Source organism: Lutra lutra, chromosome 2, assembly GCF_902655055.1.
Source record: "Lutra lutra chromosome 2, mLutLut1.2, whole genome shotgun sequence".
Lineage (NCBI taxonomy): Eukaryota > Metazoa > Chordata > Mammalia > Carnivora > Mustelidae > Lutra > Lutra lutra.
Window position 1 is genome coordinate 177,490,515 of NC_062279.1, and position 288,358 is coordinate 177,778,872.

A 288,358-nucleotide genomic window follows, 5' to 3' on the forward strand; every position below is an offset into this window, starting at 1 on the left:
AGCTGTGCCACGGCCAATGTTTGGAGACACCCAGGGGTCAATGAGCAAAGCAATGTAGCAAGTAAAATGTCGACCTTCCTCTCATTTTGAGCTGGAGCCTGATACCGCCCTGAGCATTTTGCTGTCCATGAAAGCACATTTGAATCAGTAACTGGGAGCAGAGCCAGTTCAGTCATGTGCCTCTCTAAGTCCCAGCTGAGTGACTGACAGTAATATGTTTTTGAGTGATTTAAGGAAACCCAGAGGACTGTTGACCAGCATATCCCAACATTATTAGCTTCCTTCTGATCTGTCAGGGTTGCTAGTGAATTTTAGTTTTCCCCAAGGTTCTGTCTGATCTCAGAGGCCGTGCTTCATGAGCTTCTAGACTTTCAGATTTGCACTGACTTCCACTGATATTTCTTTCTAAGACTTTAAAGGTCCATAAATTACCACAGACTTTTGGTCCCAGAGCAGGCACAGCCCTCAGCCGAGATGAATGTGCTTGGTAAATGTGTGTGTTGATGAATTCGATTTTTGTAACTAGCCCTCCAGTTTTGGAAGAAATAAAAGGAAGCCTTATAGACATAAGGAGATACAAATATACTTCATAAAATCAAAATGTTATTTATAAAAAAGAAAAATATTCCCATAATTTGGGTGTAAACTGGGCCTTCTTTTAAAAAATCGTAAATTTTATGGTGATTTACAGGGTTTTTGCAAAGTTTGACTTACTGTCTTCTCTGATCTTCGATGTAAAACACCATTGCGTTTCATCTCTATTTATTTAGTGATAACATTTGGTTGTTAAGTCACAGTTCTGGGTTTCTTGTGTCAGCAGCTTCATTAACCTCAACGTTCCAGGTCTTAACTCTTATCTGTTGGTGTAGTGAACTGTTGTGACCAATGTAGCCATATTCCAACACTGATTACATTAACAAAACAATAGAGTAGTTGGAAGACAATGTTAATGTTGGATGTAAACAAGTTATCTAAATTCTCAGCGGTGGTGTTACAGGGTTTCTTTGCCACTGACGTCCATGGTCCTCGCTAACACCGCTTCACTTGGAAGAATGGAGAGGTGGACCAGACTAAGAGTGGGGGACAGCAAAGCAAGTTTATTGAGCGATAGTGAGTTTATTGAGCCATACGACAAAGCTCCTGAAGAGGGAGGGGATCTGAGAGGCGTTCTGATTTGGCATGTAGATCTAGGAGTTTTTATGGGCTTCTTGGAGGGCTGTTTTAACCTTGGACAGCATTTTTTAAACCTCTTTGATTCTCATTTTCAATATCTGCACATTGGGGGAAAATATTTCACTCCTACAGTATCATTTATTCACTTCCCAAATGTTAAACTGAGTAGCTACTCTGTGCTACGCACTATTCTAACCGTTGGGATACAGTACTGAATAAGAGACACACAGTCCCTGTCCTCATGAAGCTTGCCTTCTGGTGGGGGAAGGCAGACAATAAATAATCAAATAAGCCAGTTCTGATAATCTTAATTGTTATATAGTAAGAATGCCTTGGCAGATAGAGGCAGCCCTGCGTCAGACAGTGCCATTTTATCATTCCGGTCAGCCTTACCCCTGGGGTAAGGGCGGGCTTTCCTGAGGGTAAGGCTGACCGGAATGATAAAACGGCACTAGCCTTGTGAGGGATGATGGCAAGAGTGTTCTGTGCTGGGGAGTAGAAAACGCAAAGGCCCTGAAATAGGACAGAGCATTTTATTTTATTTATTTATTTTTTTAGATTTTTATTTATTTATTTGACAGAGATCATAAGTAAGCAGAGATGCAGGCAGAGAGAGAGAGAGAGAGAGAAAGAGAGAGAGAGAGAGAGGAGGAAGCAGGCTCCCTGCTGAGCAGAGAGCTCGATGTGGGGCTTGATCCCAGGACCCTGAGACCATGACCTGAGCCGAAGGCAGAGGCTTTAACCCACTGAGCCACCCAGGTACCCCAGGACAGAGCATTTTAAAAAACAAAAGACTGGCTTTACAGGATGGCAAAGTTCTAATCACTTAATGTGTTTGAGTCACTGTAAGTATTTGGATATTCTCTAAGTGCTCTGGAAATCACAGGAGACTGTAAGAAGTGTAATTACATGGTTTGGTCTGCATTTTTAAAAGCGAACTGCTCTGTAGAAAATGGACTATGGCACAGATGTTAAGAATGATAGCAGGAAGAACAGTTAGGAAGCTTTAGCTGTATTCCAGGTAAGATGGTGGTAGCTGGGACGAGTGAAGAAGTGGCAATGGAAATGGAGATAAAAAGATGGATATGGGATATATTTTGAAGGTAGAAATGATAAAGCCTGCTGACAGGTTGAGTGGGAGGAACTCAAGGGAGATAGCTGGGGTAGTTCCTTGGTTTTTGGTTTGACAAGAAGAATCAATCAAATGAGGCAAGACTCTAGGAGAAGCTGGTTTGGACAGAGAAACCAGGAGTTCCATTTTGGACATGTTAAGTTCAAGTTGCATGTTAGGATCCGAGTAGAGATATCAAATATGTATATAGGAGTAAACCGTAGACTCTGCAACCTGGAGCTTAGGGCAGAGCTCTGGGCTAGAGACTCAAGTTTGGGACTCACTAGCTTTGCTAGGAGAGAGGACTCAAGGAGAAAGAATGAACAGAGAACAGAAATGTTCCAGCATGAGCCCTGGGACACTCCAGCATCTAGATGCCACATTGACCAGAGGGAGTCAGCGGGAGAGTTGGAAGAGGAGTAGCTGGGAGAGGGAAGACACAAGAACATTTTGATATGTCCAGGGAGAGGTTAACTGTATTTGCTGCTGCTGAGGGGTAAACACGAGGATAGAAAAATGACGCTGGATGAGAGCATTCACCAGAGCAATGGGGACGGGGCCATACTGGGGAGGATTGTTAAGAGAATTATAATCCACACAAAGCAAGTATCTGGGATACATATGTGCTTAATATATGGTAAACATTACTGAGAAAGGACTTGGTGTTCGATTTAATGGATCGCCTATAAAACCCTTTCTCCTTGCCTCTTTCCCCCATCCCCTAATTCCTTTGCTTGGAAGATCCCTCACCGCCCCCCCAATTTTAAGTTTTCCACTCTCCCGTATTCTGGAGGATGAGCCATTATTAGTCCAGGTCATTCTTGGTGATGTCATTCCTCCTGCCAGTGACTAGTTTAGACCTAAGTGTGCAACCTATCCCTTCTGGCCAGTGGGAACTCAGGGGCAGCCTGGTGAGGGCTCTGACGAAGAGGGCTCTGCTAATAAATGGATATTCACAGGAAGAAATGCCCCTCTCCTTCATAGTATTAGTGCCTCTTTTTGGAATCTCTGGAATGGCTGCCACCATGTGCCTCGCGACTGGGAGAGGAGCCCTCATGGATAAGCTATGGATGGCAGAGGCGAAGTATGGAAATCATTTGTGTACACCTAGCTCTTAGTCTTACGGCAGAACAAAGACAATCTTCAAATAATAAGCGTTTCTCTGGATACAAATACCACACACACCGCTCCGGATGAATGCTGATATTACTACAAATTACCTAGTACCTCTAGACACTGTTCTAAGCTTTCCTTAGTATTGTGAAGCTGGATAAACTGAGAGCAGGTGAAGTGAAGTGATTGATCTGGGGGCATCTGGCCAGTAGGATGTAGAGTGAGGATCCCCCTCACCCCACCCCACTGCAGTCATCATTACTAAACAGGGCATCTGCCAATAAAGACGCGTTTGTTAGCTATCTGTACTTAAAATGATGGGTTGTTTTTAGATTATTTCCTAATGGGCTGCTGATTTGAGGCTGAGTCAACCAGTAAGCCTGGGAATGCCGAGGAAGTGTGTGTCAGCAATCTTTGGTCAGGATACACACCGGAAATGCCTGAGTCCAGTTTCCAAAGATTAGCATAAAGGAATGCCTGAGTTGTTTACATTACTAATTTTAAAACACATATGAAGTAAAAATAACTACCGTTAATTTAGAACTTAGTATCTATCTTGTATTCAGGGCTTTAAGTACACTGTTTCTCCAAATCCTCGTGGAATCTTGATCCTTAAGAAGATATTTTATACATTTTATCATTGCAGAAAGTAAACTGTGGAGAGTTTAAGTGCTTTGCTTCATGCTATTGAATTTTTTTTTTTTTTAAAGATTTTTTATTTATTTATTTGACAGATCGCAAGTAGGCAGAGAGGCAGGCAGAGAGAGAGGAGGAAGCAGGCTCCCCACTGAGCAGAGAGCCCGATGTGGGGCTCGATCCCAGCACTGGGATCATGACCTGAGCCGAAGGCAGAGGCTTTAACCCAGGCGCTCCATGCTATTGAATTTTAATCCAGGTTTTGTCTCATTCCAGAGGCCACACCTTTGACTAGCAAATGAATGCATTAAATTTTAACTAAAATTATGGCATAATCCTGGAGGCTGTCTAGCACATGGAGGTAGCATATCGTCCGTAAAAGGGTCTGTGCATAGAGAAAATCCTTGGAGGAAGGATATGAGATCAACAGTAATGTTAAGAAATATAGTTAATTTTAGTTCTCTTTGTATATCATTGTTATTAAAAGAAAAACTGATAAGTAGTTTTGTTTTTGTTTTTGTTTTTTTTTCAAATCAGATTTTTTAGTCTACAGATCTGATGACCAGAGGCTGGACAGAGATGTATTTTTTGAGACCATGTAAGATCCCTTTGCTCCCAAAGGGATCCTGGCCAATTGGGCTATTGTTCCTTTCTTTTCCATTCTAGCCTCAAGGACATCTCTAGGTGAGGAGATACTCACTTCTCCTCTTTTTGCTTACAAAACCTGTGCAGGGTGGCTTGGTTTGTTTTTGTTTTGTAAATCACAAATGTCTTCCCTCCATCTGTGTGGGCAAGACTGAGAATCAAATTTTTCATGTCTTTGCCTCTCTGCTCCTAAAAAAATTCCGAAGACAAACAGAAATCAATTCCCCTGCTGTTTATTTTGGGTTGGGTTGATTGGTACATTAAATAAGTGAAAGCAGTGTTTTCTTCTTTCATCATCTGTAGATAAAAGAGGCACAGTGTGTTGAGTTGTGGGAGTTCCTTTTCTATTAACTCCAACTAATGCCACATACTTAAGCGCCACAACATTGGATGATTACTTAGTAAACAACTTCAATCACCTCTCGGATTTCTACTACATCAGTATTTGCAAAGCAAACAGAAGCTTGATAAGACCCAGGTTGATTGCAAAATGGATTTCCTGTATATGTTGCCAACAACTCTTTTTTCCTGACAGACCAGTTATATTTTGCAGGTTTGTATTGCTTTTCAGGATTTGCATTCTGCCACCTTCATATAAAACTTTGAAAGAGGGGCGCCTGGGTGGCTCAGTGGGTTAAGGCCTCTGTCTTTGGCTCAGGTCATGATCCCAGGGTCCTGGGACCGAGCCCCACATCGGGCTCTCTGCTCAGCGGGGAGCCTGCTTCCCTTCTTCTCTCTCTGCCTGCCTCTCTGCCTACTTGTGATCTCTGTCTGTCAAATAAATAAATAAATAAATAAAATCTTAAAAAAAAAAAAACAACTTTGAAAGATATTTACAGAATGCTGTTAGTAATAGCGTGAAACACAGGAGGCCAGATTGGAATGGAAATCTTCTGCAAGAGATTGAAGAGAACATTTTATAACTGAATAGTATTTCATACAGGAAATGACAGTCCTTGTGATAAGAGCTGAAATACTATCAAATTCAAGTGATTGTGTTCTAAGACATTAAAATTCCATGAAATGTCCTGAAATCGGAATTAGAAAGTGGATATTTAATGAATGACACTGCCTTTCACAGCCATCTCTCTTTCAAATGTACTGTTTTGTTAGATCTTTAAAAGCATACTTTTTTTTTTTAAGTTAAATTCAAGTTCTATTAACATATTGGCTGTTTTTCCTTATTAATACATTGGCAGTTTTGGTCATTACATTGTTTTTCTTGTTTCCGCTTTCGGTTTATAGCACAAACGAGCACGGCTTCCAGAAGCCCCTAAGAAAGAGTGTTCTTCTTTCTCTTTCTCACTCGGATTTTATGCTGAAATCATTCTCAAAGTGAAGGGATTACCAGAAGAATCTAAAAACTGTCTCTGTCTAAAGTGCCTGATTGTCTTGTTTCACTCAGAGGTAATGACCCAATTCTTTGTCCCTTCAGGAAGAAAGGAAATGCCTGCACACAGTCCTGCAATGTTGTGTGTGGTGGGCAGTCCTAGAGAGGTTAGCTCAAAGGTTTATGTAAATTCTCTTTATAACTTGTAGGTAGAGAAATGAGCTTTTGATCATAAGCATTAGTTTCGCAATATCAAGAATACTTTTAGGGCACCTGGGTGGCTCTTGATTCTCAGGTCATGATCTCAGGGTCGAGCCTTGCATCAGGCTCTGTGCCCGGTGTGGCACATAGCTATGTTACACCACAAAAACTTACAGGATTTAAAAATCTGGGTGCATTTTTATCAACATTTTTTGTGCATATCAACATACAAACATATTTATATATGTAATTTAAATTTTTTCCTGTTTAAAATTTTGTTTCCTTTTTCCGTGTGTATATAGTACTATTTTACAAGCATTTTCTTATTTTCTCAATAAATATTTGGAAATATTTTAAGTGGCTATGTCCTATTTCACTGTACAGAATGTAACATTTAAGCATGAGCCAGTATTTGTAACTATTTATAAATTTTAGGGCATTTAGGTGTTCACCATTTTTCCTGTTATAAGTCATTTTGCAAGTGTATAAATTTTAGGGCATTTAGGAGTTCACCATTTTTCCCATTATAAGTCATTCTGCAGTGTATATAATGGCTACTATTTATATAACATCAACTGTGTGGCAGGTCTTTCTTACCACCTTACATGTATTAAGGACATGAATCCTTCCAGCAGAGCTTAGAGATGGGTAATATGATGATGTTCATTTTATTTATTTTTATTTTTTTATTTTTTTGATTTTTTAACAGCTTTATTGAGATAATTTATGCACGATAGAGTTTACCCATTTAAAGTGTGCAATTTAATGGCTTTTAGAATGTTCATGGAGTGCATCACCATAATCTAATTTTTTTTAATTAATTTTTTATTATTTCAGCATAACAGTATTCATTATTTTTGCACCACACCCAGTGCTCCATGCAATCCGTGCCCTCTACAATACCCACCACCTGGTGCCCCCAACCTCCCACCCCCCACCCCTTCAAAATTCTCAGATCGTTTTTCAGAGTCCATAGTCTCTCATGGTTCACCTCCCCTTCCAATTTCCCTCAACTCCCTTCTCCTCTCCATCTCCCCTTGTCCTCCATGCTATTTGTTATGCTCCACAAATAAGTGAAACCATATGATAATTGACTCTCTCTGCTTGACTTATTTCACTCAGCATAATCTCTTCCAGTCCCGTCCATGTTGCTACAAAACTTGGGTATTCATCCTTTCTTTTTTCTTTTTCTTTTTTTTTTTTTACAGCTTTATAAACATATATTTTTATCCCCAGGGGTACAGGTCTGCGAATCGCCAGGATTACACACTGCACAGCACTCACCATAGCACATACCCTCCCCAATATCCATAACCCCACCCCCCTCTCCCAACCCCCTCCCCCCATCAACCCTCAGTTTGTTTTGTGAGATTAAGAGTCACTTATAGTTTGTCTCCCTCCCAATCCCATCTTGTTCCATTTACTCTTCTCCTACCCCCTCAACCCCCCATGTTGCATCTCCTCTCCCTCATATCAGGGAGATCATATGATAGTTGTCTTTCTCCGATTGATTTATTCTCTAAGCATGATACCCTCTAGTTCCATCCACGTCGTCGCAAATGGCAAGATTTCATTTCTTTTGATGGCTGCATAGTATTCCATTGTGTATATATACCACATCTTCTTTATCCATTCGTCTGTTGATGGACATCTAGGTTCTTTCCATAGTTTGGCTATTGTAGACATTGCTGCTATAAACATTCGGGTGCACGTGCCCCTGCGGATCACTACGTTTGTATCTTTAGGGTAAATACCCGGCAGTGCAATTGCAGGGTCATAGGGTAGTTCTATTTTCAACATTTTGAGGAACCTCCATGCTGTTTTCCAGAGTGGTTGCACCAGCTTGCGTTCCCACCAACAGTGTAGGAGGGTTCCCCTTTCTCCGCATCCTCGCCAGCATCTGTCATTTCCTGACTTGTTAATTTTAGCCATTCTGACTGGTGTGAGGTGATATCTCATGGTGGTTTTGATTTGTATTTCCCTGATGCCGAGTGATATGGAGCACTTTTTCATGTGTCTGTTGGCCATCTGGATGTCTTCTTTGCAGAAATGCCTGTTCATGTCCTCTGCCCATTTCTTGATTGGATTATTTGTTCTTTGGGTGTTGAGTTTGCTAAGTTCTTTATAGATTTTGGACACTAGCCCTTTATCTGATATGTCATTTGCAAATATCTTCTCCCATTCTGTCAGTTGTCTTTTGGTTTTGTTAACTGTTTCCTTTGCTGTGCAAAAGCTTTTGATCTTGATAAAATCCCAATAGTTCATTTTTGCCCTTGCTTCCCTTGCCTTTGGTGATGTTCCTAGGAAGATGTTGCTGCGGCTGAGGTCGAAAAGGTTGCTGCCTGTGTTCTCCTCGAGGATTTTGATGGATTCCTTTCTCACATTGAGGTCCTTCATCCATTTTGAGTCTATTTTCGTGTGTGGTGTAAGGAAATGATCCAATTTCATTTTTCTGCATGTGGCTGTCCAATTTTCCCAACACCATTTATTGAAGAGGCTGTCTTTTTTCCATTGGACATTCTTTCCTGCTTTGTCGAAGATTAGTTGACCATAGAGTTGAGGGTCCATTTCTGGGCTCTCTATTCTGTTCCATTGATCTATGTGTCTGTTTTTGTGCCAGTAACATGCTGTCTTGATGATGACAGCTTTGTAATAGAGCTTGAAGTTCGGAATTGTGATGCCACCAACTTTGGCTTTCTTTTTCAATATTCCTTTGGCTATTCGAGGTCTTTTCTGGTTCCATATGAATTTTAGGATTATTTGTTCCATTTCTTTGAAAAAAATGGATGGTACTTTGATAGGAATTGCATTAAATGTGTAGATTGCTTTAGGTAGCATAGACATTTTCACAATATTTATTCTTCCAATCCAGGAGCATGGAACATTTTTCCATTTCTTTGTGTCTTCCTCAATTTCTTTCATGAGTACTTTATAGTTTTCTGAGTATAGATTTTTAGTCTCCTTGGTTAGGTTTATTCCTAGGTATCTTATAGTTTTGGGTGCAATTGTAAATGGGATGGACTCCTTAATTTCTCTTTCTTCTGTCTTGTTGTTGGTGTAGAGAAATGCAACTGATTTCTGTGCATTGATTTTATATCCTGACACTTTACTGAATTCCTGTACAAGTTCTAGCAGTTTTGGAGTGGAGTCTTTTGGGTTTTCCACATATAGTATCATATCATCTGCAAAGAGTGATAGTTTGACTTCTTCTTTGCCGATTTGGATGCCTTTAATTTCCTTTTGTTGTCTGATTGCTGAGGCTAGGACTTCTAGTACTATGTTGAATAGCAGTGGTGATAACGGACATCCCTGCCGTGTTCCTGACCTTAGCGGAAAAGCTTTCAGTTTTTCTCCATTGAAAATGATATTTGCGGTGGGTTTTTAATAGATGGCTTTGATAATATTGAGGTATGTACCGGCTATCCCTACACTTTGAAGAGTTTTGATCAGGAAGGGATGCTGTACTTTGTCAAATGCTTTTTCAGCATCTATTGAGAGTATCATATGGTTCTTGTTCTTTCTTTTAATAATGTGTTGTATCACATTGATTCATTTGCGGATGTTGAACCAACCTTGCAGCCCTGGAATAAATCCCACTTGGTCGTGGTGAATAATCCTTTTAATGTACTGTTGAATCCTATCGGCTAGTATTTTGGCGAGAATTTTCGCATCTGTGTTCATCAAGGATATTGGTCTGTAGTTCTCTTTTTTGTTGGGATCCTTGTCTGGTTTTGGGATCAAGGTGATGCTGGCCTCATAAAATGAGTTTGGAAGTTTTCCTTCTATTTCTATTTTTTGGAACAGTTTCAGGAGCATAGGAAATACTTCTTCTTTAAATGTTTGGTAGAATTCCCCCGGGAAGCCATCTGGCCCTGGGCTTTTGTTTGTTTGGAGATTTTTGATGACTGTTTCAATCTCCTTACTGGTTATGGGTCTGTTCAGGCTTTCTATTTCTTCCTGGTTCAGTTGTGGTAGTTTATATGTCTCTAGGAATGCATCCATTTCTTCCAGATTGTCAAATTTGTTGGCGTAGAGTTGCTCATAGTATGTTCTTATAATTGTCTGTATTTCTTTGGTGTTCGTTGTGATCTCTCCTCTTTCATTCATGATTTTATTTATTTGGGTCCTTTCTCTTTTCTTTTTGATAAGTCTGGCCAGGGGTTTATCAATCTTATTAATTCTTTCAAAGAACCAGCTCCTAGTTTCGTTGATTTGTTCTATTGTTTTTTTGGTTTCTATTTCATTGATTTCTGCTCTGATCTTTATGATTTCTCTTCTCCTGCTGGGTTTAGGGTTTCTTTCTGGTTCTTTCTCCAGCTCCTTTAGGTGTAGGGTTAGGTTGTGTACCTGAGACCTTTCTTGTTTCTTGAGAAAGGCTTGTACCGCTATATATTTTCCTCTCAGGACTGCCTTTGTTGTGTCCCACAGATTCTGAACCGTTGTGTTTTCATTATCATTTGTTTCCATGAATTTTTTCAATTCTTCTTTAATTTCCTGGTTGACCCATTCATTCTTTAGAAGGATGCTGTTTAGTCTCCATGTATTTGGGTTCTTTCCAAATTTCCTCTTGCTATTGAGTTCTAGCTTTAGAGCATTGTGGTCTGAAAATATGCAGGGAATGATCCCAATCTTTTGATACCGGTTGAGACTTGATTTAGGACCAAGAATGTGATCTATTCTGGAGAATGTTCCATGTGCACTAGAGAAGAATGTGTATTCTGTTGCTTTGGGATGAAATGTTCTGAATATATCTGTGATGTCCATCTGGTCCAGTGTGTCATTTAAGGCCTTGATTTCCTTGTTGATCTTTTGCTTGGATGATCTGTCCATTTCAGTGAGGGGAGTGTTAAAATCCCCTACTATTATTGTATTCTTGTCGATGTGTTTCTTTGATTTTGTTATTAATTGGTTTATATAGTTGGCTGCTCCCACGTTAGGGGCATAGATATTTAAAATTGTTAGATCTTCTTGTTGGACAGTTCCTTTGAGTATGATATAGTGTCCTTCCTCATCTCTTATTATAGTCTTTGGCTTAAAATCTAATTGATCTGATAGAAGGATTGCCACTCCTGCTTTCTTCTGATGTCCATTAGCATGGTAAATTCTTTTCCACCCCCTCACTTTAAACCTGGAGGTGTCTTCGGGTGTAAGATGAGTTTCTTGTAGGCAACATATAGATGGGTTTTGTTTTTTTTATCCATTCTGATACCCTGTGTCTTTTGATTGGGGCATTTAGCCCATTAACATTCAGGGTAAGTATTGAGAGATATGAATTTAGTGCCATTGTATTGCCTGTAAGGTGACTGTTATTGTATATTGTCTCTGTTTCTTTCTGATCTACTACTTTGAGGGTCTCTCTTTGCTTAGAGGACCCCTTTCAATATTTCCTGTAGAGCTGGTTTGGTATTTGCAAATTCTTTCAGTTTTTGTTTGTCCTGGAAGCTTTTAATCTCTCCTTCTATTTTCAATGATAGCCTAGCTGGATATAGTATTCTTGGCTGCATGTTTTTCTCATTTAGTACTCTGAATATGTCATGCCAGCTCTTTCTGGCCTGCCAGGTGTCTGTGGATAAGTCTGCTGCCAATCTAATATTTTTACCATTGTACGTTACAGACTTCTTTTCCCGGGCTGCTTTCAGGATCTTTTCTTTGTCACTAAGACTTGTAAATTTTACTATTAGGTGACGGGGTGTGGACTTATTCTTATTGATTTTGAGGGGGGTTCTCTGAACCTCCTGGATTTTGATGCTTGTTCCCTTTGCCATATTGGGGAAATTCTCTCCAATAATTCTCTCCAATATACCTTCTGCTCCCCTCTCTGTTTCCTCTTCTTCTGGAATCCCAATTATTCTAATGTTGTTTCGTCTTATGGTGTCACTTATCTCTCGAATTCTCCCCTCGTGGTCCAGTAGCTGTTTGTCCCTCTTTTGCTCAGCTTCTTTATTCTCTGTCATTTGGTCTTCTATATCGCTAATTCTTTCTTCTGCCTCATTTATCCTAGCAGTGAAAGCCTCCATTTTTGATTGCACCTCATTAATAGCTTTTTTGATTTCAACTTGGTTAGATTTTAGTTCTTTTATTTCTCCAGAAAGGGCTTTTATATCTCCCGAGAGGGTTGCTTTAATATCTTCCATGCCTTTTTCGAGCCCGGCTAGAACCTTGAGAATCGTCATTCTGAACTCTATATCTGACATATTACCAATGTCTGTATTGATTAGGTCCCTAGCCTTTGGTACTGCCTCTTGTTCTTTTTTTTGTTGTGAATTTTTCCGCCTTGTCATTTTGTCCAGATAAGAGTTTATGAAGGAGCAAGTAAAATACTAAAAGGGTGGCAACAACCCCAGGAAAATATGCTTTAGCCAAATCAGAAGAGATCCCAAATCGTGAGGGGGGAGAAAGGGGATAAAAATGGGTTCAAAACGAAAAAAAAAAAAAAACTATTTAAAAAAAGAAAGCCGATAAAGAAAAAATATAAAAAGAGGAAAAAAAATATATATTAGATAAACTATTTAAAAAAAACGTTAAAAAAGAAAACGGTAAAAGTTAAAAAAAATTTAGCAGAAGAAGAGAAAAAGAAGAAAAAAAAATTGAAAAAGAAAAAAAATTAACTGCAAGGCTAAAAAATCATGGGGAGAAAGCCATGAGTTCCGTGCTTTGCTTTCTTCTCCTCTGGATTTCTGCCGCTCTCCTTGGTATTGAAACAGCATTCCTGGGTAGGTGAACCTGGTCCTGGCTGGGTTTCCCGTTGATCTTCTGGGGTAGGGGCCTGTTGTAGTGATTCTCAAGCGTCTTTGCCCCAGGCGGAGTTGCACCGCCCTTACCCGGGCCGCACTGAGTAGCTGAGTAATCCGCTCGGGTTTGCTTTCGGGAGCTTTTGTTCCCTGAGCGCTTTCCGTAGAGTCTGGAGGACGGGAATGAAGATGGCGGCCTCCCTGTCTCCGGCCCGGAGGAGCTGATAGCCCGGGGCCCCACTCCTCAGTGCGCCCTCAGAGAACCGCGCCCAATGACTCCCGTCACCCTGGCCTCCGGCCGCGCTCCGAGCTGACCGAGCCTGCGACCGGTTCAAGGCAACCCCGAGCTGAGAGTCACTCCTCGGCTCTGTCTCTGCAGCCGGCTTCCCTGCTCTAATACCGGTAAGCTCTGCGACACTCAGACACCCCCGATCCTTCTGCGACCCTGCGGGACCTGAGGCCGCGCTGACCCCGCCTGGGCTTCACCCCAGTTAAGCCTCTGGAGCAATGTCCCTCAGCGGAACAGACTTTAAAAGTCCTGATTTTGCTCCATTGCTCCGCTGCTCGCCGGGAGCCGGCCCCTCCCCCCGCGGTCTATCTTCCCGTCGCTTTGGATTCACTTCTCCGCCAGTCCTACCTTTCAGATAGTGGTTGATTTTCTGTTTCTAGAATTGCTGTTCTTCTTCTCTTCAATCTCCCGTTGGATTTGTAGGTGTTTGCAATCTTTAGATAAGCTATTTAGCTGATCTCCCGCTACCCGAAGTAGTCTCAGCCTGCTACTTCTCCGCCATCTTGACTCCTCTCGATGTTCATTTTATGATAGGGGAAACAGGCATAGAGAATCTGGCTAACTTCCGAGTCTACACTCCTGGCAGTCAGTGGAACTAGAACCCAATCTGAGCAGCCAGACTCAGAAGTCCCCAGCATCACCGTAGAATTTTCAGTTCATCCCAGTATTTTCTGAAGCATAATTCATGGATGAAAGGATATAAACTTACTGGGGCGCTTAACTAGCTTAGAGAAAGGCTGTACCAATCTGTATTTTCTTATCACATTATAAGGAAGCTTGTTTTCACGACATTGTTATCATCCTTGAGTCATCACCTAGGCAAAAATCTTTGGTCAATCTGGTAGGTGAAATTTAGTATTTTATGTTGCTTTATGTACGTTTCTTCTGAGCACAGCGTTTTAAGCTACAGAGGATGGTCTCTAGTTGACCTGTGTTCGAACCTGGGTGGTGTCTTTGTACAGGGTGGTTATGAGAATTAAATGAATCAATTCTGGTTCTTCTAGAACAGAACTTGTATACAGAAAGCACTAGATAGCTGCAGGTTATATTCTTATTTGTAAGACTATAGGTTGTGTTGGGGTTCAGAACACACTATCCCCAAATACGGCATGCTGGATATTCCAAGCTGAAGGAATCTGAGAAGATGGCAAGTGCTGGAAGGACTCTCTGGTTTCCCCTTCCTCCCTAGAGCAGGTCCGTAGACCCGGTTGTGAGAGGTGTGCTTCTTGTACCTGAAGAAAGAAAGGAACAGCATCATGATCTCTGAAGTCAGAGGGAGGGACGCCTAGAGGAATTGGAAAGGGCCAGCCGTTTCAAGTTTTGCCCAGTTTATTACCTTTGGCTCATACCCCTTTGTTCTATCACATTTTGCCATGACTTTTTCCATCAAACATAGTATAAAAGCACTCAGGGTTAACCATTTCTTTGGGTCTTCATTTTATGAGGGGCCCTATGTCATGTAACATATATATTCAGTACATTTGTATGATCTTCTCTTCCTCAGCGTACAGTCAGTCTGATTAGAGAGGCCCAGTTGGAGGATCTACATACATAGATCCTTTTCTCCCTTACATAGTAAGATGAACATTATTTCCTGTGTTGGTTGGCTGCTTGTATGTTTCTTTTGTAAATTTCCCATCCATGGACTCATTTTCGGAAGATTCGTAGACAGAAGATTCTCTACCATATTCCTTTAAGATAGTACTGCAGTATTTTCATTAAGAGGGAAAAGAGACTGGGTATCAATCGAATCAGAAGTCGCTTTTGAACGGAACTCGTAAAATCTATAGAGTGCATTTAAGGAATACAGTACTATGAGAAAACACCTCCCTTTGGTTCAGTAATCAATGTGTAGACCAGAGCATGCATTGCTTTTGCAATTTAAAAAGAAAGATAATGGACAGAGTCAAGTTTCGGTAGAACACAAAATACAACAAACACATTTCATTACAGAGTTCAGAGGACCGTGTCACCATCTCTTTGAATTACAAAATCAATCGTGAGTTGGACATTCGGGGATGAAAACACCAAAAATGCTGCAGCTGCTTACTAGTTTGGGGAGGAATGTGCTTCGTGTATAATTAATAGAGGTAAGCCATTACAGAGAACAAAAAATAAAATTAAATCAAATAAGCATACCTATCAACTGCTGGGAAGAGGTGAAATAGGGTGTGAATCATTTTATTTTGGCTGAAAGTCTCATGCTTTGATAATTACAGTGTGAGGCTTTATATACAATCTACCGTGAAGTTGAGCATCTTCCTTAAGTTAAAGAAACATTAGTTGTGACATTAAAGCAATCAATAGAACTAGCGTGAACCTAGAGCCTAAACATTTAAAGCAGAAAAGGAAAAAAGCCAGATTGGTAGATCTGCACAATGTACATGAAAGCTAACAAATTCTTGTTTAATTGAGTGTATGCAGAAAGGCATTAAACTCAGTTAGCAAGGAAGAAACCCAAGGAATGGGGAAGGAAGGGTCCATTACTAGATCATTAACAGTAGTAACAAGGGTGGCAGTGGGTGTTGGAGTGTGTTCTCTGGGCATACACTGCGCAGGGCACTTTACGTACAATACTTCCTTTAACCACCAGCACAACTCAGGAGGGGAGTATTATGGTCTTCCCAGTGTCCCACAGCTATGGATGGACATAGTGGATCTTCCAAGGCGTGTCTCTCTTCAAAGCCCGTAGTCTTAACCACTTGGAAATATTGCTACAACCTTCCCTAACCCCATTATTTTTGGCTCTTCTCCATTTCTGCCTATTATTCATTCATGCCTGCAATCATTATATATCACAGTAGTTACAGCGTTCTTAATATAGGCTAAGCCCTGTGCTAACATGCCCTTAACATAACAAAGGGAATTTGATGGCAGTGTTTCTGCCATCAATGGAACTTGATGAGAAGAGATGAAGAATTACAGTCTCCTGATAATCACCATCATCAGACAGCATTTATTAAGTGCCCCCAAAGTGCCAGACCCATTTCTAGGCACGGTCCTGTGCAGTCTGTATAATTTTGGCTGCAATGCTTTACTCTCATGTTATCCCATCTGCTTTGCATGTAAGGAATCTGGGGCTCAGAGACATTGCACAGTTGGTTCAAATTGCAGTCAGTGTGACGTGCCCGATCTGGGATTCCAGCCTCAGCTGCAGGAGCTCTCCTGCCTCATTACTGCATTACGCTGCCTTATTCCCATGCCCTTTAATGCTTTAGTCGATTTCATGTCAGAAACTGATTCTCAGTGCCACCATCTTCTCTATTTTTCCCACTGCCCCGTTGCTGTTCTGCTAGTCACTAATGTTGCCAGAATTCTCCACAGATAGGGTCATTTTTGTACAAAGTAATGTGTTCAGAATAATGTGTTAATACTGGTCTCCACCAGCCCCTATCCATACCTCCTGCCAGAAACACACACACACACATACATTTGCACACACACTTGAATGTGCACACGTGTGCACCTGCATGCACGCACACACACACGTGCACACACACACACACACACACACACACCTTGACCATAAGGGCATGCATTAAATGAACTAATATTCAACATACTAATTAAACAGTTTCCAGAGAAGTCAGGCTATGGCAGCTTTTTGCTTTCAAGGCACGTCTATGCAAATTCCGAGCAATTTTCAACTGCAACCGCATTAGCCATAATGCCTCTAAATCAGTCTTCTTTTTAGGAGGCCTCATAATCTTGGGTGCTGTGACGCAACTTAGACCCATCTTTCCAAATCATTTCAATCACTCCTATAAATGTGCATTAACCATATGCTAGCTCTGGCAAAGTGATAAATCTTCCCTCTACTGTAAACTATATGCTGAGACTTGTATCTGTTTAAGGACTATATGGGCTAAAAGAAGCAGCTCTGTCTTTATATGCTATGAGTGTTAAAATATTTCAACATTAAGTATCTTAATTGAACATGTAATTCTGATACGGCAGGGTCCCTACCTGGGGTACAGTTGATGGACATCCTCTTCAGGTGTTAACACCGTTGTCTTGCTGCATGACCTAAGGCAAGTTACTCAATTTCTCTGTAAGTCCAAATTTACTTTTTTTAGAGCGGGGATGATATCTTTAGTGACTTTAATACCTGGCCAAAAATTCTATGGCATACTTCCCATCGATTGGTTGAGTCTATGTCCCCTGCTTTTGAAATGGGTGGGTTTGTAACTGCTTGAGCAATAGAATTGTCACAGTGAGGTGACACCATGTGACTTCATGAGGGTTGTGTGGCTGCCATCTTGCTCATAGGAACACTTGCTCTTGGAGCTCTGTACGTCCATGTAAGAAGTCTTGATATCCTCAGTGCACCAAGTACTATGGTTAACAGTCTCAAATGAGCCCAGGTTTCCATCCATCTCCACCAAGGTGCTTGACATGAAAGTGTGACCATCTCGGGCCTTTCAGACCTGCCCATCTGTCAGCCAGATACCACTGAGCAACTTTCATCTACATCATGTAGAAGTTTCACGCAGCTAAATTCTGCCTTGATTTCTGACCCACGAAATCATAAAGTATAATAATAATTGTTGCTTTAAGCCACCATGTTTGGATAAGGAAAACACTCTTTCATCCTTTGTGAAGGTTATTGTAGGACTCTTAGCTCAGGGCCTGACTTGCAGTAAACACTCAATCAATGTTAGCTCTTATTTTAATTTATTGAGCATCTACTGTGATTCCAAAACTGAATAAAATGTTTTGAGGCATAGAAAAGCAAACACACACACTTTGCTCTTATAGATTTGGAAGTGGCAGGGGAAATGGGTACATATGAGAAGATAATGTACGTACCATTTGTGTAGTAAATATTATAACTGTCGAAAGAGTTCAAAGAAAGGTGAGGGAATCACTGTGAAGAAAGTGGCCCTTGCACTCTGCAACTGAGGCATCATCTTCAGGGAGAGGAAGGGAGTATTTGTTCATGCAGAGACTGCGTAAGATAGTTTATCGATTTGGGATAAGGGGTTGTAGTTGAATTCCCATTTTATAGATTAAAAGATGAGAGAGGTGATGTGTATTTTTTTTTATTTTTAAGATATCTTCTTTAATTTTTATAAGAGAAAAAGGACTTCTAATTGATTAAAAATATAGCATATTAAGGCCATTGGGGATACAAATAAAATCCTGTAGAAACACACATGTACACTAGTCTATGCAACCACACATAGGATATAGAGAATTCTATTTCTGACAGAATATATTTTTGCTTCCAAGCGACTAAGTACCATTTATAATATTTTTCTATGTATTATTATATAACAAGAGCAACTCAACAGATTCCAAACTCCCAAAATGGTACAATCCACAGTATTTAACATATGCAGCAAGAGAGTAGACATTAAAAACTAAAATATAAACACAAAAAAATTTGCTATTAAAAGGCACTATCTTAAAAGACTCTTGGGTGAAATAGAAATCAAAAGTGCAGCGCACCTGGGTGACTCAGTTGGTTAAGCATCTGACTTTGGCTCAGGTCATGATCCTGGGGTCCTGGGATCGAGTCCCACATGGGGCTCTGCGCTTAGTGGGGAGTCTGCTTCTCCCTCTCCTTCTGCCCCTTCTCCTGCTCTCTCTCTCAAATAAATAAATACATTTTTTAACAAAATCAAAGTTGCAACTACATGCTGGATATGTCCTATATCTTGATCAACATAGTGATTTCATGTATACATATGGGTGTGTTTATAGTTGGGTTCTTTCCATAGGAAGTTCCATGGACTTCTGTTTCCAATTTGTGTTCTTCCCTTACAACTATGATTGTTTCATTATTTCTTAGAAATTTTTGTTAGAAAGTTGGATTATAACCCCCTCTTCACCCTCTTGGAAAGGAAGGGATTGCCACCCTAGAGCTATTGATGGTGGGACACAAAGCAAAGGACAGCTGAGGTCAATAGTAGTTCACAGAGGGAAGGGGTACACCACAGACTCTTCAGGACCACACGGATTTGTGCTCAGGAGCAGAGTAAACAATTGGGGGGCTGTGGGATTTAGACGTTGCAGAATCAGCAATAACTCCTGGTTCCTATGGGAGGGTATAACTTAGCTGATTTGAATAATTCCAAGGGCTTATAGGGAAATGAAAACCACTACTCAGGGATAATCAAGAACCATGCTGGTCTTTTTGGCAAGGAGGGTCTTTACGCTAGGCAACATTAGTACGGGAATAGATGGGGAGGGGAACCTGTGCTTAGGCTGTTGGAGGCCCTCCTGATTTTACCAGATATGTAAATTTTAAAAGGAGCATGTGATACTGAGGTTTAATTTTCAGCCCTGTACCACAATATAACTGACTTAGGATGCCAAAGTCAATGAAAAGTGGAGCTTGGATTTGAACCCAAGTGTGTCTGGACCCAGGTCTGTTCACCTGGTTCAAAGGCTATGCACCAGATGCAAATGAAAGAGAGAGCAAGTATATGAAGACAAGTGAGTGAGAGCTGCTTCTTTTTTGTCCCCTCTTTCATTGAATTTAATCTGATTGTAAGGCACCCAATATCCTGAGAATGCTCATGGGTATTTTATGACAGTGATAAACGATGTCACCACTGGTGGAAGGGTACACAGGTGAAGGGTATGCATGATTACTTCTGCAACTTTCTGTGAGTCAATAATTATTTCAAAATTAAAAATTAAGAACAGTGCTCCTGGAGCCCAAGATTCTAAATGATGGTCCTAGATTTGGAGATAGTCACTGTAATCACTATAGGGCAGTAGAGTTGGGGTTGATCTTGCAATGATTGATCTAACACTTTTCACTCACATTTCATGTCCTCGTGTCCTTCCATATCAGCCCAATTCCATGGTAATTACTAAAGTCATTCTCTTGCACACACTCCTAATTTCTTGATTCTTTTTATAGTCTTTGGAGTCACTGGCTAAGCCCTAGCCCTGGTTAAATCCAACTCTGCCTCTGCTGTGTCCTTACCTGGAGACCTGGGTCTTGCTGAAGAAAATGACACCAGGTTGACTGGTATCATTTTAAACTCATGACCCTGACCCTCTAATCGTCCCTCAGTGCTACTTGATACCATAGAATGTATGTTTATGTCCCTCCCCAAATTCCTATGTTTAAATGTGACTCTCAGTGTAATGGTAGTCAGGAGGGGGGACATTTAGGAGGTGATTAGGTCATAAGGGTGAAGCTCTCATGAATGAGATTAGTGCCATTATAAAAGAGACCCCACAGAGCTCTCTCACCACTTTTACCATCTGAAGACCCAGCAAAAAGATGCTGTCTATGAACCAGGAAGTAAACCCTCACCAGGCACTGAATCTGCTGGCATCTTGCTTTGGATTTTCTAGTCTTCAGGATTGTGAGAAATAAATTTCCGTATGCCATAAGCCACCATATTCTCTTTTAGCCATCCAAGTAGACTAAAACACCTGGCAATTACTCTTCACGTCTTATTTTCCTTGATGTCAAATGTATATACCTTCTCTTCTTTCCTCAAAACTCCAGCATCTCCTTTCCTGACCCCATGCTTGGCTTTTTACGTCACTGTTCAAATTAATGGAACTGGGAAAGAATGTCAGCAAGCTCCTAGCCTTTTACCCACAGATTTTACCTTTCTTCCCATTGGTGTAATTGAGCTTTGTAAGCTAAGTGAGACCCACACCTCTGCCAGTGTGTTAGACTCAATCCCCTCCCACCTGCTCAAGGACAATACTTGAGCAATTATCCTCTCTGTCTTCTAGACCGTCAATTTCCCACTCAACTAGATTATTCTCATCCACATACAAATGTCATTATTTCTTCCATCTAAAGAACAACTTTCTGTGCCCACTTTACCTTCTGACTTCCTCCTCCCCTTGCAACAAAACATTTTGAAAGGATTTTCTAGACACACAAACTCTAAATCTTCCACTGTGTCTTTTGAATTCAAACCAACCAGACTTTGGGCCCAGGTACTTCATGTCATGGTCATCAATGACATTTCACTGCTAAATTTAGGGGTTCATTGGCCTGTCAGCAGCATTTGATAAGCTTAATCCCTCATTCTTCCTTGAAATGCTTTCTCAACTTGGCTTCTAGCACAGTGTCTCCTGGGTTTCCTCCTGTACCAGTGATTGCTCCCTTCTCAATCTCTTTTGCTGATTTCTTTCCCTCTACATCATGTCTTAATGATAGAGTGCTCCACATCTCAGTTTCGAAACTCTTCTCTCTCTCTCTGTCTCTGTCTATATTCACGCCCTTGGTGATCTTCCTCAATTTTATGGTTTCAAATACTGAGCATTTGCTGGGACCCTCAAAATTTATAGCTCCAGCTTGGATCTCTCACCTGTGCTTTAATTCCAGAATCATATGTCAAGATTTCTACTTTGTCTCATAGGAAGATCAAATGTAACATATCCAAAACCAAAGATCCCAATGTTTCTCCCAAGTTTCAGTGTTTTGCAGTTTCCTCCTACTCCGTTAACAGAAACCCCACAAAACTCTCTTTTCCTCACACTTCTTATTAAATTGGTCAGAAAATGTTTTTGGCCCTACTCTGACCTAACAGATTCTCACCCCTCCACTGCCACCACTCTTGTTCAAACTGCCACTGCAGATTATTGCAGAATTTCTCTGTGTGGGAAAAAGTCCTGTGCCCTACCTCATAGCCTCTCAACCTAACTTTTTACTCTAGGCATTGCTTCCACACCTGGCTCCTTGTTAAGTGTGATCTGGTGGTAGCTCCCCTCAAATTGTCTCTAGCTTTCTCATCTCTTGCTTTCCTCCAGAGCTTCTTTGCCTCTCCTAAGTGTGATACCCATGGGAACTTCCTCATTCTTTTGCTTTCCATTTTTAGAACTGGAAATTAACAGCTTTCCATTTTTAGAACTGGAAATTAACATCTCCAGGGACCTGACCAGTGGGAATGAGAGGTGGTGGGGAAAAAACTCCCTCTTCCATCTTTTGGGTGGACAGTTCTGAGTATCAGCTTTGAGGCTTCCCTGCATGGAATCCCACTTGCTCACAGCAACTAGCTTTGTAAAGACATTCACTGGCTCTGGTTCCCTGTTTTATTCTTCTCAGGTGCCCAGTTCTCACCTTTGGCGTCACTTTACCAAATAAGCTCTCTGTGGGCAGCCATCATCTCAAGCATTGCTTTTGGGGAAACCCAGGCTAAGCTCCCTTCTAATTGGTCTCCTTCTTCCATTCTTGCTCCATGCAGTCTAGTCTCAGCTGAACAACTGAAGTGATTCCTTTGAAAACATTGATCTAATTATCCCACTTTTCTGTTTACAATTTCTTTCTTTTTAAAAAAATTAATTAATTAATTTTTAAAATTTATTATACACATATATTTTTATCCCGAGGGGTACAGGTCTGTGAATCACCTGGTTTACAACTTCACAGCACTCCCCATAGCACATACCCTCCCCAATGTCCATAACCCCACCCCCCTTCTCCCAACACCCCTCCCCCCAGCAACCCTCAGTTTGTTTTGTGTGATTGTAAGTCTCTTATGGTTTGTCTCCCTCCCAATCCCATCTTGTTTCATTTATTCTTTTCCTACTCCCTTAACCCCCCATGTTGCATCTCCACTTCTTCATATCAGCGAGATCATATGATAGTTCTCTTTCTCTGATTGACTTATTTCGCTAAGCATGATACCCTCTAGTTCCATCCACATCATCACAAATGGCAAGATTTCATTTCTTTTGATAGCTGCATAGTATTCCATTGTGTATATATACCACATCTTCTTTATCCATTCATCTGTGGATGGACATCTAGGTTCTTTCCATAGTTTGGCTACTGTAGACATCACTGCTATAAACATTTGGGTGCATGTGCCCCTTCAGACCACTACGTTTGTATCTTTCGGGTAAATACCCAGTAGTGCAATTGCTGGGTTGTAGGGTAGTTCTATTTTCAACATTTTGAGGAAACCCCATGCTGTTTTCCAGAGTGGTTGCACCAGCTTGCATTCCCACCAACAGTGTAGGAGGGTTCCCCTTTCTCCGCATCCTCGCCAGCATCTGTCATTTCCTGACTTGTTAATTTTAGCCATTCTGACTGGTGTGAGGTGATATCTCATGGTGGTTTTGATTTGTATTTCCCTGATGCCAAGTGATATGGAGCACTTTTTCATATGTCTGTTGGCCATCTGGATGTCTTCTTTGCAGAAATGTCTGTTCATGTCTTCTGCCCATTTCTTGATTGGATCATTTGTTCTTTGGGTGTTGAGTTTGCTAAGTTCTTTATAGATTTTGGACACTAGCCCTTTATCTGATATGTCCTTTGCAAATATCTTCTCCCATTCTGTCAGTTGTCTTTTGGTTTTGTTAACTGTTTCCTTTGCTGTGCAAAAGCTTTTGATCTTGATAAAATCCCAATAGTTCATTTTTGCCCTTGCTTCCCTTGCCTTTGGCGACGTTCCTAGGAAGATGTTGCTGCGGCTGAGGTCGAAGAGGTTGCTGCCTGTGTTCTCCTCAAGGATTTGGATGGATTCCTTTCTCACATTGAGGTCCTTCATCCATTTTGAGTCTACTTTCGTGTGTGGTGTAAGGAGATGATCCAATTTCATTTTTCTGCATGTGGCTGTCTAATTTTCCCAACACCATTTATTGAAGAGGCTGTCTTTTTTCCATTGGACATTCTTTCCTGCTTTGTCGAAGATTAGTTGACCGTAGAGTTGAGGGTCTATTTCTGGGCTCTATTCTGGGCTCTATTTCTGGGTCTATTCTGTTCTATTGATCTATGTGCCTGTTTTTGTGCCAGTACCATGCTGTCTTGATGATGACAGCTTTGTAATAGAGCTTGAAGTCGGGAATTGTGATGCACCAACTTTGACTTTCTTTTTCAATATTCCTTTGACTATTCGAGGTCTTTTCTGGTTCCATATAAATTTTAGGATTATTTGTTCCATTTCTTTGAAAAAAATGGATGGTACTTTGATAGGAATTGCATTAAATGTGTAGATTGCTTTAGGTAGCATAGACATTTTCACAATATTTATTCTTCTAATCCAGGAGCATGGAACATTTTTCCATTTCTTTGTGTCTTCCTGAATTTCTTTCATGAGTACTTTATAGTTTTCTGAGTATAGATTCTTAGCCTCTTTGGTTAGGTTTATTCCTAGGTATCTTATAGTTTTGGGTGCAATTGTAAATGGGATGGACTCCTTAATTTCTCTTTCTTCTGTTTTGTCATTGGTGTAGAGAAATGCAACTGATTTCTGTGCATTGATTTTATATCCTGACACTTTACTGAATTCCTGTACAAGTTCTAGCAGTTTTGGAGTGGAGTCTTTTGGGTTTTCCACATATAGTATCATATCATCTGCGAAGAGTGATAGTTTGACTTCTTCTTTGCTGATTTGGATGCCTTCAATGTCCTTTTGTTGTCTGATTGCTGAGGCTAGGACTTCTAGTACTATGTTGAATAGCAGTGGTGATAATGGACATCCCTGCCATATTCCTGACCTTAGTGGAAAAGCTTTCAGTTTTTCTCCATTGAGAATGATATTTGTGGTGGGTTTTTCATAGATGGCTTTGATGATATTGAGGTATGTGCCCTCTATCCCTACACTTTGAAGAGTTTTGATCAGGAAGGGATGCTGTACTTTGTCAAATGCTTTTTCAGCATCTATTGAGAGGATCATATGGTTCTTGTTCTTTCTTTTATTAATGTGTTGTATCACATTGATTGATTTGCGGATGTTAAACCAACCTTGCAGCCCTGGAATAAATCCCACTTGGTCGTGGTGAATAATCCTTTTAATGTACTGTTGAATCCTATTGGCTAGTATTTTGGTGAGAATTTTTGCATCTGAGTTCATCAAGGATATTGGTCTGTAGTTCTCTTTTTTGATGGGATCCTTGTCTGGTTTTGGCATCAAGGTGATGCCGGCCTCATAAAATGAGTTTGGAAGTTTTCCTTCTATTTCTATTTTTTGGAACAGTTTCAGGAGCATAGGAATTAGTTCTTCTTTAAATGTTTGATAGAACTCCCCCGGGAAGCCGTCTGGCCCTGGGCTTTTGTTTGTTTGGAGATTTTTGATGACTGTTTCAATCTCCTTACTGGTTATGGGTCTGTTCAGGCTTTCTCTTTCTTCCTGGTTCAGTTGTGGTAGTTTATATGTCTCTAGGAATGCATCCATTTCTTCCAGATTGTCAAATTTGTTGGCGTAGAGTTGCTCATAGTATGTTCTTATAATTGTCTGTATTTCTTTGGTGTTGTGATCTCTCCTCTTTCATTCATGATTTTATTTATTTGGGTCCTTTCTCTTTTCTTTTTGATAAGTCTGGCCAGGGGTTTATCAATCTTATTAATTCTTTCAAAGAACCAGCTCCTAGTTTCGTTGATTTGTTCTATTGTTTTTTTGGTTTCTATTTCATTGATTTCTGCTCTGATCTTTATGATTTCTCTTCTCCTGCTGGGTTTAGGGTTTCTTTCTGGTTCTTTCTCCAGCTCCTTTAGGTGTAGGGTTAGGTTGTGTATCTGAGACCTTTGTTGTTTCTTGAGAAAGGCTTGTACCACTATATATTTTCCTCTCAGGACTGCCTTTGTTGTGTCTCACAGATTTTGAACTGTTGTGTTTTCATTATCATTTGTTTCCATGAATTTTTTCAATTCTTCTTTAATTTCCTGGTTGACCCATTCATTCTTTAGAAGGATGCTGTTTAGTCTCCATGTATTTGGGTTCTTTCCAAATTTCCTCTTGCTATTGAGTTCTAGCTTCAGAGCATTGTGGTCTGAAAATATGCAGGGAATGATCCCAATCTTTTGATACCCGTTGAGACCGGATTTAGGGCCCAGGATGTGATCTATTCTGGAGAATGTTACATGTGCACTGGAGAAGAATGTGTATTCTGTTGCTTTGGGATGAAATGTCTGAATATATCTGTGATGTCCATCTGGTCCAGTGTGTCATTTAAGGCCTTGATTTCCTTGTTGATCTTCTGCTTGGATGATCTGTCCATTTCAGTGAGGGGAGAGTTAAAGTCCCCTACTATTATTGTATTATTGTCGATGTGTTTCTTTGATTTTGTTATTAATTGGCTTATATAGTTGGCTGCTCCCACGTTAGGGGCATAGATATTTAAAATTGTTAGATCTTCTTGTTGGACAGTTCCTTTGAGTATGATATAGTGTCCTTCCTCATCTCTTATTATAATATTTGGCTTAAAATCTAATTGATCTGATCTAAGGATTGCCACTCCTGCTTTCTTCTGATGTCCATTAGCATGGTAAATTCTTTTCCACCCCCTCACTTTAAACCTGGAGGTGTCTTCGGGTTTAAGATGAGTTTCTTGTAGGCAACATAGATGGGTTTTGTTTTTTTATCCATTCTGATACCCTGTGTCTTTTGATTGGGGCATTTAGCCCATTAACATTCAGGGTAAGTATTGAGAGATATGAATTTAGTGCCATTGTATTGCCTGTAAGGTGACTGTTACTGTATATTGTCTCTGTTCCTTTCTGATCTACTACTTTTAGGGTCTCTCTTTGCTTAGAGGACCCCTTTCAATATTTCCTGTAGAGCTGGTTTGGTATTTGCAAATTCTTTCAGTTTTTGTTTGTCCTGGAAGCTTTTAATCTCTCCTTCTATTTTCAATGATAGCCTAGCTGGATATAGTATTCTTGGCTGCATGTTTTTCTTGTTTAGTGCTCTGAATATATCATGCCAGCTCTTTCTGGCCTACCATGTCTCTGTGGATAAGTCTGCTGCCAGTCTAATATTTTTACTATTGATTGTTACTGACTTCTTTTCCCAGGCTGCTTTCAGCATTTTCTCTTTGTCACTAAGACTTGTAAATTTTACTATTAGGTGATGGGGTGTGGTCCTATTCTTATTGATTTTGAGGGGGGTTCTCTGAACCTCCTGGATTTTGATGCTTGTTCCCTTTGCCATATTGGGGAAATTCTCTCCAATAATTCTCTCCAATATACCTTCTGCTCCCCTCTTTCTTTCTTCTTCTTCTGGAATCCCAATTATTCTAATGTTGTTTTGTCTTATGGTGTCACTTATCTCTCGAATTCTCCCCTCATGGTCCAGTAGCTGTTTGTCCCTCTTTTGCTCAGCTTCTTTATTCTCTGTCATTTGGTCTTCTATATCGCTAATTCTTTCTTCTGCCTCATTTATCCTAGCAGTGAGAGCCTCCATTTTGGATTGCACCTCATTAATAGCTCTTTTGATTTCAACTTGGTTAGATTTTAGTTCTTTTATTTTTCCAGAAAGGGCTTTTATATCTCCTGAGAGGGTTTCTCTAATATCTTCCATGCCTTTTTCGAGCCCGGCTAGAACCTTGAGAATCGTCATTCTGAACTCTATATCTGACATATTACCAATGTCTGTATTGATTAGTTCCCTAGCCTTCGGTACAGCCTCTTGTTCTTTTTTTTGTGGTGAAATTTTCCGCCTTGTCATTTTGTCCAGATAAGAGTATATGAAGGAGCAAGCAAAATACTAAAAGGGTGGCAACAACCCCAGGAAAATATGCTTTAACCAAATCAGCAGAGATCCCAACTCATGACGGGGGAGAAAGGGGATAAAAAGAGATTCAGAAAGAAAAAAAAAAAAAGAAACAATTAAAAAGAGAAAACGAATAAAGAAAAAATATAAAAAAGAAAAAATATATTAGATAAACTAGTTAAAAAACGTTAAAAAAAGAAAAGGGTAAAAGTTTAAAAAAAATTTAGCAGAAGAAGAGAGGAAAAAAAGTTGAAGGAAAAAAAGTTGAAGAAAAAAAAGTTTAACTGCAAGACTAAAGAATCATGGGGAGAAAGCCAAGAGTTCTGTGCTTTGCTTTCTCCTCCTTTGGAATTCCGCTGCTCTCCTAGATATTGAACCTGCACTCCTTGGTGGGTGAACTTGGTCCTGGCTGGGTTTCTTGTTGATCTTCTGGGGGAGGGGTCTGTTGTCGTGATCTCAAGTGTCTTTGCCCCATGCGGAATTGCACCGCCCTTACCAGGGGCCGGGCTGAGTAATCCGCTCGGGTTTGCTTTTGGGAGCTTTTGTTCCCTGAGCGCTTTTTGTAGAATTCTGGAGGATGGGAATGAAAATGGTGGCCTCCTGGTATCCGGCCCAGAGGAGCCGAGAGCTTGGGGCCCCACTCCTCAGTGTGCTCTCAGAGAACAGTGCCCACCTACTCCTGTCTCCCTGGCCTCCGGCCACGCTCTGAGCTGACTGAGTCCACGACAGGTTCAAGGTAACCCCGAGCTGAGAGCTCACTCCTCGGCTCTGTCTCTTTAGCTGGCTTCCCCGTTCTAATACCGTAAGCTCTGCGACACTCAGATACCCCCATCCTTCTGTGACCCTGTGTGACCCGAGGCCACGCTGACCCCGCGTGGGCTTCACCCCGGTTAAGCCTCTGTAGCGATGTCCCTCAGCGGAACAGACTTTTAAAAGTCCTGATTTTGTGCTCCGTTGCTCGCCGCTTGCCGGGAGCCGGCCCCCCCCCCCCCCCCGCGGTCTATCTTCCCGTCGCTTTGGATTCACTTCTCCACCAGTCCTACCTTTCAGAAAGTGGTTGATTTTCTGTTTCTAGAATTGCTGTTCTTCTTCTCTTCGATCTCCCATTGGATTTGTAGGTGTTTGCAATCTTTAGATAAGCTATCTAGCTGATCTCTTGCTACCTGAAGTAGTCTCAGCCTGCTACTTCTCCGCCATCTTGACTCCCAACTCTCTGTTTACAATTTCTAATGGCTTTCCATCTTACACAGAGTCAAAGTGGAAAAGCATTGTAATCCCTTCATAGGCCCTACTAAATCTATCCTTTCTGATTTTATCCCACCTGATCTAACTTCATGTTATCTACTGGTCTCTTTCATCTGGTATCACTGGCTTCTTTGCTGTTCCTTGAACACCCTAGGCATGCTTCTACCTCAGGAGCCTTGAACTTGCTTTTCCCTTTTCCTCTAGTTCCCTGCATGGCTCATGTCCCTCAGCTCCTTCAGATCCTTACTCAGATGTTACCTTTCAAGAAGGTCTACCCTAGCCATTCTGTTTAAAATTGGAAACTTGGGGCGCCTGGGTGGCTCAGTGGGTTAAAGCCTCTGCCTTCGGCTCAGGTCATGATCCCAGTGTCCTGGGATTGAGCCCCGCATCAGGCTCTCTACTCAGCCGGGAGCCTGCTTCCTCCTCTCTCTCTGCCTGCTTCTCTGTCTACTCGTGATCTCTGTCTGCCAAATAAATAAATAAAATCTTTAAAAAATAATAAAATTGGAAACTTTATTTGCCAACATGATATTTTCTTTGCTTATTTTGTCTTTCTCCATAGCACTCATTTAACAATTAATATTTAATTATTTTAGTATGTATTTTCTTTTTTAGTCTATTTCCACAAGGATGTAAGCTCTAGGAAGGCAGGGATTTTTGCTCATTTTCTTCATCCTGTATCTTTAGTGCCAAAAATAGTGCCTGGCATGGAGTAAACATTTAATGTATATGTGTTAAATGAATGAATGAATAAATAGTCATCTTTTTGGTGTTTCAGGCATCTAGGCAGCTATAAAGATGGTTACATTAAAGGCAATAGATGTATTCTTTCCTAATCTTCTTTATCTTTTATTCTGTTTATAGTGTCTCCCAAACTCAGAAGTCTGAGTAGAGCCAATGTACAATAGGAAACTATGGAAGGCTCTGATGTTTATTAACTACTGAATGAAATGAAAATTTTAAAAAAATTTTGTTTATTTTTTATTTTTTAATTTAATTTAATTTTTTCAGTGTTCCAAGATTCATTGTTTAGGCATCGCACCCAGTGCTCCAGGCAATACGTGCCCTCCTTAATACCCACCACCAGGCTCACCCAACCCCCCACCCCCCTCCCCTCCAAAAGCCTCAGTTTGTTTCTCAGAGTCCAGAGTCTCTCGTGCTTCATCTCCCCCTCTGATTTCCCCTAATTCACTTTTCCTTTCCTTCTCCTAATGTCCTCATGTTATTTCTTATGCTCCACAAGTAAGTGAAACCATATGATAATTGACTCTCTGCTTGACTTATTTCACTCAGCGTAATCTCCTCCAGTCCCATCCATGTTGATACAAAAGTTGGGTATTCATCTTTTCTGATGGAGGCATAATAAATACTCCATTGTATATATGGGCCATATCTTCTTTTTCTATTCATCTGTGACCCTGAAGTAGCACTGCTGGGTATCACCACAAAGATCCAGATGTAGTGAATGTAGTTTTTTTAAATTTTTAAAAAGAGTTTATTTGACAGACAGAGATCACAAGTAGGCAGAGAGGCAGGCAGAGAGAGGGGGGCAAAGCAGGCTCCTTGCCAAGCAGAGAGCCCGATGCGGGGTTCGATCCCAGGACCCTGAGATCATGACCTGAGCCGAAGGCAGAGGCTTCACCCACTGAGCCACTCAGGTGCCCCTGTAGTTTTTTTTAAGGTCACTTGGAGAGGTAGAACTAAGTAGAAGGAAGAGTATTCATTATAGACATTATTTGATTTGGGGATATCTTCTACTTAGGTAGAAGATTCAATTGTGTAAATGAAGTGACAGAAGGCAATGAAGATGTAACTGTCCAAATGTCTTGATTACATTCTTATGACTGAAATCCACTAGTAGAGATACATAAACATTGCAGTTTCTGCTAACATTGAATACCTGGGAGATATAACAGGCTATTAACAGTGATTTTCATGCAATTATAAATTTGTTCTAATAATATTTCTACTCTAGTTTTTGCCACATTCATTTTATTAATATAGTTCTTTTTGTTCATTTTATTAATCTTCCTTGGCTAATTCAAATACCATCAAAAAAGAAAATTCACACCACGCTTCCCCTCAAAAACATACTCTTTCTTAGTTAATTGCTGTCATTGTATTTAGCAAGCCATTGCTGCAAAAAAAGCTAAGATTTTTATGGCAAAAGTTTTCGAACCTAGGGCAACTGTAAATCTCAAGTACATTGTCACAAAATTGTCTATATTTATAATTAATTTGAAAATTAGAGCCAGTAATTTGGGTCTGATTCATTTGAGATATATTTATTTATGTCTTCCTAATATTTAGGACATATTGGCCATTCATTAGAACTTCTCTCAATATCATTTGTCTTTGATTGGGAACTTCCGAATTCAGCTTGTCTTACCAAACTAGACCTAGTTTGCAATGTATTCAAAGTAACTTTATTTTATATGGGTTATAAGTAGCGAATGAAAAGCAAGCATAAGTTAATGTTTTTGGCTTGAAGTACAGAATATTTCAGAACATAAATAAATTTTCTTAGTGTGTGGTTATAATGATACTATATAAAGGCAGTTGGTCTAAAAATGCTGTTTTTTTCTTAAAGGAGATAGCAGGCAAAAACAACATCATAAAAATACATTGTATTTGCACCCCATAATTCTACAGATCATGTTAACTTCAGAATTTCTGCATAAAAACAGTATATAGTATTATTTTGGACTCAGGTCTTGCTCACTAACTAGCGGGGAAGCTCATACCCTGATCTTTCCCATTCGGACTGGCGGTTTTGTGAGTTTTTCACATGTGCTCTAAACATTCTCTTTCTAGAGAGAGAGTGCTACAAGAATTGAGGGAAAAGTGGGTAGGGATGAGCACATTCCTAGAAATGGGAACATTTACTGCTCACTGCTGACATTACTATGTATTAGTAAATATGCAGTGTCTTAGAAATACAGTTCCTGTGACCAGCACCTATCTTACCTCTCCTCTGCTTCCCAATAACCCATGCTTCACTTTTCAACTTGCTTTTAAAAGGACATCATCTTGGGCATGTGGGTGGCTCAGTCCATTAAGCATTTGCCTTTGGCTTAGGTCATGATCCCAGGGTCCTGGGATTGAGGCCCGTGTTGGACTCCCTGCTCAGTGGGGAGCCTGCTTCTTCCTCTACCTGCTGCTCCCCCTGCTTGTGCACTCTCTCTCTCTCTTTGACAAATAAATAAATAAAATATTTAAAAGGATATCATCCTAATCTATATATATGAGGAGAGACAGTGGTGGAGGCAGCTGGTGGAAGGTAGAATTAGGTAGAAACTAGGAGCAGGCAGAAGCAGGAGTCAGGTTGAATGAAGCCAGATAGAAACTAGTGGAGAAAAGTCAAGTAAAGTGAAGGTTATAGAGGCAGAAAAGTTCAAACAGTGACAAGTTGTCCCGAATACACAGAGGCTCAGACTGCTCGAGGTGACACTTGGGAAGTAGGTGGAGACTGTGGTGTGATATGCTTCTGACCTCAGTTTCCTATCCTCCTTGGGACCATGCGCTTGAAGCTCTGCTCTTCTCTTTGGAGAGTCTGTGTCCTTTCCAGGCCTGCAGTGTTCACATGTCTCGCGGAGTCTTGGGTTGTCCTGGTCCCTTTTTTCCCCTACAGAACATTCTAGCTCAGGGTTCTAAACCTTGAGAGATTTGTTCCAGATGATTTGGTGATGTATATATGCCAAGGGATCAGTAGGTCCTACAGTGTAGGCCCCCTCTTCCAAACTAGTTCTGTGAAACTTATATTGACTCAACGAAGTGAAATGGGAATTTCAGACAGATCAGAAAGGAGACAATTTGGATAGATAATTTGGTCTTTGATGCCTCTGGAATTCCATCTCATAAGAGATCGTTCTAAAGTGTTCAACATTCAGAGAAGAGATTTACCTCAGAATCATAGGATTTTATAGCTAAAGAGGGATTATTTCTGCCAATACTTCCTAATCTCCTAATCGCTTCCTGTGCATGTCTCCACAGCAGGTGCTCACGTAATGTTTGTTAACAAACAACATTGGCAGAGAAAGAAACGTTTCTGTTTTAGAATGACATCTGGTGTCAGTATTTGTGATGTGCACAACATAGTTGGTAAAATCCATAGTTGAAATAGAAAAGCAACTTTTTACAGATGTTGTGGGACTGGATTGTTATCAGATATTGGCACTTCAGTGGGTCGGTTTAATTCTCATTTGGTTGCTATAGGTACAGCATTTTTATAGCAGGCTCTATCTAGGAATGGGGGAAGTAAATCGACTACTGAAAGGATTTTAAGGCTGCTGGAAAAGCCCTCTGCCATCTGCTCCCTAAAATACTTCTCTTGTTTTCCGATGCTTGAAATTTCACAAATGGAGTTTCAGATTTCCTCTTATGTTTCCTTTCCCTCTGAACACAAAATAACCATATAGATTCACCTGGGGAGGTACTAAAAACATCGCCATGCTTGGACCCGACCCCAGTGTCTGCTCTTATTAGTCTGGGTTAGGGCCCAAGTACTGGTGTTTGTTAAAGCCCCTAGGTAACTTTAATGGGCATCAGGGTTGATCAGCGCTGTCGGTGGGACACTAAGATGTGCCCATTTGCACCCGAGATAGCTGAGTATGGGCATTTTGCTTTTGTTTTAGATCAGCTATCTTCCTGAAAACCAGGCTACTAGAGGGGAGAAAGGCAGTAAAGAAAGAGAATTCTGGACACTAAGGGAAGCCAAGTGGTCAAAACCAAAGACTCAGAGTGGAAGACATGGGGTTTCTGTCTTCCAAGTGCTGTCCATTTCACTGTGCCAGAAGGCCAGCCTTGTTTGTATTGATGACAAACAGTGAAAAAATGCCAAGCAGAAGCGTCTGTTGCCTCCCTCCCCCTCCCTGGGGCATTCCAGCAGCCATCCATGTGTAGGACGGGGCTCAGGGAAAGGGCACGCACTCTGATCTGGAGGCAGCCCAGGGAGTTTTAAGATGCTGTCGCCATAGTTGCTGTTGCTCTGCAAACCTATCCAGGAGGTGCATCGTCTCTCCTTTGATTGGAAGTTTCAGATTAATGGGCCTGAAAATCGAATTAGCTCAGTGACTGTTCAAAGATCCGTGGTGATATAAAAACAAGCCAGCACAGAAACCATCCGTGGTTAGTTGCCCAGAAGCTTTTCGGCTTGGAGTTTTCAGGGTTAAAGTGAATCTGAAATGGTAATACAACACGGGCAGATCAAGGTGGCGGTTATAGCTAAAATGTTACAAAATATTCCCAAGTGTCAAATGTCTTGGAGTGAGCAACCAATACCTAGACATTCTTTCTTCCCAGCTAGCAGTCCTTTGCTTTTCTTTGCTTAGATACTCCTCAAGTTTTCAAAACAGCAAGAGTGGTCAAAGAAAATACATTAATTGAAAGTGGGGTAAAGGGAGTCTTTGCGGGGAGTTAACATATCCTTTTAAATTGCCAGAGGTCCTAGAAATGTTTTCCCCCTATAATCAAAAACTGAGACGTCTCATTAAGTTGGCTCCCTGAACGTGCTTTGGAATGGGTCCCTCCAGGAGTGGATTTCCCTGTAGTAAATCTAGCATGCCCCTCTCTCTACACTAGTTTTCTGGGGCCCTAGAAGTGAGTTCTTTTTCTTTTCTCTCTTCTTTCCTTTCTTCCTTCCTTCCTTCCTTCCTCCCTTCTTCCCTTCCTTCCCTCCCTCCCTCCCTCCCTCTCTCTTTCTTTAGATTTATTATTTATTTATTTCAGAGAGAGAGCAAGAGAGAGAGAGAAAGCACGAGTCGAAGGGCAGAGGGAGAGAATCTTGAGCAGGGCTAAGCATGGAGCCTGATGCGGGTCTCGAATGCATGACCATAAGATCATGACCTGAGCGAAAACCAAGAGTTGGATGCTTAACCCACTGCGTTACCCAGGCAGCCCTAGCAATGAGTTCTAATGGTCATATGTTTTGTAAAATTTGAAAAACATAAGGTGTTTTAACAGCAATCAGTTAAGACTACTTGTTCCCCCTCCAGAATTCTCTCCTGCTGTGTGGGGTCAGAGAATACATTTTTTGGGAGGATCTGATGAGGGGAATTTATGAGCTACTTTGCATAGTTTGCTGTCATCTGAGAATATACCTACATGATTGCTCATCTCCCTGGCATATGCATAAACTAACCAAACCATGCCCACTGTATGATGTGTCTGGCATCTTGACTTAAAAGCACAGTAGTAAGCAATAAACCAGCTCCTGAAACATGTAGGAAAAGGGGTAAAACAAACCTTGGAATATATGGAGCCTGAAACTACTCTGGAAAATTCTCCCAACTGTCCTTCAGATGCGGAAAATTGTAAATGGGGGTTCACACTGACACCTAACTAAAGCTGTTCTTTCTAGTCAATAACTCTCCATCTTTTTTTTTTGATGAGAATTATATGAAATAGAATTTGTAGAAATTCCTGTGTTTATAGAGCATAAACCGAAAGCATAAACCTAGTTAGTAGGACTAACTGCAGAGTTGCACATTTTGCACATTCCAGCACATCAGATGGAATGTCTTACCTTAGTATAGTTTGGCAGTTCCAGATAAAATTGTCTTCCATAAAGTAAAACAATCGACTATGCTCAAAGAAAGACTGACTTATTCTGCTAGTCTCTGTATTTAGGTATGTTTCAAAATTGTGCATGAAGAAGTGATCAAAAAGAATGCAGCAAAAAAAAAAAAAGTAGGACAAGGTAGTGTAGAGAGGTATTTCTGGAAGGAGATAATAAATATATTATTTTTCAGGGTTTTGTAATGTTTTAATTTTTTTAAGATTTTACTTATTTATTTAGAGCATGAGAGGGGGAAGGGGCAGAGGGAGAGGGAGAGAGAGAATTTCCAGCAGACTCTGAGCTGAGCATAGAGCCTGATGCAGGGCTTGATCTCACAACCCTGGGATCATGACCGGAGCCAAAATCAAGAGCTGGATGCTTCACTGACTGAGCTACCCAGGTGCCCCTGGAATGTTTTTGTTTTTAGTCAGCTTGAAAAATTTTATAATTTGCTGTGACTTCTTTTATTCTAACTAAATAGCCCTGTTACACTTAATCTTATATTCTCAATTTTGAATTCTTAAAGAAGGAGCTTCCAAATTGTGTTAAGTGGCAGGCTGCACAGAGTGTCGATCTACCCCCTGTCTTTCTGCGGCAGCCATTTTCTCATGGTATGGACAAGCTGTAAAGTGTGAGTATAGAAGGGAATCGTGGCCCCTGAGCTAATACTTTTCTGCTTGGTCAAGAATCAGAAACTAGGTTGTCTTCTGAACTCTGCCATTTATTGGCCAGATGGTCAGACCCATATCTCTGAGGGAAGGGAAAGGGGAGAGAAATGTTATTTAATGAGCATCCAGTAGTAAAATGCCAGGATCCTACCAGTACTTTTTCTTTATACAGTATCTCACTTCATCTTCACAACTGGTTTTACGAGTGTGGAGGAAGCTGTGATGAATGGAAAGATGGAGAACTTCTGTGAGTGAGCACTCTGGAATTACAATGTATATCTGTCTGGCTTTATGGACGGTGGATTTTTGTACTGACTTATAGATTTAAGACTCTAAGCTTCCTCAGCTATAAAATGAGGGTAATTAGGTCTTATTTACCTGCTTCCTGGGGTTGTGTCAGCCATCAGTTGAGGGAGCCTGTGAGAAAGCACTTTAGATATTATTCTATAAATATGAAATAACATTAATATCTGAGGATTGGAATGCAGCCTGTACGATTTGAGGTATTCAGTTATTTAACAACTCTGAGACACTGTGGCAAGGGGGGGCTTCTTAAATATGTTTCCCAGGTAGTGGTATGGCATGTGTTCTATGCCAACTACCTAGGGTTAGCTGTTTCCTGCTTGGACCCCAACAGGGATGTGTCTCTTCCTACTAAATATGTTCTTGGTTCCACATCCAGGTAGAGAACAGAAGTGTAGAAGGATAATCACAATAGTAAAAAGAGATACAGAGCTTAGAGCTGAGTTTGGAGAAAAAAAATGGCACTGAATACACAGCCTATGAGAGGAAGTCATCATCCAACAAAAGCAATTATTATAGATTTGGTCATTTCCATGAACCTTGTACCTTTGTGGCATCTCAGAATAATATGGTCAAAGTATTAAAGGCTCAAATAACAAGATTACCACCAGAATTTTCAAGAAGATAAATCCAAATCGGACCAAAACAGAATTTCTCTTGGTGGGTTGGGTAAGGAAGAGTAATTCCTGATAATTCATGACTAAGAAGGAAGTTTGGTTAGCCTCAAAGATGACACTGTTGAGTTATTTAAAGAAAGTTTTGTACATGTTCAGCATAAGTGTATCTGAATATAGATGGTTTCTTCTGTTTAGTAGTCCTCAAAGAAACCACTGTTATTCTTCAAGGGATATGAATATAAAAGTCATCGTACATATTTCCGTAGACAGGTGCTTGAACTAGGTAGATCATACCTGGTTATTGTAGTCAAGATCCTGCCTTCTGTACGAGGTAGAACAGGGTCAGAAAAAGTACTCGACAAAGCATGTTACTGCCTGGGTTGCACAACAGGGAAGAGGGAGAGGCAGGTTCGATCCCTTGATGCCTTTCCAGATGGAAACTCTAAAAATATATTTTGAAACTTTTATGTAGTGGAGGTGGTAAAAAAAACGTTTTCTAGGAAATTATATGGACAGAGACATGTATCCATTCATTAATACCAACCAAAATATTTGTCACACTCTTTGCTATTTTATCTGCTTTTTAATCCTTTGATCTCTCTCATAATTTTCTAACTTATAGACGTTATAGAAGTGTCGAGTTCCAGGACAGTTTCTTAGAAGACGTCGTACAGGTTTCCCGTTTCATTAGCTAAATTATTCATTCCCCAGAAGCAGACCTATGTCTGACTTTATTTGGTTTTAGAAACTCAGCTCACTTTGCTGACATTGGACTTACTGAAATTATATAAGGGTAGGGATAAATTACTCAAAAGATAAAATAATGTGGTAAAGGGTGTTTTTAGTTTTGACTTGATTCTCTCTACTTTAATGGGAGTGAGACCAATTACACTGTGTGAATTAATCCCAGTGATGCTCTAGAATCCATTAGAAATCAGCATCGCAGGCAACCTCCTGGATAGTCTGGCCATTAATTGGACTCAGACAAAAGTTACTTATTTTATTTTTTTCTTTTCTTGTCTAGATATCCTCTTCTGAATTATGTTTTACTTGGTTCTTATTTTTCATCTCTGTTTACATTTTGCTGGTTTATTGCATGGGTTCTGCCGTAAGTCATATTAAATCTTTTGTGGAAAGTGATAAGGCCAAAGCAAATAATACTGGCTGTTTCCATCGATCTTGTTTGTCTCCTTTGTTTTTATCTTTTCCATCTGCCTCACAGTTATCAGAATTCTGATGCTGTGGTGGCCTGGTGCCTCCCTGTTGCCCTAACATTCACTTTCAACTCTAATCCAACTGCCGGCCATGTTTTCATAGAGAAACAGGTGCTTGGACTAGAGGATGTGCATGAAATCCTCAACCCTGACATGGGCTGGAAGTTTAGGATGATTCTCAGTCTTTTCCTGAAGTTGATCTGGGCTGAGAAGCTGAACTTTTTTTCCTGAAGAGAGATTGGGCCTCGAGATCTGTGCATCCCCAAGAAGAAAAGCCTTGCTGGCCTGTGCATGTCATTCCAGGTGGATCTGCTGATTGTAAAGGCTTTAGAGGGGCACAGGGATCCTCCTTCTGCCTAAGAGAGCCCCAGTCCACCTTCTGCCTGATGTTTGCAGAGGGGACTGAAGAGTTTCCATTTCTCACATCTCTGTCTGTGAATAGCAGTATTTCCTGCCTCTTGTGGTTTTCCATCACTCCCAGGTACCATATTAGCTTGGTATATAAATGGACTCATGCGTATGCAGAGGAAATAATCACAATCTAAGGGGACCCAGCAGTGTCTTTGAGTTAAAACAAGCCGGAGGAGGGAGAGAAGAAGTGAGAGGGGAGAGAGAGTGGAGGGAGAGACAGCAGAGGGAGAGAGAATGGAGGGGAGAGAGAGGGAGAGAGTGGAGGGAGAGAGAAGGAGAGAGAGAGAGAGAGGAAAGGAAAGGAGAGGAAAGGGAAAGGAAGAGAAGGGAAAGGAAGGGAAAAGAAACTAAAGAGGAAGGGAGAGGGAAGAGAAAATTAAGGAGAGAGGAGAATCAGAATAGGAAAGCTTCTAGCATGATGATAAAACTATTAGAGGAGATAGATGGCTATAAGAATGACCACAACAAAATGCTTTCTAAAAGACTCAAGATTCTACTATAGCTTTATAGAGACTTCCTGAAAGTTAAAAATCTGATAAATTTAAAATTTAGAAACGGAGTGGATGAATTAAGGAGAGATTAGTCACCATTGAGATCAGCCTGGAGGGTCAAGTGGAAGACACATTCAAAACAGCGAAAACACAAAGAGAATCAAATCATGAGGAAAGAGCTGAGAGATTTGGGACACAGCATCAGGAATTGTAAAATGTGGAGAGTATGGATCCTACAAAGAAGAGAAAGGAACCGGTAGAAGGAAAAATAATAATTAAAATAACAATTGGGAAAAATCACACTGGCTAGGAAAAAAAAAGACTTGTTTATTCAGATGGAAAGTATCCAGGCAGGATTGATTTCTGTAGCTGAGGGCTGAAGGTGAGAGGGAGAGAGAAAAAACAGGCTGGTGGCACTGGCTTTTCATTCTGCTCCCTGTCACACCCCTTTGGGAAGTACGTAGTGCTCTTTTCGTGTCATGAAGGAAACTTGGTATTTCCTGATAACGCCATGATGGTCACTCCTTAAATTTCTCATGTGACATATAAGCCTTTGATACGTTGGCTTCCACATCAAAGATCATTACCTCATGGATGAAGAAGTTTTGGATAAACATGGTTGCCATATAAGAGAATGGGTCCTGGCATGTGAGTTATTTTAAGCTGCTTTGTACCTCTGTAGGCTTGGATATACAAAATTGGCTTGAAAACTGGGTTTGGTCTTGGGAAATGAAGAGAGTGGATTTCTCTACAATTAGGATGAACTTGCCAAATTAGAAATATTCTGGAAAGGAGTAAGATTGCATGTGGCTGGGATTTGGTGTAGTGTGAAGTATCCGATGAAAACTTCCACAAGGAAATGACCCAGAGACGATAATAAAGAAAGGCATCTAATGTCTAACGCTCTTGAAATTGTGTTTCTGAGCCATAAACTCTTCATGGCATAAACTCTTCCCTCATAGTCAGTTAAATCTACTATTATGAGGAATACCACTCTATGCATTTGAAGCAGAAAGAGGTTTCCTACACAAATATAGGTGGTTAGAATATGATTATTGAGGTTAAAGGAAGAAATCTAGGTCATGTTTCCAGAAATGTCTTTAGGAAGACTGGATCACTGTCCTACTAGGTGACCGTTGTCTCTAAAATCTCCATTGCAGCCTTGCTGGAAGCAAGAAGCTTCCCTTCCCCTTCCCCTTCCCACCTCTCAACCCATGGAGCTGGACAGCGAGCCCTGGAACGCTGATGTTGGAGGATCTTATATTTCTGTGACATTTCTTGGCAGCAACCACAACCAATAGTCACAGGAATATGGTGTTCACTGTATTTCTGCCTTCAGAATTTTATGAAAAGACATCTGTTTAGCAGAACCTAATTTGCTAACTATAGTACCCAGAAGGTGTTTGGTGCAAAGGTTAAGAGAGACAATCCAGAAAATGAAGCCAAAGCTGATTTCACAGGGTCAATGAAGTAGAGACAGAGAGATAATTGGTGTGGGCCTCCACACATTAGATGATGTGGAGGCAGGAAGGTAATTCATAAACAGGAAATTGGGGTGGGGGGAAGCAGGATCTGGGGAATGGAATAATCATGTTGCCTTAATCTAGAGTACAGTTGTCTTTGGGTAATTTTGATTATCTTAGGGTGCCTTGCACTGAGTTAGGGTCATGGAATGAGTATACCACCTCCTATAGCCCAACTCATGGCAAACATTAAGAAACCACAATGAGGGGCGCCTGGGTGGTGCAGTCAGTTAAGTGTCCGACTCTTGGTTTTGGCTAATGGTGGTGAGATCAAGCTCCGCTTTGGGCTCCCCACTCAGTGCAGAGTCTGCTTGAGATTCCCTCTCCCTCTCCTTCTGCTCCTCCCACTCATGCTCTCTCTCTCTCTTTCAAATAAATAAATGAATCTAAAAAAAAGAAGAAGAAGAAGAAGAATCTACAATGACCTGCTCTTCCATGGGCTTTAGAAACCAATTAAATTCTTTAGAAATTCAATTTAATGGAGTTGGCACTAAGAGAGAAATGAAACCTCTTTGAATACTTCCGAAACAAATTTAAATAGTCTGATTTGCTGCAGTGTCACAGAGCTGTTATGTTTAAAACTTGATGGCCAAAGTCATGTGGGCAGCACACAGAGCTATGGGCTGTAAATATTCTTTCATATTTAGAGAATGTATTAGAAGGCAGGGACTATATATGGCTAGAGTTAGAAAACAACAAACAAACCAAAAAGGATGCTAAGAAGGGAGGCTGGGTGTACACTGCCTGTGCCTCAGAGTGGCTGGCAGTTGAGTTCGTCAGGCAGAATGGTCTATAAGAATTAACAGAACCCTTAGCTCCATTGAAGTAACTTATCTTAGAACTTCTGCCTATTATATTGTTCCACACTGTTGATGGTCTTAAGAAACTCGTCTTCATCTTATGAAAAAAGGCAAGGAGAAGGCCAATGTTAATATATCGATGATATGCTACAAAGTTTCCTATGCAGTATATGTATGTTTAGATGTATGCTCTGAGTTGAATGGTGTGTCCCCGAAAATCGTTATCTGCTATCCTCCAGTACCTGAGAACATGAGCTGATTTGGAAATGGGGTCACTGCCAATGTATTTACTTAAGTCAAGATGAGGTCTTTAGGGTAGGGCCTAATCTGGTATGACCGTTGTCCTTATAAAAAGGGCGACTATGTACACGGATATACAGGGAGGACATCATACGATGAGGAAGGCAGAATTTGGGATAATACTTACACAAGTCGTAAATGCCAAAGATTACTAGCAAGCCACCAGAAACTAGAGGGGAGGCATAGAAGAGATTTTTTTTTTTTTTTTCACAGCCTCCAGAAAGAACCAATTCTGCTGACACCTTGATCTTGGACTTCCAGCCTCCAGAGCTGTGAGACAATAAATTTCTGTTATTTATGCCACTCAATTTATGATACTTCTTTATGGCAGTCTTAGCAAATGAACACAAAAGTCTAAAAATTCTAAAAAACATATAAAATAATTAATTTGTAAAGTAAAAATTAAGAAAAAGGGACATAATGACATTATATATACCGTGCCTACACTTTGGGGCTAATTATGTATCAACTTTCCAAGATGGTGGGACTTGGGCCACAAATTTCAATATGGCTGAACCAGCTGTAAGGAAGTTCTATACTGTTATAAATCAGTGAAGAATTTTAAAAAGATATCTAACCTCTTAGGAATGATACAAAAATTTCTGATTAGAAATGGAACATTTGAAGGCGATCTTTACTCAAAGAACATGAAAGCATTAAGAAAGATGAGTCAGAAGGAGAAGGTTAGTGTCATTTCAAAAACTGTATGTAGACATATTGCTTCATTTCTGACCTAAAATTTCCTTTGTGGTTTCACAATAAAAAAGATAATCAACTTTAGAGGACTGTCTAGAATGAAAATTACCTGGACTCCGCTTTAATTATATATCAAGAACAGGCCGGTAACTAGAACTGGTGCATACAGCCCAGAGATGTCTGCTCCAAAGAAGATATAAAGAGGTCATACCACTAATTTCTCCTCCAGGAGAAATCATGTTCAGTCATTTCTCCTTTCATTCTTTTTTTTTTCTTTTTTTTTTTTTTAAGATTTTTAATTTATTTATTTGACAGAGAACACAGGCAAGCAGAGAGGCAGGCAGAGAGAGAGAGGGGGAAGCAGGCTCCCTGCTGAGCAGAGAGCCCTATGCGGGGCTCAATCCCAGGACCCTGGGATCATGACCTGAGCGGAAGGCAGAGGCTTTAATCTACTGAGCCACCCAGGCACCCATCTTCTTCCATTCTTAACCAAATCTTATATACAACACCTATTGTATTTTGTAGCAAATCTAGGGTGTTTGATTCTCCATATAGGGGAAAGCACTATTATTAATTATAAACCTCTAGCAGTTATACTGAAAGGTTTTGTTTGTTTGTTTAATTTTTTTCTTCTTCTAAAGCCCCCACATTTCTGAGTATTTTCTGAGAATGTTTTTTCCTACTAGAGTACATACTTTGTAAGAAACAGGAAATTTCAGAACCTGGAAAATATTTAACTTTCTATGTCACATGGGAAAATGATGATTATATTTTCCCCCTCTTGCAAGAGTTTACATCTTGTCAAAATTACCATCTCGATGCAGTCAGTAAAGATTTAAATCTAAATGGGAAATTCTATACTACAGGACAAGTGGGGATTATTTTGCTTTCAGTCCAAGAGAGAAACCAAGAACTTCTTGGAATTAATTTGAACTAGGACTCAAAAAAATCTTCTGAAAGTTATTTAAGTATTTGTATGAAATTTGCTAGTAGTAGCTATCATTTTTGGAAAGTTTACCATGCACTAAGCACGATATTTAGGCCTCATGCACTTACACATACAGGATATTTATGAGGACCAAAATCCTGTATGTACAAAACTAGGGAAACTTGTAAGTTGCTGAGTGGTTGGAGTCAAACCCAGGACTAGAGTCCCCTGTCCACTAAAAAAAGAAAACATATGCTGTGTTCACATATTTGAGTCTCCTAACTCAAAAATATTAAGAAGCCTCCAAAGGTTTTTGTTTATGAAGAATTAATTAATGGATGCCTGGGTGGCTCAGTGGGTTAAAGCCTCTGCTTTCTGCTCAGGTCATGATCTCAGGGTCCTGGAATTGAGCCCCACATCAGGTTCTCTGCTCCACGGGGAGCCTGCTTCCCCCTCATTCTCTGCCTGCCTCTCTGCCTACATATGATCTCTGTCTGTCAAATAAATAAAATATTTTTAAAAATCATTTATATAAAAATAGAATTAATTAATGATGGCAAACCATGAGAATTGGAATGTTCTACTTTGGAACGCAAAAGAGTTTAGTATAGTCATTATTGACATTGAGGGGAGTGGAGTCCTCAGTTCAATGATACTATAAGAGTGAATCACCCTGTAGGCATATTTATTTAGATGTGTTGGTTCTACATCTTAGGAGTTCCCAGGGTGAAATCTGAAACTGATTCCTATATGTGGAGGGCAAATAGAGATGGAAGGAAGAGGTCATTCTAGATTGGTACGTAGTGGGTTGGATAAGCAAGGGAACTTCCATAGGAGGTTTGCTACGAGCAGCTCCAAGGCCAGTAGATTCCTGCACCCACCTGCCAGAATCTTGAACGCTTATATGGAGGCTTTCACTGGGGTCAGTTACATATGCCATCCAGATGGTCTCAACAACACCTTACTCTCTCAAGCCCGAGTCCCCGAAACAGTTCCTACTGTGGGAATGGTAGGCAGAGCATTCCTTCCTAGAATGGGGGAAGGTATGAGGAGGCTCTGATGGCCTGGGTCCAGCATGAGGGTCAGGTGGCAGTCCCTTCCTCTCAATGGCCATCTCCAATACACTATGTAATGTGTGCAGATTATAATAATATTAAATACTTACTTATTCTGTTAGGTTTGCATATGTGTTTACTAAAAAAAAAATAGAGGTATTCAGCATAATTATTTTGAGATTCCTCTAAGTTATGGCTTGTATCAGTGGTTCATTCATTTCCTGTTGCTAAGTGGTATTCCTTAGAGTGGATGAACCACAGTTTTTATATCCATGGACTTGTCCATGGACATTTGGGGTGTTTCCAGTTTGTGGCTATGTATGTACAAGTATTTTTATATACATATGCTTTTATTTCTTCTAGGTAAATATCTAGGACTGGAATCGCTGGGTTATATGGTAGCCGTATGTTTAACTTGAGAAACTTTCATACAGTTTTGTGAAGTAGTTGTACTAGTTTAGTTTACGTTCCCATCAGCAGTGGGAGAGAGTTCCAGCTTTTCCATATTGCCCAAATACTTGGTATGGACAGTTTCTTAAACTTCAGACATTGTAATAGATGTGTAGTAGTTTCACATTATGTTTTTAATTTGCATTTCCCTAATAATAGATGATGTTGCATGCTGTTCATATACTTACCTGTCATCAGCAAATCTTCTTTGAAAAGTGCTCAAAGCATTTACCTTTTTCATTTTTTTCCTCTTGTGTTGATAGTTATTTATATATTTGAATAGAAGTCCTTTTTCAGATATAAGATTTCAGATATAAGACAAATATTTTCTCTCAGCCTGTGACTGGGTCTTTTTTTTCTTTTAACAGTGTCTTTTGAAAAGCAGAAGTTCTTTATTTTGATGAAGTCCAACTTACTATTTTTTAGTTTATGGATTGTGCTTTTGATACCCAATCTAAGAAATTTTGACCTAACACAAGGCACAGAGATTTCCTCGTATGCTTTGTTTTAGAAATTTTATAGTTTAGATTTTATATGTTTATCTATGACCCATTTTTGAGTTAATATTTGTGTATGGTGTGATGTATGGATTGAAGTTTATTTTATATGTATATGAATTTTTATTTGTTGAAAGATTATTCTCTGAAATGTAGTTGAAACTTCATAGAAAGTCAATTGATTATGTATGTATTGGTCTATTTCTGAACTCTGTTCTAGCCCGATAGCTCAATTTGCCTGTCTTAAAGATGATTGACTTGATTACTCTAGTTTTATGATAAATAGTAAAGTAAGGTGGAAGAACTCTGTTTCCCCCTCCCCCCCAAGGTTCTTTTGGCTATTCTAGTTCTTTTATATTTCTAAGTAAATTTTGGAATTACTTATCAACATCTGTAAAAAGCCTGCTGGGATTTTTACTGCCATTTTGTTGAAGCTATACATGTATTCATTGTGCAAGAATGCCACCTTAAGTAAATTGAGGTTTCTGATCTACAGACATGAAATATTTCTCCATTTAGTGAAATCTCCTTTAATTTCTCTTTTCAATATTTTATAGTTTTCCATGTTAGATCTTGCACATATTTTAACAGATTTATCCCTTATAAATTATATTTTTAACTGCAGTCTTCAACATTTGCTAATATATGCAAATTATAGTTGATTTTTGGACATTGATCTTTTATCCTGAAACCTTGAAAACTGACTTATTAATCTTAGTAGCTACATAGATTTCCTGCAAGGATAGATTAGCTGGCATCTACCAGTGACTAGGTATGTGTATGGGTGGTGGGATTATGAGGAAATTTAGGATGACCATCACATTCCTGACTTGATTTGCTGGGTTGATATTGATATCATTAATAAGGATTAGAAATATAAAGTCAATATGTTTTACAAGAAAAAGTATGATTAAATTTCCTGCTGGATACACTTAATTCTAGGTTCCCCTGGGAGTTCAATTGGAAATGTTTAGTAAGCAATCATATCCGTGCTTAGGGGAATAATCAGGAATGAAACTATACATTTGGGAGTCATCACAGTAGATGGTGGTTGGCTTGTATGAATATATAATATAAAAAAAAAGAAGAATGTCAAGGAAAGAACTATGGGGAGCATGAACTTTAATTTAGGATGAAGAGACTTAGATATTTTCATGGGCTGAGTCAAGAGAGCGGAAATTAGTTTACAGGAAGACTTTTCAATTTCCTTTTCTTTAGCACTTTGCTCTGAGTCACTAATATCGCTTTGAATCCAAAGAAAAGTATGTTGATTCCCACACGGAATCATATCTCTGTCTCTGGCTTCTGTCTGAAATCAGAGTTCAAGAACATAAATTTGTTTCTCAGCCTGACATTGCATTTCTGAAGTCGCAAATCTGAAACAGGTTCTATATGACAGTGAGTCTATCTATATGTCATAATTATTTTTAAAAGACTCTTATTAAAATAACCTTTTTTATAGTTACAGAAATAATGCACATGCATGTAGTAAATTAAAAACAAAACAAGCAAAATTAAAAGGAAAACAAACATCATATTCCCACTCCCTCAGGGATCACCACAGTTAATACCTTAGTATGTATTTGTATTGTGCACTCCATTTTGTAAGCTTCTTTTCTTAGTCAGTGATTTTCATCTTTCCTGTTCAGTAAACTTCTGTCTCACCTAAAACCCAGCTTATATTCAAATTTCTACAGTTGGCCAAAATGTCCTTTACAACTGATCTGTCTGAGTCAAGACCACACATCGCATTTGGTTATTATGCCTCTTGGGTTATTTTTAATCTGGTACCATTGTCTTTTCTTATGATCCTGACTTTTGTATCCCAAAATATAAGACTTAGTTTTTAGAAAGCAGCCCGCTTTCTTTGATAGAGTTGTTCACTGGAACATATTGTCATAACAAAAAATCAGTAATGATGCTAGTAATTAATTACTAGCATACCAGTCAGTACTTTGTCAAGTCAGGTTTATTTATGGAAGATACAGACAACAAGAACAATGTGTATGATATATTAATTAGTGTTGCTTTTCTGGGCTTGGGGTAGCACGACCTGGTTTCCCTACTGTTTCTTAGCAATCCCTACGGCTCCAATTCCACAATCCTTGTTTTTTTTCAACATTAACTCTTTCTGTTGTCCCACACATAAGGACTGGTAGCTGCTTCCTCTGTCTCGTGGTTTTAAATGTGTCCACAAATTCTCTGACATTAGCACTAGGAGATGGGGCCGGTGTCCCCTTCCGTTGTATCTAGACCAAACATATTGGCTAATCAACCCACAGAGTAGAGCAGAAGGGACAGTGATGTTTGAGGGGGTCACCTCTTCCTCTTGGATTACTTCCCTTGAAGCCTGAGTCATAAAGTAAGAAGTCTGGGACAGTCATGTTGTAAGGAAGGGCAGACTACATGGAGAAACTCTGTGTGAGCGTTCTGGCCCACAACCCCTGCTGAGGTCCTAGCCAATAGCCAGTGTTGACCATCACACACACGAAAGCAAGTAAGCTTTCAAGATGACTACACCCTCCACTGCCATCTGACCTAAATGCGTGAGGGAACCCAAATGAGGGCCATCTCACTGTGCCCACTCAAATCCCAGGCTTGTGAAAGATAATGATTAAAAAAAAAAAAAAAAAGATTGTTGTGTTGAGCCCCTTAAGTGTGAGGTACTTTGTCATGCAAAACTAGAGAAATGAAACGGTCAGTGTCTCATTTCTGAGTTGTCTCATCATCCCTGGCGTTCTCTCTTATCTAACACCTGTTTAACAATTCTAGTAAATATTCTCTCTATGAAGTACCTGGGGTCATTGCTGTTTTCCCGACTAGAACCTTACTGATAACCCTCCCAGGCAGGGCCTACCCAAAACAGCCAGGAAAGACTGAAAAGAAAAAAAAAATAGATCACATGTTGGTCTTTTTTAGTTATATGTCTTTTGATATTTATCATCCACTGGTTTTCAAAGGCCAACATGGTAAAATGTTTCTGTTCTGTCAGAAACCATAAATATAACCTTTTCATGAAGTACAGAAAGCCACTACATTTGAATAAGTACAGGTCATAAGAATTTCAGCATTTTTTTTTTAAGTTCTTCTAAAATAAATGTGATTCCTTGGTGATATCCTTTGTTCTTTACCACAGTGAACGAACAGCCTTTTTCTTCTGTGCCTACTGCCTTAAAGGTGGGAAGGTTTAAAAACACACTTTTAACTTTATGTTTACTTTAATGTGCTTTCCTTAGGAAAGCTACAGTCTGTTTGTGTAAGATAAGAAAATGTAGTGGAGATGATTCTGGAACACAGTCGTTCTCACTACTTAAAAGTTGGCTTTGCTTGTGATCTGCAGCGTATGTGGTAAGATGCCTCCTGCTCTCAGAAGTAGTCGTGCACTGTGGGGGACTTAAGACCTGGGGCTTGGATGTGTGTATATGGGGGCAGGATTCCCAAGTGGACTGACTGCATGGGAACGTTCCTCTCAGGCTGTTAGGTTCTGCCAGGTACTATGTGGATTTACATTTCATCGCAGTGCAGTGCCTGGGTCCTGAGCTGCTGAGATTCCAGGAAGCTAGATTTTGGTGCTGGTTCCATGGAGAAGACAAACTTTCCAGAACTGACACTGCCTCACTTTCAAAGCCCTATTTTGCATGGGTAGCAAGTATGCTAACATTGTTAGTACCATGATATGAATTCAGCTCCTCTGTCACCCTTACCACCAACTCCCTTGTCTCTGGTTTTGTTCTGCACGCTACCCATGACCTGGGGAAGCCTCAGCTTTCTCTAGTTCAGCGTTGGGCATTGGGGTCCCATTCATTTCCTGACACAAGAGAGACTAATGTAGAAGACTAGTTGGCAGGTGGTGGGAGACCAGTTTTGCTGCCCGAACCCACAGACCCAGGGCAAGCCCCCTCAAAGCACTGACCTGCAGCCTTACCTTAATTTCTCCTTTGTTGACCTCCTCCATTCAGTTCAGTTTCTATCTGTCGCAAGTATCATTGCATCAGGTCCTTCTGGTACTAGAGCTTAGTCCTGAACCCTTGAACACTCTCCTGGGTCTCTGACAACCTGACCAGTTCTGGCCTAGCTCTTCTGCTAGCTCCCTTTTTACTATCAATTTCTGTAAGCTGTCTCCCATTTATTTGGGCACATCATGGAGTCTGTTCCCAGAGAAGGAGTCAGAACCCTGACCCTGTCCCCTCCCCCACGTTACATTAGCCCTGCATTGATCACCCTACCCAGACTCCTCTGCTGCCATGCCTCCCCTCCCCACCCCTCCATTGAACACAGGTGCTTATCTGAGTGGGAGATGAATTTGTCACACTCTTCTGGATAAACCTCTTTGGTCTGTTTTCTCTAATTCGAGTGCTGTCCATGCCTGGCTTCTTCTCTTTTTCCTTCCTCTCTCTCCTCTTTTCAGTAGGTCCTTTGAGTTTGCCTGAATAATGACACTCTCCTTTGGTCTTAATGTTTTTCTTGGCCTCTATCAAGCTTCACTCTCCTGCTTGTTTTTCCAAATAAAATAACATATAAAGCTTTGCACTGAAATTTGAGATGGAAGGAAGATAAAGGCTAAGGTAAAGTTGTAAAGCCAGAGGCTACAGAGCCCAACAGGTGTGGAGTAGAAGGGAAAATAATGGAGAAACAGGTGACCAGCATCTATCAGGGGATCTAATAGGAAAGAGGATCCGTAACAATACTTATTGGCTCAGGGGGCTATATATTCAATGTACATAGAATAGCAATAAGCAAAGTGAACTTAAAACTTAACCCAAGAGTGTAGATATGATCTCTTAGGCATTATTCAGACTTGGTAGCACGGAACAGTGGTAATGAAACAACATCTCCATTGGAAACCAGTCTTAGTTTGGATAATGTCCCTAACCGTCCATGAGACCACCCTGGTTCTCTTCTTTGAAAACTGATCAAATGTATTTTGATATCTAAGTTTCTAGTTCTGACATTCTGTAAGCATTGTCCATCGTCTCCCTTCTCACGATTGGGCTGGTACATTATGCATTTAGTGAACTGCTGTTTTTTCAGGTTCTTTCAAGAGGTACATGTATCCTAGAAATGGGAGAAAAAGTATAGGTATTGGGAGGTGATGATATATGAAACCAACCGGAGCAGTTATAAAACATTACTGTGGTGCAGTATTTGGCTTCTGGTTTCCTAACATTTATGACATTTGGCATCAGATTCATGAAGGGTCTACCACCATCAAGTGAGTTTGTACTACCATCTCTCAGAGACTTTTACTTTTTTTTTTTTCCCCTACATGATGCTTCCAAAAGGGGTATTTGAGTGAAACCTACTGCACAGAAGCTGTGGGGAGCACAGGTCATAAAATAAGGATGTATCAAGGATAAGAAGCCAGTTGCATTTTCTGAGCATAAAAGCAGGAACCTTATTCCAGCCGGAAGTGGGAGAATAGGAACATCAAAGAGTTGGTCTTTTCGTTCCGATACTGTGATGTCTATAATCTGGAAAGCAAGAATCAGCCAGTTTTGTGCTTGAATCTCAGTTCTGCCTTAATGATTTTGAGTAAAGTATTTAGTGTCTCAGTTTTCCCATCTGTAAAGTTGGGACATTATTACGTATTTCACAGGTTTACTTTAATAACTAAAAGAGGTAACATATGGAGCATTTTTGGCACCTAGCAAATCCTTAATAAATCTGATTTCTTTCATTGTTATTTATTATTTATGAAGCATCTGAAATGGAGATTATCCAATAGTAAAAGCATTAGTATAAGCTAAAGTGAGTTTCTCACTTCAACTTATACTTTTTAAGGATCCAGGTTCTTATCTCCAATTAGACTTCACAATTTAAAATTGCACAATTTAATTGCTGAGAAATTAAGAAAGATGTAGTTCACAAATGAAAAACCAAGAATATTTTGGCATTCAAAGCAGCAACCAGTCTAAACTTATCTAAATAGGCCATGAAAATGGAAAATGTTTTTATATCTTCCACGTTTGAGAAGCAACTTCTCAGTTCCATGTTCCAGCTATGATATTACTTCCAAAATAGCAAAAACAGTTTTCTCGGGAACATTTCTATTCTAAGAGCTAATCTTACTTATTGAATGGTAAGTTACCACCACCAAGCTTTTTATTTATCCTCTCACTTTATTTGTAAACTAATAGACAGTCACTAAAAGTGGCAAAAACATGTCTTTGGACACATAGTGCTTTTGGGTATTTGTGCCCTCAACTGTGGTGATAAAAATGTATATCCTTTTTATAGAGAAAGTGAGGCAAAACCAGATAGCGTCTGTGGAATATTAAGAGCTCTTGAGAAGGAAATATTTGGGTAGATTTTCTTAATCTAAAGCATAGCTTGGGAAAAAATAATGAAGATAAGGACTTAGGGTTATATGATATTTTATAGGTATTCAGTAAACCTGTATTTATAGGTGTTCTAAAAACCATGTTTTTGAACGAATGGACTACCATCCGGTTTTCTTTCCATTGAGTATGAAACTCAGAAAAGGGGTAAATTTTTATCTTTAACCATGCAAGCAATATTTCTCTTTCCATTTGCCTTTATTGCAAAAGGTTTTTCTTTAGCGCTCTTGGGAATCGTATCAGCAGTAACTATTAATTTTTTCTCAGAAGCTGTCTATGACCTTCTGTGTCTTAGCCTAAGCATCCCTCCTACCTACTTGCATAGTCTATGGCACTTCATCTCTACCATACTGCTTCTCAGACCATACTGGAAGTTCTTGGAGGGCAGGAATTTAACAAGGTTTTGAATCCCTGCTGTTTAACATATGTGCTCAATCAAATGGGTGGAATGGACAGCAGAAGAATGAATGGAACAAGGGTCTTGGGGAAGAAGCAGGGGCAATATGCATGCCCGCAGACGGAATGCTGCTAACGATCATGATATCAGGGTTCCTATATGGATGGGATGTACTGGGGAGGGAGGTAGCTGAGATTCCAGAGCATCTTCAAGGACTGGGTTAAGATTCTCTCCCAATTTAATCTGTTTTCCAAATCCTCCTAAGGCTACTGTGGTCTCAGAGAAACTGAAGATATATCAGTCCAGTGCTTTTTAAGGAAGAGAATTACTCTTCTCTGAGGGGTGGGGGGTGGCATTCTGAAAATGATGGGAGAGTGTTTTTCTGTTGTTTAAAATTTAAGGAGGGGTTTCCTCTGTCATTTAGTAAAGTTGGATCCAGGGATTCTAGATGTCTTGCCATGCGTGAGAGAGACCCACCCAACAAATGTGTATCTATCCTGTACAAATTCAAATACAAATATTAGCTTTGAAGTGAATTCTGTTTGATGTATGAACACAAGTTGCTTTTTAATAAAGTTCTTTTTAAAGATTTTATTTATATGACACAGAGAGAGAGAGAGCACAAACTGGGGAAGCGGGAAAGGGAGAAGCAGACTCCCCATTGAGCAAGGAGCCTGATGCAGGGCTCAGTCCCAGGATCCTGAGATCATGACCTGAGCTGAAGGTAGATGCTTAATTGACTGAACCACCCAGATGCCCAATAAAATTTTAATATACAGTTCATTTTCCAGGAAATGCAACTGATGTGTAAATTGAAGGGAGTATAGTATTTTTGCTTTGTTGGACATTTTATCAAAAGTTATTCTTCATTTCAGAAAATTATGTCATTGTTTTGGTCATGCAGTTGTGGACTTGACATGACTCACTCTTGCCAGTTTGCATGTGTGCCTATGATACCCAGTGATGGGTTGCTTCTAGGACTTGGCACAGGCATCAGTCCACTTCAATACATCTGCTACTATGTCATGTCCAAGGGCTTACATAATGATGTAGGTATGGGTTTTTATAAATTAGTATCCTTTATTTCTTCTTTATGCTAGAGTTAGAGTATATACTGAGTTTTTGTGTGAAGGTAGGTTACATGGTTACAAAAACCATTTTCTGAATATTTTATCCAGAAGTATTTTCAGTCGTTTTCACATTTTAGAAAACCAGTGAAGTACATACAGCTAATAGAATGTAGTACTCTCTGTGGAATATGGGATCTGCTACCAAATGCACTGATTTTGTTGTAGCAACTATTCATAGCAGATGGGAAAAAGAAAATACATAATTCTCATCAATTCAGGTAGGGGGATGCAGCCAGGTAAATTTAAGAGCCAAACTTGGATAAAAGTTTTCAGATTTCAAAACCTGGTGTGCTTTAGAATTATAAAGAAGAAACAGTGGTGGGAATGTGTTATTTTTGTGTAGATGGATTATAGAGTCTATGCTTTTCATTTCAGAATAGTAAAGGGGATATTGAAGTATTTGGTACAAAAGGAGATTTGAAGAATGATACAGTTATGGACCATTGATACAGTCGGAGAGACTCAGACTTTTAACTAACCATATGCAGTGAATCATTGACTGAGTTATGACTTGGAGTCTGAGATAGTTCCCTGAGGCTAGAGTCCATTCATAAAATATTGAAATGTACAAGCCAGGTTATTTATCTCTATCTGTTTTTACAACAAGGGATTGCACTCAGGGCCACTGGTGCTTTGTTGACAAGAGAATGTTACTTAGTCCTCTGAAACATGAAACATAAAGCAACAGTTAGAAAAGCCAGATGAGCTCGCCAGGTTGTTAAAAAGGGGTTTTGTCCTTTTCCATTTCCCATAAAAGCCCAGCTGTACCATCTAAAATTGGAACTTATTCGTGTGTTCTCCAGGTGCCAGGGCATAAAAATCAAATGTGGAGAAAGCTGAAACAAGATATTGCAAAAATAGAAACAGTATATGGGCATAGGGAAAGAAGTAAATGAAAAGTAAGTAAATGGAAAGGTAGAAAGGAAAGAGAAAAAAATCACCACATGGAAACACTTGGATGGTGTAAAGTGCGCATAGGATTTATTGAACAGTGAATTTATTGGATAAGAAATGATAGTTAATCTTAATTGTTTCAGATAGGTTGGGTGCTCAGCTTCCTCCATTCAAATGATCTGGCCTATATTTTTACATTTAAAAACTCAGAATGTGTGAGTTTTTATGTGGCTGGACTTGAAGCTAGGTAGCAGGGCAGTTTGGAATAAACCCAGATCTACCAGTTCTGAGTATAGTTTTCTTTTCACACTGAGGACTTAGGCATATGCAAAGGGATGCACTGAGATACATTTAGGAGGGAGCACAGTAATACTTACAGGTTTGGTAACCATGTGGAGAGAGACAAAGGAAGAGGATGGGATTGGAGGGCAAAAATTCAAATCTCCTAAAAAAGGAGTGCTATTGGCAGAAGTGGAGCTGATTAGAAAGAAGAGAAGGAGGAATAATGATGTTCTATTTTAGATATTTTATGCTTAGGTAACAGAAACACACATGTTGGTAATGTCTGGTGAGCATGGGGACGTCAAGGAAATTCATGAAATAGCTTTGAACCATTAATGTTTTCATTCCGATGTTCCTTTTCCCTAAAGCCAGTCTATGTCTAATCAGATCCAGAGAGTGAAAGCTTTTCCTGTTTGGAGTTTTGGGTCCCAGAGAAGTGTTCACCAAGGAGTTTATGCCTGGATGATGCTTTACAGAAATGAGAAGGAGCAGTTCCTTTGGTGAATTTTCCCCAGCGACTCAGTTATTGGCTGTAAGCCGCATAAATCTATTCAAAGTAGGTTCAGTAAACAGGTGGAGTAACTAGAGGTATACATGACAAGACATTATCCCAGACCTCATGAAGAGCCAAGAGCTGCAAATCCCTAGGAGCGAAAGGCAGTGATTTTCTTTATCTAGCTCACTGTTGGAAACTCTCAGAACTGCTATGCTCTAATTCCAAGTAATCTTGCTGGGCCAGCCAAAGGGTAGGGTTATATGACCCACTGCCAACTTAGTAGAGCTGCGGGAACGGACACTCTGGAGAGGCTCGCCCAAGGCAAGCCATTTGAAAATACACCTACTAAGTGCCATGGGCAAAATCCTCTACTGGGAATGTGGAGGGCAGTGGGTCGTGAGTAGGTTGGAGGAAATATTGCAAGGCAACACATTTGTATAAAGAATACTGCTGTATTAGAATGTTGAAGCATTTTAAGAAAAGACTGGGTATGGGTTTAGTTGATTAACTTTATTATTATTTTACCAGCTAATTAAAATAAATATTACTATTTAGAAGGGAAACTCGTCTCAATCCTTAATTTTTAAATTCATTCAACAAGGATTTTTGGAATATCTTTCAAGTGTCTTCTAGGGATTGTTCTAAATGCTGGAATATAGCATTTATCACAATTGTTTAAGTCTTTGCTCTAGAGCAGTTTACAATGGGAAGACAGATTGTAAGAGACAAATCATTATGATGTGAAGAATAATAAGGCAGGTTAAGAGAAATAGTGGCAGATTTTATCTAAGTTGTCAGGGAAGGCAGAATGATTATATCACTTCTTTCTTTCTTTCTTTCTTTCTTTTAAACATTTATGTATTTGAGAGAAAGAGTGTATGCAGGCAGGGGGAGGGACAGATGAAGAAGGAGAATCTCAAGCAGACTCCCTACTGAGCATGGAGTCCAAGGCCAGAACTTGATCTCATGACCCTGAGATCATGATCTGAGCTGAAATAAAGAGTCAGATGCTTAAGCTACTGAACCACCAAGGCACCCCTCATTTATTTATTTATTTATTTATTTATTTTTACAATTTTATTTATTTATTTAACAGAGAAGAAAATCACAAGTAGGCAGAGAGAGAGAGGGGAAAGCAGGCTCCCCGCTGAGCAGAGAGCCCGATGCGGGGCTCGATTCCAGGACCCTGGGATCATGACCTGAGCTGAAGGCAGAGGCTTTAATCCACCCAGCCACCCAGGTGCCCATTTATTTTCTAATGCAGATATTTTGAGTATGCAAATAACCACTATTTAGTAATTCTGGAATAACAGACATCAACTGACCTAGTCCCAGGCACCGTTGACAGCAATCTTGTCACCCCACTGACAATGTAACATTAAGTACAGAGATTGGGAGAAACTGGGGAACAAGTGATGTATTTATTTAAGGGTAAGTGGTCCAGGAAGAGGGAATGCTTGAATCATTCGGCACAGACTTTGGTCATTGCAAATTTATAATTTTAGAATTTCTAGAACAAGAAGAGGACTCCGCCATGGCATTGCCTCTCTTAGGAATGGCACCTAAGGACTAGCCATGTGGGGACTGGCTAACCTGCCCTGGCAGAGCCTGACTATATAGTTGATTGTCAGTATAGGGAGGGCATCATCAGCCAAAAGACCTGTTCCACATCGTGGTTGCAGAAAGATGGTATTCATGTGAGGTTGCTTTGTGGGGTGCCAGGGTGGCTCAGTGGGTTAAGCGTCTGCCTCCCACTCAGGTCGTGATCTGATCTCAGGGTCCTGGGAAAGAGCCCAATGTTGGGATTCCTTGCTCAGTGGGGAGGCTGCTTGTCCCTCTCCCTCAGCCCCTCCCTACCACTTGTGCTCTCTCTCTCTGTCTCAAATAAATAAATAAAATATTATTTTTTTTTTTAAATGTGTGGTTGTTTGGTAAAAGGCTGAGCTCAATTTGTGGCTCTATTATATCTTAATTCTATTATATATCTTAAAAACACGAGGCATTCAAAACTCAAATTCTCATTCACCTGTGAGACACGTATGATGCTGTTAGATTTATCCCTGTGAAGTTACTTATCCTTTATCATTTTTGACCTGCAGAAATGACATTTTCATGTGGTGAGACCTAATATTTTATAGGGAAAGAGAGGAAAGTTCAGCGATGTTAAGAAAAATGAACTTACCAGTCTCACAACTTGACTCCTAACTAGTATTTTAATGCCAGTCGGTTGGCTTCTGGGTCTGTGGTCCTTGCACTTTGCCTCACTGACAGCTCTATCTTCTATAAAATAGATTAATTGCTTCTTTCTTTGGAGAGCTTCAGGATAGAACACAGTGATCCAGAGCGATCTATAAAGCCCACGAATTCCCCTAATCCTGCAGAGAGCTGACCCACTGCTGGAACATTTAGAACTGAGGGAAAGACCCTAATACACAAACTCATGAACACTAAGAGGGCGCTATGAAGTCAGAAGCAAAGGACTCTTTTTTAAGAGGACAGGCAAGGATATTGCTGTGATCTGAATGTGAAACAGGGAGGCTGACAGAACTGACAACACTTCCCAATGGGGGTTCCTCAAATCCCAAGTTCCTCAGAGGTGTCTGAACCAAATAGGCTAGAAAACTAACTGTATTGTCCTGCAAGCAGACCAGAGCCAGGAATGGGAATGAGACTGGGAGCTAAGGGACATTTCTCTGTTTCTCTGTCCTGCTAGCACTCCCCACTCCAAACTCTGCTTCAGTTTTCCTCTGTTTATCTGCATTTCCTCTTTCCCTCTCTCTACAAATGGCTTTCTTGGCCTCTTCATGCATATGGTGAAAAATTATCCAAGAATGACCCTGAATTTTAATGCCTACAACCATGGATGAGAATCACTGCATAAAGTTAGAAGTTCTCCAGAGACAAAGCCAAACGATTAGTTAGGTCTAAGGTCTCCTGAGGCCAGGGATAGGTTTCATGCACAGTCTCTAAGAAGGAAACATTGTACAGTAGGCAAATTGACGTGTTTCTTATACTTGGTGTCAAGCCACACTGAAAAGTTAGAGAAGTCTCTCTTCGTGTGCTGCCACCATCCCCACCCCCACCGCCGCCCCTTTCTGGTGTGTCTGTGCTCAATCAAGAGCCTTCACAGCCTATCCCAACACTGGGCTCTGTCTTCCCTCTTCCCAGGCTGTCCCAGGCCACAGAAGGCTGTAGTCCTGGCTGTGCTTCAAGTAATATATGTCTGAGTTTGCAAATAATTACATATTTGCTTGCCAACATCATCATCTGATTGGAAATTAAAATTTTCTCTCACTAAGCAGTTACTTGGGTGATTATTTTGCAAAATCAACTTCTTCAGATCCCTTTTCATTGACCTGATGTGTGAGGCATGTGAGAGCCATTGGAAGCTAAATAAAGCACTAAATGAAGGCAGAGTGTTACCATCATCTTCATCAATGCAACTTTACGATGCGTTGAGGGCCATCTGGAAAGTTGGCAGGGAATGCTTCTCAAGATTTTAGTCTCAACTGTCCTTGGTCATCTTTTAGATTATAGAAGAGTATTGGCTGATCATTGGATATTCCCAAAAAGAATAAGAAACCTGACAAAAGAATAAAGTCAAAGAAGCTAGTCCATTTTCTGTCGCCCCCCTAACTGATGCTTCTTCGGAGTGTGTGTGTCCTGTGCTCACTGAGCCTGGGCAGATGACAATCTTTTGAACAGATTTCCTGTAACAAAAAGTTAGCTGGGCTTTAGGGATGGCTCATGTCTCCCTGGGCTGCAGAATGTTATTAAGGCTTGATGGCAATCTTCTAACATGATAAAAGCGAACTAAAGAACAGGAACGGTCTGCTTGGTAGCGCTGAGGGCAGTTGGAAAGCTCAGTGAAGGAGCGGGCATTAAGGAAGAAAGAACGCTGACAGAAGCTGGGCAGGCGGACAGGGCTATTTAACTCAGAGGGGTGGGTGTTCATTAATTTATTTTGGGTGAGGGAGATCTGATTTCTGAGCTAGACTACAAGCTGTTGCCAGTCTAGTTGGGAACAATGTCCTAACAGCTGTAGGAATATCATCCCATCGTCTGGGTGGCTGACCTCATATCGTATCCATCTCCTTGTGTCCAGACTCACTGTGATGTGTCGATTGGAGCCAGCGGCTCATTTTTCTTCCCCTTCAACATTATTCTTGTCTCTGTTTCTAATATCTCCAAAAACTCCCCTGGATCTCCCAAATGATCCATAGCAGGTAGAAAGAAGGACACCAGGAGTGAGTTGGATGTTATCACTCCTTCTAGAATGGAGTACTTTTAAAGATATGGAGTCTTGGCTTCCTATCCTTTTAAGATGGGCCAACCACTATTCAGCAAAAAGGTTAGTCATTAAAATTCACCAAAGCAAATGTCAGGCCCACGATGTCCTGATTTTCTATCTGGTCTCTGCTTTCTCACTGTGAAAAATTACTTTCTCTCAATTCCATTGTTTCACCTAACAAAGGGCACATCTAATGATGTCCTCCCACATGCACTTGTATGGAGGCGTTTATTATAGTAATTAATTTTTCAAGGTTAAAAAATGGTATGATGTATTATTATGAAATACAAACAGAAATGAAGGGAAGTTTTGGGGTAATTTTGTGAAGGTTATTTTGAGGTAGTGGGAAAAACACTGGATTTGGGTACAGAAGCTCTGGTTCAAGCAAGTCACTTAAAAATCTAAGGAGTCCTGTCTATATGTGTTAAAAGTCACCAATCTGTACTAAATGGGTACATTTTATTTTGTATAAATGAACCTGTTTAAATATAACTCAAAAATCTGTGGAATAACTGTAGCGAGTAAGTATGAAAGTAAAATAGGCCCATCTGAAAATACAGAAAAGCACAAAAATAAAAAATAAAAACTAACCATCACATCCCAACCATGAGACAATCACATATCTATTTTTGGTTACAGGGAGGTGAATGAATTACAACCTACTATTCAGGGTACTGCGTATCACTGGCCCATGCGAAGCCCCGGATTTCCCCTTCATCTATTCCCACTTCAATTTCTCTCTTCTCTCTTATGTACCTTTACCAAATATACATGATAGAACTGTGAGTGGCTTTTCTGGTCATGGGATCCAGATACACCCATCAGTAACTGTAGGAAGCTTTCAATTTTCCATGTCCTCCAACATTTATGTATTTAGTTTTCTGTCTCTATTTTTTAATAGAAATTTTCTCGTTCTATAATTTACTTTTAAAACTGTTTTACCATGCCTTTTTTATGTTCTAAAATAATATTCTAGTGTTATAATCAAAGCCAGACCTTAAATTATTGGACTATCATCCTTTGTTTAGCTGAGAGCCTATTTTGTGATATTCAGGTAAAATATGCTTCTAAGGACACAAACAAGTCAATAGTAAAGGGAACATAATTATCAAATTGTTAAGTTGAATTACTCAGACATGGGTAGGGATCAACTTCTTACCAGTCATGGAGTATTCCTAAGTATAACTCTGTGGTTAGAAGAAACAAATGAAACTTGGCATGTATTAAGAGGAATAATTCAGTAGGTAAAACAATAAACTGAAAAGAAAAGGAGACCTAACTTCTGGAACAATTCTACACATGATATGTCCTGACAATCATGTTGCCGGACATGTGCTTAGTCAATGAAGTAAAAAACAACTATCAGTTATATCATGCCTATTAAACAGAGGAAGAGTCATTGATCAGAATTACCTTATGATAGAAGGCATTTAAAAAAAATTTCCCCATTTAGCCATATGTTTACTTCCTTATGTGCTAAATTTGTGCTAAACTTCTATAAGGTGTTTTTTTTTGTTGTTGTTGTTTAATTAAGTTGAGCAAAATTAAGCTAACGGTTCTGTTAAATTCTACAGTGATTCAATACTTTTCAGATGTTTGATGTAGATATTGATAATTCCTCCACTACTCACACTATCTCTGATATAAATCCTCAAGTTTATATTGAATGTGTGACTGATACTCTGAGAACATCAATGGTTTGCTATACGTTGGTTTTGGAGAATTCAACGTTGACATGTTGAGCAAGAGAGTTGATATTAAGAAGGATTTATTTCAGCATATAAAAATTAAATGGATCCATAGACTTTGATTAAGAAGTCTTCTTTGAGTCTTCAGCCTTTTATGCTGAAGATTTCTTGTGCATACAGTGTACATCATGATCAACATAAAAGAAATACTAGAAACTCTAGTGTGAGAAAAAGATGAGTGCTGATCATGATTCTCTTTTAAAATGTAACATTCTGCATTTGTCTGAGATTTCATTAGACTTTTATGTAAGGAGTGATGAGAAAAACTGGAAAGATGAAATAACCTTCCATGAAAATGTTCTTTTTTGATGATAAGCTGTTATTCACTATACACTGTGCTAATCAGGACAGCATAATTCAAGTCATTTATTTATGAAGGACAAATATATTAATAAGGGAGCTCAAAGGAGACTATATACTAGGACATGTGGACATCCCTCACTTTTTTCTTGTGTATTTACTAGGAACATCATTTTCTGTGAAGAACACTATTTCTTGGGTACTACTTCTTAATCACAAACAATTGTAGATATCTTGGGAACTTTAGGAGGTTAAAATATTTATGTTCAAATTGCTCTGTGTTGGTGTTTGAACTGGATATCAACTTAGAAAGGAAGAAGTAGAGCAGGCCACTTTCTGTATTGATGGAGATTAACCTTGTTCATATTTGTACAGACAGGGCCAAGGGCAATGCCAGGTACAAGAAACCTACTCAAAAGTATTTGCCGAGTAAATGAATCGGTTGGGAAATTAAGCAGTTGAGTTTGTGAGGGACAAAGTGAACATATCAAGATGGAGTTTGGTTTTCTGACTTTTGAGAGGTTACTGGCATTCAGCTTTAACTCAGATGTTTCATTATGTAGGACATAGAAAGGTGGGATAAGCAATCAATTAAGAATAATTTTATCTCACATGCTTCATTTCCTTCTGTCTGGAAGTTGGATATATTAATATTTACCTCTTATCTTTATTTTGCCCATGTCTCCTTTTTCTGGATTATTTTAAATTTATTGCATGTTGCTATCTTGCATACATTTTGTGGCCCTCTTTTAGTGTCTATAAAAATTAGGTATATATAGAGGCACCTGGGTGGCTCAGTCAGTTAAGAGTCTGCTTTTGGCTCAGGTCATGATCCCAGGGTCATGGGATTGAGTCCTGCATGAGGCTGCTTGCTCAGCAGGGAGCCACTTCTCCTTCTGCCTGCCTATCTCTCTCTGACAAATAAATAAATAAAATCTTAAAAAAAATAATTGGGTAACTATAAATTGAAATAATAGTTTGGCAGTGGTGGCCGAGGCAGCAGTGGCAGTAACAGCTCTGGGTTTGCTTCTCGTAGCCACGGCTGCTGCTTGGGCCTGGTGTTTACAAATGGCCAGCTAGGATTCTCGGCACCATTTTCCGTTTCTGTGACTGGCCTGTGTCCCCTTCCCAGGCCCTCCTAAAGAGGCAGCGCTCGAACAGCACTTTGTTTTCTGCAGTGGACGCTGATGAAATACCAGCCGAAAGACAAAGATTGGATTATTTCATTCACCAAGTCAAAACCAGTGTCTTCAATGGTTTCCAGCTTATTTGGATTCCCATTCCAGCTGACCACAAAACCTGTGGTAACTTCCGCTTGTAAGGGAACATGGAATGTGACCCCTTCAGGAGAGGTATTTTCGAACTCTTCATCTTGCGAACTGACAGGTCCTGGAACAACATGCTGAAACTGGGTAATAAATCTCCTAATGGAATAAGTGATGGTAACCTGAGATCAGCCCCACAGAGTCCTGACTTCCTTTGGTTTTCCTTTGAACTCAGAGGGATATTAACAGAAGACCAGGTGGCCGTCATCATGGCAAAGGCCCTTCAGAGAGTTCCTTAACCTGGAAGCCTCAAGGACAGGTTGTAACGGAGGTGATTTCTGAAGAGGGTGGCAAGGGTCTGAGGTGTCCCCACTATACCGATGAGGAGGATGTTCAAAAAGAGGAAAGAGAGAAATACCAAAGGTTATTGGAGTGACTTAAAGAGGGTGGTCATGGACACTCTGTTCCTCCTGTAATTCTAACTTATCACAGCTCTCAAAGAAGTCAGATGGACACAGTAAAGACCAAAGGTTGGGGGAAGAGCAAAGTCATGGAGTCATAGCAAGTCAGTTTGTTCCAAAACAGCAGAGAGTTGTTGAAACAAGGGGACCTCTGTGCTCAGTGAGAAGTGAGAAGGGATGTTGTTCAAGGGGGAAAATTTCTGATACAGAGACGACAGTTGGGATCAGACTTGAAAATGAAGGTAGGAGGGGACACCAGCTGGAACGTGACCTATGTGAAGAGGTGTCAGCCCCACCCCGCCTTGGGCAGTTGGAGCAATGGCTTACTCAGGAGGAAAATGTCAATACTTGAGACAAAAGAAAAGCATTGCTCAGGCAAAGAGAGGGATAAAAGGATGGATGATCTTGAACTTACAGAGGTCATCGAAAGGGAAATCAGTAATGCCCTAGGTCATGGCCCACAGGATGAGGTCCTAAGTAGCGGTTTCAAATTGTAAATCACTTGAGGGGATATCCAGACCTTGAAGAACTATCACTGGCTCAATGATGAGCTCATTAATTTTTTCTTCTGGTGGAAAGAAACAAAAAACAAGGGTATCCAGCACTTCGCACATTCAGTACTTTTTTCTATCCCAAATTAAAATCTGGTGATTACCAAGCAGTGACAAGATGGACCAAAGGGGTCAGTCTCCTTGAACAGGAAGGTACATTGGAGCCTGGTGGTGATAGACCTAAAAAAAGGTGTCTTAAGTATCTGGATTCTGTGGGACAAATGGGACACAGGATCTGTGGGATTTGCCTTCAGTATTTAATGGGTTGAAAGTAAGACCAAAAGAAATATTGATTTGAATCTTTTAGAGTGGGCCCACTACAGCATGAAGCCACATGAGATACCTCAACAGTTGGATGGAAATGATTGTGAGATGTTTACTTGTAAATATGCAGATTATATCTCTAGGGACAAACCTATCACATTTACACATTTACACATCAGATGTCTCTTCTGGACGAAGACTGTGGGAAATCCTTCCTCAGTAGTTGCTGTGAGAAGGTCCTGCCCAGGCCCTCCAGCTGCTGGTGGTTCTGACAGGGAGGACAGATGTCTCCATGTACCTCATGCCTGAAGTCCCTGCATCACCTCTGTTGTCTCACAGGCACTGAGCTGTAGGGCGTGTGCGCCGGCCTCTCCCGCACCCTAGTCCTGACGTGGCATGTGGAGGTTCTGCCTGCAACCCTGTGTGTAAGCCTGTGCCTCCTCAGAGCCCAGACGGCTTAACCCACACAAGAACAAACGCAAAAATTAATAACTTTTTTAAAAGACTTTTTTCCCCTATGAATGTGGGAAATGCAGGACTTTATGATTTGTCTTTTGTGTGTTTGTTCATGTGTGTTCGTTCGCTCACTCATTTGCTCACATGATGGGCAGTGGCTGTTTGCTGCTGCTCTGACCTTTAACTCTGAATTGCCTGTTTGAGCTCTTTATTTTTGAAAGGAATGTTAATCAAGCTCCACTCCCAGCTGAAGATCTGGAGGGCAGTGGGGGTGGGGGAAGCAGGGGAGGAAGGAAGTGTTAATGAACTTCTCTAAGGCTGGAGCAGAGACTGCCACCTGGAAGCCGGCCATCTTGTGTTGGAGTCTTGAAGATGCTGGGAGAAGACGTCTGGTCTGACAGGACAACAGTGGCTTGGGGGCCTGGAAGAGTGGAACTGGGGTTCTCCAAGCATCTTCCGAAGAGTGTTTTCCAAGCATCTTCCGAAGAGTGTCACCACTCTTTCTGGAATGGAGGTGACTTGGCTACTCTTGCAACTGGATTTGAAGTAACTCTAAACCCTAAATATTCCTTTTCATCACAGATTTGGTTGAGTATAAACCTCAGAATTGTAAGGACCGACGTGGGCTGTTGATTTCTTTTCTTTGTTTTTTTTTTTTCAAAGATTTTATTTATTTATTTGACAGACGGAGATCACAAGTAGGCAGAGAGGCAGGCAGAGAGAGAAGGGGGAAGCAGGCTCCTCGCTGAGCAGAGAGCCGGGGGGCTCGATCCCAGGACCCTGATATCAGGACTTGAGCAGAAGGCAGAGGCTCAAACCACTGAGCCACCCAGGCGCCCCAGGGCTGTTGATTTCAAAAGATATTATTCAACGTAAAAGCTGTTTTTTCTCAAAGGTTTTTTTTTTTTTTAATATATAAAGCTGAAATTAAGTTTTGTACTCATTAGGATTTTTGTCCCCCTCCTCCCTTTCTATCCCAACTGAAATTGGGAAGAAAATTTAGTACTTGGCTCAGAGGCTGCCTGTTATATAATAACCTATTTTGCATATGAAAGTTTATATTTAACTTTTTTGTTCATTAAAAATTTTACAGTGAAAAAAGATTAAAAAAATAAATTGAAATAATAATAATAGCTGCTTTGTTTTAAGTCAAATTAGATCTCCTATACATAAGGCCTCATAAATTCGTCATAAACATTTGTAAACATGTGAGAGGTCGTTATTAACACACACTCTGCTTATTACTATTTTAAGTGAAACGAAAGACGGTTCCCCCCAGTGTAAATCCCAGCTAATGCGCTGCCCCAGCTCCTCATCGTACATGTCCCTGTTACAGTTCATGCACGACTCACCATTTAGACCCCATTTTGCCCTCTGTAAAATGAATGTTTCGCAATCCCCTATTGTCAGGCATGTTGTGAGGTTAAAGAAGGTAACAACGGGCAATGTTCTCTCTTCTACCGTTCATTCCTTCTGTCCTACCCTTCCCCCCACCTGCAATGCGTATTACATTCATGCTGTGAGATACAATCCATATGGGCAAGAGAACATCTTGGGGCTTTCAGAGAAGCTCTATTCTGAAATGTCTGGAAGACTGGAGCTTGTCTCCATGGAGGGGTGAGAGGAGCCAGATTCAGTGACTTTGACCACACACAGTGACAACCAAAGGGAGTTAGATCTTGGGAAGAAAGCAGAGAGGCAGAAAAGAAGGAGGACAGTGGGAAGATGGGAGTGGGGAGGAAGACAGGTTGGATGCCACTCTGAGGCTAACTTTGTTAGATAGAAAGGTGACATGCAAATAGCAAACAAATTAATAGCCCATGCTCTGGCTCCCAGTGTGCTCCAGACCCCTGGTAAGAATGCATTGCTTCTGGTAATGGAGTTGTTTCTTGCCTGTCCCTCTGGATGTGGCACAGCATTAAATAAAAGTTACATGTATATGAAAATTGTAGCATATGCCCATATTTCATCGAATCTAAGATGCTATCAGCTAGAACATGCATCCTTATTTTATGAACCCCTGAGAAAGAAAAAAAAAAAGCCTTGCTAATTTAATCATGGCACAATATATTATTATGGCTTGAAATTTTTAAACATATGGAAAAAGCTCTTCTAGATGTATTTATAGAGATTGTTCTTGTATATCGCTCTTGAGCATACATATAAAGGCAAAGAAATATAAAATAAATTAATTAGGATAGTCCCAAGCACTCTGAGTTTGAATCTTATTAATCACTTTTCCTCTCAGAGTCATTGATGTGTGTGATGTTTTGCACAAGGCAGTCAGTCCTTCCTGTGATCAAAAGCACTGGTGATGGAGTATTTGTTAAAATTAAAATGCTTTGCTGTTGTCTTGGATTTTCTCCCGAGTCTGGGAAACCAGTCTTTAAGTTTTAATGTGCAGGCAGTTACGTCATGACCATTGCGGATCTATGTGAGGGTCAGATGCCCACCAATTTCGGAGACGCTAACATGTGAGAAAATACACCTCTTAGAATTGACGTAGCCCTGAGGTAAAGCCTCGGCAATGAGAAGATGCCCAGATCTGATCTTGAACTACCCGAATCACGCTCTGGGTTGAGCCTTTCAGTTATGCACTGCTGCCCCTAAGATGCAGGCTTCCACAGCCGGAGAAAATAGATGGTCCCTCAATTACAGAGCCTCCAGCCAGGTCCGATGGCTGGACCTCGGGTCCCTTGGTCCAAAAGCCTCCAAATTATTTCAGGAAAGGGGGCTCAGTGAATCTCAGATGGAAAACTGTGGCCCGTGTTTCCCTTTGGCTCATGCTTATCAATGGCCCTGAAGCTGCCTAGCTAAGCATCCCAGATGTCCCCTGCTGCCCCCCACCCCTTGTGAAGCCCCAGTGTTCATGCCGGGGGGTGATACCTTCTAACGGTCCCAGGGATTGTTAATCTTCAAGCTGTCAGAGATGTAGCAGTTTTCATACAAAAGTGGGGACCATACTTTTCTCAACTCCTCATCCTAGTTTATTTCCCGGGTCTCGAAGTGTCAAGGCTTGTCCCGAGAGTCCATTGACTCTTCCAAGAGACTCCCAGCTTCAGAAGTTAATAATAGGCGGTCAATATAAATGATTAATGAATTTTTATTTAGTCTCTAATATGACTTATATATTCATACTTGAAAAAGCTTCTATTTGCCAACAGAGCAGATCAAAGCCAACTCAGTCAGATTATTTTAGGGTTCCAAGTTTACATATGCAAACGCTTTGGAAAGGGCATTAACTCATTTGCAAAAGGCGATGCAAAAAGACATACCAGCAAAAGGTCCCCTTTTCAATGTGTAATTGATACTTTGAGAGATTTGACTGAACTCTCTGCTCTCTGGGGTGTGGTGCCTTCCCAGCCCAGAGTCATCATCATTGCATCATGCTTTCTCTTCAGGGAAGTTTTCCTGGTCATTTGGGGACCACTTTTGTGCTCTTAAGAAATTTTCTAGTTTATCTGTGGACTTGAAACTACAATCCCACAAAGAAAACAAAACATCTCTAGATCTCTGAGTGAACCCAGTCTGGTTTTTCTTTTTTTTTTTTTTCTTCTGTCTGGGCTCCCTGTTTTTCTTCTTCTTGCCAGTTTGAACCTTCATCTCAGACAGTAGAAACAACAGTCCCCTGTTACCCTGGGAACGGTGGTAAGATAATAGAATTAGGTTGTCCCAGGGCTCCATTTTGGCCTCATGCTTCTGGAAGAAAAAAAGCAACATGATTATGAAATATAATTTGTGATAAATTTATGGCATTTATTGGTAAAAGATATAACATGTCAAATTTTCAGTGACTTAAAAAAATCAGCGACAAGAGTAAGACAGGAAGTGTGTCTCAGGATAAGGATTTCTTTCACATATATTTTCCCGTCAGCTTTGTAGGTTTCTTTTGACATTTTATCTCTTTCATCAATTTAAAAAATAACAACTGAGAAAAATTTATCAGCAGGGTAGATTCTGAGAACATTGCTATTTTCCCTCAATACACTGGAAAATTTGTAAGAATCTTTTACACATTCTGCAGGCATATTCTCATAGAAAAATAAATTGCCACTCTGGGGATTTACATTCCTATACTACCACATTCAGCACTGACATCCTGTTGAAATCCACTGCTGATTTGGAAAGCCGCTTTTAGTTTTCTAGGTTGATGTTTCTAAGACTGTGACTCAATTTCCCTGTTCTCTTTTTCTATCCTGATTCTGGAAAAATCTTGGGGATGAAATCTGGTCTTAATGATACTTAGTAGGATCCCTCAAGTAACTCTGGATCTGATGTAGTATTTTTAATGCTTTGTTCATTACTCTCTATTTTTTTTTTTTTTAATTGTGTTATGTTAGTCACCATACAGTACATCATTAGGTTTTGGGGCAGTGTTCCAAGATTCATTGTTTACATATAATACCCAGTGCTCCATGCAATACATGCCCTCTTTAATACCCGTTACCAGGCTAACCCCCCAATCCCCTCCCCTCTAAAACCCTCAGTTTATTTCTCAGAGTCGGCAATATATCATGGTTCCTCTCCTCTTCCCCTCTGATTCCCCCCACCCCGCTTACTTTTCCTTTCCTTCTCCTAATGTCCTCCATGTTCTTCCTTGTGTTCCACAAGTAGGTGAAACCATATGACAATTCACTTTCTCTGCTTGACTTATTTCACTCAGCATCCTCTCCTCCTGTCCCATCCATGGTGATGCAAAAGTTGGGTATTCATCCTTTCTGATTACTCTTTATTCTTGAGTGCTATGTTTATTCATTCTGTCCAAACTTCTCTCCATCCCAAAGTGATTGGATTTCCCTTGGATGGTTCCAAGCAGAAGAGAAGTAAGCTTCCTGTGTGTAGGATAAACGTATGCACAATTTAATCCATTGATTATATCTTTATTAGGAATTAAGAATATTGAATCCATACACCAGTATCTTGGAGTAATAATACAATGTAGTTAGTTTAAAAATCTTAATACTCGGGACGCCTGGGTGGCTCAGTTGGTTAAGCGGCTGCCTTCGGCTCAGGTCATGATCCCAGCGTCCTGGGATCGAGTCCCACATCGGGCTCCTTGCTCAGCGGGGAGCCTGCTTCTCCCTCTGCCTCTACCTACCACTCTGTCTGCCTGTGCTCATGCTCGCTCCCTCTCTCTCTCTAAAAAAAAAAAAATCTTAATACTGTAAGACATATTTATAGACATTTTCCATAGTGACAGTCTGATTGATGAAGAATGTAAAAGAGATTATTTCCCCTCCATGTTTGAAGAATCTTAGTCACAGAATACACAAGAAACTCCTTATTCAAGAGGAATAAGGAGTTTCATGCTTGAGAATGAAGGTTGACCTTATATAAAGTTCCTTGGTGCTAAGTGGGACTTGGGTTCTATAGGCAGAATACACTATTTACTCTCTAGCGTCCAATAATTTGTAACGTAGTATAGAAGGTGCCCTTAATGACACCAACAGCATTATATGACTCAGATATTTTGCCTGAAACGTAAATAGCCATTATTTCCCACCTCACATATGAACTGGAAGCAGGACAGAAAGAGACGGAAGTAATCATGTCAGTTGTTATTTACCTCTCTCCTAAATGTGAGGTCACTTTGTTCTGACATTAAAATCTAACTTAGCTCATTTCAATTCAGCAAATATTTCTCTGAGCCCTGTTTATTTGCAAAACACTCTACAAGATATAGAGGTGAATCAAAGATGAAAATTAAACTATAAAAATGGGAAGTAGTTTCTCTGGGGACTCTTTATTGATCTTCTTTCTTCTGTGGTTATGTTAATTTTAGAGACTTTATATAATTGTCCAATGGAAATCCTGGGGTGCAGAGCTGAGTGGCCCAGGATGCTGAGACAGCTATGCCTACTCAGGGTCCATAGTGACAGGATGTAAGCCAGCACCGAAACCTCCTGCCCCCACTATAGCACTTAACATATGGTAAACTCTCAGTCCAGAGATGTAAAGAGTGAACAAGGCTTTGGTAACCGGAGCCCTTCTCCAGGACCTTGGTGAGGACAGACCGATTGAGCCTTGAAGCTCTAGAATCAGGCCAGAAACAGAATGGGATTGCCTTGACCCCCTGTCAGTTAATTACGCTCTCCTGGCTCCATTCTTCTCATTGTCCTCCAAACAGTATGTACTGGCTATTAGCTTGTTTAAGTAACAGATAAGAATTTATGGCAATCATTTGTTGAGCACTATGCTAAACACTTCATATATATCATTCTACTTAATTTTTCCAAACATTCTATGCAGTAGGAACTATTTGACAGATCAGGAAACTAAGATTCAATGTCATTCAGAGGTTGGCTGATCCAAGATTCAAACCCCTATGGGTCCATTTTATGGACCCCTAGCTCCTGTTCATAACTAATATATAAATTCAGAAATCCTCCATCTCTCTTGTTGTATAATAGTCCTGCTTTTAAATAGAAAATAGTCCTGCTTTTAAAGAATACTGTCTTTAATGCACTTAGTTTCTTTTCTGGCTAGAAGTTCTCTCCACTTCAAATTAATGATTGAACTGTGAATTTTGATTTTTAAAGTCATGTTAAGAAGCGTTAAGAAGGGTTCAATATTCCATATGCTGAAAAGTTTCAGGGACAGTTTATTTTCCCTTTTTCACTCATGGTTAGTGAATCTCTTTTCCCTTCCAGTCACCAGCATAGTTAGAATATAAAAATTGATAGGTTCTCTCCATCCACACAGGAGTTCTGAGAACAGCACTTGGGGAGTGAGTCATGGTTTATTACTTCTCGGTTGACAAGTGTTGCTGGAGAAAAGACGATTACTTTGTTAATGACAGGCAGAGTTTTGCTTTACTTCAATGACCAAGTTTTACTGTTTTCAGTACCAAAAACCAAAATAGTGAATGTGATAGTTATAAAATAGCAGAGCAGCAAATGGAGACACGTTATATATATTTACTATGATTCAAAGGATTTTTAAAAATTATGTCCTGAAAGCCAGGGATAGGATTAAAATTACTTCTCACCATGCAATGCTAATCAGACACAGGATAGTATGTGGGGCAATATTTGGAGATAGGATGAGTAAAATAATAATATAAATTTTGGTGTCCTGTTTTCTCTACAAATAAGAAAATAATTAGATATTCTGATTAAAAAATTGACACCAACAAGAAATAAAAAATTGATGCCAACAAGAAATACCCAGGTCTAGGTCTAGCTGCTGGGTTATCATTTCTACTGGGAATTGAGCAAGGAAACTTTTTTTTCTTTGAATTGATCATTAATATTTTCCAAAGTAGGTCTCGTTTGGCTCATGCAATGTTCTGCCCTCTATTTAGCTTCTAGAGTTTATAATTTGCTATTTTAAACAAACAGATGACCATTGGTGTTAAATTTATGAGTGTTTGAAATACTTCTACATTGGTAATATGGTTTACAAGATTTTGTTTCATGTTCTGAGGGGGCTGCATGAATTAAGGAATTGGGTTAAGAAGGAAAGGTCTTGTTAGTTAGTTTAGTTAGTTAGTTAGTTGGCCCTTTTCAGAAGGGCTTTGCAGAGTAGGAGTCACAGTTGTCTTCAGCCGCTCTGCCTTTTTTTAGTTCTTTGAACAAACCTGCTAATATTCGGCCCCAGGGCTTTATGTTACCATGGCTGAGGAACTGCCTCCAACTGCTCCCACCCACCTCAAACCTTTACAAGATCGATCTCTCCCAGTTTGGGCAGACCCTCATTTAATGTCTCTTTCTCAGAGAGGCTGGCTGAGACTATTTTGTGTAAAGTAGGCTCCCTTCTGTTATCATTTCTTGTTATAGCCACCTCGTTTTCTCTGTAATGCTTATTATAATGTTATTATACCTTTATTTGTTTATTGTATATTATCTACTTTTTTAAAAAAGATTTTATTTATTTATTTATTTGACAGATGGAAATCACAAGTAGGCAGAGAGGGAAGCAGAGAGAGAGAGAGATGGGGGGAAGCAGGCTCCCTACCGAGCAGAGAGCCCGGTGTGGGGCTCGATCCCGGGACCCTGGGATCATGACCTGAGCCGAAGGCAGAGACTTTAACCCACTGAGCCACCCAGGCGCCCCATGTTATCTACTTTTTTTTTAAAAAAATATATTTTATTTTATTTTTTTTCAGTGTTCCAAGATTCATCATTTATGCACCACACCCAGTGCTCCATGCAATATGTGCCCTCCTTAATAACCACCACCATGCTCACCCATCCTCCCCCCTCATTTACTTCCAAAGGCAGGGAACATGCCTGTTGTGTTCACCTGTATAGATCTAGCAACTCTCTAGTATTTTTTAGGTGCTTGATAAATATTGTTAAATGAATAGATGATTGAAAGAGTACATCTGAAGGAAGAGAAGAAGGAACTTATTTCTGAAGGCAGGCGGCTAACCTGGCAGAGTGAGTAAAATGTAGGGAATAATAAACTGATACGAGGAAAAGGTGGCAAATGGAGTAGTTAGAAGTTGCTGTATTAACATCAAGCAGCTGGGAGCAAATAGTAAGCAGAATGAGAGCGGAAAGTGTTGAGAATGTGGTTGATGTCTTCTACTGGAGAGGACTGTTGATTTGGTTATTTCACGGAAATGGGATTATATATTAGCTTAGGATACACTGCATTGAACTCTAGCTATTTTGTTTCAGCAACGTTACCAATGGAAGGCATGGGCATAATTTTACATTATCTTTATATTTGCCATAGTGGCTAGCTGTGTCTTATCCTTGGGTGGCATGTAGTAGCAACTTGTGGAATCATTGCCCGAATGGAAGAATAATTGCAAAGTTACCTGCTGAAAAGAGCTTATTTTTTTTTTTATCAGTCTAAGATAAGTATGTGAATTGCAATTATCAAAATGTATTCTCACCGTAGCAGATACCTCCTTATACTTGTGGCAGGCTGGTTTCTAGTTTACTGGACTTTCAGTTCACCCTTGAAAGAGAGATGACTCTCAACTAGTCTCATTTTAAGGTAGTATATAAGTATATAAATAATAGATATGCATACATACACATGTATATAGGTATATATATGCACGCTACATATTTTAACATCTATATTTAAAATATCACAAACTTTTTAATCATCCTATTGAAATTTTTCTATCCTTCAAGTGTATTTATTGATTGCAATCTTGTATAGTCCTTGTCTTGCCTTATTCAGGCTAAAATTCATTGTTTCCATCCAGAGGACACATGGTATATATAGACATCGTCACAAACACATTAAGTAATATGTTGCAGATACTCTGTAAGCATGACTCACTAAGGCAGATATTGTTATCTCCATTCTACTAAGGGGAAAATTGAAAATTTGGGTGATGGAAAGAACATTCTCACTGAGGTATGCTGGAATTTGAACCTAGGCTTTTTTTTTTTTTTTAAAGATTTTTTTTTAATTTTTATTTATTTGACAGAGAGATCACAAGTAGGCAGAGAGGCAGGCAGAGAGAGAGGAGGAAGCAGGCTCCCTGCCGAGCAGAGAGCCCAATGCGGGGCTCGATCCCAGGACCCCGAGATCATGACCTGAGCCGAAGGCAGCGACTTAACCCACTGAGCCACCCAGGCGCCCCGAACCTAGGCTTTTTGACTTCAAAATTCTTCTCATGCTGTAGCACTCTGTCCAAACCAAACATCTAGAAAAAGGGAACAGGAGCAGAATACATAAGGAGTCCAGGGCAAAAACTAATTGGGATGATCAAAGAATTTTGATTTTTTTCTTGATTAGGCTAATATTCATGCCCACACCATTCACTTTGATGTATTTTAAAGATCTTGACATTTGGCTGCAAAAATGAATTATTTTTTTCTCTTCTTCCCCATTAAGTATTTCCTCACTTATGCTCTCTTGTTATGTACTTTGATTATACACTCTTTTACTTTGCCAAGTTAAATCCTCTTAATATTGTCACTTAGAATAGTTGATATAGTGCTAGCTCTTTCTCTCTCCCTTCCTTCCCCCCTTCCTCTCTCTCTGCTTATTTTTCGGGATTATATAGAATTCTCTAATATTTGATTCCTAATTCAATTAGCCATGAAGCAGACATTTCTATTTTTCTCCCATCTTTTTCTTCAGTGAGAGTTCTATATGAAGAAAATATTCAGAATGAAAGTCATCAACAGGGCTCAGAGTTGGGAAATTATAACGTTACTGAAATACTGCTTTTCAACTTGACAAAATAAATATTATTGAAAATTGGTAATATGCACTATTGACACTGGTGAGAGTGCAGTAAAGTAAGAACTCATATGCTAGGTGAAGTGTAAATTATACAACTTTTCTTATCTGTAATTGGCAATTTATGTCAAAAGCTTGATATTAAAAAAATATTCTTACCTCCTCAATTTTACCCAAAGGAATTGACACTAAAGAACTACTTGGGTATATCTACACTGATTTTTAAACAAGAACATTCAGTGCAGCATTATTTTACTGACTATTTTAAATAATTTAAACATCTAGCCATCCAGAAAGAGAAAGAAAATATTGTACAACTATTGGAAGGGCTTTTAATACACACATTAAATTCATGTTTTTCAAAATAAAGATATAGGAAATGACTCGCTATATAATGGTGAATGAAAAAAGCAAGTTGTTAAATATGGTATAATTTTATATATGGGAGCACTGACAAACAAGCCTTAAATTTCAACCTCCAAGTGCTTAACACAGTAAAGGCTTATTTTTCACTTATAACATAGTTCAGTGCTGGATGGCAGCGGGTGTGAATTTGTGACTCTGACAAGCTCGGTAAATGGCTTCAGGACTGCTGGGGTCATTCCAGCTAGCAGATGGGGGAGGAAGAGAGAGGTCATGGGCAGGGGACTCTTTCTCTTAACCGCCTCGGTCCACAAATGATGCATTACTTTTGCTCACTTCCCATCAGCAAAAGCTAGGCACTTGTTCCTTCTCCCTTTAAATTGCAAGAGGCTGGGCAATATATAGTCTTGTGACCATCAGAGCATCTCATCTTCATACCCACTGGAAGATATTTCACAAAATTATTATTATTTTTTTAAAGATTTTACTTATTTATTTGACAGACAGAGATCACAAGAAAGCAGAGAGGCAGGCAGAGAGAGAGAGGGGCAAGCAGGCTCCCTGCTGAGCAGAGAGCCTGATGCGGGGCTCCATCCCGGGACCCTGAGATCATGACCTGAGCCAAAGGCAGAGGCTTAACCCACTGAGCCACCCAGGCGCCCCCAATATTTCACAAAATTATTAACATCTCTAGTGAGGTTATTTGTGACTTTTCTTTTTTGGTTTGACTTTTAGTTTCAGTGCTGTGCTATTATTGTCGGGATTTTCTAAAATAAGTGTAAGTTAAGTTTATATCAGATAAAACTATAAACATTAAAAAAGCTTGAAGTGCAGTATGAGGGCCAGCTGTGTGTCCTCGCTCTGGAGGTTGACAGGTTGGGGCACTCCCCATAGTGTACATTTTAATATGGTCTTGTATCTTAAGAGATTGTTCAGTCACTCGTCCAAGTGTCAGCAAATCCACGAGCATAGTGTTAGGAGGCCGCTTCTGTATGCATGGGTGATTTGGATATAATATTTATTAAGACAGATCACATGGACTGCTTTGCCTGATCTGGCTGGCTTGGAGGATCTTCCATTCTTCCGTGATTATTTCATTAAGTTTCCTTCCAAAACCTTTCCCTCTGTCTGAGAGTGTGTTTGCCGCTAGCCAAAGTGGAAAAGTAACAAGGCAGATGTTCTCTCTTTTCATAGTTTGTTAAAAAGTTATTCTTTGGCAAAATCACTTGTGCACGAAGACGTAGGTTGAAATGCATCTTATACAATACTGAGGAAGTCTAATAGATGATTAAAGAACTAGTATTCAAAGCTCCATGTTGGCACGTAGTCCGCTGCCCATTTTAATCATCCTTTGCTAACGGGAAAGAAAAGATGATGTAAGCCCTGTGGGAAGGCTATGACTCGTCCCAGCCTTACATTAGATTCCACATTTTATCTCTGGCCTTCACCCTTGACAGCGAATTGTAGAGATCCTTGTCTGCTAACATCCTTTTCAACACTCCTCGCTGGCTGCAAAGTTGGAATCTTTCATTCCCTTGCCCCACACTTATTTTTTGTTTCATTGCATGCCGCTTTCTTGCACTTGTCCTGTGGAAGAGTCCCCCATAGCTATTTAATATTTAAAGGCTGGGATCATTTGCAGGTTTTAGTTTGAAGGTAACCATAGCACACACAGAGACATTCATTATTAATAGAGGTGCACTGTAAGTCTTAGGACTCTTCTTTCCTTTCGATGTTAGTTTCGTATGGGTGCTGCTGTCAGGAGAATGAAGCTCTGATATTGCTATGTGGCAAGTGGACTCGTGCAATCACAGGGATCCAGAATTATGTAAACAGTGTGTGGGGGTGGAAGTGATCATGCTCAAAAGGGACATAAAGCCAGAAAGTGACAGGCCACGGAAAGTCCGGTTTCGGATCGCGTCATCTCACAGCGGGCGGGTGCTGAAGGAGGTGTACGAAGACGGGCAGCCTTCGGGCTCTCTGGATTCCGAAGGTGCCAGCATCTGTGGGATAGATGGACTGAGTGAGTCTGATGGACAGCAAAATGGCCACATGGGATCGGAAAGCGATGAGTGTGAGGACGACCAGGATAGCTTGCTGGCGTTAGCAAGGGCTGCCAGTGAGAAGGGTTTTGGAACAAGAAGAGTCAACATTTTAAGCAAAAATGGCACAGTCAGAGGCGTCAAATACAAAGTGAGTGCCGGCCAAGCTCTATTTAACAATTTGGCCAAAGTACTGCAGGTAAGTCAATGCACTTTGCTCCCCCTGGGCTTTGTTCCTAACTCACCCTCTCAGTACCTCTGCCCTCCAGTTGAAAGCAAGCCTCTCTTATTCATGACTCCTACATACTTCATGAGTCACTCCCCCATCGAAGATATTGTCTCAACAGCCATCGGTTAAAAATAGGGTCATTATGCTTAGCAAATTAGATGGATTCTCAAAGCCAAATTTCTAACATTTAAGTGGTCTTTTCTTCCAGTGTGCAACGGCTGAAACAATGCATCTGTTTCTTAGCCAATAAGAAAAAAACAAAAACAAAAACAAAGACAGACTATAGTGTTCAAAATATCTGAGCACAATTTGGAAGTTAATTTCTGGTTTATCATCCTCGTTATGGCAGATCAGCATTTATCATCTCTTGTATAGATTTTAAAACAGAGAAGTTGGAGTGCTGCATTCAGCTGCACTGGCTTAAGTTGGAATGATATGAAGTTGTAAAGACGAACTTGAACTTTCTCCTACTGCTCTGGAAGTTGCAGGTTTTTTCTGAGGTGGATTTCTTCATTCATTTGCCCACAAGAACTCTAGAGTGGCGCTTGAAGAAGTTATTCCTCTATAATATATTTGGAGTGAGATCCAGGTTTTATACTAAAAAACATTAGCCTTTAATATGTGATAGATTCTGCACAGTAATGTAGGAATGTATTATTCAGGTCCTGGGGCCTTTGGCAATGATCTAATGTTTAGACAAATTTTTGAAATTGCCCGGAAGCACTGGTAAATGATTTTTGGTTGAAAATAGGCATCATTATTTCAGGAATAGAAGTCATAATCACTATCATTAAGGTAGCAAACCAATATTTTTCATTGTAATACCATTTTATATGATTCTCAATATTTAAATAAAATATCCTTGATGAATTATTCATTGCCTCTGCATTATAGAAGGATGCAGTAGTGGTAGGGAGAAAGGATTTTAACCAAAGGTATTTGATTATTTTTCATTTTGAAGGAAGTATTTGGAAGGATCATAACACCAGGATTTTAAATAAAGAAATCAAAGGGTAAAAACAGTTAAGATCAAAGGTTCTTTTCATACTTAGAATTTACCCATGAAAGATTTCACTGATTAAGGATGGAGGTGGGGAACTGATGACTATGTTTGACTAGGTTGGAAAAAATCTTGTATAGATTTCTAGAGATGTGACTATTACGTTGAAATCATCTTGGTGGTGGCTGTGTGTTACCCACTGCAGAAATTATTATTGCCAAGGTGTAGACCAAGACTCTATAATAATAAAGTTTAAAAAATGTTTGCATTTATTTTGATTAATTTAGTTTTTAGCTGAATCATGATTTGAATTGCTTTATGATCTGGAGAGTTTTATAAAACTGCTGCACCAATTTTAGAATTTTAATTTGTTCAGATCTCCCCAAAAAACTATGATTTATGCATAAATACTTAAAATTTTCAAATCCCACAACAAACAAACAAACAAACAAACAAACAACTTTTCCTCCCTATGGCTTTGTCCTGGTAGAGCTAGAAATCCACCCATAGGAGATAAAGGAAATTCCAAAATCAAATCTTAGTACTAGATTAGTTTACAATAGTTTACTTGTATATTTTCCTTTTTTTTTTTTTTAAGATCTTATTTATTTATTTGGAGAGAGAGCGAGCTAACACAAACAGGGAGAGAGGCAGAGGGAGAGAGAGAGGGAGAAGCAGACTACGCACTGAGTGGGGAGCCCCAACATATGGCTCAATCCTGGGACTCTGAGATCATGACCTGAGCGGAAGGTAGACGCTTGACCGACGGAGCCACCCAGGTGCTCCTACTTGCATATTTTTCTATGCATAATTCCATCACCCCTTTTCTTAAGAAAAAATCCAATAAAACTGTCATTTCCTAATAATTTACCACTACTCCATTTACCCTTGGCTTTAAGAGAACAGTAGTGGTTACTAGCAGAGGCCCCTCAAAGTCTGATATTTAATCATTTTTTTTCTAGCTGGCCCTTCTTTCTTTATAATGTGGGCAAACTCATCCATTTTGACCATCATTAGTTTCATCGTCATCATCACCATCACTGTCACGGACTGTTCTCTGATTTCTCCAGGAGGAAACATAAGTTAACAGAGCACCTACCTTGGATGGGGGCTGCCAGATGCACTATTTTAGGAGGCTCCATTCACATGATGTGTAAAGAGCATCTCTTGGGGTGATGCGATGAACCTAGCATTATATAGAGAGCTAACTTGGATGCTTGCTGTTTCCTAAAGGATAGGTATGTCATAAGGAGTGACAAATGTCTTAGGCATATGCCTTAGGGTGACTGACTAGGTTTCCTGCAATGCAGTAGCAGAGAAGCCCCAGGGACGAAAAACAGAAGTTACCATTCAGTTACTCCTATGGCTATGGGACCAGATATGACTTCTCTGGACCTCTGTGTATTTTCTATATCCCTCAGAAAGTAAGCGGCAAACTTAACTGGATATAACTGTAATTTGGCAATTTCTCTCAGGGAGGAAAAAATGAGGAGTGGTATCTTAGATGTATGATTAAGATTTCAATGCACGCGGGACGCCTGGGTGGCTCAGTTGGTTAAGCAGCTGCCTTCGGCTCAGGTCATGATCCCAGCGTCCTGGGATCGAGTCCCACATCGGGCTCCTTGCTTGGCAGGGAGCCTGCTTCTCCCTCTGCCTCTGCCTGCCACTCTGTCTGCCTGTGCTCACTCTCGCTTCTCTCTCTATGACAAATAAATAAAATCTTTAAAGATTTCAATGCACAATCTTATTGAGGAAAGGAAGTATAATAAAAAAAAAAGGGCTTTCTTCCTGTTTTAAGTTATAAAATCTTAAAGCACTCAACTTGAAACTTGGGGAAACCCCAAATATAAATAAAAGCTTCCAAAGAATCTGTAAATTACTTGGCTTCCTCTCTGTTAGTTTCCCATTCTGTTACTCCTGTCTCATAGAATATTGGCATGTATCTTGCTAAAATTTCAACTGTGCAGAGAGTAGTCTTTGAAATTACTTGCCTCAAACATTTATACACTTCGTTGGCAGTACTTATTATTTTTTTTTAAGATTTTATTTTTGTATTTGTTGGGAAGACAGAGAGAGAACAAGCAGGAGGAGTGGCAGACAGAGGGAGAAGCAGGCTCCCTATTGGGACTCGATCCCAGGACTCTGGAATCATGACTAAGCTGAAGGCAGTTGCTTAACCAACTGAGACACCCAGGCACCCCTCTTAGTTAGCAGTTTTTATTTAGAAAGTTATCTATAAAAGGGATAGTAGAACAAATTCCCATTTCACTTTACCCTATAGAATCCTGGGTGATGGAGGATGTGCAAAAGTTTTTGTGGGTAGGAAGGGACCAGAAGGTAAAAAGAAAAGAGTCACTTGGATGCTTAGTGGGCCTTGTAGAGGGTGTGGTTCATTGTTTCATTTGTGAATCACTCAAGGACTCCAGCGGGTCTAGATTATGGCTCTTCAGATACAGATGCTTGGGTTTCCCATTTCTCCCAGAAACAACAAGAGTATAATGCTCAAAAGAGGCCTGTTTGGAAATCTGAAAACCTGGGATCTAGTTGTGGCTGGCCTGGAATATGCATTTATTAGCCACTGTTTCGGTTGTTTGTGCATACACTAAAGTTTGAGAATCACTGACCTAGCATGTGAAAGGGAAATTCATCTAGTTTACTAGCGTTAATAAAAATATTCCTTAATGTCCTTCATGTCTTTAATATGTAAGGGGGAAAACAAAGAAGTTGTGTGTTGATCTGTTATTTGTTCTTCTAATCATGTTAGATTACCAGGAAAGTCTTTCCTGAGCCAAAGATAAATAAAGATATCCTGACGGACTTGTTTCCTACTGGTATCCTAATTTATCAGTTAATTGGTTTAGAAATGGTTCTTGAAATTAACAGAACATTCTGATGTAGGTGTTCTGTTTTACTTCAAGATATTCTGCTGTAAGGATAATCCTACCCAGATAAATGGTTTTACTCCTCATAACTGGAAAATTTTAGAAAAAAATTTTTATTTTTTTTTTAAATTAGTTACTTCATGGGAGACAAATTACCAAACCCCTATATAGCTCATAGCTCTCATCCACTCAGAGCACGATTAGATTTGAGATACACCTTGATCTTAGTAGCAACATATTTCCGAAGTTTCTTGGAGTGGGTCAGTGATGCAGATAATTAAGGTCATTTGGTTTTTCTAATATTTTCCTCTGGGATTAAATTTCAGATGGTAATTAAGAATCAGTAATCTTGTCTTGACCCTGTCTTCAAACTTGTGTCATCTGCTGTATACTCAGAATCTTTCTCTGTAATTTCTATAATTTTCATCCCCTTTTTTTACACATTTAAAATTTTTAGAGAAAAATAGGGGCAAAAAGGAATATATTTATACCACATACTATAATTTGCTGGCTCCTTTCTAAAAACTCAAACGTATAGCTTTCATCTTTGTATGTACACGAACATTTGTGATTAATGTGCTTATATTTATGAGCATTGTAACATCTCAAGATAAGGAAAATAAAAATAATCATACATTTGCAGAACAATTTGCATATTGCAAAGGTTTTCACATACATTATTTTACTTTTTTTTTTACATTATTTTACTAATTTATTAGCCCGAGAGACAAATGACAGGTTGGTTTATTCGGGAAGACTCAACTTGGGGAGACGGTGGCTAATGTCTCCAAGACCATCTTCCCAGTCTAGGGGAAGGTGGGGCGGTGGGGGGGTGTGTTTACAGCAGAAGGCTTGGGAAATGATGGGGGCTGTGGGCAGGAGAAGCTGATGCTCACACAGTTAATCATATGTCAACATGGCCCTGAACAGGCAGGCTGGCATCAGTGGCAGGTGTTTTTAATGGGGCCAGACCTTAGCTTCCGGGAAAGTCTGGCCGTTTATTCCTCAAGGTCCATGAAACCTCAAGCAGAGGAGGTTGGTTCTGCTTCCAGCCAATGAACTGTAGTTAGCAGGCAAGGAGTGCATCAGCTTGAAGCAAGGGGATGGTTCAGACTCGCTGGTGATTGTACTGAAGATTGTTGTGAAATAAGTAGGAAAATGACTATTATAGGGGCACCTGGGTGGCTCAGTGGGTTAAAGCCTCTGCCTTCGGCTCAGGTCATGATCCCAGGGTCTTGGGATCGAGCCCCACATCAGGCTCTCTGCTCAGCGGGGAGCCTGCTTCCTCCTCTCTCTCTCTGCCTGTCTCTCTGCCTACTTGTGATCTCTATCTGTCAAATGAATAAATAAATAAAAAAATCTTAAAAAAAAAAAAAAAGAAAATGACTATTATAATACCTGTTTGTGGAAAACTGAGTGTCAGAGAAATTAAGTGTCTGTCCCAAAGCTAAAAACATGAGAATTCTGCCTTTCACTATGTAGGCATAGTTTATCAAAGTACAATGCTATATACAAGAACACTCAACCTCACCTTTTGAAATGTCATAATTACAAATATAAAGATGGATAAGACTAAATCATATTATAACATAGTTATCATAGTTACCAATGTTATGATATGATTTAGTCTTCTGAAACTTCAGTATCTGGTTAGCAGATTTAATTTTTTTTAAAGATTTTATTCACTTATTTGACAGAGAGAGAGAGAGATCACAAGTAGGCAGAAAGGCAGGCAGAGAGAAGGGGAAACAGGCTCTCCGCTGAGCAGAGAGCCCGATGCGGGGCTCGATCCCAGGACTCTGGGACCACGACCTGAGCCGAAGACAGAGGCTTAACCCAATGAGCCACCCAGACGCCTCTGGTTAGCAGATTTTAAAATCTATTGTTTATTGAACATTCAAATTTTCACTCATGGAAGGTTTTTCTGCAGAGTTAAATAGCTTCTACCCAGTTTTAAATTGTATTTTTAAAATTGAGCAAATCTTATCATCCCTATAACATAATTTGATTAAAATGTTTTGACATTGCAAGGAAGGGGGTGATGGTTTAGCTCAAGGAAGACCCGTCCTCAGCGCTGTTCACTAACTTTAGGAAGGATGATTAACTGAAATTCCTGGCTATATGTATTATTATTCTTCTCTGGTTTACTTCATCTAGCTTTAGCAATAGAATAATATTCCACTGAAAACCAGGTGATTCTCTTGATGACTCCTGGGTTCTAGTGGGTTATTTGGATCACACTAGAAAATAGTAACAGTAATATTAACTATTGATTAAGTACAGACACACTGTTCTTATTATTTATGTGCATTGCCATTTATTTCTCATAGCAACTTTATGAGGTAGTATATTATTAATAATAATTCGAGCATCTTCTCTGTGTATGAAACATTGTTACAGGATTCAGTGTCACATTTATTCAGAAAAAAATATTATGTAATGTTCTATCAAAATAAGCATTTAGTAATGAAAATATTGCCTCTTTTAGCTATCAGGAAGCAGCAAGAAACTGTAGGGTTTTTGATAAAATTCCAAATGATGCAAGAAACTACATTAGGAAATTGGGTGACTATTCTCCAAGGAGGAAAAGAAGCACCAAAAATGGGCTGGTACTACTGATCTATATTTTTTATGTACAAATAAGAGTTGCCAACTGATGGGCCTGGGCGTCCTGTTGTTACCAGACAGAGAACTGATTCTAATCTTAGGTCAGCTGCTCACCTTGTGAATATCAATGCCCGAGAGACAAATGACAGGTTGGTTTATTCGGGAAGACTCAACTTGGGGAGACGGTGGCTAATGTCTCCAAGACCATCTTCCCAGTCTAGGGGAAGGTGGGGCGGTGGGGGGGTGTGTTTACAGCAGAAGGCTTGGGAAATGATGGGGGCTGTGGGCAGGAGAAGCTGATGCTCACACAGTTAATTATATGTCAACATGGCCCTGAACAGGCAGGCTGGCATCAGTGGCAGGTGTTTTTAATGGGGCCAGACCTTAGCTTCCGGGAAAGTCTGGCCGTTTATTCCTCAAGGTCCGTGAAACCTCAAGCAGAGGAGGTTGGTTCTGCTTCCAGCCAATGAACTGTAGTTAGCAGGCAAGGAGTGCATCAGCTTGAAGCAAGGGGATGGTTCAGACTCGCTGGTGTGCTGTGACCTGACCGCCTTCCACATACCAACACTTTGCTACTCTTGGCCACAGCATTTGACACTGATACTGTTGAGGACCTCAATAAACGTTCTTTCTTTGAGTTAATGAATTAAGCAAAATTCTCTTCCACAGTGATTATTTTCTTCTTTTCCATCTCTTCCGGGTTTGGAGATTTCCCATATTGGATGTGCCAGGAGCACGCTAGGAAGGTGCACACATGAGGTGTGTCTTTTCCCAATGTCAGCTTTATTCAGTCGGAAAGCAAAGTAAAATCACATTTATTTATTTATTTATTTATTTATTTATTTATTTTAAAAAAGATTTTATTTATTTATTTATTTGACAGATCACAAGTAGGCAGAGAGGCAGGCAGAGAGAGAGAGAGGAGGAAACAGGCTTCATGCTGAGCAGAGAGCCCGATGTGGGGCTCAATCCCAGGACCCTGAGATCATGATCCGAGCCGAAGGCAGAGGCTTCAACCCACTGAGCCACCCAGGCGCCCCGTGAAATCACATTTATAAAGCAGGTTCAGAATTCCCAACTCAGTGACATTTCACCATATGATTAAACCTGACTCCTTACATAGCACACAGAGGAGGAGAGAAGCCAAACCCCACAACAAACAAGACAACAGAAGAGGACAGGAAGTTCACGAATCAAATGTGAAGTCGGTCCGTGGGCGCGCAGTTGAGATAAGGCCTCGGTCTGACCTGAGGTCAGCTCTCAGCACTCGCTGCTTCTGATGTTCAGGCAGGGAAGGATCTCGGTTCTGTTTGGAGATCCACTGGGCAGACCTTCCACAGCAGTTGCCTTTTTGAAGTGGTCAGACATAAAGGGGTCAGGTCTAAAGAGTCTGACAGTCTGCTTCCCAAATCCTTCCCTTTGGAAATGGATTTAATTGGTTTTGGGTCCCCGCAAACCTCCTCTGGTTCTGCTCCTTATCAGTTCTGGGGAGTCAGCTAATGTGGGTCCCAGGGACATCTCCTAGCTGCAGTACCTTACCTGCTTACGTCATTGCTTGACACAGGCGTCTCCTTGACGACGTGAGAGACTCCATTTTGTTCTCTACAGATAGGAATAGATTTTGCATGGTGAGGGTTAGTCACTTGCTCCATTACATTCTTTCTGTCGTAGGTTATCTTCTCTATTCACTCAATCATTCTTTTAGTTACTGTTTACTGCATATTTATTATAGAGCCGGCACTAAACTAGATAATGTGAGGAATAAAATCCAACTCTTGGCTTCATGAACTATTGAGTGGTGTATCGTGAATGGTTGTATAAAGTGATTTCTGTAAGAATTTGGATACAAAACTTGACTTTCTCCTCCTTTTCCAGAGGATTCTCTTCTCTCTCTTTTTTTTTTCTTTATTGGCCTAACATAGCCTCTGCTACCCATTCTTCATTTCTCCAGTGCTTATATTTTCCTCCATTTAGTCTTTCTTTTATTAGACCTTCATTTTGTTGTGTTCCTTTCTTCAACTTTTCTTGCTTTCTTTCCGATTTAGTTCCATCTCACAGCCCAAGAACTGAAGGGTAATCTGCATAACTTGTGACTCTTCCCTTGATCCTACAAGGCTCCAGAAGTCAGTAACAGTGACTCCAACCATGAACATTTATCCAAGTTCTATGGATCTTAGTACATTAGTTCAGTGAGTATCTTATTGGAATAATTCTTATTCTTCCCTATTCATCAGACCACTTGTATCATCAGGACATGGGATCGTCACGACATTTTAATTTGTGGAAGCTTGAAGCTTCATCCATTAATTTACCCAAATTCTGACATTGTAACAACCTGCTGAGCAGAACCACAGATTCCACAAGATGACTGGAAACTGCTTAATGAACTCTTACTGGCAGCTAATGTTACCACATAATTAGGAAATTAGCATTCTGATGTTTCTAATCATTATAAAAGCAATAGAATAGCAGGATTAGACAAACATCCTTTGGGTGGCCCTATGCATACTTACAGAGTTTCTGATATTTTCTCTTAAATCCAGTACTTTGAATTTAGTATAAAAGCAATATAAACATTGAACAGTCTATAACTTGACACACTATATAAATGTGTCAGTTCCTCAATTGCTATTGCCTGGAAGGAATTTTAGAAATTACAGAACTAAAATTTCATGCAGGGATTTTTGGTAAGGGATGTTGGTTCACGTGCACAAGTCTATTCAAGTAATAGCTAGGATCTCATTGCTCAATAATATTTTTGCAATAATTCGTTATCTCCACCTAATTTCTGGCAAGTTATTTATGCCTTCGAACATCTTGTTAGGAAGAAAGAGATGAGATGCACATTTTGTTCATGTAATTCTCCCTCATAGTTAATAGAACAAATTGTAGTAGTATTCTGTATTTTATTGATTCCTAAACAACAAAATTAGAATGAGTTCCCAACCTCTGGAGCTTCCCAGGTAAAATCAGAAACTAGCTCCCATACATGGAGGGTCAGAACTGACAAGGAAAAGAGGCCGACCACTCCAGATTGGTAGGTGGCAGGTTTAATAAGAAGGGAGCATACATGTGAAGCTTGTCTTGAGTGTCACAAGATGAGTAGATTTCCATACCTGCCCAAGTTTTAAGTTTATAAAGAGGCCTTAACTGGCTTCAGTAACAGAAACTCTCCAGATGACCTCTGGCACCTTATTTTCTCAAGGCTTCATCCTTAAAACAGCTCCCACTGTGAGAAGGGTGGGCAGAGCATACCTTCCAAGGACAGGGGACAAAGTGAGGAGCCTGTAATTTCCTGTCAGCTGACAGTCATGTCTTCCTGATTAACTCCTCCAACAGTTAGGCCATGGAAGAATTGGGTAAATTCTCTTTTGCACCTTTTAAGTAACTAGGTGTATGGAATTGAAGATCTTTATTATATGAAAATTCTGAAAGCTTGACTTTTCCACAAAATGGGTAGAGTAGTGAAAGCCACGTTATTGATTTGCAGGAGATGGTTTTTGTCAGAAGAGAAAGCACAGGGGAATTATTTTCTAACAAGTCAGTGGAGCTCAAACAGGGAGAAAGAGTGCCAATCTGGTGCAGACTGAATGAGGGTCACTTTAGAAAGGGAGAGGAGTTGGATGGGCTGTGACTTCAGGGCAAATTGGCAGGTCTAGAAATTGGGGGGTGGGCTTCCTGGATTAGAACAGGGTCAGCATGGACAAGAACCCTGCTCACGAGTGCCCCAGAAGCAGCCCATGCTGGCAGAGCAGCTGTGCTTACCTACAGGTGCCCTTGGATGTAGAGACAGCTCTGCGTGTCCTCTCGTGACTGACTCATGAGCGCCGTCATTTGACAGCTGTCAGCACACTCCTTAGGAAACATCTGGCAGAAGTGATGCCCTCTCATGTTTCAAGATTCTGCTGAGCTCCTTCCATACTATTCCGAGTGAAAACTTCCCTTTTCAGCAACACAGAACTCCTGACTGTCCCCACAGATAAGGAGCAAGACCTTTGGCATCCACATTAATTATGTGGTTATGAGAAAGAAAAAAGCCTGTGATATTCATACTTAGGGGAGATGGAACAATGATAGTTACTCACCTAGTATATTACTGTCTTATTCCCATTGACACATTGCCACGAACTTGGTGGCTTACAACAGCACAGATTTATTATTTATAGTTCTGGAGGTCAGAAGTCTGGAATGAGTCTTATGGGACCAAAAGCAAGCTTTCTATAGGGCTGTATTCCTCCAGAGGCTTTATGGGAGAATCTGTTCCTTGCCTTTTCCAGCTCCTGGAGGTTTCCCACACTCTTTGGTTCCTGGTCCTGCCTCACTCTGACCTTTGCTTCTGTTGTTATGTCTCCTTTTCTAACTCCCCATCTTCTTTCCTTTCTAAAGACCTTTGTGATTATACTGAGCCTACATCGGTAATCCAGGATAATCTTCCTGTCTCATGATCCTTAGTGCAATGATATCTGCAAAGTCTCTTTTGCCATATAAGGTACTATATTTGCAGGTTGTGGGGATTAGGACAGAGGGATTTTGGGACAGTCATTAGTCTGCCAGCCATACCCCCGTAGGTGTGGTAAACTTACTTTGTCTATGAGAAAACTACAGCTTTGTGGTTGTTTAATTTTTTTCTAATGTGTGTCACACATCAATACACTTCTGCCATGGCCACATGAGGATACGGCCCTTGACTTAAGTGTTGGCCACATGACTCCCTTTGGACAACTGAATGATCATGGGTGTGGCACATACAATGGCTGAGTTTTTCCTCTTGCACCCCTTCCATCACCAAAGAAGGGCATGCTGCAGGAGGCTGGCCCACCCTAAGGGAGGGAGAGACATGAAGAACAGACCTGGACCCAACCAACAGTTTGAAGCCAAATCCTGCACAGCTTAGCGCCGATCTGCCTATTGCCAGCTAGACTCATGAGTGAGCAATAAGTGCATAGTGTTATACAGCACTCGGGGTGGTTGGTTAGGCAGCAGAAGCAAGTTGGTACAAGTTCACAGACACTGAGTGCCTTGCTCAGAGTCACACAATGGTAAGTGATAGAATTATTGGAAAGTTTTTCTTCAGAGCTTGGGCTCTTATCCACTAAGCAACTAGTGCCCAACCACTCATTGGATATCTGATTCTATCATATCTCTGCCAAGATCTTACCAAGTCTAGGGGCAAGAGATTCAGAGACCTGGACTCAAGTCTCACCTCCCATGGGTATTGAACCTACCCAAACTGATCACACCAGGTAGGGGAAAGCCATCTCATCCACTTCTGTGAGTATAGCTTAAGACTAAATTAATTTTTTGGTGGCCATATCACACTGGTGTGTTGTTGGCTTGTTGACTCATTCCAACATCTTTTCTCAGTGAAAATATTCATGATGTTAAATCTTTCAATCCCATAAAACATCTGTTTTTATTTAATATAATCCTCGTTAGCTTTTTTCTGTGTTTATATACAAGATTCTATGTTCAACAAAATTTAATTTCATTGTGTTAGTCCAAGATGTTAATCCTTTTGGACTCTGGTCTTGTAACTAGCCATGCCTTAGCACATATTTAATGGAGTCGTTGGAACACAGTTTTGATTTTAGCATGGAGTAATATTACGTGAGTAAAAAGAAATGAACTTAAAGGAAATAAAGCATCCCTAACAAAGTGGCAAATGTATTTTAGTAAATGTTAGAAAGCAATACATTTAAACTAGTGGACTTTTTCTAGCATAGAAAAAGGAGAGAAATAAATGAAGTGTAAGTGGTTATACCACAGACTGTCAGCCTCCGGGGGTTTCCCTTTATGATGTTCTTTAACAATGGTCTTTACACACGACTCATACGGTGCCAGAAACTTGGTTCATGAAGGGAGTCATTTGTCTCCTAGGGGTCATGGATCCTATTGCCTATAATCTCAGAAAAATAACTGATTTCTGGGAAGCAGGTCGCTTGTAGTCATGGCACAAATTTTGTATGTTGGGTCAACTCGATCAATACTCAGTAGGATTAGGCTTCTAGAATCATGGAACTTCATTCGCCATTAAAACTTAGCAGCAGGAGCCCAAAGGCTGAAAATTTGCCTCTCTGAGCACCTCATGCTTTTAACTGTAGTTTTAGGACAATGTAAAGTTAGGTGCATTCGTTAGGCAAAAGAGGTATTAGGAAATCTCTTACAAGAGAATACAAATAAACCAACCATCCTTTCCTGAGGTGACCAGCTCTCTTTTCAATCATAAGAAAAACTAAATCATGGAACTTTGAGACACAGCATCCTAGAGGCTCTTACTTAATCACAGAGGTCAGGGCTCCTCCTCTGATTGTGGGATTTTTCTTTTCACATAGATATATTTTTTTCTTTTATTATTCCTCTTAGTTCATGCCTACTTCAGCCTCCTCCATGGCCAGTGCTTTCTGCCTCAGTTACAAGTTGGCTTTCTAAGAAGTGTTTTTCATATTTCTGATATGTTGGAGGTGTAAATGTGAGGCACAACCAACCACTGCTGGAAACAGTATTTGACTTGATTTTTCCATACCAGATTAAAAGTGACTAATAATTTGCCTTCTGTTTCTCAGAGGGGGGGTACAGGAAGTCCTATAGTAGTCATCACTGGGGCTTCTTTTCCTACCAGTTGTGATCTGCAGGAGATGCAGTTTTGTGAGAGGCCAGAAAACCTAGAGAGGGTCCCGGTCATGGATTCTGGTGTATCCATCATCATCTCTGCTAGTTCAGCCCCGTGATGCTGCACTGATGTTGTAGGAGCTCACATGGCCCTTCACATAAGTTCTCCCCCACCCCCTGCCTTCTCATAAATTCTTTCTCACAATGCCCAACTTGTACTTTCTCTAATTCTTGAAACTACCCAACTTCATCTTGTTTATGTCCAGGCCCTTGAAAAAAATAGCTCTAACAGTTATTCACAAGGGCAAAAAATCTCCCCAAGTTTCTAAGAATCCTTACTTTCCTTTGTGAGAGAAAAAAGAAAATACCATAATTCTTAAGTCATATCTTAAATGATTTTTGTATTCTCTTTCCCTCCATGAAGGGGTCAGAACACTATTCTCTGGAGGGAGGTGACCTGATTTCAAATGCAGAGTCTGCTGTTTCTGGGGTGGGTTTTCTGGGGAAATTTATTTAACTTTTATAAGCCCTAGTTTTCTCATTGCTGAAGTCAGGATAATGATTGTGATGATTTCCTATGAACTATTGTGTAGAAATCATTTTGCACAATGCCTGGCATATTGTAAGTACTCAATAAATACTGTTATTGTTTTTATTATCCATTTTTAAAAAAAAATTTTAAGTAGGCACAGCATAGAGCTCAACACGGGACTTGAGCTGAGATCAAGAGTGTAATACTTAACCAACTGAGCCACCCAGATGCCCCTATTATCCATCTTCTAAACAAAATGTGAATTGTAGGGGAGGAAGTCATGCCTCTGCTCTACAAGGTCCTTCTAGCTGGACTTAGAGAATTAAATTGACATAAAACAGATTAATAGGAGAAAATAAAATTTAATAGTGTATATAAGGGAATCCACATAGACATGGGAATTCCAAGGACAATGAGGCAACATGAAGTTTACATGAACTAAGTGGAGGGGCGGTGTCTGAGTTTACAAAGGGAGAAAGGCCATTAGCAGGAAGATGAAAGGAGATGTTTCGAAAAACAAAGTTTGCCCTATTATACAGATAAGAGTCTTAGGTAAAGGGGAGTCTCTGTTAATAACTTTCTTCCTGGTATAGGCTCTCCTTTCCAATTTAATTTAGGCAATTGAAGATCGGGAAGAGAGCTTTTCCTTATCTACTGGGTTTTGATTACTTTTAACTCAAAATGATGTTCATGCCAAAATGGCCCCTCTTAGAGACCTCTTAGTGACCCCGTCATTGGTCCCAATAGAATCAGTCATTGCAGGGTACTCTGATAGCCAGTGAGACACAAAGACAAATAAAGCATGATTTTTGTCCTCAGAGGAAATAAATTACTATTATAAGTATTATAATATACTTGTAAGAATATACTTACATAAGTATGGTTATACTTATATACTTATAATATATGTATTTTAAGAATGAGTATTACAAATACTCAGAGCTTACTCGGGGACAGGGGCAGGACATCTGAATTCTGTAAATCTTACAGAAATCTTGTTCCCCTCACATAATGTCTTTTAAGGGCTGCTTGAAAGCCCTGGGCCACTCCTTAAAAGCTATTATGGTACTGCAAGTTTTGTTGGCTGAACTCCTTTCCTTTGGGAAATCTCAGCTGCTGCCTTTGAACTTGGCTTAGCCTCTGCCACACAAACCTGTTTTCCTGAGACCATTTCCTCTGTGATTCAATCTTGGCCTTGGCTCCGAGCTCCGTCTTTGTCTTGGATTCTGCAGTCTTAACCTCCTGTGACGACTTGGCCTTGTGTTTGCCAGCCTGGCTCTTGGCTCTAAACCTGTGAGCTCGGCCAGTCACCCATGCACCTTGTGTCTGAGCATTCCTGTACAACACCTGTGATCCTAAAAGCCTGGCCTGCCTCTCCCAGGCAGAGGCGGACTCTTTCTCTCCTTTACTAATAGCCTGGATTGACTTGCTACACCTCTCAACACCAATCAGGGTATTATTTGTAAATATATGGAATGGGTTCCGCTCTAAGCCACAAAGCAGACTACTAGACGTGGCTTAAAAGACTCAGACATTTGTTATATCAGTTAAGAAGTCCACAAAAGGCTGGTGTGGTGCTCAGTTAGTTTGACGGCTTGATAATAGGGTGAATAATCCATTTCCTCCTGTTCTGCTTTCTTGTCCTTAGCTTATTTGTGTCTTTCCCTCATGGGTTCTCGATGACTACCGTAGCTTAAAGCCAAGCCAGAGTCAAAAACAGAAAAAGAAGCATAGCAAAAAAGAACATTCTATACAGGTATGCCCCTTCTACCAGGACTTCTATCTAGACGTTCTGTTTTCCATTTCATTAGTGGCAAGAGGGTCTCATGGCCACTGCTTGTTATGCCAAGAGGCTGGGAATGTGAATATGTATGGCCTTGCCTCTCTGGGGGAAGGGAGCACGGGGCATGGGTTTGGAAATAACTGTTGGATAAAAAGCAACAGTGTCTGCCACACCATTACTCAAGAACTTTGATAAGATTTAATTTTTATTTTATGCAATTTAAGTCACACTAGGTCATGCTACTTGAATTAGGAAACCACTTTAATAGTGATCATATTTCATAACATTTATTCTGCCTGTCCTTGTTTTTCCCTGTCTTTCCAGGTTCATTTTCTCTTATTTATTTTATTTCATTTTATTTTTTTCAGTATTCATTGCTTTTTTTTTTTTTAAAGATTTTATTTATTTATTTGACAGAGAGAAATCACAAGTAGGCAGAGAGGCAGGCAGAGAGAGAGAGGAGGAAGCAGGCTCCCCGCTGAGCAGAAAGCCCGATGCGGGGCTCGAACCCAGGACCTGGGATCATGACCTGAGCCGAAGGCAGCGGCTTAACCCACTGAGCCACCCAGGCGCCCCAGTATTCATTCCTTTTGATTTGTGGCTGCCATCACCTTTTCTAAGGCCTAGAGCTTTTTTCTTTTTTTTTTTTTAAGATTTTTATTTATTTATTTGACAGACAGAGATCACAAGTAGGCAGAGAGGCAGGCAGAGAGAGAGAGAGGGGGAAGCAGGCTCCCCGCTGAGCTGAGAGCCCGATGTGGGGCTCGATCCCAGGACCTGGGATCATGACCTGAGCCTAAGGCAGAGGCTTTAACTCACTGAGTCACCCAGGCGCCCCAGGCCTAGAGCTTTTTACCTGATTCTATTATTCTAACACCAGCACTTCACAGACCTCAAATGACATTACAGGTGGTAAACAATTTATTACTAACTAACTGCTGTATGAGTCTGTCTGTTAGTTATCTGCCATCATCATAGCAGGGCGCTAATTGTGTCATTTTCAAAAGGTGCATGCCACATCTGATTTGAGCGGAGCCATCTGACACACAGAGGAGCGTCCCCCAGACATACATTGCTTTATTTTTCCCTTCTGCTTGCCTACTTTGACTCAAAAACAAAAGAAAATAGAGAACACAATGAGTTACAGAGTGGCAATGATCATTCCCACAGCTTCTTCCTTCGCTGTCCCTCTCCCGCCTCCTCCTCCCTCGCAAGCCAATCACCTCAGGGGCTCTGCAGTCAGTGACGTGGAACTCATTTCACATTTGAAGAGAACAATGATAGAAAAGCTCTCTGCATGCAGAGCAGGGCAGACTCTCTCTCAGCAAGCCTTTCAGCAAGGCTGCTCTGACTGTCCCGGTTCTGCTAGTCACAACACGCTTTTTAAGACAATTATTTCAAAGAATATTATTCGTATTGGTAATCAGAGCAACCCTTTATTGAATGGCTACCTGTGACAGAAATTACCTTAGGTAGCTTTCTAACAATACTGTTTCTTGAATCCTCAGCACATTTGCAAGCTGGATATTAACTTATTTTGCATGATAGAAGCTGACAACTTCCCAGTGGGATTTAAAGGACAGTGAAAAAAAAAATTTGTCCCCACACGTTTTGGTCTTTATTTTGATCCGCTGCCTGAAATTCTTTCCATTATTTTCCCCATTCTCCTGCTTCAGCGATCTATTAGGCTGAGGTTGAAGTCGTTAGGAGCAGAACCTGAGATTCAGTTCTTGTGAAAAGTGATTTATTGAGGGAGTAGTCTCAGAAGAAAGGGGTAAGGGAAGCAGGTTAGGGCAGGGGAAGAAAACTCAGCAAGGGAGAGATCTTGGCCAGAGACCAGCTCAGAATACATGCAAATTGCATCGTGGGTTTGTTCCCACCTTGCAGGAAGGGGCTGGCATTTAGTATGCCATGCCGGTGTCAGTCTGTCACTGGCCATTGGCTGTCCTAGTAGGCATATTTTATGTGTGTGTGTCAAGGCGTCATCCATTCTGCTGAGACATTTATCCAGAGAAAAGAAAAGCTGTGAGGTTCGAGCAGCTAATACTCACAATGTCGGGGCTGCAGGGGGAAATGGGTCAGCCAGCCTGGTGAAAAGGAGCCTGGGAGCTTCCACTATAGTCTACCTCTTGCCTTGTTCAGATTTACTTGCCTCTTCCATGAAGTGTATTCCATCCAGGCACAAACTGGCCACAGCGAGTGGAAGAGTTCATGGGATAAGTTATAACCCCCCCACTATCGTTGGTCTTGAAGTGATAACTGGTATTTATTTTGTCCCTCTTTTATCATCCATTTCAGACCCCCTCCTCCTACCTCTTCTGCTGTTCTAGGTAGTTTGCTTGGTTGGGTGGCACATATTTTAAGTCCTTGTGGAGTCTGAGCCTCTGATCACTACGTCTTTGTCAAGCAATGGTTGCTGTACCTGACCACTTACATTTAAAACCAAGTGAGTACCAAGAGATGCTCCTGAGAACCAGATGTATTTTTGTCTGTCCCTAATATGTAGCAGCAGTTCTATCTCTTTGAGACAACCAGGGTCAAATCTTTCTGCCAGAACAGTAACTTCTTTTTATACTAACTAGAGTACTGTCATGGCGAAACTATGTCAATGGTAGCTCTAAGTTTAGTGAGCCTCTCACTGTGTTACTTGGTGGAAGTATTCCCTTCTGGGACCAAGAACTTGAAACTAATCACACCTCAAGTGGTAGGAATTCCCCAGCTGGGTACCTAGGAGTAATGGTGAATGGGACCATCCTTACATCTTCCCATTTGTTCCTGGACCCATAAATTCTAGCTATTGGCAATATAGCACCATAGAATAACCCCTGGCTTAAGGTGTAAGTGGCATCCTGAAGAAGGATACCCCTTCCCACAGGCTGTCATCTCCAAGCTGATGCATCATCTGTACCTTCAAGATGCTGTTCTGAAGACCTGTCAGGTGGTAGGTTCTGGACAATATGGTACATGGTATGGCATGGTCTTGGTCCTGATCCAGAGCCCTAGGGATTGGTGCTGTGTCTCTGTTGTTGTGGTTGCCTAAAGATTCTGACAGAAGGCCCTTCTTCCCTAAAGATACTCAAAGAACATGGAATCTGCTGGGTTGTAGGAACCACACTTCAGGGTTGCTCGTATTTCAGCCTGTAGCTGGTCTTTGTGTGAGCCCTGCCCCAAACAAGCGAGCTTCTGTGCCACGTGATAAATGGAGGTGCCCTTTAACACCTGAGGAGGTTTACCAAGAACTCTGCTTCTTTCTTAGAGGTAGAAGGAGCAAAATAATTTGTCTTTTCCTTTTGAGAGGAGGTTCCAACATGCCTTAGTCCACCAGACTCCTAAATAATTCACCAGGAGTTGAAAGTTCTTGGCTCTTTGTGGGATTTATCGCCCACACTCTGGAGCAGTGTGTCTTATTATATGCCGATCTTCTTGTTCATTAGGTCTTATTAAGATGAGTTATTAGTCCTGGTAGGTCACTGTGAGGTCCTGTGTCATGTCAGTGGTCGGCTGCCCTTACCCCCTGCTGTCTCCTGGATAAAGTGGCTCCCATTCATCTGAGGGAGTTATCGTCTACTCAGAGGAAGAGGCAGCTGAGAAGAGTTTGCAGCCACCATTCACAGCAGCTGAGGACAGTGTACCAGCCTGGAGAAGGGGAGGGGTGTGAATACACCCTAGCACCCACCACACCCTGTAGACAGAAAATGGTGTTATCTGGAGAGGAGGGAGGAGAAGCGTTGGATGGGGAAGGGATCAAAATTCAGGATGCTGGGATCTCTCCTGAAAAGATTTCATGGAAAGGCCCTGAAAGGCAGTTAGCATTTTGAGAAAGAGAGGAAACTGGAGTGCTGGTTGCCTGTGTTGAGTAGCCAGCGGCTTTCCTGTGGAAATGGCAATGGTGTTGGGGAGAGAGGGTTGTTAAATATTCAGGAAGTTAGTGAGTCAGTTGTGAAACACTTGGCAGTTTGAAATTGGCTGTGGTGGGAGTATTCCTAAAACAGAAATTGGCTAACACTGGAAATTGGGGCTTTGTTCCTCTCCCTGAAAGTAGTTTACCAGCACACCATTGTTATTACTAAAAAGTTTCTGAAAAGAATGTCAAAACAGGAAAAGGTGAAGAGTAGGAGAGCCCCCAAACCTCAAACTCTACCAACATAATAATTTATCCTAGAGCCAAAGCTAGTCCCGGCACATTTTTCTTTTCCACAAAATGCAATCAGAAAGTGCCATCTGGTTAGTCATTTTTAAAGGCCATTATTGTCTTTTTCTCATTAAAAGAAATCCATTTACTTCCAGGGTTTTTTCAGTAACTTTATGTTGCCATAGATATGAAGAAACTCTCCCCCATTCCGTTTCTCAGCTTCCTGTGGATTTCTTCCTCATACAAATGAAAAGCTAATCATGTTACTCTCCTGCTGAAAACAAACCATGGCTCTTTGTAGCATTTACATATAAAGTCAAACTGGGTAGTCTGCTGTATGAGCCTGAGTTCTTCTCAAAAGCAGAATATGAAATAAGGACTTGCATGCAGGTCGTTTGTTGGGAAAGTGATCTCAGGGCAGGAGGGAGAGCTGGAGGAATGTGGAAGAAGTAAGGAGATAAAACCAATTCAAAGGTGCATTGATTACAGCCATGAGCAACTAGGGTTTCTTTGAGTCACATCCTGCTGGGGCCTTCCAAGGAGTGTCTAAAACGCCTTTCAAAATCCACATCAACAGGGAGAAGCATTTTTTTATGGGCACTTTCCCTTGGTGAGGATCGCCCCAAGAGATCTCTATCCCCCCACTCACCACACATGCATTTCTAGGCTCCATATGCCTAAAAGCTAAGGGGTCTTCTTTCAGGGCCCACCCTGAGGAGCTGGAGAAAACCCAGAGCTCAAAGCAAAAGATGTATGGCACAAATTCACAGGGAGTATCTCTCAGAACAAAATGAAACAAAGTTCATGTGGAACTGTTTATCAAAGCCATGGTTGGGAGATGGAACCGAAGAGGCAGATGATACACATAACTTACAAAGCTTTCCCTGATTTCTGTTTTACTCTTCCAGTCTCATCTCTGGACATGGTAATCCTTAGAGCCTATATGTATCAATATAGTTACTCTAACAATACTTTGCCCTTTTATATAATCTGATTTTTTTCCCCTTTGTTTTTGGTGCATGCTGATTTCTCTTCTTAAAATCTTGAAATGCTTTTCTCTCTTAGTTAACTCAATTTTTTAAAAAAGATTTTATTTATTTATTTGACAGACAGAGATTACAAGGAGGCAGAGAGACAGAGAGAGGAGGAAGCAGGCTCCCTGCTGAGCAGAGAGCCCGATGTGGGGCTCGATCCCAGGACCCTGGGATCATGACCTGAGCTGAAGGCAGAGGCTTTAACCCACTGAGCCACCCAGGCTCCCCTTAACTCAATCTTTTAAACTAAACTCAGATGTGCCTCTTTCCTTGAAGCTTCCATGTTTCCCCCCAGTTAGTGTTAAATAGCCTCTATAGCTCTTGAAATTCCCTTATTATAGCTCTACTAAAGCCCCATTACAACATACTATAACTCTAACACAGAAACCTGTTTACTGCTGAGCCTGCCACAGAGAGATCTGTGAGGGACTATATTTTAAATTTCCATATCCTGGGTGCCTAGCATAGTACTTGCTACATAATATATGTCCATAAATACCTGTGGACTGAATGAATTGAGTACATTTTGCAATGGACTGCTTTTCCCGAACAGAGAAAATCTAATCTAATTTAAGGCCATTCCAAAACAATGGAACATGGATATATTTTGAAAGAAGTTTACTAGATGTCCAAATATGTCTTTGATATATATAAAATCAACAAAGCAGTAACAATGAAATTTAAAAAAATAAGCAATAAATCAGTAATAATAAACATAGGACTCCTACTCTCAAGAATTAGACACAAACACATAACATTATGAATAATAATATATAACATATAACATTATGAATAATAATAAAGGGGAGAAGATGACACACCGAGAGACGAAATACTGTAAGGTAGTATGGGTGAATAGGGAAATAACTAGCAGAAAATATATTTACTAGGAGGTCAGAGGATTCTGAGGTCTTCTGGGGAATGAAAGGATAAGGAGGTTGCCTCATTTCTAAATATGAGTTAGTAATTATACTTAATTTATGTGGGTATTGTGAGGATTAAAATAAGGAATATGTTTACAGAGATTAGAACAGTGCCTGGCATATAATGCTTTATTACATATGGTATACTTACCTTAGAAAATGGGGAGGTAGTCTCAGCAGACATAAGATATGTTTGGGAGCCAATAAAGACAGATTGAGTGTGGAAATGGGGTGAGGTAAGACTGGAGAGTTGTTTTGGATTCTTAGTGAGGACCCAAAAAGTCAGCCCTAGCCAGCAATGAGGGCAAACAGAGATAAGGTGACTGTATGTCTTAGTTTCCCCTGCAGTTTAACTAGTGCCTTGGTATAATTCTTAGGACACCTTTCACTTTTCAGTGTCTTGTTTGGACAAAAGATATCTAAAAAACCGATATTTAAACAAGGGTCATAGGGATTTGTGGAGATTATCTGGCATAAATACGTGACATACACTGAGAAAAACATTTCATGGGTTGGTAACAAACTGTTGTTTGTTTAAAATCATATTTGTTTCCATAGAATCATAAAAATCCAGCACTGAAAGGGGCCTGGAGATAGATGGTAGAATTCATTCTTCATTTTTTTATTGGCACATTGTAATTTGCTTTCAATGTATTTGGAAATGTTCAAAGAAATATGTGAAGCTGAATTTTTTTGCATAACCAACAAAAAACAAACAAAATACAAAAAATAGAAGGAAGTCAAAGCTCATGGCAAAAAAACTACAAATAGCTCGTGCATATGGGAAATGCTTTACTTCATATTCAAATGACAGCTCTGAACTATTTTCATATGCCAGATTTGGAATTGCATACGTTCGTCAATACTTCAGTATGGAAATGGCAGTTTTTGTGTAGTGATGTCAACATTCTGCACTTTGCCCTTATTATCTAACACACATAATTGATAAATTGGGAAACTAAAGTACTGATAATGGTGATATGAACATGGTTCTTATGACTTTAACAAGGCAAAATTTAAAGTCATCAGTTGTACTTGAAAAAACAAATCAATCTAGTGTTGAGTCAACCTAGTCTACTCACTGGGCAGGAGTAAGAGATGCAGGACAGGACTTCCATGAGCCCTGTTGGCTTGTACCAGCTTGAAACTGGTCAGAACCTATGTAAAGCTGATCACCACAGTGGGGAATGGGATATGTGAGATGTGACACCATGAGGATCTGAAGTGGTGTGTGAGAGGCGTCTGATACAAAATCTTCTTTAGATTGCCTTGGTATTTTCATTTCACCTATACTGACTTCTTCTTTGAATTCAGTTCATTTTCTTCACACATTTGGAATTAGGGTGTGCAAGGTCACTTCAAATAGGACATTTCTTTCTCTCTCTCCACTGACCAGTCTGGTAGTTTTTGGCACCATCACTTCAGTCCAGAAGCACATCTTAAATGGTTACTTAAGACTTTTGTTCTCTGGTGATACTGGTTATGTTTTGTATCCAGTTACAAAACCAGGAGGTAGCTTGGCTCAGGTTCTTTTTGGCAGGGCTCTGTCTTGCTATATTTTGTATAAGCTGTATTTCTAGGCAGCTAATGAGTTTATCCCCCCTCCACCCCCTAGTACCTGTCATGAGATGGTAAGTCCTAGCCTCACCCCATTTCAAGTAATGAGTCTGGCTTTAGTCTATTGCTGTGGGAACTATGTCACTTTATCCCCACCTACCACTTCATTTCTATTTCTGGTCCTTGATGTGAATATCTTCTTTTGATTTTTTTTTTTTTAAGATCTACACTTTCATTTTTTTAAAATATATTTTTAAAAAGATTTTATTTATTTATTTGACAGACAGAGATCACAAGCAGACAGAGAGGCAGGCAGAGAGAGAGGAGGAAGCAGGCTCCCCACTGAGCAGAGAGCCCGATGTGGGGCTCCATCCCAGGATTCCAGGATCATGACCTGAGCCAAAGGCAGAGGCTTTAACCCACTGAGCCACCCAGGTGCCCCTACCCTTTTTCATTTTAATCTCCCATACTACTTGATGCATTGAGTTGGGGTGTATCTATACCTAAAGTTACTAGGTATAGTAACTTTATAGTAACTGCTATCTTGACTGGGCATCTGTTGGAAAAATGATTTTGAACAGATTTGAGTATCTCTTCCAGGAAAACTACTAATCAAGTATAAATATAGAACAAAAATGTTTCCATACATGCAAAGATTCAGGAGCATTTGCCTTCCTCATATCATTTCAGGAAATAAAATTAAGCATGCACTTTTACAAAAAAGAAAGGTACAAACCAAGAGATGAGAAAATTTTGGAATTTAGGAAACATTATGGGTTACTTGAGACACATTGACACATTAATCAAGAGAAAAGAAAGTAAATTATAAACATCAGGGAAAACCACAGGCTGAAAATTAGTCATGAGCCGATATGTAGCATATGCAAATTCATCATTTTGAGATGCTAGTCAATGTTTTTTGGTCTTTCATACCATTGACGTTTTGAAGAATACAGTTATTTAGTAGAACATTCCTCAATCTGGGTTTCTCTGATGTTTCCTCATGATTAGATTCAGGTTACACATTTTTGGCTGGGATATTATGTAAGTGATGTATCTTTTGGGGGGTATCACATCTGAAGGCATATGTCCATTTATTCCTTATGAATAATATTACTTGTGATAACTTTATTATGGTATTGTCTAGTATCTCCACTGTATAGTCATTTTTCTTATTTTATTTAATTTTTCTTCAGATTCCTTGTTTTTTTTTGTTTTATTTTGTTGTTTTTTTTATTATGTTCAATTAGCCAACATATAGTACATCATTAGTTTTTGATGTAGTGTTCAACAATTCATCAGTTGTGTATAATACCCAGTGCTTATCACAACATGTGCCCTCCTTAATACCCACATCACCTGGTTACCTTATCCCTTTCCTCTGTAACTCTCAGTTTGTTTCCCCAAGTCCAGAGTCTCTCATTGCTTGTCTCTCTCTCTGATTTCTTCCAGTTCAGTTTTCCCTCCCTTCCCCTATGGTCCTTTGCACTATTCCTTATATTCCACATATGAGTGAAACCATAAGATAATTGTCTTTCTCTGCTTGACTTATCTCGCTTAGCATTATCCTCTCCAGTTCTATCCATGTCAACGCAAATGGTAGATATTCATCCTTTCTGATAACTGAGTAATATTCCATTATATATATGAACCACATCTTCCTCATCCATTCATTTGCTGTAGGACATCTGGGCTTTTTCCACATTTTGGCTATTGTAGGCATTGTTGCTATGCTATGTGGATTGGGGTACATGTGCCCCTTCTTTTCACTACATCTGTATCTTTGGGGGTAAATATCTAGGAGTGCAATTGCTGGGTAGTAGGGTAGCTCTATTTTTAACATCTCGAGGAACCTCCATACTATTTTCCAGGCATCTGTAATGTCATTTGCAAATATCTTCTTCCATTCAGTGGGTATGCTCTTAGTTTTGTTTACTGTTTCCTTTGCTGTGCAGAAGCTTTATATCTTGATGAAGTCCCAAAAGTTCATTTTTGCTTTTATTTCCCTTGCCTTTAGAGACGTGTCTTGAAAGAAGTTGCTGTGGTCGCTGTTGAAGAGGTTACTGCCTATGTTCTCCTCTAGGATTTTGATGGATTCCTGTCTCACATTGACGTCTTTCATCCATTTTGAGTTTATCTTTGTGTATGGTGTAAGAGAATGGTCCAGTTTCATTCTTCTGCCTGTGGCTATCCAATTTTCTCAGCACCATTCATTGAAGAGACTGTCTTTTTTCCATTGGATAATCTTTTCTGCTTTTTTGAAGATTAGTTGACCATAGAGTTGAGGGTCGATTTCTGGGCTCTCTGTTCTGTTAATAAATAATTTATTGGGAGATACTTTGAGGTTGTGTGATTATCTCGTTACTCATCAAATTTGTACACCCAAGATTAAGTACATATTGATGATTTTTGCCTAAATTTTTAGAATTATGTTTGCACAATGAAGATTTTCCCCCTACAGTGCTTAGTATGCTTCTGTAAGAAATATTTTGTTTCTCCTTTGTTTATAGATTTATTTACCCATCTATTTATTATTAGCATGTAGACTTGTGGACTCTTATTCACTGGGTTATAATCCATCACTGTCCTTATTTATTTTAATACTTTAAATCTTCCAGTTTGGACCAGTAGGAACCCCTTAAATTAACACTGGTCTCTTTCTGACACAACTTAATCAATTTTTTAAAAGACTTTATTTATTTGACACAGAGAGAGAGAGAGCACAAGAGGGAACACAGCAGGGAGAGCGGGAGAGGGATGAACAGGCTTCCCACTGAGCAGGAAGCCCAATGTAGTGCTCAGTCCCAGGACACTGGGATCATGACCTGAGCCAAAGGCAGATACTTAATGACTGAGCCACCCAGGTCCCCAGCCCCAATCAATTTTTTTTTTATTAACATATAATGTATTACTTGTTTCAGGGATACAGGTCTATGAATCATCAGTCTTACACAACTCACAGCACTCACCCTCCCCAATGTCCATCACCCAACCACCATAACCCTCTCACCCCTCTCCCCTCCAGCAACCCTCAGTTTGTTTCCTGAGATTAAGAGACTCTCATGGTTTGTCTCCCTCCCTGGTCCCATCTTGTTTCATTTTTCCCTCCCTTCCCCTCATGAAAACCTGCCCAGCCTCTCAAATTCCTCTTATTAGAGAGATCATATGATAATTGTCATTCTCTGATTGACTTATTCACTTAGCATAATACCCTCTAGTTCCATCCATGTCATTGCAAATAGCAAAATTTTGTGGTTTTCGATGGCTGCATAGTATTCCTGTGTGTGTGTGTGTGTGTGTGTATCACATCTCCTAATCAATTTCTTAAACAATTTGATTAAATTTCTTAAACAATTTGATTAAATTGATTAAATAATCAATTTCTTCCTGACTTTTGGCTTAAGGCCTTCCAAGCTCACTTTATACCTTCTCTGGTCATCTCAGGAATCAACCACTTCTTCAAAGAGCCTTGGTACCTTTTGGTGCAGAATGGCATTAGGAAACCAAAATCTGGGTAGTAGGCTTGCTCACTGCTGCTTGTCTGTCATTACTTGCCTGTCCTTTCAGTGAGCAAATCTAATGATGATGGTGGAGGGACCTCTTTTGTAATCTGGATTTTTTTTTAAGTTAATTTGAAGCTCATACCATTCTTTCTCTCCTAGTAATGCTGATGCTTGAAATGTGTCATTTTTGCTCCTTGTTGATCTTACTTTTGGCGGGGAGAATGTGCCCAGTGATTTGGACTCAGGAAGCCACCACCACTGGATCTCAGAACCTCTGAGATCCAGTCTTTTGGTGTCTTCCTTATCTAGGGCACTTTCAGTTTCCAGGGTAATTAAAATTTAAATGGAGATTTTCAATGAATTAATGTATATGCTGATAAAAACCTCGAGACTGGAAATCTATGCTCTCTCTCCCTATGATCTTTTACGTTAATAGTGTGTGGTTGTTTAGAGTCACAGAAGAAAGCTTGGGGGAAAATAAAGCTAAGGATTATTTCCTTAAAGAGAACACTGATAGCTTCTATAATTTGCTTTTATACAAAGCAAGAGGCTGCTGCTCTTTTCCCAATACATTTGGTATTTTCTCTCTCTTTCTCTTTCTGTGTGTGTGTATCCTTGGCATTTATGAAAGTCTAATCTGATGTTACTGCTGAGAGCAGAAATACAGAGGGAGGGAAAAAAGTATCTCATTTCCTCCAGTATTGATAGCACAAATGAGAATTTAGTGTTGCATTCCGATGAGATTGTGGCTTTCATTAATTTCACACTCACAGCTGATGAATGAAAATTGTTTTGTTGTACTAGGCAGACTGCTCCTGCAGAGTAATTAATCCCAAATGAAGGGCTGGAACAACTTCCACTGAAAATGCTCTATGTCTGCAGCTCAGCTGAGACTCGAGAACGAAGGCTTTACTGGCAGCAACTCGTGACTTCATGATTCCTCTCGCTTACACTGGGAGAGTGACAAATGGAGCCACTGACCCTTTTTTTAATTAAAGAGACTCTGAAACAGGTGGCCAGGCAGGATGAAGGAGGTACAGAGGGCTTCTTAGATAAGAGCTTCTTAGAGCAAATACGTTTGATCTAAAAGATGCTGTCCTAGGCGGAAAGGCTACCTCAATACTAATGGATGGAACGGGAACAACTGGGATTATGAAGCGCCCACGATAGTCCTCTTCCAGGGAAACAAGACAGGAATTAGACAAAGTGACAGGAAGGAAGGACGTCCTTGAAAGAGGCCCCTTAATGTTTAGTTTATTAATGTTATGAGATACAATACGGAACCTCACTGGTGAGTATGTGTTTGAAGATTCCAGCATTGCCAGTGCTGACTCGTATCTGAGTATAGATCCAGTGGTTTGAGATCAGTTTTATATGCACCTAATATTTCTCCCGAAGTCGCCCTGGTGAGCATTTTCCTTGCCATACCAGCTTCACCTTCACAAAGGGATAAACCCGGGTCACTGTCATGTATTTCTTGAGCAACTCCAGCCCTGACAAAGCTTTGTTTTTTCCTTGGAGCGCTAAAGTTCCCAGAGAGAGTTGAGCCCCCTTGGTTCTTAACATGTCACGTAAGGACCAGCAGCTGCACCTGGAAGTTTACTGTAAGAAACAGAATTTTTTGTTCCACTGGAACTGGGGAACCAGAGTTGCCTTTTAACAAGATTCCCAGGGGACTCCTTTGCAAACCACAGTTTGAGAAGCACGGCAGGAGAGGACTGGATCTCACGCTTGACTTTGTGGTATCCCTCCGCTTTCCTCCCCTCATTCCAGCTCTATGTTCTGCCTCCCGTGTTGCTGGCCGCAGCCGTCGTTCCTTAATGTTTCAGTGTGTCTGTCTTGCTCCTTTCTAGACTGCATATTCCCCAAGAGCATGTCTTATATCTTCCAGAGTGCCATTTTACTTGGCTTTCAGTAATTATTGGTTATAATCAGTTAACTGGTAGATTTGATTGATTAAAAAGTGAACACTGGGGGGAAAAAAAGAACCCATAGAAAAACCCACTGCTTCTGCCCCTGCAGGTGCCCATGTGGTCTGTGATGAAACTCTTTGTGCTTTCTGTTGAAGGAGAAGATGACAACACAAAGGATACTTGTCCCCAGATCCCCCATCCCCCATGCTGCTTCCCATCAATTTTATAACAAATTCTTGTACCTTGACCATCTCTCTTCTGACACTGGAGTTATTTGCCAGTAGGTGTCTGAATATACTCACATGAATAAAGTCCTAGAACACTCTCCCCTTTGGCATCTTTTTTTTTAATTAAAGATTTTATTTATTTATTTGACAGAGAGAGATCACAAGTAGATGGAGAGGCAGGCAGAGAGAGAGAGAGGGAAGCAGGATCTCTGCCGAGCAGAGAACCCAATGTGGTTCTCGATCTCAGGACCCTGAGATCATGACCTGAGCCGAAGGCAGCGGCTTAACCCACTGAGCCACCCAGGCGCCCCCCTTTGCATCTTTTATACATGCTAAATGTTGGGGTGAATCTATCTAGGTTCAAGCTGGGAGCTCTACTAGCTGACATTTTAATAATAACTATCATATGACTTAATAATAGTCTGGGTTAAAAAAAAACCCTCTATTAGTTGCTAATATTTTTAAATCAGGAGATTTTACATAAATACAGATTAGTAGCATCTCTTGACATATCGGGGCCTGCACTTTCTCAGGTGACATCAGGTCAAGCTGTGTAGGGGACACAGTTGCACTTTCCAAAAATGCTACTTCTTGTACTTTTTATTATGTCTCTAACCCAAAGTTCAAGAGTCCTCAGATTTATCCTCATATCTACTCTGTTGGTTTTTTAGACCTGGTCCAAGTTCCTCCTGTTTACATTGCCTGCTTATCTCCTGTGGGCATTTGAATTGGAGACCACAGGCTAGCTTCTTAGTTTCCTTTCTTGGACATGGTATTTTTAAGGTGTGCCATTTTCTTTTGCTTTCTGTTCTGTAAAGGTGTACTGTAAAACATCATTCCTTTCCAGGGTATACCTGGGGTACTGTGATTCCAAACACAGAAAGATTCAGACCTTTCACATCAGTGCCCTCAGAATTCGGGATTTGACAGAATGTGAAAAATACATTTGAATGATATAGAAACCCACAAGCCATGTTTTCTTGATTGCTCTCACTGGGCCCTTTAGAACACAGGAAACCAGCGGGCACTGGCCAATTCCCAGCACGTAGTATGGACTGAGTAAACAAACAAGCAAACAAACAAACACCAATTCCCCAAACCCACCCTTTATTTTCTTCCCGGAGCTTGAAATTTTAATTTATAGGGGTGTAAATTTCTATAATAGTTCTTCTCCACTTCCATTAATGATTTGGAAATCTGTCCTTGACTTCTGTAACTCTCAAGGAGGCTGATTACTACCGGTTTGCTTGGAGAGATATGGAGTGTGTAGAATTATCATGTATATCTCCAGCACACCTGTGGAGTGTCTCCACTGAACAAAGCATTATGGCTTTTGTGGCACAAGGGAAAGGACCTTAGCTCTCAGAGAGAGAAGCAAAAAGTCTGACATACGTGTGAAGAGAAGGTAGGGAGTTAGGCACTGCTGGCCATCCAAGGGAGGGCTTTTCTGCAGTGTGCTTCTTCTGCATTTCTGGCAGGAAGAGTTTATTACAGGATAAGGGATACACTGACTTCTAGAACTGACTGCCTTACTTGGGAGTCAGCAATTGGGAAGGTGAAGGGGGAGGTGTGGGGGGAAGGATGAGCCCTGAGCATAGACAGTGAATACATTCCTTGGCAGTTATCCAAACTAAAGACAAAATTTTAATATTTCTAATCATATGCTTACCCATTCAGCCAAAAAGGCTTTTATTTTACAGCTTAGGATGAACTAGTGTGAGAACTAATTTGCTTCCCCCGCCATCTGCCCTTAATGCACACATCAGACAGCACAGCGTTCAAAACCAATTACTAAATTATGATATATGTGTTGGGACAAGGTGCCACTTAGAAATAGCAAATAACAGTGTAATGTGTGGTAATCATACGTAGAGGAGCTGGAAGCTTAGAGAATGTGTTGACATGGTGTGTGCAGAACACCCATCAGAAGGTATGTACAGAGGTTCAGCTTCAGGTCCCACCTCTGTGGAGTGAATGGGAGTGAATCGTCCACGTTATCAAATTGGAATAATCCAGAAGAATCTGCCTTCCTTCCTTCCTTTCATCTTTCCTTCCTTCCCTCCTTTTCCCCTCCCTTCTTTCCTCTTCTCAGTTCTTGCAAAAATTTCTTAAAAGTAATTTTCAGGAATTCAAATATTGTATTCTTTTCTCATTTCCTACACCAAGCCATTATATTAGTCCTGATTAAATCCTTATTATAGTGATCTTAATAGCTCTTCTCTCTGGTTTTTCTGCATTTCAATCTTTAGTAAGCAAAGGCCAATAAATTATTGCCAATAGGCTTTGCTCTAGGGGTATTATCCAGACCTACAATAATTTCCTTTTAAATCTCTGTCCCAGAAAATAAATAACAATGAGGCGTCCACACAGGTTCCATTTATACCCATATCCCCAGTTTTACCCATTTCTAGATTTTCCTCTTTTTGTCTAAGGACCATCTAAACTTGGGACTTCAGAACAGTACCATGGTTCTGGCTACCGAAGATCCCACTGCGAGAAATACTATGATGGAGGATGGTGAGTATTTTCTCGTTAGAAGGTTGGCTTGGGGCCTCCTGTACATGGGAAATACTGCAAATGCATACACATACACACAGACTTAGTTCATCTCTAAATAGTTTTTTGAATAGTCTGAATTTGGTGAGATTCACGTAATAAATGGTTTTATTCCTTTTAAATCACTCTCTTTACTCGTTTTTCATCCAATGTCTTTTTTATTTCATAAACATCTCAGACAAATCCCATAATTATGCCAAACTTTTCTACTCCTAAGACATTACTTCTCTTATCCCATTCAATGCTTTTATTTCTCTTCCAGCTGATTTGACTTAGGGCTGGAAGGACTTGGAGAGATGAGAGGGTGTGTTCTGCTTCTAGAACATGCCACCTGCCTTCCCTTCCCTCACCATCCTCCCTTTCCTAAGTCCCCATGCTCATGCTTCAGGAAGGAGAAAAGTGATTGAAAGTGACAAGTGTTTCTCATTTATCTCTTGGCTAATACTGGTTGGCTTTTGCTAGATGTCTCTAGGGCATTGTTGCCTAGCCCTAACATCTGTGGGGCCTGGGGCATGAGTACAGATGGAGGTCTAGGCACCCTATGTCTAAATATGAAAGAGTTATATATAAAGCCAACAAAGTATAAAAGAAATGTATCTGTATGCTTATCTTGATATATGTATATATATATGAACATATATATATATATGAATGATATGATATGAATATATATATTCATAATGATCTTCAAGGCCAGGTTAAAATTTAAAATTCTTGACTTCCTTCCAATTTTGTGTGTTAACATGGGATGAACTGTCCCAGCCCTTCTCTCCACCCATGGTCCCAAGTCTACCATCCTTATCTTCCAGGCCTAGATCTGTTTTACACTGATTGTGGCCTTGCACACTTGTGTGTAGTTGCTGGAGTTAACATGTTCAAGCTCTGTTTGACTTCCTGACACCTGCTTTGAACAGCCATGCTTTGGTCACCATTTGGGTGGAGCCATTGTGTTCCTCAGGGAAGAAGTCTTTGTGGGCTCTGGATAGGCACATCCCTTTGTCCCTCACTTTACAGGGAAGGGCATGACTGTCGGAGAGCAAGAATAGGGTTCTCTACAGAGCAAGCTAACAGCTAGTTATGTTAAGGATCCTCTCTGCTCCCCTTTGTCTTCTGTTGATATAAGGTGGGGTGGGCGGTGTTGAACTGAGTGGGGGAGGTGGTTGGAGGATAACAGAGCTCCTTTATTTCTTAATAAACCCAGGAGGGTCTGTTGGTCTCCAATTATTAGGTGATTTATGCTCCTGTTCTCAGTTTATAGTCTCAGTAGCCATTCCAGGACCAATAAGAAAACCTTTCAATAACCTAACACACATGCAAACCAAATATCTTTCCTATTAGAGTGGGTAACTTTGCCAATTAAAAAGAAAAAGGACTGTTTAGCCAAATATTTACCTTGATCTTTGCTTTTTGTGTATAGAAATTTTCTTTTAATTCACAGTATACAAATAGCATAATTGTAATTTGGCATAAAAATGTGTTCCGAGCAACATGTAAATTACCAATTTAATCCCTTTTCTTCCTAGCTTCGCCCCATGCTTCTGCATCACCATCTGTCACTAGGATAGGCGATGCACACACACAGTATTCCTGCAAACACCAATTTCTAAAAAAATCTCCAAAGATGTGTCAACATGTTTGTTTGTTTTTCAGAGACATACATAATAGATATTGCTTACTTACTAAGCATCATTCCATAGGCGAGGTGATACCTACCTTCTGGAGGTACCTTCTCTCTAATCTTTCTCACTCAAGGATCATCTCAGAATGCTAGTGACTGAGCATGAAGTTGTTATAGGGATAACCTTGAATTCATGCTACTTTATATTAAAAGGTAAATCATTAACAAACACCATTGTTACGATTGGTAAAAATTACCACAAATTGCACAACTGATTGTGATACTAAAATGACAAGCAATTCCCTTGATGATCTAAAGTAGAAAAGGCAATAGACAGCAGGAATTTGTAATAAACATGGAAAATCTGACTTTGGGGAGGTTCCCTAATTTATGGAAGGTCCTAGATAAATAGTCCTATATTTCACTTTCAGATTCAATAGCATTCAGTAGCTGCTACTGCCTTGCTTTCATATAGATATCAAATTTTTAGAAATATTTATATGAAACAAGGTGAGAATTTTGTAATAAACACGTGTGTGCATGTGTACACATGTGTGCATGGAATATGCCAGGAATAATGATTGATGAATTGATAGTTTTACCTATATTTCACAACTAATCCTTAAAACAACTCAATGAAAGAAGTGAAGATAATTCCACTTTATATATAAGGAAACAGAGGCTCAGAGAACTTACATAATCTGCCCGAGTTCATACACTTAAAAAGCAATGAACTAGTATTTTCTACTATGGAAAATAGTATGGAGGTTCCTCAAGAAATTAGAAAAAGAACCACCATACGGTCCAGCAATCCTACTTCTGAGTATATATACAAAGGAAACAAAATCACTGTCTTAAAGAGATACTTGGATTCCCATGTTTCTAGCAACGATATTTAACAATAGCCAAGGTATGGAAATAACCTAAGTGTCAGTCAATGGATAAATGGATAAAGGAAGTATGATATATATACAATTGACTATTATTCTTCCTTCAGGAAAGAAGGAAATTCTGTCATGTGAGACAACATGGGTGAACCTGGAAGGCATTATGCTAAGTGAAATAAGCCAGACAGAGAAAGACAAATACCACATAGTATCACTTGTTTGTGGAATCTAAAAAATATATAAAAATATTTTTAAAAAAATATACGTATACCCATAGAACTCTGCCTAGAAACAGAAAGTAGAAAAATGGTTGCCAAGAGGTTGACAGTGGGGAAAGTAGGGAGAGGTTGGTAAAAGGGTACAAACTTTCAGTTATAAGATGAGTAGGGTCCGAGGATCCAATGTATAACATAGTGACTACAGTTGATAACACTGTATTATAATCAAAATTTGCTAACAGAGTAAAACTTTAATGTTCTCACCTACACAACAAGCTAAGTATGTGGAGTGGTGGAATGTGTTAACTCAATGAAGGAGAATCCTTTCCATGTATACATATATCAAATCATCACGCTGTATACTTTTAAATATCTTACAATTTTATTTGCCAGTTGCACCTTGCTAAAGCTGGAAACAACAACAACAAGAGAAGCAATGAAATTGTGTCACAAATTCAGGACGTTCTAACTCCAAAATCAGTTTTCCTTTCCACCGTTTACTTCCCTCCCATTTTCTTTTACTGCTTTCCTTAACAGAAATGTAGGAGGTACTTATTCTGTGCCAGATGTGTTTCCAGGTGCTATGTATACACCAGGGACAATCCAAAGTTCCTGACTTTGGCTTGGAAAGGCAGATGGTAATCAAATTAAAAAAAAAACAACAACCTAAAATAAGTACATAATGTACCTTCAGATGCTGGTAAATTTTATGAAGGAAATCTCCAAAAGATAAGGCATTTGAGAAAGAGGGATGAGGTAACAGGTCAGGGGAAGAGGTGAAATTGTTCTTCAGATATGAAGGTCAGGGAGGTCTAGAAACTGATGTGCTTTATAAGGTCTTGACTGCTTTATTGAAGTGACTAAATTTCACCATGGCCCTGTGAACAAGATGCATTTGTCAAAGAAGACCCTTGGTTGCTTTCTGCACTTTGTAGCTCATGGTTTTATGCAGCAATGTCTGCATCTGCATCCGTTATGAAAAAGAAGTGTATGAGATGTCTTTAAATGCATGGGAAAGCATCTCAGTATACATAAAATGATTTTAACTCCTTATATGGCAAGTAGGTACAGATCTTGTGTTTAGGTTGAATGCTTATTTAACGAGGACCAATATTACATGTTTCGGAAAGAGGAAGAAAATTAGATGGAAGAGAGAGAGTAAGTGAGAAATTAGGTATGGCATTAGGGCAAACTGCTAACGAAAGCAGAATGTGAAACCTATAGATACAAAACAAAAGCCTCAACTTTGTGTTACTCGGGAGTGTATAAACCTTTGGACAATTCAATTCTAGAAGCAAATAAAACATGAGTCATTTTATGAAATGCCTCAGCATTGTAATCAGAGGTTCATTTTAAGAATAAATTGCAGCATCCCACCAATAGATAAATGGATAAAGACACACACACACACACACACACACACATCCATTGCATATATATATATATATATATGCATATATATATATGCATATATATATATATATATATGCAATGGATTATTACTCAGCCATAAAAACAAATGCTATCTTGCTATTCAAAACAACATGGATGGAGCTAGAGATTGTAAATCTAAGCAAAATAAGTCAATCAGAGACAAATACCATATGATCTTACTAATATGTGGAATTTAAGAAACAAAACAAGTGAGCAAAGGGAAAAATAGGGAAGCAAACCAAGAAACAGATTCTTAACTATAGAGAACACACTGATGGCAACCAGAGTGGAGGTAGGTGGGGGCATGGGGAAAATAGGTGATGGGGACTAGGGAGTACACTTACTGTGATTAGCACCAGGTGTTGTATGGAAGTGTTGAATATTGTACAGCTGAAACTAAGATTACAGTGTATGTTAACTAACTGGAATTAAAATAAAAACTTTTTAAAAAAGTATAAGTTGCAGCAGACCAATTAACTGAATTTTGCTGATTTTAATTGCCTATTATTTTTTTTCCAGCAATTTGATCATTATTGTAACTTATTTCAACAATTTCCTTAATCTTCTCAGAGTGACACTCTCAGATGTAACTGCCTTTTAAAAAATGCTGAATCTGTACATATAAAAACTTTACAGTCAATTTCCTTCCTTTAAGTTATAAATAAAATGGAAACACTTGGGTTTGTACCCTTCCACCATGTTTGAAGGGGATTTAATGAGGTGGAGAGGGAGGACAAGATGGAGAGAAACTACTTACTTTGATGGAGGCAAATAGTGGAGGAATGGGTTTCGTCTAATTCATTTAATCTCATCAACCATTTTCACCACCTCCAAGAATCAGACCCTGAAGCTAAGTTGGACACTTCTGGAAGTAAATGAGCAAAAACTTCAGTATAGGATACTTCTAGGTAGGAAAAGTTCAGATAACTCTACCTCAGTAATTACTTCATTAAATACTGCCATGAGATAAACTGCTTTGATTGAACATTTCCAATCTCCTTGAGAGATAGGGTTTCTTTCAAATGGGTTCTAACCTCCTCTCTCTATCCATCTGCAGATACATAATTGATATTTGTTTTAAAAATTTTTTGAGTATAGTTGACACACGTTACGTTAGTTTCAGATGTATACATAATGATTCCACAGTCTTTTACATTATACTCTGCTCATCACAGGTGTAGCTAGCATCTGTCACCATGCAGTGCTATTACAATACCACTGACTATATTCCCTATATTGTAGCTTTCATTCCTGTGACTTATTCATCCCGTGACTGGAAGCCTGTATCCCCCACTTCCCTTCACACATTTTGCCAAACTCCTCATCTCCCTTCCCTTTGGCAACAATCGCTTTGTTCTCTGTATTTATGAGTTTGTTTCTGCTTTTTGTTTATTGATTTGTTTTGTTTTTAGGTTCCACATATGAGTGAATTCATATGGTATTTGTCTTTCCACATCTGACTTATTTCACTTGGCATAATACCTTCTAGGTTCATTTTTGTCACAAATGGCAAGATCTCAGCATTTTTTTTTAAAGATTTTATTTATTTATTTGAGAGAGAGAGCACAGATGGAGAGGGAGAGAGGGAAGCAAACTCTCTGCTGAGCAGGGAGCCAGATGCAGGGCTTGATCCCAGGACCCTGAGATCACTACCTGAGCTGAAGGCAGTCACTTAACTGGTTGAGCCATCCAGGTGCCCCAGATCTCAAACTTTTTTTTAAAGCTGAGTAATATTCCATTATATATGTAGATTACATCTTCTTTATCCATTCATCTATCAATGGACATTGGGGTTTCTTCCATATGTAGGCCATTGACAATAATGTTACAATAGCATAAGGGTGCATATCTCTTTCCAATTAGTGTTTTCATTTACTTTGGGTAAATACCCAGTAGTAAAATTACTGAACCATAAGGTATTTATATTTTTAATTTTTTAAGGAACCTCCATACTATTTTCCACAGTGGTTGCACAATTTCGCATTCCTACCAACACGCACAAGGGTCCCTGTCCCCCACATCCTTGCCAACACTTATTATTTATTGATTTTTTAAAAAAAATCTAGCCATTCTGACAGGTGAGAGGTGATATCTCATTGTGGTTTTGATTTGCATTTCCCTGATGTTGACATCGTTTTATGTATCTGTTGGCCATCTGTATGTCTTCTTTAGAAAAATGTCTGTTCAAGTCCTCTGCCCATTTTTTAATTAGAGTATTTGTCTTTTTTGGTGTTGAGTTGTGTAAGTTCTTTATATATTAGATATTAACCCTTATCAGATGGAGTGTTTGTGAATATCTTCTCCTATTCATTAAGTTGCCTTTCATTTTATTGTTGGTTTCCTTTGTTGTGCCGAAGATTTTTATTTTGGTGTAGTCTCAATAGTTTATTTTTGCTTTTGTTTCCCTTGTCTGAGGAGACATAGTTAGAAAAAATGTTCTGACAGTCAATGTCCAAGAAATTACTGCCTATATTTTCTTCCAGGAATTTTACGTTTTTTTTTTCTTGTGTTTAGGTTTTTAACCAATTTTGAAGTTTTTGTGTGTGTATGGTGTAAGAAGGTGGTCCAGTTTCATCCTTTGTAGGCAGCTGTCCAGTTTCCCCAGCACTATTTATTGAAGATGCTATCTTTCCCCCATTGTATATTCCTGTCTCTTTTGTCATAAAAGAGTGGGTTTACTTCTGGGGTCTCTATATTGTTCTATTGATTTATGCAGCTGTTTTTATGCCAGTATCATACTGTTTTGATTACTACAGCTTTGCAGTGTATCTTGAAATCTGGAATTGTGAGGCCTCTAGCTTTGTTTTTCTTTCTCAAGATTGCTTTGGGTATTTGGGGTCTTTTGTGATTCCATACACATCCTAGTAGTATTTTTTTCTAATTCTGTGAAAAATGCTGTTGGTATTTGGTAGGAATTACATTACATCTGTAGATTGCTTTGGGTTGTATGGACGTTTGAACAGCATTAATTCTTCTAATCTATGAGTATATCTTTCCAGGTGACAATATATAATATTTCTATATATAACATCAGTCACTACAAATAGTGACAAATAGTGACAGTTTTAGTTCTTCCTTTCTGATTTGCATGCATTTTATTTCTTTTTATTACCTGATTGCTCCCAATAATGTGTTGAATAAAAATTGTGAGAGTGGGCATACTTCTTCCTGATTTAAAAGGAAAAGGTGTCAGTATTTCACCACTAAGTATGATGTTAGCTGTGGGCTTGTCATATAGGACCTTTACTGCACTGAAGTACATATTTAACAAATCCCTAAATAACATACTGATATTTAGTGATTTTCTTCTTTCCATTTCTGCTGGAATTACTTATTCTCCATTCTTATGCTTATTGAGCATCTACTGTGTTTTTTTAGTACATTGTTGCCAATGTAAAAACTGATCACTATATACTATAAATTCTGGAGTTTGTGGGAGAAAGAAAATAAAAACAAACCATTATCCAAATCATTATTATTATTCTGAACTGTCTTATTTGTCTTTACCTTTGTACCACAATTGACATGACCTAATACAGAATGGGACTCTCTTAGAGAGCATTAGTTAGTCTGAACCAATCTAAAGGATCCAGAGATGAGTTAGTTTAGTTTGTAGGGTAGGGATGACCAGCTACTAGTTTTCACTAAGATTTTGAAGAGTTGCCTAGGTTTTATAGTTGAGTATGAAATACAATGTGTTCTGTTTTAGTAAAGTGGAGTGTAGTTGTCTTGCTCTGAGCTGAGTACCATGACCAAAGGATCTATAGCAGAACCAGATATAGATACAGGTACTAGAAATGATGATGCAAGAATTTATTAGGCCAAATTTGAGGGGAAAGTACTCTAAATCCCCTCCTATGACTATACTTCCAAAGGAATCCCTCTGAGTCTGGCACCTGACAGTATTCATCAAACTATAGTTGATAAATTTGCTATGAACTTACATTCAGACACTTACTGAATGTTTATGTGCTAAATACTACAGTAGACATTTGGGGGAAGATGTTTAAGAGTCAATTCCTTTTCCCAAGTTCTTTACGTATTACTTGGAGGAGACAGATGAACATGTGAAACAATAGTAATAGCAAAAGATGGTTTGATTGTTTTTCAGAGTCCGCAGTCTCTCATGGTTCATCTCCCCAGTCTGAGGGTTTTGGAGGGGCTGGGGGTGGGAAGTTGGATGAGCCTGGTGGTGGGTATTACGGAGGACACATATTGCATGGAGCAATGGGTGTGGTGCATAAACAATGATTTCTGGAACCCTGAAAAGAAATTTAAAAAATAAATAAAAATTTAAAAAAGACTTCACTAAAAAAATAAATTAATTAAAATAAAGATGGTTTGAATGCCTGGATTCAAGGTAGAAAGGGATACAAGTAAGTGGAAAGTAGAAAAAAAAATCCATTTTACTAAGATCTTTGGAAAGCTTGGAGACCTGAGATAAGCTTGCTTTGAAATCTGGGAAATAAAAAAATAGAATAGCAATGTGCTTTGTTGAGGGGAGGGACATTTTCCTGTCAAGGGTAAATATTTGTTTTAGCTTGGGTTCCCCAGATAAGGGTTTGAGTGAAGTCATCACAGGAAGTCCCAGTAGAAGAGTGGAAATTAAGACAGAGTAGGGAAGGAAGGAAATAAACATTGTTATTGAGCAAGTTACTGCTCTTGACAACCAGAGGTCAACCCTATAATATAGTATGCACTTCAGAAGGGCAAGGAACCTGTGATATGTATTCTCCAGCCCTCATAAATCAGTGGTGGAGGGCTGTTCCACACAGGTGTTAACTGCCCAGAGCTCTCGGCTGAGAGAAAGCCAATAGGTAGAGAGGTCGCAGGTTTGTGTCCTAGGATCAGCGGCATACCCTGAAACTGCACAGCATGGGGAGATTGTGGCGGGGTTGGGGGGGGGCGGTGTCCTACTTTTGGAGCAAGTGTGGGGAAATAGTCCTGCAGAGGATCTCAGGTTTGGCATTAAAAGTATTCTGATACTTAAATCTGTTTGGAATTGACTTTGCTGCAGGAAATGTAGAAGACACACACTCAGCAAATGACACTAGAAGGTATTAGTCCTGGGGATGTTTGGGAAGCTTGGTTTCTTATGTCTCTCCATTTTCTCTTAAGAGATGTGTTTATATTATCAGCAGTGGTCTTCTTCCTCCCCAGGGTGAGGTCCTGATGGTCAGGGGCTTACCACAACCTTTATACCAGTAACTGCTTTACTTGGTGTTCTAGATTCTTTTTTTTTTTTAAAGATTTTATTTATTTATTTGTCAGAGAGAGAGAGAGAGAGAGCGCGAGCACAGGCAGACAGAGTGGCAGGCAGAGGCAGAGGGAGAAGCAGGCTCCCCACAGAACAAGGAGCCCAATGTGGGACTTGATCCCAGGACGCTGGGATCATGACCTGAGCCGAAGGCAGCTGCTTAACCAACTGAGCCACCCAGGCGTCCCTGGTGTTCTAGATTCTTTTATGAGATGTCAGTCAGGTGCCACAAGAGAGGACAGAGGAGAGGCTCAGGAAAACAATGCTTTTTATACTCATGGCTTCTAGAGACAGGAGGCATGGTGTGACACGCAGAGCCACATGCAAAAACCACGAGGGTGGACATGAGGCAGAATACAGAAATGAGGAGAAAGCTTGTGTCGCAAACTTTGTTGGGGTTTCCATGGGGAATATACAGTAGGGCAGGGTAAACAGTTTAGAATTGGCTAGTTTGAATAATTTTGGCAGACTCTAAACTACGGGAGTGGTCTCTAGTTGTCCTAGTGGCCTTGGGGTGATTAAGGCAGAATATTGTCTCTTGGGGTACACAGATAGAGGCAGGGTTCTAGACTGGTTAATTTGCATATCTAAGTCATGCTCTTGGCTGAATCTTTTACCATCTCTAAAAATTGGCCAGCCCCAGAAGGGGCAGTCATTCCCCAGACAGAATTTTGCTTTTTTAAGATGTGAAGCCATTACAATACATGGAAAACTAAAAAAAATGTGTATGATAAACTCTGGAACTCCAGATACTATCTTATTTGGTTACAGAAATTGCTCATCTGGATTTAATGTCTGGGTTCTGGGTATAATTTCTTAGTCTGCCATCAGCACTCTCTTACTACATTGTGCATAGTTTATATAATAACAATGAGCTATCACATGTAGGCAGTCACTTTGCAACCATGAAAATTAAGACCAGTCTATGAACAAGAGCCACCACTTATGTCTTGGATGGCAAGGCCTGGGAAGGATTCATCTCAGCAGGCAAAACTATCACACAAGGAGGTTTGCCCAGTGGTGTATTCCACTGTGCACAGAGAGCAGAGAACTATAAAGGAGGGTACTTTCAGTAGCACTCATGAGTCTCAGCATGAGGACCTTTGGCAATAATGACTTCATGGAGCCTTCTCAGCAGAAATATTGTCAGTAGACAAGAGAGACAGATGGTAGAGGAGAGGAGAAATGTGGCAGGCTCAGATGGCTGCCTAGGCAGTTGTACTCATTAGCATATGTGAGTTCTCTTATAAACACCTAGATTTGTTTGCAGAAGGAGTTGGAGGTTGCTGTGTGTGTGGGGTGGTGGACATGGTAGGGGGCTGTGAGGAGGTGGAAGGCAGAGAAATGCTTTTTCTTATAGTAACATGAGGGTAGGCTGCCTGGGCACTTAAACATTTTTTTTGTATTATGTAGGTCACATTTTCATGCAATCTCCAATAGAATGATTTAGCCCCGATTCAATGAATGGTGGAAAACCCAGTATTCCTCAAGATTATCATGCAAAACCACTACCACATCACCAACAAAAGAGTGCTGGGCACTTTTATGCTCTCTTTACATATATTATCCCCTATATTCTCATGGCAACTCCTTGGAGCAAATTCTATTATAATTTTCATTTTAGAGGTAAGGAAACAAGTGTAAAGAGGTCAAATACTCATCTAAGACCACTGTTTTAGTCAGGTTGGGCTGCAATAACAGAACCATAGGGGCATCTGGGTGGCTCAGTGGGTTAAGCTTCTGCCTTTGGCTCAGGTCGTGATCTCAGAGTCCTGGGATGGAGCCCTGCATTGGGCTCTCTGCTCAGCAGGGAGCCTGCTCCCCACCCCCCCGCCTGCCTCTCTGCCTACTTGTGATCTCTATCTCTCTGTCAAATAAATAAAATAAAATCTTAAAAAAAATAACAGGACCATTAACTGAGTGGCTTAAGCAATAAACATGTATTTCTCATAGTTCTGGAGATTGGGAAATCCAAAATCAAAGTACCAGCAGATTTGTTGTTTAAAGAGAATATATTCCCTGGTTCCTATTTTCTCACATGGCAGAATGAGAACAAAGGAGTTCTGTGGGATCTCTTTTATAAGGGCACTAATTTCATTTATGAGCGTTCCATCTTCATGACCTAATCACCTCCCAAAGGCCCCACATCTAATACCATCACATTGAGGGTTAGGCTTTCAACATATAAATTTGGGGGATATGAGTCTATCGCATTCTGCCCCCACCTTCTAAATTCTTGTCCTTCTCACGTGCCAAATGCATTCACTCTATTTCAACAAGCTCCCCCACCCCAATCTTGACTCTTTCTAGCATCAATTTAAAGTATAAAGTCCAGGGGTGCCTGGGTGGCTCAGTGGTTTAAAGCCTCTGCCTTCAGCTCAGGTCATGGTCCTGGGGTCCTGGGATCGAGCCCCACATCGGGCTCTCTGCTCAGCGGGGAGCCTGCTTCCTCCTCTCTCTCTGCCTGCCTCTCTGCCTACTTGTGATCTCGGTCTGTCAAATAAATAAATAAAATCTTTAAATCTTTAAAATCTTAAAAAAAATAAAGTATAAAGTCCAAAGTTTGATTTAATTATGACCTAAATGAGATATGAATGAGACTCATCTTGAAGCAAAACTCTTCTCTAGTGTTGAAACTATGGAATCAAATAAATTCTCTGCTTTTGAAATACAATGACTGTGAGAGGCATGGACCAGACGTTCTTATTCTAAAAGGCAGAAATAGGAAAGAAGGAAGGCTGATGGGTCGCAGCAAGGCAACTCTGATATCTTAAGGCTGGAGAGTAATTCTCTTTGGTTTGATGCTCTTTCTTCTGGCTCCACTGGAGCAGTGATCTTATTTCTGAACCCACTGGGACAGAGGTCCTACCTTTTGGACCTATTAGGGTAGTAAAATCACTGCCAGAGTTCTGCAGAGCCCTGCCTAGTCCCTGGCTTTCTGCAGTGGCACTGCTCATGTTGCAGCTGTATCAGAGCTAGAGATGTGACCCAGAGCTCTACAGGGCAAACCAGCCCCCCAGCTCCGTTAGGCACTGGCCCAGCCCTTTGAAATCAAGGTGAAGGCAGCCTTGCCTTTCTGGGCCTGTGATGGGAGTAGCAGCCCTAATATCTGAATTGCCTTTGAGGTTCCTCTTCTCTTATCTTGAAGAATATCCCATGCTTGCAACCAAAAAGTGCTCTGGTCTGGTCCTTTGGGATCTAAGAAGTCCAACAGTCTTCTTTCATTACTCCTTTAGTCTCACCTGACAGTGTTTCTTCTGGTCTAATCCCATCTCTGTTGCTGGATTTTGTTGAGACAGTTGATTAAGTCTATGATTTTTCCCATCTTTACTAATCTCCTTATAAACAATTGCTCAGGTACACCATTGGTGTTCCCTTCCAAACATGCCTTCTCATTTTTTTTTTTTTTTTGCAATATGGACAGGCTGAGAATTTTTCAAATTTTTAAGTTCTGGTTCCCTTTTGTATAACAATTCCATCTTTAGCTCACTTCTTTTATTATAAGCAGGCAGAAGGATGTATGCTACTTCTTTAACATTTTGCTTAGAAAGGTCTTCAGCTAAATATTCAATTTCATTGTTTGCAAGTTCTGCCTTCCACAAAACACTACAACCTGAATATAGTTCAGGCATGTTCTTTGGCTCTTTATGACAAGGATGGTCTTTTCTTCACTGTCTAATAACAAATTCCTCATTTTCATCAGAGCCTCTGTCAGAATGTCTTTATCATTTGTATTCCTACCAACTGTGTGTTCATGACCATTTAGGTATTTTCTAAAAGGGTGGTTCTTCTCTTTCATTCTCTGGTGGTCTTTTTCTTTCTGAGCTCCACTTAGAAACACCTTTACAATTTTGTTCGTGGCAATTGTGGCTTTTTCTAGCATGTACCCCAAACTCTTCTAGTCTTTAACCTGACCCAGTTCCAAAGCCACTTCCACATTTTCAGCAGCACCCCACTTCTCAGTACCCATTTTTATCTTACTCATCCACACTGTCAGTACACAGCAGGACTGAGCAATGAACCCAAGCAGCTCTCTGTGCTCTGACCTTTGTTATTTAGTGGATTTTCTGTCTACTCTATGTCCATTCTTTATCTCACTTCTGTTTATGTGCCCTTCTTGACCAACCTGCCATCACCCTCCAACAATTTTTTCATTCCCTCAAAATTCCATTAACAATAGAAGTCCGTTGTGCATAGGAGATTGTTAGTAAAGTTTTGGAGACTGAGGGTGGGGGATTCCAGGCTAGCCCAGTGCAGGTAATGCACCAAATTAACACTTAATATTTGACACCAGTGCTAAAAAGCCATCAGCTGTTCTCCATTATGGGGAATTTCTCCAGACTATTTCTTTATCTAAGTCAGACCTTATCTCCTTTCTCTCTAGGTTATCCCTTGCAGCAGATTAGCTTTAAACCTCTTTTCTAAACCAAGAAGTGGGCCTGGGTTTGCATATCCAGAAATTGGTTTGGATATATTAATTTTGAGATACTCATTAAGTTCCCTGTGTTTCCTGTCCCTTCTTTCCTGTTATTCATCTATTTGGCTTTCTGGCCTCTGGCATCGAGGTCATAGTGCTGCTGTTGACTCTTACTGAAATTGAGACTGGGAGCCAAAATAAAAATTTGTGTTTTTTTCTAGTAGTGGTTTGCTCGGATTGAAGTTTAATGGTGTCAATGAAGTCTAGGTTAAAAACTAAGGCTTACAGATAGTAGTTCAACAAAAGGTAAAGTAAAATATTGTCTGATTTTTTCTCTCTACATCTTTTCTTTTTTGTGTAACATGTACATTGAATGAGCTGTATTTGTTATAATATGAGCCCCAAACCTCTATGCTCCATTTCCTTGATGTCTTTCAAACTTACGGGATAACTTTTCCTGAAATTTTGCAAAATTTTCTGGCAGTTTACCCAGCTGTCCCTTCTTAGTAAGTAAAATTTCGTCTGGCCTGGTCACAGGTCATTTCCATAAATAAACTGCTCAATCTAGTGCAATAATAAAAACTTTTGAACTACATTCAAAGTTAATTTTTTTCTGTCCTCCAGTTGGGAATTCTTGGGTCAGGTCGGCCTGCCTTGGAGAAGGAGATGAAGACTTCATCTCCGTTTCCCTACTTTCTTCTTACCACTTGTTCATTACACTTTGCCTTCTTTAGGGTTTTTGTTGGGGGTGAAAGCGTGGTCTCAGGTGGCTGATTCAATGTCATCTGTGATGGTATCTTCTAGGAGTGTCCCTGTTCCAAGGCTGATTCTGCCTCTTGTGGGCTACCTCTGTGTTTGTCTATGATATCCCCTCTGGGTCCTTTCAACTGCTATCTTCTAGATGCAGGCAGCATTAGCCCCACCAGGCCTGAACAGATTCCTTCTTCAGCCTCTGGCATCCAGCTTCTTATGCCCCATCCCTTGAATGCATTTCTCTACAGCCGCATTCCTGGGCATGATTCACAGCATCTCCAGGTGATTCCCTGATTCATGGCCCACATTTGGTCCACAGAGAGCAAACACTCGAACCTCCCAGAGTTGGTTTAGTGCAGTTTATTCTCAATGCCACTTCTTTATCAAGCAGCCAAAGCCTCTCAGCCAGTCTCTTGCCTGTAGACACTTTCATAAACTCCAAGAGAAGAGAGTCAAGCCAAACTCTCTCTGAGTATTTCTCTTTAAGTTCCTCTCTGCTTCTAACTAGGTAAAAGGCAGGGAAATAACCACAACTCTTCAAACATACTCCAAGGAAACGCTCTCCTTTTTTTCTTTTTTGGCTTCGATCCATTTAGACACTTCAGGTCAGTGAGGTTAGGGTTGAAGTTGGCATTAGCCCTTTTGCATGCTCTATGCATACGGATCACCTGGGGAGGCCGTTAACCTAGGATCTGATGTAGGAAGTTTTAATTGTGGCCTGAGATTCTGCATTTCCAATGGGGCCTCAAGTGATGCTTTTGTTGCTATTTCATACAGCACCCGGTTACCCATTCTAGAGAATATCTTTTTAGGATACAGGAATTGTTTTGCCACATATTAACTTATTTCCACTTTAGGTCACAGTCAAAATTGTTACAGAAAGAGTCCCATCCCATCCTTCTGTCAAATGTCCAATGGTGAGCTAATGGCCAGGAAACCTTTTAAATGTTATCATGCTGGATAAATAGTTTCTTATCTAGGTGCTCTTTTGGCCTATCAGTTTAAAATCGACCAAGTGCCTTCTATGAGTCAAGAAGTCTTCTAGAAACTAAAGAAACTACCATGTTGCAATATGCAAACAGGATTCTAGCTTATTCATTTAATTTGCCACTCCTTTTTGGGAAGTCAACACCAAAGATTGGAAAGCTGGTCACCAGTGTTTTTCCTTATTCAGTATCACCCACTGAAGTTTCAAATGCGGTTAAGGGCATCTCAGAATTCATAAAGGTAAATATTTAAACATGGATCAAAATCTCTCTCTCTGGCCTATAAAGCATACGGAGAAAGTTTGCTTATCATCACGATCAGGTGAGTATCCTCAGAATGCAAAACCTAGGAGGTATTGTTAAGGATCAACCACAGGTGGCTCTAGAATGAATAAATGAGTATTTTTCTGAGTGGCAGCACAGGACTCTGTGCCACAAGTGGGGCCTAAGAGAAGTGTGACGTCATGTCTGTCCACACAGTTGTTTGCAGTTTATTTGTTGAAAGAGAATTTATTTCCTTCTGCCCTGGAAAGACCAAGGCTAAGTATAAAAGGAATTAAGTGGTCCTGAGTTTTAGAGAGCTAACAGCAGCTGGAGATGCCTGCATCCCAGAAGGGTTTGCTAGGAGAACTTAGCCCTTCATTGACTACCATCTTGCCCCTTCAGGTGGAGAGGGAAGAAGTGGGCTGGTGTCTCCTCTTTTTTTAAGCTAAGGAAGGTTGGTGGAGAGAGTGATGAGAGAATCATCTATGATTTTCAGGAGCCTCAAAGTAGGAGAAACTTTGCTCGACTTAGACACATGCTTCATGAGAGAACCTTCTAAACTGCTAATGTATATTAAAGCACAGGAAGAGAGAATTAAAGAAAGATGGCATAATGAGATATTACAAGGCAGAGAGAAAAACAGGACACACCCCACATCTAATTCCTAGTTTAAATAGATACGGAAGAGAGGACATCCTCCCATATGTTGGCGATTGAGGGCAGTGATACCGGAGTCTTGCTGCAACTAGTGAATTATGGAGGAAAAAGGGAACTATGAGTCTTAAGGATGTTGCCTGAATCCATAAGCTGGAGGTCATCCAGAAGAAATGGTTCCATTTTACAAGGGACTGCCAGCGTGGAGGAGTGCCACTTGTTAGAGCTGCACCTATGCCTACCTACCTACCGTCCTATAATGAGAATGCCTCTGGTGCCTCAAGGGGAAATCAGCATGCCCACTTAGTGAAGTGAGACATTTCTCTTTTTCCCTCTTTCTCTTCCTTACCTATAAGGTGGAGGAGCTGGTGCTCTGAGAAAGGAAAATGGGGAGCAAAGAGCAGACTCCATGATTCCCCTTCCTTCTCCTGAGTTAGACACAGAGATATTTTACCTGAACAGGAAGGAGGAAGAGAAGAATCTGCTTTAGGTTTGAGACTGAAATTGTAAAATCAATAGCACTACTGAAAATATCTAAATGACACCACTGTAAGTCAGAAAGGAGCAGAAAGTTATGGCATCCTTAAGGAGACCTCTTCTTTTTGGTGGGACTTTGGTGGGATAAAGCACAGTTAGGGGCCGTTAACTGAAAAACATAAAAGTGTTATGTTCAGTGGAGAATATACTGTAATATACCCATTACATATGGATGATATGACACTATAGCTATTCAAAAGTGCCACATGGTTTAGCATATCCTAAGTGCAATTTTGGTAATAGAGAAAATAAGCAATAAAAAGGGCAGAAGAGATATGCTAAACAATTTTGTGAGGAGACAAATGGTAATTCAGTTTAACACCCAGCCTCTGCACCACACGCACACGGATTGTCTCTTTTTTATGTCTGAACACATGGATCATCACTTCTTTTCATAGAATTAATTTAGTTTTCTTGAGAATGCTAATCTACAGAGAGGATTTTGAGGCTGCACCTAAAGAAACATGTTCTCTGTCCATCTAGGCTAACAGTAAACTACACATTTTCCTGGTCCTATATTTGCTCTGTCACATGACACAGTTAATTTCTTTTGACTTGACTTCTATTTTGTGTTTTATAAAATAGTTTCACTTACCTTTTCTCCATGTTTGCATTAGACCCACGTTTGAATAAACTTTGAGAAAAATAAAAGCCACATACGTAATAGCTCAAACTAGTGCTATTGGGTCCATTATCAAAGGAATGAGACTGAGACAAAGTGAAAGTTATGCAAAGCCTTATTCTATGCCAAGCATTAGAAGTCAGACTGACCGGCCAGGGCTGCCTCCGAGGAGAGCTACGATCCCTTGGTCTTACAGGCTAGTTTTATAGGGCACAACTGCAGACCTCTACGTATGTGGCTTTGGCTGATTGGATGTCTCCTACCTGTGTATTTTAGTAATGGTTACCCAGAACTAATACTAGTAACTGCTGAGGTGTTTATTAAACAACAAAATGGCCTTGTTTTAGGTATGTGTTTTAGCAATGGTTACCCGGAACTGGTATCAATAACTGCTGAGGCATTTATTAAACAACAAAATGGCTACCTAGGCAACATGGAGTCACTATGGCTAAGTAGGCCCAGGCAGGCCCCAGGGGTTTGACAGGTTTTAATGTGGAATTGGCCCCAACAGTGCCTCGGACAGATTCATGTACAGATAGGGGCTTGGATAGGAGATGAATGGTGATGAGAAGACCCCATCAATGAGCTCAGAGAAAGCTCAGGATCCTGGACAAAGATTATTCTTATTGTTAATGACACTTGTCTTTGAGATGTAATGCATTTAGTTAAGAACACTTCCTACCCAGGATCTGAGTCTGACATTGGGATTTTGGTTGGAGGTTGTGGTGACTCCATTCACTTGGCTTCTGGTGACAGGAGGAAGATTATTGAACATGTTCCTTGAATATACAGATGCTTTTGGAATACCTGAAACCATGGCTACTCAGGAACATGTTAATGCAACACGTATTTGTCGTGCACCGTATGTGAAACATTAGGTTTGGCAGGCTACCGTCAAGTGAAGGACTTATTTTTTGCTTCAAACAATTATGTAAAGGACATGGCACACACAAGCATTCAGAGACAAACAGTAGCCAAATTAGCATTTTTCCTACCGAAGTATATGAATTTCTAGTACTAAGGGTTGGTTGGGAAAGAAAAAACCAAATAAAAATTGGATGGTCTGTGGAAACATATTTTGAGATATATTGAATGAAGTCATTAGACATTGTGCAGCCAATGGCAAAGTAAGTATCATAGACAGTAGGAGGAAGAAGAAAGAAAGAAATGGTTTGGGCCAGGAGAGGTCAGGGAGAGCTTTGTACAATAGTGTGACTTTAGCTAATCTTTGAAAGAGGGAAGACGTTGGAAAGGAGGGAAGGAAGAAGGCATTTCAGATAGTCCAGTAGACACAAGCAAGTCTCAGAAATCAAACTAAGCTCCAGATGAAGAGAGAGGAGCTTTGTATTAGCTGAGTTTCGTGGTGAAGGAGTCCAAGATAGGGGTTGGACATGTAACGAAAGATAAACAGACAGTACAGCAGAGCAGTATGAATGCCAGGCAGAAGCATCTGGAGTGATGAAGAAGGGCATTTTAAGTTTTGATTAAAGTTCTTCCTGAATGATCTGAATGCACTTTCTTATTTGGAAATCTGGTGTTCTTTCAGATGTTAATATGTGCTTCGTGAAAAACTGTATAATGACCACACAAAGTGTCTTTACTTTAGGACTTCTCAGTCTTTTATGCTAAAGTACACTGGGGCTTTTCAAGAGTGGAATGTATTATTTCATTAAAAAACTCCCACTACTGGGTATTTACCCCAAAGACACAGATATAGTAAAAAGAAGGGGCACATGCACCCCAGTGTTCACAGCAACAATGTCCATAATAGCCAAACCATGGAAAAAGCCCAGGTTCCCTTCAACAGATAAATGGATAAGGAAGATGTGGTTCATATGTATGATGGAATATTACTCAGCCATCAGAAAGGATGAATACCTACTATTTGCATCAACATGGATGGAACTGGAGAGAATTTTGCTAAGTGAAATAAGCAGAGAAAGACAATTATCTTATGTTTTCACTCATATGTAGAATATAAGGAATAGTGCAGAGGACCATAGGGAAAAGGAGGGAAAACTGAATGATAAGAATTTAGAGACGGAGACAAACCATGAGAAACTCTGGACTCCAGGAAACAAACTGAGGGTCACAGAGGGGAAGGGGGTGGAGGGATGGGATAATTAGGTGATGGGCATTAAGGAGGGCACATGTGGTGATGAGCACTGGGTGTTATATGCAATTAATGAGTCACTGAACTCTACATCAAAAACTAATGATTGGGGCGCCTGGGTGGCTCAGTGCATTGAGCCTCTGCCTTCAGCTCAGGTCATGATCTCAGGGTCCTGGGATCGAGTCCCACATCGGGCTCTCTGCTCAGCGGGGAGCCTGACTCCCCCTCTCTCTCTGCCTGCCTCTCGGCCTACTTGTGATCTCTCTCTCTGTCAAATAAATAAATAAAATCTTTAAAAAAAAAACACTTAATGATGTACTTACTATATGTTGGCTAACTGAACATAAAAACAAAAAAACAAAAAAACCCTCCCATTCTACTTTTCTGTTTTTCCTGTGGAAAAAATTGTGATTTTATGAAATTAAATTGGGAAAATACTCTACCAGGTATTTTCCCACTCTTCTCTTGGATGAGGGGAAGAAGAATGAGAAGTATCCTTCTTGGAGTGACCATGTTTCTTTATCAAATAATAGAAATATTAGAAAAACAAGACTATCATTTTAATAATATAATTTCAATAAAAATATAGAAAACACAATATGCTGTTATTTGAGAACACATACCAAGCTGAAAATGATCTTTAATGAAAGAACATCTAATTCTTTAATTTTAATTAATAATTATTGGAGTTATAGCAAACTATTAATATTTACATTATTTTGTAAACTTCTCATGACTAGTGTTAGATTTTTTCATGCTTATTAGCCTTTGCTTTTTTAAAAAATTTATTCTATTTTTTCAGTGTTCCAAGATTCATTTTTTATGCACCACATCCAGCACTCCATGCAATAGCCTTTGCTTTTTTAAAATAAATGTTTTAAGGGAGGAGTCAAGATGGCGGAGAAATAGCAGGCTGAGACTACTTCAGGTAGCAGGAGATCAGCTAGATAGCTTATCTAAAGATTGCAAACACCTACAAATCCAACGGGAGATCGAAGAGAAGAAGAACAGCAATTCTAGAAACAGAAAATCAACCACTTTCTGAAAGGTAGGACTGGCGGAGAAGTGAATCCAAAGCGACGGGAAGATAGACTACGGGGGGAGGGGGCCGGCTCCCGGCAAGCGGTGGAGCAACGGAGCACAAAATCAGGACTTTTAAAAGTCTGTTCCACTGAGGGACATCGCTACAGAGGCTTAACCGGGGTGAAGCCCACGTGGGGTCAGCGTGGCCTCAGATCCCGCAGGGTCACAGAAGGATCGGGGGTGGCTGAGAGTCGCAGAGCTTGCAGGTATTAGAACGGGGAAGCCGGCTACAGAGACAGAGCCCAGGAGTGAGCTCACAGTTCAGGGTTACCTTGAACTGGTCGCAGGCTCGGTCAGCTCAGAGCACGGCCGGAGGTCAGGCAGACAGGAGTAAATGGGCGCTGTTCTCTGAGGGCGCACTGAGGAGTGGGGCCTCGAGCTCTCGGCTCCTTCGGGCTGGAGACTGGGAGGCCGCCATCTTCATTCCCGTCCTCTGGAACTCTACGGAAAGCGCTCAGGGAACAAAAGCTCCCGAAAGCAAACCCTAGCGGATTACTCAGCCTGGCCCCTGGTAAGGGAGGTGCAATTCCGCCTGGGGCAAAGACACTTGAGAATCACTACAACAGGCCCCTCCCACAGAAGATCAACAAGAAATCCAGCCAGGACCAAGTTCACCTACCAAGGAGTGCAGTTTCAATACCAAGGACAGCAGTGGAATTCCAGAGGAGGAGAAAGCAAAGCACGGAACTCATGGCTTTCTCCCCATGATTCTTTAGCCTTGCAGTTAATTTAATTTTTTTTCTTTTTCAATTTTTTTTCTTTTCTTCTGTCAAATTTTTTTAAACTTTTACCCTTTTCTTTTTTAATGTTTTTTTAACTAGTTTATCTAATATATTTATATTTTTTCTTCTTTATATTTTTTCTTTATTTGTTTTCTTTTTTTTAATTCTTCCTTTTTTTTTTCTTTTTTTTTTCTTTCTGAAACTCTTTTTATCCCCTTATCCCCCCCCCTCATGATTTGGGATCTCTTCTGATTTGGTTAAAGCACATTTTCCTGGGGTTGTTGCCACCCTTTTAGTATTTTACTTGCTCCTTCATATACTCTTATCTGGACAAAATGACAAGGCGGAAAAATTCACCACAAAAAAAAGAACAAGAGGCAGTACCAAAGGCTAGGGACCTAATCAATACAGACATTGGTAATATGTCAGATCTAGAGTTCAGAATGACGATTCTCAAGGTTCTAGCTGGGCTCGAAAAAGGCATGGAAGATATTAGAGAAACCCTCTCGGGAGATATAAAAGCCCTTTCTGGAGAAATAAAAGAACTAAAATCTAACCAAGATGAAATTAAAAAAGCTATTAATGAGGTGCAATCAAAAATGGAGGCTCTCACTGCTAGGATAAATGAGGCAGAAGAAAGAATTAGCGATATAGAAGACCAAATGACAGAGAATAAAGAAGCTGAGCAAAAGAGGGACCAACAGCTACTGGACAACAAAGGCAGAATTTGAGAGATAAGTGACACCATAAGATGAAACAACATTAGAATAATTGGGATTCCAGAAGAAGAAGAAAGAGAGAGGGGAGCAGAAGGTATATTGGAGAGAATTATTGGAGAGAATTTCCCCAATATGGCAAAGGGAACAAGCATCAAAATCCAGGAGGTGCAGAGAACCCCCCTCAAAATCAATAAGAATAGGTCCACACATCATCACATAACAGTAAAATTTACAAGTCTTAGCGACAACGAGAATATCCTGAAAGCAGCCTGGGAAAAGAAGACTGTAACATACAATGGTAAAAATATTAGATTGGCAGCAGACTTATCCACAGAGATCTGGCAGGCCAGAAAGAGCTGGCATGATATATTCAGAGCACTAAATGAGAAAAACATGCAGCCAAGAATACTATATCCAGCTAGGCTATCATTGAAAATAGAAGGAGAGACTAAAAGCTTCCAGGACAAAGAAAAACTGAAAGAATTCGCAAACACCAAACCAGCTCTATAGGAAATATTGAAAGGGGTCCTCTAAGCAAAGAGAGAGCCTAAAAGTAGTAGATCACAAAGGAACAGAGGCAATATACAATAACAGTCACTTTACAGGCAATACAATGGCACTAAATTCATATCTCTCAATAGTTACCCTGAATGTTAATGGGCTAAATGCCCCAATCAAAAGACACAGGGTATCATAATGGATAAAAAAATAAAACCCATCTATATGTTGCCTACAACTAACTCATTTTAAACCCAAAGACACCTCCAGATTTAAGGTGAGGGGGTGGAAAAGAATTTATCATGCTAATGGACATCAGAAGAAAGCAGGAGTGGCAATCCTTAGATCAGATCAATTAGATTTTAAGCCAAAGACTATAATAAGAGATGAGGAAGGACACTATATCATATTCAAAGGATCTGTCCAACAAGAAGATCTAACAATTTTAAATATCTATGCCCCTAACATGGGAGCAACCAACTATATAAACCAATTAATAACAAAATCAAAGAAACACATCGACAATAATACAATAATAGTAGGGGACTTTAACACTCCCCTCACTGAAATGGACAGATCATCCAAGCAAAAGATCAACAAGGAAATAAAGGCCTTAAATGACACACTGGACCAGATGGATATCACAGATATATTCAGAACATTTCATCCCAAAGCAAGAGAATACACATTCTTCTCTAGTGCACGTGGCACATTCTCCAGAATAGATCACATCGTCGGTCCTAAATCAGGTCTCAACCAGTATCAAAAGATTGGGATCATTCCCTGCATATTTTCAGACAACAGTGCTCTGAAGCTAGAACTCAATCACAAGAGGAAATTTGGAAAGAACCCAAATACATGGATACTAAACAGCATCCTTCTAAAGAATGAATGCGTCAAGCAGGAAATTAAAGAAGAATTGAAAAAATTCATGGAAACAAATGATAATGAAAACACAATGATTCAAAATCTGTGTGGGACACAGCAAAGGCAGTCCTGAGAGGAAAATATATAGCGGTACAAGCCTTTCTCAAGAAACAAGAAAGGTCTCATGTACACAACCTAACCCTACACCTAAAGGAGCTGGAGAAAGTACAAGAAAGAAACCCTAAACCCAGCAGGAGAAGAGAAATCATAAAGATCAGAGCAGAAATCAATGAAATAGAAACCAAAAAAAAAAACAATAGAACAAATCAACGAAACTAGGAGCTGGTTCTTTGAAAGAATTAATAAGATTGATAAACCCCTGGCCAGACTTCTCAAAAAGAAAAGAGAAAGGACCCAAATAAATAAAATCATGAATGAAAGAGGAGAGATCATACTATGAACATACTATGAGCAACTCTACGCCAACAAATTTGACAATCTGGAAGAAATGGATGCATTCCTAGAGACATATAAACTACCACAACTGAACCAGGAAGAAATAGAAAGCCTGAACAGACCCATAACCAGTAAGGAGATTGAAAGAGTCATCAAAAAATCTCCAAACAAACAAAAGCCCAGGGCCAGACGGCTTCCCAGGGGAATTCTACCAAACATTTAAAGAAGAAGTATTTCCTAGGCTCCTGAAACTGTTCCAAAAAATAGAAATGGAAGGAAAACTTCCAAACTCATTTTATGAGGCCAGCATCACCTTGATGCCAAAACCAGACAAGGATCCCATCAAAAAAGACAACTACAGACCAATATCCTTGATGAACACAGATGCAAAAATTCTCACTAAAATACTAGCCAATAGGATTCAACAGTACATCAAAAGGATTATTCACCACGACCAAGTGGGATTTATTCCAGGGCTGCAAGTCTGGTTCAATATCCACAAATCAATCAATGTGTTACAACACATTAATAAAAGAAAGAACAAGAACCATATAATACTCTCCATAGATGCTGAAAAAGCATTTGACAAAGTACAGCATCCCTTCCTGATCAAAACTCTTCCAAGTGTAGGGATAGACGGCACATACCTCAATATTATCAAAGCTATCTATGAAAAACCCACCGCAAATATCATTCTCAATGGAGAAAAACTGAAAGCTTTTCCGCTAAGGTCAGGAACACGGCAGGGAGGTCCATTATCACCACTGCTATTCAACATAGTACTAGAAGTCCTAGCCTCAGCAATCAGACAACAAAAGGAAATTAAAGGCATCCAAATCGGCAAAGAAGAAGTCAAACTATCACTCTTCGCAGATGATATGATACTCTATGTGGAAAACCCAAAAGACTCCACTCCAAAACTGCTAGAACTTGTACAGGAATTCAGCAAAGTGTCAGGATATAAAATCAATGCACAGAAATCAGTGGCATTTCTCTACACCAACGACAAGACAGAAGAGAAATTAAGGAGTCAATCCCATTTACAATTACACCGAAAACTATAAGATACCTAGGAATAAACCTAACCAAAAAGGCTAAGAATCTATACACAGAAAACTATAAAGTACTCATGAAAGAAATTGAGGAAGACACAAAGAAATGGAAAAATGTTCCATGCTCCTGGATTGGAAGAATAAATATTGTGAAATTGTCTATGCTACCTAAAGCAATCTACACATTTAATGCAATTCTTATCAAAGTACCATCCATTTTTTTCAAAGAAATGGAACAAATAATCCTAAAGTTTATATGGAACCAGAAAAGACCTCGAATAGCCAAGAGATATTGAAAAAGAAACCCAAAGTTGGTGGCATCACAATTCCGGGCTTCAAGTTCTATTACAAAGCTGTCATCATCAAGACAGCATGGTGCTGGCACAAAAACAGACACATAGATCAATGGAAGAGAATAGAGAGCCCAGAAATAGACCCTCAACTCTATGGTCAACTAATCTTCTACAAAGCAGGAAAGAATGTCCAATGCAAAAAGGACAGCCTCTTCAATAAAAGATGTTGGGAAAATTGGACAGCCACATGCAGAAAAATGAAATTGGATCATTTCCTTACACCACACACGAAAATAGACTCAAAATGGATGAAGGACCTCAATGTGAGAAAGGAATCCATCAAAATCCTTGAGGAGAACACAGGCAACAACCTCTTCGACCTCAGCCGCAGCAACATCTTCCTAGGAACATCACCAAAGGCAAGGGAAGCAAGGGCAAAAATGAACTATTGGGATTTTATCAAGATCAAAAGCTTTTGCACAGCAAAGGAAACAGTTAACAAAACCAAAAGACAACTGACAGAATGGGAGAAGATATTTGCAAATGACATATCAGAGAAAGGGCTAGTGTCCGAAATCTATAAAGAACTTAGCAAACTCAACACCCAAAGAACAAATAATCCAATCAAGAAATGGGCAGAAGACATGAACAGACATTTCTGCAAAGAGACATCCAGATGGCCAACAGACACATGAAAAAGTGCTCCATATCACTTGGCATCAGGGAAATACAAATCAAAACCACAATGAGATATCACCTCACACCAGTCAGAATGGCTAAAATTAACAAGTCAGGAAATGACAGATGCTGGTGAAGATGCGGAGAAAGGGGAACCCTCCTACACTGTTGGTGGGAATGCAAGCTGGTGCAACCACTCTGGAAAACAGCATGGAGGTTCTTCAAAATGTTGAAAATAGAACTACCCTATGACCCAGCAATTGCACTACTGGGTATTTACCCTAAAGATACAAACGTAGTGATCCAAAGGGGCATGTGCACCTGAATGTTTATGGCAACAATGTCTATAATAGCCAAACTATGGAAAGAACCTAGATGTCCATCAACAGATGAATGGATAAAGAAGAAGCAGTATATATACACAATGGAATATTATGCAGCCATCAAAAGAAATGAAATCTTGCCATTTGTGATGACATGGATGGAACTAGAGGGTATCATGCTTAGCGAAGTAAGTCAATTGGAGAAAGACAACTATCATATGATCTCCCTGATATGAGTGAGAGGAGATGCAACATGTGGGGTTAAGGGGGTAGGAGAAGAGTAAATGAAACAAGATGGGATTGGGAGGGAGACAAACCATAAGTGACTTTTAATCTCACAAAACAAACTGAGGGTTGATGGGGGGAGGGGGGTTGGAAGGGGGTGGGATTATGGACACTGGGGAGGGTATGTGCTATGGTGAGTGCTGTGAAGTGTGTAAACCTGGTGATTCACAGACCTGTACCCCTGGGGATAAAAATATATGTTTGTAAAAAAAAAAAGATAGAAAAAATGAGAACCAGAGTCAAAAATCTATAATGTATATAAAGATGATCACAAAATGTGTCAAGGTTTAAAGCTCTCTAAGAATAAATCAATGTACAGAAAAATTAAATTCGGACTGCAAAGGAGTAACTATTTCTGTTCCTGATTTGCCCAAGTAAAAATTGAAAAGTATTTTCAATTAAAAAAGGAAAAATAAATTATTGAGCAAAAGACATTTTATGAAAGTGGCTATCAAAAGCCCATAAGCACACGAAAAGATGATCAACATCATTATTCAACAGAGAAGTACAAATGAAAACCTAAAATAAGATGCCACTTACCAACTACTAAATGGTTAAAACTAAAAAGTCTAATAATTCTAAGCATTGGCAAGGATGTATAGCAAGTGAAATTCTCAGATATTGTTGATGGGAGTGTAAATTTATATAATAACTTTGGAATAGTACTTGATAGTAACTCTTAAAACTAAATATGTGCCTACTATGACCAATAATTCCACCTTACATTTATACCAAAGAGAAATGAATGAATATGTCCACTAAAAAATAAGACAAGAATTCTTAACAACTTTGTTCACAATCACCAGAAACTAACAACCCAAAGGCCCATTAATGGTAGAATATATCAATATTTTGTGGACTATTCACTTGCCTACAAGTTAAAAAGTAAAGGGACCATTGATTAATACAATTAATATGAAAATCATGAGCAAAATGATGACCAAAAAAGGACAGTCTTTTTATAACAAAGCCTTTCTGTAAAATGTAATAACTCCTAAAAGTAATCAGTCAGAATACTTGTTTTAGGAGGGAATTGTAGATAGGTGGGTTTTGATAGAATAGAGGCAAAAAAGAGCCTTCTGTTATGCTGGAAATATCCTGTGTCCTCATCTGTGTAGTGGTTATAGTTACACAATGTGTATGTGTGTGTGTGTGTGTGTGTGTAGAAACTCAAAACACATTAACGCATAAACATGCATGTAAAAACTGATCACTTGAGATTTCTGTACTTTATAAGTGTGTGCTATACATCAATAAAAAATGAATAACTAAAGGGTGACCTCGGTGGCTCAGTCAAAAAAAAAAAGTTTTATTTAGAATAGTTCTCATAGAAATATTGTGAGGATAATACAGACTTCCCATATATCCCACATCCAATTTCCTCTATTATTAACATCTTAAAATTAGTATAGTACATTTATCACAATTAGTGAACCAATATTGATACATTATTATTAGCTAAAGTCCAGTGTTTATGTAATGTCCTTTTTCTGTTCCAGGATTTCATGTAAAATAACACAGTACACTTAGTTTTTCAGACTTCAATTGGCTTTAATAACTGATAATTTGGGGGAGTGTTGCATAGATAAAGAATTTCTCTCTGTTGGGATTTGTTCAGTGTTTTTCTCAAGATTATACTGGGGTTATGTGTTTTCGAGAGGAAGACACAGATATAAAGTGCCATTTTCATCATATTATGTAAAGGTACCCACTATGGACCTGACTTTTCACAGATGAAGCTGAACTTGACCGCCTGGCTGAAGCAGTGCTTGCCAGGTTTCTCCACTGTACACTCACCCTCTTTCCCTACCTCTCCTGCTGTACTCTTTGGAGGGAAATCACCCTGTGCAGCCCACGCTTAAGGAAGGACAACTTCCCACAAGTTCTTTTCCCTCTCTGCCTGGCGGAGCCTGGGGGATCTTTACTGGTTCTTCACTGTGAGAACCTGTTGGGGTTCCTGGAAGTAAAACTCATGGAAGTATGGAGATCCCTTAAACCAGCAGCTCCTTGGACTTGCACACTGTCATGCTAGTCTACATTTAGCCACCAGCAGTTTATCAAAATTATCCTTTAAGTGTCCTACCCATTTATGGCTCCAAAGACTTGAGTTCTAAATAAGCAGAGCTCTGCTGTGTCTCTGAATCCATCTCCTTCCCTGGCTTCATTCATGGTGGCGGTTGGCCCTGCAACCTCAGTTCTTCAGTGGATGCCTTCCTCCCAAAACTCAGGGATTTTAGTTTTGTCCAGCTTTTATCTGTTTCAAGGATGGAAGTGACAACTTCCACGCTTGTACATGTTGGAGCAGAAACGAGAAATCCGAACGATCAAATTTTAATGGTTATCTCACTTGGCATTTTTGGATTAAAATAAACTGTTAATTCCTGTGATCTCATTACAGCTACAGTACAGTCCAATAAATGGGTCAAGGAACAGAGTTGGTTTTAGGAAATCTCTTCCATTTCTATAATTTTGATTCTATGACTTTATTAACTTTCAGAGGACATCGATCAAACACTTCTTAACTTTAAAAATTATTAACATTTTAGATAATTCACTTTTTGTGAAAAGGTACCCGCATTCTTATTTCCTAGCTTGTTAATAACAACTAGTCCTCTAAGTACACAATGCTAGTTCAGCAATTTAGAGACATCAAAAATAACTTTATTTATTACTTATGGGATAGAACGTTAAATAATGTTCACATACAAAATATTTCCTAACTTTCAAATACTATTTTTATCTTTCATTAAGTCTCTTAATCTTTCATTGATTAAGGTTTATAACTTGAATATTTAATCCATTTTAAAAATGATTAAGCCTGGTTTGCTCTATTGCATAGTGCTATTGCAATTATTTTCTTTAAGTGGTATTTTAGGCATTTATTAGAAACGAGACTTAAAAGGATTTTTTATGAAATGGAGAAATGCTTCTGACAATATGTAGCATAAAACATATCAGTTAAAAACCTAAGTGAAAAGCAAATCTGTAGTATACAGTACGATCTTGGAATCCAAAAATGCATAGAAAACTGACCAGGAAAATATGTCAAATGTCGGGAGTGGTGTGTCGTTTCCAGGAAGCAAGCTCATGTAAGTAATAACTATTTTTTTGGTTTCTTTATACTTAAAAAAATTAATCCAGAGCAAAATTAATATATTGTAATCACAAGACTTGAGGAAAACATAAGGCAATTGCAACACAAAAACGGATGGATTGGCTTGGATAAATTATTTAAACTCTGTGTTTCCATTTTCTCCTCTGGAAAAGAGGGATTACAACCACATGCCCACCTCATTGAGTAATTATGAAGATTAAAATGAGTTATTATAAGTCAAGTCTTTAGCTAAGAGTCTGGCATAGAATAAGAACTAGAGAGGTGTTAAAACTTAATTAATTAATTAAAATATCTTTGCTTTCAGGTGATTTCAATGACCATTATTTGTTATTTTAGAATCACGTATGCTTAAAGCTGAAAGGAACTTGAAAAACTATCTAGTTCAGAGATCATAGGTAACTTGTGGGCTAAATTTGACTTTCAGAGGTTTGCTTAAGATACTGTTTTAAAATTATTTCCAATTCAAATGCCTTTTTTTTTTTTCCTAAAGGGCGAGAGGAAGGAGGAGCAGGCAGAGGGAGGGAGAGAATCTTAAGCAGGCTCCACACCCAGCACGGAGCCCGAGGCAGGGTTGGATCCCAGGATCCTGGGATCCTCACCTGAGCCAAAATCTAGAGTTAGACACCAACTGAGCCACCCAGGTACTCCAATTCAGGTGCCTTTTCGGAGGGTCTGAAATCCAGTACTGTTAATCCCCACCTGTTGCCTTCTGTTATCATTTTGCCTGTTGCCTTCTGTTATCATTTTGCTTCTACATTTGCTTTACCTGCTCAGCTCCTGAGAAACTTATGAATTTGTGGCCCTTAATCTAGTCTGCTCCTCTCATTTGATAGAGTGGCTAGTGAGTTCCAGAGGGATTTTATAAAGATCCCGAACTTGTGACCAAACTGGAAATAAGATCTAGGACTTCTGATTCCTAGGCTGGCCTTATCCCCCACAGCTTCTGCTTTAGTTGGAGTTGCTTAGATCAAGTCCCTCTTTAATGACAGTTGACCGAAGGGCTTCAGATGGACCCATCATCTTATAATACATGTCAGTGGGGTGAGTGTAAATTCTTAAGGACAAAATTACCTTCACAATTAAAAAAAAAAAAAACACCCAAAACCCAAAAAGCTAAACAAAGCAAAATGAATAGACTTAATGTATGTGGCAATGTCCTCCTCCCCTTTTTAACACTATACAGAGGGGTCAACCTAGGAAACCATCAAGATGCTTTTTTCTTTTTTTAATTAACTTGGCATGTCCTTTAAACTAAAACAGCATTTTGAGCACATCGTTTGAAAATCTGCTCACAAAGTTTTCAATTCAAGCCTGTTCCTGTGCTGTCCTTAAAAGAGGAAGTAAAAGAAACAAACTCACAAAGACAGAGAACAAACCAGTGGTAGTTGCTAGAGGGGAGGGAGTGGGGTATGGATGAGACTGGTGAGAGGGGTTAAGAGGTACAAACTTCCAGTTATAAAATAAATAAGATGAAAATTCAGCATAGGGAATAAAGTCAATAATATTGTAGTAAGTTTGTAGGGTGACAGATGGTAATTACACTTAAATGTGGTAAGCATTTGGTAAGGTATATAATTGTTGAATCATTTTATTGTACACCTGAAACCAATATAAAATTGTATGTCAACTGTACTTCAGTTAAGAAATATAAAGTTCTGTGGCGCCTGCGTGGCTCAGTCATTAAGCATTTGCCTTCAGCTCAGGTCATGATCCCAGGGCTCTAGGATCCAGCCCCAAGTTGGGCTCCCTGGTCAGTGGGGAGTCTGCCTTTTGCTCTGCCTCTGCTCTTCCCTACTGCTGGTGCTCTGTCTTGCTTTTGTGCCTGTGTGTGTTCTCTCTCTCTCTCTCTCAAATAAATAGAATCATATATATATATATATATATATATATATATATATATATATATGTTTTGTTTGTACTTTAAAGAAAAAAGAGAGTAAGCTAAAGTTACTTGTGTGGGACTAGAGCATCATAATTAGAAACTTCTGGTCATAAGCATGGTAATAACAATGAAATCATTTCTACAAAATATAAGAGGAAGAAAAATGATATCCTTAATTCTGAATACTCCTTATTTGGTGAACTGGATGCAATGAAGCCTATACAAGCAGAGAAGTTGGAGAAGTTGAGGTTTATGTAAGATGAGATGAGGGTTTTAACAGTGATTTGGACTTTTGTATAAGATTTCATTATCTTCAAGGTGCCAGGATGGCTCAGTTGGTTAACCCTCTGCCTTCAGCTCAGGTCATGATCCCAGAGTCCTGGGATCAAGTCCTGAATCAGGCTCTCTGATCACTGGGCAGTCTGCTTCTCTCTCTCCCTCTGCCTGCTGCTCCCTCTGCTTATGCTCTTTCCCTCTGCCAAATAAATACATAAAATCTTAAAAAAAAAAAAAGATTTCACTATCTTCTGTCACATTTCCTTCACAAAATGGGTAAAGAAAACAAGACAGTGTAGGTGCCTGAACCTGACTCACTGTCGGCTCTGTGGGAGGTTTTAATTAGAAGCTCTTCTTTCCATAAGAAAGAGAAAATGAGAAAAAGGTGTCAGTCTCACCCATTGATAGTTATAGGAATTAGGCACATTTCCTATGAAAGGTTTGTTTACTCTCAAGGGACACAAATAGAATATGCTGTTTAAAAATTCTGTCTTGCGGCAAAAACGTGGAAAGACTTCAGGTTTCAGCGATTTGCAGGTTGTCATGTTCATAAGAATTGTCTGGGGTTCTTGGTGTAGAGTTAGGGCTACTGCTCCCTAGTCAGAATCAGTGGGGGTGGGGCCTGGGACACCCCCACCCCCACCCCACCACCATCCGGGCATGTGACGTAGGGTATCTACAGGCCTTATTCTGAGAAGTGATGATAATGCATCTTGTTTCCTATAAGAATTTTAGAAAATTTGATTTTCTTCTTTCCTTTTTCCTTCCCTCTCATCCTCCTTTTCTCCTTCCCTCTTTCTCTCTCTCTCTGTGTTTCTCTCTCTTTTGCTATGTTCAACTTTATTTTAGGAGCAGACAATAATACAGAGATGGAAAACTTGAAGAACTGACGGTTGCCTTCAAGGTATTCACAATTTATTTGTCAGACGTAATCCCATTCATAGGTGATGTAGGAAAGCATAGACTGAAGGGTAAGGGGAGAATAGGAAGGTGCTTGTGAGAGAAAGGGAGCCAAACAGCCCTTGATGGAAGGGCTGAGATGTGACAAGTTAGCAGAAGACCTTGCAACATCAGACTGGGGGGCAGAGATACTAGGTTCACTTCTGTTTTTCCACAACGTAACTGCGATTTAGGGCAAGTCATTTTATATCTCTGAGTCTCAGCTGCCTTATCTTTCAAAGAAATAAGGAGTGTGTATATAAATTGTATATGATCAGTAAGTTCTCAGGAAGAAGATTTGAAGAAGATTATTCTGACATTGATAGAGAGGAGATAATGCATGGGATAGAAAAATAGGGCTAGACAAATCAGTTAGGGTATAGTAATCTAGGCAGAAGGTGACGAGAGTTTAATGTTGCATGGGGACAGTAAGAAGAACAACAATACAGATGTGAGAGAAATTTATAGGGACAACCACAGTAGAAACTGATTTATGATTGGGTCTGATCAATAGAGAGGAATGGATGGAAGGTGAGTTCAGGACCCAGTAGAAGGTGAACATCCCAAAGTCAGAAATGGAATATCAGAAGAATATGGGTTTGGGGAAAGGACTTATTTTAGACTTGCTGAGTTTGAGGTTATGTTAGGATTTTTAAAAATATTTTTATTTATTTATTTGTGGAGAGAGGGAGAGAAAGAGAGAGAGAGAGAAACAGATTCCCCATTGAGCTGGGGGACTGACAGGGGCCTCAATCCCAAGACTCTGAGATCGTGACCTGATAGTTGAAGTTGAAGACAATCAAATAGGTTAGTCCTTCAAGGGAGATAATTTTACAAAAGATATCAAAGATTCAAAGATTTAGTCTTTTTTTTTTGGTAAAAATTTTATTCATTTATTTGACAGACAGAGATCACAAGTAGGCAGAGGGGCAGGCAGAGCCGGGGGGAAGCAGACTCGCTGAGCAGAGAGCCTGATGCGGGACTCAATCCCAGGACTCTGGGATCATGACCCGAGCCGAAGGCAGAGGCTTTAATCCACTGAGCCACCCAGGTGCCCCTATGTCAGGATTTTAAGAAGGAAATGTTTGTTAGACTAGCTCAGGTGAGAAGAAAGGAAAAAAAAAAACATTATTGACCTTGGAGCCAGGAGCAGGAAGGTGATAGTTGAAGGTAATCAAATAGGTTAGTCCTTCAAGGAAGATAATTTTACAAAAGATATCAAAGATTCAAAGATTTAGTCCTGAGAAATGCCAGTGATCAATAGCAGTTACTTACGCATGACTGTACAAGATAAGGCAATGCCATCCATTTTGTTTGAACCTCGTAAGAGTGGGGTGATGTGGATGCAGGAGGCTTTTACCTACTATATGGTTGTGAGAATCAATTAGTTATAGATCATTTTACTACAGATTAGCAGAGATGGGATTCACAACCTAAGTTTCATACCTCCAAGTTCAGAATTCTTTTTTTTTTTTAAAGATTTTATTTATTTATTTGACAGACCGAGATCACAAGTAGGCAGAGAGGCAGGCAGAGAGAGAGGAGGAAGCAGGCTCCCCGCTGAGCAGAGAGCCCGATTCGGGGCTCGATCCCAAGACCCCAGGACCATGACCTGAGCTGAAGGCAGAGGCGTAACCCACTGAGCCACCCAGGCACCCCCAAGTTCAGAATTCTTAATACCATGAAGTCAAAAGAGAAGAGACCAGCCAGGCATTTCTGAGGTGTTCTGTCAATTATTCTATTCAAGCCTAGGTGATATATGAGTGTAGAAATAGGCTTTGTCCCAAACATGTGAAAACTGCTAGAAAGTCTGATTTTACCTAAGGAGGTTATTTTGAAAAGATGTTTTTTTCTGGAGAGAAAAACATGATCACTATAGTCCGTTGAATCTGGTGAAATCCTGGGTACTGTAACAGCTTCTTTGTTTGGTTATGACAAACATGACCAAAGCAAAAAAAAAAAAACCCAAAAAACAAAAAACAAACCAAAAAAACCAAACAAACAACAAAACAAAACAAATAAACAAAAACCAAACACATGCGCACACACACACACACACACACACACACACACGAAGAGGAATTTATTTATTGGCTCATGTAAATAAACCATAGCCAATGCAGGGGTGGAGAAAGGAATGAAAATGAACACACTATTGTGAAACTTTCTCTCTGTCCGCTTCTTTCCTCCTTTCTTCTTTCTCAACATTTGGGTGTGATGAGAATACCACACCTGGCACCTTCTATGCTTACATTCTCATAGTTTGGGTAACAGAGAGAAGGATGGTTTCTCTCTCCCAGGGCTGGCTGAGGGTATGACTGTGGCATGCAGGTTTGGTATTTCTTTGGAAGGTGGTTGTTTTCTTATAGACATTTAGATACCATTTTAGTAGCAGCTACCAGGTGGATGGTGGAGGACAACAAAGGCAATAGGCGAGCCTTTCCTCAGGCATGGCTAACATCTGTATAAGCATTTAACCACATTTAACCACATCTCTGCGCTACTGGAGAGACTAATGTAGAATAATGATGCTCTCTATTCTGTTTTAAAGGTGGTTAGCTATTTTTTAATCCTACCTCATGCTTCACTGCTTTACACACACACACACACACACACACACACACACACACACACACACACATTTAAAGTACTTCTTCGTAGTCTGTATTTTAAAAGATATTTTATTTATTTATTTGACAGAGAGAGAGAGGGAGAACCAGCAGGGGGGAGCAACAGTGGGAGAGGTAGAAGCAGACTCCCTACTATGCAGGGAGCATGATGCAGGGTTCAATCCCAGAACCCTAGGATGATGACCTGAGCCAAAGCAGATGCTTAACTGACTGAGCCCCCCCAGGTGCCCCCATAGTCAGTATTTTTAAAATCATCATTAATTTGAATAAAACTATGTTATTTAATTTTAATGGCAAATGCAAGTCTTTTGGTCTTTTCCTTTTCTATATTTTATTGACAACAATAAATTGAGGACATGTGAAATCATCCTTTGGTGATTGGTTTGAATGCATCCTATTTGCTACTATGCAACACTTAGCCTTCAGGTTTTCTCCTGGCAAGTGGTTTCAACTTAATCAGAGATAACCACTATAAAACTATCCGGTCCTGGATTCCATACACCTATTGCAATGACCAAGCAAAAACAACCACCTGCGTTTTCACCTTGAGTATTTGCTAAGAGCAAAAATGTTATTATATCATAAGCTTGTTAATGACATAGGAAAATATTCACTGTAAATATCTCCTTAAGTAACAATCAATCTGATAATAAAATAGTGTGGTTTTGCTTCTTTTGGTTTGCTTATTTTGGATTAAAAACATCACTTTGGGGAGTTTTCTTTTTTCTTGATTTTCTTCTATCATGCTATATTGTGTTATTGTATTACACTGGGAAGTACGTATACTTTAGGATCCGATGGTCAGAGGTTTAAATCTTAGGTTGTTCTCCATTCAACAGAGATATGCTTAGTACATCTGATTATGGTCCAGACATTCTACTAAGTGTAGAGGATGCAAAATTAAATAACACAAATTGTTCAATCTTAGGAAGCTCATAGTCTCATGGTAGGGGAGGGAGGGTGGTGCAGAGTGAATGTTGGGGGTGCAAAGTGGGACAGCATGCATCCCATTGGAGGGAGGAGGGGGAGAGGCTCCCTTGAGAGGTGTTGCTGGCCGTGGGTTGTATCTGTTGAGAAAGAAGAGTGAACAATGGAGGAAAGTGTATTCTAGGCATAAGGACGACAGAAGAGAAAGTCAGAGGAACTGAAAGACATGACATGTTTTGGTAAAAATGTTTTGCTGTGTCTGGAAAATTTGGCACATAGTTGGAATTTATACATATGAGTGAAATAAAGTTAGTATATGGCAATGAGTGTTATGGAAAACAAAGCCAGGGGACAAAATAAGAGCCGCATCACAAAGGGCTTTATGTATTTGACCTTTATCCTGAAAGCTGTAGGAAGCAATTGTTTATTATTATTTTATGCAAAGAGATGACATGAGCTCTGGAGAATGGATAGAAAGGGTCTACTTTAGGGACATGGATGCCAGTTGAGAGGCTGTTGCAATCCGGATGAGAATCTGTGGGAACCCTAGTTAAAGCCATAGGAGGGGGGACAGAGAGGAGACAGGATTGAAACATACAAAGAAAGAATTGATAAGAGTGCTTGACTTATAGAGTGTAGGGGGCAGTGATAAGAGAAAGCTCTGGAGGAATCAGGACTGTTCCCAGATTTCAAGCACAGGTTCAGTAGGTATATGACAATGGTGAGCTTAGCTCCAGGCATTCTGAATTCAAGTATAGAGAGTATATCCGAGCAGAAATATTCTATAGATAACTGGATTTCCAATCTGGATTGTTGGAGTGAAGTCAGAGCTGAGGCTATATCCTTGAGAATTTATTACTCTTCAATTAGCTCTTGGAGATTTAGATGAGATCATCCACAGAGAAGGAGGTAGACCAAGCTGAGAGCCCATGGGAACTGGAGTTCTTAAGGGAAGAGGGGCTCTAGCTGAACATGGAGAGGGAGTAGCCTGACATACAAGAGAAAATCTAGGAGAGGAGGCATTACTTATGCCAACAGGAAAAAATTTTTATGATTATGTGCCTTGAGCAAATTTGCGATCTCTCTGTGACTTTTTTACTTTGTCGGTGAAAATGGAATGATGATATCTGTTGCATTGTATGTTATGAGGTTTGTAATGACAATAAATGCATTCATTTGACATGATGTCTGTGACATAAAATTCATCACTTTTTTTTTTGTTTGTTTGTTTCCAATATTGATCAGGTCACTAATAAAATTGTTCATGATAAGATCTTCCACTTAACAGGACTTATTATTTTGTTCAAAAATTTGGTCATATTTCTTTCCTAATAACTGAATCTCCAAAATTCAAATAATGAACTCCAGTTAGGAGCTCTGGTATCAAAGCAAGCAGTGTCTGTTGAAGAATATTTCCAGAAGTTTATTTTCTTCCTTCCAATAATATTGTGATTAATATTATTTAAAAACACCTGCACTGGGGGGCCTGGGTGGCTCAGTTGGTTGTGTCTGCCTTTGGCTCAGTTCATGATCTTGGGGTCCTGGGATTGAGTCCCGCTTGGGGCTTCCTGCTGAGCAGGAAGCTTGCTTCTCCCTCTTCCCTTCACTCCACTGTGCTCTCACTCTTTCTCTCAAATAAATAAAAACAATCTTAAAAAAAAAAAACCCACCTGCATTTCATGCTTGAATATGCAATCAATATCAAGTAAACTTCCTCTACAAAATTACATCGGTCATCCCAAATAGTATGGTATATACTTGAAAAAAATAGGACTTGTAAGGTTTTGAGCATTATTCTTCACATCTGCTTCTGTGGGCTTTGTGTGCCTTACAATTTAGTTACTTTTATTAAAGCAACCTAATTTAGGGAAATCTGAGAAGAAATGGAAAGGCAACATTTTCTTGCCTTTGAAATCTTATTTGTTTGTTCTCTTTGAAGCTGAACTGAAAAATTAGCTCGATGCTTTTGGGGAGAACACAGAAAAATTCAACCTCTGGCTTTAGGTAGAAATTTCAAACATTTTCATTTGTGTTTTCCTTTTCATGTAACACAAAGTACCCCCCTCATTTGGTCATGCTTAGTGTCTGGTTTTCAGAGCAATTTCTAAGGCTTGTTTGGAGGAAGCAAATCATATTTCTAGCAAGCAGTAGAAAAGACAGAGAAAACACACTGGATAGATAAAGATCAGGTGAATTTTTTTTAATGCACTTGCTTCTTTTTTAGTACCCTTTCCATTTATTCAGTAGCAACTTGGAGAATGTTCTACTTACAAGTAATTGTGTCGAAGGTCTTAGACAAACAATGTGTTTCATGCCTACCTTACTAGAATTGCCTCGTTTCCTGTTTATAAAGCACACTGATAAACACAATGAGGAAAATGTAGCTCATAACCAGAAGCTCGAGTGTATTCTTGACATCGCCGTACCTTTGTTCAAGTTGGATTAGATGATCTCCAAGTTTCCCTTCTGTTTTAAGATTGTATAACTTGCAGTCCTTTTATTCCTATACCCACGATCCAGTATCTTAAAAATCTGTCTATCTATGGTAGGCTAAATAACGAAGTGGCCCCACCCCCAGCCCCAGCAAAGGCGTCTATGTCCCAATTTCTAGAACCTGTGAATATGTTACCTTAACGGAAAAAGGACTTTGAGAATATGATTGAGTTAGAGATCTGGAGATGGGAAGATTATCCTGGATTATTGGTTGGGCCCAATGTCATCACAAAGGTCCTTATAAGAGGTAGGCACAAAGATCAGAGTCAGGAAGGAGATGTGGCAATGGAAGCCGAGGCTGTTCTAGCATACTTTGAAGATGGAGGAAGGGACTAAGAGCCAAGGAAAGCAGGTGACCTCTAGAAGCTGGGTAAAGGAAGCTAAGGGATTTTTCCCTAGAGCCTTAGTGAGGCTCATAACCCTGTTGATCCCGTGATTTATTCCCAGTCTCATTTGGGACTTCTGACTTTCAGAATAGCAAAGCTATTTTTATTGTTTTAAGTCACTCAATGTGTTTATGGGAATTTGGGAATTTGGGGAATTTGGGAATATGGGAATTTGGTGCCTCAGCCCTGGGAAACTAATACACTATGTATCTAAAATCCATATATACATCTATGGATTTTAGATACATAGTGTATATATGGATTTTAGATACACAGTATATATATATGTATATATATATCTATGGATTTTAGAAAAATAGTGTATTGGTTTCCTAGGGCTGAAGCATATATAGATATAGATATAGATATAGATATAGATATAGATATAGATATAGATATATCCTGAAGTTTCATATATGTCCTGTATTTGTCCCTCCAATTCCTTGTTCTCTACAAGATGAGATGAGGTATAGATACATTCAAACAGAGTCAGTACTTGACCAATAGGACCATATAAAGATCTGAGTTCTAAGAATTACTCAGGTCAAATACTAGGACCATCATAAGCTAGTTGTCTGACTTTAGACTTGTCACATACTTCTTTGTGCCTCAGCCTCCTCCTCTGAAGAGTTAGGATAATGAGCATACCTATGTTCCTTGTGGTATTGAAGGACTTAGTGCTCATAAAATACATATATGAGCTCTGAGTGGCAGCTTCCAAGCTTCCCATAGAGGGCTCCCCAGCAGTTTCTTCTCCTGTGTGCAGTATTTGGAATCTGGGGAAGAGCATGTTTAGAGGAGGTTGGAATCATGACAAGCAGAATAGTCTGGGGGACATGAGTTATACGTGGAAACCCAAGGAGGAGGTAGGAATAAGGATTTGCCTGAGGCTAGGTCCCATTTTCTTGACTTCTGAGTTTTCCCTGCCTTTGTTGCACTTGGTTCTCAGTCTATTCTGGGAATTCCACAGAGACTAAGATCCCTTCCCTTTATCATCCTGATATTTATGGAACCATCAAGCTGAGGGGAGATGCAGGTTTTTATCCATGATATGTATATATTTGGCAGAATGGGAGGAAAAAGGCACCTGTATCTTTAAGAAAGAGCACTGGGTTTTTGCAAAGTACAAAGATGAAAGGCATGGAAAAAATGGTCGAGGCAGGGCTATCTAACCACTTATTATTCTGGAACACTTTAGTTCCTTTTCTTCTTGTTTTGTAACTTGAATTTTTCATAGGATGTGAGGGAAGTATATTTTTTTCAATGTTGCCATTTGTGGTATGTTCCTAATTCATTCGCTCCCTGGCTTTTTACTGTTGTAAGCATATCACTTCGGGATTGGATGCTTCAGAATATGATGATTTGGGCACTTACCTTGATGTCAGTGTTAATCTGAAGTGTTATTTGCAGAATAGCAAATGCCAATCAATCATATCTGTGACAATGTCTATAGAAACCCAAATATTTCTATTGGAGGAGATGCTTTTGTTTGCTGGTAGGAAGGTGGTTTCCCGTAGAGGCCAGTTCCTTTTCTCCCATCTGTGTGACTGGGCAATGACGAGAGCTGCTATGTTTCTGAAGTATTATAATTTACAGTATGCCTTCAGAAGCATTTTACATATGCCCCTACAACTCCTTTGTGGGCTAGATTACAGCTATTCCCATATTAGAGAAGAGAAGACCTAGGTCCAGAAAAGTAAACTGATTTCCCCAAGTTCATACAGCTAACCAGAGCATTGGCTCGAGATGGTTTTCTTTCCACTATGTGTTGCTTCCCCCCCAAAAGTTGATTCAAGTAAGTAAAATGGGAGTCTCAGTTTCCCCCATATAAGATGTATGTACAGATTCTTTAGATGCAACATCACAAACTCAGATCGAAAGGAGCATTGCAGGTAATGTTAATGCAAGAAATTGTCTAGATGTAAGGGAATGGTTACTACATGTGGCTTCTAGAGACATGTGCCCCTCAAGGGGGTAGTTTCCACCAAACTTCAGTTACTGTTTTTGCACAAGAAGGCAACAGAACTAATCTTATCAAATTCTGCTTTTTCAAAAACAGGCAAAAATCCAGATTTTCAAGTGAAATCTCCCTGTGTTTGTTTAGAGCTAAACTGGCAGAGCTATGGCCTTTTCTAAGGTCTCTATAGTAGGGGAATGGGACACCTTCATTTTCATGAACTCAGATGTGCTGTAAAATCAATATCATTTCCATTTAACTCTTTGGAAAAATCTTTTTTGTTTGTTTGGTATGGAGAATTCATTAGGTTCATTGACTTTTCAATTAATGTCTAGGTCAACTCAATAATTGATTGGACAAATAGATAATTCCTAAAGTAATAATGGAAATTCATTTATTTGCAGGATCTTAGAGCATTACAAATATAGAAAACACACTATCCAGAAATCCTTGCCTGCTAAGATTGTGCTCATGCATTTCTTTCATGCCACCTAGGGGGCACCCAAATTTAGAAAAGGAAAGATTTTTTTTTTTTTAAAGATTTTATTTATTTATTTGACAGAGAGAAATCCACAAGTAGGCAGAGAGGCAGGCAGAGAGAGAGGAGGAAGCAGGCTCCCCGCTGATGAAAGCCCGATGTGGGGCCTGAACCCAGGACCTGGGATCATGACCTGAGCCGAAGGCAGGGGCTTAACCCACTGAGCCACCCAGGCGCCCCGAAAAGGAAAGATTTTTATGGCATCTAATATATATGCTCCACTTTGTTGTTTTCATTCTTAGAATTGATGGCATATTCAGTCAGATGTAAATTGTGATTTTAGTCATTAAAGAGATTGATCAATTGATTATTATTTATATGGTTATTATGCGGAGCTCAATCCCAGGACCCTGAAATCATGACCTGAGCCAAAGGCAGATGCTTAACCAATTGAGCCACCCAGGTGCCCCAAAGAGATTTATATTTTGATCACTGTGTAATTATGAGATTTAACTTTGCCATTCTAGCTTATGAGGTTGATGACATATGTGAATTTGGACTTGGTGTTCTGTAAAAAGGTATGTGCAAATTGACCTCCCACAGCCAAAGAAGCTGTGAGACTGAAGAAAAAGGCCCATAACTCCAACTTGATAAGAAATAGTTTATTAAGGGGACCTGTGGACAGAGGTCTTGGGCTGCTGCAAGAGGAGTGGATCTCCATAGCTCCTCTTTCCCATTAAGACCTGCTTGTGTAGCCTACAGCCTGAGAGTACTGCTGGGGAGCCACTGGGGGAACTGTTTGAGAACAGTTGTGTGTCATAGTCATAGCTTGGATCAAGGACAGTATGCCTCCAGGGTGTACCTAAGGGCCATTATGTGGTTAAGCAAAAAGAAAGAATGTGGAGGGAGGGTGCTGTGCTCAAGAAGGCTTCAGGTCACCGGATGGTCATCATGGCAGATTTGTCCAAGATGATGTCAGTCTGGTTCATACAGTTGGTTGTAATGATAAGGGTGATAGTGTTGCTGCTGGTGTTGTCAGTAGCATTTTACAGTAATAATGATAGTAAAAATCCAAAGGTGCCATTTACTGAGTGTTTATTATGCATCAGGTTTCATGCCAAGGGTTTTTCTATTCATTAAATCATTAAGTTCCCATAAATCCTCATGAAAGAGGAATTAATGTCCCTATATTACAGATCAGAAAACTGAATTTTAAAGAAATTAAGTAACTAGTCCACAATTATCCAGTTGTTAAGAGGCAGATTCAAATCAAGTTCTTATTAAATGTGTGCAAAAGAGGCCAGAAGCTATTTATTAAGTACCTACTATATACTGGGTCATATTTGGGGTTCTTAGTTCTAGTGAGCCAAACTAAGTTCCTGCTTTGTTGGGGTTATATTTTATTTGGGGGGAACCAAAAGTAAATCAATAAACAAACACAATATAATGTCTAGGAGTACTAGGTATTCTAAAGGAAAGAATTGGGTATGAAGATAAAAGGCCCATTTTTTTTAATGAGATGATGAGGGAAGGTCTGTGTAAGGAGGTGACATCTATCCAGAGATAGTAGCATGACAGAGGGATGAGCAGTGGTAATTTCTAGGGCTGTCTCTGTGACAGACCCTCCATGGTATAATCCACTACTCAGTTCTAGAACAGTACAGCCCATTGGTTGGTTGTATTTAAGAGGATTATGTAAAGCATCTTCTTATGGTAAGAGCAAGGACTTAGGAAGCAGACCCAGATGGAAATTTTGGTTCTGGTCCTTTTCCCCTGAGGTATTTGGGCACCTTAAGTTCATTCCAAGCTTTTGTTCCCTTAACTGTAAAATTTGAATTATAATCCTTATGTCATGATAAAGGAAAGTTGCACATGTCAGGTTCTAAGCACTATATGTAGATACACAAGGGTCATGTCATAACTAATGTTATTATAATTATTTTTATAATCTGTGTCTTATGAAGGGACACAGAGAATTTCCCTGGGGTACATCCCAGAGCATGCGTACAGCTATAGGGGTTTACAGAATAGCACGGAGAGGGAGAGACACAGAGAGAGATGTAAAATTCCCTGCCCTTTGTAAAGGTCTACAGCCCTGCTTCCACGGGCATGCACCTGCTCTTTAAGATAGCAGCTCTGGAGCCAGGTTGGCCTATTGCCTGATAATCAAGAAGTCTGGGTCTGGTCCCGGTTTGCCTTCTGATATGCTATATGGCTCTGAGCTCATCACTCCTCCTCTTTGTTTTCAGGTAGAGGAGAAAAGATCTCTCCACCTTCTCTATCTCAAAGGAATCTCTTTAGCCTGAAAAAAAAAAAAAAGTAAAATGCACCCCTTGTGATGTTACTTCCTATTATATGTGGGAGTGTAAATTAGTGAAGAGGCAAACCTCTTTAAATCACAAACATTATCTCACAGGCAATGACTTAGGTCTATAGCCATCTGTGTTTGGGCAACAACTTTATTCTGGGGAGGGAGTAATAAAACAAGAGGGTGGATCAGTGGTTCATCTTGGCTCAGTGGAAACGTGGATTTTGGAAAGCTGTACACCAGGGTTCCAGGTTTCTAAATTGCTTAATTTTTAACTCTGTCATCTTGTTTAGGACACTTATTCCCCCTTGAACTTAGGTTCTCCATCTGTGAATAAAGCAGCCACAACATGTCAGGTATTATGGGGATTAAATGAATGTAAAGTTATCGGAATTATGTCTGCCATGAACATCTTAAAATGTGACTTTTCATTTTTTTTATTATGTTCAGTTAGCCACTGTATAGTACATAATTAGTTTTTGAAGTAGTGTTTAATGATTCATTTGTTAAGCATAATACCCAGTGCCCATCATAGCATGTGCCTTCCTCAATACCCATCATCCTGTTACCCCTTTCCCCACCCTCCTCCCCTCTGAAACCCCTAGATTGTTTCTCAGGGTCCATACTCTCTCAGGTTTCATTTGCCTTTCCAATTTCTCCTCCTTTGGATTTTCCTCCCCTTCTCTATGTTCCTCCGTGCTATTGCTTATGTTCCACATATGAGTGAAACCATATGATAATTGTCTTTCTCTGCTTAACTTACTTTGCCTAGCATAATACCCTCCAGTTCCATCCATGTTGATGCAAATGGTGAGTATTCATCATTTTTGATGGTGAAATAATATTCCATTGTGTGTATGTACCCTATCTTGGTTATTCATTCATCTGTTGAAGAGTATCTTGGCTCCTTCCATAGTTTGGCTATTGTGGACACTGCTGCTATGATCATTAAGATGCATGTGCCCCTTCTTTTCACTACATCTCTGTCTTTGAGGTAAATACCAGTAGTGTAATTGCTGGATCATAGGGTAGTTCTATTCTTAACATCTTGAGGAACTTCTGTAAGGTTTTCCAGAATGGCTGTACCAACTTGTACTCTCACCAACTGTATAAGAGTGTTCGCCTTTCTCCATATCCTTGCCAACATTTGTTGTTTCCTGCTTTGTTAATTTTTGCTATTCTAGCTGGTATAAGGTGGTATTTCATTGTGGTTTGATTTGTATTTCCCTGATAGCTAGTGATGTTGAGCATTTTTTCATGTGTCTGTTAGCCATTTGTATGTCTTTTTTTTTTTTTTTTTTTTTTTTCCTGAGAAGTGTCTGTTCATGTCTTCTGCCCATTTTTTGACTGGGTTATTAGTTTTTTGAGTGTTGAGTTTGAGAAATTCTTTATAGGTCTTGGATATCAGCCCTTTATCTGTAATAACATTTGCAAATATCTTCCCCCATTCTGTGGGCTGCCTCTTAGTTTTGTTGATTGTTTTCTTTGATGTGCAGAAGCTTTTTATCTTGATGAAGTCCCAAAAGTTCATTTTTGCTTTTGTTTCCCTTGCCTTTGGAGACATGTTTTGAAAGAAGTTGCTGTGGCCAATGTCGAAAAGGTAACTGCCTATGTTCTTCTCCAGGATTTCAATAGATTCTTGTCTCACATTGAGGTCTTTCATCTGTTTGAGTTTATCTTTGTGTACAGTGTAAGAGAATGGTCCAGTTTCATTCTTCTATGTAGCGGTCCTGTTTCCCTACCACCACTTATTGAAGAGACTTTTTTCCATCTGATATTTTTTCCTGATTTGTCAAAGATTAGTTGACCCTAGAGTTGAGGGTCCATTTCTGGAGTCTTTATTCTGTTCCATTGGTCTATGTGTCTGTTTTTGTGCCAATGCTGTGCTGTCTTGGTGATCCCAGCTTTGTAATAGCTTAAAGTCAGACAACTTGTCTTTAGGGATCTTCTCTGGTTCCATACAAATTTCAGGATTTTTTGTTCTAGTTCTTTGAAAAATGTCAATGGTATTTTAACAGGGATGGCATTGAACGAGTAAATTGCTCTGGGGAGGATAAACATTTTAACAATGTTTCTTCTTCCAATCCATAAGTATGGAATATTTTTCCATCTTTTTGTGTCTTCCTCAGTTTCTTTCATAAGTGTTTTATATTTTCTAGAGTATAGATCCTTTACCTCTTTAGTTAGGTTTATTCCTTGGTATCTTATGATTTTTGTTGCTTTTGTGAATGAAATGGATTTCTTAATCTATCTTTCTATAGTTACATTGTTAGCGTATAGAAAAGCAACTGATTTCTGTGCACCGATATTGTATCCTGCCACATTACTGAATTGCTGTACTAATTCTAGTAATTTTGGGGTGTGACTTCCCATTTTATTTTTCATTTTTGTTTAAGAACTGCATTCCTGGAGGTGTCTGGAGGCCCCTATTTCAGGATACCTTTTCAAACCAGTGCCAGGCTGGACAGGCAAAGGGTCAAGTGGAAATAACCCACTGGATTTGCTCCAGCCTTAGAAGCTGGGTCTGCTCCAAGCTGATCCTCTGTCAGGGAGCAGTGGGGACTGATTCTTGGCCTGAATTCAGTGGCAGTTCCTGTGAGTGTAGGGACTCCAGAATTGACCCAAGATGATGAGGTATGACCATTTCACAGTGCCACTTGCAGGACAGTTGCAGGCTGAGGACATACATTGGCTATTTGGTAACCTCTTTGTCTTGTTCCCAGCAATTTCCATCCCTTGCCAACACATCTACTTTTGCTGCAGGCTCTTGTGAGGCTTCAGGCCACTCCTAAGATTCATCTTTTTAATCAATGGAAAGGAAGAAATGGCCTACCTTTATTATTATCTAGGTTGGCTCTCTCAAAACAAGCAGGCTGCAAATCCCAATGGCTTCTCAGCACTGTCTCAGAAGCATCCATCCTTCATTACGCTATTCCCATGGTAACCCTAGGCAGGGAGAAGAAGGACAGCTAACCATTGAGTGGCTATTTTTAGATTTCTGGCCAGATGCTTTGACAAATCTGTTGAGGGAAAGAAAATGAAATGAATGTAGGAGAGGATTCTTTTTCTTTCCAAAGACAATATCATTTAAATTCATATTATAAAACTGGAAAAGACCTTGAGAAATCATTCAACCTACAACCTCTAGGAAGATCTACTTCCAAATCAAACCAAAAAATTGTTCAATAAGATCTTCTTTAGAACATTTTACATAATAGCTTATTCTAATAGATAACCAAATTTTCTACCTTGATTTTATCCTGTGTTGAATTTCAGTTCTCAGATCAACAGAGTTGGGAATAAGATGCAATATGATTGCTCAAGTTGTGGGCTACACAACCCTGAGGGAATAATTTATTTAGACCATACTAATAATGACATCCCTGAGGCTTGTGCAGTGCACATTCTGTGCAACTATCTACACTGGTCATATTTCACTTACTCTTTTTTTTTTTTTTTTTTTTTAAATGTAAGTTCCTCCCTTCCTCCTTAAAAACCTTCAGGAATTTCCCATTACTCTGAGGTTAAAGCCCATGGATCTTTAAAGTGGTTATAAAAGTACAACATGTTATCTATCCTGCATACCTGTCCAGATTCATTTAGTACTACTGTAGTTCTCTTTCTCTGTGTTTTGGCAAAAGCCTTTCAACCAGAGTCTCAAACATGCCATCTCCCTCCCATCTCAAGATCTTTGCACTTATCTATAATACTCCTCCCCATGCTTTCTTACCTAATATCTCTAACTCCTTCCTGTCTTTTAAAGCAGAGCTCATTTACCAGAAAACACTTTCTCAACCTCTGAAACAAGAAAAGCATACACCTTCAATAGTCTCTCCTAACAACTTGTGCATTTCTTTCCCAGTACTTAACAGTTTGTGAATCTGTATTTATTTATGTAACTTTAAAAAAAAAAACAAATCTATGAGCTTCAGGTTGTAAGCAAATCATATTGTTTGCTCACAATTATATATCTACTACCTGTCACCATGTATAGCAAATAAATGATTCTAGTAACTGAATAAATGACTAGCAGTTATTTTAAAGGGACATAATCCCAGTTTCTCTTTAAGTCAAGCTGTCAGTGTGATTACAGTAGGGTGCCTTAAAATGTAATGTGCATCCAAATTCCCCAGAGAACTTGTTAAAAATGCAGATTCTTTTTTTTTTAAAGATTTTATTTATTTATTTGACAGAGATTACAAGTAGGCAGAGAGGCAGGCAGAGAGAGAGAGAGAGAGAGGGAGGAAGCAGGCTCCCCGCTGAGCAGAGAGCCCAATGTAGGGCTCGATCCCAGGACCCTGGGATCATGACCTGAGCCGAAGGCAGAGGCTTTAACCCGCTGAGCCACCCAGGCGCCCCTAAAAATGCAGATTCTTATTCAGTAGATCTAGGGTGAAGCTTGTTATTCTGCATTTCCAACTCGTATGTGACTAGCTCTAGAATTTGGTTGTAGACTGAAATCACCTTAGGAGCTTAAAAAAAAAAAATTCTGAGATTTTATTCCCTGGTGATTCTGGTTTAATTGTTATGTACTTGGCCTGGGTATGGGGAATTTTTATAAACTCCCCAGCTTAAAACCCCGCAAAACAAAGCCTTCCCAGTTTATTCTAATATCCAGCGATCTTGGAAATTCACTGATTCCAGGCAAAGTTCATCCTTAACAGGAGGTAAAGGAATATTTTTGTTGCCCTTTGTATTAAACAGCATCCAACAAGGCTACCTGATAGGGGTCCATCTTGTTACTGTTTTTTAAATGTGTATCTCTTAGAGACTCACAGCAAAGTTTTACCTAGCATTTGTTGTGTGAGCAGAGATAATCCCATAGGAGTTGGTTAATGTAGCAGCAGATTGGTCTGATCTTAAACTTTCCCACCTCTATTCACGGGGGAAATTTATGTCTTATCAACTATTTCAAAAGTAAGTGTAGTTATTGAAAGAAGTGTTACATTTTGGTAGAACCAAATGCAGTTATAGTATTATACAACCAGAGGAACAATGCATACTTACTCATATAATAGCATCAGAGAAAAGAGAACTAGAGTGCACTTCCAAAACCTGCAGTATTTGTAGTGAGTTTGTTGATTCCCTACTTGCCTATAACCATGAACCTGAAGATGAGCATAGGTTTGGGCATTTGGTTACTTTTTCTGAAGATCAATGCTTTTTTTTTTTTTTAAATTTAAGATTTTATTTATTTATTTGAGACACACACACACACACACACACACACAGCATGAGCAGGAAGCCCGATACTACTCTCGATCCCAGGACTCTGAGATCATGACCCAAGCTGAAGGCAGATCCTTAACTGACTGTGCCACCCAGGCGCCCCGAACAAAGATCAATGCTTTTTAATCTAGAGCATAGTAACAACAGCCCCCCCTTTCTTGTCATTAATAACACTGATTTATTTTTGTTTGTGTTTTTAAGTTTGAAACTTCCCAATTGTGGAGTGTAATCTTTTACACTAGGTAGCTGAGCACAGTCGTCCATGTCGAGCCCTACACTGGTTGTTTTCATAGTCTCGATTACTTAGCCTCCTCAGCAAACCTGTTAGGTAGATCACATTTTGTAGATGACAAAATTGAGGCTTACTAGTTCACTCTCTTCCCCCAAATACACAGATGGCCAGTGGCAGAGTCCCATTATATCTGATGCTTTCTCCACCCTGGTGGAGACACCAATTAACCCTGGTGTTAATTCATGGTGTCAGGCCAAATTCGGCCTTCAAATATATTGGTCCACATGGTCTCAATACATTTTTAATGAGGTGCTGCCATTTAGAAAGCAGAAAATTTTCCATAAAAATCCAGATTTCAAGCTTATATTTAGAATAATTATGTCTTAAAAAAGTAAAATAAAAAACTAAAATAAAATCATCATATCTGACAATATTGAGTAACATGCCTGCCAGCCCGAATCTTGTGGGAAGCTGAGTAACATTTTTCTCTCCCAGCTGACTTTCTACATCTCACTGATAGCTCTTTTACTCCTGGCTTGGCCCAATATTGATGACACTTGTTTGACCCCTCCAGGTCTCTGGGTTTTCAGCTTAGCCTCTGAACTCTATTGAGGGAAGAAGTAAATTTTATTATCAAGAAAAAAAAAATGACCTCTTCCTTGGTGAGGTGGAGACCATTGCATTGCCATCTTTATGATTTAAGACCTTCTCAGGACTCTGTATATTTGCACATAATGGGCGGATTTCTTTGACTACAGAGTGGTGAAGCTTAGTATCCTTTCTTCTGATTCTAATATTTAGCTATCTGGAATGGTTTCCAGTCAAAATTTTGACTTCAGAGGGGTTTCTAAGTTGTGTGGTTGTGTTGCAACAACTGTAGCCCCATGAAAACCCACATATCCCTTGGACTCAAGGTACAGTTGTATTCCCTTTAGTCTCCTTCAAGGAAGACTGTGGTAAAGAAGAGGAGGCTTTTCCCTATGTTGTCAGGGCCTAGCAGTGCTGGGCTGATCATCCCAGGAACTTAGTCACTGATTTCTGATGTAGCAGGAAATGTAGAAAGCAAGATTCACACGTAGGGAGTCTTCTCCTTGGTTTTGAGAGCTGTTTGCCTCTGTTGGAGTGTACCCGTTTCATTGTTTCCATTCCATGCCTGGCTCTGACCCACTGCCCACTAGGGTGTTGGTTTCTCTGCACTCCCTCTGAGTTATTCACTCCCTCTGAGTTATTCAATCTTTGGAGCGCCTTCTCACTGCGTGTCAGAGCCCTGTCACTCGACAGAGTGCGGGCACATATGCTGTGCTGCTGAAAGAAGATATCTATCCTCTTATTCCCAGAAGATGGTGGCCCAAGGATAAGGCGAAGGATTTTTAAACGGTTAAATGCTAACCTGACTGTTCTGTTACGTATTTCACTTGGGTTTAAGAGGCCAATCTGGTAACTGAACCCTGTCTAGGGAACATGAGAAAGATAATTCAACCATTCCTTATTTTACCACATGGCATGCCATGTGAGACATAATTGGTTTTAAGATATGCCGTTATTTGATATGCCACTGAGAACAGAAAAAACACTGTCAAGTAAATTATGTCATTTAAATTATGTTGATTGTTTTCCCTTTCTCAGGTACAGATTTTCTAACAGAAACATGTCTTAGGATTGACAAATATGGCACTTCAACTTCTATTGCATGCCTTTAATGTAGAAGACAAGTGTCTTCTATGTGTCAAAATGTTAATTGTCTTAATAAGATAGAAGAAAGTCAATGAAAATATTTATGCTACCATGTTCTTCCTTCAGCAACCATCAACTGACCTAGAATTTGACCGCGTAGTGATTTATACCACTTGCCTTCGTGTGGTACGGACAACCTTTGAAAGATGTGAACTGGTTAGAAAGATCTTCCAAAACCATCGAGTAAAATTTGAAGAGAAAAACATAGCTCTGAATGGTGACTATGGAAAAGAGTTAGATGAGCGATGCCGACGTGTTTCAGAAGCCCCTTCCCTCCCTGTCGTGTTCATTGATGGCCATTATCTTGGGGTAAGTACTCTGCTAAGGAAAATCTTCTTTTTTTATTGAACCCAGCCAGGGTTGTTGGAAATCTGTAAGCCTATGACAAGGTGACTTGCAACATAACTCCCAGGACATTTGCTATTTTTTTGGAGTTCAGACCAAAGGGATTGAAGCACTTATTTCTATCCCAAATGATGTGTTGCTAACAGCGTTCATCCCTACAGAAGCATGGTGAGATAAAATCAGCATGAAATTGCCTTTTTTAATAGGAACACATTTTTCACTTGTTCAATTGACTTGAGTTTTGCATTATGAAGCTTAGCATGTGAGATACAAACTATTTTTTAGTGCACATGAGAAAAAGGGAATATTTATAAGATACACATTTATGAATTCTCTTACACCCCATTATCAAACACTCAGTTTCCTACCTAATGAAACTAAGATGGCAGTCCCAAAACAAAATCAGTAAGAAATGAGGCCTGGAACCAGAATTTTATTTTCTTGTTGTTTAAAATTATTCTGGATTTTGGTAATTTGGCAGTGTGAGATCCAAGTTTAGGCTTGCTGTAGCAGAACAGAGCAAACTCCTGAGCATCAAGGAAACATGACTGCCTCATTTCTTTTTGAATAATACTGTTAGCGTAATTAAGCCCCACTGATCTATGAACAGGCTCCCTCACTAAGAAGCCCAAGAAGAGGGCTCTGGAGAATGCACTTTAGAAAGGGAAAGAACAAAGAGCCAAGGGACGCCAGAGGTTGAGGGGGTAGGACTGACTCCCCCAGATCACTTATCAGAGAACAAAGAGCTGCCTTCGGATGGCAGATGGATATTTGGAGCTTGGCTTTGTTTTGCATTTGGTCTTAACCTTCCGCTTTCAGAGATGGTTAGAAAAAACCCAGAGCAGGATATGCTCATGTTTTGTTACAGGGAAACTGTTCTTCTGATATCCTGCCTAGAGCCATCGCTGTTAGAGGCAGCCTGTCATCTGATGGAAAGATAAATGGGGAGAAGCCATGATTCACTAGCTATGCCTTCTGCAATTTTACTTTTAACTTGAGTTGGACACAGACTACATTTTGAAGAGGAGGAGTTTAGATTTGAAGCATTGAGCCTCTTTCGTTATATTTCCACATGTACCCTTAGGTCCCAGAAAACCGCAACAATGGCAGTGATAGTAACGATAAATTAATAATAATAGTAGTAATAACGTTACTATACTGTGTTCTCAGCTTTATACATTCATCTCATCTAATCCCCAGAACAGACTTAGAGAACACTTCTCTGCTCTACTCGTTGAGAGGCAAGATTGGCCTTGTTTCAAATTCCTGCTCTGATACTTCTATGTGATTCTGGGTAATTTATAAATCTCTCTGTGTCTTGGTTTTCTCATTTGTAAAAGGAGCATGGTGATAGAACTTTTCTCACAGACTAATTGTGAGGATTTGACCATATATAATATATAGAAGTACTCAATTCCTATGCTTGGAAAAAAGAAGGTTTTTAATAAATAGTAACAATCTTTTCTTACTTAGTTATAAATCAATAGTAATAATCTAACTATCCTTGTTTTGCTAAAGAAAACATTAATTATTTTGCTCCAAGTCACATAGCTGGTCAAGTGACAGGACCAGGACTCAAAATTAGGTCTGACTCTCTAAACCCCTGCTTTTTTGCACATTACCTCAAAGAAAGGGATCTCTCTCTCTCTCTCTCTCTTTTTAATTGGAACATTTCACAGATTTGTGTGTCATCCTTGAGCAGGGGCTATGCTAATCTTCTCTGTATTGTTCTAATTTTAGCATATGTGCTGCTGAAGCAAGCACAAGGAAGGAATCTTTGATACTTTGTGGATATGGTCTTATACCTAGAATATGGTTTGGCACAAAGTGCTCAGAAACGTATATTGAATGGGTGTATGAATGTTGCTATACTCTTCTCTCACATTCTTTCCTCCTCTCCCTATGACATTCTTCTACCAGGAAAGAATCTGATAAACTTACTCCCCAGGGAGAATATCACTGATAAGTGTGATTTTAACTGGCAAAATTCTTCTGATGATGTAAGATATTTTCCATTGTAGAATTTTAATTTCTGTGCAACTTCCCATTTAAAATTAGTGACTGCCTCCTTACACAGGTGTAATATGGTTGGCCTTACCTGACACCCTGCTTTTGACCATACTTACCTTCTTCCTTCTTCTAAGGCAATCTAACAGGCAGTGATGCTATTTTTCTTTGCGTTTGATGCCTAGAGGCAGAGGGCAATGGACAAAAGAAACAGGGAGCAGGTTCTTTCCCAGCTGCTTTTTCTGTGATTACTTTATTAGCACACAGTGGCCTAGAGAAGGAAAGATCGCACAGGTGTTAGTTACCTTGTTGATTCTGCCATTTGAAGCTAATGCCCCAAATCTGGAAAGAGACCAGAGGCAGAGATTTTGTTTTCCTCTTTCTTTTTTCTTATAAATGGAGAATTCTTCAAAATCTATAATTTGAAATGGAGGTAAGCACTCCAGAAAACAACTTCTACAACAGTTTCTCCCCCTACCACAAAAGTGTCTTGATTTTAAATTCCAGGGCACATTTGTAAATGGAAGACATTGCTGGAATCATAGAGCCTTCTCCCTGCAGTATTCATTCATCTGAAATGGAAGGATGCCCTCTGCTGGGTTTTGGCACATGGTGAAACATAATTTTTAGGGAGGAAAGGACGCTGATGTTGGTAATTTCCTTAACATCTGTGATGTTTTAAACAGTCACATGAAACCACTTGATTTAGTTTAAATTTAGATGAGTGAGAAAAATTGAGATGTATGCATCATCTGTGCAATACAACTTTTTTTTTTTTTTTTTTTTTTTTTAAGGAGAGAGAGAGATAACTAGAGAGGGCCAGAAAATGTGGGAGATAGGGACAGAAATAGGCCTATGGAGGCAGTAAGATGGGATAGGGAGAGCATGAGACCATTTTGTAGCTCCCTTATTTCCCTGCCATCATTGCCACCAGGGCCAGAGATGGGTGGCACCAAGGGAATTCACTTATCTTCACTGAGGGGAAGCTCGCAGAGTTCAATGGGTGGGAGCAGAAGAATTGACAAAAATGCTGAGCTTTTTTTTCCCTGACAACTTTGATTCCAAGCCAAACTTCTATGTAAAGATGAAAGCAGTGAAGTAGTCAAGGGAAAGAAATTACTTTAGAAAACAAAGCTCCTCTGCCCTGAGATGCTCCATCAGGAGAGGATGGGTCAGTCAAAGAGTTGGAGGCTCAGAGGGTTAGAGGAGAAGCAAGTTCATCTTGAAGCTTGCTTAAAGCCATTGTCCTGTTGCTTTGGCATTGGGAGATCTTTACACAAAAAGATTGCATTTCAATTGTTCGGACAAAGATGATCTTGGAAATTCTAGTAGGAAATAGGTTAGAAGTACTATCTTAATTCTAGACCAACCATAAAACTTTATAGTACAAATACATGAAACCTACATTGGAACTGAGCTATAAAACATGGAATGAATCATAGTGGGGACCCTGGTAACAGAGGAATGGAAGGACTGTGGATCTAGACAGGTGTTTAAACTAGCTGATGTTGAGCGGTGACTGATTTATAATTTTGTATCCATTGAAAGTTCTGGGTTTTTCTTTCTTTTTTTTTTTTCAGTTTAAGAATGAAGGAATTGTTATTGAGTACATGTAGTTTATACATGAGAAATATAGACTCTAGGCATGTTTTTAGAGACAACTTGCAGAACTTCTCTGCAGAAATGGCCTCCAAGGAACCTCTGCCACAATCAGAAAGTGGCTGGCTCTCTAGAAATGCTATCTTTGGTTCTCTCCAGCAAAACAGATGATTTGTTCTCTGGCCCCTTTTTCTACTTAATTCTGTTCCTAAGTAAAGCCTTGAGTGAGTGTATCTGTGGTTACTGAATCAGTCACATATGTAAACAATGAGGGAAAATGGGAAATGTGGTTTTTAGCTTTCTGGCCTCTACAGTATAGGAAGACATTCTAGAAGATGATTGGATTGGTTACGAAGTGAGCCAAACCATAGTATCTGCCAGATATGCTGTTTTTGTTTATTTTGTTTTGTTTTAATCAGAATATTGAGGTACAATTTAAATATAATAAACTGTATCCATTTAACTTATAATTTGATGGGTTTTGGCAGATATGTACACTCAAAAATGTATCAACACATTTGAGATCAGAGCATTTCCATAACTCTCCAATATTTCCTCATGTCATTTGGCAATATCTGCCTCCAACCTAAGTCCCCTGGTGATCATTGATCTTTCTGTCAATATAGTTTCCTATTCTTTTAATGACTTTGTCTGGTTTTGGTGTCAGGGCAATGATGACCTCATCAAGTGAGTTTGGAAGTGCTCTACCTTCTGCAATTTCAATTTCTTGTTCTCTTTATTGCTTGGTGTAGAGCATTAAATCATTTGACATAATTTTCCCTTTATGTGAAGGACTTCTTATATGCTACTATTTTAGTGTGGGTCTACTGTAGATAAATTCTTTTAACATATTTATGTCTGAAAAGTTTTTATCTCATCTTTGTCTTTTACAAGATATTTTTGCTGGGTATAGAATTCTAGGTTAAAACGTTTTTTTTTTTTTTTCTTTCCTTTCAGTACTTAAGAGACATTGCTCCTTTGTCTTCCTGTTTGCACAATTCTGATAAATTATATGCTGTCATCCTTATCTTTGTTCCCTGTATGTGTATCTTCTCACATTGCTGCTTTCAAGATTCTTCTTTTTGGGATGTCTGGGTGACTCAGTCAGTTAAGGGTCTGCCTTAACTTAACTCAGATCATGATCCCAGGGTCCTGGGATCCTGTCCCACATCAGGCTCCGTGCTCAGTGGGGAGCCTGCTTCTCCCTCTGCCTGCTGCTCCCCCTGCTTGTGCTCTCTCTCTTTGATAAATAAGTAAATAATATCTTTAAAAAGATTTTTTTTCATCATTGGATTTGAGAAACTTGATTATGATATATTTTGGTATAGTTTTTTTTCATGTTTCTTTTGCTCAGGGTTCATTGAGATTCTTGGATTTTTTTTTTCTTCTTTTTAAAAAATCAAAATTGGAAAACTTTTAGCCATTATTTTTTCAAATAAGATTTAGGGTTTCCCCCCCTTCTCTTCTTTTCAGTCACTTTACTTACATACAGATTAGGCTGCTTGAAGTTGTTCCAAAGTTCACTTCATTTCATCTTGGATTATTTCTCTTGCTATGTCTCCTAGATCCCTAATCTTTTCTTGTAAAATATCTAATCTTTTGTTAATCCTATCCAGATTATTTTTTTAATCTCAGCCATTGTAATTTTATCTTCAGACATTTATTTTTTTTTAAATATATATTCCATGTCTCTACTTAGCACATTCAATATTTCTTCTAGTTTTTTTTTAACATATGGGATATCAGTATAATAACTTGTTTTAATCTTCTTGTCTGACAATTCTAATATCTGTGTCAGTTCTGAGTTGGTTTCAGTGGATTGATTTTTCTCCTCATTGTGAGTCATATTTTCTACTTCTTTGATTGCCTGGTAATCTTTTATTGGATTTTGCATATTGTGAATGTGACCTGGGTGGGTTAAAGTATTCCTTGTTGGGATATTTTTGTATTCCTATAAATATTCTTAAACTTTTTGCTGGGATGCAGTTAAGTTAGCTGGAAAAATTTGCTATTTAAGGTTTTGTTTTTAAGGTTTTCTAGACAGAGCCAGAATAATTTGGTCCAAAGCTAATTATTCCCCAGTATGGAGGCATAATATTGTGGGATCTTTATCTAAAGTCCCATTGATTATAAGGTTTTCCAGTCTGGCTGATGGGAACAGGCATTCTTCTCAGCCATATCTCTAGGTACTGTCCCTTTTAATCTTTTTAGGTTCTTTTGCTGGACATTAGTCATTTTCTTTCATGCATGTGCTGATCTGTACTCTGCTGAACAGAATGTGGGCTCTCTGCCTATCTCTAGAGGTCTCCATGAAGCTCTTTGCTCTCTTGTACTTTGTCCTGTAAACTCTAGCTGTCTTAGTCTTCTGTGTTTTTAGGTTTATTTCCTCAACACAGGGTATCCACCAGGTTCTGCTTGGATTCCCCCTTCACCTAATTTATTTCCTGAGATCTTAGTTCATTTTTGCCTAGTGTCCAATATCATGCAGACAGTCCATTAAAAGTCATTGTTTATCAAAGTGGATCAGAAATTGGTCCACTCTTAGGCAATGTAACAAAAGAAAGTGGAATTTTCAGGCTGGATATCTATGGTAGTTGTGAATCACATTCTTTTCTGAATGACAGTGATTCCTTTATACATTAAAATAATCCCTAAACAAAAAATAGCCACAAACTCTGAAGACTTAAAAGTTGGGAATTTTATGGTCTTTTTTCTCACATGAAAAACATAAGGGAAGATGTTTTAGATAGGGCATAAAGTTCCTGATTTCACCTGGGACGATTTTCTGTTTTATGGTATTGCCATTCTTAGCACTAGTTGTCTATCTTTGAGGTGTCCCAAAGGTTCAAGGTAGTTGCTGAAACTCTTGACATCATACCTGTATTCCAGGCAGGAAGGGTATGAGAAAGAGAAGAGAAAAGAAAAGAGAAGTGCATCCTATCTAAAGGATCTTCTGAAGAATTCTTCCAGAAATCTCACCCAATTTCCATTTGCATTTTATGGTTCACCTTTTGTTGCTAAGTAGGCTGGGAACAGTGATCTTCCAGAGAGACACATTGATATGTTGAAAAAAATCAGATTTTTTTTTTAAATTTTTTAATTTTTTTCAGCATAACAGTATTCATTATTTTTGCACCACACCCAGTGCTCCATGCAATCCATGCCCTCTACAATACCCACCACCTGGTGCCCCCAACCTCCCACCCCCCACCCCTTCAAAATTCTCAGATCGTTTTTCAGAGTCCATAGTCTCTCATGGTTCACCTCCCCTTCCAATTTCCCTCAACTCCCTTCTCCTCTCCATCTCCCCTTGTCCTCCATGCTATTTGTTATGCTCCACAAATAAGTGAAACCATATGATAATTGACTCTCTCTGCTTGACTTATTTCACTCAGCATAATCTCTTCCAGTCCCGTCCATGTTGCTACAAAACATGGGGATTCATCCTTTCTTTCTTTCTTTTTTTTTTTTTACAGCTTTATAAACATATATTTTTATCCCCAGGGGTACAGGTCTGCGAATCGCCAGGTTTACACACTTCACAACACTCACCATAGCACATACCCTCCCCGATATCCATAACCCCACCCCCTCTCCCAACCCCCTCCCCCCATCAACCCTCAGTTTGTTTTGTGAGATTAAGAGTCACTTATGGTTTGTCTCCCTCCCAATCCCATCTTGTTTCATTTACTCTTCTCCTACCCCCTCGACCCCCCATGTTGCATCTCCTCTCCCTCATATCAGGGAGATCATATGATAGTTGTCTTTCTCCGATTGACTTATTTCGCTAAGCATGATACCCTCTAGTTCCATCCACGTCGTCGCAAATGGCAAGATTTCATTTCTTTTGATGGCTGCATAGTATTCCATTGTGTATATATACTGCTTCTTCTTTATCCATTCATCTGTTGATGGACATCTAGGTTCTTTCCTAGTTTGGCTATTGTAGACATTGCTGCTATAAACATTCGGGTGCACGTGCCCCTTCGGATCACTATGTTTGTATCTTTAGGGTAAATACCCAGCAGTGCAATTGCAGGGTCATAGGGTAGTTCTATTTTCAACATTTTGAGGAACCTCCATGCTGTTTTCCAGAGGGGTTGCACCAGCTTGCATTCCCACCAACAGTGTAGGAGGGTTCCCCTTTCTCCGCATCCTCGCCAGCATCTGTCATTTCCTGACTTGTTAATTTTAGCCATTCTGACTGGTGTGAGGTGATATCTCATGGTGGTTTTGATTTGTATTTCCCTGATGCCGAGTGATATGGAGCACTTTTTCATGTGTCTGTTGGCCATCTGGATGTCTTCTTTGCAGAAATGTCTGTTCATGTCCTCTGCCCATTTCTTGATTGGATTATTTGTTCTTTGGGTTTTGAGTTTGCTAAGTTCTTTATAGATTTTGGACACTAGCCCTTTATCTGATATGTCATTTGCAAATATCTTCTCCCATTCTGTCAGTTGTCTTTTGGTTTTTTTAACTGTTTCCTTTGCTGTGCAAAAGCTTTTGATCTTGATAAAATCCCAAAAGTTCATTTTTGCCCTTGCTTCCCTTGCCTTTGGTGATGTTCCTAGGAAGATGTTGCTGCGGCTGACGTCGAAGAGGTTGCTGCCTGTGTTCTCCTCAAGGATTTTGATGGATTCCTTTCTCACATTGAGATCCTTCATCCATTTTGAGTCTATTTTCGTGTGTGGTGTAAGGAAATGATCCAATTTCATTTTTCTGCAGGTGGTTGTCCAATTTTCCCAACACCATTTATTGAAGAGGCTGTCTTTGTTCCATTGGACATTCTTTCCTGCTTTGTCAAAGATGAGTTGACCATAGAGTTGAGGGTCCATTTCTGGGCTCTCTATTCTGTTCCATTGATCTATGTGTCTGTTTTTGTGCCAGTACCATGCTGTCTTGATGATGACAGCTTTGTAATAGAACTTGAAGTCCGGAATTGTGATGCCACCAACTTTGGCTTTCTTTTTCAATATTCCTTTGGCTATTCGAGGTCTTTTCTGGTTCCATATAAATTTTAGGATTATTTGTTCCATTTCTTTGAAAAAAATGGATGGTACTTTGATAGGAATTGCATTAAATGTGTAGATTGCTTTAGGTAGCATAGACATTTTCACAATATTTATTCTTCCAATCCAGGAGCATGGAACATTTTTCCATTTCTTTGTGTCTTCCTCAATTTCTTTCATGAGTACTTTATAGTTTTCTGAGTATAGATTCTTAGTCTCTTTGGTTAGGTTTATTCCTAGGTATCTTATAGTGTTGGGTGCAATTGTAAATGGGATGGACTCCTTAATTTCTCTTTCTTCTGTCTTGTTGTTGGTGTAGAGAAATGCAACTGATTTCTGTGCATTGATTTTATATCCTGACACTTTACTGAATTCCTGTACAAGTTCTAGCAGTTTTGGAGTGGAGTCTTTTGGGTTTTCCACATAGAGTATCATATCATCTGCGAAGAGTGATAGTTTGACTTCTTCTTTGCCGATTTGGATGCCTTTAATTTCCTTTTGTTGTCTGATTGCTGAGGCTAGGACTTCTAGTACTATGTTGAATAGCAGTGGTGATAACGGACATCCCTGCCGTGTTCCTGACCTTAGCGGAAAAGCTTTCAGTTTTTCTCCATTGAGAATGATATTTGTGGTGGGTTTTTCATAGATGGCTTTGATAATATTGAGGTATGTGCCGTCTATCCCTACACTTTGAAGAGTTTTGATCAGGAAGGGATGCTGTACTTTGTCAAATGCTTTTTCAGCATCTATGGAGAGTATCATATGGTTCTTGTTCTTTCTTTTATTAATGTGTTGTATCACATTGATTGATTTGCGGATGTTGAACCAGCCTTGCAGCCCTGGAATAAATCCCACTTGGTCGTGGTGAATAATCCTTTTAATGTACTGTTGAATCCTATTGGCTAGTATTTTGGCGAGAATTTTCGCATCTGTGTTCATCAAGGATATTGGTCTGTAGTTCTCTTTTTTGTTGGGATCCTTGTCTGGTTTTGGGATCAAGGTGATGCTGGCCTCATAAAATGAGTTTGGAAGTTTTCCTTCTATTGCTATTTTTTGGAACAGTTTCAGGAGCCTAGGAAATACTTCTTCTTTAAATGTTTGGTAGAATTCCCCCGGGAAGCCGTCTGGCCCTGGGCTTTTGTTTGTTTGGAGATTTTTGATGACTGTTTCAATCTCCTTACTGGTTATGGGTCTGTTCAGGCTTTCTATTTCTTCCTGGTTCAGTTGTGGTAGTTTATATGTCTCTAGGAATGCATCCATTTCTTCCAGATTGTCCAATTTGTTGGCGTAGAGTTGCTCATAGTATGTTCTTATAATTGTCTGTATTTCTTTGGTGTTCGTTGTGATCTCTCCTCTTTCATTCATGATTTTATTTATTTGGGTCCTCTCTCTTTTCTTTTTGATAAGTCTGGCCAGGGGTTTATCAATCTTATTAATTCTTTCAAAGAACCAGCTCCTCGTTTCATTGATTTGTTCTATTGGTTTTTTGGTTTCTATTTCATTGATTTCTGCTCTGATCTTTATGATTTCTCTTCTCCTGCTGGGTTTAGGGTTTCTTTCTTGTACTTTCTCCAGCTCCTTTAGGTGTAGGGTTAGGTTGTGTACCTGAGACCTTTCTTGTTTCTTGAGAAAGGCTTGTACCGCTATATATTTTCCTCTCAGGACTGCCTTTGTTGTGTCTCACAGATTCTGAACTGTTGTGTTTTCATTATCATTTGTTTCCATAAATTTTTTCAATTCTTCTTTGATTTCCTGGTTGACCCATTCATTCTTTAGAAGGATGCTGTTTAGTCTCCATGTATTTGGGTTCTTTCCAAATTTCCTCTTGCTATTGAGTTCTAGCTTTAGAGCATTGTGGTCTGAAAATATGCAGGGAATGATCCCAATCTTTTGATACCAGTTGAGACTTGATTTAGGACCAAGAATGTGATCTATTCTGGAGAATGTTCCATGTGTACTAGAGAAGAATGTGTATTCTGTTGCTTTGGGATGAAATGTTCTGAATATATCTGTGATGTCCAACTGGTCCAGTGTGTCATTTAAGGCCTTGATTTCCTTGTTGATCTTTTGCTTGGATGATCTGTCCATTTCAGTGAGGGGAGTGTTAAAATCCCCTACTATTATTGTATTCTTGTCGATGTGTTTCTTTGATTTTGTTATTAATTGGTTTATATAGTTGGCTGCTCCCACGTTAGGGGCATAGATATTTAAAATTGTTAGATCTTCTTGTTGGACAGTTCCTTTGAGTATGATATAGTGTCCTTCCTCATCTCTTATTATAATCTTTGGCTTAAAATCTAATTGATCTGATATAAGGATTGCCACTCCTGCTTTCTTCTGATGTCCATTAGCATGGTAAATTCTTTTCCACCCCCTCACTTTAAACCTGGAGGTGTCTTCGGGTGTAAGATGAGTTTCTTGTAGGCAACATAGAGATGGGTTTTGTTTTTTTATCCATTCTGATACCCTGTGTCTTTTGATTGGGGCATTTAGCCCATTAACATTCAGGGTAAGTATTGAGAGATATGAATTTAGTGCCATTGTATTGCCTGTAAGGTGACTGTTATTGTATATTGTCTCTGTTTCTTTCTGATCTACTACTTTGAGGGTCTCTCTTTGCTTAGAGGACCCCTTTCAATATTTCCTGTAGAGCTGGTTTGGTATTTGCAAATTCTTTCAGTTTTTGTTTGTCCTGGAAGCTTTTAATCTCTCCATCTATTTTCAATGATAGCCTAGCTGGATATAGTATTCTTGGCTGCATGTTTTTCTCATTTAGTACTCTGAATATATCATGCCAGCTCTTTCTGGCCTGCCAGGTCTCTGTGGATAAGTCTGCTGCCAATCTAATATTTTTACCATTGTACGTTACAGACTTCTTTTCCCGGGCTGCTTTCAGGATCTTTTCTTTGTCACTAAGACTTGTCAATTTTACTATTAGGTGACGGGGTGTGGACCTATTCTTATTGATTTTGAGGGGGGTTCTCTGCACCTCCTGGATTTTGATGCTTGTTCCCTTTGCCATATTGGGGAAATTCTCTCCAATAATTCTCTCCAATATACCTTCTGCTCCCCTCTCTGTTTCCTCTTCTTCTGGAATCCCAATTATTCTAATGTTGTTTCGTCTTATGGTGTCACTTATCTCTCGAATTCTCCCCTCGTGGTCCAGTAACTGTTTGTCCCTCTTTTGCTCAGCTTCTTTATTCTCTGTCATTTGGTCTTCTATATCGCTAATTCTTTCTTCTGCCTCATTTATCCTAGCAGTGAGAGCCTCCATTTTTGATTGCACCTCATTAATAGCTTTTTTGATTTCAACTTGGTTAGATTTTAGTTCTTTTATTTCTCCAGAAAGGGCTTTTATATCTCCCGAGAGGGTTGCTTTAATATCTTCCATGCCTTTTTCAAGCCCGGCTAGAACCTTGAGAATCATCATTCTGAACTCTATATCTGACATATTACCAATGTCTGTATTGATTAGGTCCCTAGCCTTTAGTATTGCCTCTTGTTCTTTTTTTTGTTGTGAATTTTTCCGCCTTGTCATTTTGTCCAGATAAGAGTTTATGAAGGAGCAAGTAAAATACTAAAAGGGTGGCAACAACCCCAGGAAAATATGCTTTAGCCAAATCAGAAGAGATCCTGAATTGTGAGGGGGGAGAAAGGGGATAAAAAGGGGTTCAGAAAGAAAAAAAAAAACTATTAAAAAAAAGAAAGCCGATAAAGAAAAAATATAAAAAGAGGAAAAAATATATATATATTAGATAAACTATTTAAAAAACGTTAAAAAAAAGGTAAAAGTTAAAAAAAATTTAGCAGAAGAAGAGAAAAAGAAAAAAAAATTGAAAAAGAAAAAAAAAATTAAATTAACTGCAAGGCTAAAAAATCATGGGGAGAAAGCCATGAGTTCCGTGCTTTGCTTTCTTCTCCTCTGGAATTCCGCCGTTCTCCTTGGTAGGTGAACTTGGTCCTGGCTGGGTTTCCCGTAGATCTTCTGGGGGAGGGGCCCGTTGTAGTGATTCTCAAGCGTCTTTGCCCCAGGAGGAGTTGCACCGCCCTTACCCGGGGCCGCGCTGAGTCATCCGCTCGGGTTCGCTTTGGGGAGCTTTTGTTCCCTGAGCGTTTTCCGTAGAGTCCGGAGGACGGGAATAAAGATGGCGGCCTCCTGGTCTCCGGCCCGGAGGAGCCGAGAGCCCGGGGCCCCACTCCTCAGTGCACCCTCAGAGAACAGTGCCAAATGACTCCCGTCACCCTGGCCTCTGGCCGCGCTCCGAGCTGACCGAGCCTGCGACCGGTTCAAGGCAACCCTGAGCTGAGAGTCACTCCTCGGCTCTGTCTCTGCAGCCGGCTTCCCCGTTCTAATACCGGTAAGCTCTGCGACACTGAGACACCCCCGATCCTTCTGCGACCCTGCGGGACCTGAGGCCGCGCTTACCCCGCCTGGGCTTCACCCCAGTTAAGCCTCTGGAGCGATGTCCCTCAGCGGAACAGAATTTTAAAAGTCCTGATTTTGCTCCGTTGCTCTGCCGCTCGCCGGGAGCCGGCCCCTCCCCCCGCGGTCTATCTTCCCGTCGCTTTGGATTCACTTCTCCGCCAGTCCTACCTTGCAGAAAGTGGTTGATTTTCTGTTTCTGGAATTGCTGTTCTTCTTCTCTTCAATCTCCCATTGGATTTGTAGGTGTTTGCAATCTTTAGATAAGCTATTTAGCTGATCTCCCGCTACCCGAAGTAGTCTCAGCCTGCTACTTCTCCGCCATCTTGACTCCTCCCTCAGATTTTTTTTTTTAAGAGGAAAAGAGGAAATCACAGATATCAAGTAGGTAGTTGGTGTCTGCCACACTAAACAAAACTTTTTTGAGTAGTTGACTAGAATAAACTCCATGCTTTGTGTTTCACACTAATTCTTTCCTTGAACCAGACAAATCCCTAGTATTTACTCTATTTAAGAGGGTTACTAAGATGGTGGGAGGACTAGTGGGGAATGTTGGGTAAATTTGGTTTCTTTATGGGAATGTGTTATGATGTGAAATAACTAGTGTCATAAACAATCAATGTAATCAATGTAAAGTTAAATATTTTGATAGGTTTTGAGACCATTATATTTTAAACCTCTTGAAAATATTTACCATATACATATGAGAAGTGTTTTCTTTTTAAGATTTTATTTATTTATTTGAGACAGAGAGAGAGGAGAGAGAGAGCACACACACAGAGGGAGAGGGAGAGGCAGACTCCCCACTGAGCAGAGCCTGATGCAAGGCTCAATCCCAGGACCCCAAGACCATGACTTGAGCTGAAGGCAGGTATTTAACTGACAGAACCACACAAGTGACCCAAGAAGTGGTTTCTAAATGTTGGGGTCATATTCTTCTTTGAAAATCTAATGAAAGTTATAGACCTTCTCATTATACATGTATACAATCTTCTTTATAATATCAGGGCTTTCTGAGAATTTATCCCTAGGTGCCCAAATTTTCATTAAAAGGATTACTTCAGAGATGGTGCCTACTGGAGTGTACTCCACTTCTTGGTTGTCTTTAAAGATTTTATTTAGTAATGTGACCCACTTCATCATAAGTAAGAACAATCATAGCTCATTTTGATATTTTAATATTTAATTATGGAATCGATAAATTTAGATCTTTATCTTTCCTCCCTATCCTCTTCCTCCTTCCCCTCTCCCCCTTTTCCTCCTCCTCCTCCTCCTCCTTCTTCTTCTCTTTTGGAAGTCATCTTTATTCTTTTGTGGTCATTTCCTTGATCATTAGCAACTTCATCAGAGGTCTAGATGGATGAGAATCTCCTGAACATTCAAATCTACCCCTATTGTCTTGGATCTTATTCATAATAGGCACAGTAAATGTTTAATCTTCAAGCCTCCTTCTTCAAAGTCATGAAGTAGTTGTTCCTGACCGTTCACTCTATTTCAGAAAACACAGAGATGGAGATGTCTGAAATTTAGGCCTTAAGTCAGGTTCTTAGAATTTAAGTTAAGTAATATCTTCTTGTGTGATTGTTTTTTTGTTCTTTTCTCCTGAATATCTGAGGGTAGTTTTTATTATTGACAACAATGAGAATAAGAGTAAAAGCTAACTAGAATGATATACTCTTCCAAGCTTTTTGCCTGCTTTTTTGCTTTTACATTGTAAAATAGTACTATCATAGTACTATTGTACTATGTATATAATACATTGTAAAATACTACTATCATCTCTCCACCCCAAATTTTGCACCTGAAGAAAAGTAAGGCTTAGAGAAGTTAAGAAACTGTTTAAATACCCCAGATCACAAGTGACATAGCCAGGATTCAAATTTGGCTGCGTATAACTCTAGAGATCAGACCCTTTAAAATCAAGGCTGCAGAGTTCTTAACCCTCATCTACATGGCTTTCAATTCTACTCTTTAGCAGCACATTCCCACCCTGAATTACTTCATCACTTGAAACTGCTCCATATTCAAGATCTTGAACTTAGAAATGTCTTGCTGTGGCCATGATTTTCTGCCCTTGAGTCTCTCCCCTTGTCTCCCTATTAAACTTGCCCGACCATCAATGTATTGTTTGTCCTTTCCCTTTTTTTGCTTCTCTCAGTTTATAGTCACAATTTTGGTTTCACTTGTTTCCCTACTTTACTGCTTTCAGGAATATGAGAATACCTCGTTTAGCACCACCTGCTGGAAAAGCTCTCTTAAGTTCCATGTTTGTCCATTCCCAGTCCTATGCAACCCCCTTCATCTGTTTTTCCTCTTTTACTCCAGTACAACCCAGGGCATTTTTGGAGAAAATCTCAGTCACAGCAAAGAAGTCTCCAAAAAAGTTGTATTGTCAGCATTATCTAGGGCTATTATCTACTATTCTTATTAATATCTTTTTGGTTTTCTATTGCAATCCACATAACCAACTGCCCCAATGCTTTCTAATTTCACCAAACAGAAGTCCCATTGCATCTCCTGCTCCCTCTTTATCACATCCATTATTATCTTTCTCTTTTTCCAGTCTTCAGGTCTATTTGTAGCTCCAGTCTTGTAGGGTGTTTTAATTTTTGGCGTATATTTTACTTCCACATTAAACACACACACACACACACACACACACACACACACACCACACCATAGAATGATTCCTCATTATTAGTTACTTAATTCAGTTCTCTGGTTTTGATTAGTGACCCCACAATTTTCCCAGTCGCTGACACTCAAAAGCTCAGTTTTCTTTTACTCCACCATCTTTCTCTTATTCATATCTGGTCTCTTGCCAAGATTTACATTGTATCCTATGGGATCTTAAGTTTCACATTTTGGGAGCTCCTCCTGGAAAATAGGAGTAGCAGAATAAAGTGGAAGCAGGTAGCTGGAATAAGTTCTTTTTTTTTTTTTGCTGGTATGACTGTTGGTCAAGTTATTTATCCTCTTTAAAATGAAAGTAGTAGGGTGCCTGTGTGGCCTAGATATTAAACATCTAACTTTGGCTCAGGTCATGATCTCTGGGTCCCAGGATTGAGCCCCACATCAGGCTCCCTGCTCAGCAGGGAGTCTACTTCTCCCTCTCCCACTGCCTCTCCCCCCAACTTGTGCTCGCTTCCTCTCAAATGAATAAATAATTTTTTAAAAAACATTTGTAGATAAAATAATAAAATACCTACAACATTAGGTATTTTGAGAATTAAATGAGATGAAGCATAAAAACTCATAGTACCTGGAACATGGTGTATCTAAATAATCCTTTGCTGATATTATTCAGGGAGAAACTTTAGAGAAAGCTCATATTTAGGGTGTATAGGTGGAAAGAAAGGGAGAGAATGAAAAGAATTAAGATAGGGCTGGATCAATAAATCATGAGAGGATAAAAGGTGGAGTATCATTCTAAGTCTGTCCTCAAACATCAATGTCCAAATGGTCTGATGGGGACAGGATGCTGCATATCCTGAGCTTTTGGATATTGGTAGTATTTTTCATATGAAGCAGGTTTTAGGCCAAATGCCATTCAGATTCATGTGAACTGATGTGTGGGCTGTTAAAGATATTCCGTCTCTGTTTGTGACACTTTCCCATGAATATTAAACATAATTATTTAAATGTTATATTTGTTCTTCTCATACCAGATAAATTGTTAATATTTTTTACTAACAATGATATCTACAACATATTAGTGAGAATTTTTTATATATATAAGGTTTGAAAATTATTAGCAACATACCTATTTTCTCAAGATAAAACATAAGATTTATATATAAGAAACTCTACATCTTAATTATTTCCTTACATATGACACTGATTTTTTCTCTTTTTAATAGTAAATCTCATTTTTCCTTTATTCAACTGAGAAAGCACTTTGTTATGTGAAAATACCAAAAAGTGATATCTGATTTATTCTTTATTATTAGAGCAAAGCTAATCCATTTAAACGCATGTGCCCAAGTAAGAGGAGGAGAGCTGACGGAATTAATTTCTTACATTCTCCTGGTAGCACCTTTCTTTGCTCATATCCTCACAGATCAAGAGTAAGTTGGGATACTGGTGGGGCAACGATCATGATGAGGTTGCAGAAGACTTATTCTATTCGATTTTGTAAAGACAAATGTATATAGATGCATACAGAAGCCTAGAACCTTGCATTTAGAAGGAACCTTAGATAGCAGCTTGTCTAGTGTTTCTCTCAGTGCAGGAATTCTTTCTACCACATCCCTGGGCAAAGATGAACCACCTTTGAACACATCCAGTGACAACAACCTCAATATGGTTCAATGCAACCAATTTTATTGTAGTACCCTTTTAAATATTAGAAAGTTCTGCCTTCACTTGTTGGTCTGAGTTCTCCTACTGAGAATGATGCAAATTCAAACTGTTCCCTCATCCATAATTATAATTTCATGTTCAAAAGTGTTGGCAAGTTTTCTCCGTGGTTCCCTTGACTCTTACTCTTATCTCCTGGATCTCTGAACTTCCACATCCTAATTATTCTCCTTAGGACACAATCTAGTCTTTAAGTGTAGCACCCAAAGCTAGAGCCAGGCTTCTAGGTGATTATCTCTGTGAACATTATCTATTGCTCTACTAATGGAGCTTACATTTACTTTAAGCATCTATGCCATACAATTGATCTCATTGAGTTTCAGGCTATTAAAATACTTATGTAACTTTTATGCAAATGGTTTCTCAAGATAAAAGTCCTTATATCCTTGATTTTTAGATCCATTTTACTGGGTATCAAGATTCCTTTCCCAATGGTTGTGTGGTTACTAGACAGTAACTAAGACAATAAGGAAATACAATTTTTCTGTGAAATACAGCCCATTATTTTTGATGACTATCATTCTCTTTTTATAAGCAGTCTGGTGCTAGTATCATTCCTTAAGTCAGGAAGCAAAGAATTTATTAAGTAACTCAAAATTGTGTCTCCAGAGAAATGTGGTCATGGACTTGGACAAATCATGGTCGAAGTTTGGGCTGTATGATGGAAGTAGCCATATCAGCTAGCTTTTGCTACATAACTAACCACCCCAAAGCTTAGAGGCTTAAAACAACAATTCTTGGATAGACCGTAATGTTGTCTGGGTTTGGCTTCTCTCTTCGGTCTACTTGTGGCTTGGCTAGAGCTCAGTGGTCTAGGATGGTCTCACTTACATGGAAATTGGTTCCTTGGATTTTCCCCTCTATAGTAGCCTAGTTGGAACTTGTTACGTGGTGGCAAAGGGGCTCCTAGACGTGAAAGAGGCAAGCCGCAAGGCTCATGCACATTTAAAACCTCTGCTTAAATGATGGTTGTTTTTGTCCTGTTGACTAGAGCAGGTAATAGGGTCAGGGCCAGATTCAAGATGGAGAAAACACATTCCGCCTATTGCTTAGAGGACCACCAATATCACGTTGTAGAGTGATATGCACACAATGAGGCATGAACACATTGGTGGCAATTACTGAAACAAACCACCAAAGTGTAAAACTTTGACATCCTCCATCCTGGCTTTTTGCTGGAGTCAGGTGTGTTCACTGACATTTTCATGTTGGAGGATTGCACACTTTTGATTTGCCCAAGTCCGTTAATCATGCTTTAACATTGCATGTGCTCATGAAATTGGTTTGTGGAACAGTTTGGGATTCAAGGCATAGGTGTGTGGAACTAAGTCAAAACACCAATCCTCTTCAGATTTCCATAGTCACACACCATCATCTTATTCCTACAATAATCCGATAACTTCCCCACTAACATCTTGTGATGTACTTGGTTCATTGACCAAATCTTTATCTTCAGCTTTGCTGATTTGTTTCGCTCTCATCTTATTCTTGCAGAGGAAATGCAGAAGTAGTATGATTATGATGTTTTCATCTCACATTTTGGGTGCTGCTCTTAAATGAATGCCATGAAGAGTCATATAGCAGGAAGCACCTGGAAACCTGTTTCTGCACTCTTCAACTTTTACTCCAAAAACTTAAGAATCAGTTAAAGGGAGATTTGGAGTCATCAGGCATTGAGTATTCTGAAATTATACACCCAAGGAAAGGCTTCACCACATATATATATCCTGGCTTTGTCATTTCACAAATTTCAATGCATTGTCCCCCTTGATCAGGACTTTGCCACCTTTCGTTTTGCCTGCTGTAATTCTGTGTATGGTGGGATACTTGCATTGTGTCTGGTAGGTACATTGTTTAGTGACTTGCATGATATATCACAACCTGAGTCTTGAATTTGGTGCTATGGACTTAGGTAGTCTGGAAATATATAATAGTTGTGTCTGTTTGTGACTTGGCCATAAGTTAAAAGAGGACACAGAGCATGCCACCTAATAAAGGGTCTAAAAGCCAATTTCCCTGTATCTCAATTTAGATGTAAATTGCTAACTATTCCCAATCTGATTGAAAAGAAAATGTATTTGTGCATTAACAGTGTTTTCTTATTTGGATTTAAAGACATAACATAAGCATTTAAGATCTTTTTTTTTTTTAATCTTAGAAAATGAAAAAAAAATAATGCACCATTCTATGAGTAGGTAAAAGTTAATAGCAATTTAATGAACATCCATTTCTAATAGAACTTGAAATCAGTAAAGAAAAGCTTTGGTTGGTAATGAACTGTATTTCTGTTCTTGTGAGCATAGAGATTTAATGTTCTCTCAACCACCAGAGGGCGCACACAATGTAAGAAAACACATTGAATATATAGCAGAATAAATGAGATCAATTAAAGTTGTGTCTAAAATACATGGATAATATCAAAGCTTTGAACCCAGATTTCCTTTTAAGAAAAGACAAAAAAAATTAGCAGGAACAATTTTAAACTGACCATTCAAAAACTTAAAACAAATTTAATAAATAGTTCATACTTTGGGGGCTTAACCTTAAATCAAACATTTATACCATTCATTTATATTTTGAATGGGAAAAAAAATAAAAGCGAAGTGCATGTATTTTCTCTGAGAGTTTCTGGCCCTTAGAATCTATTTTTCTATAAACATCTAGTTTGTTACCATGATATTATATATGATTACAACTGAGCAAACATCTCACACAGGGATTTGACAAAGTAAATAGCTCCTGTGCCAAGTGGCAGGCTTCCTTATGCTCAGGTAGGATTGTGATACACTGTGCTGTGTTTTGTTTTGTTTTTAATCACTCTTTGTGCTCCCAGCTTGGCTGAATTCAGCCCAAGATGCTTCTCTCTCCAAAAACAAAAATTAAGCTAAAGACTTGACCATATGTTTGGTCCTAGTGGTGTTTATTCTCTGGATTAGATTCAAAGAATCAATAGAATGAGTAAAATGAAGCAAAGCACCTGTCTAATAATAAGCTCTGAAATGCTGAGGTAAAAGCTGCACCCTGGGCTTCCTCTTGGGTGTAATGAAGTCCATCTTGCAGGAAATCAATAAGGTTTGGTGGCTCCCGTGGCCAGTGCTCATCCATTTACTGTGGATTTCAGCAACGCTCTCTGACTCCTATAGCCTATTTGAGGATCTGAGGAGGTGAATCAAAATTAGTGATTATCAACGTGCTCTCTGTGGGGCCCCAGAAGTTCCTTCAACCTTTCCTAAAAGACACCTGATGGGTGTGAGTGGGAAGGATTTCAAGCTCTCCTTGGAATACCAAACTACACCCTCCAATCCACATGTTTTATAGTATACCTATGGTTTCTGTTGAAAGATTTGAAATAAACAAAAAGGTTCAGTTGAGGAACTTGGGAAAACCCAGAAACAAATGGCTACAATTCCCTTCAGGGATTTTGTATTATTTGTATTTTCCGGAACTTGGGTCATATCACTAAAATGCAGGGTGGGAGTCGTGATCTATATCAGGTAAGGGCAGCTTTGGATATGTCTCTTTGAATGGCTTCTGGGCTATCATAAAAGTAGTCATCCTGAAAAGCCTAGAAGGAATAAAGTGAACAGTCATGGAGCACACGTTGGGCACCCGCTGTATACAAAGCACTGAGCAACGTTGTAAGGATTCAAAGATTTTAAGTGCACAGTCCCTGCCATCTAGGCTCAAAACGTGAGATATGTGTGAAGGGGAGAAGAAAGTGAGCATGATATAGGCTAGGGCACTCTAAGTTAGTTGTGCTAAATGCTAAGTTCATTATAAAAGTTTAGAAGGGGAAGAGAGAAATATTCCAATCAGGGCAATGAGGGAAGGTTCTAAGCAGGAGATAGCATTTGAGCTGTGCTTTGCAAAATGAGTAAGATTTTAATCAGAGGTGGTGGGAATGTGTCCCTAATCGTGTGCCATATGTGTTCCTAGCATAAGAGATTTCTAGAGAGAAATCTAGTGTAATTTCTAACTTGTGAACATCTTTTTTTTTTTAAGGTATTATTTATTTATATGAGAGAGAGCACCAGCATGAGCAAAAGGGAAGGAGGAGAGAAAAGCAAACTCCTCACTGAGCACAGAGCCCAAGGGAGCCAAAGTCAGATGCTTAACCAACTGAGCCACCCAGGCACCCCACTTGTGAATATCTTTGATTCTTTCTAATGAAGTGTGATTCATTTTAGTTCTGGGAAAGATCCAGGTGATGAAATGCAGGGTAAAAGAATTCTGGGGACTTACTGGGTTTTCCTGAAAGAATAACAGATCAACTTAGACCTCTATAAAATGGTATTACCTAGGAAAAAAGTTTTTATGAGCTTTCTCCGATGTACAGCTTAGCTCTGTGTTGATTGCATTCGGCTTCTCTGCTACCATTGTGGCTGACAGTCAAAAGCCCGGAAGGCATTAGCGTCCACTGAGGGCAGGAGGTCCCTCTTTGTTCTTCTCATTGAGGTCGTCTGATGTCACCCATTTTTGGACAGTGCTGTGCTCTGGAGCTTGAAATGACTTTAATCTGACCCTTAGTCTTCTGGTTCAACCTTGAACATGTCAGGAGAACTTAAAACATGTGGTAAAGAGGGTGAGAAGGATCTGGGTGCTATCTTGGCTCTGGGAATTCTTGCAAAAAATCATGGCTTCTATATGTCTGTTGTGTCTTGTCCCTGAGGAAAAAAGGGTAAGATTTAAATTTTCAGATTTTTATAAGTTAAAATGAGAAATAAATCAATTCTATTCTTTCATTGACTGAGAGCACTGACACAGAATGACACCCAATCTCAGTCCCTTCTCCAGCAAAAGATACAGTAAAAATAACAATATGATTTTTCCTGAAGATTGCTAAGTTCAGTCTGCTCTTTCACTTTGGGTAGTACAGAACTCAAGTGAAACGGAGTTAATTCGCAATGAATTTTCATTCAAGATCATTCTTTTCCCTGGGTTCAAAAATATTTATTTTACTTGCATTAAATTTTTAAAATTTTACTTGCAATTAAATTGCCTTGCAATTAAAAAAATTAAAACTAAATTACCTTGCAATTTAATAAATGGAGGTTGAAAATATAATTGAATGTTTAATTATATTTTCATTTTGTAGAAATATGCTTGATACATTTTCCTGAACTTCTTTTTGACTAGTTTGGTACTTTGGAAATGACTGATTGATTAATACATGAATGAGAGCCTATTGTGTGCTAGGACAGGCCTTTTTAGTAGCAATACGAACTGTGATGTTTGCATGCTAGACACTTGTGGTAAGACTCTGAAGACAAGAGTAGGTGGAGTATTCTTTGTTCCATAAGGATATTTTTTCAGGTTACAAGTGCCAAAGGATATAATAGGAGAAAGAGATCAATGAAAGATGGAGTCATCTGCAAACACTTCTTGAGCTCATAGAATTTCATTCTTTCATACTATCTATACATTTAACTCAACTTTCTGAGTGACCTTGAGCACATTAACTTAGCACTCTGTATGTCAATTTCCACATATATAAAAGAGAAATAATCCTTTTTGCCTCATAGGTATTGTTTTAAGCAATGGAAATATGGAAATGATGACATCACAGTCTCTGTCTACAAGGAACTCAAGAGTTGGAAGGTAGACATGGCACTGACAGGGCAATGAAAGAAGTATGTGCTGTGTCTGTATATTAGGACATCTAGAGGCATGAAGAGTAACTGCCCGAGATAATCTGTGAAGACTTCACCAAAGAAAATATACCCAGTTGGGTCTTTCAAGTGGACTAGAAGTTCATAAAGTGGGCAAAGGCAGGAACAAAAACGTAGAATGTGCAAACTTACAGACATTGTAGTTTCTGAATAGTTTGGTATGGCTAACTTAGCAGATGGGTTTCAGTTATGGAATTCCTTGTAACAAGTCATCCCAAAGTTTAGTGACTTAAAACAACGATTTGTTGTGTTTCAGAATTTCATGGGTTGACTGCACTCAGCAGGGTGATTTTTCTGCTCCACATGGCATCTGCTAGGGCCACTCACTCAGTTGTGTTTAGCAGCCAGTTGGGCTGGGCTGGGAGGTACATGGACCCTTCACTTAAAAGTTGTTGTCATCTTCCTCCTTCTTTCCTTCTTCTTCTTCTCTTTTGCTGACACAAAGAGCTCCTTGGTGCTCCTCCACATGGCCTCTCCAGGGAGCTGTCTAGGGGTTTTTCACAACGTAATGATCTCAGGGTAGTCAACTTTTTATATGGCATCTGACTTCCAAAAAAGAAGAAATGGAAGATGCTGGACTTCTTAAAGTCTGGACTCTGAGGTTCCAGAATATTGTATCCCCCCGCTTCCTCAAGGTCCAAACAAATCACAAGTCCAGCCTGAATTCAAGTGAGAGGACAGACTCCACCTCTTGATGGAGGGAGGGAAGAAAGTGATGGTGGCCATCATTGGATATTATCTACCACAAATATATAGAGGGAGCTGTGGGAGGTAAGATTGGAGAGGCTGCTGGAGGTAACGGAGTCATTCGCAGGTTGTGCTCTGTTTTATGGAGCTGGTTGGCTTTGCTTATATTCTTCTCGAGCCAGGCTGTGGTGGTAGAAGGTATCAGGAAACGTGCTCAATATTTCCCACCCACATTATAAACTCCCCTCAAAGGGTTTTAGGGTCTCCATAATTATGAAGTCTCTTTTTAGTGGTTTTATATATTTTTATTATATATACCACATTTTTTTGTCTTTCCTCTGTTATTGAGAATTGGGGCTCAGCATTGTAGAAAATACTGCAATAAATATCTGTGTGAATGTAATTTTTACATATTAGACTATCTTTTTTTAGAGAACTTTCAAAAAATGAGAAAATTAAAGCCAAGGGCATTAACATTTTAGTGTAATTCAAATTTAGAACAAAGCACATAGACATTTTAGTATAATCAGGACTTAAGCTATTGGTATTCTCTGCTCACTCTCTTGACTGTCTGGTTAAACTTGATTCTAAATTTACAGCTTCATTATTTTCTCTTTTTTTGCGTGGATAGGACACTTTTGATGTTCATTGTGTCATTTCTTTGAATTTACTTGGGGAAAAGAATATGTAACCTCCATATAACATTTTAATTATATCATTATATCATTCAAATACTCTAATTTTTATTTTAATCTCCTTTTTTCATAAATACGTAAGGAGAGCTATTGTATTTTAGTCTTCACCAGTGTGACTTCATATATTTAAATATGTAGAGATAGATATGTTCATGGTTTTTCTAAACTCACCTTTGATAAATCAATGCTTTTTGGCTTGAATTTTTCTTGTGTTATATCACTGCTCCCAAAGCCCACTCCGTATCTCCCATGGCATATTTATGTACTTTGTTTTCATTTGCCTGTATTCTTTTGCTTAGTAATGTCGATTTAGGTACCTCTTTTGTAAACAAAAATATAATTGGATTTTATTTGTCATAATCTGTGAATCTGTTTCAGTAAGAGAATTCACCTATCACTAGAATTTTCTACTTTAGTGTTGACATTCTATTTTATGGTTTGTGTATTTTTTTTTCTATCTTCTTTAAAAACAAATCCAACTCTTCCTTTTGTTAAATTACTGTGCTTTCTTTGCAGTCTAAGGGGAACATGATGGGGATAGCATCGGAGGGATTTGCAAGAATAAACTGCCTCGGGGCGCCTGAGTGGCTCAGTGGGTTAAACCCTCTGCCTTTGGCTCAGGTCATGATCCCAGGGTCCTGGGATCGAGCCCCGCATCAGGCTCTCTGCTCAGCAGGGAGCCTGCTTCCCCCTCTCTCTCTGCCTGCCTCTCTGCCTACTTGTGATCTCTCTCTGTCAAATAAATAAATAAAATCTTTAAAAAAAAAAAAAAAAAGAATAAACTGCCTCTTTCAGTAAGGCATCTCGCAGGTGCTTAGAGACCCCTGTGAGCAAGTGTGAACATCTCAGTAGTTCCTGAGTCAAAAAGCCCTTCTCTGTAGCTAGTGATACATATCAGTGTTTCTCAATCTTTTTGTTTTTCATCATTGCCTCCTAGTTAAGTGTGTATATACTTATAGAGTATATATCCTTTCCTCCCACCCTTAAGAATCAACTTTCAGGGCACCTGGGTGGCTCAGTAGGTTAAGCTGCTGCCTTCGGCTCAGGCCAGGATCCCAGGGTTCTGGGATCGAGTCCGGCATCGGGCTCTCTGCTCAGCGGGGAGCCTGCTTCCCTCTCTCACTCTCTGCCTGCTTCTCTGCCTACTTGTGATCTCTATGTCAAATAAATAAATAAAATCTTAAAAAAAAAAAAAGAAGAATCAATTTTCACCACCTTGGAGACAACATTGTCCCTTTGGAGGACACTTGCCGGACAGAGGTCTCCTGACTGCCACTCAACTCTGAATGAGTGGATGTTGGTCAAGTGTTTGGACGTATTTCCCACTTTTCTCGAAGGCATATAGCCCCTTTAATGGCAGAGTTCATGGAACTTTCAGTCCTTTTTGCTCTTTCTTTTACAACATTTCCTTTACCACCCTGGTATGTGGATGTTACCCCTTCCTAGTACTTATTACTAAATCACATTTCCCCTAACACTTACATTCTTTTTTCTCTTCAGGGGAAATTTGGTAGTGCAGGATAAAGGAGTTAGACCCATAGGGTTATGCCATCATCTTACCTAGAAACTCATGGCTGTTTCCTAATAAATTTCTGGAACACAACCGTAGGCATGCTGTTAAAATGAAACTCAGCAAATGTCCTTCTTCAGAAAGCTAAATAATTAAATGTGATTGATAATTTGTAATCAGGAGAAAGAGGAGTGCTACAAGTCAAACCTGGGATCATCATTTTATTGGAATGTCAATTTCTCTGCACACCAAAAGTCATTCTTTAAATTAATTACAACACAGATGACTAATTTATTGTGATTTTGTGCTTTATATATTTTTACATAAGATGTATTAGACTGCCTGCTATTTTTTTTCTTTCTTTGAAGATTACCAACACTTTATTATTCGAATACATAGTTGTCACAATTTCCCTACTTAGAACTCTAATATTAGTGTGGAGAAGAGTTGAAAATAAGATTTATTTACATTACATCAAATACATTCATAGCAGATCATGCTATTTCCTTAGTGACCTGGAAACCCTTGTCCTGGTTTTCATACTGGGACCCAGAAGCCCGTAATGTTTAGTAGTTTGATTCAAGCACATAACGTTGCATTGTTCCCAGCTGTCAGTGCCTTCAGAATATTAAAGTGAGGTGGCTGTGGGTGGGGGTAGAGTTCACACATTTTAATATAATTACTTAAATATAAAATATAATTAAATAGGTTTCTTAAAAAGATTTTCACAGTTTTTATGAAGATGAACATTTTTGTATTTCTTTTGGTTTATCGAGTTTTAAAATTTCTTATATTTCCAATCTGGGGAGAAAATGAGTAAAAATGTAGTTTTTCTTAAAAGCTTTGTCTCTCTCTCTCTTTTTCCCTCCTTTCCTTTCTTAGTCCCCATTTCACATACTACATTTCAGCTTTGAAAATGGCAAATGTGGCTTTAATTAGTGGTGGGATTTTCTTCTTTCTTCCTTTCCTTTCTTCCTTCCTTCCAACTCCAGTATATTTGACCTCTCACAGGCAAAACATACTTGATACTCGAGGAACAGCTGAAAAATATGCTCCTGGCCAGATGGAAACCATTCACTTGCGTAACATCTCAGGAACACTCCCTTCATCTTCATTATCTGTTTCCTCCCTTGCTTTTCCTGGACTCTGGGTTTTTCATTCCTTGATGCATCTCTACCTTGAGCTGAAAAAGTGGGAAAATGTAGTGAGGATGTAGACTTTTGCTTTTTGTCTATCATGACAGTTTCGGAACAACAAGCTTTAGTTTTCAATAACTTAATTTCAACTGAAAAATGTCGACAGGCTCCAAGTAGGCTGTGCTGGCGGCTGTGTACATTCTGAAGACTGGGACAAACGTGTCATCTCTTCTCTCTCACTGGCTTCTTAGCTGTTGTGCAGGAAAAGGGACCAGAACTCTGTGAGCACAGCCTTTACCTGATAATGCCCACTATAATAAGGCATGGCAGCATTTTAATTACTTAGGGAAGGAGGAGGAAATGTTTTATAGGACTTCAGCAAGCATAGGTCAGAGGAAATTCACTAGGTTTAAGGAATATTGGCCCAAACTGATTCTTGAAGGAAGGATTACTTATTCTTTTTGTAGATTCTCAACAACTTTTGGATGATTTGGACCATATCAGGAAGGATAGAGAGGACGGGTTAGGGGCTGAAGTTATTATGCAGAAGGGTAGGGGAGAGAAACAGCTTCAGAAGACAAAATAGGGGGCGCAAGTGAAACATTTTCAGTCTTTCAATGTATGTCATTCTAGATGATATAAGGAGTTGATAGGAGGAAATAAAGAGACAGAGATTCTGATTAACTCTACCCCAGTGTAGTACGTAATTCTAAGATCATCAAAATTATTTTTTTCTCAAGATTTTATTTATTTTAAAGACAGAGATAGAGAGCAGGAGCATGGGGAGAGACAGAGGAAGAGGGAGAAGCAGACTCCCCACTAAGCAGGGAGCCCCATGTAGGGCTCCATCCCAGGACTCTGAGACCATGAACGAAGCCAAAGGCAGACAAGTTAAATACTTCATTGAGCACGTGCTGCCCTTCATTTTATCCCACAAATTATATTGGGTGCTTCCCGTGTACACAGTGTTTCTCTCACAATCTAGTGAAATACACAAATCTTAGCAGTCATTCTAATAATCACGAAGTGAGAGATACGTTCTGTAGGAAAAAATATAAGGTCTTTGAGAACGTTTAATAAAGTACTTCTACCCAGACTGGGGTGTTAGGGAAGACTTTCCTGAGGAAGTGAGAGGGAGTGGGCTATCAGGGGGAATAGACGTTGGAGAGAAGCAGCCGATTAGATTTGAATTTTGAGAAGTTCATTGTCAGCTTACATGTAGATATTTTCTTTTCTTTAACATTTTTTATTGGGGGAAACAAGAGATGTTTGAAACATTAAAATATAGACTACATGGGATTTTTAGGGAAAATACCCAGTATGATACTGTAATGATGGATACGTGTCATTAAACATTTGTCCAAAACCCTGGAGGGTACAGCACCAAGTGTGAACCCTCATATAAACTCTGGACTTTGGTGATAACAATGTGTCAGTGTAGGCTCAACAGCTGTAATAATGTGCCCCTCTGGGGTGGGGATGTTGATAGTGGGGGAGGAGGGTCTGGATGTGTGGGAGCAGGGAGTATATGGGAAATCACTGTACTTTCATCTCAATTTTGCTGTGAGCCTAAAACCACTCTGGAAAAAGTTGTCTTTAATAAGAAAAATAATAAGAAAATAAGAAATTTGTCTTTAATAAGAAAAATACATAAAATGCATAATATTACTGCCTCCATCTTTCTACAGTACCTTCCAGTATGTATATACATATGTATATATATTTTATGGTGACATTTCACAATAAATGAACCATTTTTACTTTCTTTTTAAACCTAATAGTTCACCAAAACAGTGTTCATCTTTTTCCCTAGGACTTATAATTAAACATGAGAAGATTTTATTGCGTATCATCGTGGTGACATATTTGAATTTGTTAAAACATTTCCTTATTGTTGGAAATTAATCTTTCTAGTTTTGTGGTTTGTTTTATAGATAATGTTGGCTATAGATTTTTGTTCCTGGTGAATTATGTTTTTAGGACAAAATCCCAGAGCTGGGAATATTAAGCTATAGTTGTATTTTAGCTAGCAAATGTGTCAATAAATTGTAGTTTTGTTGCTTGAGACAATTTCCAATGTAATTTTTATTAGTAAGAGTTTTTAAAATGTTTATTTATACATGTGTTCTCTTTGCATGTGTAGAAATGATCCTAATAAAAATATTTCTGATAGCAGTAACTCTTTTTCACTTGTTTGTTTTGGAAGGGAATGAGGCAGTATATATTATTTTCCCCCTTCTTGACTTTGCCGCAAAGAGGTAATTTGCACGACTATGTACCAACCACTAGGAGTCACTAGTTTACCACATCCACACCATAAGATTCTGTACCTACAATTCTAAACATGCCGCTGAATTGGATGGCTTGGGTATGCACCTACCGTGCCTTTGCTGCCTTAAAAAGTATGTGAAATAGGGATACCTGGGTTACCTGGGTGGCTCAGTCGGTTAAGTGTCTGCCTGCGGCTGGGGGCATGATCCCAGGATCATGGGATCATCCAATCCCACATGGGGCTCCTTGCTAAGCAGGGAGCCTGTTTCTCTCTCTGCCTACTGCTACCCATGCTGTACTCTCTCTCTCTGACAAATAAATAAATAAAATCTTAAAAAAAAAAAAAGTATGTGAAATATATGTATGCCATACTTTAAGTCAATACAATGAATTGCTAAATTTGGGAAATGACATTTTAAACTTTGAATGCTTCTTCCCTTCTAAGGTAATGTGCAAGTCAACAGAATTTTACCTTTGAAGAATTGGGGGGCCCATTCAGCCAGCTCAAGACAAGGTCTCATTGAGTCTAAGGACTTAGCAGTTGTTTAAAGCAAAACTATGCTATCCTTGCTCAGGCAAAACCAGAGGCCTTAACTACCAGTGTTGAGTCTTACTGGAGAACACTTCAGATATAAGCAACCTGAAGCTTTCAGATTTCTTCATTACCGTGCTTTATCATGGGCAGCATTTAATCAATAAAGAGTAGATATTATTTTTTCAGATTACTGTGGTTACTCTAGAAACCTGCAGAAAAATGTATATATTTTCTCCAGGCATGTTTTTAAAGATGAAATTTAAGGTCAAAATGATTTCATTAGAAGCAAAATTATTATGGAAGTGAAGTGGAAATTTAATTTGATTTATAAATCCTGCTTATATGCAGTGTCACAGAAATCTATCTCTAACATAAATAGAGTTACAGTCATCTGTCCTTGTGACTTGTGGTTTGCTCTGCTGTGGCTAATACTGTCTGATTAAAAATACACATTATGGCAGGGTAGAAATAGCTTTGGTTACAATATGACAGGGAACAAAGCAAAGACATAAATTTACTACATCCATTGCTATTTTATGACCCTAATAAGTCATCTTTAACTTTGACCTAAAGTTACTTGGAGAATAAATCATCTTAGTTTTTTTAACTTCTGCTTTTTGATATGTGGACCTTTTTTGGTTTGTACAATGAAGAAAACTTGACTAATAATCTATGTACTTGAAAGATTTATTTTTGTAATTTCAGTGTAATAACAGATTTGCCTGTGATCGGTTTTTACTTTTGCTTTAAAAATTGTCAAGTATTCATTGTACTGCAAATCTACATAGCAAAACTGTAAATTCTGTAAGTTTATATTTATCATGGAGAGCTGTCATCCGTAATTATAGTGTTTTGAAGATGACTGTTATGCACCTTCAAAATTGTAACTATAGAAGATGGCAAGATAACATCCCAACTATATAAAAATATAAACTCCAGTAGGTGCTATAAATTTTATGAGTTAATATTTCAAACTAATAAGATAGGCATTAATCAAATATGAATGTCTTATAATATGCATGTGTAGTCCTCTTTTTTATCTTATCACTCGCAATGGGATGATCGCCCTTGACTACCTTGATGATCCCTTGACTACCAAGAACTCTGGATTCTACGTCCTGAATATTGGTTATTTCTGCTTCTTTTCCTTATATCCTAATTCAGGCTCTTATCATGTTTAGTTTGTAGCCATTTTGACTATTGAGCGAATAAATGACATACAAACTTCTATGTATACCATTTATGGACCTCTTAATTGATAGGTGTATAAAAATATTCTATATTAATAGCAGATTATTACCCAGAGGTATGATACACTTTGGGGCAGATGATGTCTTAAAAGAGATCACTGAAAGTTGAAATCTGGATTACCTCTATGCTAGTTTTCCTTTTTTTGCCATCTGTGAGAAACTTCAAATATTTGGTGAAGTTAAGGGTAAATTCTAAAATTGTAAATGACTGAATAAAAAGTCATCAAAGTGGCCAAGTTTTATAAGTTTTTGTCTTCTTATTAAAAAAATAAAACAAAGAAAATACAGCAGGGTCTGCCCTTGGTCAGGCATACTTGAATTCCACAATTGTATTTCCCAGCAGAGAATCATCTAATCTAAAAATGTCATGTGTGTTCTGACTACTCCATAATGCAGAGGGTTTTGTTTCAAGGGACAATAACCTCTGAAAATGGAAATTTAAACAGAAGACATTTTTGTAGCTTTTGGATCATTCTTCTTGCCTCTAGTCATTGTTCACTTTTGTCTGTCACAAATACATTTTGAGAACTGACTTCAAAAACCTATTAGCCAATTAGTTTGGCTTTCTTGACTGTGCAATGCAATTCGTGTTGTTGATTTGATATTTGGAACCTACATTTGGCCCTTCTTGGGCATCAAGAAGTATTTTCAAATGACAATTTAGGAACAAATGGCTTCACAGAAGCAAAACCCAGGCGATGCCTGGGACTCCTGATCCTCACGGATATGGGTGACCTTCAGTGTAGTTGCAAAACTGCATTCCTGATGCATGTCCAAAATCCTCACCAAGACCTTTTGTGAATTCTTGAGGGTGAAGGGGGAATGAAGTAGAGTGATCAGCGTTTGTTTTTTTGTTTGTTTGTTTTGTTTGTTTTTGATGCTCTGAATTTACCTTTCTTTTTTTAAACTTATTTATTTTTATTTATTTATTTTTTAAAGATTTTATTTATTTATTTGACAGACAGATCACAAGTAGGCAGAGAGGGAGGCAGAGAGAGAGGAAGGGAAGCAGGCTCTCCGCTGAGCAGAGAGTCCGATGCGGGGCTCAACCCTGAGACCATGACCTGAGCCGAAGGCAGAGGCTTTAACCACTGAGCCACCCAGGTGCCCCTAAACTTATTTTATTTTATTATGTTCGGTTAACTAAGATTGCTTCTGCCACAGACGTATTTCTTCTCTGTGCAGTTTCTGTCCTGTGCCGTGGTGAAATTGGCGTGAAACTTAGCTGTTCTCCTGTTTCTCTGCACAGGATACCTCCAAAGCAAAAGGGAGCAGAATTTACTCAAGACTTGCTCTGCACTAAACAAACAGGCTTTGAGAGAGACAAATGCCAATTAAACATGAGCTTCTTTAAAGTTGTTTTGGCTGAGGGGCCCTTCAAGTTCTTCACCACAAAGCCTTAGATGGCTGCATTTATCACGGCCCTGCCCACCCTCTTTCCATCTCCCTGTTCTCTTTCTCTGAAAGCAAAAACAAAGAATCTTTCTTGTCTCCTACAGAGCAGTGAGCCGTCCTCCTTTGCCACCTCTGGGCTTCTACAGTCCTTCTGTCCTGACCTCTGACTCACCTTTTCCCTCAAGCTACCCCCCACCCCCAACAAAGCATATCCTGGAAACAGCTTTTTCCCTTAAAGGTATCTTGCTTGGGGTGACAACAAGAATTTTTTAAAACTCATATAAAGTTTGCCATTCACTGAATTTTTTTTTAAAAAAAGCACTTTTAATTCACTAGTAGCTCAGGAAAGCATTTGGCGGGCTCCCTATTTTGCAAGTATCTGTAAGCAGACGAGCCCACTACTTTCCATTTCAGATGGTTGCTGGAGTTTAATTTCACCTTAATATCCCCTTTGTTACCTGTGGTGATAGATAAGCCTGCAGTGGTTGTGTTATTATCAAAACACGCGGTGGGAGGAGGCTGAGTCTATTACCAATTCATAATTTTTTCAGTCTTCCCTTAGGGATGCTATGTGTAGTTAAGGCACTTTCCTCCCTCGATTCAACTCTTACCTCTTTGTCAAAGATTATTGGATACCTTTGTGCAACTGCCAAACTTGCTTCCCTTGATCTTCAATGAGCTGTGTTTCTAATAAAATACACGTTCAGGGAGTCTCTGCTTCATTTGTCTGCCTGCTTTAAAAATGGTTGTCTAATTTGTTCAGTTAGTTTTTGAATTCACCTAAAGCAGGGACTAAGGCTCATCTCGCCTCTGTGGGTGATGGCTTGGCCTGAGGTTTGGTTCTAGACTTTACAAAGGGTCCTGCTTGCTCTCGCAATTGGGTCTTGGACTCTTGGAAAGTATAGGTTGTAAAACACTGAATTCAGGAGTCAGTGTCATTTATTCTGCATTATAAGGAAAGGTATCTGGAAGTAAGTGGAGTTTTTCTGGAGGAGAAACCTATGTATTTGTATACTTCAAAATGTAAGTTCTTAGCAGTGTATGTACCTTACCTGGGGCTTCCAAATGCCATGCTTGTCGTTGTTGGGCATGTGTGTGATATCTGTCTTATATTTAGCTGATTTGTTCCTGAATGCTGGTCTGGGTGAACCAGTGCTATGATTTTTTCTCTGCTTTTTTATCCTGACCAGAAATGTCAGGGGTAAAGAGATGATAGTTTATTTTGGTCTCATAGAAAAAGGTACTGATACTTATGGTCTGATAGAGACAAAACCGGTATTGAACTGGAATTCAGTTTCTGAGTGTTTGCTGGCATCTTTTATTTAAAAATATGCCCATATATATGCAACTGATGAATTACTGAACTCTACATCTGAAACTAATGATGTACTATTTGTCGACTAATTGAATTTAGATTAAAAATATATAGACATATATACACATAAAAAATATGCCCATGTTATGGTAGCCTTTGAGAAACTGGTTGAATGCATTTTATTATTTGTAGCACATTCTTTAGCATTAATTCTATGCTCCCTTGTTTGTGGACTGATACATATGTATTAACTTGAACAATAACAAATTGCTGAGGTTTGATCATTTTTGGCAATGATGGCAATGCCGTGTCATTCAACCTTATTTTGTCCAAGAACAAAAAGCCACTGCAGGAAGGGAGTCTGTGACCAGATTGCAAACTGTACCCATCAAGGAGACAGGCCACAGAATTCAACCTTGTTGTACCCAATTATCCTAACACTAATATCTAAGGTAGGCAGTACTTACGGGTGCATGGGAGGCCAGATGTGGGTGAAGTTAGGTAAGGAGACCAAGCATCCTGCTTTCTGGCCTTTGGTTCTGAATCTTGAGGATTCTTCCCCACCAGGGAGTCCAAAGCTTTGGAAAGGAAGCCACGGCATGGTGTTTCACTCAGCAAATATTTATAAGAAACTAATAGGAGTCCAGCCCCATGCCGGATGCCAGCTATGCACAGTGTTGAATGAACTAGCTATTGTCTCTGCTCCCGTGCAGCTTACATTCTACTGGGGGGGATGAGCAGGTAAATACATATGTACTCAATTATAGACTGTGAACTGCTAATAGGATCTGGGATTGCTAGTAATTAGAAAAAGAGTGTAATTAACTTGGGTGATCTGAGGAGGTGTAAGGATCTGGGACTCGACGCTAAGACTTGGAGCATTGCAAGGAAGCCATCACAAGAGGTCCTGGGAGTTGTGCATTCTGATGGTAGAGATGTATTGTGTGCATCGACACACATGCCAGTACGCTAAGGCATGAAAAAGTTGGCCTGTTCTAGGAGCTAAAAGAACATGGAAGGAACTTCCAGTGGGAAGTTTGTGAGCTTGAGACTGAGGTGAGACTGAGGTGGGTTGGAGAGTTTGGGCCATTTACACAGGATCCTGTAGTTCACGGTAGGAGATCTGGCTTCTGATATGAATGGAAGGCAGAGGTGTTCAGTGCTTTTGATCAGGAGACTGGCAAGTGAAGTGACCCTTCTGACTTGATAGAATATTACTCTGGCTTTCCCTGGGGCAGAGACGTGGAGGCATGCAAGAATGAAAGCAGGGAAAAGTCCAGCCGTTGGAGTAGGATATCAACAGTAGAGGTGGTGAGAGATGGGTGGATTCCAGAAGAACACTGCCGGTGAATCAACAGGATTTACTGGTTGGGTTGGATGTAAGGTGATGAAAGGTAGCATCGAGGTTGATGGCTAGGATGCTGATTGGAGGAACTGGCTGCTTGGTGGTGCCTTTTATAGGTTAGTAACTCGGTGCTTTGGCTTTGAAAGCCTGGGTAGTTTCCATGCGAGGGTTTACCGGGTCTTAGAGGTTGCCTCATTTATGCATTCTAATAAAACCCTTGGCTTTTATTCTCATACCTCATAATACTTGAACTGGTTAATTTCCTACTTTCAAATATTTTTTTCCTATTTCGTTTTATTTTTAAAATGTTCCTGGGACTCTCTTTATCTTAATTTTCTTGGTCTGTGGGGGCAATATTTTATTCCACTAGTATCTTTTTCTTAGTTTTTATTTGCTACATTTTATCTAGTTTTCATTGATTATATTACATTTCTTTTTACTCTTGGAATCTACTTTTATATTGTACTTTTTACTGCTTCAAGTATGCTTTCATTTCTTTTAGCTTATTTCATCCTTTGGCTATTAGGGTATTATTTCTTATCTATAATCGCGCTTTGCCTTACTAAGGTTGGTAAGGTAAATGGTCATTTCACAAATGACTTTTGCATTAGTCCACCTTCTGAATAAGAGCACTACATATTTACCCTCTGGTTTTGCTCTGGAACAGACCTATCCTTTAACAGATGGCCTCTATTTACAGGCATTTACTTTTGTGCTTCAGGGAGGCAAATAGGAGATACACTGGTCAGAACCTTAGAGCAGAAGTTTGCCTTCCCTGATGACATAAATGAAAGGCTGAAACGGTCTAGGGGACCTAAGACATGACACGATCTAAAAGTTATGTTCTTTATCATCCACCACCACTGAACATCAGGCAAAATTTGTAATATACTATTATCATGGTGTGTGAGGATAATAGTAAAAGTTATAGGAATAATAGTACAATGGGCATTATTTATTGAGTACTTACTATGTTCTATATTAAACTGTGGCTTAATATGTTAGCATTGTGCTTTATTCTCATAGCATCCCTTAGAAGTAGATATTAAAATATATGTAATATATATATGAATATAATATATATATATTTAAAAATGGAAAAAGTGAAGTTCAGTGAAGAAAAGTATAGACTTTGGAGCCAGATAGATCTAGATGTGAACCTTGACCCTGACAACTGTTAGCTGTGGGGCAATCTTGAACAAGTACTCTTGTGACACACTTTTCTAAACTCTTCGAGTTTCAGTTTCCCTATTTTAAAACTTAGGATTTTAAAAAATGTTTTGCAGAGATGCAGTAAAGATTAAATGGGTAATGCTTATAGTGCTCATGGTCATGGTTAATGGGAAGTTCTCAACAGACTGACTACTAGAGGCTTCACTTAGGGCCATTGCTCGAACCCCTCCCTCCCCCACTCCTTAAGAACTGTCCTCCTGGCATTGTCCTACCCCTGTAACAGCCAAGATTCACAAGTGATGAATCATGGGAGCATTATAACTTTGGGAAAATCCCAAGCTTGCTTTCTTTGGAGGCCACAGAGGCCAAGACAAAGGGAAATGACAAAGGAGTACCAGGCTTTGTTCTCAGTCCAGATTTAGAGACCTGAGTTTTATTCATCCTTCCTGACCTGCCTACACAATTAGTTCCTTGGTGTCCTTCTCCCAAGAGAAGAAATTTCTGGCAGGGAAAGTTCCTAAAGGAATGGGGAAGGAGTCAAAAATAGCTATTCGAAATCTCTCTGGACAAGGCTATTATTTCTACCCTGTTTTACTTCTTTCCTTAAATCTTACAGCTGAAAAAAATTCTTAAATTTTGAACAGTACCTGGGAGTTTATGCCAGGCTCCAACTCACATCTATGTTATCCTCATCCTATCTCTATCTCTCTCTGTCTCTATAACCCAATGTAAATCTGTCTCTGTCCATCATCTGTCCAACTATCCATCCTTATGTATGTATACGTGTATCTATGTATGTATGTGTTTTTCCACCATTTATACAAATCAAAGATTATTGGTTGAAATAAGGTAGATATTTGCCTCTCAACTGAGTTTGAGCTGGTAGTGGCCCAATGGTATAGATTGTCTCTGCTCCATGAGTGATTTTTATCTTATTGTACCTCCCTCCCGGGCAAGTCCTCACTTCCTGGTAGAAATGGCTCACCTTCATTACACTTTTTCTGGCTTGTTAAAAAGTAAAAACAGTAAGTATAGAACGAGCTGCTTGCTTTTAAGCGTCTGGCCTGGAAGCTGTACGCATCACTTGTGTACATTTCACTGGCAAGGTCTCACTCAGACCCATGGCTACATTTAACTGCACAGGAGGCTGAGGAAAACAGCCTTTCGCTGTAAGCTGTGTGTAAATGAATTTCAGAGGATTCTCTGACGAAAAAGGAGAATAGATAGTGACAGTGGAGTGGAGGTAATTAATATTCTCTCCTCAACAATACTAGGAGGAGGATAGTCCCACAATAAGGAGGTCACTGCTGTTGATTTAAGAAAGAGAACAGTTGACAATGAGGCTTTCAAAATAGATCTTTGGAATTAGACTCAGTGGAAAATCCATTACTTCTACTAGTCTGCTGAAAACAACAAAAATAAACAAATATGATTCTCATTCCCAAGGCTCTATATATGCCTGGTACTATGCTAAGCATGTCACATGCCTTCCCTCATTTATTTCTTACAACTCTACCCAATACAGATATTTCCCCCTTCATTTTATAGCTGAGAAAACTGAGATTTTGGGGACTTAAGTAACTTGCCCAAGCTGCACACCCAATTAAGTAGCAGAGACAGGATTTAATATGTGGCCGAACCCACAGTTTTAACTCCAGCAGTTCAGCCTTTCCAACATACCTTGTTACCCACGCAATTCATTTCTTTTCACCCTAGGCTTTCAGAAACATTCTCATATATCCTCTTGCTCTGAAGACACGTAATAAATGGATGCAAATGGCGAGCGACTCCAGTAGAAAGAAAGGAATCATATGATTCATGGTTGGTGGGCTGGTTACTTTCTGTTTTCCCTTCCAGATCCATTCCCTCCCTTTCACTAGCCTGTTCTGAGCCAAAGAAAGGCAAACTTGACAGATGCCCCACACAGAATATTCTGCCTTCTGACTTCAGTCAGAGGGAGTCTAAGGGGGAAATCTGAGTGAGGCTGGATGGACAGGCTGTCTATGTTCTCTGCTCCCTTCAAGCTGAAATGTAGGTCTGGCAGTTGCCGAGTTCGTCTCACCCCCCTTCCCATGGCTATCTCTTTTGTTAGACTCTGCCATGTAATACCTTCCTCAAGATTGCTAGACCTAGGGTTAGTTACAATTTAGTTTTTGCCCATCCCCAGTGTTTCACCAAGTGAAGTGTTTACTAAATGTCGTCCACACTTCTGTGGATTATCCTTTCATTAAGTGCTCCTCAATTAAACTCTGGGCATCCACGTTTCCTGCTGGGATCTGAAAAGATGCATTAGGTTATTCTCATGAGTTTAAAAAGAACCATTATTAGACAACTCATGACTCTTTAGCATTATAGTACCTTATAAAAATGGGACATCGGTTTCATTTCATGACCCCGAACTTCAGGACAATGCAGAAAAGTCTTTCTGGGTAACAATTAGGTAGGGGTGATTATTTCACTAAGCTCATAATAAGAAAGATAGAGTAATTTTTATTGAATAAATAAGCTTCAGTGATGAATCTTCAGTAGCCTATCCATGTCTAAATATCCTGGGATCCCCTCTGGGATTTAGGCCTATTTAAGTAGGAGCTCCCTTCTATTAATGGAATTATAATTGACATTTTGATCAACTAATTATATTTCTCAATTCCCCTCACCGTGTGAATCTTTCTCATATATTTTTCCTGCTGAGTGATTAAATATCCATGTTATCCAAGAAAAATAATCAACTCAGTTTTTTTTCAGTAATATTGTTCACTGACTGTCCTTAGTTTCTAACTTTCCAGAGAGCTCTAGCTGAAAGCTAGTTAAATATCTCATAATAAAGAATACTTCAGCAATTCTACAACTTAGCTAGAAAGTCCTCAAATTTCATATCACCTTTTCTTTTCCTTTTTTTAATTTAAATTCAATTAGCCAACATATAGTACCTCATTAGTTTCAGATGTAGTTTTCAACAATTCAGACAATTCATCAGTTGCATATAACACCCAATGCTCTTTATACCACACACAACTGTTCTTTCTAATAAGTCACTTTCATCCCAGTTTGTATGACACTCCACCTCCTTTTTTTTTTTTTTTATTACATCCTCTTTACTTTATGGTGGTATCATCCAAAAACTAGGTAATAATCTTGTTGGTCTCCACTTGTCTTTTATTATTTACTGACTCTAGATAGGAAATGTTTGCAGACCAAATTTTGTACACTCAAAATTAATCTTAAAATATTTCTAAAAGACTTCAATAATAATAATAATAATAATTATTATTATAATAGACACCTACCATTTATTGAATGCCTATTGCGTGTCTTACTGTGTTCTAGACTTATTTATCAACTCATGTAATCTTTACAATGACACTATAAGCATAATTATACCCAATTTACAAATAAGAAAACTGAATCTTAAAGAGTTTACATTATTTTTCTAAGTTAAATTAATTTGTAAGTGGGGGCACTAGAATTGAATCTGAAGTCTTATTCAGAAAAACCTTTGGTTGTGAAAATTTACAACTGGGACTACATCAAACCAAAAAGCTTCTTCTGCACAGCAAAGGAAACCATCAACAAAATGAAAAGGCAACCTATCAAACGAGAGAAAATATTTGCCAATCATATATCGGATCAAAGATTAATACCCCAAAATGTAAAGAACTCATACAACTGGGGAGCCTGGGTGGCTCAGTGGGTTGTCTCTGCCTTTGGCTTGGGTCACAATCTTGGGGTCCTGGGATCGAGCCCCGCATTGGGCTCTCTGCTCAGCAGGGAGCCTGCTTCCGGCCCCCCCCACCTGTTTCTCTGCCTACTTGTGATCTCTCTGTCAAATAAATAAAATCTTAAAAAAAATCTCATGTGATTAAATAGCAAAAAGATAAGCAATCCAAGTAAAAAATGGGTAGATGATCTGATTGGAAAATTTTTTTTTTCAAAGAAGACATATAGATGGTCAATAGGTCCATGAAAAGTTGCTTAACGTTACTAATTTTCAGGAAAATGCAAATATAAACCACAATGAGATATCACCTCACACCTGTTAGAATGGCTATAATCAAAAAGACAAGAAATAACAAGGGTTAGAGACGACGTAGATATAAGGGAACACTTGTGCATTGTTGGAGGGAAAGTGAATTGGTGTGGCCCCTGTGGAAGATAGTATGGAAGTTTCCCACAAAATTATAATTAGAACTACCATATGATCGAGCAATTTCACTTCTGGGTATTTATCTAAAGAAAACAAAAGCACTAATTCAAAAAGATTTACGCACTCCCATGTTCACTGCAGCAAAGTTTTCAATAGCCATGATATGGAAACAACCTCACTGTTCATCAGTGGATGCATGGATAAAGAAATTGTGATACACATATATGTTATAGGTATATGTATAATTCAGCCATGAGAAAGAATGACATCCTGTCATTTTTTACAACATGGATGGAATGGAGGGCATCATGGTAATCAGTGAAGTCAGACAGACAAAGACAAATACTGTATGACCTTACTTATTTGTGGAATCTAAAACAGAAACAAAAAACCAATGGATTCAAAGATACAAAGAACAGATTGGTGGTTGCCAAAGGTGGACATAGGACAAGGAGGCAAAATAGGTGAAGAGGGTCAAAAGGTACAAACTTCCAGTTATAAAAAACTGCTGGGGCTGTGATGCACAGGATAGTACCTATAGCTAACAACACCGTATTGTGTATTTGAAGGCTTCTAAGAGAGTAGATCTTAAAAATTCTCATCACTAGAAAACATGTGTACCTATGTGCTGTGGTGGACATTAACCAGACTTATCGTGGTGATCATTTTGCAAACATATACAGATATTGAATCATTATGTTGTATAACTTAAACTAGGAAAATGTTATGTGTCAATTATATCTGAATTAAAAAAAAACTTTTGGGGAACTTCAGTCACTGCATTCTAAAAATCCGTTTATGCAGAGAATTTTGTGACACAGTAGACAACAGTCTTAAGTCTATTAAATAAAATAGTCTTCTGGCTTCTAGCTTAGCCCCCAGTACTATTTTTTTTTTTTTAGATTTTATTTATTTATTTGACAGACAGAGATAACAAGCAGGCAAAGAGGCAGGCAGAGAGAGAGGCGGGGGGAAGCAGGCTCCCTACTGAGCAGAGATCTGGATGCCGGGCTTGATCCCAGGACCCTCAGATCATGACCTGAGCAGAAGGCAGAGGCTTTAACCCACTGAGCCACCCAGGTGCCCCGCTATCTTTTTTTTTTTTTTAACCTAGTGACTTGATGTCACTTTTATATAATTTGATATTAATGTTAAAGGAACAAGAACACATAAATAAAGGCACAAAAGAGATAGACTTTTGAATAGAAAAGAGAACAATATATCCCCGTGATCATCTACTTGGATGATATGGCTTTATTATAAAAAGATCAAAATTGGCCCCCATGAGAAATTGTTCTTTATAGCTACACTGAAAAAAAAAAAAAAAGATGGCTGGGCATTAATTACCCAAAACCTAAATCACTGTCTTTGGCAGGCATTTTTTAAAACCCCAAAGTCCGTATTATATAATTACACAAAACAAGTCCACTAGTTTACAGTTGATTTTGCAGTTTCTTCTTCCTGCCAGGGACACAGGAAGACCGTGCTCTTTAGAATGAGATTCTCTATGGAGGTTTTACTGTGTTTTATAAGACACTGGAGGGATACCGCTACACCTGCTTTGAACATTTTCCAGGCCTAAGTGTTTGGTGTAGAACTCCAGGGTCTCAGTGGAGTTTGCTCATGTCCTGGAGATGATCCAGAGCTGATTCCTGAAGTAAATTCTGCCGTTGTCAGCAGGGCTCAGGTGGCCTGTCTCCAGGGTTGATGTAACCTCCCGTTCTGGTGGGCACGGCAGCCCCAGAAACAAAACATTTATTGAGAGCATCCTTTGACAGTCGCCGTGCTAGGTACTGGTTGAGCTCCTTGAATGCCAGCCCTGCCATCTGCTCTCCAGATTACACAGCAGAAAGATCCTTTAGCAACTGACACTAGGCAGTCCTAGCCTCCCCATCTTCGTCAGACCGTAGCCTCCAGGGGTTGGCTCTTCGCTTCTCATCAAGTGCCTGGCTAAAAGAAGCGATGGTTAGGGGAAAGCATTTGCACCGTGTTCATTCCTCTCACTCCTCTAGGGGTCTGGCATTCTATCATCAACCCAAATCAGCTTACTCATTTACCTTCACCAACGTGCATTTTGATTTATGTCTTTGCTTTTCTGTCCTTTTTAAATCAGCCGTCACGATAAGAAACAGCCATTCGGAATTTAATGCTGTATTTACTAGAAAATGGCTGACGACATTCATGTGGAAAATACTTACTGAGTGTCTCTGGTGCCCCACACAAAGCACGGGATCCCTGAAGAAGTCGCAGCCCCTGTCATCACTGCTGGGCTCACTGCGCAGTGGGACATAATGTGGTCTGAGAGCCCAGAGGAAGGAATACTGATTTTTGTCTGGGAAAATCAAAGAAGCTTCATTGATAGGGCAACATCGCGATGGGTTTGGAAGGACGTCGAGAAGTTTTCCAGGACAGTGTGGGAAGGATAGAAGAAATGTTGGGCAAAGATACAGAACACATGTATTGGCATATTATCTCATGGAAGGACCTGTTATGTCCAGGAGAAGGAGAGAGATTCAGAGTATCATGAGTATAAGGTATTAAAGGACAGGGCTGGGAGGGCTGGGACCACCAGATCTTAGAGGTTTTTTCAACCATGCAGAGGAGTTTGGGTTTCATCCCCATCACCAGAAGATACTCCAGCAAGCAATGTAAGGTGTTCAGTAAAACAGGGAGAAATATATGGCAGGGAGGTAGTTAAGCAAAAGGCAAAAGGAGTCTTGCTTGAAGCCAGCAGGAAGGATGAAAACTTGCCCTATTTGAGTCAAGAGCCACTTGTCTGTGCTGGCATTTATTTGGAAACTGTTTTTATGGTTAATGAAAAAGCAGGGATATTATTTATTATAGTAACCAGATCATCTAAAGTATTATAGTAAGGCATTGAGTTGTTTGGTGACTATACTAAGAAAAACTTTGTTTCAACCCAGGAGCTGGCTTAGAATTAAATTAAAGGCTCAATCCTAGCTATCATTTTGAAATGTATTTAGAATATTTCTTATGTCCTAAATTTTTATTCAAATTTTATTTTATTATATCATTGTATGGATCTTTCATTGTGGGCAACTTTCTTAGCAAGATGAAGTGGTATGTGAATAAATGTAAATAGAAAACAAAAAATAATATATAATATGTAAGCATAACTCACAATATGCTCATATATATATATATACATATATATATATATATGTATATATATATATGCACCTTAAAAGTTGTGTTTGGTTTTGGTTAATGAGAACATTTCTTTAGTTCTTCTGGACATCTCGGAAACAGGTCAGTGGTTTCCAAACATGGTTGTTCAATGTAGATTCGCAGAGCCTGGATATCAGCATGGAAATATATCAGCCTGGAGACAGCTAAAATCTATATGTGTGATTTTAATTAATTCTTCAGAAAAAGAATACTTGTTTGTATTTGTTTATTTTGGTTTTTGGTGATGATGTTTGGAAACCCTTGACCTACAACTCTTCACAGAGATCTGGAAGAGTATGAATCCAAGCTGGCTTACACCGACTTTATCTTCTCCTCAGCTTATTGGTAAAATTGATGGTTTACACTGTGGCCTGGTATCTTCCCTCCGTTTCTTCCAGGGCACCAATCCAAAATACTATATGGAATCTGATAGCATGTTTCCTGGAACGTGGTTTTTCTTATTTTTGATCAAAGGAAATGGTGACCACCAAAAGTCATGTACATATGATAATTGGTCACCTTATTGCCCTAATTAATTTCCTTCCTTCCTTCCATCTATGTGTTCAGTTACCTATTCTTTTTCATAAAGATAACAACTTAATCATTACTTTATACAGTTTCCCCTAATCTTGCTGATTAGGTTAATCACACCTTTCTATATATACTTTTACAACATCTTGTACTGACATCTCTTTTGTGGGTATTTATGACAGTTATAAACTTACATTTTTTGTGTGATCTTTTGTTTACCATCTGTGTCCTCCAAAAGATTTTAGGTTCCCTCAGGAACAGGGAGCCTTTTTATTTATTGTTTAGATCTCTAACACTTAGCACAATGCCTAACCCACCATGGAGGCTCCAAATTGTGTCGAATGTGGAAATAAGTGAGTGAACACGAGTATGAGTAGTATGGTGGCACACTTTTGCACATTCATGGATCAAAAATGGTGGGTGAGAGTCTGGCAGTCCTACTCAGCAAGGGGCTGATATCTTTTCTCAACTTGTTCTTGTTCCTTGAAAGTGTGAGTCTCGTTTTGGTGACTTATATGAGAAACAATTATGGAGTCTTGACTTATCTTAGTGTGAGGAACTTGTTACATGTAAAATAAAGTGGTTTCTTCACTTGTCATAGCTCACTGCTCAGAATTTTAAGGTGGGAAGAATTTGAGAATAGAGCTAATTTTATGTATTGAAGTTGATAATGAGCTAACCTTTTTTCCTGGAATATGCAATGTTTTTGAAATAACCAAATAAGGCATGGCATTGACATAAGAACAAAACTGGGCTGTTTCTCGGGTTCTCCAGCACATTTAAATGGATTGTTTAAAGTCACTGCAGTGGAAGCTTGCACTCGCTTGATTTTCTTGTCAACAGCGAATCCCAATCATAGACCATCCTGTTCCTCAGACTAGGATTTATCTGTAGCATTTCTTCAACTAATAAATTCTGTCAGTGACTAAGCATCATGGAAAGAGTGCAGGCTTAGAGGCAGGGGGACCTGAATTCGAGATCTGGCCAGGCTTTGTGTTGATGAACTAAAAGGTACTGGCCATGTTCCTTATTTTCTTCAAGCTTTACTTTCTTTATTAAAAAAAAAAAAAAATGAGATAATAATGCTTACTTTGCCCTGATGATGAAAAGTGCCAGCTTCTCTAAAGCACTCAGCACCTTCTTGTGATCATTAATTTCAAGATTGTATTAATTTTCAGAAAAAAATTCTGAATCAATTGGAAAAATACATTAGAAATATTCCCATTGGTGTCCTGGAAGTCCTGGTAATCTATGCCAAGGAACAGAAAGACTAGTTAATTGCTACTTTCCACTTGCGTGGAACTGAATGGTAGACTTACATTTTAAAAGGTAACCAACTCACATGTGATACTCTTAGCCAAATACCACCCGGAAAAAGAGTGTTCCCTGAGAGTGTCAACACTTACCAAAATACACTCCCTTTTTTGGACACAAAAGTGTTTTTCTAAACCAAGTAATAATTAGAATGTTTTTGATGGAAAACTGCAGGGAATGAGACCTTTGGAACAGCAAAATGCAGTGCAGAGCCGGGTAGGTGGAGAGATAGCCTGAGAAATGTTCCAAGCCTCAGGATGGGAGGAATCTCATTTTTTCCCGAGACTTGCCAGTGAAGCTGAGATCCCCATCCTGCTGCTGCCTCGGAGCAGAGAGGACAGCGACTTCGTTGTCGTGCCTTGTAAAAGCTTGCGCTTAGGTTCATCAAGGACAGGGTCAGGTGGAGGTTGGGGACGCAGGACCCAGTGGGGAGGCGGGGATTTTGACTACTGTTTCTGTTCAGTACTTGGCAAAAAAAGCAGAGTGCTCATTCCAAGGAAATGATCTGAGGGCCAACCGGGCGGACTTGTGGTCGGATGCCATATTGAGTAGCTGCCGTGGAGAGAGGGACCGAGTACTCAGCTCCCCGGTCTTAGGTACAGAGCAGAATTTTTCCCACCTTCAGCACTTAGTATATCGGCTATGCACCAGACCCCAGGTGTGTCCTGAAGAGCGGTGACTATCATGCATTTAGGTATATCGCTTAATGTGAGCAAAGCCGGTGTTTCTATTGAAACGCAGAATCTGCTCTTGTATTACTGATGGTGCTGGAATTATTTGGCTGAGGCAGGGCAAATTTCATGTATTGATGGGTAATGAGAAAGCCCTTTGCAGGGCAAATTTCATGTATTGATGGGTAATGAGAATGCCTATGCATTGTATTCTAAACAACTAAGGCTCCGCTGACGGCTGAGATAAGAAAAGTGCTGGAAAGCAGATGCGTGATAGCTTCTCTGGTACATTCATTTTGTCTAGGGTCATTGTGGTGCATGTGCTTTCATTGAAGAAAAATGAGTCATATATTCTCCTTGCTGAATTTGTTCATGGACCAGACTCCCCAGGAGCTTTTTCCATTTTAGCGCGTAGCTGACTCCTTTAAAGAAGTAGAATGCAGCCCAAGTAAAATAGTGCCAGTTATTGCTATGATTTAGAATTCCATGTTTCGTTCGGTGCTTTTGTTACCTTGGTTGCCACTGTAGGTATGTCTGTCTGTACTCCTGGCCAAGCCACCCCCAATGGAAACAAAATAACCTGATCTATATACATTCTCTATAGCCCTGGGTATTCATTCGTAGTACTTTTTAATATATCAAGTTGACATTTCTGATGGTGATTCAGATGACATGAATTTTATAAGATAAACTGAAGTAAAATAAAACCCAGAACTCAAGGCTCCTCTACACCAGTATGAAAATTGCCTACACTGTCTTAGAAACCCCCCTTCAGCTTCAGGGTCCGGATCAAATGCCGCTAACCTCAGAACACCCTCTCTGCCCTCAATAAGCAGATCTTTTCCCCCATGTTAGGATTTCCTCACTGTCCTTCTCTGCACTGTCCACTTGACACTTTTCTTTTCCATTCTACATTGTGGCTGGTTTTGTTGGCTGTTTGCATAAAAACCTATTCTAACCTTCTTAAGAACGAGGAGCTTTAAAGAATTTTTAAGAGAGTCCTTGTGTTTTCTGCCTTGCCCAGCACGAATTGAATCCAAGAACTACTTACTGTGTGATGCGATTTTTCCTGCTCTTGTTGATTAATCAAAAATTGTTTCAACCTCTCTTCTGTGCCAGCCGTTGTTATTCTGTGCCAGGGAGATGTGGTGAACAAGGCATACATAGTCTCTGCCTTTGATCAGAAGTAATTTCCTTCCTTCTCGATGCCTCTACTTTGGGAAATCGAGTAGGAGAATATAAGAGGCTGGACAGGAAAGGAGAAAAGAAGAAACACTGTGAGTTTGTTGGAAAGCGCAAACGTTGTCCCTGTTCTCCTTTTCATGGTCAAGTTTGGGACTGGCTCAGGTTTGCATTCAGAGTTCTCCTGCTCTGAATCCTTTCTGGAGTTCCATATGGCACTGTTTCCTTCCATGTTGCAGGCTGAGTCCTCCGGTATTTCTTAGTCCCTGGGACTTTGGAGCCAGGCCTTTGGGAATGGACCTCTCAGAACCCAACCTAGGGTTAGGGTTAGGGCCTAGGAGCATGGAAGGTCTGACCAGCCGGCTTTGTGGTGACCTTCCCCGAGGGCCGAGTTGAGGGCATGGGTTAGGGTGAGTGTCAGGCTCAGGTTTTGTGTCAAGCGGGCTGTTGAAAGTGTCGGTTCTCTGGGATTGGCTCAGGTTTGTTCTGAATCCTCTCTGGAGTCCCAAATGGCACGGTGTCCTTCTGGGTGGAATGAGTCCCCTGCTTGTGCTCAAACTCCCATTCTGATTGCTTTCTGCCTGGCCCTGGAATTGTTGCTTAATCTCACTGAGGCTCACTTTGTGCTAATAGAGTCTACCACTTCCAATCAGATGATGTTGGGTGCCTGGTTCATAATGTGTGCTTAATTAGTGTCAGTGTTATTAATTTCATTATTACTATTAGCTGCTGCTATCTTTACATGCATGGCTATAAGGGTTATGTCAGCACTGATGGGAATAGGGTGGAGACAGCCCCAGCTGGGAATTTGCTCAATGGTCTCCTTTCCCAGTGGCACAGCAACCTTCAGGCTCTCAGAACAACTCCGAGGGTGTGCTGGAACCTTCCATATGTGGACCTAATCTGATAGTTGTGGGCTTCCTGGCTCTCACCTCCTGCTGGCAGTCTTCCTTTGGCTTCCACTAAACCTTAACAAATGGGAGAATATGTGAAGGGAAGAAGAAATTTACTCCCCAATTTGGCCTCCTGGTTTTAAGTTTACTTAGACCTGAAGGGAAGAATGGTGTTCAATATCTTGTGGATTAAGCTGTCTCCTGGCTAGAACTTTGTTTCCTCCAATACTAACAAAATGGATTTTCTTCCCCCCCAACCCTTTCTTGTTAATAGGGTGCTGAGAAAATTTTGTCAATGAATGAATCAGGAGAACTGCAAGACCTCTTAACCAAAATTGAGGTAATTGTGCTTTTAGCATCTTATTTTTAGTAATCAAAATGTTAACACATTCTGATTGTAATTGAGTTTTCCTAATTCAATTCTTCTCTCCATGTTCTTTCAAATATGGAACAGGATACGTGTGGCAGTTTTAATTTGATATCACCTGCCATTAGATTTGTTCCTGCTGGAGTGACTTTGGTGTTAGCTTCTACCAACCTCATACTATTAGCTGGGAATTCCAGTCAGCATTATTAGAGCTTAATTCGTCATAATAGAGATGTTGATGAAATGTTTCAGAATCAGGCAATTGTTTTGAAGCACATTTACAATTTTCATTTAAATTATTTTTTCCATGGACCAGCTTATCATTTCTAAAGATTACAGGAAAATGGTTTCTCCAAAAGTACACACTTTAATTTTGTTCTAATCCTTATGATTATAGCATCAGAACAGTGATTGGTTCAAATATATAATGTACTAAATCAAAATATATAATGTATCAAAAGAGGAAGCCCTCTGTTACACTATTTTATCAGCCTGTTTCTATCGGTAGGAAAGTCATATATTTTCTTGCCCAAACTGGGACACTTTGAATATGAAAAGGCTCTACAAATAATTGTTCTGGGCCAGCACACATGAACCAGGGCATTCCCAGGTGAACTGGGCAATATGGCCACCCAGTATCTATATGCTAATACTGGCTCTTCTTGCTTTAGTTTCCTTTACTGACCTCATGTCTGATTCTCTACCATTTTTTGTATTTCACTTGAAAGAGAGAACTATGTGTGGCTTCTTCCTACCATTCCTTTGGGCAAGCTGTCTAGTTTGATTAGAATGCTCTTGGCCCAGCTCCTCATTTCCCTCCACCATCTTCAAGACCCACATAGAGTATCCCTTCTTCCCCCAAATCATACCTGGTTCTCTCTCACCTTGGAATTCCTATAACCCTCTTTTTGTTGGATGCTTATCACTTTTCTTTTCTTTTTGCTTTTTTATTACTTTTCTATGGCTATTTGACTCATGTCCCAAATGAACTATGTGTTCCTTGATTTTAGGAATCATGCCTTTTTCGCACTGTGATTTTTCCCAAGGACAAGCACAATGAGGGCAGGTACTCCATATTCTGCCACTCCTCTCAGCTTGAAAATCTGTATGGATGGATTTATTTATTTATTTTTTTCCTTTTGTTCCTATACTCGACTCCAACCCTTTGAAACCATTAATCTGGCATATCATTTTATTTAAATGATATTTATTTAAATGATTTAACTTGGTTAAGGTGTGTCATTTTCTGTGTACATTTTTAATTTATGTACCACTGTTATGTACTGTACCTAACGGTATTGCAAATTATTTTTACTAGGTGCTATGTTTTTAAGGATCATCTATGTTACTGTATGAACATTTAATCCATTTCTTCTAACTACTCCAGGGTGGAAATATTTTATATCTGCATTATCCAAAGTAGGAGCCACAGGCTATATATGGCTACCAAGCACTTTATAGCTACTATTATAGTGAATAATATGGCTAGTGTGACTGAGAAACTGAAATTTTAATTTTATTTAATTTTCCTTATTTAAAATTAAATTTAAATAGCCCCATGTGGCCAGTGGCTCTGTTTTGGACAGTGCCACTCCATGGTGACCACCCACTATTTCTTACATACGTACTCTTCCATTGATGGATACCTAGATGTCCTTCAACATCCTTCTCAGACAGTGCTTCCAAGAACAGCTTTGAACATATTCCCTTAAGAATTTCTCTGAGAGTAGAAATTGCTTAAGTATACACTTAAGAGACACATCTACTTGGAAAATACACTTAATTTTCCAAGTAGATGTATCTCTGAAATGGTTCACTTTGGAGATATTCCCTCTTGTAGAGAAAGAAGTTTAGTGTGTTGCCACATTCTTTTATTTGTTTCTGCATTCTTTATTTTTTTACATTTTTCTCTAATGTACTGTTCTCTAATTTCTGCTAGGGTAGTAAGTGTAAATATATATTGCCTTCCTGTTCTAATTTATATTTTCCTGATTACCACTGAGTTTAGGTATCTCATTTATTCTTGTTAGATTTTGGATTTCTTGTGTGAATTGTATATTCTTACATCTTACATCATAAAAGATTTTTTTTGTTTGTTTGTTTGTTTTGGTTGGTTGTCAGAAGCTCCTTCTGTATTCTAAATATTAATATTTTGTTTGTTTTAGTCATTGCCAATATTTCCTTTCCTTTTTCCAGTTTTTTTCATGATGTCCTTCATCCAATAGAAATCCTCTGATATAATCAAATTATTCTTCCTCATAATGAAGTGAACTTTCATCTTAAGGTCACAAAGGTATTATCCTATATTCCTTTCTATTAACTTTATATTTCTTAACTTTATATTTCTTTCTATTAACTTTATAATGTCTCACATCTAGGTCTTCATTCATATGGAATGCCTTTCATTTTCTTTTTCTTTCATTCTTTTTCTTTTCTTTTTTTTTTTTTGTGAATAAAATGATAGAAGTTTTTGAAGTGAAGATACAGAACGAGTTCTCAGGAGTGAGAAGGGTCCTGACAGGGTTGCCCTTCATTTTCTTACTTATAATGAAATAGCTTCCCCAAATCACCTACTAAATAATCTACCATTTTTTCATTGCTTTGTTGTGCCAGTTTTATACCATAGTAAATCCTCATGTACATTCAGGTCTTGGTTTGAGCTCTCTAGTCCGTTCCATTGTCAGTTCTCATTGTACCAATATCATACTGTTTTTATTTCTGTCATTTAACAGCATCTTTTAGAGCATAAAGGATACATCTTTCTCATTACTGTTCTTGAAGATTGATGATTGGCTTAGCTGCTCATGGACTTTTGTTTTTTGTGTCTATAATCCCTTAATTCAGATTGGTTAACACCATCATGCTATATATATAACCTTTCTCTCTCAGCTCAAAGAATTTTGGAAAGAAGCTTTTGTCCTCTTCACTAAGTCTGTCTCTATTCTACAGATGACATAAATAAGGTGCAAATATTTAAGACGTTTCTTGATGTTGAAAAGAATTGTATGGTACTGGCTTCTGCTGTTGTAGTTGGTGTAAGGTGCTATAACTCTGTTGGGCTGCCTTTCCCATATGGCAAAACTGGTAGAGAAATTGTGGCCATCCAAGAAAGCTCTAAACTCTGCCTGTGAAAGAGGCTAGGGATTAAGGCAAACTAACCTAGGTAAAGATACCTTCAAGAGAGGCAATTGGAAGAGCCAAGAAAAGTGGCTAGGGATGCAGGATTCAGGTCTAAACCAATCTCATTCTTCAAGTTGACTTTTGGCAGTGGAGTAGGAATTAAATATTCATGAGGTTGGAAACATTGGAGACTTAACTATGTAGCAAGTAGTATTCTTGATGTTTTACATGTATTAAGTCATTGGAACCTCAAAACAGTTTTACATGTTGGGTTCTGTTATTGTCCCCATTTTATTGACAAGGAAATGGAGGCACAGAAGATTAGATCACTTGCTAAAGACCTTACACATAGTGTTTGAGTCATGATTCCAATCACCTTGACTCCAAAGCCCATGGTCTTCAGCATGAATCTATGCTTCCATGATTCTCAAATTAAGTGGCATATAGCTGTCTGCGATATCTGATCATATGAGGTATGACCGAAGGCTCAAGTAGACAGAGCATTACATCCAGGGAGCAGGCTAGATTTTAACATTAGGCTCTTAAACTAGGGATGGAGCATCCTGAAAGATAGGTAAATTGGTCATAATTTTAGAGAGAAACCAGTCAAATCTTGCCAGGTTCTAGTTTGCTGTAACTTGGTGCTACATGGTAGATGACGCCTGTCCTAGTCCTCATAATTCAGGTCCTAGTTTTCAGTAGTTATTCCAAATGATGGTGAGCAAAGAGGCAGAGCAGTTGCAGTTAGACCATTAAAAATGGAGTCAACAAATAATTTAAAATTTCCTGGTTGAAGAATCTTAGCATACATCCAGCCCAAGTGAAAATGGCTCTGGGAAGCCGAGTGAGCCTGATTCATTGATGAAGATTGTCAGTGGACTTACACATGAGGAGCTGGTCAAAGCCAGCAGAAGCAGCTGGAATATTGCAATAGCTGGTATGTATACTTGTGCTTAGTGGAGCTAGGTGCACCAGTGGGGGTTCTGTTCCTGAGATGAAATTTGCAGGGGATTCTTCCAGTATGAGAGTGTGAGCTCCATGGGGACACAGTATGAGCAGTATGTGGACACAAGATCCTTGTCTACTTTGTTCTATTCTTTTCTTCTAGTGCCTAGAACAGGGATTGGCAAATAATAGACAATAAATATTTGTTGAGTGAAAAGATGAGTAAATCCTCTTTCATCCAAGGTTTCTTTTTTGAGAAGGCAAAGCAGTGAACTGTTGAAAAAGGAGAGAAAAATTATTATTTTATGTAGGATAATGCTTGGGTGAGAAGGATGAAATGAAAACACCATTTGAGTGAAATTTATTTATTTATGTATTTATGTATTTCTTCATATGAATAAACAAGCTGAAGATTAGAAGCAAAGAAGTGTTTCAGGCTCCCCCCAAACAATAACCATGATGAATGGCTGATCCTGCTGGTGTCCACACAGAGAAAGCCGGGGGAGCCTTGAGATGTATTAGCAAACACCTGGTTATGGCAGATACTGCATTAAAGATTGCAGATGGTAGAGAAGCTCCAAGTATGCTTTTGCCTTGCTATTTTTTTTAAAGATGTGAACAAACATTCTTGTCATTTCTAATGAGATTGCCAATATAGTGTCCATTGCCTGTACTTTTTTCTTGTAAAATCTGACTCTCCCCTGAGGGCTGGTGATTACTTATTGTTCATGAGGAATAGGGGTAAGATTTTCAGCTACACATGGAGGATGCTATGGCTATTTTTACGGGGCATTGGAGCTGTCAGAAAGTGTTCTAACTCTCCCTGGAGAAGCGTAGCTCTGGATGATCACCCTTTCCGTTGGGGGTGCCCATGGTATGGTCATAGACCACAGCAGCAGAACACCACCTACTCACCTGGGAAATCAGGCCATGTACTCTGCCTGCCTTTCTCTGAAATCTGAACATCTTTTTAAGTACGTTTGTGGCAGTCCATCACCCTGGGTTCAAGAATCAGACTCATACGTTTAACTTACACATTTAGGATCATGAGCTACAAATTTCCTCTGTGTCTGGATTTTGTTCAGTGGCTTCTTTCTCAAGTCTGCAAAGGAGGACACTGGAAACTCTGATTATCAGGAAAGATTGTGTTTATTACCAGTCTGATCAGACAGAGAGGTGTTTAGCAGCCACTTAGCAATCATTTGCTGAATTAAATTGTTGAATATAGTTTAAAACAAAATACACAGACAGAGGTAAATTGTCCAGAGATGACTATATGCCAAGTGTGCACTCTTTGACGATTTCTTATGTGGATAAATTCACTTCATAGACAATCTGGGTGATGAGGCTTATGGTTACAGGAACTCAGATAAATTACTTCCTCTTTGCTGGAATACTTAAGAGTCTTTCCAGCTCTACTAGAATAGGAGTGGGCAATCTGAGGTTAAAAATGATAAATACATTCATTTCCTAATTTCAAGGAAAACATTGAAAGCCTTTGATGTTTCTGTATTAGATAAGGGGAAAATCTCTTTATGTTTCTGAATTTGAGTTTGTGCTACAAAGGAAATCTATTTGACAACCATTCATGACTTCCACCCTTTTCTCCTTGTGTCCTTGGTCCTTTGTTAGAAAGTCTGGAGTTCTTCTGTGCTTCTATTCAGATGATTGCAGTATGGAGTAGACTTATTCAAAGACCTAAGGGTGGGGTTGAGAGCTACTCTGAAGTGAACAGGAAAGTGTCTGGCTCACAGCTTTATCCCCAGTGCCTTGTACAGTGCCTGGCAAGTAGACACTTAGTATTTGTGGAATGGAGGAATACATGAAAGTGTCTCATCTACTGAGTGTCTTTTTTTTTAAAGTCTCTCACCAAGTATATGTGAACAAAAATAGGTAAAATGGGAGAATGACTTCTCCCTCCTTTCTTTTTGAATTTCACCCCAAAAGGACATGCCTTTACCCAAACCACTATTCAAAGGAGGGTCATTCTGTAGACTCAGTCCTCCGTGTGCTATTCTCACCCAGGTCTACATAGTTTCTCACTTTGCTGGGCTACAGGGCATGGAAGAGCTAATTGCTTCAAGTTCAATGTTGCTGCAGTAAACCTCTTCATTGAAAGTGGAAGTCTGCTTTGTTGCTAAGAATAATGACTATTGCTACGTTTGGTTCTTCCTTCTTCCTCCTTTCTAGAACATTGTCCCTGTTCAGGGGACTTTTCTAGCTCTTTTGACATCTGTCCCGAGGGCAGAACCATCTCCTTAGCTGCATCTAATACATCGAATCCAAGCCAGTTCTTTTTCTTTGTTGATACTCTTTTAAGTTGGAACCAAAGTCTAATGAAAGTATAACGTTATAACAAAAGTGCTCTCTGAAGGAGACAGCTAGAAATGACTGAATTATTTATTTTTATTGGAAGAACAAATGGAGTAGATTGTGCTGGGTGACTTAACCAGAATGAGATTCCTGGAGGCTAATGGAGCAGTGCGAACTCCAGACCTGCTCACCCCACCCCACTTCTGTTTCAGTCACAGCACGTATCGTTTTAATTCTTTTTGGTTTGAGGATCCCATGTAATACATTATCGGAGACAAGCATGGATGTAAATAAAGGTTAAAAACTACTCTTAAAGAGGAAAGACTGTGGGATTTGCTCTTTTTTGGTTGTTTTCATTTAAATTTCAGTTAGCATACCGTATAATATTAGTTTCAGGCATACAATAGAGTGATTCAACATTTCCATACAACACCTGACGCTCATCACAAGTGCACTCCTTAATCCCTATCCTATATTTAATCCATCGCCACCCTGCCTACCCTCTGATAACTATGTTTGTTCTCTATAGTTATGAGTCTGTTTCTTGGTTTGCCTCTCTCTCTTTTTCCCCAATGATCATTTGTTTTGTTTCTTAAATTCCACATATGAGTCAAATCATATGGTTTTTGTCTTTCTCTGACTTACTTTGCTTAGCATAATACTCTCTAGCTGCATCCACATCATTGGGAATGGCAAGATTTCATTCTTTTGGATGGCTGAGTAATATTCCATTGCATATGTCTTCCACATCTTCTTTATCCATTCAAGTATCAAGGGACATTTGGGTTGTTTCCATAGTCTGGCAATATTTGGAAAATACCCATACAAAAATTTATTTGTAGTCTATCTGGAATTCAAATGAACTGGGCATCTCATCTTTTTAGTTGCAAAATTTGATAACCTTATTCTGCTTGGAACCAGACCTTGTTATAATTCTAGCACGAATAAGTGAAGTTCCGGACTCAGGGGCCCTGCAGTACCTTTCTTTAGAACTTAGGCCAACCCAACATTTGTTCTGACCAGTCAGGGCTCTTGCTGTACAAGTCATTATGTATTTTTAATATAAACTTCTAGCATAGCTCTAATGAATGTCAAGGGCCTATCTTCATCATATTCTTTCTAAAATTCACTAAGAACACCATTATTTACTAATTCTCTTATAATTTGCTTTTTTCCCCTAACTTTTTATTTTATTTTTTAAAATTTTTTATTTTTTAAATTTCTTTTCAGTGTACCAGAATTCATTGTTTATGCACCACACCCAGTTCTTCATGCAACACATGCCCTCCATAATACCCACCACCAAGCTCACCCAACCCCCTGCCCCCCTCCTTCCCAAAACCATCAGTTTGTTTTTCAGAGTCCATAGTCTCCCCCTCCAGTTTCCCTCAACTCCCTTCTCCTCTCCTCCCTTCATTTCCTATCACTAGGTTTGCTTTTCCTCGAAGTTGTTGGATTTTTTTCTAAAGAAAAAAAATTATTGATTCACTATACCATGTTTTGGTCAATTCTTGCAAAAAGGAATAACAAAAACCCACCTAGAAAGTAATTAGATTGCTGTACACCCTTAATCTAACTTTTTGGGGGCAGTTTTGAGTCTATAATCTTGATAAAATTCCTTGTTTGCTTCATTCAGCTTGCCAGCCACTACTTTCCATCAAAGTAATTCTGTGCCACTAACAATGAGATATTGCATGGATTTTGCCATCTTGATCTAATAGCTAAGTCAAACTGTAACTGCAAGTGAACTTTGCCATATAAAGAAAATGTATATCTGAAAATGAATCTGGGAACATACAGATTTTCAGGCAATCATGCCCTTCATGTTTGTTCTCCAAAGTGCATTCCTTAAGGTATTAATTGTGAGAGAATCATAGTTGTTTCCTGGGAAAAGGGTTATCGTAGCTGTATGAGCTGGAGAAACGATGGATTAAACCTAGTTAATGGTTTCCTTTCATTTGGGTGCTTTGGGGACTTTAGTGTGTGCAGTTGTGAATCTCCAGAGAATAGCCATATGTATGTGTATGTAAAATATGTTTGTCTGAGTGTGTTTCTGTGTGTGTATATAGATTGTATTTCCCAATCTTATTTTATTTTATTCTTTCTTTCTTTATTTTTTAAAAAAGATTTTATTTATTTATTTGACAGAGAGAGAGAGAGAGAGATCACAAGTAGGCAGAGAGGCAGGCAGAGAGAGAGGGGAAAGCAGGCCCTCTGCTGAGCAGAGAGCCCAACGGAGGACTCAATCCCAGGACCCCGAGATCATGACCTGAGCTGAAGGCAGAAGCTTAACCCATTGAGCCACTCAGGCACCCCTTCCCAATCTTATTTTAGCAATTATTCCCTTTACAAAGCCAAGCTTTCAAACACTGCTGCAGACTCCTATTTTGCAAGTCAGAAGCTTGGTCTTAATTCACTTTTCTCTCTGTATTCATTCTGTAATGACTCCTGCTTAATTTCCCCCCACTAGTCCCACTAATGGATGCCAGCAAAGGATATGTGCTCAAAGAAGCAAATAGAAATGTGTGTGAATAATTTTCAAAATATTATCCTCAACACACTGCATAGTTATTTTCATTCTAGTAGAAGGGCGTTTTATCTTTACTTGAGGTAGAGTGGTAGATAGCCATTGTGGGAAGTTTTATGGACTTAGATAAATGTCTTAAGATTTCAATGCCTATTTCCTTAAATATAAAAAGAGGGTAAAGATGCCTGAATTACCTGCTTTGTAGTAGAAGGTGTCTGTATGTGTAAAGGATGAGCTTAGGGAAGGTCTATGCAATAAGGCATTTGAAAGCGCTTTTAAGAAACCAAAGCATTATTCAAACGTGCAGCACAACAATAAATCTTCAGTTGACAGTGGCTCCTCCACTATTCAGCTTTTAATTTTCTGATTTTCCAGACTCACTATTAGCGATACTCTTCTATAAACAAAACTAGAAAACTTTTAAGAGTTACTAAAGGGAAAGCTACAGTACTTTCCTCTAATGCAAATAACCATTTGCTGAATTGCTTGGTTTGTAAATGCATGTTTTCATAAGATAGATTTCCTGGGTTATGAACTCTTTCATCTAAAATGTACCAGTCTTCACGAACCGAGGTTGTGCGGTTGATGGCCATCAATGGGATAATAAGTAGAACTTCAGCAAGCTTCCCCCCGGGTCTAATGTGCATAAATGGTCGGTGATTTCAAGTCCACAGCCATATCATGCCAATATTATTTTACGACCATCCATAATACAGAACTACAGGAAGACTGACTGAGTTGTTCATGCTAACACGTCTTCTGTCCTCCCTGTTCCTCTACAGAGAGTACAGCATCCACATGAGTGCCCCTCCTGTGGAGGCTTTGGCTTTCTTCCGTGCTCCGTCTGCCACGGGAGCAAGATGTCAGTGTTTCGAAACTGCTTTACAGACTCTTTCAAAGCTCTGAAGTGTACTGTCTGCAACGAGAATGGTCTTCAGCGCTGTAAGAGCTGTGTTGGTTAGGTGGACCTCCCACCGGGGGAGCACCTCGATTTATTAACCAAAGTCAGTTGTATGGTTTATACTTTTTTTTTAAAGGTCATGTTTATGGACTAATCAATAAACTTTGTTTATTGTAATTGCCTTTGTTTTGAATTTTTGCCATGGCCATTTTCATCGATTTATTAAATAAAGGTTTGTTTCCCAACGATGTGCCATGCCCTGGGCTAGATTATGGTTTCTGCCTGGAATTAATGGAGTACCCAGGAGTATCCCAGGATATCCGAACTCTGATTTGCTAAATGTGTTTGATTTTTCTGAAGAGAAGACAGAATATATCTAACAGTGCCTATGGCCATGTCACCCTTTTGTCTAAAATGAGTTAATCCAACTCCCGAGATGCATAATGCACTTCTGTGTGTTTCAGCTACAGAGAGGAAGATGGCTCTGGAGAGTGGAAAAGAATATAATCATATTTATACTTAGTAGAATTTTTTAAAGCTGTAAAGCAGTCTTGGAGTTGATGACATTAATGATAGATCATTAACGTTATCGGGTGGATTTCTTGGTGATGATTTAAAAGCTTCCAGAAGACTTATCTGGACTTAGTTTTTTAAATATTTGGTTTGTGCTACTATCACTGAAAGCTTTCCAAAAAGGTGCTATTGTACTTCCGAGCTGGACATAGTTTGAACACCTAGGCACCGTTAGCAAAGTGGACAAAAAGAAATTTTGTTGTGATTATTGGTCGATGCCTACCTGTACATGTATCTGTATCCTGATGGATTCCCTTATGAATAACTTTAATAAATCACTTGCTCAATATTTGTGAAAAGGTAATCAAAACATTTTATACTTTGACATTAAAGAAAGCTATAATCTTTACCGAATACTTTCTTATTGGTGAAGCATGGTATAAGGTATGGTTTTTATTCTGATGCAGCTTACACTCTAAAAAGGAAGAAAGTATTAAATAAGTATAGGAAAGATGAGTCTTATACCATAACAAATGGTACAGTGTGCTATGGGAATTACAGCATGAGAACCAACCTAGATGTGTTAAAGATGGTAAGAGAAGACTTTCTTGAACAGCTGATGTTTCAACTCCTGCATGAAGGATAATTGGAAACAAGTTAGCCACAGAGCAAGGTTGACTGGGCTCCAGGTAAAGGAATAGCATATGTGGAGACCCAGAAGTCAGAAAAGTTGTGTGTTGGAGGAACGGTAAGAAATCCAGTATGGGGAGGGACAATCAGTAATAGAGGAACAGTTTATAGCAGGCTAAGTCTTCTACTAATAACACATTTATTTTGAACAAAATAATGAAAAATAAACAACTGTCGAAGGCTTTGGAAAGCAGCTACTACCGGAAAGGAGCTGGAAGGGATTCAATCACTGGGGGAAGGGAAACAAATGGAATGAACTTACATTTATCCAGCTTCTCTGAGAACACTTCCCAGTTTGCACAGAATATAGCTCATAAAGAAACTGAAAACTTATTGGATTAAAGAAATAAATATTGACATTTGGGGTTGCAGGATGCCTGGAACTGAATGGAAAATTCTAAGAAATGAGAGAACCAGAGGGGAGCCACCAAATCTGCTTATTAACTCCACTTAAATCCCAGGCTGATTCTTAACCTACTCATGCAGAGTAAAATTCTGGGACCAGTTTCAATGCATGTGGGTTTTCTCCACACCACCAAGCAATTCTCTGTTACTAGCTGGGGGTCCTACAGTTCTACTCAATTCTGACACTGTCTACTGGGAGATGGTATCAGATCCAGAGGTTAAGGGCCAGTCCCACAAGATGGCCCTCCCATCACCACCATTTCAGATGTCTATCAAAAGCCTAGGTTGTCACCTGTGCTTCCAATCAACCAGCTAGACATACGAGGTTCCAAAGACCTCTCAATCTGAGATTAATTAGAGAACTCAGAGAAACATCTTACCTACCAGATTACCAGTTTATTATAAAAGGTTATCACTCAGGAGCAGCCAGATGGAAGAAACACATATGGTGAAGTGTGGGGAAAGGAACTTCCAAGTGCTCTCTGAACATGTCACTCTCCCAGCATACCCACATGTTCCACAACTCAGAAGTGGTCCTAAATTTTAAGGGTTTTAGCTCTGTGCCAGAAAAAGACACAAAGATCAAATATATATTTATTATAAATCACACTATCACTCAGAGGAAAGAAGTAGCTGAGAGACCAGATAGTAGAGCAGAGATTTCAATAGCTGCTTATGTTGCAAAGTCAGAATCTGGAGTTCAAGAGGTAAACAGTGAATATTTCCTTAAAATCCCAGAAGAGCCCCATATTTAGAGTTAAGCCCAAGGATTAAGGGCTATATTGTAAAGCTAAGTGAAAAAACAAAACACCTTTGCCTTCAGAAGATCAAAAACAAAATTTCTGTGGTATCATTGTATCTCTTTGGCTGCTTGCTAGAGCAAAACTCAACAGTTGAACTAAAAATAAAAAGGAACTCATTGAGTAATCTCAAAGGAACTCATTGAAAATCTATAGCTAACATTATACCTAATGGTAAAAAGATTAAATCCTTTCCTTTAAGATCAAGAAGAGTACATAAATGTCCACTTTTAACAGTTCTCTTCAATATTATGATGAAGGTCCTCTCCAATGAGACAAGGAAAAAAAGGGTCATAAAGTTTGGGAAACAACAAAGCTCATTATTTGTAAACAACACAACTGGATTGTAGAAAATCCAAAAATATCTACAAATTACTGAACTTCAAGGTGAAGTTAATATTGTTGGATTTGAGGTCATTTTATAAAAATTAGAAATAAATTCATAAGAAACAAACAATATAAAATTAAAGTCATACAATTTATAATGTTATCAGCCATCTTTAAGAATGTGGAATACATTTTACAAAATATGTGTAGGATTTCCCATTTAAAACTACAATGTAAACTTTGCTGAGAAATTATAGAACTGAAATACAGGAGGAAACATCCCACATTTTGGATCGGAAGATGACATTTTAAAATACATATAGTTTCGATGAAATCTCAACTAAATTCCACCAGACTTTTTGCAGAATTTGACCCGTAATTTTAAATCTATATAAAAATGCAAACAATCTAGGGTATTCAAGAAAATGTTTAATAAGTAGAGTGAAATAAACAAATAGACTGGAGAAATAGACACACACAATAAGGTCAATTGATTTTCAAGAAAGATGCCAGTTCAAGACAATGAGGAATGGAAAGTCTTTTTGACAAATAAGGCTGGAACTATTAGATTCCCATATGGAAAAAAATGACATTGAAAACTACTACTACTACCATTGCCACCACTCCAGCTATTGGCCTCTAGTAGCTAGAGGCCATGGATGATGTTAAATATCCTACAAAATACAGGATAACCCCACCTCTCAGTAAGGATTCTCCATCCTGAAATGTCAATAGTGTCAAGACAGAGAAATTCTGATCTAAATGTTAATGCTAAACCAGGAGAGTATCTTTATAGTGTTGAGGTAGGCAAAGCTGTTTTGAATAAGTCACAAGACACCTGACTATAGAAAATGATAAAATCTCAAAAAGAAATGAAGAGGGGAGACAAAACTGGGAGAAAATATTTACAGTGCAAATATCTGTCCAAAGACTTCTATTTAGGATACATAAGGAACTCTGAAAAATTATTGTTAAAGACAATCTAGGGGTGCCTGGGTGGCTCAGTGGGTTAAAGCCTCTGCCTTCAGCTCAGGTCATGATCCCAGGGTCCTGCAATCAAGCCCTGCATCGGGCTCTCTGCTCAGCGGGGAGCCTGCTTCCCCCTCTCTCTCTCTGCCTGCCTCTGCCTACTTGTGATCTCTGACGAATAAATAAATAAATAAATAAATAAATAAATAAATAAATCTTTAAAAAAAAAAAGACAATCTAATAAAGAAGTGGGAACTTCACAAAAGAAGACATTTGGATGGCTGAAAACAAGGGAATATATTAGTCATTGGGGGAATGCAAATTAAAGCCACAATGCAAAATTACTGTATCACATTTAGAATAGCTAACCTTTTAGGGGCATCTGGGTGGCTCAGTCAGTTAAGCATCTCCTCTGACTCAGGTCATGATCCTAGGGTCCTGGGATGGAGCCCTCCCTGCTAAGTGGGGAGCCTGCTTCTCCCTCGCCCTCTGCTCTTCCCCCTGTTTGTGCTCACTCTCTCTCTCTATCTCAAATAAATAAAGAAAAAGAAATCTTGAAAAAAAAAAGCTAACTGTTTAAAAGACTGAATATCTAAAGTGTTGATGTAGATGTGGAACAACTGGATCTCTTACACATTGCTAATGAGAATGTTAATTGGTACAACCAGTTAGGAAAATCATTAGATGGTTTCTAATAAATTTAATTGCACACTCAATAATTTTACTCCTAGTTATTTATTCATGAAAAATAAAAAAAACCTATGTCCACATTGTGTACATGTTTCATGGAATCTATATTTGTAATAGGCAAAAAGCAAGATGCCCACTGACAGGAGAACTAATAAGAAAATTATGATATATTAATAAAGGGGCACACTACCCAATAATAAAAAAGGACCAAGCTATTGATTCTAGCAATAACATGGATGAATCTGAAAAACATTATGTGAATAAACTAAGTCAGACCTGAAGAACATACTATGTGATTCCACTTACATGACCTATAGATTAGGACAAAATCGATCTATAGAACAATTGTCTCACAGGAGGGAAGGGGCAGAAAGTGAAATTAAATATGACTGGACCAGAATAAGACAGCGGTGCAAATTATCACTAGTTGAGATTAGATTTCTCTTCTGTCAAGAAAGGGGTGGAGAAAGGGGAACCCTCTTACACTGTTGGTGGGAATGAAAGTTGGTGCAACCATTTTGGAAAACAATGTGGAGATTCCTTAAGAAATTAAAAATAGAGCTTCCCTATGACCCCACAATTGCACTACTGGGTATTTACCCCAAAGATACAGATGTAGTGAAAAGAAGGGCCATCTGTAAGCAGCAATGGCCACAGTTGCCAAACCGTGGAAAGAACCAAGATGCCCTTCAATGGATGAATGGATAAAGAAGATGTGGTCCATATACACTATGGAGTATTATGCCTCCATCAGAAAGGATGAATACCCAACTTTTGCATCAACATGGACGAGACTGGAGGAGATTATGCTGAGTGAAATAGGTTAAGCAGAGAGAGTGAATTATCATATGGTTTCACTTACTTGTGGAGCATAAGGAATAGCACAGAGGACATTGGGAGATGGAGAGGAGAAGTGAGTTGGGGGAAATTGGAGGGGGAGACAAACCATGAGAGACTGTGGACTCAGAAACAAATGGAGAGTTTTGGAAGGGAGGGGTTTGGGGGTTGGGTGAGCCTGGTGGTGGGTATTATGGAAGGCACGTATTGCATGGAGCACTGGGTGTGGTGCATAAACAATGAACTTTGGAACACACAAAAAAATTAAATTAAATTAAATTAAGAAAAAAAAGAAAGAAAGAAAGAAAGGGGGTAGAGTTTCTCTAATCAATGAATAAATTCTCCTCTCAGCTCCAATATGGTTCTGAGATTCTATGAAGCAGTAGAGTCTATCCAGAAATTTCCTGAGTACTCCAGCACTGGCTATGTGTCAGCAAATCCAACCACAGTCCCCATGTCCTCCTTGTCTGGGGTATAACCCAGATGGAGAATTAGAATAGTACAGGGGATTCTAATTTTCAGTTCCCATTTTGGACAAAAGCTCTCTTTCAATTGCGTTCAGGCGGAATTTGTTTTTGTTTCTTTTTTTCTTTTCTCATACATTGGCATGGAATTAAAGTGTTATGTTTTCTGCTGATTATTTGTGAGCCTGTAAAGAAGAACATTATGGAAGAGTAATGAAACAAACAAACAAACAAACAAAGAAACAACAACCTCAGACATCTCATAGAGTTACAGAAGTTAGTGAGAATAATAAGCTCATAAATAGGCTTATTTAAACATAAACTTATGTTACCCTTCTGAAAGAACTTGATTTAGAAGTTTCACATCTATCCATTTCTGTCTTATAAAATATAAATAAGAGATCTTATCTATATTTATCCCACAATGCGTTCCATGCAATTAATTAGAATATATAGGAAAGTATATCTATTTTAAAAACACAAAGCACTACAAAGAAGCATAGAACAACCTCATAATTACCATAATTTTATACATCAACAGTATCTTTTATTAATCAGATAAGGAAATGAATTAACATTTATTGGACACCTTCTGTAGGCTTGGGTTTTTAGAAGGTGTCTCACTTGTTCTTTACCATACTGGGAAGAAACTGATTCAGAATGTTAATTAATTTTCCTAAGGTCTTGAAATTTATATTAATTTCTGGTATTATCCTAAGTGTTCATGTGAGCTGGTTTTATTTCTGGTGTAAAGTGGGAAATCAATGAAGCAAATAACAAACTTGCTCAAAGATAACATGTACACAAAGCAACAGAATAGGAATGAAAAGTCTGCCCCATGCTCCTACGCTGTTAGAATTTCATACAATCCCACCTGCAATTCTCCATGTATTTCAAAAGCCAGGCAGGGCTGGTTGTTGGCAAAGGACACATAGTGATGCCATCAGGGCTAGGATGGTCCATGAAAACATTTTTAACAAAGATTTAAGGTGGGGGAGAGCTTAAAAAAATGATACATACCTCGTAAGTATAAATGCATATTTGTTTTTTAATCTTCTTGTCATCCCAAGGTCTTTTTTAAAAAGGCTAAATTATTGCAAATTGATTAGAATTTTGACTGGTCTTTCATGCACAAGCCTCACACCCAGTAAAGAAGTCAGTCTGGAGTTCTTCAAAGTGGAGTGAAAATTTAAAGACTATTTGGGCAAGTAGTCTGAACGTAGTATCTTTTTAGATTCGGGTGATTATTCCTCCTGATCTTTTGTAGTTTCCTCACTCACAATAATTTGACTTTTTTTTTTTTAGTACTTGATTTTATAAAGTTATTTCTAAAGGCATTAAACTTTGTTTTCATAGAATAAACATCTCTTTGCTCTCATAGTTAACAGTCCATGTGACATTGAGTTATAACAATTTCACTTAATTAAAATTAATGTGATTTAGTTATACAATTATGTATATGATTACTAATGCAGTTATAAATCTTACTGATTTGGGAAGAAACAACTGAATCCTGGGAGATCTATTGGTCCGCTGGCAGAAGAGCGTTTCTCCTGGTTGCAAGCATCAGCAGGCAGAGAGCATCAGAAGGAATATAGAAGGAATGTATTACGAGGGAATGGGGAGCATCTGCCAGCCTGGAGTATACGTGAAGTGGAGGCTTTAGAGGACTGATGTGACCTTAACAGTAACCAGGGGCGCTGTTGATAATATGCTCAAGGTTATTTGCCATTACCTTCCACACCACCCTTCAGGCTTATCACCAGCTGCTATCTAGCTTAGCTTCCTGAATTTCTAACACAGGCTGTGTTTGGCCTGCGGCATTTGACCAGAGACTCAATTACCCGGGAAGGCATGTTGCTCCCTGCAAGGCTGGAAGACCCCCACACTTGCCTTCCTGAGAGACAGTCTTTTTCTGTGTCTGGCTTACTTCCCTTAGTGTAATGCTCCCTGCATGATCTCACTTATGTGTAGAATCTAAAAAAAAAAAAAAAAAAAATGGAATACATAGAAGCAGAGCGCAGAATAGTGGTTAGGAGGGTAGAGGCGGTAGGCAAAACGGGTGTTAGAAGGTACAAAGTTGCATTATGTAGGATGAATAAGTCTTAGGGATCTCATGCACATCATGATGACTATAGTTAATACAAACGCACTGAATACTAGAAATTTGTTGAGAGAGTAGGTTTCAGGTGCTTTCTCAGACACACACACACAAAGGTAACTATGTGAGGAGATGATATGTTAATGAGCCTGATTGTATTAATCCTTTCACTATGTATGTGTATGCCAAATCAAAATATTATACACCTTATGTGTACTTGATATTAAACTATTTTTTTAAAGACTTTATTTATTTATTCAACAGAGAGAGAGAGAGAGAGATCACAAGTAGGCAGAAAGGCAGGCAGAGAGAGAGGGGGAAGCAGACTCCCCAGTGAGCAGAGAACCCGATGCGGGGCTCGATCCCAGGACCCTGAGATCATGACCTGGGCTGAAGGCAGAAGCTTAACCCACTGAGCCACCCAGGTGCCCCTTTTTATTAAACTTAAAAAAAATAATCCTTTTTAAAAAAGAGAGAGTGTCAGAGAGCATGAAGCTATGCGGACTTGTGCTTTACTGGAAGCAATCTCAAAGGATACTTATCAAGAAGCCCTCTCCTTTAGAGAACTGTCAACCTCTTTGGAAATTCCTTGAGGAGACAAAGCTTTCCTTTTACTCTGGGTAGGTATTCTTGTCTTAAAGCACAGTTCCTCCAGGAAAAGAAGGATCACCCCTTCTGTCGGAAATGTCTCGTTCTGGTCCCATTCTGAACTTTTTGGATTCTTTCATTAAACTTAGCACAGAACACACTGAAAAACTCAGAATGCACGATTTGGTGGCAAGGTGACTTTGAATGGGACTATAGCTCTCATAAAAGAATGTAAGATGTCCTGAAAAGCACCGCTTACATGCAGCAAAACTGAAGACTACTCTTAATATTAATCAATATCTGGAAAATCCATATTGATTCTCTGCACCGCACCTGCCCCAGTTAGCATTCTACACTCTTCTCATTTTTTCTCTCTCCATTTTCTGTGATCTTAACCCTTTTCTCTCTGCAACCTTGTTTGAGGAATATCAAAATAGATGTTATCTGAGGACTCGAAATCAAGGTGAGAGAAAACAAAAAGTGCAAAATCGGGAAAGTGGTGGCATGGAAATCTGGAAAGAGGGCTTATTCATTACAATAAAAGAAAAAATGTTAAGACTGGTGGAAGTAGTGACCTTTTAAATTTTTTTTACATTTTGCCGATTGGCCCACATATTGCATATATTGTTTATTGCTTCATATTTGCTGAATAAAGCCATTGGGAAGCCCGACAAGGCCCTCTGAGGAGCCCCAGGACCACACCTAAGGTGCTGTTTCCTGGAGAAGCAGATGCCACCTCGTTGCTCTGAAGTTTACATATTTGCTCCGACCTTTAGAGGTCTATTTTGAGTGGTTTGCTGTCTGCTGTAGAGTTTACCTGGAGATAGAATTGTCAATACATCTTCTGTCACATTTTTGTGTGCTGGCTAGGAATTATTACAGCAGGCTTTATTCTTAAGAAAGAGAAACGTATCTGTTTTTCAGAACATTCTTCCCTAAGGTAAAATTGTCTGTTCTCTTTGTTGGGTTTTTGGGTTTTTTGTTTTGTTTTGTTTTTTGTTTTCCAGTAGTTGCCTTGAAGCCTGTGTCATTATAAATACATGAATGGCTACCAGTTGCTGCATTTCCTCCACCAAACTTGTCCTCTTCCCACTTTCTTCTCCTTCCATGTTTCCAGAAACGAGAATGAGGAAGTAATTGTGGAAAACTCCCTGAGTTTCTGGAACCCAAAGTAAGCATGTGACTCTCAGTCTAGAGACATACCAGGCATTGTGAGGGATGCAAAGATGAGAATAATGCAGCTTTGTCTTTACCATGGGACACAAACCCTATCACAAAATTATTGCTTTTCAGATGTCTGGTAAGGGCACTAAATATTATAAGTTGCTCAAATAAGCAGAATATATCACCATGGAAGCCTTCTTGGGGGGCTTAGCATGAAGCAGGGCCTTTGGCAATACCTAGGATTTCTATTAGCCAAGATAGAGATGGAAGTCATGGCCCATGGTCTGTCTGTGCAGTGCCTGGCAAGATGGCAAACATCACTCCATGTTCCAGGTGACCCCAAAGATGATGCTTCCAGGCCAGGAGTCACTGGGGTTCAGAGCACAGGCTCTGGATTCTGACAATCTGGTTTTGCATCCCATTTCTGATATTTACGAGCTGTGTGATCTGAGGCAATTTTCTTACACTTTCTGTGCCTCGATTTTTTAATTTGCAAAATGGGAGTAACATTAATACCTAACTCACAGGGTTACTGGGAGAATTAAAGTATTTATTTCAGTACCTGCCACATAAGATTAGAGATAGTTTAGAAACCGGTCGTGAAAAGCTTTGAAAGCACAAAACTTTGTATTCATCCCGGAGGCAATGAATACTTTTTCAGTCAAACTATTTATTCCTTGAAAGACTGGTTTGGAAAAAATAAAGTGATTATATATTAAAAGACGTGATGGGGGTGGGGAATAATAACTCAAGAATTCAGGGTGTGGTATATACTTTTAACCAATGACAGTGAATGGTGCTGGGTTGTTTTATTTTGCTTGTAATAACCAGAATACATTAAAAAAGAATACATGAACCTGGGAACCAAGAGGTAGAAGTAGGAATGGATCCTGTAAATATTAGTCTTATGGTTTAGCTCAACATATTTTCATCTTTATCCCCATGATGTGACACTATTAATATCTTAGCTTTTGGAGGAGCAGTGCTGGCATCTGGACCCAAACAATGGTCTATTGAACTGAAAGTTGAGACTTCCATGAGGCCATTTTTAGCTTATGAGGACACCAAACCTACAGAAAATAAGTTACTTTTTGGCTGATTGGTTGATCCTGTTTGTCTATGGAGAATAGTATGAGAGCTTACATCACATATGCAAGAAGAAGGATATCTGGAACTCAGGACATTTCTTCTAGTTACTAGTAACTACAAGTAACTCACTGATAAAGGTTAATGGAGGATTAAAGTCCTGTAATAAAAGAAGGACAACCAAAAAGTAAGATAACCTGCAAAGAAAGTTTTGGGTCACTCTACTAGGAAAAGAACCTAGTCCACTGAGGTGTTGACAGAGGGTAGACTTAACATAGAATAAGATGAGCAAGAAATTTGGAAACACACACCAAGTGTCATGACCCACTGTAGAAACAATGATCAGAGTAGCTATTGATATGCCTTAAGTGTCCCCATCATCTCTATATGTATCCATATACCTTTGTCTTTTCTTCCCCCTCACCTTCCCCTGCTATTGTGCAGAGTGCAGAGTTGGTAATTAATTTTATAACTGAGTCCATATTTAAATTCATATCAAAAGCTCATCAATCATTGTCAGTCACTGTCTCTGTCTCTGGGTTAGTTTCATTCCTCCTTTAATGCAGCTATAATTTCATTTTGGGGCCTAGGAGTAACCTAGGCTAGAATCAAAGATGTGGGTCCTTGTTCGGGGTGGAGGGTAGATATTTTCAGCATAGCACATAGCTGATGAGAAAAGCTTTTTAACAGTTGGTAACTTTATTGTGTTTTGGAGAACAGGGTCTGGAAATGAGAGTGTGAACTAAAAAGAACAGGGTGGTGATTTTACTATATCCTGGACAGGAATCTGGATTAGGGAGTGTCCCCTGCTAAGAAAAGACAAGCACCCGTCACTGGACTCTGCAGGATACATCTTCAGCAGTGACTGGTGGCTGTGAAAATCATACCCCCAGTGGAATGATCAGATGCTAGCTCAGGAAACCGGGATCTCCCCAGAATTTTGGAAAATTCAAGGGCTTGCAGAAGTTCTTAAGTGAGAGATATTTATTCCCTGATGATATGGAAGATGCTTATTTGAGCAATTGCTTGCAAAAATCAGTCATGTTGCAGTAGGCTTTTAGGCCAGGAGATTTTCTTTGCCTGGCTGAGTTGCAGAAGTGATTTGCAGTGCATATAATTACTAACTTCTGAATATTAAATTTATACATGACCCTTTTTTAATAAAATAAAGATAAAACTAAAGGGAAAAAAAACAGCACAAATGCACCCTTTGATGTTATTTAATTTAGAACTTTTCACCTGTATTTGTATGAACTTGTGTACATTTGGATCATTCTTTTTTATTTCCAGCTTTATACAAGTATAATTGACAAATAAAAATTGTATATATATATATACATTGTGCAACGTTCTGTTTTGATATGTGCATGCATTGTAATATGATTACCACAATCAAACTAATTAACTGATTTTAATTACCTCATTTACCTATCTTTGTATATGTGTGTGTGCTTGTAGGGGTGATAAAAACATTTAAAGATCTGGCCTCTTGGCAAATTTCAAGTTCTACAATGTAGGATTACTAACTAGAGTTACTATGTTGTTGGGAAAATGGAAAGATGTTGGGAAAAGGACACAGAGTTTCAGTTATGCAGGATAAATAAATTCACCAACAGTGAACAAGGGTTCACTTTTTTCCACATCCTTGTCAACACTTGTCTCTTGTCTTTTGAATAATAGCTATTCTAACAAAAATGAAGTGATATATTGTGATTTTGACTTGCAATTTCCTGATATTAGGGATGTTGAGTACCTTTTCATGCATCTGGTGGCCATTTGCATGTCTTTAGAAAAAGAAAAGTCTATTCCTTTGTCCATTTGAAGATCCTTTGTCCATTTTTAAATCAGGTTATTTGTTTTCTTGCATTGAATTACTTGAGTTCCTTATATGTTTTGGATATTAACATCTCAGATGTATGGCTTACAAATATTTTCTCCCATTCCATAGGTTGTCTTTTTGCTCTGTTGATTCTTTTGCTGTGCAGAAGCTTTTAGGTTTGACCATGTCCCACTTGTTTATTTTTGCTTTTGTTGCCTGGATTTTGGGGTTATAGCCAAAAAAATCATTGCCCAGACCAATGTCAAGAAGCTTTTTCCCTAATAGTTTTGCATTTGACTTACCTTTAAGTCTTTGATTCATTTTGAGTTAATTTTTTGTATGTAGAGTGAGAGAAAGCTCCAATTTCAGTCTTCTGCATGTGGTTATCTAATTTTCCCAACAGCACTTGTTGAAGAGATGATCTTCTCCCCATTGAGTGCTCTTGACAACTTTGTTCACGATTAATTGACCATCTATATGTGGATTTATTTCGGGGCTCTCTATTTTGCTCCACTGGTCTATTAAGTCTGGTCTTATGCCAGTTTCATGCTGTTTTGGTTGCTTTAGCTTTGTAGTATATTTTGAAACCAAGTACTATGATACTTTGATACCTTCAGTTTTATTCTTCCTTCTTAAAGACTAATTTGGCTACTTGGTTTCTTTTGTGGTTCCAAATGCATTTTCGGATTGTTGTTTTCTATTTCTGTAAAAACACACATTGAAATTTTGGTAAAATTGCATTTCTTGGGTCAGTGGGCGGGTAAACTTGATGCCTGGGTACACAGAGTCCAGCGTGGAGATTTGCTTCATAGCGATAATCCTGGAGACCAAGTCCATGGAATGAAGCCTAAAGCCTGGGTCCATGAGGTCAACCTGATACCAGGGTATCTGTGGTGCCTGCGTCCCTGGGGATGAAACTTGTATTGAGTCTGGGGCTGGCCTGTCACCCAAGACCATGGAATCAGGCCTGGTACCTGGGTCTCTGAGGATGAGACTTGTCCTGAGTCTAGGGCTGGCCTGGCATCTAGGTCCATGAGGCAGGCCTGATGCCTGGGTCTTTAGGAGGCTGGCTTATTGCCAGAGCAGGTTTTGCCTGATTTCTTGGCCATAGAACTGCTTTCTGAGGCTGTGAGGACTGACCTGGAGCTGGGTGTGCTAGATTCTGGGTCCAGAGAAGAGGACCTGGACTCTTGATTTGCTGGAGCCTTGGGCCACAGAGGTCGTTCAGGTGCTGGGGTAGACAGAGAGCCTCGCACGGTACAGCTGGAGCTGGCCTGGCTTTGAAGGGGGGGGGTCTGGAGGTTGAGGTCCAGGGAGAAGTCTGCTGTTCATGTCACTCTTCTTCTCTCAACCTGCAGGGAGGGTATCTCTCTCTGTGCTTCACTACCTAGGCTTGGGGGAAAGGCGATGCAGGAAAGGTGAAACTGTCCTTCCTACACTCTTGAATGAGTCTTTTCTTGTTTCTGTGCTCCATCCAGGTGCCATAATCTCTCACCTGGAATCCTTAGCTCTTGTGAAGGTATTTTTTGCATGTATAAGTTGTTCCAATTGATGTTTCTATGAGGGGACAAATGATGGAAACTCCTGTTCTGCCATCCTGCTAACATCACTCTGTATCTTTCTGTATGTTTATTTCCTCTAGCTAATTTTTAGCATTGTATTTATTTATTTGACAGATAGATAGATAGATAGATAGATGGGGGAAAGAAGGAATATAAGCAGGGGGAGTGGGAGAAAGAGAAGCAGCTCTCCCGCTGAGCAGGGAGCCTAATGTGGGGCTCAATCCCAGGACCCTGGGATCATGACCTGAGCTGAAGGCAGAGGCCCAATGATAGCCACCCAGGCTAGTTAATTTTTTTTATTTGCAGATCAAGAAACAAAGAACTATCTCTTCTTCAGCACTTTATTTGAGTTTGGCTTAAATGTCACCTCAACCAGAGAGCGCTTTCCTGACTATCCTATTTAAACTATCACTTTCCCAACCCTGTATTGTTTCCCACTTTTTTTTTTTTTCCATAACACTTATTGGTACCTGGTATTGTAGTGTATATGTAATTGTTATTAGGGCACAGATTTTGTTCACTTCATTATCCCAAGATGCCAGAATAAAGACAATTTTGTATAAAAACTCAGTAAATATTTATTGAGTAAATTTATTAAAATACATAATTCAGTAAAGTTTTATTTATTTATGTAGGTAATTTAAATATTTTGTTAGAATTATTGTTATTTATTCTACCCGTTTGGCTTTTTTAATTATGGTAGAATTACTTTCTTTTTTTTTTTCTTTTTTCTTTTTTTTTTAAGAGAAGAAAAGAGAGAGAGGTGGGGAAAGTGCAGATGGAGAGGGAGAGAATCTTAAGCAGGCTTAATGTCCAGCATGGAGGCCCACACAGGGCTTGGTCTCACAACCTCAAGATCATGACCTAAGCCAAAAAATCAGGAGTCAACACTTAACCAACTGAGCCACCGAGGTGCTCCAATTATGGTAGAATTAATTTCATGTATTCTCCTCCTTTCTTTTGTTAACATTATTATGATGAATGATTATGTTTTCCAATTGTATTTTTGAGTGATTTATATGCAATTTTCTTTCTTTCTTTTTTTTTTTTTTTTGGAGAAGGGGGATGGGGTTATGGACATTGGGGAGGGTATGTGCTATGGTGAGTGCAATTTTCTTTTTAAAAGTGGCTGTTTTTTAAAGGTGTTTTGTATCGGTCATTTTTTGAACTTTATTGCTGATTCTTAAAATACTGAAATTGATTCACTTGAATTTTCTAGAAATATATTTATATAATTGGGTGCTGAAAATGGTTGATTGATTGGTAAAGTAATATAATATTCTGTATAGACTGCAACCCTTCTGTGGGTGTTAGTAATATATTTTAACCTTTATATAGTCAATGCTAAGCATAAGGCTTAAATTATACTATATTCCTAACTAATAATTGCGGAGTGACTATCTGATCGCTGACACATTTTTTTTTTTTAATCTCTCGCCACCCAAACCTGTTAAGTATGGAAACATACCAAGGCGGAAGAGCCTAGGAATTGATTCTCACTGCAACTGGTCAAAATCTGTAAACAAATCATTTGTTTCTTTTTGGTCCCATTCAATTCCTCTTATAAGGAGCTAGAAGGGGAAGAGTAAATGAAGTTCAGTGACCTGACATGTGCTGCAGTCATGCAAATGACTACATTTGTTGTCACGTTGAGGACTTTCAGGTTTCTATGCTCCCTCTATTGTTCCCCTCTAATCTGAGCAATGCTCAATGGCTCAGAAAGAGGAGGGTAAACCACACTCAGGGAGTCAGCACATTTATCCGTTTTCTCCTACCAAGTGTAATTACCACTCAGTAGATCTAGTGGCCAGAAAAAGCTCTATGAAATATACAGAGATTAAATTCTTTGCAAAGATTTTCCCTGGATGGTAGTGATGAGGCTTCTGAAGACCCACCATCAAGTGAATACAAAGTATTAGATAACCTCCAAAGCTATACCCCTGGAATCACTGAATTTAAACGAGAGTCTGAATCAACTGGTAATATTCTCATCTTCATAAAGCCATCGGCAAAATTCCATGTTTTTTTCCCTTCATAATAGGGCAGACGAAGTTCTTGCCAATAGTATTTTGTATGTACTTCCTTCCTGAAAACATATAAATATGTTATAGACAAAGTGCAGCTATAACATGAATTAAAAAGTGTATATGTAGAAGTGGTATTTCACTCCTAAATTTTACTTCATGGTTTGAAAAAAAATTATTACTTTTCTTTAAAAAAATTTTTTTTTTAAGATTTTATTTATTTATTTGACAGAGAGAAATCACAAGTAGGCAGAGAGGCAGGCAGAGAGAGAGGAGGAAGCAGGCTCCCTGCTGAGCAGAAAGCCCGATGTGGGGCTTGAACCCAGGACCTGGGATCATGACCTGAGCCGAAGGCAGCAGCTTAACCCACTGAGCCACCCAGGCGCCCCAAAAAATTATTACTTTTCTAAATAGGGGTAAGACAATCACAGTTCAGATTATAAATGAGAAGTTTTTTAGGCATAACTTAGAATTTCCCACGCATGGCATCAGTCTACATCTAAACATTTTTTGTTCTTCAGAGAGAATTAATTGTCCCTCTAGTTTGCTAACTGATCCCTGATGTTGTATATGGAAAAAATGCAATGTGCTTTCCAAATGCCACGGGGATGTTAAAAGGGAACAAATAGATGGAACTCATTAGAATACTCAAGAAAGATTATTGAAAAATATTAAGACAGGATTAGAGGCCTTTAGTTTATAAAACAAAAGAAATAAACTATCTCTATGACTTTTACACTTACGTTTTAAGTAACATCAGAGATACAATTATAATCCATGTATTTTGCAGTTTCTGATGACCTGGGTTGCTTTCTTCACACTAGAGCATATTCACTACTATTCTAGCCCCTCCAATTTTTTTTTTTTTTTTTTTTAAATCCAGGTACTGGAAAGTTCAGTGCTACACAGTAGAGCTCATACCTTCTGGGATGTTTGAAATTGGCATACCATAAACATATAATGAATGTAAAGTTAAATTATAGAACATCTGACTTATCATTGGAATTTATTGTTGTATAAGTGTGTTACTATTTTTCTCACTAGTTCAAAGGCATTCATTCAAAGTGCAAAGTGTTTGCTTTTCTTACACCAGGAATCTTTTAATCTGAAATCCAGCAAGATGCTATGAAAGATATTCATCATTATTCAAATACAATAGACAAACCTTAAAATTAAAAAAAACAAAACAAAACTGGAATGCTATTACTTTGTGCTTCTTCTAATACCTAGCTCTGCTTATTTAAGAAAAGTAACATAAGACTTACATATTACTTGGTAGATTCTATTAGTGCTGACATTCCATCTGACAGCTTTGAAAGAGATTTTAAACTAAATTATTCAGTGATTTTTAAAAATAATGATCCAATGAAACAAATATGAACAAAAATTCACAACATGTGTAAATACATTCCCCCACCCCCTCCATATACTTTCTCAGACTGTATTTGTACAATGTTATTCCAAATAATTCTATCAATTATTCTTTGCTTAGGAAGTCCAAACACAAAGGCTACTAGTGTTTCTAGGTTTTTTTTTTTTTTTTCTGGATGACAGTATAGGTTATGAGCTCAAACACAGTATGGAGGGTTTGACATTCCGAAATCAGAACAAAACCCACATGAGTAGATAATTTTGACAAGGAAATTGATGGTAAGTTTTTAGTAAAATGTCTTTTTCTGAGATCTACTGTAGACATAGGCTTTTTTTTTTTTTTTTTGAAGTTCTTGTTGCCTCTTATGTTCAGAGCTTAAATATAGTTTGAGGGGGATGCATCTCTAACTCTTCTCTAATGGACTCTCAGTTTTATTTCACTTTTTCTGCATAGATGACAGCCTTCTGCCATTTTCTGTTGCTCATGGTTCAGAACATGGGAATAGAAGCCTTTGATTTTTTTTTCATGTTTTCTTCCTCTTCAAACTGTTGTCTTAAGAAGAGCCAAGTGATGAACCAGAGTATTTGCTAAATATGTGTCTCCTGCTGATACCCGGGACAGTTCCCCAGTAGTCTGAAAAGTAAAGTCTCTAAAAAGCCCGTGTCTGAATTTTCGATAAGTGAGGATGACTTAGAATGTGTGGTATCGTATCTGCCTAAGTTATGGGAAACATCGAGAATCAACACATGTAGTTATTATGTTTATAATTTTTTCCAAAATAGGGGACAGTGAAGTTGATGAACACATTCAAAATTAAATGTGATTGAAATAAAATGGCCAGTTTTTGTTTTGTAGTCTTACCAATATTTTTCAAACTTTTGCCAACATAGCAGATCTAGGTGAAATGCAATGACTTTTTTTTTTTTTAATGGTCTGAAAGGAGGTGTGGACGCTGGTGAGCTGTATTTTTGCTACTATTCTTCATTGCTTGACACACCTTATCCTGGAAGTCTGCCCTGTTTTAGTGTAGACATTATTCTATAACAAGAAAACAAGTTAAGGAAATCTCTGCCATTTGAAAACCAAATTTCCACCTGAAACCATAATAGGGCTGTAATAATAAACTTAACCAACTGGTGGGTGTCAAATTCTGCTGAAAGACTTTCATAAAGACAGGACTTGATAATTATGAATCTATCCTCATTAGTATCTTCCAATTAACTAAAAACATTATTTCATCACTTCAAAACAGTCTAGCCAAGAGAATAATAAACTACCAATAGACATGTTTATTTTAATGTGTGACAGTCATAGTAGAATCCAGCGCCTTGGGATTCAAAGTGAAAAAGAGGGCTTCAACGGCTAGGTTTCAAGGAACATGCAAATTTGAGCAGGACGGGCCACTGAAGTGTGAATGAAAGTATTGCCTTTGGCCGGCTCATTTGGAGCCCTTTCCTAGCTGTGCATGTGTTTTCCAAAACCATTCATCTCGTATTGAATTTTCTGCAAACATACAGACACTTTGGCCCCATTGCACAACCCACCTAATGCTTTATTCATTTGATTTGATTTATTTATACTATGCCTATTTCTCCCGGTGCTCTGATGTGAACTTAATATAAATTCAATATCCAAGGCAAACCCAGCAACCTAAACTAGTTTTAATGAAAGCAAATACTTGCTAGCAAAGTATGGAAGGATGAGTCAAAGTGTTATATGCTAAGGATCCTATCAGGAGTGGGTACTGAAGGTTCCAAAGGAGTTCTAAAGGTGTTCCAAAAATAGAGATCTTTTTGCCTCTGAAAGCCTTTAGATCACACAGTTGGGTTGGCAGTCACATCCAAAGCAGTGCAGAAAGAGAGAAAGGTAGAAGTTTTGAAGGCAGCTTTTCCATGTTGACTGCACGGTCAGGTTTTTTTTTTTTTTAAGATTTAATTTATTTATTTGACATATAGAGAGAGACAGTGAGAGAGGGAACACAAGCAGAGGGAGTGGGAGAGGGAGAAGCAGGCCTCCTGCTGAACAGGGAGCCCAACGCAGGGCTGGATCCCAGGACACTGGGATCATGACCTGAGCCGAAGGCAGATGCCCAACCAACTGAACCATCCAGATGTCCCGAGGAGTGTCAGTTTTCAAAACTAACTTATACCTGTTGCCAAACTTTATTCCCAAAGGCATCTGGATAGATGAGGGGGGAAAATACATTAAGAAAGTAGTGATATTGGGGTGCCTGGGTGGCTCAGTCATTAAATGTCTGCCTTCTGCTCAGGTCATGGTCCCAGGGTCCTGGGATTGAGCCCCACATTAGGCTCCCTGCTCAGCGGGAAGCCTGCTTCTCCCTCTCCCACTTCCTCTGCTTGTGTTCCCTCTTACTGTGTATCATATAAATAAATAAAATCTTTTTTTTAAAGTAGTGATATTAGGGGTACCTGTGTGGCTCAGTCATTAAGCACTGCCTTCGGCTTGGGTCCTCATCCCAAGGTCTTGGGATCAAGACCCACGTTGGGGTCCCTGCTCAGCAAGAAGCCTGCTTCTCCCTCTCCCACTCCCAGGGCTTGTATTGCCTCCCTTGCTGTTTTTCTCTCTGTCAACAAAATGAATAAATAAAATCTTTAAGAACAAAGTAGTGATATTGTACCTTCTAAAAAGAAATACAATGTTTTTTTAAATTTTTAAAAATTTTTATTTATTTTTAAAATTTCTTTTCAGTGTTCCAGAATTCATTGTTTATGCATCACACCCAGTGCTCCTTGCAATATGTGCCCTCCATAATACCCACCACCAGGCTCCCCCAACTTCCCACCCAATGCCCCTCCAAAACCCTCAGTTTGTTTCTCAGAGTCCACAGTCTCTCATGGTTCACCTCTTCCACCGATTTCCCCCATCTCACTTCTCCTCTCCATCTCCCCATGTCCTCCGTGTTATTCCTTATGCTCCACAAATAAGTGAAACCATATGATAATTGACTCTCTCTGCTTGACTTATACCGCTTAGCATAATCTCTTCCAGTCCCGTCCATGTTGATACAAAAGTTGGGTATTCGTCCTTTCTGATGGAGGAATAATACTCCATTATATATATGGACGAAGTCTTCCTTATCCATTTGTCCATTGAAGGACATCTTGGTTCTTTCCACAGTTTGGCGACTGTGGCCATTGCTGCTATGAACATTGGGGTACAGATGGCCTTTCTTTTCACTACATCTGTATCTTTGGGGTAAATACCCAATAGTGCAATTGCAGGGTCCTCAGGAAACTCTATTTTTAATTTCTTAAGGAATCTCCACACTGTTTTCCAAAATGGTTGTACTAACTTGCATTCCCACCAACAGTGTAAGAGGGTTCCCCTTTCTCCACATCCTCTCCAACACATATTGCTTACTGTCTTGTTAATTTTGGCCATTCTAACTGGTGTAAGTAAGGTGGTATCTCAATGTGGTTTTAATTTGAATCTCCCTGGTGGCTAATGCTGATGAACATTTTTTCATGTGTCTGTTAGCCATTTGTATGTCTTCATTGGAGAAGTGTCTGTTCATGTCTTCTGCCCATTTTATGACATGATTATCTGTTTTGTGTGTGTTGAGTTTGCAGAGTTCTTTACAGATCTTAGATATCAGCCCTTTGTCTGTAGTGTCATTTGCGAATATCTTCTCCCACTCCATGGATTGCCTTTTTGTTTTGTTGACTGTTTCTTTGCTGTGCAGAAGATTTTGATCTTGATAAAGTCCCAAAAGTTCATTTTCACTTTTGTTTCCTTTGCCTTTGGAGACATATCTTGAAAAAAGTTGCTGTGACCGATGTCAAAGAGGTTACTGCCTATGTTCTCCTCTATGATTCTGATGGATTCTGCCTCACTTTGAGGTCTTTTATCTGTTTCGAGTTTATCTTTATGTATGGTGTAAGAGAATGGTTGGGTTTCATTCTTCTACACATAGCTGTCCAATTTTCCCAGCACCATTTATTGAAGAGACTGTCTTTTTTCCACTGTATATTTTTTCCTGCTTTGTCTAAAATTAGTTGATCATAAAGTAGATGTTTTATGGGACTTCTGAGTTTGAAAACTTTTGAAAAGTTTGGAGTGAAAGTGACCAGACTCCAGATTATATAAGCACAATTATTATTTAAGATGAAAATGATGTAACTGAAAGCCTGGAATTTAATTTTAATATTAAGAGCATAAACTTTGGACCACTGTGCATTCCATAGCATATGAATAACAGCTGATAGCAGAATTTGATAATCTTTTTATCAGACATGGTACAGGGACCAACACAGAAGCCAAGCATATACAGATATTAAGGTTTGATCTATGAATTAAAGAGATACACAGGTGTTGGAGGAGCTGGAATCCAGGAAGCCAACGTAGAGGGAGTTAGCCTGAAATGTCATATAGATGGTTCTGAAGTCCTCCCCTGGAAGCTGCCATACTCCTTAAGCATCCCCAAGAAGATCTTATCAACAGGCTCGTTCATCAGTGGTGAGGCTGGTGGTTCTTTAACTGCCTACAATGGCTGGGCCTCATGATGGTCCACACATCTGACAGCAACCCTCTCTGGAAAACAAGGACTCCTTACTAATCTCATGCAAATGCCTTTCATTGGCAAGCTCTAACCCAGAACTTCACAAAGAAAAGGATGGCAGAAAATACAGAATATAGTCCTTACCTTTACAGTCCTTCCCTGTAGTCCTGGGTTAGATGTCAGAAGTAATAGCAGTCATGATAAATTGACAGCCAACTCTCCAGCCTAGTTTTTGAAAGCAACTTCGTAGGACAGGAAATTGTGTTTCAGATATAAAAACCTGAAAAACCTCGGCACTGGAGGGAGAAAATTGGACACTCATTTTACAAAGTATCTTATACTTGCACAGACAAAATATAGAATTCTGGAAGTCTAACTTCTTAGTGTTTGGTAAATTACTTTAGGGATCCCAGTTATTAAAGGATATGAACTAAAAGGACAATTTGCTTTAAAATGGTTGAGCTATAAGTTTTTGTGGTAAGCATATATTGAGTATCTGTCCCGCTCATGAACCAATAGACTCTCCTTTGCTCTGGAAATTTATGACAACCCTAGTCCCCAAAGCCACATAATGAAATCTTGGTTCATAGTTGATTTGACCGTGGGAAGGCAGCTGGCTCAAGGGAGGTTGAAATGATTCTTCCTCCAGGGAATTTTCAGTGAGCCTGCTCATACCAGATCTGAATTTGGTAACTCTGGGTTAGCCAAATTTTGCTGCCATGTGGGCAGGGGAGTCGATCTATGAAGAGAGAGAAATAAAGTCCAGAGAGAAGCAGGCTGAGGAGTATGATGAGAGCCCTAGATCTCTATAACTCCTACAATTCCATCTCTGTTGGAGACAGAATTGTTGCTCTTGGGTTCCGTGAAATATCCCTATGTCCATATAGTAAATTCCATCTCCTCAGCCTGTCTGACCTATTTTTTTTTTCCCCCCCTTTGGTGATTTGTGAGCTGGTTCCTGTTACTTGCAACATAAAGCAACAAGGGATGTTTATTACATTTAAAATACTATTCAATTTAGAGAATATCTATTATATATTATATAATTAAATATCTATTTAATTCAAGAGAGGATCTAATGAACAAGATAATGCCATTATAGCTTACTGCTTTTCTGATTTATTTGGTCATTTCCAAATTTTTATTTTTCCTGCTGTCCTGTGGTATGAACTTTTAATTGACCTCCGTCCTCCTGAATCCCATCTTCCCAACTGATAAGAAGATGAAAAGAGAAATAAAATCTGAAACTCAAACTGTGTGGTTTGGACTTGCTAAAAGCAGCATTAAATGAGAGACAATTAAATTTAACGACAAAAATGAGGTTCTAGTAAGACTTCAAGGTAGTCTGTTCCTAAGCCCGAGAGACAAATAAAGCACAATATTATCTCTTAGCAATATAATCAAAGCTCTACCCCAGAGAGAATGCACTAGATTTCACATCAAATGACAGATTGCCGATTTCTCTTCAACAAGGTAATTGGCCACACTGGTAAGTGTATTATTCCTAATATAAAATATTGTAATAGGTATTAGGAAACCTGAACTAGCAATGGCAGATTTAGAAGTGTGTTAAAAATTTGGCAGAGGAACATTTATTTGCAACCGATTTTCATGTAAGTTTAAGAGTGAGAGAAAGCTAAAGACCAAAGAGAGCAACTTCTTGTTGGCACAAGTCTTGACTTAAAACTAAATAAATAAATAAGAAATGTAGATTATTGTTGAGATCGACTTCATCCTTTTCACAGGAAAAAAACTATGACAATCACTTCATGTATTATTTCTAACCACTGTTTTTGTATTATACCATTAAAGCTACTTTTATTCACTTAGGCCAAGACACAAAATGTGACCACGAAAGCATTCAACAGGAAACATTTATGCCTTAAATAATTCAGCCCGCAAAATAATTTAGATTACTTAGTTTCCTTTAAATAATTTAGGGGTGGCACTTAGGGCACTGATTAATCCACCTATGAATTGAGGAGCAAAATTATGGTGCATAATTTTTGATATTTAAATCTTAGATGTCTTTCCTCTTTTATTCCAGTATCATGAATCTGAAAAGAATTGTTTTAAAAGGAGTAAGTGGGGAGTAAACTCTGAAACTACCAGCTCTGAACAGCTTCTCAGTACTCCTTTGAGTGAGTTCTCTGCAAGGAACTGAAAGATTATAGAATATAAGGCCCATCTGTTATAAACTTTGCTATACTTTTCCTGCAAGACTCATATCACATAAATCATTTTCCCTTTCTTAACACTATGTATTTCTTTTTTTTTCAGGTTTTTATTTTAATTTTAGTTAGTTAACATACAGTGTAATGTTGGTTTCAGGAGTAGAATTCAAGGGATTCAACACTTACATACAACTCCCAGTGCTCCTCACAAGCGCCCTCCTTTGTCTCCATCACCCAGCTAGCCCATCCCCCACCCACCCACCTCCCTCCATCAACCCTCAGTTTGTTCTCTGTCCTTAAGAGTCTCTTATGGTTTGCATCCCACTCTCTCTCTCTTTTCTTTTTTCTTCTTCCCATATGTTCATCATTCCTATATGAAGGGCCACTGTCTCCTTGAATGTTTGATGCTCTTAAAAGATGATAGTACTGTAACAATTAAAAATGCTTTTAGCTTTAGGAGAATGGGTAAATTGTGTTCAAGTACATTAGAGTCATGATAAAGCTTTTGGTGCCAAACATTTCAAATAATTTATAGGAGATCTGGATAATGAAGCCAGAGTTCTCCTCCTTGACCAAGCCAATCAAGCCATTTGCTAACTGAATTTGTTTGGTGTTAAAACACAACATTATTTTAACAAAGCCTAATTAAATAAACTATTAGGCTAAGGAACACCACGAATAAGCAAATTTACATAATGAAGTGGTTTGGTTTAGAAATTTTGTTTTTATACAGAATTTTATTAAAACAGCATTGAAATTGAGAGACATAAGTAACTTAAATACTTATAAGCTTATTATACTTATTAGCTGATTTTCAGTAAACAGGTAATTTACCATTTTGTGGCTGTTTATTAAAAATAATTCCAAAAAGAACAGTTGCAACTAGCTTTTTAAAATTTGTTTTTATTGACATTTTTCTTGCTATTTTGTTTTCTCTGTTGTCATTGCTTCATTATTACCAGAAATATTTTATTTTAAAATCAACTTTAATAAGATATAATTGCATATAATAAAATGCAGAGGCACCTGGGTGGCTCAGTCAGTTAAAGTTTCGACTCTTGGTTTCAGCTCAGGTCCCGATCTCAGGGTTGTGAAATTGAGCCCCATACTCAGTGAGAAGTCTGCCTGAGAGTCTCTCCCGCTTCCTCCACCTCTGCCCTTCCAGCTGCTTGCACACGCTTGTAGGTGTGCTCTCTCTCTCAAATAAACAAATAAAATCCTTAAAATTCAGATTTGTGACTTTTTAAAAAAATATTTTATTTATTTGAGAGAGAGACAGCAAGAGAGGGAATATAAGTAGGGGGAATGAGAGAGGGAGAAGCAGGAAGCAGGGTCCCCACAGAGCAGAGAGCCCAATGTGGGGCTAGATCCGAGGCCCCTGGGATCATGACCTGAGCCGAAAGTCCAGACCCTCAAAAACTGAATCATCCAGGTGCCCCAAGATTTGTGACTTTTGACAAAAGTGTTCATCTGCCTAACTACTATTCCAATGAGCACAGCACATTTCCATCCTTCCAGAAAGTTCCTTTGTGCCACTTTGCTGCCCATATCTCTGATCTTCCACCCTCCAGAGCCAGGCAACTACAGATTTGATATGTATTATTATAGTTTAGTTTTTCTTGGTTTAGGATTTCTTATCACACAGTAATATGTATTAACACAGTAATTATTTTTTGTGTCTGTTTTATTTCATTTGGCATAATGCTTGTGAGATTCATCTATGTTACTGTATGTGTCAATAGTTCATTCCATTTATTTACAGTGGTATTATGTTGTATGAATATGCTACAATCTCTTTACACATTTGTTTTTTTGATGGACATTTCAGTTGTCTCCGGCTTTTAGCTTTCATGATATTTATTTCTAATTTGTTATTTATTAAAAGAATTCAGAAATAATTTCAAACTTAGATAAAAGTTACAAGAACAGCACAAAGAATTTAATTTTCTTTTAGTTATTTAAGAATTAGTTGACAATATAATATTTCCTTACCCAAAATACTTTGGTGTATAATTCCTACAAACAAGAATATTCTCCTACATAATCAAAACACAATCATCAGAATTCACATTGCTACATGATCACCATGGAATCTACAGAAGCTACTTAAATTTCACCTGTTTTCAAAAGAGTTTAAACCAAGGTTGCATGCTGAAGTTCTTTTTTTTTTTCAATTGAAATAGAGTTGACATACAATGTTGCATTAGTTTCAGGTATACAATAGAATGTGTTGCAGTTTTTTTAAAGCCTTTTAACAAAAAAACAGTCAACTTAGTTTTTCTTGTCTTTCCCAATCTTATTTTTTGAAGAATACAGCCAGTTACCTTCAGTGTTCCTCAGTTGGGATTTTGTCTGATGTTTTCTCATGATTAGATATAAGTTATACAATTTTTTTTTTTTTTTTGGCAATAATACCAAAGAAATAATGTGTTCTTTTCACTGTATCCTATTAGGTGGTACACAATTTTAATTTGTTCAGTTACTGGTGGTGGTAAGTTTGATCATTTGATTAAGCTGGCATCTGCTATGTTTCTCCATATAAAATTATTCATGTGCCCTTTTGTGATTAATAAGTATTTTGTAGAGAGGTACTTTGAGACTACGCAAATTCCCTTTGCTCATAAACTTTAATCATTTTAGCATCCACTGATATGTCTTGGGTAAATTAATATTACTATGCCAAATTGTGATTTTCTAATTCTAGCATTCACTCTATATTTATAAGTTGAGATTGTGCCAAAAGAAAATGTTTTCTTTTATCAGAATACTTTTATTCACTTATTTATAGGGTATGGCTTCATGGGTTCCTATTTTTTATACAGTGTTTAATTTGTTATGGTCATTATTTATTTTGATATTCAAATTGTCTTAAATGTGGCCAAATAATCTTTATAAGCTAGGCTTTTTGTTGTTGTTCTTTTAGCATGTCTCCATCATTTGAGCATTTTCTTCTTTCTTTTTTAAAACTTTTCAGGTTCATTTTTTATTCTCTGCCCAGCTTTAAAAATAAGCCATTCCACCAAAAAGTTCTAGTTCCTTTCAGTAAAAACCATGATCTATATACAAGTTGTGCTTTTGTTATCAGGTTGTAACTACTCTGGACCTTCTCAGTGGACAGTTAAGGGGAAGTATGTATGTAAATACATATATACATTTAAACATATAAATATTTGTATAATATTTATCTATCTACATCCACATCTATCCGTAAGTTCAACTGATTTCTTCAATTCTAGTTCTGTAACAAAGTGTTCATTTTAATTTACTCCCTATTCCTATTTGAAACTCTCTTCTTTGGAAAAACAGAGGTCTTATTGTTGTGGGAAACAAAGGCAAGAGAAAAAATTAAATTTTTCTATTGCCTATGGCCCACTGTCAAGTCTCTGGAACAGGTAGAGTGAGCTTCCTCTAGAAACTCAGTTCCCTTGATGTTGACACTTTGCTAAGAGCAAAAGGCAGTCTTAGTTTAACATTATTCCAACCACCCATTATACGTAAGTCAGTCTACTTTAACATAAAAATTCATTTAGAAACTTCCTTTATCTCTGTGCCCCACCCCACCAAGTTATATGTTAACAATTATCCTCTAAGCATATGGCCCACCAATAGACATCTGAAGGGTCTCATAACTCAGGTTTTACTAGACAATAATAAATGACCTTTCCTCAACAATCCGTAACTCCTTCAAGGTCCTGCAAACCTTGCTTCCAAAATTTCTTAGAGACTGACACTCTTGCTAAGCCTGCCCAACTTGAAAGTATAGAATCAGTCACCCCTCACAATTCCAGTGCAGCTCCTTCTGCCCTGTTCCTGTTCCCGTGCTTTAAAAAATCTTTTTGCACCAAAGACGTCTCAAGAATTCTTTCTTGACCATTTGCTTGAAACTCCAGCATTTCCACTTCTCCAAAACCTTCAATCTATTACTTAGTGAATTCAGCCTCTCAGCATGTTTCCAATCACCTACTGCCACTGTCACAACCCCCTTGCTCCTTATGTGGATGCTGTCCTTATCTTGCTGGGATTCTGTTAACAACCTACCAGGGGCACTCACTAGTGAGTAGACACACTCTTCATCTTGTTGACTCCAACATCTTATGCCAAATGACTGCCACTGTCCCCAACTCTGACAGCCCCCTCCTAATAGCTAGATTATTTAGAAGAAAAAAATGAAGAAAAGAAAGAAAGCAGACAGAAGTTATATTTAAGGAGTTTATAATCTCAAATGGTATTATTTTTTTAAGTTATCTATTCAATCACTACTTCAGGGTAACTAACAAGATAAAGAGAATGAACTATGGTTTTTCCATTTTTATATAAGAAACATGTTGATTAACATATTATTCATTTGTAACTATTGTATTTAAGAACTATCAGATCAAAAGTTTGGTACCGAGAGAGGAATTGGAATTCATCATCCAGTCACTTTAGAGCTCAAGTGGGATGACAAAGGTGGGATGATGTTCTCAAAGTCATATAACTGGTAGGCATTAGAACATTTGAGTTTAATTAATAAAATAAAAAAAATTATCTTTGGTTTTTTCCCCCCACAATATATTTAGTTTTTCATAAATGCCAATAAAGACCTTTCGGAATGATTCATTATTTCTGTGGTATAAGCAAAAAACAAAAACCAAAAACAATAACCATCATCTATTGAGTACCTACTATATGGCATATACTATAGAAAAGCTTTCCATAAGCTTATTGTTAATCATTTGGATTTTATTATTTATAAATTATAAGAACACTGACCTGTCAAAAGGTTAATTAATTTACCTTGAGTTATATGTTTGGAAGTGGTAGAATTAGGATTTAAACATAAACATGTATGATTCTAAATCTCTTCTACTATGTTGAAGAACCTTGCTTTATTTTAAGCAGAGGCCCATTAGTATTAATGAAGTTGGCTTAATAAAAACAAGGAGTTTTTTTTTTATATACTTGAAAAGCCCTGGGCTAAGTCTGGTTTCAGCTGTAGCTTGATCAAGCCACAGCCTCAAACTAGGGCCTTGTCCCATGTTATTTTTCTGTGTCTCTCAGCTTTGCAATGCTCTCTTCCATATGTTTTCTCTATTCTCAGTGTCTATGAGAGGGAAGTTGATTGTAGGAGTTACTGTCTACATTGAACCAGATTTCAGGTCTGGGGAGAGAGAGGGAGTCTTTTTCCTCAGGATTCTTGGCAGAAGCTCCATCATGTTTCACTATCTCTGGCTTTGTCATGTGTTCATCCCTTGACTAATTACTATGGATAATTAAAGCTGTCTGCTGAAGCAAATCTCCCAAATTCCCTAGCATGGCATTGAAGTAGTTGTAAAGGAAATTTGGGGTACTGTTTTAAAAGAAGAAAATCGAAGGGATGTTAGGTGGCATAAGCAAAGGATATTTACTAAATGTCATAAAGAATTATTACCAAGTAGAGCTTCTGATTCTATTGTAGTTAACTGCCATTTACACTGCCCCAATGGGCCAATATACCTCACACAGCACTGTCTTGAATGTGCCTGAGGCTTTATGGTTACATCACAGCCAGGAACATGGGTGTCCTGGGGTTCAGAATGGCGCTAGAGTAGCAGGCCATACTTCCACAAGCCTCCATACTCTGCCAGTGTCTCAGCTGCAAATTTTAGTCACTTTTTTCCTGATCTTTCTTAATTCCCATAATTTACTATTTGCGTAATTTTCCTCTGTGATATCTGCTTTCACTTGGTTCCAGATTCTGACCACCTCTCTGATCTTCCCTCTCTGAAACAGATAATGAAATTTTAAAAGTAAAAGAGTCAAGTCCTAAATTTCTGATTATATTTCCATATACCTATTTGGAAGGACAAGCTTAACATGAAACATCATGTATCACATTTCTTTTTTGGATCTTTTAGTGAGTATAAGGCTTACTTTCCACAGATAATCAAGTGTATTTATCTTCCCATTAAGTAAAAATTCAATATATTTTCCAATTTTCCATAATGTCTGGTGAACTCTTGCAAAGTAGTTCTCAAGCTGGGTGATTTTGTCCTAACCAAAAGTATAAAAGATAGAAAATGCCTAAGTGGAAAATTCGATTTTTTAAAATGCCATAATTAACATCAGAGATAAGAATTAGACCATGAATCAGTTAACAAAGACTATATGGAATCGTTAGTTCACATCATGCCAGATGTTGGGACCAGCGTTTTCAGCCCATTGCTATTGACTCAGTAACTTCTTACCTGGATATACTTCAATCGTAGACTTGTCTCCTTCAGTTAAAACATTGTTGTTGTTGTTGTTTTCCTTAAATGGTTGTATCTCTCCTGGTTAAAATTTGACCATGCATAAGAATCAAGCACTGGCTGGGGCGCCTGGGTGGCTCAGTGGGTTAAGCCGCTGCCTTTGGCTCAGGTCATGATCTCAGGGTCCTGGGATCGAGTACCGCATCGGGCTCTCTGCTCAGCAAGAGGCCTGCTTCCCTCTCTCTCTCTGCCTGCCTCTCTGTCTACTTGTGATCTCTCTCTGTCAAATAAATAAATAAAATCTTAAAAAAAAAAAAAGAATCAAGCACTGGCTAATTTTTGGATCCCAGAAGTGTAGTGGATCTTTGAAGAACTGGAAATCTCTGACAGTCAGGGCAGCTCATCGGACTGGATGACTGTGGTCCTTGGGCTGCCAAGCAATAGAAATTGACTAGAGTCCAAACGGGAGTTCCAGGCAAGGCTTTTACTGGGACTCATGTTGGAGGACAAGGGAGGCAACACAAAGGAAAGGGTCCTTCTGGCTGGTTCCTTGAACAAAAGCTGGGAAATATTTAAAGGGACTGAAGCAGGAAAGGAATGACATTTAAGCCCTTAGAGGTGGGGATTTCTTGGGACCTGAGCACTTAACAGGTCAGGCTAATGTTATCAGGAATTGTATATCTAATTAGCATGTTAAACCTCCACCTCTGAGTGTCACTTTTAGTATGATAATTGGAAAGAAAAATCCATGAAAGGTCGGCTCTGGGGTCCACCTTGACAGAGACTGATGCGGTTGGCTTTTATCAGCCTTCTTAGTGGAGTCTCTCCTTTAGGGACGCACCTGCACTGTATGCTATTCAAGGGGCAGAGAGTTTCAGCCATCCAGGAAGGCTGGATTTTGCAGTCAAGGTTGAGGGAACTGGAGTCCAGTCTCTGCTCTGTCTCCTGACCACCAGTGTGTGGGCTGTGAATTTTAACCACATTTTATTTTACCTGTTTCACATATACAAACAAAAAGAGTTCTGAACCACAGACTCATGAGTATCTTTTTGTCATCCTAGAAGCAGATCGTAAGTTACTCTAACTGAAGATGAATATGTAATCACACGTTTACACTGTTCACTTGATTTTCTCAAAATTTATACCATGATCTTTGAGCCTTAGGAGAGATTATAATGTCTACAACCTCCATAATCACTTGATTCATAATTTGTTTGAAATTGATACCAAAATACTGAGGGTGAATCCTTTCAACGTGCCATTAATAATGAAAAAAAAAAAAATCCATATTCCAAGACACTTAAGGGTTCAAGATTGTGTGTTCTCTAGTTGATTAAAAGGAAAAGTAACTTTTTTTTTTTTAAGAGGGAGTTTCTTAAGCCCCATATTCCAAAATAGATGCGGCAAAGTAAAAAGGGATAGGAGTATGACAAATTAAATAAAGATCTAAAGAAATCTTTAGAGAATGCATTGAAAAAGAAATTCATTTCTCCCTCAAAAGGAGCTGCTATGCGGGGCCAAACTTTACCTGCCATTTCCCATTCTGAAATATCGTGATGTGGAAATTCTTTTTAAAAAGCCAATAAACAAACAGGCAAGGGCAGATTTTATGCATCCTTCAAAGTAGCAAAAAGCGTTAACTATGAATAGCAGTGGTTCTTTCCAGTTATGACCACGTTAGTAAACGATATCGAATGTGGGATTCTTCATGATCTAAAGACATTCACAGTATAATAATTATTGCAGAGAAATCCTTCATGACATGAATATTACCCAAAGATAATGGCCTTCATTGCATTGTGTTTGAAGAGCAGCTGGTGTTACCTGTAAATCTCTAAGTGTCTGTCCACACTGGAGCACATACTGTGAATTATGAATGAACAGTGGTACATATTGGCAGTAGATGATGTCCTGTTTCCAACAATGGTGGTTTATTTTGTCTCCTCATCAGCATCCAACATATTGCTTGGCACAAAGAGGCACTTAATACATGTTTGCTGAGTTGGATCAGTAATCACCCCATAGTGAAGTTCTTACTGCATTGTACTGTGCTGGCTTGTTTACTTTTAATTATTTGTTTGATTATTTAGCTTACTGAGAGTAGGTCCCTGTCTTTTCAATACTGAGTCTCTAGAGTCAAATGTCAGGCTTGGCACCTATCAAGAATCCAGTAAACATTTGTACCACAAACAAATGAAAGTTGAATTAATTATGATGCCCTTGAAAAGTACTAGGTGAGAAATGCCTCAAATGTGAAAAATGAAGTCACCGAAACCAGAAGTCTGCGATGGATTTTTCCCAAAGACAGAGAACGAATCGCTGACTATAATTTAGCTATTTGGCTTTCTATTAACGTGGCTTATGAATCACATACATAGGCCCGTTTTGCCTGTTACTTTAAAATCAGAAATGCTTAATCTTCTGCAATAGCTATTGCTGAACAATAAATCATTCACTTCCAATGCCGATTGCCCCAGAAAATTGTCTACTGGGAGAGTACAGAAACCATTTGTTTCCCCTGGTAATAGTTCCCAGTAAAATAGGAAAGATGCGAAAGAGATTTCAAGTGCTGAGATAATTTCTGTCTTACTATTTATATCTGTATTGTTCTTCCTCACCTCATGTAACTGTCCTTTTGAGGTTTTGGTGGTTTTGGGGTCGACACAAAACATCTCTATTCTGTAAAATGGCCTTCACAGTTTTCTTAGTGTGATGAAAATCACAGCTTTTCATCTTTCCCTTATAAATGCTCTGTTTAGGTCTGTGACGGCGACGGGGGCGGGCTACCCAAACAGCTTTGCTTGTCAGTACGTTGCTCTTCACCTGAGATCAGTAAGGATTTCCTGCTGGCTGAGGATTCTGAGTGTCTCCAAGGTAGGCTTGTTATGTCGCACGGCCTGTGGTGACGCATCCCCACAGCACAAATGCGGAATTAGGTAGGTGTCGGTTTATACATCACATGCCACCGAGATTTTCCATGTACAGGATTATATGTAGGGAGACAGAGGAGACTATAAAAATATAAGTATTTGAAATTTGCTTTCAAAAACATTACAGGATGATGGAGAAATATAATGACAAGTTTTCTAAAGTGAATGCTCTAAGAAGGGAAGGGGTTATCTTTTCCTTTATTTACAACAGGGAGAATGTGTAACTTTCATTAGTCCTTATAATACTGGAGCATTTATCACATCCTAATTTATATTATTCTCGTGTTTACATGCCTATCATTGCAGATACTGCCAGGGCCCCTTCCACAGGCCCTTGACCCAGTCTGGCCTCCACACACAGAATGTTAACTCTGAATACCTCTGACTCTTGGTCTGAGGGCTGTTTGGCTGCCCATGTACTTTTGGCTCAAGAGCAAGGTGGGCTGAGTGCTAGAGAATTAATACCCCCAGAAGCAGCCTACAGCTAATGATGGGCAGGAAGTTGAGGAATGGATATACCAGCTTCTCTGTCCCTTGTCAGGGATAACTCTGAAGTTCTTGACTCTTTGTGTATGCAGTAAAGTTCTATCGCCCAGAGGGTAGGGAAAGCACCTTTCGGACTCTCTTTACTCCCTTGTTTTGCTTCCCACTCCCTGTGGTTGTTTCCTGGGATTGCCTCCCAAATAAACTATTTATGTTTGAATCCCTGCCTCAGAGTCTGTCTCCGATGGAACCCACAGCCTAGGTTATACTGCAGTGAACTGAGCCGAGATCCCAGCTGCTCTATCCATGCGTCTCACATCATAGACCAGAACAGACTTGTACAGAGCTGGAATTCAATGCGGGTTGAGTGACTTTCTGAGTTTGCATACTAACTAATTTTGCTATTAACAAAGATTGGCATGCACTATTAGACATGCTCCTAAGAATCTTCAAGACACGCTATTAAGAAGTAGGTATCCTACTCAAATGATAAAGTTATCAAGTATTGAATATCTCTACTGGTTGCTAGATTCTGAGGTAGACCTTTAGAATGGACACCTTATTTTATCTTCATAGAAACATAAAAAACTGGTTAAGAAGGACAGTGTCTCTGGGGCCAGACTAGCCAACTTCATAGTCCATTGAAACTTTGGAAACTTCAGGAAAAAAATTTTTCCTACTTATGCCTGTTTCCTTTCTTAGAAAATGAGATGAAATTACCCACCATGCAGGGTTTTTAATAAGATATGTGCCTTTAGCCAATACCTCACATGTGTAATAAATATTAGCTACCAAAATAACTAATATGATACATCATGATGAAGAGAAATGATTCATCCTATTAGAGTTGTAATAACTGTGGCTCAGAGAGCTCAAGGAATGTGTCCAAGATGGTACAGTTAGAAAGTGTCAGAGTCTGGGCTGGACATTTTGTCCTGAACTTGCATACCCAACTCCATCCTCTTTTTCCTGTACACACTACTTACTGTCTTCATCCTGACTGCTACCACTGAAACGGTTATGCTGAGAGAAGAGCTGCTTGATCCATCATGAGTGCATCACTGGTTTTCTAGTCAGTTTTATCATTCCCCACCATAGTGTCCCTTCCTTCCTACCCCAGCTTTCTTACCTCTGGCCAGACTGTGGGTATTCTTGCACTAAGACTTGTGCATACTGAGCTCTGCCTGAAATGCCTCCCCTGTTCTACCCTCCACTTCTTCTTAACTCATAGTTGTTGTAGGTGTCAGAAGAGATTTTATGTCCTCTACCAACCCTCTCTTGACAACCCCCCCAAAGCCCGAGTTAAGTACTATAGGTGGATTGTAGATGGACACAAGATGTTTGACACTGCTCCTTTTCAAGATATGGAATAGGAATTTGACATGGGCCTTTCATTCATGCTCACTTTGACCAAAGGCCCAGATTGTAAGAGACTGGTAATGTTGACTCCTTGTGTCTTGAAACATTGCCTCTTACAGCTCTGAACCTCCATATGAGATGTCCTACTACAGTGGTCATATTATGAGGAATCTGAAGCTAGCAACATGCAAAGGGTGGAGAAAAGAGATAGAGATAGAGACCGGCAGACAAGACAGAGAGAAGTATGTGGCCAGCCTGCAGCTGTTCCAGTCCTCAGCAATTCTAATTATGAGAGCTGAGGTCTCAGCCATTATGGAATACGGACAGGCCATCCTATATGTGCTCTGCTCAAACAGCTGACCTGCCTAATTATGAAATATAAAAACAACAGATTGTTTTAGCCACTCTCTTTTGGGATGATTTGTAACATAGCGGTAGATACTGGAATTGATACCCCTCTGATTGGCTTCCATGGTGCTCTGTCCTTACCCTACTGTAATGCTCATCACAGTACTTCATAATTGTTTCTCACTGTATGTTTCTCCCATTGACTAACAAATACCCCAAGTGCAGAGATGGGGTCTGGTTCACCATCATTTCCTGGCATAGATCCGGTGCTCCATAAATATTTGTTGAATGAAGAAATTTGATATTATTTTTTGATACGGAATTATGGGAGATTAAAAATAATTTTTGTATTATTGATTTTATTAATGATAATCCCTTTAATTTTTTTCCTCTCAAAATTCCTGTTATCTTCTTCATTTTTTCATTAAATATCTATGGCACATATGCTATATTGTGGACATGATGGTGAGGGTTGGAAATTACAGCAGGAAACAAGGGTGCCATAGCACTTGCTTTCCTGGGATGGATCTTACAATTTTGTAAGGGTGACAAACACAAATTTGCATAACTAAAAACATAGTTAAAAGCTGTGGGAATGGATGCTTATACCAAGCATTTAGAGGGAGGCATGAGATAGCTCGAGAGGTCTGGAAGGCTTGCCAGAAGTGACTGGAAGAAGAAGTAGACACTAGGCAAAGAATTGAGGGGAGGTTGGGGCAGGGTAAACATTCTAGGGAGAAGAAGTGGCTTATGGGAAATCTTTGAAGTAGCCAAAATCTTTGCAATTTAAGGAACTGGAAGAAGGCCAGTGGAGCTGAATCTCTAGTGTCCTTTAATTCTCAACATTGCAGAATACCTTCATTTTTTTAGTCACAGATTTTTTTCTGTACCACCCCCAAGTTTTTTCAATATCACAGACCTCTTATTCACCTTGAAGAATCAAAGATTTTTTTTAAAAATTAAAATCTTAATAAAGTTAGTTCTAGCTGACTCACTTAGAGGTAATTTTTCAAAAGTTCTTAGATTTAAATATTCTTTTGTCAGCTTAACTTTAATTTCAGGGGTTTTAGAGAAAGAATAATTATATGCTGATTCTGATCTCAAAATGTCACTGAGAATAATTAACCAGAAAAGAAAGGGGTATTGTATTTAAATATTTTGCACCAGAATAAAGTAAAAAAAAAAAAAAAAAAGTGGGTCTCATTCTTTTGGATTTTGAACATTATCTATGAATGCCTCCACTCATATTATTTAATGTTTCTAAGTATTTAAATAAAAATCTAAGGACATTCACAGTTATATGTAAAATAGAATTTACAGCTATATGTAAAATAGAATTTACAGTAATTTCATTGATGTGAAGTGTTATTGAAATATTTACTAATTTATAATGTAAATGCTTACAAAATAGTAAGGTTGGCATAATAGCAACAGTTTAATGTTATCCCTAAATAAAATGGATGAGCTTAAAATCTCCATGGTTTTAATTTGTAATTTCTTGCTATTGTTTTGATTGGCTGAATTAAATGAGATAATGTAGTAAAATACTCAGAAGATTACTTATCACATAGTAGTAAGCATGAACTTCTTATCATTGCTGCTTTGCACACATCTTCTCTATTTCATTCCGAATACTTTACTAACATTCATCTATAAGAACTTTAAAAGCATCTGATATGCAAATAATAAGCTTTTATTGATTATCAATCAAAATGAGCATTGGCCCCACAATACGACGACCTGGAAGACTCTCCTCTTAGTAAACAGAACTCAGCATCTCCTATGACAAAATAAAAATCATTGGATGGTTTATTTCTGACTAATTCAATTCTAAAAATACTACATATATTTCTTTCTTTTTTTTTGCTATTATTTCTAAAAAATCGGCCAATTCTATTGTTATGACACTTTAGTGAGAGGAGAAAAGGGTACTTCTCATCTCCATGGCTATAGGGAGAAGTGGTTTTCTCAGTCATTCATTCTACCTTTCTTTGCTGCAGTCTGGGCTCTCAGTCCCTAAGATGACCATGAATCCTTCACTGGGATGAGATATATAATATACCCCAGTGAATTTATATATATATAATATATAGATATTATATATATATAACTAAATTATTTCAGTTTGAACATCCAAGTTGCTGTCTTGTCAAGGTCACGGTTGTACCTGCAATCCAGGAAGATCATTAGTGACCTTGTAGAGAGAAGATATTCAGAAAAGTGCTACTGGTAGATAGGAGAAACAAAGTAACAATTTATTTTGATTCCTTTACCGGGGGTGGATGCAGAGGTAGGGCCTGTACTATAATTGTAATAACTCAGAGGTAGTGTTTGTAGACAACCTGTCGCTAACAATAAAATCATGGAGAAAAGAGTAGAAGGGAACTAAAGCCAGGTAATAACCTAGCATAAAACAGCACATCCCTTGGTTTTTAAAATTAGCTCACTTTTGAGCATTTCGTTTCCTTTTGTTGGAAAGAGGTGGTTGGGAAGGGGCTAGACAATTCGTTCGCACCAAATCATCATTGTTGCTGCCACCTTTCTCCAGAGAAGGGCAATGCACTGGAGATTTCATCAGAATCTGTCCAGGTCCTAAAGACAAGAAGGTGTCCTTCTTGTTATCTGTTATCAGTGACACAAATCACTGTAGAGACATGCAGGAATCCCAGTTGGTTCTGCTGCTTTGGGTCATACCTGAAGCATGAGCATCTTTTGAGGCTGGGGTCTCATGGCTAAAATTCCTAAGGGGATGTGTAATAACCCCTTCCTAAGTCTGGCCCCGTCTTGAGGTATTTACCTGAAGCAGTGTACAGGCCTTCGCTCCAAATGACAACCACAGGTATCTGTCTCTTATTTTGGTCTTCAGAAAGGTCTTTTTCCAGATCTTCTTTTTATGTATTTCTCAAATGGACTCCTCTAAAGTCAAATTTCTTCTCTATTTCTCCAGGAAACATACCTCAGTTTTGTCAGTGGGTTTGGCTTTGGGAAACAACAGCTGACAAGGGAGATGTTTTTCCAATAACTTCTGCTTTCGGTACTCCTACAACATTTCCACTAAGTGAGAATGTACAGAGCAAGCAGCTGAAGCCTAAATGAACGAAGGGATAGCAGAATGTACAAGAACAACAAAAAAATACTTCAAAATTCTATCTTGAAACACAGAAACAAAAGCAGCAGAAGTCAAATGAATATTTTTTGGTTGCTCTGATCACATTTAATGATAGAAGGAAATTTAAATTCATAGAGGAATTAAAACAGTGAGATAGATATACAGATATAGGTATATACTTTGAAGTCTCTGAGGATATTTTGAAGTGGGATTAATTTTTTTAGACCAAGTTTCAGCTGTAGCTTCTATCCTCTGAACAATGGGCTTGAGATACTCAAGATCCATCAGAAGAGTGAGCTCAATTATTTCTCAGATTCCCAGGCTTGTTTTTAAAATTTCCAAATTTGTGCTAGATCAACACTCCTTGTGCTTGGAGACTTACAAAGGCTTTCATAAGAGCAGTTATTTCCACTTCTCCCCTCTGGCCCTTCTCTTACAGATGCAAATATTTTACTGCCATCTTCATGAGCATCTCACTTTTACAAGTATACACAGTAATTTGGGCCAGTGCCTTACAAGTCTCCATTCATATATCGTTGAAATCCATCTCTCCATTTCAGTACCTCTCCCAACACAATAACTGGTAGGCAGAATAATGGTTCCCAAGATGTCCATGTTCTAATCCCTAAACTGCAAGTAAGTGTATGACCTGACATGGCAAAGGGGAATTAAAGTTGTTCATCAACTGACCTGAAAATAGAGCTATTACCCTGGATCATCCACCAGGCTCAGTATAATAACGAAGATCCTTATAAGTGCGAGAGGGAAGCAGAAGAGCATCAGAGGGAGGTGTGACTACAGAATGGCCAGACAGGTGTGATGTTGTTGAGTTTGCAGATGGAGGAAAGGGGCCACAGCTGAGGATACGGGTGGCCTCCAGAAGACAGAAAATGAAAAGAAACAGATACACCCCTAGAGCCCCAGAAAGGAAGATGACCTGATCAGCACCTTGATTTTAGCCCAGTGAGACCCTTGTCAGACTTGCAAACTATAGAGATGAATGGTAATGAATTTGCGTTGTCATTATTTTGTGATAATTGTTCCATAGAAAAGAAATAGAAAATTACTATCATAAATAAATTTACACGTAGAAAACTAAGGAAGTCTTATAGTAACATATAAAGTCATATGGTCCATGTAAAACATAGGTATTTAAATTAATGTCTGCACCACAGTTTAACTTCTGACTTAATATTTGAATAATTGAAGAGCCTACTTGAAGTGATTTTCCTTGGGGGAGAATTAGCTGCATCAAAGAGGAATTAAAATCCTTAATCTTGAGAACTAGAGAACTGTTTGCAACTTTCGTACTGTAGCTTTATTTCAGTCAGTGTTTCAAATACCTTGGGGTCTACTCTCAGCTGGGGCACGTGAGTAGAGAGAAAAACTGAATCAGTACTGCAATGCAGTCCCATAGTGAGTAAGAAGAGTTGGAAGACTGTGGAGAACTTTATATAACAGGACACTTTTAAGAGACAAAATTGGTAACCAGGATGGAGAGATGAAGAAGCTTACATGGAATGGCTTGAACCGTTTCAGAGATGGAGGATTATGTTGAAATGGTGATTGAATAGAAGGGGTAAAAATATTGAACTATAAAGCAATAGACATGTGTCTCTGTTTAGGTTCTTCTAATACTATGTGACTTGATTTCTTTATTACAAATTTCTAAATGGTCCTTTTTTAAAGTAAAATATTTAAGGCAACCTATAAACCACATGATGGCTGCAATTAAAAAAAAAAAAGCTTTGGGGTGCCTGGGTGTCTCAGAGGGTTAAGCTTCTGCCTTCGTCTCAGGGTCCTGGGATCGAGTCCTGCATCGGGCTTTCTGCTCAGCAGGGAGCCTGCTTCCCCCTCTCTCTCTGCCTGCCTCTCTGCCTACTTGTGATCTCTCTCTCTGTGTCAAATAAATAAATAAAATCTTTGTTTTTTTAAAGCTTCATTATATTTCTCAGTCTCCCTTGCTGTTAGATGTGTCCATGTAACTGAGCTCTGGTCAATGAAATGTGAGCTGACATGAGGTACTCCCAGTCTAGGCCCATTAAAAAACCTCCTGTTTCATGTACTTTTCTTTCTCCAGCCACTAGTTTAAAAAAAGAGGAATCCAAAGGCTCAGATAAAAGATCTTGGGCCCCTAATGTATGATCTGCCATCCTAAATTGGTCTATGATTTAAGTGAGAGGTGGAGTAGCATTGTGCTAAGCCATTATAATTTCGGTGTTGTAAGTTGTAATAATTAGCCTGTCCTGAGTGGTAGAGGTCCTCCTTATCTTTCTAGAGCTCAGTTTCCTCATCCATAAGATTCCTCTTAACTCTATGGTACTGTAAGCTTTAAGGTTATAGAATACCTCATGAGTATACACTCTTGGGGAGTGAAAAATGTTTAATGCTGAATCTGGGACCAGAGTACATGTTGGTTTGCAACCCTCCTTGGGAGCTTCCCAACTTCTTTGGGAGCTTCCCAGATGTAATCTGAAGTTGCCCTCCATACATGGAAGGCAGGGAGAGACCAAAGAAAAAGGCAGGCCATTCCCGATTAGTAGGTGGCAGGTTTAATAAGCAAAGGAACATACACATGACACTTGCTTTGGGCAGCTGCAAGACAAGTAGATCTTTGCATCTGCCTGCCAAATCTTAAAAATTTATATGGAGGCCTTAACTGAGTTCAATAAAGATATCATTCAGATGGTTCCACACCATATTATTATCTCAAGGTTGTGTCCTTGAGACAGTTTCTGGAAGTAAAGAAGGCAAGGAGAATCTGCATTCCAAGGTCAGGGAAGGGGTGAGGAGCTTTTGATTGTAGGGGTCTAGCTCACAGGTCAACCAGTGGCCATGTCATCTTGATGACCTTTCTCATCAGTAGATTTTGGTGAGGCCTGGATATATAGGTCTCTTCTTATTCTATGTATGAAGCACATTGGTGATACATGTGTATGTTCTGATTTTTTTTTTTTTATGATAGATTGAAAAGAATGCCATAAGTTGCTAAAAATGGTGGACAAGGAGTCCTTACCATCTATGACCAGGTTACTATTCTGAAGGTTCAAGGTGAGAGGTTTGGGGAGGATGGGAGTGAGTGACTGAAGGTTTTGGGGAAGGAGGAAAGCAGTCTGCATGAGGGAGTATCAGGAAGAAGACTGGTGTTGGTCATATTCAATTAAAGATTGCCAATGTGGATCATGGCTTGAAATTCTAAAGTCCATCTACAGGGAAGTATATAGAAACTAGAGGTGGATGGCAACAAAGAAGGCCACTAAACCTGAGTAAAAATATCTAAAGGGCAAATAAAGACATCCAGTGACATCAGAGAATGGTTTAGAGATGAAGACTGTGAGCTTGAGGTTGGACATATCTGAGATAGAAATGGGTCATAGTTTATAAATGAGATTTAAAAGCAAGCATAATTCACCCAAGAAAATAATAAAAGGTGGGATGGTATTGGGTCTCAATTGGTTAAGCATCTACCTTAGGCTCAGGTCATGATCCTGGGGTCCTGGGATAGAGCCAATGTCAGGCTCCCTGCTCAGTGGGGAGTCTGGTTCTTCCCCTATTTCTACCCTTCCTCCCTTCTTCCCCTCCTCCCCTGCTTGTTCTCCTTCTCTTGCTCTGCTCTCTCTCTCTCTCTCTCTCAAATAAATTAATTAAATCTTTTCTAAAAAGTAAGATGGTGTAGTGGAAGGGAAGCTGGTTCTCTCCTTACCCAACAGTGGGATGACCCTGAACAAGACCTATCCTGAGTCTCAGATTTCTCATCTTCACAGATAAGGATTTTATTGCCTGGCCCGTCTCAAGGATCTGTTGGGGGATCAAATGAAATAACATTTGTGGGAACACATTCAATAATATGTAAAATTCTATTTCAGAGTAATTAGTTGAGGTCATTATCTTCTGACTCTAGATTCACTAAGTGAACCTAGGCATGACCTGGCAGACTGTGAAAAGGAACCCAGGGGTAGAATGCAGAAAAAAATCTTAAGATCTGCATATGCGTTGTAAGGAACAATTCTATTATTTTAAATTTGGGATTTTGATGATCAGTCTAGTATGGACATGGAGAAACACTACAGCACGGCATTTGAGAGTGAAATAAATTTATCATACTCAACAGGTCCTAGAAGAAGGAGGCATAGCACACCATAGCACATAGGAGCACCTCCAAGGGAGTGGGCTCAACCAAGCAGGGGTGGGGAACTGAGAGCAGGAGAGGGACTGTGGGGAAGTGTTTTCACTGGGCGGCATGGCAGAATGCTCAAGCGAAAGGTATGAGGGGATTTCACTGGTGCATTTCAGTGTCACTGGATCACAGTCAGGGGAAGGACCAAAGTGGAACTTGTAGCAGAGACCAGCCTCAACCCACTGGGTTGGTTTCCTGCACAGGGTATTCACAGCCTATTTGTGGACAAGTTGAGGCCTCAGGAAAACATGGAGTCTTTAAAACATATAATACGATGTACTTGTTCCTACTGGAGTGCCAGCATTATCAAGGCTCCCATGGCTCATTTCTCAGTGATAACTAGGAATAGGCAGAGGAAAAAGCAAATCAGGTGAGGAGGGACTTTTCATCCCAATTGGATTTTGCCCTAATTTGGGTAGACCCAGAGCGTGGGCTAAGGCTGCTCCTCCTTCTTTCGTGTTTGTTACTCACCGCTTACTAGAAACTAACATTTACTCAACTACTGGTCTCATATTGATTAGAGAATGATCCAGGTTTTAATAAAAAAATTAGTGAGTATAGCCTCACAATAAAAGGCCCTGGCTCTGTGGCCAGAATGAGTGGGTTCAAATCCCAGCTCCTCCATTTATTTGGTATATATATATATATATATATATATATATATATATATATATATGTATTTAATTGTTCTGTGTGTTGCTTATTCACCAGATAATTCTACATTTTAACTCATAGGCATAGGGTTGTAAGGGTTAAAAGAGCTCATATATGTAGTTAGAAGAGTAGTTGGCATATACAAAGTACTTAATAAATATGAGCTATCATAATTTTGTTTTATTTACTTTTTTCCAAGAGAGGAATTCTAGTGTAGTGAGGAACACTGAAATATGGCTCCCAAGATCTGAATTCTTGTCTTATTTGTCAGGTAAAAGTGACAGAAAGAAAAAAAAAAAAACAGGCTAGATGAAACAAAAAGAGAAGGAATTTATTGGTTTATGTAACTTAAATTTTAAGAGTAGGTCTGGTTTTGGGCACAGCTAGACACTACAATCAAGAGTCAAACAATGACCCCAAATGATCTCCTTTCTCTTGCCCAATCCCTCATTTCCTCCTCTACCCCGTCTTTTTGTTGGCATTGCTCTTCTTTAATTTTGAGTTGGTAGGCAGACATTTTCCATATGACATACTTTCGATACTCCTGTTTCCACTAAGCAACTTATATAGGAAAGGAAATAAAAAAGAGATTTCCTCTTTTTCCTTGAAAAATCTAGTAGGAGTTCCAAAACACAACTTATCAGTTGTGTTAGCCACATTAAATGTATATGCCTGAAGGGAGGAGGAGTGGTGGTTTTTCCCAAACACAATCAGGATATTATTTTTAGAATAGGTACCAGGTGTCAAGCTGATAAAAGTACAGCAGAGTTCTTCTTCTTCTTCTTCTTTTTTTTTTTAGGTTTTATTTATTTATTTTTTTAATATTTTATTTATTTATTTGAGAGAAAGAGAGAGAGAAGCAGACTCCCTGCTGAGCAGGGAGCCTGATGTGGGACTCAATCCCAGGATCCTGGGATCATGACGTGAGCCAAAGGCAGATGCTTTACCAACTGAGTCACCCAGGCACCCCACAGCAGAGTTCTAAAACATAGGCCCACCTTTGAAACACACTAGCTATTTGACTATGGACAAGTGACCCAAGCTTTCTGAATTTTGTTTTTTCTACTATGTAGTGGGATTAATACCAGCTTTGCCTAAGTCATTATGTCAATAGGAAGGATAAACAAAAGAATAGGAAAAACCCTTTGTAAACAAGTTAGTTCAGTAAGAGCCAAAGGAAGCAATATTATCTTCAGCTTGACTTCTCGAGGGTTTAAAACATATGTCACCACCACTATTTCCTATTCATTTAAATTGATGTGCTTTAAAATATTGGCTTCTTGAATTCATTCAGGAAAATATTAAGCCAAGTAAGAGGCCGACTGGACTTATATAGATTCTATTAATCACATCACCCCAACTCAGCGCACTGTCATCTATCATTACTCTGTGTTGATTAATGTGTCAGCCAGTCTTCAATCCATTTCACGGGAGCACTACTAGTGCTAATTCATTCTAATTAGTGAGACTCCGCATCTCAGTAACAGAGCAAGAGACATTTTGTTCAAGAACACTTTCTTCCCCATAGCGTAGTAACCGTTTCTTCCTTGTGTCTATTTTGCTGGATGTGCTTAAGATGGCTCTGAAGTTAACCTATCACTACATGCCTTACTACTTGTGGACCTCTCCCAGGTAAAAGTGACCTAATTAAAAAAAAATTATTTATTTATTTGACAGACAGAGATCACGCATAGACAGAGAGGCAGGCAGAGAGAGAGGAGGGGAAGCAGGCTCCCTGCTGAGCAGAGAACCTGATGCGGGGCTCGATCCCAGGACCCTGGGATCATGACCTGAGCCAAAGGCAGAGGCTTTAACCTACTGAGCCACCCAGGTGCCCTGTAACCTAATTTTTTTAAAGGTATTTAATTATTTTGTCAAAAATGGAAACAATATGAGTGCATGCAGGTTTTAGGACCATTCTCTGACACGTAAAGGACGTCCTACAACCCAAGCCCCAGCAGCCTCTTTTGCACCACAGCATCTTGTTATTGCTCTAACCGTAATGATAGATGAATGATGCTTTTTGTGAAAAATTGCTTCTGGCCTGCTGCTCACTACATCCTTATTGAACAACCCTCATGTGGTAGATATGATATTCTCCACTCTACAGGTAAGCAAAATGAAGTTCTGAGTACCAAGGTGTTTTGCACGGTGTTACACACTTTGGAAGTGGAGACTCAGTCACAGATCCAATGGCAGGGAGCCACGGGATCCTGGAAGAGAAGGGCGAGAGAGCTGAGCCCTGCTGGGCTGCGTGTGGAGCGGCTGCTTCCAACTGGCACTTTTACTCCCTGCGGGTGGTTTTGCTCAACAACTTGGACGTGTTGAGCTTTCAGTAATGAGTGCAGGAAAAGGGCATCACCGTGTTCCTGGAGCTATGAATCAAGTCACGGTCAGCTCAGGTGGGCCCATCTAACACCCAAAGGGCTGTTTCTGACATACAGGCTGCAGGTTGCCAAGCCCAGGAATGAGTGGCTTTTAGTCGTTTCTGTAATATCCCCTAAAGGTATTTTGAGCAGTTTTACTGATGTGCAACAAGCCGTGATTTGTAATTGTGTGTAGGTAGAGGGAGCAGTGTATGAGGGGAGAAGGGAAGGAATCCTCAAAGGACAGAAGGACACTTTGGGAATGACAAATATTTTCTTTATGTTGACTTTAGTTTCAAGAAACTTACCCCACGTCCCCTACCTCCAGGCACCCGCTGAGAGACTTTCTGTTACGATCATCTTCGGTTTTTAGAAATTTATGTAAATGAAATAATATATACTCTATTTTTCCCTCCACGCTAGCATAATGATTTTGAGGTTAACATCTATGTTGTTGTATGTATTTATACTTCATTTCTTTTTGTTGATGAGTAGAATTTTGATGTATGGATAAATCACAATTTGTGTACGCATTCACTAGTTGACGTCTATGGCAAATGAAATTGCTACGGATATCCATATACAAGTCTTCGTGTAGACTGAAACTTTAAATTCTTTCCAGCAAGCATTTGGAAGTCAGATGGCTGGGTCATAAAGTAGGTGCATAGTTAATTTTTTCAGAAACTTCCAAAGAATTTTCAAAAGAGATTCTACCATTTACATTTCCACTATGATGTATGAAAGTTCCCGTTGCTTTACATCTTTATCAATACTTGGTAGAGTCAATTTAAAGAACTTCTTTTTAGCCAGTCTAATATGCCAATTTGCATTTTCCTGAAGACCTAGAGACTAATGATGTTAAGCATTTTTTCCATATTCCTATTTGTCATTTGTATATCTTCATTTGTGAAGTGTCTGACCAAATCTTTTGCCCATTTTTAAATATGTTTGTTTTCTTTTTATTGACTTTTGAGAGTTCTTCATGTATTCTGGATACAAGCCCCTTTCCAGTATGTGACTTGAAATATTTTCTCCCAGTCTTGACTTGTAATTATCTTCACAGTGTCTTTCAAAGAGCAGGGGTTCGGAATTTGATAAAATCAAATTTATTATTGCTTTCTTTCATGGATTATGCTTTTGGCATTTTGCTAAGGATTTTACAATTTTTTTATTATTTAATTTTATTGATGTATAGTGTTCCAACTATTAGTTTCAAATAAATAGCTAAGAAATTTTTGCCTAATCCAAGGAAACAAAGATTTTCTCTTTCGTTTTCCTCTAGAAATTTTATAATTTTTACGTTTCACATTTGCATATAATTCATTTTAAGTTAGTTTTGTATATGATTCAAATTATGAATTCAAGTTAAACTTTTTTTTTGCGTATGGATATCCAATGTTTCAGTACCATTTGTTGAAAAGATTATTATTATTATTATTTTTTTTTTTAGTAAATTGCCTTTTGCCCCCTTTCAAAAATTAACTGACCATGTATATATAGTCTACTTCTGGACACTTTCTATCTTATTCCAATATTTTTTTCAACAAATCATTTATACCAATACTACATGTCTTAAATACATCAGCTTTATGAAAAATCTTGGAGCAAGGTATTGGTGTTCCAAACTTATCCTTTTTCAATTATATTTTTGGCTACTTTAGGTCCTTATGAATTTCCTTGTTTTATATGTGTTTCTGTTTAAATACACTTTATATATATATATATATATGAATATGAATATTTATGATTTAAGAACATCTAACTCATGGTCAACAACACTATAACTAATGCCTGAAAAAAGCTTGTCTAAAACACTTCTTTTTCTTTCTTTCTTTCTTTCTTTCTTTTTTTTTTTTTTTTTTGTGGTAAAACTCATCACAGCCTTCTTGCACAAAGGAATACTAGATAACACTTCAGGCTATGCTTGGAGACTATTTTAAGCAATAAAATCACCAACAAAGAGTGTGGAACTGTGAAAAATGTGGCACTCAATAATGGTGAAAAGAATCCTTGTTTGCCGTATAAGAGTTGTAACGAAAAAGCAGCGTGGCCTCGTTCCATCTCAGCTGGACACACGCACATCAACCAGTTCACTTGTCTGCTGCTTTGAGCATGTCCATAAATAACTAAGAAAGTGCTCTGAGTACTTATTTGAGGGTTACAAATATAATCATTTTCCACTCTAATACATTTTTTATTTTATTTTTTGGATACTTGGGTTTTAATCACTCTTACGTTTCTTTTTTTTTTTTTTTAAAGATTTTATTTATTTATTTGACAGAGAGAGATCACAAGCAGGCAGAGAGGCAGGTAGAGAGAGAGGAGGAAGCAGGCTCCCTGCCGAGCAGAGAGCCCGATGCGGGCCTCGATCCCAGGACCCTGAGATCATGACCTGAGCCGAAGGCAGCGGCTTAACCCACTGAGCCACCCAGGCGCCCCACTCTTACGTTTCTTAAGGAAGAAGTTGAGGTCATTGATCTGAGACTTTATTTTTTTCTGATATGTCTTTAGTGCTAAAAATTGTCCTCTAAGTACTGCTTTGATTGGATTCCATGAATTTTTAAACACTGTGTATTCATTTTCATCCATTTTAAAATTCTTTTTAATTTCTCTTTCTCTCTCCTTTGATTCATGAATTGTTTAAAAGCATGTTACTTAGTTTCAAAATATTTGAGGACTATCCAGAGTTCTTTCTTGTTTTTTTTTTTTTTTTTTTAAGATTTTATTTATTTGAAAGAGAAAGAGAGAGTGCACACATAGTAGGGGAGAAGGAACAGAGGGAGAGGGAGACTGACTTGAACCCCAAGATCATGACCTGAGCCAAAGACAGACACTTGACTCAGCCACCCAGCCACCCAGCCACCCCAAATTCCTTCTGTTTTTTATTTTAACATTCTATTTTTATGGGAGAATGTACTTGTAAATTTATTGATTATTGTTTTATGGGCCAGAATATGGTCTATTTTGTCAAATGAAAAGAACTTCATTCTGCTATGATTAGGTGAAAGATCTGTAAATGTCAGTTGGATTAGATTTGTTGATAATGCTTTTCATGTTTTCTCTTTGATTCCTGAATTTTGTATTTTTAAAAATAATTTATTGTGTGGGTGCTAATATTTCCAACTAGTCATGAATTTCTTTTTTTCTTTGCAGATCTATCCATTTTTGTTTAATGTATTTCAAAATACTGTTATTAGGTAAAGAAACATGTAAGATTATTATCTCCATTTGATGAATTGATCATTTTGTTATTATAAAATGGTACCCTTTATTCCTGGTAATATTCTTTGCTCTGAAATCTACCTTGATTCTAATATGGCAGTTCCAGATTTTTAATTTTAATATTTTTATTTTTTTTACTTTTCATCCATTTGTCTCATCCATTGTTTCTAATTACTCCTTATTTTTTCTATATGGGTATCAAATATATTTATTTTGTTCTATTCACATTTTACCTCTTTATTCACTTTTCCTATCTATCCTTCTAATCTATAATCTGGGAAAATCACTCTTTGTTATCTTTTACTCACTAATTTGTTCTTTATTTGTATCTAAACTATTATTTATTAACATTTTAATTAAATGGTTTAATAACTGCCTTTCCCCTTTCTATTTGATTTTTCTTTAATAGATGTACATTCTTGTTATTTATCATAGATTAAATTACTCCAGTTTCTCTGAAGATATTAGATTATTTTTTAAAAGTGCTTTTCAAATTGTTTGAGAATCTGTTTTATGTTTGTACATTATGTTATTGAGTTTTTCATGTATGGTCTATGGTATTTGATTTTCTCAGATATTTTGAGGCTATTAATTACTTGATTTTTTTTTTTGCTTTCTTCTTAAAGAAATGTTCCCCCACTGCTTTAGAATAAGGTCAGTTCCAGATCTGTGGAAGTAAATTCTGTTTAGAGCTGTATCCCTAGTTTTCTTTTAGGATAGAATCTCCATTTCTCATCTATAAGAAAAGAGAATTTCTGTTTTATTATAAGGGGGAAAAAAATGGCAAGCACTACTGTATTCCAAGTAAGATGTGAGCCTATGAAGTAGAGCTGAAAAGACATGTCCAATAATTAGTTTTGTGATGCATAACTCCTCTTGAACTTTTAAGGCTTAAAAGTTGAAGTTGCCGAGGGTATAACTGGAAAGTAGAAAAAAGTATTTCTTCATACTCCAGTATAGTGAATTTGAGAAGGCCATTGAGAGTCCTGGTCTCAATCCCCATGGAGGAAAGATTGGTTGTACATTATTTTCATCTCAAGCCCTTGGAGAGAACTTGAAATTTTTCCTGGAGTTCAAGGGCTACAGTTAACTTATGTTTGAGCTATTCCTTTGAGAGACTGAGGTTAGTTCTGAGGAAAGGTAGTAATTTGGCCATAACCTAGACTCCCAGAGTCACATACACGAAATCATGTAAAAGCACTCTTTGTGGATGAGACATGGGCCATGCACAGAGGGAGATGGTCTGCAGTCAGCTAACATCCTGCCAGAGAAGCCTGCCTACAGTGGCATCTTACCTGGGTTCCCCAAACTGTTGGGATTCACAAGTCTTCTGCAAAAAAGTGCAGCACCCATGTCAGGGATCTGCAGTGAGACATTTCAGCAACTGGAAGCAATATGAAAAGTATGTCTTGAGATAACCCACAGAGACCCTTAAAAGGAAAAAAAAAAAAAAGTCAGTTTTGAACATTTAACACTTCCAGAGAAACCAAATCTCCTGAAATATCATATAAACTTATATTATCATATAAATTCCTAATCTGTTCTCCTCCGCTGGGGCCAGGCACTAGAGCAGACACCCACTGAGCAGGGAGCCCAATGCAGGGCTTGATCCCAGGACTCGGAGATCATGACTTGAGCCAAAGGCAGATGCTTAATCGACTGAGCCACCTAGGCACAACTGGATATACTTTCATTGCTTAAGAGTAAATATCAGGAGTGGGATTATGGTACCATTTGGGAGGTATGTTTAATATTTTAAGAAACTGCGAAACTGCTTTCCCAAGTCATTAAAACCATGTTGAATTTTCCAGCAATGTATCAAAGTCTCTGTTGTTCTGTGATCTCTGCAATAACTGGTGTGTTCAGTCTTCTTAATTTTGGTCATTCTAATAAATGTGTAGTGGAATTTCTTTATGTTTTTAATTTGAATTCCCTAGTAATGAATTTTGGTGAGTGTCTTTTCATGTATTTATTTGCCATCTATATATCATCTTTGGTGGTATCTGTTTAAATTACTCCCAATTTTTAATATGAATGTTTGCTTATTTGTGAGTTTTGATATTTAAAAGTAAATATTTTGTATATAAGTTTTTCAACACATCTATACTTTGCAAATATTTTCTCTTCACCCTTAGCTTAACATTCTCTTAACAGTGTTTTTCAAAGAACAGTTTTTAATTCATTCTTTTACAGATTGTGCTTTTAATTTTATATATAAGAAATCTTTGTCTAACAAAGATTTCTTATATATAACATAACTTACAAAAGTCATGTGCATACAAAGTCTTGTACATGAATGTTCACAGTACCTTTACTCATAATTACAAAAACTGGAAACAATAGAAATTTCCATCAATGAGTGATTAGATTTGTAAATAGTGGTATATCCATTCAGTGGAATACTAATCAGCAATAAAAAAGAATGAACTATCAATACATACCATAACATTGGTAATGTCAAAATAATTATGCTGAATTAAAGTAATAAAAGATTACGTGCTATATGATTTCACTTATACAATATTTTAGAAAATCCAAAGTAATGTATGGTGACAAAAGTAGATCAGCACTTGCTTGGAGATGAAATTGGAGAGTAGAAAGGGAAGATGGGAGAGATTAAAATGAGCATAATGAAACTTCAGAAGTGATTCACTATCTTGACTGTGATAATGGGTGTGAAAGTACATGTTTATACTTTCAGGTATCACAACTAATCAAATTGTATACCTTAAATACATGCAATTTGCTGTATTTCAATTATTCCTGAATAAAGTTGTTAAAAAATTGTGTGGAATCTGAGATTTCTTTCAGACTTACAGAAAGAACCCACCAAATTTTATTAATTTATTAATTTATTTATTTTAAAGATGTTATTTATTAGAGAGGGAGAGCACAAGTAGGGGGAGCAGCAGGCAGAGGGAGAAGCAGGCTCCTGTTGAGCAAGGATCCTGATGTGGGACTTAATCCCAGGACCCTGAGACCATGACCTGAGACGAAGGAGATGCTTAACTGACTGAGCCACCCAGGAGTCCCATGAATTTGCCAAGTTTGAATTGACAATTAAAGATAAAGAATAGAATTGTTTTCTGAATGGGTTCCAAGTATTTTCCTTATTCACTATAATTTATTATATTTATATAATTATTATATTTATATAAATAAAATTATTTACATAATTTAAAAATGAAAAATCTAAGTGAGACTCAGCAGAAAAGTAAAACAAATGACAACAGTAACAACAACAAGAATTGGATGGTTTACACACTCTTCTGCCTTTTACCTCTGCTGGTTCTGTGAAGAAGAACTAATAACCAAGCCAGTTAGACCGCATGGTAACACACTGGTCAGATTGGAAAGAATCAAGTCAAATTAAAGTATAACTTACAGCCACAATGAGAGCAAATGATATTTCTGTGATAGAATGTGACAGTTTAGTCAGAAACTGTAAACAATTATGCATTTTGTAAATGGTGTGGTAAAAAAAAAAACACAAAAACGGAGGTACTTAATAGAGAGAAGAAAATAAGGTTAACTTGGAAAGAGCCTCTTGGGTGGGAATTCAAATTCACTGTATCTTCCCAGTAGGTATACAATTTGAAAACAAAAGTGATATTAAAGGTAAAGGTTTTAATCTACTGTTCTGGTGAAAGCTGGACAAAGCTTACTAATGACTATTGAGGCTGACTAACATTAACAGGTATAAATATTCTGTAGTAGCTAGGGTACTAATTATGGCCCAGTTTATTTTCACACTCAGCTAGAATGAACTCTATATCCTTATCTGTTTGCTTGACAAGAAGCTGGTATCATGTTCTAGGGGGTTCCCATTTATGAATGATTAAGGACTCAAAGGGCCTATGTAATTCCAAAAGGAAGTTCTGTATGATTTCTCTTTCCAGCAAGAGAAAGCCCTCAGTTCTTCAGTCCATCTCTGCCATTGGTATCCTCAGTTCTAATTCCCCCAGCTAATCAGATACTCCCAGTTTGTCCAACACGGGGGGGTGGGGGGGGTGGTGGAAGGGGGTGTCTAGGTTGTAGCAAAATTTTCTTGGATTTCACATCCAAGGAGGGAGACATCACAAATTACAATGTTCTTCTTGTAATTTTCTGGCTTTGGTTTTCTGGCTTTTGGTTTTCACAGTTACAGCTCTAAGACTGTGTCCTGGCAGGCACACTTCCATGAACAATCAGTCTAAAGTAGGATGTTTCTATCACAACTGAAAAAAGTCAGTAAAATAAAAATATGTCTTTTAAATACTGGCTTTCACTCCTGAGGAATCAGTATATGTTCTCTTCAGTCCTGAACACTCACAAGCTATCTCTTGTTTGTAGGCTTCAGTAGCTCTAGGAGTTAGTTGTCTATAATTGACAACACACAGCTGATTCTAATAGAATCCCTGGAGTATCACCTATGACAACCTGGTACTTGCTCTGCATACAAGGGCTTCCCACCCAGCCAGTGGCCCATCCTACAGGTCTTCAAGAGCAGAAGCCACCAGAATGCTCTGTAGCCATGTTTGAAACTTGTTCCCTTACCTACATGTCTGTCTTTCTCTCTTCACCTCTGACCAGGTATTCCTCCTGTTGTGCAGTCATGGTGGGGATAAGAAAGAGTAGCATGGATTGGAGGAGTAAAGGAGGGAGTGCTTCATAGCTCATCCAAATACGTTTTTAAGTTAAAATTAGCCTTAAAACAATATGAAGAGAAATTAAGAAGTATTTCCTAACACTCGTTTCTATTCGTAATAGTAGAAAGGTGTCATATAATCATGTGAGTATTCCTTAATGGAGGTCTTCCATGTCCTATAATGTGTTCTTTTCTTTCTTTCTTTTTTTTTTTTTTTTTTTTTTTTAGTAGGCTCCATGGCAAGCATGGAGCCCAAAGCAGGGCTTGAACCTGAGATCAAGACCTGAGGTGAAATCAAGAGTCAGATGCTGCTTAACTGACTTAGACACTTAGGTGCCCCTGTCCTGAAATGTATTTTATCTCAAATTTTTTGAAATTAAAATAAATACAAAAAATCACATTTTATACAGAATGAATAAAACTGTATCACTCATAAAATATAATATAAATATTAAAGCTTTTTTAGACCAAACAATGTACTCTGAGCCCTAAACCTGGAAGTGTCTATTGGCTACCATTTGTTTTTACTTCAGAATCACATCACAAACCATGCTTGGTTTCTATCCTGGGGAAAGGCAGGAATCTTAAGGGAGGCATTCATATTGTCTTTGTGCCGAATTCTCATTGAGCATTTAACTTAAGCCTGAGGAAATGGCAAAGAGAGACCTAAAAAATTACCATACACTGTATTTCCCTTGAGAGTTTCCAGTGATCATTTACATCTTAAGACTAAAATTTTGAAATATTTTCTGTTAAATTGAAATGCATCATACCTAAAATGTGAGGTTAAGTTTAAACTTCTCTTTGGAATTTGGCAACCTTCTGTTCATGTTGTACATAAACAGAGTTCAAAGCAAGGAGAAGGTCCTCTTTTGTTGTTGTTCCTCAAAAGCCCATTTTGCCATATTGCTCCAGCAGTAGTATATTTTTTGAAACGATGTCACATGTGAAGGACTTGAATAATGAGCTGTTGCAGTCATTTTTTTGGTAAAATCATGTGTGATAATTGACAAAATCTCAAGAATGCAGTCTCTTTCTAAAGATCATACTAAATAGAATTGTAGATGTCAAAAAAAATTTAAAAAAGGAAAAGAAAAAGAAAGAAATCACGTCAAGAACTTATACCCAAAGGACTTAAATACAGGGGAATGGTCACACAAGAAATGTGATGGTGATAAAGACAAATGGGGTGTAGAAGCAGTCTAGAAATGAGCCATGGGAGGAAGCCCGGACCATCTAAAGAGGGAAGAGAAAGTGTTATTGGAACCAATGTGCTGTTGTCCCATTCACTCCATCCTTGTTACCAATGAGCAAGCTGGAACCATGATACACTATGGAGTTGTTGCTGGGAGGGGGTGAAGTACCCTGGCTTCTCCCTACTTCCCCATCTCCCAGGAGCTCTTCGTTGGCTGACACCTTCTGGATGCCCACTGTTTGAGGAATCTGTAAAATACATCTTGTAGGGATCAGATGCCCTGTAATGGGAGCAAAGGAGGAACTGGGGGACTGGATTTGGGAGCAAATCGATCCAGGATCAGGACAAAAGGATACGAGGAAAGTCACTTATGAATTGATACACGTTAATAAACATAAGATATATAATGTATTTTAATAAACATAAAAGTCAAAATGGAGACTGTAATATTAATTATAGGTGCAGAAGTAAAACGAAGTAAATATTTAATTTTTTTTTAAAATGAGAAAAAAGGAAATAGATAATAAAATGGTTTGGAGAGTAAAAACAAGGCAAGAAAAATGGCAAACTTGTACATATGTTTTGAATTTTGGGATAGATAGAATGAATTTGGATACACCTCATTTGTGACATCTTCTTATTATGGAATTACTAGAAGAAGGTTGATTATTCAAGAAGAAGAACCTTGAGTAGGATTCTTCTTAATCAGGGCTCTGTAAACCTTTTCTGCAAAGGATCAGGTAGTAAGTATTTCAGGCTTTGGAGGGCCATATACTCTTTGGTGGCAACTTCTCAGGTCTGCCATTGTAATGCAAAGTCAGCTACTGATAAGACTTAAATGAGTATGGCTGTATTCCAATAAAACTATTTCAAAAAATGGTGGAGGGCTGAAATTGTCTCATGGACTGTAATTTGCCAAGTCTGTCTAGAAAGAGTTTTATTATAAAAAAAATCATTTCTTCTAATTTTCAATGGTTAACTTAGAGAGACAAAAATGTATCTCATATTCAGGATCACACAGTGAGCTCTGGTTTCAGACTGCTTTGGTTTGAATTCCAACCCTGACACTTACCATCTATGTGAACTTTGCTGAATCTCTCTAAGAAATTAGGTTCAGCATGGTACTGACCTCAGACGATTATGGTAGAAATCATGAGATTATATGTGTTAAGCACTTACACAAATAACAATTATGCATGGCATATAGAAAGAGCTGTACTTGTATTTGCTGATCTTACGAATTCCAGCTTTCATTTTCTCATAGATATTTAGTTGTAAGGGAATGTATTTATTTGAATTAATACATACATTTAAAGACATTTATCAATAAAAATGAGGAAATACTTAACATTTATTCAGCAGACTTTATTTCATTACATGTTATCCACAAAATTATGAATAATTAAGTATAGTCACATTAGAATCCAGTACACTAAAGAATTTATGTAAGCAGTGAAAATTATAGGATCCATGGGCACAAAATAGGACAGTTCAATGTATTTGTTAAATGCCATGTAATTTGTGCATATATTAAATATGGCAGATACTCAGAAGAAGCAATAAGGTAACTCACAAATGGCCAAGAATGCCCATGTACTAACTATGTTAATAAGTTAAATTTACTCCAGTTGTCTTTTCTACCTCCCCAGTGATCTCTGTAATGGAATCACTTTCTCCATAATTAACTTTTGTTGAAGAATTGGGTCAAATAAACAGCAGAAATGTACACATAGTCAAAAGTTCAATTTAGTACATTTTTTGAGCATTAAAAAAGATTGAAATTTAGAGAAAAAAGGGTAACTGAAGATTTTAAAGACGTCTTCAACAATTCCATTTTAGAGGTAATCCTGAGACCCAGCAAGTGCCCAGTGGCACAAAGCCAGGTAGGGAGAGAACCAGGATGGGAACTCTAGTCCCTTAACAACCAAATGCCCTAATTTACATTTTAATTAATTTTCCACATCAATATTGAATCTCTCTAAATTCTCCCAAATGTTCAATTTTAATATTCCAGAGAAATTGATTTTATTTTTTCTATATTTCTAATAGGGGTCTCATCCATGTCAATTCAGTCAAACTGGTTTAATATCTTCTATCCAGGACACCATGCCTACTCCTTAAAAACTTATAGCTATACAAAGATGACGATGCTGAGAGTTGTTGGGGGGAGGAGGGGAGGGAGAGTGTGGTTGGATTATGGACATTGGGGAGGATATGTGCTGTGGTGAGTGCTGTGAGCATGTAAACCTGGAGATTCACAGACCAGTACCCCTGGGGCTAATAATACATTGTATGTTAATAAAAAATAAAAAGTAAAAAAATGACGACGTTCTATACAACTCACCTGTGTATTGTACATGATACTGGACACCTAAGGCATCACGATAGACATGGAGCTCATGGCAGAATAGTCAATCAACCAGCTCACCTAACACACCTAAAGATTTTATATATGCTCAATCAATGTTACTACTTAAATACCATTTTCTCTTTTTGTTTGATTGATAAATTCAGCCAGGACTACAAAGATTTTTTTGAGCTATCTTACTGAAAAGAAAGGTATTGGAATAAACTCAGTTATGCATTCCTGAATAAAGCTAGACCAGTATAAGAAGTACCCACCACATTCACTCTAGGACACAAAATAGAAGCTTGTTTCATCGTCTCGTCTCATAACTTTTTTTTAAAGATAGTTTGCTTCTGGTGCCAAGAAAGAAAGACTACCGGCGACCACTTACGGTCTTGAAAGGATTAACTGTGAAATAGAACCTTTAATACAGCATATGGCCAAAACAAGGTACACAATAAATGTTTTTATTTTGTTTCCTTTTATTATTTAGCCTTTTGAAATTCTCATCCCTTTGAAGCCAGTGCTATTATTTAGATTCTATAGATAAGTGTCTTGGATCTAAAGCAAACAACAACTTATCCAATGATGAAAACAAATTGAATTGAGTCAATATTAGGTTCAGAAAATCCCTAGAACTCTGTTTAGAGATTTAACATAGTCTATTGTAAGGGCATAAAAAACTCAGAAGATTTAGAATGAGAGACCACCACTGCACCATCCAATCTATCACTCATTTAGGGAAGTATTTCTCCCTAAATAATTGCTTACAATAAGTGGGACTGTTGGATTTTAAGTGGAATTTCATTCCCATTTCTAGGCAAGCCTCCATAGTCTTTATTCCTTGCCTGTCTCCAGAACTCACTCCAATGGGGAGCCGTATTTCAACACGTTAAATAAAGAATCATCTAATGCAAACTCTGCCACTATAATTCCCATTGAAACTCCATTAAGGAAAGAAAAGCTCTCAAGTATAAAATCTGCTGATCTCTAGGGATGACTTGGAGGACATTTTTCCTTTAATGGCCTCATGCTTTACCAAGCCATAATTCACTTATATTTCTGTCAACAGCTTCATCAGTGTGTGTGTTTGACTTTCCCGAGAATGACATTATGGCAACTTTCCTTACTATGCAAAGTTACTGCCTTGAACACTCCATGTGGGAAAACGGAAGCTTTTAGTCAACTCTGCTGTGAAAAGAGACATTATAGAACTTGGCTCTTGTGTCATAGGAAACATTTTAGCTTCTTGAGCAACCCCAGGATGAAGTAGACAAAGAAACCAAGTGATCCTAACCACCAGAAACCGTAGGAATTCCCCTGAAGTGCTTTTCCTGTGTTGCTCTTGCAGCTTTAAGAAATTGAATTTAGTAACAAGTCTAGTGGATCTTCAGGGTTAACTAAGTCATGAAATTATTGATATAGGAAGAGAATAAAAGGGACTAGATTTGTTCTTATTTTTAGCCTTTTAAAATAATGTAGGAAATACTGAAGTTATGTTTTGCGGGGTGTCTGCCAAGAAAACTGAGAGAAATATATCCTTCACTAGAGAGTGGATTTAAGTAAATGAGCAGTGGAATAGAATTTTGATATTTCTATATAAAAACTATAGATTAAACATACATATCTGCACATATATATATACACACACTTACATACACACACACTGCTGTATATGTATATATGTATATATACACACATATGTATATAGCAGAATATACATACATACAAACATATGCTCACATTTGTGTGTTTATCTGAGAAGAAAAACCAGTTGTCAAAACTGCTGTGGGGATGTCTTAAGAAGAGTCTAGGACTCACACCAACATTGATTTCCATGTATCATGACTGGGTGGGAAGGAACTGGTCAAGTGGGAATTTGGAAATTTGTGCCATGACTCTTCTACTCAGATATGGATATCCGGAAGTGAGACTATGCTTCTTGCTGACAGTTTCAGAATCTTCAACATTTTTCTCCAATGAGCTATTCCCAGAAAGAGCTCAATGTGTACATTAGAGAGCTATTAGGGTAGTTGAGGCACTATTTGGACTAAAAGAGAGCACAGAGTAGTGGAGGAACATCTTGAAGAGAGAGCATTCTTGCTTGTCAATGATTTATAAGAATAATAACAAACCTATGAGACCCAAGGGAGGAACAACATATCTAAAATATCAGAAGTTGCTGTTACCAAACTGTGCTATAGGCAAGAGACTATGAAGAAACCCTGGTAGGATGTCCTTTTATGGAAGAAGGCCTCCATGGTCCTCGCTATGTCTCCAGGAATATAATATTCCCACAGGTGAAAAGGGGTGTTTAACATTTGTGCTCTGTGGGGTTTCCAACTCACAGAGCCCGAGTCAAGGATTCAGGTGCCTGTGTTTTATTGAGGAAGGAATGAGAGCTCCAGAACAGGCCAAGGAAAGTAGTTTAGGAAGGATGTGGTCTCATCAGGAATCTAGCTTCTGCCCAATTCCAAGGAGAGTGTTGGAACATGAATTAATGAGGTGGATCAGCTTTTTAGCAAGGAGGAGTCTCTTGAATCTTCGTGTCACTGGCTGCAAGTTGATCTGGCTGGGGTTACAGGAGGAAGCACAGAGAAAGGAGGCACGATCTCTCCAGTAAGGTGGCTCCCGCTGGCTGAATAAAATTCTCCAGAGAAGGATGGAGCTATGAACTACAAGTAGCTAACATGTAGAAGGGGATCAGAGCAGCGTAACTAAGCATACACTACAGTTTTCCATTTATGTACCCTCATATTTCTGGTGGAATAAAAGATTATTATAAGTTCGTTTTTGTTTTACTTCTTCCTACAAAATTATGAAATAGTGTCCTTTGAGTCAGGAAATATTCTATCTTATGTCTCCCAATTACAAAGGCTGTGATAATTTTTTTAAATTTTAACACCACAGATTTATCAATCTTTCCCTTTGAACTTCTTTTAATTATTATTATTTTTCATCTTACCTGTTTTTCCACTGTGAAATCCTCTTCAGTATTATAGACGAATGGAGAACAGTTAAAACTTTCTCCACTGTGGAGGCATTCTGGAAGTCTGCTGGTCTTTCTGAGTCATTGTTTCTTCTCAGTATCACTAAGTTTTAGTGTTCCCTGTGTCATTATTAGTTTTAGAAAGTGAAGACCAGAGAATTGTCCAAAGAAACATAAAACATCTAGATACATGTTGATTTGCCTATAGACGAATTAGGGGAATCTGATCATAATCTTATTTGAGGCTTAATATTATTATAGTATTTGGTATAGAAGGCCTTGAATAAAAACTAAAATTATATTCATGATCATAGTTTCTCCAGAATTTATAGAGGAAAGAACAGAATATTTCTCCCTCTTATAGATTGGAAGCATGGCTAATTAAAAAATTAGTGACTATTAGTTACCCACCAAATGTTTACCTCCTATTAGTTCTTCACTAAAAGTACTTGGACCTTGTTTGAGGTAGCAACATAGCAGGCCCTGGGTGATAAGTCTTAGTTGATATAAACCAACCATGAGAGTTATTTTTCCACTTTTCTTTTTCCTTTGTAGTTTGGGATGGCCATGCCACTCCCTCGTGAGATTTAGTTGTACGATTAATTCTTCTGGGAGCTGGGAGTGGGCAGTTTGAAAAATACATACCTTGGTTCCTTCCCTTTTGTTCCTGGGTTGCACATGTTATGTCTGAAACTTAGAGAAGCCTTTTGTGACTACGGGGGAAAGGCTGAGTGAATTACAAGGGCACTGAGCTGCATAGATTAGCTAAATAAATAGACGGATTAATTAATTAATTAATTAGCTAATTAAAAACTGTGATTTGAGAGAAGTAAACTGCTAATTAAGTCCGCTATGTGTCAGGTTTTTCTTTTTTTTTTTTTTTTTTTTTTTTTTTTTTTTTTTTTTTTTTTTTTTTTTTTAATTTTTTTATTTTTTCAGCATAACAGTATTCATTATTTTTGCACCACACCCAGTGCTCCATGCAATCTGTGCCCTCCACAATACCCACCACCTGGTGCCCCAACCTCCCACCCCCCACCCCTTCAAAATTCCCAGATCGTTTTTCAGAGTCCATAGTCTCTCATGGTTCACCTCCCCTTCCAATTTCCCTCAACTCCCCTCTCCATCTCCCCTTGTCCTCCATGCTATTTGTTATGCTCCACAAATAAGTGAAACCATATGATAATTGACTCTCTCTGCTTGACTTATTTCACTCAGCATAATCTCTTCCAGTCCCGTCCATGTTGCTACAAAACTTGGGTATTCATCCTTTCTTTCTTTCTTTCTTTCTTTCTTTCTTTCTTTTTTTTTTTTTTTTTTTTTTTTTTTTTTTTTTTTTTTTTTTACAGCTTTATAAACATATATTTTTATCCCCAGGGGTACAGGCATGCGAATCGCCAGGTTTACACACCCCACAACCACAGCACATACCCTCCCCAATATCCACAACCCCACGCCCTCTCCCAACCCCCTCCCCCCATCAACCCTCAGTTTGTTTTGTGAGATTAAGAGTCACTTATGGTTTGTCTCCCTCCCAATCCCATCTTGTTTCATTTACTCTTCTCCTACCCCCTCGACCCCCCATGTTGCATCTCCTCTCCCTCATATCAGGGAGATCATATGATAGTTGTCTTTCTCCGATTGACTTATTTCGCTAAGCATGATACCCTCTAGTTCCATCCACGTCGTCGCAAATGGCAAGATTTCATTTCTTTTGATGGCTGCATAGTATTCCATTGTGTATATATACCACATCTTCTTTATCCATTCGTCTGTAGATGGACATCTAGGTTCTTTCCATAGTTTGGCTATTGTAGACATTGCTGCTATAAACATTCGGGTGCATGTGCCCCTTCGGATCACTATGTTTGTATCTTTAGGGTAAATACCCAGCAGTGCAATTGCAGGGTCATAGGGTAGTTCTATTTTCAACATTTTGAGGAACCTCCATGCTGTTTTCCAGAGTGGTTGCACCAGCTTGCATTCCCACCAACAGTGTAGGAGGGTTCCCCTTTCTCCGCATCCTCGCCAGCATCTGTCATTTCCTGACTTGTTAATTTTAGCCATTCTGACTGGTGTGAGGTGATATCTCATAGTGGTTTTGATTTGTATTTCCCTGATGCCGAGTGGTATGGAGCACTTTTTCATGTGTCTGTTGGCCATCTGGATGTCTTCTTTGCAGAAATGTCTGTTCATGTCCTCTGCCCATTTCTTGATTGGATTATTTGTTCTTTGGGTGTTGAGTTTGCTAAGTTCTTTATAGATTTTGGACACTAGCCCTTTATCTGATATGTCATTTGCAAATATCTTCTCCCATTCTGTCAGTTGTCTTTTGGTTTTGTTCACTGTTTCCTTTGCTGTGCAAAAGCTTTTGATCTTGATAAAATCCCAATAGTTCATTTTTTGCCCTTGCTTCCCTTGCCTTTGGTGATGTTCCTAGGAAGATGTTGCTGCGGCTGACGTCGAAGAGGTTGCTGCCTGTGTTCTCCTCGAGGATTTTGATGGATTCCTTTCTCACATTGAGATCCTTCATCCATTTTGAGTCTATTTTCGTGTGTGGTGTAAGGAAATGATCCAATTTCATTTTTCTGCATGTGGCTGTCCAATTTTCCCAACACCATTTATTGAAGAGGCTGTCTTTGTTCCATTGGACATTCTTTCCAGCTTTGTCGAAGATGAGTTGACCATAGAGTTGAGGGTCCATTTCTGGGCTCTCTATTCTGTTCCATTGATCTATGTGTCTGTTTTTGTGCCAGTACCATGCTGTCTTGATGATGACAGCTTTGTAATAGAGCTTGAAGTCCGGAATTGTGATGCCACCAACTTTGGCTTTCTTTTTCAATATTCCTTTGGCTATTCGAGGTCTTTTCTGGTTCCATATAAATTTGAGGATTATTTGTTCCATTTCTTTGAAAAAATGGATGGTACTTTGATAGGAATTGCATTAAATGTGTAGATTGCTTTAGGTAGCATAGACATTTTCACAATATTTATTCTTCCAATCCAGGAGCATGGAACATTTTTCCATTTCTTTGTGTCTTCCTCAATTTCTTTCATGAGTACTTTATAGTTTTCTGAGTATAGATTCTTAGTCTCTTTGGTTAGGTTTATTCCTAGGTATCTTATAGTTTTGGGTGCAATTGTAAATGGGATGGACTCCTTAATTTCTCTTTCTTCTGTCTTGTTGTTGGTGTAGAGAAATGCAACTGATTTCTGTGCATTGATTTTATATCCTGACACTTTACTGAATTCCTGAACAAGTTCTAGCAGTTTTGGAGTGGAGTCTTTTGGGTTTTCCACATAGAGTATCATATCATCTGCGAAGAGTGATAGTTTGACTTCTTCTTTGCCGATTTGGATGCCTTTAATTTCCTTTTGTTGTCTGATTGCTGAGGCTAGGACTTCTAGTACTATGTTGAATAGCAGTGGTGATAACGGACATCCCTGCCGTGTTCCTGACCTTAGCGGAAAAGCTTTCAGTTTTTCTCCATTGAGAATGATATTTGCGGTGGGTTTTTCATAGATGGCTTTGATAATATTGAGGTATGTGCCGTCTATCCCTACACTTTGAAGAGTTTTGATCAGGAAGGGATGCTGTACTTTGTCAAATGCTTTTTCAGCATCTATGGAGAGTATCATATGGTTCTTGTTCTTTCTTTTATTAATGTGTTGTATCACATTGATTGATTTGCGGATGTTGAACCAGCCTTGCAGCCCTGGAATAAATCCCACTTGGTCGTGGTGAATAATCCTTTTAATGTACTGTTGAATCCTATTGGCTAGTATTTTGGCGAGAATTTTTGCATCTGTGTTCATCAAGGATATTGGTCTGTAGTTCTCTTTTTTGTTGGGATCCTTGTCTGGTTTTGGGATCAAGGTGATGCTGGCCTCATAAAATGAGTTTGGAAGTTTTCCTTCTATTGCTATTTTTTGGAACAGTTTCAGGAGAATAGGAATTAGTTCTTCTTTAAATGTTTGGTAGAATTCCCCCGGGAAGCCGTCTGGCCCTGGGCTTTTGTTTGTTTGGAGATTTTTGATGACTGTTTCAATCTCCTTACTGCTTATGGGTCTGTTCAGGCTTTCTATTTCTTCCTGGTTCAGTTGTGGTAGTTTATATTTCTCTAGGAATGCATCCATTTCTTCCAGATTGTCAAATTTGTTGGCGTAGAGTTGCTCATAGTATGTTCTTATTATTGTCTGTATTTCTTTGGTGTTCGTTGTGATCTCTCCTCTTTCATTCATGATTTTATTTATTTGGGTCCTTTCTCTTTTCTTTTTGATAAGTCTGGCCAGGGGTTTATCAATCTTATTAATTCTTTCAAAGAACCAGCTCCTAGTTTCGTTGATTTGTTCTATTGTTTTTTTGGTTTCTATTTCATTGATTTCTGCTCTGATCTTTATGATTTCTCTTCTCCTGCTGGGTTTAGGGTTTCTTTCTTGTTCTTTCTCCAACTCCTTTAGGTGTAGGGTTAGGTTGTGTACCTGAGATCTTTCTTGTTTCTTGAGAAAGGCTTGTACCGCTATATATTTTCCTCTCAGGACTGCCTTTGTTGTGTCCCACAGATTTTGAACCGTTGTGTTTTCATTATCATTTGTTTCCATAAATTTTTTCAATTCTTCTTTAATTTCCTGGTTGACCCATTCATTCTTTAGGAGGATGCTGTTTAGTCTCCATGTATTTGGGTTCTTTCCAAATTTCCTCTTGTGATTGAGTTCTAGCTTTAGAGCATTGTGGTCTGAAAATATGCAGGGAATGATCCCAATCTTTTGATACCGGTTGAGACTTGATTTAGGACCAAGAATGTGATCTATTCTGGAGAATGTTCCATGTGCACTAGAGAAGAATGTGTATTCTGTTGCTTTGGGATGAAATGTTCTGAATATATCTGTGATGTCCATCTGGTCCAGTGTGTCATTTAAGGCCTTGATTTCCTTGTTGATCTTTTGCTTGGATGATCTGTCCATTTCAGTGAGGGGAGTGTTAAAATCCCCTACTATTATTGTATTCTTGTCGATGTGTTTCTTTGATTTTGTTATTAATTGGTTTATATAGTTGGCTGCTCCCACGTTAGGGGCATAGATATTTAAAATTGTTAGATCTTCTTGTTGGACAGTTCCTTTGAGTATGATATAGTGTCCTTCCTCATCTCTTATTATAGTCTTTGGCTTAAAATCTAATTGATCTGCTATAAGGATTGCCACTCCTGCTTTCTTCTGATGTCCATTAGCATGGTAAATTCTTTTCCACCCCCTCACTTTAAACCTGGAGGTGTCTTCGGGTTTAAGATGAGTTTCTTGTAGGCAACATATAGATGGTTTTTGTTTTTTTATCCATTCTGATACCCTGTGTCTTTTGATTGGGGCATTTAGCCCATTAACATTCAGGGTAAGTATTGAGAGATATGAATTTAGTGCCATTGTATTGCCTGTAAGGTGACTGTTATTGTATATTGTCTCTGTTTCTTTCTGATCTACTACTTTGAGGGTCTCTCTTTGCTTAGAGGACCCCTTTCAATATTTCCTGTAGAGCTGGTTTGGTATTTGCAAATTCTTTCAGTTTTTGTTTGTCCTGGAAGCTTTTAATCTCTCCTTCTATTTTCAATGATAGCCTAGCTGGATATAGTATTCTTGGCTGCATGTTTTTCTCATTTAGTACTCTGAATATATCATGCCAGCTCTTTCTGGCCTGCCAGGTCTCTGTAGATAAGTCTGCTGCCAATCTAATATTTTTACCATTGTACGTTACAGACTTCTTTTCCCGGGCTGCTTTCAGGATCTTTTCTTTGTCACTAAGACTTGTCAATTTTACTATTAGGTGACGGGGTGTGGACCTATTCGTATTGATTTTGAGGGGGGTTCTCTGAACCTCCTGAATTTTGATGCTTGTTCCCTTTGCCATATTGGGGAAATTCTCTCTAATAATTCTCTCCAATATACCTTCTGCTCCCCTCTCTGTTTCCTCTTCTTCTGGAATCCCAATTATTCTAATGTTGTTTCGTCTTATGGTGTCACTTATCTCTCGAATTCTCCCCTCGTGGTCCAGTAGCTGTTTGTCCCTCTTTTGCTCAGCTTCTTTATTCTCTGTCATTTGGTCTTCTATATCGCTAATTCTTTCTTCTGCCTCATTTATCCTAGCAGTGAGAGCCTCCATTTTTGATTGCACCTCATTAATAGCTTTTTTGATTTCAACTTGGTTAGATTTTAGTTCTTTTATTTCTCCAGAAAGGGCTTTTATCTCTCCCGAGAGGGTTGCTTTAATATCTTCCATGCCTTTTTCAAGCCCGGCTAGAACCTTGAGAATCGTCATTCTGAACTCTATATCTGACATATTACCAATGTCTGTATTGATTAGGTCCCTAGCCTTTGGTACTGCCTCTTGTTCTTTTTTTTGTTGTGAATTTTTCCGCCTTGTCATTTTGTCCAGATAAGAGTTTATGAAGGAGCAAGTAAAATACTAAAAGGGTGGCAACAACCCCAGGAAAATATGCTTTAGCGAAATCAGAAGAGATCCCGAATTGTGAGGGGGGAGAAAGGGGAAAAAAGGGGTTCAGAAAGAAAGAAAGAAAAAAAAAAAGAAACTATTAAAAAAAAGAAAGCCGATAAAGAAAAAATATAAAATAGGAAAAAAATATATATATTAGATAAATTATTTAAAAAACGTTAAAAAAGAAAACGGTAAAAGTTAAAAAAAATTCAGCAGAAGAAGAGAAAAAGAAAAAAAATTGAAAAAGAAAAAAAAATTAAATTAACTGCAAGGCTAAAAAATCATGGGGAGAAAGCCATGAGTTCCGTGCTTTGCTTTCTTCTCCTCTGGAATTCCGCCGCTCTCCTTGGTAGGTGAACTTGGTCCTGGCTGGGTTTCCCGTTGATCTTCTGGGGGAGGGGCCCGTTGTAGTGATTCTCAAGCGTCTTTGCCCCAGGCGGAGTTGCACCGCCCTTACCCGGGGCCGCGCTGAGTCATCCGCTCGGGTTCGCTTTCGGGAGCTTTTGTTCCGTGAGCGCTTTCCGTAGAGTCCGGAGGACGGGAATAAAGATGGCGGCCTCCCGGTCTCCGGCCCGGAGGAGCCGAGAGCCCGGGGCCCCACTCCTCAGTGCGCCCTCAGAGAACAGCGCCCAAAGACTCCCGCCACCCTGGCCTCCGGCCACGCTCCGAGCTGACCGAGCCTGAGACCGGTTCAAGGCAACCCCGAGCTGAGAGTCACTCCTCGGCTCTGTCTCTGCAGCCGGCTTCCCCGTTCTAATACCGGTAAGCTCTGCGACACTCAGACACCCCCGATCCTTCTGCGACCCTGCGGGACCTGAGGCCGCGCTGACCCTGCCTGGGCTTCCAGTTAAGCCTCTGGAGCGATGTCCCTCAGCGGAACAGACTTTTAAAAGTCCTGATTTTGCTCCGTTGCTCCGCCGCTCGCCGGGAGCCGGCCCCTCCCCCCGCGGTCTATCTTCCCGTCGCTTTGGATTCACTTCTCCGCCAGTCCTACCTTGCAGAAAGTGGTTGATTTTCTGTTTCTGGAATTGCTGTTCTTCTTCTCTTCAATTTCCCGTTGGATTTGTAGGTGTTTACAATCTTTAGATAAGCTATTTAGCTGATCTCCCGCTACCCGAAGTAGTCTCAGCCTGCTACTTCTCCGCCATCTTGACTCCTCCCCCTCCAGGTTTTTCTTTTACATACAATCGAACACATTCTTTTTATTTTTTATTTTTTAAAGATTTTATTTATTTATTTGACAGAGAGAGATCACAAGTAGACAGAGAGGCAGGCAGAGAGAGAGGAAGGGAAGCAGGCTCCCTGTTGAGCAGAGAGCCCGATGCGGGACTCGATCCCAGGACCCTGAGATCATGACCTGAGCCGAAGGCAGCAGCTTAACCCACCGAGTCACCCAGGCGCCCAATCGAACACATTCTTGATAGGTGTTTCACAGTTTAAGGGCCAGTATCTTGTTGCTCTTCTGTGGACCATGGTATAAATGCATAAAGAAAAGATTAGTTACAGTTAATACAGATGCTCTATTATTTCACCCAATTTTAATTCACTGCATGCCATCATTACATTTGGCATTTTTCTTGCTTCTGTATTTACCATTTTGTTATCTGCCTACACCACTAGAATGCAAGTCCTCAAAGCATGGACTTTGTTGGTCCTATCCACTGTAGCATCCCCACTTCACAGAACAGTGCCTAGTGCAGAGTAAACATCATCCCGTGATATCTTGTTCATTCAACAAATGCATTCCCAGGCCACGACAAATCAGAAACTAAGACTCAGAGTGCAAAGCTGAAATATTTGGCCCGAGGCTTGCACAGTCAGAAATTTCACTCTCAAAGAGTAAATAAAATAGGGTCAAAGAGGAAGGTTGGGTTTCAGCTGGAGGAGAAATGTAGCAGAAGGACACCTGGGACTGGAGAAAAAGTTGTCTAGGTAGCAGAATCCTCCAAGAGAGAAAGGAAAATAGCTTCCATTCCCAAACCTAATGGGACGGATTCACAGAGGAGCTGCCCTCGATTTTAGACAACAGCCTTTTGACAATTTCTCATCTTAGGAAAGTCTTCTGCTTATCAGACCTGGGTAACTGTATAAATGTTGAACAGAAAGTGGCTGTGAGTAAAGAGTTAGAAAACCTTTCATTCCTTCAATATGAGAATTTGATCTTCAGTCATATTAACTTTTAGTTCTTAGGTTAACTTCTGTGAACTTTCTAGTTCTTTCTCTGAAAACCTGATAAAGACAAGAAGTCAAGTATGTTACTAGACAATATTGCTTATGGTTTAAACACCCTTTTATTGGCAAATTTCCTTTGGAATAGGATAAATTATAAATGAACTACAAATACTGGATGACAAGGTCATATTTTGGGCTTTTCTGAATGCGATGATTCTTAATGGTGCACATCTCTTGTAAGAATCTTGAAAAAGATACCTGTGGAATTGGTACAGATAATAAAATCCTCCTTTACCTGCCCAAAGTGAGAATAATTTCCGTGTACTCGGACAAAACAAAGAGGAGGGCATCTAAATGGCCATGTGGACTGTTACAGACAGCTATAAGGATTTCCCCATCTCCCCACCGCCCCGCAAAAAAAAAACCCCTGATGCTGCCGTTCTCCACACAACAGCAGTATATTATTTTAGTTATTGTGCCTCTAGAATATTTTCTAATATTTGGAAAGGCAAGTCGTTCTGAAGGAAAATTTAATAAAATATTATGACTTAGATTATGGTGAAACATCTCTCCAAAGCATATTTTTCTTCCATAAGCCCTTTCTTCCTCTACATCTAGGACTCATGCTGAAGATTATCTTTTCCCCAGACTGACTGAGTCTCTTATATCTTCCGTAAGTGTTTGCCAAGTCACACTGGTGATCTCTATTTGTTGGTAGAGATGGGGCTTAAAAATTCCCCAAATGCAGTCACCTACTTCTCCATGAGTCAGCTGGTAATTCAGAGCTCCATTTTATTCTTACCAATATCTTAGTCTACTTTGACATAATATTTAACATAGTGTTAGCATTGTTTTTTTGTAATTGACAGGCTCTTGAGTGGTTACTGCCCCATGTAGATGACCTAGATTATGTGCCTACAGTTTCTCCTATTCCAGGAATTTGGTGGACCATATGGCCAGATATGCTTGGCCAATGGTTTTCAAACTGTAATTTGTGGGTCATGAAATCAGTTTAGTGGATCACAGGCAAGGTTATTTTTGTTTGAAGAATATAAAGTAATAGAACAGAAAAGAAAATCCGAAGTCACCTAGCATGTAGTGAGAGTAGATACTGTCTT

General features: G+C 39.1%; 1 protein-coding gene, 2 long non-coding RNA genes, 1 other non-coding gene and 1 pseudogene across 4 annotated transcripts; 3 read left to right on the top strand and 2 right to left on the bottom strand.

Annotated features, from left to right (window-relative positions):
• The first annotated feature begins 1,019 nt into the window (after positions 1-1,019).
• Positions 1,020-64,129, top strand: LOC125094167 (sentrin-specific protease 2-like; annotated as a pseudogene).
• On the top strand, positions 36,305-80,410 carry GRXCR1 (glutaredoxin and cysteine rich domain containing 1). Its single transcript, XM_047719956.1, has 5 exons — positions 36,305-36,365; positions 38,556-38,733; positions 72,556-72,657; positions 76,534-77,035; positions 80,347-80,410. Exons 4-5 carry the CDS (start codon positions 76,580-76,582, stop codon positions 80,356-80,358), a joined length of 468 nt encoding a protein of 155 aa, XP_047575912.1. The 5' UTR covers positions 36,305-36,365; positions 38,556-38,733; positions 72,556-72,657; positions 76,534-76,579; the 3' UTR covers positions 80,359-80,410.
• A 19,529-nt stretch (positions 80,411-99,939) lies between these two features.
• Positions 99,940-129,587, bottom strand: LOC125094361 (uncharacterized). The gene is made up of 3 exons (XR_007125481.1): positions 129,438-129,587; positions 109,643-109,649; positions 99,940-99,955 (listed from the first exon to the last, which is right to left on the bottom strand). It is a non-coding gene; the product is annotated as an uncharacterized LOC125094361 (long non-coding RNA).
• A 32,060-nt stretch (positions 129,588-161,647) lies between these two features.
• LOC125094515 (U6 spliceosomal RNA) lies at positions 161,648-161,754 on the bottom strand. Its single transcript, XR_007125542.1, has one exon. It is a non-coding gene; the product is annotated as a U6 spliceosomal RNA (small nuclear RNA).
• A 45,641-nt stretch (positions 161,755-207,395) lies between these two features.
• Positions 207,396-218,662, top strand: LOC125094362 (uncharacterized). The gene is made up of 3 exons (XR_007125482.1): positions 207,396-207,494; positions 208,567-208,632; positions 218,347-218,662. It is a non-coding gene; the product is annotated as an uncharacterized LOC125094362 (long non-coding RNA).
• The last annotated feature ends 69,696 nt before the right edge of the window (positions 218,663-288,358 follow it).

Bases quoted from the DNA above. Each gene is read 5' to 3' on its own strand.
- GRXCR1 (XM_047719956.1), top strand. From the start codon at position 76,580: ATGTGGCAAGTGGACTCGTGCAATCACAGGGATCCAGAATTATGTAAA.